Source organism: Mirounga angustirostris, unplaced genomic scaffold, assembly GCF_029215605.1.
Source record: "Mirounga angustirostris isolate CCGP_5_RB_7025 unplaced genomic scaffold, mMirAng1.0.hap1 SCAF_12, whole genome shotgun sequence".
NCBI lineage: Eukaryota > Metazoa > Chordata > Mammalia > Carnivora > Phocidae > Mirounga > Mirounga angustirostris.
This window is the reverse complement of record NW_026991720.1, coordinates 12,240,774-12,461,917: the sequence shown is the minus strand read 5'-3', so window position 1 is coordinate 12,461,917 and position 221,144 is coordinate 12,240,774. Positions and strand designations below refer to the sequence as shown.

Sequence of the window (221,144 nt, the reverse complement as noted above, 5' to 3'; positions counted from 1 at the left end):
TTTTTTCCATTGGATATTCTTTCCTGCTTTGTCGAAGGTTAGTTGACCATAGAGTTGAGGGTCCATTTCTGGGTTCTCTGTTCTGTTCCATTGGTCTATGTGTCTGTTTTTGTGCCAGTACCATGCTGTCTTGATGATCACAGCTTATTATAATATAGCTTAAAGTCAGGCATTGTGATGCCACCAACTTTGGTTTCTTTTTCAACATTTCCCTGGCTATCCGGGGTCTTTTCTGATTCCATACAAATTTTAGGATTGTTTATTCCAGCTCTGCAAAAAATGTCAGTGGTATTTTGATAGGGATTGCTTTGAATGTGTAGATTGCTCTGGGCAACATAGGCATTTTAACAATGTTTATTCTTCCAATCCATGAGCATAGAGAGTTTTTCCATCTTTCTAGGTATTCCTCAATTTCTTTCGTAAGTGTTTTGTAGTTTCTAGAATACAGGTCCTTTATCTCTTTGATTAGGTTTATTCCTAGGTATCTTACGGTTTTTGGTGCAATTGTGAATGGGATCAATTCCTTAATTTCTCTTTCTTCAGTCACATTGTTTGTGTATAGGAATGCCACTGATTTCTGTGCATTGATTTTGTATCCTGCCACATTGTGAATTGCTGTATGAGTTCTGGCGATTTTGGGGTGGAGTCTTTTGGGTTTTCCACATAAAATATCATGTTATTTGCGAAGAGTGAGAGTTTGATTTCTTTGCCAATGAGACTGGACCATTCTCTTACACCATACACAAAGATAAACTCAAAATGGATGAAAGACCCAAATGTAAGACAGGAATCCATCAAAATCCTAGAGAAGAACACAGGCAGTAACCTCTTTGACCTCGGCTGCAGCAACTTCTTGTAAGACATGTCTCTAAAGGCAAGGGAACCAGAAGCAAAAATGAACTATTGTGACTTCATCAAGATAAAAATCTTCTGCACCACAAGGGAAACAGTCAACAAAACTAAAGACAACCTACAGAATGGGAGAAGATATTTGCAAATGACATAACAGGTAAAGGGCTGGTATCCAAGATCTATAAAGAACTTATCAAACTCAACAGCCAAAAAACATATAATCCAGTCAAGAAATGGGCAGAAGACATGAACAGACACTTCTCCAAAGAAAACATACAAATGGCCAACAGACACATGAAAAAATGCTCCACATCGCTTGTCATCAGGGAAATACAAATCAAAACCACAATGAGATACCACCTTATACCAGTTAGAATGGCTAAAATTAACAAGGCAAGGAACAACAAATATTGGTGAGGATATGAAGAAAGGGGAACCCTCTTCCACTGTTGATGGGAATGCAAGCTGGTATAGCCACTCTGGAAAACAGTATGGAGGTTCCTCAGGAAGCTAAAAATAGAGCTACCCTATAACCCAGCAATTGCACTACTAGATATTTACCCCAAAGATACAGATGCAGTGAAAAGAAGGGGCACCTGTACCCCAATGTTCATAGCAGCTATGTCCACAATAGCCAAACTGTGGAAGGAGCCAAGATGTCCTTCAACAGATGAATGGATAAAGATGTGGTTCATGGAGTGCCTGGGTGGCTCAGTCGGTTAAGCGTCTGCCTTCGGCTTAGGTCATGATCCCAGCATCCTGGGGTTGAGCCCTGCATCAGGCTCCTTGCTCTGTAGGGAGCCCTCTTCTTCCTCTCCTCCCCACTTATACTCTCTCACTGTCTCTCCTTCTCTCTCTCTCTCAAATAAATAAATAAAATCTTTAAAAAAAAAAAGATGTGGTTCATATATACAATGGAATATTACTCAGCCATCAGAAAGGATGAATACCTACCATTTACATCTACATGGATGGAATTGGAGGGTATTATGCTAAGTGAAATAAGTCAATCAGAGAAACACAATTACATCATGATTTCACTCACATGTGGAATATAAGGAATAGCGCAGAGGATCATAGGGGAAGGGACGGAAGATTGAATGCGAAGAAATCAGAGAGGGAGACAAACCATGAGAAACTCTTGACTCTGGGAAACAAACTGAGGGTTGTGGAAAGGGAGGTGGGTGGGGTGATGGGGTAACTGGGTGGTGGGCATTAAGGAGGGCACGTGATGTGATGAGCACTGGGTATTATATGCAACTAACAAATTGTTGAACACTATATCAAAATATAATGATGTACTATATGTTGGCTAATTGAATTTAAATTTAAAAAAGAATTTTAAGTATATATGTAATATACATATACATATATGCTTAATATATAAAAGTCTATATAATATATACACTTAAATTTTTTATTCATGTGGAATGTATATATATCATATACATTTCATATATCATATTTAATTAAGACATCTGAAAATCAGTACACCAAATGAGCAGTTCTACAAATATTTTGGATCCAGAACGCCTTTATACTCTTAAAAATTTTTGAGGATTCCAAAGCTTTTGTACATGGGGTTATATCGATATTTATCATATTAAAAATTAAAATAGTTAACTGTACACCCAAAACGAATATTATACATATGTTAACAACTGGAATTTAAATAAAAACTTGGGAAAAAGAATAAGAACAATTACACATGGAGCCATGTACACTGTGGCTACCTTGAAGCAGACCTTGTAACATGGACCTACACTTGTAACTCCTGGCCAGCTATTACGGGAAAGGTTGGAGTCTTTTTGAGATATTCTCTCTCCCCAAGACCACATAATTTCACTTTATCTCTTTGTAGGTATGCCAAAAAAATTAAAAAAAAAATAACAATCTGAAACCCTTTAACTTAAGAGGAAGAAAATTTATTCCTTTTCTTATTAAAAGCATCCTTGATATAATATTAATTATCATAGATACCTACAAAGACAAGGTTGTGTTGGCCTTGGCAGATATGGTCCAAGTGTCAGTACCTTTCGCTTCTTGTCATTACTGCAATATCATTGAGATCTTTGCATCTTGCCTTGGAGGATGGTGCTTTGAAAGTTAAGGGTCATGCATATTTTTGGTTTCTGACTTGATGATTCAACCATCTGCTTGCTTTGATTACTTTATAAATTCTGCCAAGAACAAACTTCACCATGCCTTCTTACTAGTAAACAACTGGAAGATACTGGGTTGCATGCTTGTTTCTTTTCTTCAGAATGTCTCTTTTTCATTGGTCAACACAAGCATATGACGCAAAATCTTCCAGGTGCTAGTTAGCAAGAAGGGATTGCAAAGTTAGCTAATTTCTGCACTTTAGGAAACAGATTATAGCTGGGATTGTCAGTTAGCACTGAAATGTGAATGATGTCATAAGTGAGCATAGGATGTGGGGAGCTAAGGGTAAATTATCTCACAAAGAATAGAATGATCTTATGTAGTAATAAATCTCCTTTCTTTATCTTTTCCCAAGATATTGTCCCAATTTGAAATGAGATCCGCGTACATTTTCCCTCTAACAAAGGCTTTCTTTTACTGGAGCAAAAGATAAGGTGCTTATGTCATTCCTGAAGTTCCTGAAGTAGAAACCAAGTTTCTGTGTGTGTGTGTGTGTGTGTATGCTTGCCATTCACTGAGCATTTAAAGTAAACATGGACTATTATGGCTACTGTATTACTTATGGATCTTGGATGCCATTGAAAGATTGCATGCCCTCATATATTGTTATATATAGGATATATAACTGTATGCCCTCATATATTATTATATATAGGATATATAACTGTGTACCCTCATATATTGTTATATATAGGATATATAACTGTGTACCCTCATAGATTGTTATATATAGGATACATAACTGTATACCCTCATATACTGCTGGTGGGAACGTAATATGTTGCCTGCCACCATTTTGGAAAATGCAATTCTTCATAAAGTTAAAGATAGAGTTACCATATGATCCAGAAATTTCACTCTGAGGTGTATCCCCAAAGAATTGAAAATATATGTCCACACAAAAACTTGTACATGCATGTTCATAGCAGCATTGCTCCTAATAGCAAAAAAAGTAGAAACAACCCAAATGTACATCAATTGATGAGTATATAAACAAAATGTAATGTATTGATGTAATGAATATCATCCGGCCATAAAAAAGAATAAAACACTGATACCTGAGGGTGCTTAATACCTACAACAATATGGTTGAATTTTGAAAACATTATGCCAAGTGGAAGAAGTCAGACACAAAAGGCTGCATATTGTATGATTCTATTTATATGAAACGTTCAGAATAGGCAAATCCATACAGATAGGAAGTGGATTAGTGGTTGCAGGGATTGGGGAGAGGAGAATGGGGAGTGACCTTGAATGAGTGATGGCTTTCTTTTGGAATGATGAAAATGTTCTGGAATTAGTGGTGATGATTGCAAAACTCTGTGAATATACTAAAAACCATTGAACTGTATACTTTGCAAGGGTGAATGTCATGGCATGTGAGTTATATTTCATTACAAAAGTAACACACTTTAGCTAGCTTAAGAATAAAAATGAGTCTTGAAAGATATTGGTGACTCACTGAAACTCCAGGAGGGCTAGAGTGTCAGGTTTGTAGGCTATGTGGCTAGGTACACCAGCCTGATTACCTTGTGGGAGGTTCCACTGCCATGGCCCTTAGCACATGTCTGGCAGCTTGTACTCCCAGTACTGAGCATAGGATGCTGCTAGGTCCCCAGTCCCTGCTGCCTCCGAAACAGTGCCTCTTTACCATCCTGGATTCCACAGGCACATCTCATTGGCCGAGCACAGACCACCGGCCTCTACCTTGGCTGAAAGGGAGATTGTGAAAGAGAATTTCTAACCTCTTACTTAGGGGAGGGGGGAGGGGAGGCAGAATTCCCAGGGTGGAAAGTTCCTTAAATATTAGACGTTTTTTAAAGGTGCCGAAAAGTCAAAGAGCATGACAAATTTCCAGTAGAGGTGTCTTCCCACTTCAAGATTATATAATGTCTAGTTTGATGGTACTTATTTTATTGAGAATAATTGGTGGGGATGCTTATTTAAATTAATGGAAAGCTGAGTTACTCAAGAGAACTTTGGGAGACAAAATGGAAAAAGGAACAATGTGGGTGAACCAAGCAAGAGCTATTCCTTTTTTCATTTACTTATTCAACAAATAGCTGTATGTTTATGTTGGGCAGAGTGCTAAGCACAGGAGCTGTAGGTATGACTGGAGATGGCCAGCTCCCTGAACACTTTAGGCTGCGTGGACAGACAAGCAAGTATAATGTAGTGTGACAAGCAAAGTAATTGGATATGAACAGGAACACAGAAGAAGCATAACTATTAGAATAAAACCCCACCTTCCTCTTTTATTAACAAATGGAGCTTTCTCTAAGTCACAGGGAAAGCAAGGGCCCTTTATGGTTAGCTGGAAAATGCACTCCTATCCTCCAATTGCCATAAATTTACAGGGCAATAAATCGATCCTGGCAGAAGCTGGCTACATCAGCCTTGTCACCTTTGCTCAGTGTTCCTCAAGAACTACTGAGGGATAGACACAGCAAATAAAGGGATACGGCTATGAGGTGAGTACTTCTCTCCATGCACATGGTGGCTTTAAATAAGTAGTGCTCTTTTTTTCTTTTAAATGTCCCTGTCTGCTTTGCTAAATGATCTGGACAACTCACACTTTTCTTCTGGACCTGATATTTTCTTCCTTTTCCACAGACTATGAGGAGTGGGGATGAGATAGTGCATGGAGTCACAGGCTGACTGGACAGGAGAGGTGTGTGTGTATGCGTGTGTAACAGATGGGGAGGGTCGAATGCAAGACGTTCCTTTCTCACGGGGAGAAAACAAGGAAAGAATTAACAGATAGGGTACTTCCGGAAGCTAGCTGAAAGTGATGGATTGGGAAGACAGTAGAGGCATCTCTTTGTGGAGAGGGAAATGGTATATGATCATTAAGGTCTTTAATAATAACCTGGATTTTAATTATCCTAAAATTGTGTTTGATATAAAAAAGTGGCTGAGTCAGGAGGGTTTCTAAGTAGGAGAGACTTTCTACCTTTATGAATCCCCATCTACCTGCTCTCTACCAGAATGCCAATAGTTCCTGTGGCAGGAAAATACCTGGGGCTGCCCCCAGAGTCTTCCGAACTTCCTGAGCCACCGGTGTTGAGCCTGCTTCCCCCTCCTTGCTCCCCCCAGGAGGATTCAGGAGCTTTGGAAGAAGTAGCTGCTTTGGGTTTGTAGAGGCTGGGAAGGAAATTCTCATGGAGAGACACAATGCTTGGAGAAGGGAAGCTGTCACTCAGCTTTGCTGTGGTAGTGAGTCCTGGGCTGCATGTATAAGTAATGAAGTCAGGTATGGCAAGCATACCTGAGGGGTTGGTCCCTCAGACTTCTTTCACTGCCTGAAATTCTACCATTAGAGATCCAGCCTCTAGATATGTAAGCTCTGAGGTCTAGGAGACATTGTGGAGAGAGCGTGAATTCTCAAAGACTAGTTTAAGAAGCAGAGTCTCAGTGCTTGCCTCAGTCATACCACTAACCATGGTTAGGCAAAACCCCTTAACATTGACATAAAATGTGAATCATAATGCCTGCCTGGTCAACTTTGATGTAGGGGTGTCATAGGAATATAATATTATGTATTATATATATGTCTTACGGGGATTAGAGTAAACCTTTGAATAATTTAGAGGAGAGACACCTGATAGATTTAGGCTAATAGGAAAGAATAGTGAATATATTCCAACTTCAATTCCAAACCCCAATCCTAACTCTGCCCTACCTTGGCAAATTATCTGTAGATCCTTGCTCCTTACCCCTATTTCAAAATTAAGGTGCTTTTTTACTCGGCTTATTACACATTAATCAAAAGCCTGCCTCAATTAAAAAGTGAAACTATACGCATATGGCAATGCTTATAGAAATGGTCTTGGCATTGGGCCAGGGCTGAGAAGAGCAGGAGTGCAGGGAAATGCGAAGTTAAAGGAGAGGCAAAGTAAGAAAAAAAGAAAATTCTTTATTTACATGGATTTACCGATTATTACTGCACAGTTGTTTGTTTGGTACGGCTGGAACATAAGGGAGAGAAGAGGCAGGCCACACAGGCATAGGAGATGTCATGAAGACCTTTGATTACAAAGCTGAAGAGTTTGCATTTTATTTGGAGAACCACTGAGGACCTGAGTATAGGAAAACCAAATAACCTTGTTTGTGCAGTAGAAAGATTAATCCATCTGCCAATTGGAAGCAGGGAGCCAGTGGGGAAGTTGTGGTCACAGTTCAGGCCAAAAATAATGGCTTGACTAAAGCATTTCCAGTAGGGATGGAGAAGAAGATACAGATCTGAAAGATATTGGGGAAGGAGTCTGACTGAACTGGTGACTGGCTGTGAGAAATGCAAAAAAGAGAGAAGTAAAAAAAGTTATGTAGATTTTTTAATGAAATTGTGATTCTGTTCCTCAAGATATTAATTATTGAGGAGAGGCCAACTGGGCAGAATTGGTGGAAGTTAGGACTGGGGTGTGGGGAGCGGTGAACACATGTTCAAATGTGTTGAATTTGGTTAAGTGTGTGGGACATCCAGGTGAGATATCTAATAGGCAGTTGCGCATATAAATCTGAATCTCTGGGCTAGAAATACAGATTGCATTGCCCTCGGGTGTTATATGAAGTCATATGAGTGGTGGAGCTTGCTAAAAGAGAGAGGATGGTGGACCTATGTTGAAAATATAGGGAATATCAATATCTTAATGAAACAGGGGACTAAAAGAAAATTGGAGGAGCCAGAAAAGTAGGTGAAAACCAAGATTAAATGATAATCAAGGAATCCAAACATGGAGAAATTTAAAGAGGAAGGAATGGTTGATAGTGCTGGGTGATTAAGAGAGTGCCCATTGTATTCAGCAGCTAAATCACTGGTGACCTTGGCAGGGGGAGTTTCAGTGGAATGCAAGAAAACAGAAGCCATGCCAGTAATATACAAGGAAGGTAATGCAGACAGTGTGCCATTATCTTTTTGGAAAGTTAGCTATAAGAGGAAAACGAAAGTTATAATGGTACCTAGAGAAAGACACAGAATAATCACCAGAGTTTAGGGTGACTTTGAGGGGAAAGAGCACATTCAGAGGGAGAGGTTGATAATGCAAGGAAGAGGAAGGATAATTGGTGGAACAAGATTTTTGAGAAATTCAAAGTGTGTGAGATCTACAGAATACATACAAGGGTTATCCTTAGACAAGAGGAGGGAAATCTCTTCAGTTGAGAAGAGGGGGAAAAAATAAGAGTTTACCTAGATACAGATAAATTTCATAGAAATGCTTGGGTTGAGAAGCAGGTATATGGAATAGTTTCTGCAAAATTGTTGTTTCGTTTGTGACGTTGGAGATGATATTGGCTGAGAGTAACAGCATACGTGACAAAGGTTGGGGCTTGAAAACAAGGATCAATGTTTGAAATTTCTCCTGTGAAAAATGGGAGAAGGTGCCAAGATTGTCAGTCAGCTTTAAGGCCCAGTATATTTGTCAGATTATGAACCCAGTGGCATCTACGTTGGGCTGAGTGCATAAACTCGGAAGGCAGAAGTTTGGATCAATGGTTTCATTGTATAGATTCAGTTAGCAGACGAGGGAGCAAGGAAGATGAGAGAAATAATAGCTGCTGAAGACTACATCAGGGAATGATAACAGCCAGGAGGCCAGGAGGGACTAAGAGATTAAGAGGGAGTGGAACAGAACAGAAGCCTCAGTGGATCCAAGAATAAACAATGCAATAAGAGGGTAAAAGGGGATGGGCTTCTGCCCAGTAAGTAGGAAGTAGAGGCTTAGAGTTCAGAAATGGAACAATTCTGGAGGGTGGTAAGTTCCAGGGAGTAGCCAGTGTGCAGCCATGGTGGGAAGAGTGCTGAAGATGGTGGAAAGTTGGTCAAGGAATGACATGGTGAGGGCCATCATGAGGTTGTGAGGCATATGTATAATGTGAGATTTGCTATAATTGCAGCATAAGCTTGGGAGTACCTCCAGAATCTGACTTCTGGAGATGAAGAAATACACATCCAAATAGCTAAAATGCCCACCTATTGGTAGGCAAGCCAGGACAAGAATGAATGTTCTTTGGTTCCCAGTTCACTACACACTCCAATACACCAAATATTTTAAAACTTGGGTCTATGTATGCATGATTGGCAAGGTTACAGTGAGCCACCAAATCTACATGGGTTTGTGTGCTGTGACCACGCAAGCAAGCATTGTGCTGGAGATCAGGATTAGGTTCATTTTTGTTACCAGAGACTTAACAGGATTAGTCACTTCTAAATAATTAAACATCTTGCCATCATGGCGTGAGAATTGGAATAAGAAGATTGGATTCAGGTTTTGTTACTTTTTCTCTCCCTGAGTGTACCCTCCACTCTGCTGCCCAGGGTGGGTGTGAGGATCAAAGTGGCATCTAAAAAGGCTTTGTGAGGCACCTCATTGCCTCATCTCTCTCCTGTACTCTGTTCCACTCCTCCCTCTCTACTTTCAGTTCTTTATGTTTGAAATATTCTTTCCTTGGACAATACTCAACCCTCTGCAGACAAAAAAGGCAAAGGCTCTAGAGGTGTTGGATGCACAGACTAGAGTAATTGTAAACACCGTGAGGAGTGGAAACCAGTATTCTTTGGATTATGTAAGGAGGAAAGCTTGTAATCAAGTCATCTTGCAAATGAATTCACATTATAATCATGATGCCTTTTGGATTGATGGAGCTTTGTGGTTTGTTTAAATCCCATTATCTGTGTCCATCTAGATGGCAAGGAAACTCAATATATTGGAAGTCCTTCTGATCATCTTCTCCCTAACTGTACTGGCCGTAGACATCTTCTTGATGTTTTTGGTGTTAAGGAAAGGTAAGGAGGATGCTTGTGGTTTTGGGTTTGGAAGGATTACATTCCTTTGCTCTTCAGCATGGCACCACAATGCATCACTCAAAATCCACATCCACCAATTTCAGTCAAGCTTCAAAAGACATGTTTTCTTTTTCTACAACAAAACCTTGAATGCCAGTGACATTCAGGGTCTCCCAAGTCCCATTTGATGAAGTATTAACAAGAAGCAAAATTAGGCTTATCAGATGTCTGTCCGTCAATCCAGTCATGAAGTAGTAGAGCCTTCAAGGAGAAAGAACAGTTGAGGTAACAGTGCCCAATCCCACTACATTATGAAAAAGGAAATTAGGTTGCAACAAGTTGATTAACTTGGCTTAAATATATCAATTACAATTAGCCTCCAGCCCATATTCTGATTGAAATAGCTATGATTTCTTCATCAATACCTTCGAAACTGTTCTCTTTCACACAGAAGCATCCAATAGAATGCTTTGTCCTCCATGCTCACAATACTCAAATAATAAAATAATAGTGTGTAATATAAAAATCTATCCCCAATTAAAACAGAATCTGAGGTTTATTTTGGTTGCTAAAGCTCATGTTATACATGCAGATTAAGTGTGCATTGAAAAGAAATTGTGCTGATAGCAGAACCCTACCTACTCAATCTCTCTTCACCACTCTCCACAGTAAACATTAGGGTGCTTTCTAGGAGCAACTATGTCTTTGAAAGAGGATCTGAAAACCATTGATATAAGCTATTTTTAGCCTATTACTATTTTTTCCCTATTAAACTTTGGGTAACAAGTCCCATGAGATTATTGTCCAACGTACGTGAATAAGTAGTTTCTTTTAGTCAACATAAAACTAGATCTTCACGGGGCGCCTGGGTGGCTCAGTCGGTTAAGCATCTGCCTTGGGCTCAGGTCATGATCTCAGGGTCCTTGGATTGAGCCCCGCATCAGGCTCTCTGCTCAGCCGGGAGCCTACTTCTCCCTCTCCCTCTGCCCCGCCCCCTGCTTGTGATCTCTCCCTCTCTCTCTGTGTCAAATAAATAAATAAAATCTTTAAGAAAAAAACCCCTATATCTTCACACCTACATTTAGCTGAAACCACACTCTAATTCATGCAGAGTAGTCAATTCCACTTACACCTGTTCTATATATTAGGCTTCTTTCAAGATGCTTTTTGAAGATACGCTTCCATGAATTGAAAAGGAGGGTTTATTTATTTATTTATTTATTTATTTATTTATTTATTTATTTTTATTGTGGTAAGAACAGTTAACATGAGGTCTACCCTCTTAATAGATTCTTAAGAGTACATCAGGCACGATTATTCATAGGCACGATGTTGTACATCAGATCTGTAGAACTTACTCGTCTTGCATAACTGAAACTTTACATGTTGATTAGCAACACCCCATTTCCCCCTCCCCCCCTGGCCTTGGCAACTATAATTCTAGTCTTTTCATCTGTGAATTTGACTATATTAAATACTTCATATAAATGGAATCATGCAGCATCCGCCCTTCTGTAACCAACTTATTTCACTTAGCAGGTTCATCCATGTTGTTGTAAATGACCAGATTTCCTTCCTTATCTTACAGCTGAATAATATTCTGTTATATGTATATATACCACATTTTCTTTATCCATTCATTGGTTGATGGACGCCTGGGTCGTTTTCACATCTTGGTTATTTGTGGATAGCACTGAAATCAACATGAGAATGCTAGTATCTCTTTGAGGTTTTGATTTCAATTCTTTGAATTCTTTGAATACATATCCAGCAGTGGGATTGTTGGATCATATGGTGGTTCTATTTTTTTTTTTTAAGATTTTATTTATTTATTTGAGAGAGAGAGAGAGAGACAGCGAGAGAGGGAACACAAGCAGGGGGGAGAGTGAGAAGCAGGCCTCCCGCGGAGCAGGGACCCCGATCCGGGGCTCGATCCCAGGACCCTGAGATCATGACCTGAGCCGAAGGCAGAAGCCCAACGACTGAGCCACCCAGGCGCCCCTGGTGATTCTATTTTGAATTTTTTGAGGAAATTAATATTTCCTCTGTACTGTTTTACATAGTGGCTGCACCAATTTGCATCATTCCCACCATTAGTATACAAAGGTTCCAATTGTTCCACATTCTCACTCACACTTATCTTTTTTTTTTTTTTTTTAATAATAGCCATCCTAAGATGTGAGGTGATATCTCGTTTGGCTTTTGATTTAAATTTCCCTGATGATTAGTGATATTGAGCTTCTTTTCTGTCGGCCATTTGTGTGTCTCTAGAGAAAAGCTTATGGAAGTCTTTTGCCCATTTTTTAATCAGATTCTTTTTGTTTGTTTTTACTATTGTGTTGTAGGCATTCCTTATATATTTTAGAATTTTGCCCATTTTCAGATAGATGGTTTGCAAATATTTTCTCCCCCATCCTTTATGTTACCTTTTCATTCTGTTGATGGTTTCCTTTGCTGTGCAGAAGCTTTTTAGTCTGATGTAGTCCCATTTGTCCATTTTTGCTTTTGTTGTATGTGGTTTTGGTATCATATCCATGAAATTCTTGCCAAGACCAATTTCATGAAGTGTTTCTCACATGTCTTTTTCTAGGAGTTTCATGGTTTCTTTTTTTTTTTTTAAGATTTTATTTATTTATTTGACAGATAGAAAGAGCACAAGCAGGGGGAGCAGCAGGCAGAGGGGGAAGCAGGCTCCCCACAGAGCTAGGAGCCCAATGTGGGACTTGATCCCAGGAGCCCAGGATCATGACCTGAGCCGAAGGCAGATGCTTAACCGACTGAGCCACCCGGACGTCCCAAGGAGTTTCACAGTTTCAAGGGTCTTACATTTAAGTCTTTAGTCCAATTTTAAAATAAATTTTTAGGGGCGCCTGGGTGGCTCAGTCGGTTAAGTGGCTGCCTTCGGCTCAGGTCATGATCCCAGGGCCCTGGGATCGAGCCCCACATCGGGCTCCCTGCTCAGCAGGGAGCCTGCTTCTCCCTCTCCCTCTGCTGCTCCCCCTACTTGTGCTCTCTCTCTCTCTTTCAAATAAATAAATAAAATCTTAAAAAAATAAAAAATAAAAATAAAATAAATTTTTATTTAAGTATATATACATAAACAAGTATAGAGCCATAAATGTAGGAGAGTTGTTTTGAGGTCTTTTTTGAACAGAAACAAAAGTACTAAAGGGCACCTATTAGGCCCACAGTAACTGTTGACTCAAGCTTCAAATGGAATTCTGGGTGTTGACTGGCTCATGGAACCTGCTAAACTGGATCCTATTTCTGATGTTACATTGGAGGGTGGCAGGGGTGGGGTTGGGGTTCACAAAGGTGACAAAAGCTGAAGTAAAAATAGCCAATGTTGAGCGAAGGTCTTTATTCAAATGGGGACAATAATACTGTCCCAGTTTACCTCACAGATGGCTGAAAATGAGTGGGGAAAGAAGCAAAAAATAAACAAAAAACAAATGTGTGGGGTACAGGAAAACCACATGTAAAAAAATAATTCTGGATACCTACCTGACATTACATATGACAATTAGCTCAAAATGGATCAAAACTTGAAATGTAAGAGTCAAACCTGTAAAATTCTAAGAAGAAAACATAAATATTTTGACCTTGGGTTAGGCAACAGTGTCTTAGATATAACACTGAAAGCATAACAACCAAGGAAAAGATAGGCAAATTTTACTTAAAAAAATTATGCTTTAAAGGTCACCGTCAAGGAAGTGAAAAGACAGTCCACTGGATGGGAAAACATATTTGCGAGTGATATATCTGATTCTTGTATCCAGCATATATAAAGAAATCTTACAATTCAAAACAAAAAAGAAAAATAATCCAGTTTTTAAAGTGAGCAAAGGATTTGAACAGACATTTCTTCATAGAAGACCTACAAATGGCCAATATGTCATGAAAAGATGTTCAGTATCAGTTTTGGGGAAATGCAAATCAAAATCAAATGTCTTCACACCCACTAAAATGTCTATCTTGAAAAAGACAGACAAAAACAGTTGTTGAGGATGTGGAGAAATTGGAACCCTCACACACAGCTGGTGGGGTTGTAAAATTGTGCAGTCCCTTTGGGAAAGAGTTTGTCAGTTCCTCAAAAATTTAAAGATAGAGTTAATCGTATTACTTAGCAATTCTATTGCCAGATATATAACCAAGAGAATTCAAAACATACGTTCACACAAAAACCTGTATGTGAATGTTCATTGTAAAATTCTATGCAATAGTCAAAAAGTGGAAACAACCCAAATGTACGTCAACTTTGGAATGGATTTTTTAAAGGGTTATATATACATACTGTGGTTATGAATCACCCATAAAAAGGAATGAAGTACTTGTTACATGCTGCAACATGGATGAGCCTTGAGAACATTATGCCAAGTGAAAGAAGCCAGACACCAAAGACCACATAGTTTATGATTCCATTTGTATGAAATATTTGGAATAGGCAAATCCACAGAGACAGAAAGCAGATTAGCATTTGCCAGAGACTGGGAGAAGAGGGGGATGGGGAGTGACCATTAATGGGTACATGCTTTCTTTTTGGGGGGATGAAAATGTTCTGGAATTAGATAGTGGTGATTGGTTGCACAACTTTGTAAAATCCTGAAAGCCATTGAATTGTACACTTTAAAAAGGTGAATTTTATGGCATGGTATGTGAATTATATCTCAATAAAAACCAACCAAACAAAAGGCAAATGTATTTAGCACTTGTATGCACATGTAGATATTGGCTGCTAGTAATCATTGACTGGAGAATTGGCTGAAAGTCTATAACTTTCCCTGCATCCTTCCTGGAATTGTGATTGCACTACAGATGTCCAACTTTTCCCTTTAATTCCTATGCAGAGACTGCATTTGTTCCAGAGTGCCCAGAGATCCCCGAATCAGAGAGGATAGACTGTGCTCCAGGCCAGGTGGTGACAGAGGTCAGAGAAGTGGGCTCCCTGCTATCGGTCTGCTGGGTTTTATTTAAAAGAAAGGAGTATATGAAGTGGGAAGAGGGTGGTGGTGGAGGGGATTGTGGGCCTCTGATTCATTTGAAGTCATTTCTTTCTTGCCTTATTAAAATAACCAGCAACACTGTGGAAGTGGGGGAAGCAGGATAGGGTAAAGGGAAGAGGAGGAGGGACTCAGTGAGTGTTGGCTCATGGGGTCTCAAGTCCAAAGTCGAGGGGGAAATCCCAGCATTGCTAAATGTGTCATATGTGTGATTCCAAGGCTAGCCATGGGAAGGTGAAATGTTTGTGGGCTAGACCATTTATTCCTTAAGAATAGAGGCCATCAAGCACATATGGATGACTGAGTCAGTCACTTGTAGAACTCCAGTGACTTGTTATAACAAGAGCCTTCTAAAATCAGTGTCAAACAGATCACTAAATTCCATTCCTGAAATGGAATTACCTTACCCTACCTGTTAACTAACTAGAATTTAAATAAAAACTTGAAACAAACAAAAACCAAGAAACCAAAAATAAAATCATGTATTGGCAACAGATTCTCCGAAATGAATGTGTGCTAAAGAACGTAGATTTTCTCCCTGAGTAGCTATCACAAGGATATCAACTATTTGAACACTGCTTAATTGTAACTTATGACTTTATCAGAAAGGAGGTATATATTTAGATTTTATTCCTTTCTCCCATATTCTACATTCTATATCCCATAATATCTTATTGGGATATTAATTAGGACTGCATTGAATTTTAGATTAAATTTAAGAAATATTGATATCTCAGTAATTTTGAATCTTCCCATTCTAAAAACATAGGAAGTCTCTCCATTTCAACTCTTTTTCGTGTATGTATATTTCTCAACTGGGTTTTATGTTTCTCTTTCTCTTTACACATATATAATATGCATTTTATTACATACGCATTATGAGGGTTTTTTCTCTAGATCTTTCATATACTTAGTTTCTATTGTATATACAATCCATTATATTTTCTAACTGGTGCTTCTTTTATTACTGATTATTCTATATTTATTTATTTTATATTATATTTATATATTTATGTTATATTACATCATAACACATTAATTATATAATTGGCCAACTGAAATTTCCTATTGTTTCTAAATGGTTTCTGTACTTGAGTTATTAAGTACACAGTTCTATTCTAGGCAAATAACGATACGTAAGAATGGAATTTCCACTTCATAGGATATATACATGTTTATCTTTCAGTGATATTGCAAAATAGTTTTTCAAAGTGTTTATACCAATTTACACTCCCTGTAGCAATATATAAGAGCAATTACTCAGCATCCTAACCTACTCGTGGTGTTTTCTCCTTTTTCTTTTTTTCTTCATGTAATTTTAACTTAAAAATTTTTAATATTGAAGCATAGTTGACAGTATGTTATATTAGTTTCAGTTGTACAACTTAGTGATTCAACATATCTGTACATTACACAATGCTCACCATGATAAGTATAGCTACCATCTGTTACCATACATTATTACAATATTATTGACTGTATTCCCTATGCTGTGTACATCTCATATGACTAATGAAGTTAAACACCTTTTCATATTACTTCTTGGCAACATGGTTAATCATATTTGTGAAGTGCCTTTTCAATTTTTTAACTGTTTTTTTTCTGTTGGGCTGTTCATATTTTTCTTATTGCTTTGTAGTAATCATTTATATATTCTGGATACGAATCTTTTATCAGATATATAAATTTTAAGTATCTTCTCTTACTCTGTGATTTCACTTTTAACCCAATAGTGACTTTTGATGAAAAGTAGTTCTTAATTTTAATAAAATCCACTTTAAGAGTTTTAATATGTGTTTTTGTATTCTACTTAAAAATCCTTGCTTACTCCAAAGTTAGAAAAATATATTCCTATATATTCCTCTAAAAGCATTGTTTTATTTTTCAGATTTAGATTTTTAATCAAGTTAGTTTGATTTTTATGTATGGTATCAGGTAGAAGTCCAGAACATTTTTATTTTTCTTGAATCTTTAGTAGATCCATCACCACTTATTGAAATTACCATCTTTTCCCCTCTTCATTGTAGTGGCACCTTTACTGTAAATTATGTCTTTGTATGTGAGGACCTATTTTCAGAATATCTATTTTGTTCCACTGTTAGTCTGTTCGTTTGCCAAGACCACACTGCCTTAATTAGTATAGCTTTATAAAAGGTCATGATATGTGGTTGTGTACGTCCTCCATATCATTCTTCTTTTTCTTCAAGATTGCCTAGCTTATTCTTGACACTTTAGGTTTCTAAATACATATTAGAATCAGTCTCTCAGTTTCCCCCAAAAAAATCTACCAGAAATTTTACTCTGTTCACCTAAAATGTACAGATTAATTTTGGAAGAATTTCCATATTTACAAGAGTGAATATTCTAATCTATGATCATGATATATTGCTTTATTTATTGAGACTTAATTTTGAAGTTTTTGGGGTAGAGGTCTGAAATTTTTTTCCAAATTTTTTTCTATTTGGTATTTGATTTTATTTAAATATTTTTAAATTTTAATTTTCTGTTTAAGCTGTTGTTGGCATATTGATTTAAAATTGATTTTTTGAATATTGATCTTGGAACCAGAAATGTTCTTAAATTTATTTATTAATTATTCTAGTTTGTTTATAGACACTTTTGGATTTTCCTTAGACAATAATGATACCTGCAACTAATGACCATTTAAATTTTTTTTCCAATGTGCCTTTCTTCTTCTTTGTCTTGTAACACTAAGGATCATTTTTGCTTCTAATTTTTCAATATTGTTTGAGATATCTCATCTAAAAGGCAATATGCAACTATAGTAAGTTTCAGAGAATGGAACCTTCTGGAGACTGATTTTTAACTAAACGTAAGAAATAACCTTGCAGTAAAATATTAACTATGAAGGTGGAATTTCAGATTTTGGAAGAAACTGGCTATACATCATTCACAGAACTCTCAGAGGCACTACTGAAAAAATCTTTATATCAAATGGAAGTTTGGTTAGATAATTACCAAGCAATTCTCAAATTCTACAAGTTAGTAATATGAGTGGAAAATAGCATAAAATTCTATTTAAAAGATAACTGGAGAATACTCTTTGGGAAAGTTTGGGGTTAGGGGAAAAATAGAGATAGGGAGACTTGTCATGAGTCAACCACTGTAGTCCAGGCAACAGTTTATGAGGGTCTGTGTTCTTGTCTGTGGTGGCAGTGGAAATGGAAAAGAAGAAGGAGATGTATCTACATCAAAGATTTGACCTTCGGTGTCTGTAACACTGGGAATGGCTTAAAATTGAAGTAGGCATGTTATGGTAGACTGCCTTCAAAAATACTGTATTTACCTGAATGTATTAGATTTCTTGTCTTATTGCTTTTTATAGAGGTCTACAGACCTTGGAACAATTTATAGCAGTGAAACTAACCTTTTGGACTTTACCAACCTCAGTTTCAAAGGTAGCAGAGCCACTGAATATCGGCTTCGGACTTAGGAATATCAGTTATTGAGAGGTTATCCAGAACCTGCAAACTCTTTCTCCACTGATCCCCTCCAGCTTTTTTTGATGTTATCTGGAGAGGATGAGGCAGGAATATCAGCTGTATATATGGAGAATTAATAAGTACATTTAAGAATATTTTATGGTTATGATGTGATTGCTTTGTTTATAGTAGACATGAAACATTGATTTAAGTTATATTCATATTGTCATTTTTCAAAGCAATTACATCAGATGCTAGCATATGAAATACTTGTCAGTACTATGCCTTTTCCAAATGAGTAGTGTTGCGACATATTCTTTTGTTTTTTTAATCACAAAATTTATGCTGGATACATTCCTTTAATAAAAAAGATTGAGACATTATAGTTATGTACAGAATAAAATGGGGAAGTCTTTCCTTATTCATAATGCTTTCTCTCTATCTCTAGATCCCCTCCCCAGAATTAATTCAGTAGCTTGGTGTGTTTCCTTCTCTTGATTTTTCTATGCTTTTGCATATATGTATATATTATGCACACATGTTAATATATTTTTTGTTTTGTTTTAACACAAATTATACTATATATATTATTTTATAATTTGCTTTTTAAATTTAGGGCATTTAAATTTACCACATTATTATATTTTAAAAATAGTTTGCTTCTGGGGACACCTGGGTGGCTCAGTCAGTTAAGTGTTCAACTCTTGACTTTGGCTCAGGTATGATCTCAGGGTCATGAGAGGGAGCCCCATGTCAGGCTCCATGCTGAGTGCAGAGTCTACTTGAGATTCTTTCTCCCTTTGCCCCTCCCACCCTGCTCATGCATGCTCTCTCTCCTTCTCAAAATAAATAAATTTAAAAATTAAAAAAAAAAATGTCTGCAATAGCCAAACTGTGGAAAGAGCCGAGATGCCCTTCAACAGATGAATGGATAAAGAAGATGTGGTCCAGGGCGCCTGGGTGGCTCAGTTGGTTGAGCAACTGCCTTCGGCTCAGGTCGTGATCCTGGAATCCTGGGATCGAGTCCCGCATTGGGCTCCCTGCTCAGCGGGGAGTCTGCTTCTCCCTCTGACCCTCCCCCCTCTCATGTGCTCTCTCTCTCTCAAATAAATAAATAAAATCTTTAAAAAAAAAAGAAGAAGATGTGGTCCATATATATAATGGAATATTACTCAGCCATCAGAAAGGATGAATACCCAACTTTTACATCAACATGGATGGGAATGGAGGAGATTATGCTAAGTGAAATAAGTCAAGCAGAGAAAGTCAATTATCATATAGTTTCACTTATTTGTGGAACATAAGGAATAGCATGGAGGGCATTAGGAGAAGGAAGGGAAAAATGAAGGGGGGGAAATCGGAGGGAGAGATGAGCGATGAGAGACTATGACTCTGAGAAACAAACTGAGGGTTTTAGAGGGGAGGGGGATGGAGGGATGGGTTAGCCCGGTGATGGGTATTAAGGAGGGCACATACTGCACGGAGCACTGGGTGTCACACAAAAACAATGAATCGTGGATCATCACATCAAAAACTAATGATGTATTGTATGGTGATTAACATAACATAATAAAATAAAATTTAAAAGAAGTTTGCTTCTGTTGAGATGATCATATGATTTTCTTTTTTCAATGTTGTTCTTTTTTCAATGAATTATGTTAAAACATTTCTTAATTTTGAAACATTTTAGTTTTACGCTTGATAACCCTTAACTTGGCTATTATGCATTAATTCTTTTAATACTCTAATGAATTCAAATTGTTAACCTTTTATTTAACATTATAAAAACATCTATTTTTTTTAGTGAAATGGGCTTATATATTTTTGTTGGTTTATTTTGACTTTTCCTTGTCTAGTTTGTTGCCAGAATTATTATAGTTTAATAAAATGAATGAGGAAACTTTCTATCTTTTTCTATGTTCTGAAAAGTATATATTATATGAGAATATTCTATTCCCCAAATGATCTGGGCAAAGTATCATTTTTTTATTTTTTTTAGGGAAGGGTCTTTGACTACTTACAACTCATGGCAACTGGTCATTTCCACCTCTTCTTATTTTGATTATTTAATATTTTACTATTTAAAGATTCAAATTATAGTTTCACATTCGTTGGCAAATATTTGTACAAATAGTTTTCTCACAATCCTTAGTTATGTTAAAAATCCTATATATCTGGGGCACCTGGCTAGCTAGGTTGATTGAGCCTCAGAATCTTAATTTTGGCTCAGGTCATGATCTCGGAGTCATGAGATTGAGCTCCGCGTCTGGCTCCATGCTGTGTGTGGAGCCTGCTTGAAATCCCTCCCTCTCTCTCTGCCCTGCTCATGTGCTTGTGTTCTCTCTCTTCTCAAAAAAAAAAAAAAAAAAAAAATCCTATATCTCTATTGTCATTCACCATTTTTTTTTGTTTTTGTTTTTTTTATTCTTATGTTAATCCCCATACATTACATCATTAGTTCTAGATGAAGTGTTCCATGATTCACTGTCCGTGCACAACACCCAGTGCTCCATGCAGAATGTGCCCTCCTCAATACCCACCACCAAGCCAACCCACCCTCCCACCCCCCTCCCCTCTAGAACCCTGTTTGTTTTTCAGAGTCCATCATCTCTCATGGTTCGTCTACCCCTCCGATATCCCCCGCTTCATTCTTCCCCTCCCGCTACCTTCTTCTTCTTCTTCTTTTTTTTTTTCTTAACATATATTGCATTATTTGTTTCAGAGGTACAGATCTGAGATTCAACAGTCCTGCACAATTCACAGCGCTTACCAGAGCACATACCCTCCCCAGTGTCCATCACCCAGTCACCCCATCCCTCCCACCCCACCCCCCACTCCAACAACCCTCAGTTTGATTCCTGCGTTTAAGAATTCCTCATATCAGTGAGATCATATGATACATGTCTTTCTCTTTTTGACTTATTTCACTCAACATAATACCCTCCAGTTCCATTCATTCACCATTTTTGTTTCTAATCTTGTTTGTCCCTCTTTTTGTCAGAAGAGGATTTCATAAGGTATTCATATTTCTTTGATCTTTTCAAAGAGTCTTTGTTAGATTTATTGATCTGCAAATCTAATATCAAAACATATCCTTGCACTGTAGTAATTATCCATGTGGAATTATAGCAGGAATTGACACATATGCCAAACCTATAAAACAGGAAGTTCTAAAATGCATATTTTCATGTCATATATGCGCACTGAAATTTAGCATGTTGGGAACATGGCATTTCAAGTCAATAGTGGAAACAATGTCTAATTAATGGTGGTGTCTGTCTCACCTACTAAGCTGGGTGGCAGCACTCTATCATGGGAACTTAGATGAATACTTGAAACAGAGGAGATGCTTATTTCATGTTTTAAACTGAACTGTAGATACTTGATTCTTTTCTCTTTCATTAATTACTGCTAAATACTGCTTTTACTCATAAATCATTCATGTAGTTTTTCTGGGTTTATTTCGGTCTTTTCGAATTGCGTGGGTTGTATATTGAGTTGTTCATCATGTATAACATTACTTTCTTTATTTGATTCCCCCTTCCCTCACTTGTGTCCTCTTTTCACCCCTTTTGGAATGTTCTAGTTGAGTATTACTGTCTGGCTCCACTGGTCACTTTGCCTACCCTTTCTCTCATACTTTCCGTGTCTTTGTCCTTGTGTTCTGAGATAATCCTAAATTTGATTTTTAAAAAAATTCTTCTTGTCTTGACATTGTTCTCTTTCCTTTTTGTTACTCAGTCCAAATATTAAGGAGTTTTAAATCTTGTTGTTCAATATCTTAACTTTCAATATTCTTTGTTGCTTTTTTTCTAATGGAAGCAACAGTTATATGCCTCTCTAAAGATAATAATTATATTTATTTAAAACGTTTGTAATTTTTTTTTCTATTAATTGTTTCCTGCAATTTGTTTCTTCTGTTTATTGAGTCTGGTGCCTATCATAGTGTTGGTTTCTCTCATGTTTGGTGGTTCTTGACTATCATCTTTGTGTTTAATTATCTATGACTGCCTGTCCTATTTACCTTGGTTTGCACTGAGTATTTAGGAGGGAAGAAAACAACTGCTGAAGGGAACGTGGGTACTTGTCTGGGGGCGAGGGGCCTGGCTTATTAGCTGGTGCATTGCCATGTCTTCTGGTTCCCAGCATCTTTCTCCTAACTTCCTTAGCCTATGAACAAATACTTCAGGATGCCCACCAATTAGTCAGAGCTTAGCAATAGCTATAAGGAATGTCAGATTGGGCAGCTAAATGTTCATACTGGAGCTTCCCAATTAATCATCCAAAACTATGCCCCAGGTTCTCTTCCACTTCTCCACATTGACTTGGCTTGGAGCAGTTCTTTTTTTCCTCTTGTGTTTTATTTAGGTCATGAATATTTTTTTCCCTGGAGTTCATAAAGTCTATTTCCTGTGTTTCAGTCATTTCATACCATTTCTGCCATATTGCATTATAGCTGGCTGCTTTGTAATGGTTTTGTATTTTTTTCTTAATGATACTTTTGTCACTTCATGTAAATTTAGTTGGGTGGAGAGGTGGATGCCTATGTTTGTTTCAACAGTTTGATTCAATTTGCCATCTATTTTAGTTCTTTATTATAACAAAACAATTTTTATGTAAGTGGATATTAAAGTTGTAGGAAAATACATCTCACCAAAAAATAATCATTTTTTAAAGCTTTTATTTATCTATTTGTCAGAGAGAGAGAGCACAAGCAGGGGAAGTGGCAAAGGGAGAGGGAGAAGCCAGCTCCCCACTGAGCAGGGAGTCTGGATGGGGCTTGATCCCAGGACCTTGGGATCACAACCTGAGCTGAAGGCAGACACTTAACTGACTGAGCCACCCAGGCACCCCAAATATTAATCATTGTAAAAATCCATAATCAAACCACTCTGAGAAGCCACATGTGGTTTATTTTTACCTTATGGACATTGTGAATTTGTTTATGTCACCCTCTGTCCCATTTCTATCTTAATTTTTTCCTATTTCCTTTGTTTTACTTCTCTTACATTTTAGAAATGCATTTCTTTATGCCATATTGTTAGTCATTTCCATGACTGTTCCTCATGAGAAAGTCTAAATTGGTTGGCCCGACATCTAGCTTATTCGTATGAATATTGTTTCCCTCTGGCATGTTTCTCTCAGTGTTCTTGGCACAATGAACTTGTGGTTTTTATGAATCTATCATGTATTGCTGCTTTCTCTGCTCTCCTGTTCCCCTACCTAACCCCTCACGGTGCACTAGGAGTGGGCTTACCTTTCACCTACCTGGAAGTCCTCCCACCCTGCTTGCAGCCTTCTAGACTGTGTGCCATGGCTGGCGTGTGCGTTCCTTTAGCCCCTGGGCACTCTCTGTCCGAGCACTCCTCTCATACTGAAATTGCATGTCCTACTAGACTGTAATGGAAGTTTGCTAAAGGCAAGAACTGTGTCTTATTTATCTGTATCATTAGTTTTTTGTCGGGGAGGTAATAAATGCATTTTGGATGGCTGTTTAAATGTGAATAAAAGAAGAACAAGTGACTGCATGTAAATAGGACCTATCTTAAAATCTTCTTGGAATAAAATTGGTTATAAATACATAGAACTTTCTTTCCTTCATTTCATATTATGTCACTCTGTGCCATTGTTACAGCATGTCTGCAGCTGGCAACGTAAGTGCTGCTGGAAACCGGCACCCGATAGTAATGTCCCTAGGTGCTTCTTCCCCAGGAACTGGGGCTATGAAGCCAACAGTAAGCAGAATGGTACAAGGACAGGTGAGCATTACCCTGATGAGCTCCCAGGGAATCACTCTTTAGGACTCAGATAAGCTAACTGCAAAATAAAATCTAAAAGCTTCCTTCCCCACCCCCCATTTTCCTCCCCCCAGCCCTAGGGTTTACAACCCCGTTGAAAAAGTTGCCGTTCCCATCTCTGTTTGAATATGATGTCAAGGACGCCCTCTTCACAGCTGAATATCAGACATCCAATCGTTTTCATTTTAAGGTTGGTTTGGTAGTTACCACTGAATACATCTCTGGGGAAAGCAGCGCCCCCACACTGGATTCAGATCATTCGCCTTTAGGCACTGCATAGAGGTGTGGAGGCAGGAGGTGCCTCTCTGTTCCTCTCTGCAGGAATCTCCCAAGGGGATGTGTGGGCTGTTGCGTGTTTTGTGGCAGACACGTGATTGGGTGATTTTTTTCTCACAACTCAGGAAACCCAGGATTAAGAATTAGAAGCTATTTTCTTTGGGGGCTGAGAGTGAAGCTCCTTTGTAGCTCTACAAGGAAGTGGTTTCATCTGGAGTTGGTCTTTCTCTTTTTCTTCTGACAGATCAATGATATCAACCATAAACGCTATGAAGTCCCCCCTGAAATTATTAACCTGTCTGATAGAACTACTAGAACCTCCAATTTGAACTATGACATAGAGGTCATTAATAAGCCCTTCAGCATCAAGATAATGAGGACAAGCAACAGAAGAGTCTTGTGAGCTTTTCAACACCCTTTGTGTATCTTTGAATATACAGTCTCAATATCATTCAGTCTGACTTACTGGGGGTGGATGATGAGATAAGTATGACCTGGGAAAATGTTTGGACCTTAGAAAATGTCAAAGTTTTTACTGTAAATCATTAACACTTGCTAACCTGTCATGATTGCAGAGCACAGCATGCTAAAATATAATGTGCTGGTGTGCTAAGTTAGATAAATGCACTTGTAGTTAATGTCTTTCATGAGAGAGGAAATTTTATTATTTTGGATGATCATTCACTTTGGAACTCAGCTTCACTGTTTATCATTCCAAGCTTTAATTTCCTGAGAAATTTGCCATGAACAATCTAACAACGGCCTGAGCTTAAACCATAAATTGTATGGGAGAAAGTACAGGGATTAATGTCGGTAAAACCTATTTTCAAGTCCTGGCACCAGCAAGTCACCGGTCGGCTTTGGGAGGTTAGGCAAAGCATCTCACATCAGCCTCAGTTCCCATATCTATAGAAAGGGAATCAGAATATCCACTGTTGCTCTGTGAACGGAGCTATATTCATGAAGCATCCAGAGCAGGTCCTGGCATGAAGCAGATGCCCAGCAAGTGTAAGGTCCCATCTGCTCTCTCCCCGCAATCATCCAACTTGAGTTTCTGGTGTCATGTCTCCTCCAGAATGAAAGCATCAGAGACACCCTAGAAAGTCCTTCCAAGGTAGTACGAACGTGGATGAGAACACCTGAAACAACTGTTCTCAAAGTGAACAGGGAGAGTAGCAGACAGGGTCCTGGCAGAGAGAGCTGTTTGGTGACTCTCACTCTTACCCCACGGCCCAGACTGGACACGAGCATCGGGCCCCTGCAGTTCGCCCAGCAGTACCTGCAGCTGTCCTTCCGACTTCCCAGCACTGCTGTGTATGGCCTGGGGGAGCACGTGCATCAGCAGTACCGCCACAACATGAGCTGGAAGACCTGGCCCATCTTCACTCGTGATGCCGCCCCCACCGAGGTGAGCTTCCCTTCCCCCTACCTAGGGCTCACAGGAAGGAAACCCTTCTCTCCTTTCCAGAAAGTGACCTAGAGTCAAGCAACCTACAGAGTTATATCCATATCTTATTTTGCCCAAGTTAGATCGGTTTGTGCTGGAGGATACTTGTTCTTGAGGTTTATAAGCTCACAGTTAGTAATATATCAGTGTTTTTGGTTTTGTTTTCTTTATTATTTTTTTTATTGAGGTATTGCTGACATGCAACATTATATTAGTTTCAGGTGTACATCATCATGGTTCTATATTTGTCTATATTGTGAAACAATCACCACAATAAATCTAATTAACATTTGTCACCACACTAGATACAGGATTATTTTTCTTTCCTTGTGATGAGAACTTTTTTTTTTGAATTCAGTTAATTAACATATTATTAGTTTCAGAGGTAACGGTCAGTGATTCATCAGTAACATGTCAATTTTTTAAAACATCCCACTTTTAAAGGAAAATATAATTTAATGACTATATGATGGCCTAATATATATATTAGAAAATCCTTCTGCAAAATAACTATGTTTGTCTTTAATAATTAATTGGGTAGTATCTAGGGGAGAGCTTCAGCAGGGGCTCCCCCCAGTAGAACTTTGAAGACTAAAAAGAATTCCTCTTTTGGCAGTTTTAGTATTATTCTAGGTCTCTGCTACTTGAAGTATGTTCTGGAGACAGCAGTGTTGGCATCACTTGGGAGGTTGTTAGACATGCAGAATCTCAGGTAGAGCCCAGACCTATGGAACCATAATCTGCATTTTAATAAGATCTACAAGTGAACCATACACATATTCAAGTGGGCCAAGAGCTGGTCTAGAGCAGTGCCTCTCAACTTACCTGTAGTGAAGGATCAGTTCCTTTCTTTCTCTCTGTTATTATTATTATTTTTTAATCCTGGGGAAATGAAATAAAATTACTCAAAGACATAAAATATAAGCTCAAATTTTAAATTGAACAGCTTTTAAATTACTCTTTTAAATTGCTATAAAGTTTCTAAACTCTTTCTCTTGTTTTTTGTACTTTCCTTGCTGATTTACAGCAAAGGATGTGGGGAGGTACAAGTCCACGGACAATACTTTGAGTAGCACTGCTTTGTAGAGCAGGTCTTGAAGCTTCCATTGTGCTGATGACGTTTCCCAAATCTGTGATGTATGTTGCAAGGGAGGGATGGGACTGAAGTTTTGCAATTCGTATTCCACAGGAGATGAACAAATCAAGTAGCACATTAGCTGGCCCATCCACCATTGTCTGATGCAATGAAGGGGACACACTTATTGAACCAGAGTAAAGCAATAGCCAGCACATTCACTAAAGTGCTTGCTCAAGGCCCTTGACAAACATGCAACATAAGCTTCATACTAAGCTTGGCTCTCTAGCTGAAAAATCCTTGAGTTATGTAGTCACAGATTAGATAAATGTCTTATCTGTCTTCCTTCCCTCCTTCCTCCCACATCCCCCCCCCTTCTTTCTGTCTTCTGTCCCTCTCTTTCTCTCTCTCACTTTTTCACTTACAGTAATACACATTATCTCTTTTTATATCAGTGCTCATCACAGCCCTGTGACAGGTTCAGTATCTTTTTTTAAATTTTAAACTTAGGGCGCCTGGGTGGCTCAGTCAGTTGAGCGACTGCCTTCAGCTCAGGTCATGATTCCAGGGTCCTGGGATCGAGTCCCACATCGGGCTCCCTGCTCTGCGGGGAGCCTGCTTCTCCCTCTCCCACTCCCCCTGCTTGTGTTCCCTCTCTCACTGTGTCTCTCTCTGTCAAATAAATAAATAAAATCTTTAAAAAAAAATAAATTTTAAACTTATTTACTACCTAAGTATTATATATTAATTATAGAAAAATTAGAAAATACAGCTAGGCATAAAGAAGAAATACAAAATTTCTCATAAAACATTATCTTCTGCTAACATTTTGTCCTATGTCTTTGCAGATATTTTCCAAATTTTAAAAAATAACTTGACTGGAATATAATTTATATACTATACAATTCATTTGTTTTAAGCGTACAATTCAGTGATTGCTTAGCACATTACTTAGCACATACGTACATACATACGTAGACAAACAGGCACACCTAGTGTCAGAAATTTGCATGCTAAATTACCTGTGTCATCATGGAAACAGCAGTTTATGGAGTTGGATGGATATGGTTTTGAATTTTAGCTTTACTTCTTCCTAACTCTCTCAGTGTTGGGCTGGTTAATTAGCACCTCTGAGTCTTAGTTTCTCCCTTTATAAAACGAGAACGCAAGGCTTCCTTTGGTGGACTGGTAGTGAGGAATGCCTTACACTATGCACGGAAGGCAGGCAGCACATTGGAGGAGCTCCATCAAAGTTAGCTGTTATTTTATGAAAGAAAGCAGCACCTGGGGTGATATGGTTAACAAGAGCTGATGATTGTAATCCAGTTTTAGAAGATTTTCATCATCCCACTAGGATCCCTCATACTTTTATAGACATAATCCCCATTCCCACCCCAGTGCCCACTTTAGCCCTGGGCAATCACCATTCTACTTTCTGTCTGTATAGATTTGACTTTTCTGGATACTTCATATAAATAGAATCATGCAATATTTGGTTTCTTTTGTATCCATTTCTTTCACTTAGTATCACATTTATGAGGTTTGTTCCTGTTGTAGCATGGATCAGTTTTTCATTTCTTATTATTACTAATAGTATTCCATTGTATGTATTTTGTTTATCCATTTATCAGTTGATATTACCATTTCAATACCTTTTTGATATAATACTAACCCACGTCAGGTGTTGACCAAGTACATGTTGTATGTGGCGTTTGACTTTATTCTAGGGTAAATAACATTTTCAACATGTACTACTATTATTTGTTATCATTTTTCTTGACAGGACATGATTAATCTGTATGGAGCTCATACATTCTTCCTGTGCCTTGAAGACACCAGCGGCTCCTCTTTTGGTGTTTTTCTGTTGAACAGTAATGCCATGGGTAGGAAGCATCTTTTTATCTCAACAGGAATATGTTTGGGGATGTGGCTTTTATAAAACTAACTTTCATGGCGAGATCATTATTTAACAGAATGTGTATTTAACCTACAATGCTTCTATATGGGAACCCAAAAAGTAGGGTAACCTGTTATAAATCTAGTTCATGCTGAAAGCTATTTCCATTGAAAACTTCTTTCGGGTTCTCTTTTGATGCAGTGTTTTCCATAATATTCTGTAGATAACAAGATGCATTGACAGATAGGTCCCAAAGATACCTGTAGATTTCAACATGTAAACCAGACTGTCTGTCTGTAGGCAACAAGGCTGTGTTCCGTAAGCTGTTTCTCATAGCTCATTCCTTCCCTACTCCAGAATCTTCTCCCTCAAGCTTCTGGACTAACAGTGCCTTAATAAAGGCTTGTTTTTATTTTTATTTGTAAATTATAATTAAACTCATCTAATAAGGTTTTTAAAACTTTTCCATTACTTTAAATCATTCACAAATTCCAGACATTTGTATTGTTATATAGCCAGATTAAAATAGAATTGGTTCTTAATTGAATTAAAATAAAAAAATAAGATTATAATAAGAAAAAAATAGAATTGGTTCAGCTTTCTCTTAAAAAAATCAATTCTTCATTAGTGTTTTACTCACTTAATATTATAAACATCAGCAATCTAAAGAAAAGAATTTTTTGTGTGGCTTTCATCTCTTGCAAAATGAGACTGAGATTGTTTTGGATAGCTCAGGTATTCATATTCTAGAGAAAAGTATATCTGCAACCACAAAATTCTAATAACCCTCATTTTAATCCTTTCAGAGGTCACCCTGCAGCCTGCTCCTGCGATCACTTACCGCACGATTGGGGGCATCCTTGACTTTTATGTATTCCTGGGAAATACTCCAGAACAAGTGATTCAGGAATACCTGGAGGTATGGGCTTTGCTTGAACAGAGTTACAAATGGAAATGGAAAGTGTTTTCTGTACAGACATGGTGCTCAAAGCAGTAGTTTTTAAATGCTTAAACATGTCTATATTTATTTTTTCAGCTCATTGGACGACCAGTGCTGCCTCCCTACTGGAGTCTTGGGTTCCAGCTTAGTCGCAGGAACTATGGTGGCATCAATGGATTGAAGGAGGTTGTGAACCGAAATCTTGTAGCTGGGATCCCTTATGTAAGTCGGAACTTCTCTTAACCTGTGTAAGGCACCATTTCCTATCTTTCAGTTTTTGCATCTAATTCAATGTATTAGGAAGAAATACAGAGAGAGATAGGTGGATAGACACATACATACGTAGACAAACAGGCACACCTAGTGTCAGAAATTTGCATGCTAAATTACCTGTGTCATCATGGAAACAGCAGTTTATGGAGTTGGATGGATATGGTTTTGAATTTTAGCTTTACTTCTTCCTAACTCTCTCAGTGTTGGGCTGGTTAATTAGCACCTCTGAGTCTTAGTTTCTCCCTTTATAAAACGAGAATGCAAGGCTTCCTTTGGTGGACTGGTAGTGAGGAATGCCTTACACTATGCACGGAAGGCAGGCAGCACATTGGATGAGCTCCATCAAAGTTAGCTGTTATTTTATGAAAGAAAGCAGCACCTGGGGTGATATGGTTAACAAGAGCTGATGATTGTAAAAATGACTCACAGTAAGTGAGTTTCTCATAGCGACCTTGAACACTCCTTCCAGATCTAGCAGACTCTTAATTTTGAAAGTTCAGTGGTTGCCAAGTATTTATGATGTTCAATGTCCACTGGTAAATAGATAATTATTAAGTGTAGACTACTTGATAAGTTCCTCCAGGAGATGTAGAATGCCTTTAATGAAGTTATCAAAACAGTTTATTTGGGGCCAGATCTTTGGAACTGTGTCGCAAGCATATATTTGGTTAGCATGCGAAGGAAGAATGTGCAGGTGGAAATGACTTTGGCCTGATCTCAGGACTTAACAATGCCCTCTCAGGGCAGCAAGGAGAGCAGGCAGGGAGATGAATTTTTCCTGTGAGAAAACATGCCTGCTGTGGTGTTTTGGTGTCTAGAGGAAATTGATCATGTGTTTCATTAAAATGCTCCCAAATCTGATACCTGCAAGCACTCAATTCCAGGAGGAATCAGGCCAAATCTTGCCGCGTGGTTATTATTTTATAAGGTGCTTTCACAACCATGGTTAAACGTCATTTATTGGTATTTTGTAAATGAGATAATGGAAACACACTGCATAGTTAGTAACTTTTCTAAGGTCACTAAAGCTAGCTAAATGGCAGGACCAGGATTCAAAAATGGTTCTTTTACTCCATGTGGTATTGGTTTCAATTTATGCTCGTACCTCTGATGTGAAGGGCTTTTCTGAGGTGCTGCTGATTCAGGAACAAATGAGCTTTCCTTCCACGGATTGGATCTTTCCCACCATGTGTGGGTGGAGGCACTGGGTATTGACTGACTGCCCAGTGTTAGAACAGATGTGCTGTGTTGGCACCAGGCCACCAGCCACATTTTCCTGCAGGCCTGGAAGCTAGAACTTTCTAAGACACATGAGGAACACTTAACTACATGAGGAACACATTCTTGGAAGACCTTCAGATGTCCTTGAAGTTGTGGCAGTTTGGAAAAAAAGAGCAGCTGGATTCAAAGGGCCTATCACAAAAGCTGCAGTCGGCCCCACCCACCCCTGCGTATGACCTTGGGACATGTCACTCAAACCCTTCACATTTCAGTCTTCTCACTAAGAATAACACCTGCTCCTCACAGATTGGTATGCAAACACTAAAATAAACTATGTATGAGACTTTGGTGAATTAAAGCTCTGTCCCTTTGTCGTTTATCTTTGTGAGTTATTGTTCTAGAAGTTTTATAGAGCAAGAAGACTGTTTTCTCCTCTAATGATATAGTCTAGCTTAATGTTTAGGGTCCAAGTTAGCACATGGTTACAACATTACTAATATACTCACCCAAACAGACATTTGAAGAGCACCTGTTTTATGTCAAGCATCCAGGCTCTCAAGCTGCAGGGATGGGGGCACCTGGGTGGCTCAGTTGGTTAAGCATCTGCCTTCGGCTCAGGTCATGATCCCAGAGTTCTGGGACCGAGTCCCGCATCAGGCTCCTTGCTCAGTGGGGAGCCTGTTCTCCTGCTGCCTGCTGCTCTCCCTGCTTGTGCTCTCTCTCTCTCTGACAAATAAATAAATAAAATATTTTTTAAAAAAGTTTCAGGGATGAACAAGGCACAGTCCCTACCCTCAAGTTCCTCCCAAAGCCTCATGACATGCATTGGTCAGGACAAAGACATAAAACTACAACCTGAGAGAGCCTGCATCTTTCAGAAGGGCCTTATTTATTTCTAGGAGGTAGCCAAGCCCTGGAAGTTCAAGGGTCATTAAGAAATATGGCTTCAGGGGCACCTGGGTGGCTCAGTCAGTTAAGCATCTGCCTTTGGCTCAGGTCCTGATCTCAGGGTCCTGGGGTCAAGTCCCACATCCGGCTCCCTGCTTAGCGGGGAGCCTGCTTTTCCTTCTCCATCTGCCTCTCCCCCCTGCTCGCGCTCTCTCTCTCTCAAATGAATAGAATCTTAAGAAAGAAAGAAAGAAAGAAAGAAAGAAAGAAAGAAAGAAAGAAAGAAAGAAAGGAAGGAAGGAAGGAAGGAAGGAAGGAAGGAAGGAAGGAAGGAAGGAAGGAAGGAAGGAAGGAAGGAAGGAAGGAAGGAAGGAAGAAAAATATAGCTTCAGTTTTAGTGAGGAAGAACCAGGGCTATGATACTTTCTGTCAGCACAGTGATATTTCCTAGGTTCTAACTGGCTGGCACTATCTTTCAGGATGTCCAGTATTCTGACATAGACTACATGGATGGAAATAAGGATTTCACTATTGATCAACGAGCCTACCCTGATCTCTCAAATTTTACCAACGACTTACATAAGCAAGGACTGAAATATGTAATCATTATGGTATGTTCAAACAAGTCTGTTGCCTCGTTTTCCCTTTCAAGGTGCAAAAGAAATTGGCAAAAATAATATTTGTTATATTTATTTATTAGAATCCTGGCATCTTAAATAACTCTGACTATCAGCCCTATATGAATGGAAGGAAAAAGAGAGTATGGATCTTGGGGGACAATGGCTTTGTCGTTGGACAGGTAATTTTGCAAGGAAATCAATAAATTAGTCATTTGGGGAACTTTGTACTTTTATTAATGAAAGTGAGTAGAAGGCACGTTGTAGTATCATCACTGTTTTCATGCTTTAGAGGCTTCCTTTATTATTATTTTTAAAACAGTAGATGTAATAGTAAAATGATTAAAATTCTGAAGGATTTTTAAAATTGAAATATATTTGACATATGACATTGTGTAAATTTCAGGTTTACAGCATGTTGATTTGATACACTTGTATATTGCAAATTGTGGCGAGAGCACTTCGACCATATCACATAATTATCATTTCTTTTTTTGTGGTGGGAAAAATTAATACCTAGTCTCTAAAAAGCTAGCCCCTGACTTTCTGTACTACAGATATTTGAGAAGCAATGTATTATAAGAAGAAAATTCATTTATTCTTAAAGTCCTCCTGCCTCTCAATTTCTTTCTCTTTCCCAAGACAATACATTCGGCTACAATAATGTGGTAGGATGCTCACAGTCTAATGTGAAACCTGTCTCAGCTAATGTACTTTTATTTTACATGAGACTTAACAGAGCCCAGCCTTTATTCAGGCATTGGAGTAGGCTGATTAGAAGCCTATTTCCAGAGTACTTTACATCAAATCGTGGAGGCAACTTTCTATTCCAGTTACATATAGGGTCAGACCTAGCTGACTGGATTATGGGAGATTTACTAAAACTGATACTTAATCTGAGAGTTTATGTGTCTGCAAATTGTATTGCTCCTAGGCGGTTTACTTTTCAAAACTGTCTTTTCAGGGTTATCAATGTCCCCTTAATCCCCCCTTAACTGCTCACTTAATTCCTATCATTGACTTTGTTTACAATACTTAATTCTATTTACTTTCTTTTTCATTGAGTCTAACCTTCTATGAAATAGTAGTTTCCTTCCTTCCCCAAACCAATGCTTTGATTTTATTGTTTTGTTTGAAATGAATTTCTATAATATCAGACCGATATTCATATGTAAGTACAAAATCAGAGCCCGTGGTCACATAAACATGATTTTGATTATCTAAAAAGTAGATTATCCAGACCTGTGAGTCATTTCAGTAGTACTCATATTTGAGTGGTATACAATTGGTAATTTGCATATATTACAAGAATTTAATTTGTTGCCTCCACTGACCAAGAAATAACACAAACATTTGATCTGAGATGTTGGCAGAGGTAGTAGTCTTGGAGGTGGCTGGAGGTTTATTATAAAGGTATTTGGGTGGTGCCTGGAGGCTCAGGTGTTTAAGCGTTCGATTTAGGTCATGATCTCAGGGTTGTGAGATTGAGCCCTATGTCGGACTCTGCACGGGGCCTGAAGCCTGCTTAAGATTCTCTCTCCCTCTCCCTCTGCCTCTCCTCCCACCCCCACTCATACTCTCTCTCTCTCTAAAATAAACAAACAAATTAATTAATAAAAATAAAGATATTTGGTTGGAATGAAGTTTGCTGGGCCTACTCTAGATAGAGTGTTGCTATAGGTGACTTCTTTACCACATTGCCTATTTCCTGAGTCCAAAATTACCTCTAGTTATTATTTAGTGCCCTATCACCTAACACAAGAGACCAGGAGTTCAACCCATTTAAACTGAGAATTTTCAGCTCCCATCTTGAGTTTTAAGAAGTCTCTGCATATTCACATTATATGTATTTTATAATATATAAATAAATATTAACATAAAATATATGTAATACATATAACACATAATATATATTAACATATGTAAGATATATATTAATTATATTGCCTGAGCATAAGGTCCTAAATGACAACCTATGAGTTTGTTGGGAAAATAAACAAGAATGTAAGCACAAAAGCTTGTATCCTCTATCAATTCAGAGTTTTCAATAATTTGGCTGTAATTTCTATCTTTGCACTATTTCTGGAAAATGTTAAAAGCTACATCGGTAGGAATAGATTAGGAAGAGAAGAGAGGATAAGAAATACTGGACCTGAGTAAGAAGCACAAAATTCATCTCACCATTTAAAACAGATTGTTTCTCTACCAAACCAAATGTATCATTTATAAACATCATTCTTCAAAGCAGGTTTAAATGACCTTTGATTAACACATTGAGTGAATCTAGTCATTCTCTCCTAAAATCTTACCCACTTAGATGAATGAGTGTTTTTAGACTGTTCTCCCAGCTGGTCTGACATCATGAAATTTTGTTATTGTGTTTTCATTGAAAGAAGACATCTGATGGCTTCTCATGTATTTATGGCTGTTTTTCCTTTCCTTTTTTCTTCTTTTGGTTCCTTGTGTCTAGTTTACTATTTAGTTTGGGGTAAGTTTTGATTCTGAAATGTTAAGATGTCTGGGGCTCCTGGTGGCAGAAGCGATAGCAGCAATGAGCGCATCCGTGGTCCTCAGGCACACCCACTGCCCCCGCCTTCTTCTTTGTTCCCTAGGGATACCCCGGATGGACGGTCTTTCCTGATTATAGTAATCCGACTTGCACTCAGTGGTGGACAGAGCAGTTCAGTGAATTTCATAAAACTCTCGAGTTTGATGGAGTGTGGATTGTAAGTTGTTATGCCAGAATCAAACTTCTTTTGGAAATGGATAATCCAAGATTTGAGAATGAGCTTTGACCCTGATCTGTAATAAAATAGTTTTCTTGACATAGTGGTATTTAAAATCCTTTTACTTAATGCGGAGCTTATATGCAGGAAAATAGACCACCTCAAAACCCCAGATTTTAATTCTGGATCTGCCACCAACTGATTATTTCTTTTTTGAGAAAGTCCTTTAGTTTCCCATGGCCTCAGCTTCTACCTCCCTTAACTGTCTTTCAACTTAAAGATACTGTTTTATGAGAGGTTGTCGCACCGATCCATTAAAATTTAAAGTTAATCAGAGTGATTTAATAAACCCCTTTCATTTTTTAGGTGGGGATATCAGGTGGAGATATTTCTTTGAAATTTGGAAAATTATCTCTGTTAGCAAGATTAGGCATCACCTATTTTTAATCCATTTTAAAGAGACAGATTTGATCTCTGTTATATCTTCTTGTCCCTCACTGAGTGGAATAAAAGACAGGGGAAAGTATAAAACAGAAATATTCCTCTGTCTTAGGTTCTTTCGAACAGCACTGAAACATTAACAGCAACAATAAAACTCACATTATTCATAAGGTAAGAATTAGCCTTTGGAATGGTATCGTTTAATTAGCTAATTGAAATCAATGTATAAAAGGTAAAATGTGCCTGATACCATTTCTGGCTGGAGGGCACCTTAGACACAGCGCAATCCGAAAGATGAAACAGAGGTCAAGAAAATTTAGGAAGATTCCTCAAGATCCCAAAGTCAATTAGTAAGAGGGGCTTCCAGCTGAGTAAACCTTGCCAGATGACTAACTCTACATCGGTAACACTTCCCTTTGTCCATCTTGTGTCTTTGAAGGAAATGGATGAAGTATCCAGCTTTCTCCAAGGTTCTGATCGCGGGTGTGAAGGGAACACCTTCAACTTTCCTCCTTTCACTCCCCGTAAGTTGTCTGGAGATACGCGTAGAGCAAGCTCAGCAGCACTCCGCGTGGCTGAGAACAGTCCCAGTTCCCAGTGCAAGGGGCCTGCAGGCACCCTGGCCACTCCCCTACCCGAGGCCTTGCTGCGCCCATGGCCTCTGGCCACCTTCTGGCCACCGGAACCCGAGGGCGAGTGTATGGTGGACACACGCCTCCCTCAAGGGGCTCTGCATCCTCCCATCCTCTTCGTGGTCTCCAAACCCCTCAGACAAATGGTTCAGTTTTCAAATTTGTGAGAATACCAGAATACTTTAAGGTAGAAACTACCTTCCACTGAAGGAACTCTGTAATTTTGTGAACTTTTTTTTTTTTTTTTAGCTCATCAGCCACAATTTAAAGCGTCCGTGGTTCCTTTTAGATCCTTCTTATTTTTAAGTCTCATTCTTAGTCAGATTTTCCAGTCCTGATTTTGAAAGTATGCATGTGTGTGAAACCGTATCAAATAGATTATGCTGTGGATTAACACAATAAAAGTTTATTTTTTGCTCCTATACTGCAGCTTGAGATGTGTGGCTCTCATCCAAGCAGTGGCTCAGGGATCTAGTTACTTCCACTGCTTGGTTCTCCCATCTCAGAATCCTTTGTTTCCCGATTAAAAAATCTCAAGCTGATAAGGCTGCAGTTAGCTCTAATATATACTGTGGCTGGAAAAGTAAGTCGATGCAACTAATTTACCACTACTGGAAGGTGATGTGTTAGTTATGAATCTAGATCTCTTAAAGATTTATTGACATTGTAAGTTCACTTTTAAGAATGTATCTAAAATATTGAAATGTATATATTTTTGGAAATATATATATTCTGGAAATATAACACTTTGAGAAACACTCGAAGTGTTACAAAATATTTTTAAAATTGAACTTTATAAAACATAGATCTATTGATTACCGTACAAACATCCAATACAACTTTCTAAAGTTGGTTAATGGTATTAGAAAATCTCATGATACAATGTTGGATGAAAAATCTATCCACCCACCTGTCCAGTCAGCCAGCCAGCTAGCTAATGTAATTAATGACTATTACGTATGTAGTTCCAGATATACACAAAAATGCAACTAAGGTAATAACGGCAAAATATTATGCTATTATTTCCCGAGCTGTGAGGCTATGTATATTTTCCAAATTTTAGACAATGGGAATGTATTTCTTTGATAAATAGAAAAAGGAATCTTTATTTTAAAAAGTTTTAAGAAGCAAGTTGTGTGAAGGGCGTATTGACAATAGGTTCAGTTAAGATTCTTCTTCAGATGTATTTGATTGTCTTCTGTTAATATACGTTGCTGAGAATTTGATTTCAAATAAAAATATTAGTTGGAACACACACACACACACACAAAGAATCCTTTGTTTCCAGCTTCCTGGGTGAAGGAGAGGGATGGTAGAGAAGTTTTATTGGCAGGCCTAGAAGTGGGGAGTATACAATTTGCTCACATTTCTTTGCTCAGAATCCAATCACGTATTCTCAGTTCAACCTCCAGCGAAAGTGTGAAATATAATCTTAACTCTCCCAGGAAGAGAACACAGCCTTGGTGAGGATCTGGCTAGTCTCTGCCAGTTGATTCTGGTTTGTCCACTTCACTTGCACCCTGGACTATGGTTGACCTATTTCTTTAGCTCCTTTTGGTCACTGAAGGAGTGGAGAACTTTTTTAGGAGGGATCTTGGCTTCAAACCATTTAACCTCTTGCAAAATCTGCTGTTTGCTTGTCTGTTTATTCCTCATTCTTCTCTGCTCAGTCTATGACCCCCCCCATTTTTTTTCCACTGCAGATCAGTTTATTGTGTTTCTCTTTTAATCTCTTAATCTTCTTAGCGAGAACCAAGTTTTTGGTTTTTGTTTTTTCTATAGAAAACTGCAATCTCATCCCCTTCTGCCTGCTTCTGGCAAGCACCTCACTCCCCAGCTCCCAGCATTTTTGTCTGCCTACCTATGACTAGCCACTACCTTGTAGCTGCTCTGCTTCTCACCTTTTCAGGATTGGACAGTTCACATTAGCGTGATGAAGAATTACATTCATTACCTTTGACCCTGGGACAATTTTAGCGTTTTTTCTTATCATTAAAGTGGTTGTGAGTCTCATTCCACAAACTGAGCTGTGCCAAATATAAATTTCATGTTTTATCATTCAACTTAATTTCCGATTAAGTTGGGCTGGTGAGATTCTGTTGGGCTAGTGGGAAAAAGTCAATGTCAGGGTTTCCTGGTTCCATTACTTTCTGGAACTGTGCTTCATACTGAGGCCCTATGTCCATGGCAAGGCCTCATGAAGGAGAGCTGATATTGCGCCCCACCCCGTTATTGGTTCACAAGAAGAAAAGGGAAGAAGGAGATTCTAGGCTACAAAGCAGAAAATGTTGAGCATTTTCGGCATGAAAAGGGAAAATAACAGTCAGACAATGGTGATTCTAGAAGCAGGATCTGAGTTCTTATTCATGAAACCACCCAAATGTCATATCTCATTTCTTAAAAAAAAAAAAAAAAAGCCTAACGGGTTGAATGCTTATAATGGAAGAATGAAAGTACATCTTTCCCACTGCCCCTCATCTCTGTTCCTTACACACTCAATTCTTCTTAATCAAATATGTGTAGAGAAATGTGGTGCTTTATTTACATTTCATCTCAGGCCGACTTCCCGTTGCTCTCCGCTCATTTTCCAGTTGTCTCCACTCAGCACCATGTTTTATGAGCTCCGAGGGAATGCACCTTAATTTTAATGATCTATCTCAGAGAGGGGCTTGGTGTGGGTCCCAGGTAGGATATAGCATTTAGGATAGAGTTTAAAACTGGAAAGGATTTTGTCAGGTGGAGATTGGGTGGGAAGGTGCAGTAACTGGGAAGGGAACAACTGGGTGGTTATTTTGTTAGAGCTGATTGATTGGGAAGTGCATCACTAATGGCTGTTCCCCCACAGGGATTCTGGACCGCTTGCTTTTTGCAAGAACCCTCTGCATGGATGTAGAATTTCAGTGGGGCCTTCACTATGATGTCCACAGCTTGTATGGCTACTCCATGGCAAAAGCAACACACTCGTAAGCACTTGGCTTTCGCCCTAATTCCCTTCTGGGGGAGGTGGGAGGTGGAGGGTTTTCGTATCTTCCATAAGTATGTTTTTCAAATATATTTTGTGGTTCTAAGGATGTACAACTCAGATCTTAGAGGATACTTAAGAGCTCTTCTCATAGAGCCCTTTGGTGCCTGTATGAGATTAGTTTTGATTGGCTTGTGACTAAGGGACTTCATTAAATACTGGTAGGCAGTAATGTGCGAGGTATTTAGAGCCCTGAGTTGGAAGCCAGCCCTTGCTTAGGTCCTGTTACCGAACCACACTAGGGTTGCCTGATTTGGCAAATAAAAATATAGGACCCAGTTAAACTTGTAGTGGACACACTTATACTAAAAATGATCCATTGTTTAAATGAAATTCAAGTTTGCCCGAGTGTCCCTTGTCTACCTGGCAGACTACCCACACCACACCCTCCTGGCTTTTCTCCCCGCTGCCCTCCCCAGGCTCCCTCTCAGTTCTCCTGTCTGCAAACATACGCTTATCTTTAAAGCCTCTTTTCAGATGTTTCTAGAAACCTTCCTGTCAGTTCTAGGAAAAGATTATTTCCCTTTTTTGTGTTACCTTTGTTTGTATTACAATATGCTCAAAATGCAAAAATCTTGTATTACAACGTTTAGATAATCCCCCCCCTTTTTTTTCTTGCTGGACTGCAAGTTTTTTGAGGGAAAAGTCACCCCTGTAACTTTAGCCTGAGGAATAGTGTATGTACCTGTGTTGCACAGCTGCCTGGCCTGAGGAAGAGACATCAGGAAGGGTCTGCAGGGGGCCTGGTGAATCAGAGGCAGCAACTGCCCCTGTTTTGTTCTCCAGCACCGTTTTGCCCTCCTGACTTAGTATTATGTGGGATTGCCCAGGTGAGAGAGAGAGTCCTTGTCCAATAAATGCAAAAGTTTTGATCTCCATAAAAGAAGCTTCGAGAAGAAGGACACACATTTCTGATTTTGTTATCCTCTCTTTTATGACCTCTGTCTCTCTCACTCTTCCTTTCCTGGGAAATAAGCTAGAAGAATAAAGCTCAGTTATCTCACCTTTGAAATGAGAGGCTTGGATTAATGTTTCCCAAAGTTCCTTCTTGTTCTGATCTATTTCGACTCTAAGATGCTTCTATCTAAGAACAGAAGGTGGGAGGGAAAGTGGCTACATGCCGGGGGTGAGAAAGGATGGGCAGGAAGAGGGAAAGAGAGTTGCAAATTGCTTCATTGCTAGTGTCACTGTGTAATAAAAGTGCTGTAAGACCGTGAGGGGGTGGTTAATATATTCTAATAGCTATGATTAATAGTTAAAAGATAACTATAATGGAGAAGGTAAGTGCCCTTCTAAGTTCTCTGGATCAGGCAGAATGACCTAAGTCCCCCGAGAACAGTGGGGATAAGTGGAACTTGGCCTTTGGATAGGAGGCAGAGTGGTGAAAAAACAAATATGTTTTTTGTTCAGTGGGATCTGAGCATCAGCAGCATTTAAACCATAGATCTGATGAGTATTTGGCTCAGCCTTCCTGGAAGTATCGTTTGGGGGCAGTGGTTACTGGTCTACCCCAAGAAGGAACTGCTCCCTCTAAGCTGAAAGTAGAAAGACAAGATCCCTTCAGAGATCGGGACAGATGATAAGCCTGCCAGACCTGAGGGACAGAAAAGAGAGACCTGAGGACCTCTGGATAAGATTGTTCCTCTGCTCTGGAAAACACAGACTTATCTAATCTGTGGTACCATAAAGGTCTGCCTCTAGATAAACCTTTAACCTCAGATAACTTCATCCCTGTTTGGGTTTCACTCTGTACAACCTGAATGTGTTTCTTTCATGGTGGATGATTACAGAGTGCCATAAACCCTCTAGCCAGTGCTAACAAAGGCAAAGCACCTGCTTGTCAAGATCAAAGTAGACATGAGGGTAGGAGGTGAAGAGTGAGTGTTCTTCTCTATGCTACCTTTCTTTTTTGGTCATTAAATCGTCAAAATGGAGGACTTCACTCTTTTAAACCCATCTTCTATTTCAGAATTTTCTCCCTTTTGCCATTATAAATCATTTTGCATTTATAGACTCACCATAAGGTAGTACTCAGGAATATGAAGTTGGGGAGCATTGGTGGCTGGGACAGTGTCTGTGAGGAACTGCCCAGGGCCTGGTGATACACTTGTCTCAGACCATGTACCGAAAGGGAAGATAGAAGGACTCGCAGCGATTGTGGGTCAGGTATCACCATACCATAGTTGTGATTTTGTTTAATTTCAGATCACTAAAGGAAGGTATGAACTGCTTAGCATGGAAGGAGAAGAGAGGGAGAGGCATTTCAGGAAAGTGCCTATGCAAAAGAGTATTCAGAATAAAAGCTAGAAAAATAACTTGCATCTCACATCTCTTACATCTCATGTTGTTACCCCACTTCTTGTTCCCCTCCATCCTGAAGTAATTATCTTTCTGAATTCCATGTTTTCAATCCCTTTGCTTTCTCTTTTACAGAGTCTTATTTGATATATGATATTTTGTATGTAGTACAATGAAAATAATATTTTATATTTTAATTGCATTTAACTTCATAAAGAGTATCATATGTCATCTTTTGAGGCTTATTCATTAAAATTAATGTTATTTTGCATAGATTAAGATTTCCTAACATTGAGAATTGCTAATAATAAGTTCTGAAGCTTTAGAGGAACCCAGCTGCCTAGAACCCAGCTGGTGTACAAACTGTTCTTACAGGGCCAGCAGAGGCTAAGAGTTCCAACCTGAGCTGGTGTTGTGCTAAACAGGATTGATTATAAAGGGGCAGCAAGACATGGAAACAAGGGACATTGGAAAAGCTTTGTCTAGAGGGAGAAGATGGGGTCAAGAACTCAAGACATGGCTCCAATGTATTGTTGACCAAAAGGGCCGGAACACAACCAATCCAACAAGAGAAAGAGCATAATCAAGAGGACAGGGGCGTAGAGACATTTCTTGGGGGACTGGGCTGTAGATGTTTGGACTGTCTTATATGAAGTCTGAAACCTTATTCAGAAGTGGGAAAGAAGCTCTTAAAATGCTAAACTGGGTGATGGGCATTAAGAACATGATGTAATGAGCACTGGGTGTTTTATGCAACTGATGAATAACTAAACTCTACATCTGAACCTAATGATACACTATATGTTAATTAATTGAATTTAAATAAAATAATAAAAAAATGCTAAACTAGTTTGCTCACCTAGTTTATGAAGCCCTGATGTTTTTTTCTGTTTGGTTGGAATGCCCATTGCTCCCCTTGGGTACAGGTGAGTCCTAGACGTTCACAGCTCACTTCACATTCAATTGATTGTATTCCTTTTCAGGGCCATGGAGAATATCTTCCCCAATAAAAGTAGCTTCATCTTATCCCGCTCTACTTTTGCTGGATCTGGCAAATATGCTGCACATTGGTTGGGGGAAAATTCGGCCACATGGGATGACCTCCGATGGTCCATCCCTAGTATCCTTGAGTTCAACCTATTTGGTATCCCCATGGTGAGTTTTACTGTCAACCAAGGAACCTTAACCTTTTGTCCTTTGGCATTATTTCCTTTGCTAGTCTTTGAGGTGTTAAAAACCAAGGGGCATTTATGTCTCCCTATGGTATGTATTAGAAAATCCATTTTTATATGTGGCATGAACTGTCTTTTGAAGATAGAATGGTAAAATTTTATCATTGGGTAGTCATCCATGGAATCTTTGAAGTTAGCACAGAGACACCATAAGTAAAATATGTTAGCATCACAGGAAATTCCATTAACAAAGCATCAGTGAATAGCAAAGTATGAAATTGGGAATTGAACATTGAAATGAGTTCTTGTCAGCTGATTCATCGTGTACATTTGCTAATTTCTTACATTTGGCTGGGGGCTGGCTCTGAAAGCCTGGGACCTCTGTAAGCATGGAATGGTGGAAGTAAGATTTTTTCCCCCTTACTACATAGGTATACAGTCAATGCTTTCCCAACTATCACTGACCACTGTGTTTGTATATGTGCTAATTCTCCAGGTAGGTGCCAACATCTGTGGTTACACAAAAAATGTCACAGAGGAGCTCTGCACAAGATGGATGCAGCTTGGAGCATTTTATCCACTATCAAGGAATCACAATGGGCCTGGGTTCAGGGTAAGGTCCCCAAGAAAAGCAATGGAAACTTCTTGGATTCTCTAATTTACTTGTTCTCAAAAAGGATTGAAAAAAAAAAAATCCTACAAGTTGGCCATTAGTGCAGAAGGAGAATAGATAAATTTTGGGCCATAGACCCAAAGAGCAGAGTATTGGGATAAGGGTTCATGGCAAGTATGTACCTATTGAATGATTTTATTGTATTTTATATTGATTTATATTGATTTTCTTAATTCACCAATGAAGGGGAGAAGGGTTGTTAGACTTTCTGTGGTGCTGCTATCCCTTACTTCTGTTACCACCTGTATAAGATGGGACAGTTGGAGTCCACTGGTATTTTACGTCAGACAGTAAAGGGAAACCACTTCTAGATATGGAGGAGCAAGGAGGGATGGTTTAGGGAGTGGCAGGCCAGTGATCTGAAGATTTTTTTTCACCTACTGATAATCGGTAAGGCTCACAGGGAGAGGATCAAAAGCATTTAGCATTGGCCTGCTTCCTATCCTCCTCTCTTCCTGTTCCTCTCCCCACTCCTGCATTGAAAAGTGATTTAATCCAAACCCCCAGTTGCTAAGAATAGAATGCTTTTAAGGAGCTCACTCAGCCAGTTTGCCCTGCCCTCTGTCACCTACGGCCTATGCCGTCTGGCCCCAGCAGCTGGACCTCTCATGACCCCACCTCTGACTTCAGCAGCCAAGTATGAATGCAAAAAAAGAGCAAAGCCCGGAGAAGGGAGTCTCTGGTCTGACGCGGCTGCCGGGCTCCTTGCTGGGTTAGGATGGAGCTCCTGAGTTTTCCCAGCTGAAGGGATGATTTTTCGTTATCTTTTCCCAATCCTGCTCATCCTGTAGCATAAGTGAAGTGCACTATTAAACAGAATAGTTTTTTCAGAAGGAGAGATTGAGTGTGTTTTTGTGCAGGAGCCAAATTTATTTCAATTAAAATAGGAAACCGTGTTTGTTACAACATTCTATCTTTCTATGAATGATTTGCGAGACCCTGCCCTCCTCACTACTTTTCACTCTTTTGTCCTTTCCTATTCAAAATCATGTTTTTGATGGGTAAGTACATAGAAGTGGGCTCAGAGCCCCTCTTAAGGAGATGTCTGGGCCAATGGCAGGAGCAAGTAATAAGGAATGCCCTTTATTTTAATGAAGTAATCTGCACTAAAAGTGTTTCAAAATTGAGTAGGTTAGCTCTTAATAGGCTCAACAAGGTAACTTACTGATGATCATTTTAGCTGCCGTCTTGACTTTGTCTCTAACTTGGGAAAGGTTCATAGCCAAATCATCAAAATATTTTATCCCCAGACTGTCCTAGCCATTTGCGATCTGGAGAGAGTTATTTCTGAACTTCTAAGCAGGTGGCTGGGGGCAGGTTTGGCAGGTTGCCTTCCTCTTGAGATGGCCTGGAAGGAGTTAGGTAGATAAGAGCACTCAGATCACTTTGGCTGCACAGTTACAGTGCTTGTTTTCCTGTCCCTCCATGAATGCTATACAGTAGCATGATAATGAGAGCCACACATTAAATTTAAATGTAGATTTAAAAAGTAAAAAGAAACAGAAACAATCATTTTAAATATATTTTGTGTAACTCAGTATGTCCATAACATCATCATTTCAACCTGTTTAATACAAAATACGATCAATGAGATATTTTATATTCTTTTTTTTTTTAAGTCTTCAAAATTCAAGTGCATTTTACACTCTTACAGCAGATCTCAGTTTGGATGCTAAATTTTCAGCAGTTGGAGTGCAATAAACCGAAACAATAAAGTTATATTTAATGGAAAAATCTTCTATTTAAAAATACTTTATTTTTAGTTTTCATTTTATTTAAAAAATAATTCTTTAAAAATATTCAGCTTTTAGGATTATATTTTTTTATTTATTTTTATTTTTTTAAATTTATTTTATTTTTTTAAAGATTTTATTTATTTATATGACAGAGACAGCGAGAACAGGAACACAAGCAGGGGGAGTGGGAGAGGGAGAAGCAGGCTTCCTGCTGAGCAGGGAGAGCCCGATGTGGGACTCGATCCCAGGACCCCGGGATCATGACCTGAGCCGAAGGCAGACGCTCAACGACTGAGCCACCCAGGCGCCCTTAGGATTATATTTAATATTAACTAAAGTCAAGTAAAATTAGAAGTTCAGTTCCTCAGTCTTACTAACTACATCTCAAGCGTTCAAAAGCGTCCCGTGGTATGTGGCCACCAGAATGGACAGTGCAGCTCTACACATTCTTAGTTGGAGACCCGAGTGATGAAGGATGTGGAGTGTTATTTTCATTGGTGTTTGGCCTCAGGGTTTTCATGAGCCCTATACTGGGGGCATAGAGTGGTCTCCTGGAGTAGACCACTCTACTTTCTATTCCTTTTGAAGGGAGGAAATGAGCATCTTTAGGAACAAAAGAAAGGAATAAATTTAAGTAATTTTCTCTAAAATTCAGTCCCAGTAATAGAGTACGGGATGACAGATCTCAGTATGACATACATTATCTTTCACATCTTACAAATTACAAGGAAAATGAACAAAATGAGCCCCATCATTAATGGAAAAGTTCTGTTTCTGGGTCCTAAGAAAATTAGATTTCCCTTCTTTCTTTGCTCTTGGATAAAGTCAGGATTTTTTTGCACATTGTATATTGAAGAAAAAATAGAGGTCACTGTCTTTAGGGTAGAGAAAAGAGAACAAATATCAATGGTGAAAACATTACAGACAAAACAAGATGTATATTTTAAAATTGCAAATTCATAAAATTGCATGGAAAGGAGAAGATGGGATATAGATTATGGTGGTAGGCAATGCAGCCTAAGGCAGTGGGTTTCAAATTCAAATTCTTTTTACTGGTTGTACAACTTACTGCTATTATTATTATGAGCCAAATGAAGTATGATGAGAAGCCTCAATATATAACAAATTAGATCAGCTAAGAAGGGAGTAGGGGTCACTGTAGCCCCTTTATCTCCATGGCAACCTCCTGGGCTTTTTTTTTTTTTAATTGATTTATTTATTTCGAGAGAGGGTGGGTGGGGGGAAGCGTGTGTGAGAGGGGCAGAGGAAGAGGGAGAGAGAATCCCAAGCAGACGCTGCACTGAGTGCAGAGCCCAACTCGGGACTTGATCTCATGACCCTGAGAGCATGACCAGAGCCCAAACCAGAAGTCTGATGTTTAACTGACTGCACCGCCCAGGCGCCCCCCTCTGTGGACTTCTTTATCACCGTTGAGGCTACCATAGACTGGGATCAGAAGACACATGTCAAATTTAAACTCTGTCACCTGCTTGCAGTTTACATTGGGAGAGTCATGTAATTTTTGATACTGTTTTTTCATCTCTAAAATCAAGAAACCGTACCAAGATCCTCTTAGTTTTGGAAATGCTTTGATATCTTCCAAGTTGGAGAACAAGCTACTTTCATCTGGGAAAGCTTCTTATCATAAGGGAACACACTTTTAAAACACAATGGAAATATCTCATATTTGCTTCATTTTCTTCTAGGACCAGGATCCTGCTGCCTTTGGTGAACACTCTCTGTTGGTGAATTCTTCCAGATATTATCTGAACATCCGATACACCCTGCTGCCCTACCTCTACACCCTTTTCTACCGAGCTCACACGCGAGGGGACACCGTAGCGAGACCCCTGGTCCATGAGTGAGTTTCCTGACCCACAAAGAATCCCTTTCAGATCGTTCATTTCAGTTGCCTTGTTAGTGGTAACAAGGTTAGTTTGGATCTTGTTGCCAACTAATGTGTGGTTGCCCAGAGCATGGAGGCTTCACCTGCCTTCTTTGTTTTCCAGGTTCTACCAGGACCCAGCCACTTGGGATGTGCACGAGCAGTTCTTGTGGGGGCCTGGACTGCTCATCACACCTGTTTTATATGAGGTGTGTTTCTAATCTGGACAATGGCATAGAATATCTCACTTGTCCTCGTGGCTCTATAGCTGAATAAGCTGAGTCTGGAGTATCTATGGCTGCATTTAAATATGAATATGAATATGAATATGAATATGAATATGGGGTGCCTGGGTGGCTCAGTCGTTAAGTGTCTGCCTTCAGCTCAGGTCATGATCCCATGGGATCGAGCCCCACATCGGGCTCCCTACTCAGTGGGGAGCCTGCTTCTCCCTCTGCCCCTCACCCTGCTCATGCTTTCTATCTCTTTCTCATTCTCTCTCTCTCAAATAAATAAATAAAATCTTTTAAAAATATATAAATATGAATGAGAGAGAGAGAGATCATGAAAGTTTGGAAATTAGAAAAGTAGTAATTCTTGGTCCCACTGCCCCACCAAGCAAAACAATTTCTGTTTTGCAAAATTACCTTAAAACTTGTTTTCTTAAGCATATGATCATGGATCAAGAGGCTTTAAATGCCTTGTGAGTTTGGGCTGGCTATCTCCCTGTGGTTCCTTTTGACCAGAGGACATGTGCTCTTGGGGTTGGGCTGGGAAAAGAGAAGAGGTAAGAGAGGAGCAGGGAGGGAGGTCTGGGCAAGGGGGAGGGCGTTACTCTGGAGACCAGATATGAAGGACCACATGTACCCTCCCAAAGTGCGAGTGGGGAAGTGTGGGAGAGGGATCGGGATGCGGCTGATCACTTTATAAACATGGGAGATCGCCAGTGTACTCATGTCGAAGTCCCATCTCTTGGCAGGTGCTGCGAGCAGCGGTGGGACTGCTGGAAGGCTCTCCTTAGAGGCCTGGCTGTTTCAGTCTCCTCCCACATGTCAGATTACACAAGTAGCTTGGTGAACGAACTTTCTCTGCTTCTCTTAGAAAGTTCAGGAGCCTCGAAACTTAATTCCTAGGCACAGCTGTGCTTTGGGTAAACTGCCCAACTTGTCTGAGTATCTGTATTTATACCTGTAGAATGGGATGGTCCTAACCACTTCTCAGGATTGTTCAGACGAGCATGTGCAACCACACATGAGGTGTTGTGGAAACTGTAAGCAGCATGCTGATGTTGTTCAATATTTGTGTTTCCCTAGGGTGTGGACCGAGTGAAAGCATACATACCGGACGCCATCTGGTACGACTATGAGACAGTAAGTAAGGCAGCCCTGCTTGGGTCAGAGACCAGCCTCGAGCAGAGGGCAATTCTAAGGCAGGAGTCCTGGGAGCTTGGGGTAGGATAATAGCGCAACGTTTTACATTTGGTTGATAGAGGGTACTTTTCTGTAAGGAAGGCCTTTCTAGGTGTACTATGAAATAATTTGCATAACTGGGGTAGGTTTAGGGGAATTTTCATTGTATCGGCCTGGCTACTGTGCAGCTATGAGGGCTAGTTATTGGCCTTAGTCTGGGATACCCTAGTGAATGAAAGCCCAGTTGTGGAAGAATCACCACACGGTGTAATTCAAAGAAATAGGCAGGTTGGAGTCTCAGATCTGCTATTTCGATTATGCCTTGGGCAACCCTTTGCTTTTGGGGGTCCCTGCTTTTCTTTCTTTCTTTTTTTTTTTTTTCAAGTTTTTATTTAAATTCCAGTTAGTTACAATATAGTATATTAGTTTCAGGAGTAGAATTTAGTGATTCATCACTTAGGTACAACACCCGGTGCTCATCACAAGTGCCCTTCTTAATACCCATCGTCCATTTAACCCATCCCCCCACCACCTCCCCTCCAGCAACCCTCAGTGTGTTCTCTGTGGTTAAGAGTCTGTTTTATGGTTTGCCTCTCTCTTTTTTACCCCTATGTTCATCTGTTTTTTTTCTTAAATTCCACATATGGGTGAAATCATACAGCATTTGTCTTGCTCTGACTGACATATTTTAAATGAGGCAACGGAACCAGAATGATCTGCACAGTCGCTCCTAGTTCAGTGGTCCCTTATCTGCTCTGTCATCCTTTTGTTGGTTAGGGGGTATCCATCCAGTGGAGGAAGCAATCGGTGGAGATGCTGCTGCCACTCGATAGGATAGGACTTCACCTCCGAGGGGGCTTCATATTTCCCATCCAACAACCCAACACAACCACAGAGGCCAGGTAAACTCCTCATTCTTCTAAGGTGTGACTGCCCTGGCATTCCAAGGGAGGGTGTTATGGGACAGGCAAATGGACACTAAAAGTGGTTAAGTCAAGGGAAAACATCTCCAGTCAGGAATCTCTCTCCCCTACTTTCAAGGTCAGCCCCAAAGTGGAACCTTCATGTTCATTTAGCATAAGGTGGCCTCAGCTCCTTCACATTTCTAGAGTCTTTCACTTGGGAATTGAATCAGATTTTAAGAACAGTCAAAATAATCATTTGTGAGGATTTCCCTATGACCAGATTTCCCTATGTCTTCAAGTAGATTTTCTTGGGCATGAGAAAATTCAAGTTAAATAAGAGGTAAGAGTTATCACATGGAAGTGAACATAGCTTCCAAGGTCAAGAGCCAGAATGTTCAGGTAGAGACCCCAGCTCTATCACTACCATGTGTTGCCATGGGCAACGTCCTCTCTGTGTTGCTGCTTAGCATGAGCAAACTGGGGATGACAATAGTTGGACTTTTTAGTGTCATAAGGCAGGTTAAATGGAATAATAGACATGACTTACTGTATATAGGACACTTAGAAGAATGGCTGGCACATGGTAAGCGCCCAGTAAGTGCTGATTGTTACTAGTATCACAAACCCAGTCTTTGGCAGGAACTGCCTCCTTCTATCATTCTTCTTATGGTCATTCATTACCAACCTCTGCTGTCTCTCCACACCCAATATCCATGTTTCCATAGGATGTCAATATCTACTCTATTTCTGGGGTCAACTCTGAGTTCATCTGAGTTCATCCTGAGGCATGAAAGGGGCTAGTTGAACAAAGTTCTAAGCTTTCTTCATTCTCTGAAACTGAGAGTTGCTTTTTTACAGTCGAAAGAATTCCCTGGGACTCATTGTTGCCTTGGACTACAAGAGAGAGGCAAAGGGCGAGCTGTACTGGGATGATGGTGTATCTAAAGGTAGGCTTCCCTGTGACCCCCTCCCTAGGGTTCTCAGTGGAAACTAGTCATTGCAGGCTGTCCAGTATGGCACTAACCCTATTATCGTCGGTGCTGATTTCAGTAAGCTTAGAATCAATTTATTCTGGAAGTTTGGTTAGCCAAGCACAACGCATTAAAATAGACTTCAGATGAGCAACTCGTATGTTATTGACTACCAGAGCAACAGACACTATTGGGTTTAGTTTAATTACTCTCTTCTTTGGGTATCATTACCGATACCAAATAATACATTTTTGTTAATAGATTTGTAAAATACTGCTTTGGTTACTATTGAGGGGGAAGTATCTAATTTGTATAGTATGCTTTTCCACTGTAAGATTCCCGTAGAAGTAACTGACATAAGCTTATGGTCTGTGATTATAAAAGAAAAAACCCTGCCCTCCGTAGAATTAGCATTTATTGGATATTTATTATTGCACCGTAGGCAGAGGATATGAAGATGAATAAGACGTAGGCATTAGGCATTGCCCCTGAGGAACTCCTGGTCCAGCAGGATAGGTCCAATATACATGTGGATGACTATAAGTGCAAGTCACAATGTTTTAAATGCCAGCAAAATGGTACCACAAAGTGCCATGGGAGTTTGGAGGGCGAAGCAGTTAGTGTTGGTTGAAGTGGCCCAAGAAACTTGGTGGAGGTTTGGCAAAAAGGGGCAGAACCTGGGTAAGCAGAGAAAAAGAAGAGAAAAGCATGACCGCACAGCTCCTCTGCTTCCTATAATAATGGGTACTCCTCTATCTTTCTCTTCTAGATGCTGAAAAGAAGTATATTCTGTATGGTTTTTCTGTCACCTCTGTAAGTACTGTTTTTGAGGAACACATAATGTATGCTCTTTTCTGTGATGGTGTTTTGAGTTTTTGGTTTGATATAATGCTTGGTCATGTGGAACAGGGGCCATGCCTAATGGCCCCAGAAAGGACTAGAGTTAAAATGAGAGTTTTTAATCTATGTTAGATATATAAACCTCTCAAGTTAGTAAGGCTTCAGTGAAGAACTTGTTTTTTTTTTCTGAAAAAAAAAAAAAAAATCATTGTCTCTGAGCTTGATATGAGTCCTGGCTTCTGAGATGTGTCCTTGGCGGGGCAGGGATGGGGGGGGAATGGGGTACAAGTATGTGTGGGATGGGGGTAGGGGTGATGAGTGGTATGGGGCCTTTATGAGGTTCTTCCATAATGGCCTTCTTTTCCAGCCCACAAAACTTTGCCTTGGACACAGGTATTAAGTGGTGGTTTTGAGAGGTTGGAAGATACAGAAAGATACAGACCAACACTTGCCTCATCTCTCTCTCTAGAGCACCGAGGGGAAGAAAGGCAGTAATGCTAGCAGATGATGTGAGAATTCTAATTTGATTTTCTTAGAAGGCTGATTGTGCATGGGTGGAGATTTGTGGGGTATCTCTTTCCTTTATTTCTCCTTTCTTTCTTTCTTTTTTTTTTTTTTAAGATTTTATTTATTTATTTGAGAGAGAGAGAATGAGAGACAGAGAGCATGAGAAGGAGGAAGGTCAGAGGGAGAAGCAGACTCCCCGCCGAGCAGGGAGCCCGATGCGGGACTCGATCCCGGGCCTCCAGGATCATGACCTGAGCCGAAGGCAGTCGCTTAACCAACTGAGCCACCCAGGCGCCCCTCTCCTTTCTTTCAAGAAAGGAAGAATGAAGAATAAGAAAACATGTTGTTTTTTAATCTATTCTTTTTATTTTGACATAATTATAGAGCCCCCTTCAGTTGTAAGAAATAATACAGAGAGTTTCCCTTGTCCCCTTTACCCAGTTTCCCCTCATGGGAACGTCTTGTCCTTTCAAGAATGTGATGTAGATGGAATCATACAGCATGTAAGCTTGGAATTGGCTTTTTTCCCTCAGCAAAATTCTCTCAAAATTCATCAAGTTGTTGTATATTAAAAGTCTATTCATTTCTGTTGCTGAATAGCATTCCAAGATATAGATGTCTACCTTTTGTTTAACCATTCGCTTAATAAAGAGTATCTGGATTATTCCAGTCATAGCTATTACAAATAGAGCTGCTATGAACATTCATGGACAGGTTTCCATTTGTCTGGGATAGACGCCCAAGAGTGCAGTTGCTGGGTCTTACAGTATTTGCATGTTTAGTTTTGTGAGGAACTGCCAAGCTGGTTTTTAGAGTGGCCATACCATTCTGCATTCCCACCAACAATGTTTGAGTACCCCAGTTTCTCTGCATCATACCAACATTTATGTTGTCACAACTTTTTTTTTTTTAATTTAGCTCTTCTGATAAGGGTGTAATGACCTGTTATTATGGTTTCAGTTTGTATTTCTTTGATGTTTAATGATGTTGACTATCTTTTCATTTGCCATCTGTGTATATTTATATTCTCTTAGGTGAAATGTCTGTCCACTTCTGCCCATTTTCTCATTGACTGGCTGATTTTTCTGTTCAGTTTTGAGAGTTCTTTATACATTCTAGGGAGGACTTCTTTGTTGGATACATGGTGGGTAAATATTTTCTATCAGTCTGTAGGCATGTCTTTTCATTCTTGCAACAGAGTCTTTCACAGAGCAAAACTTTTAAATTTTGATGGGTCTAATTTATCATTTCTTTTCTTTTACGGATTATGCTTTTTGGTGTCCACTGTAGGGACTCTTTCTATTTCTAGGTCTTGAATATTTTTCTCCTATTTTTTCCCTAAAAATTTTAGTTTTTCCTTTTACATTTAAGTCTGTGATCTGCTTTGAGTTAATTTTTATACACGATGTGAGATTGAGGTGCAGGTTTTACTTTCGGCCTCCAGATGGCCAACTGTCCCAGCACTGCTTGTTGAAGACTCTTTGTTCTCCACTACATAAATTTTGCACCTTTGCAAAAAATCACTTGGGCACGCTTGTGGGTCCCCTAATCTTTTTATTTTTTTATTATTTTATTTTATTTTATTTTATTATGTTATGTTAGTCACCATACAATACATCATTAGTTTTTGATGTGGTGATCCACGATCCCTTGTTTTCGTATAACACCCAGTGCTCCATGCAGTACGTGCCCTCCTTAATACCCATCACTGGGCTAACCCATCCCCCCTCTCCCCTCCCCTCTAAAACCCTGTTTGTTTCTCAGAGTCCATAGTCTCTGATGGTTCATCTCCCTCCGATTCCCCCCCTTAATTTTTCCCTTCCTTCTCCTAGTGTCCTCCATGCTATTCCTTATGTTCCACAAATAAGTGAAACCATATGATAATTGACTTTCTCTGCTTGACTTATTTCACTTAGCATAATCTCCTCCATTCCCATCCATGTTGATGTAAAAGTTGGGTATTCATCCTTTCTGATGGCTGAGTAATATTCCATTGTATAAATGGACCACATCTTCTTTATCCATTCATCTGTTGAAGGGCATCTCGGCTCTTTCCACAGTTTGGCTATTGTGGACATTGCTGCTATGAACATTGGGGTGCTTATGGCCCTTCTTTTCACTACATCTGTGTCTTTGGGGTAAATACCCAGGAGTGCAATTGCTGGGCCATAGGGTAGCTCTATTTTTAATTTTTTGAGGCACCTCCACACTGTTTTCCAAAGTGGCTGTACCAACTTGCATTCCCACCAACAGTGTAAGAAGGTTCCCCTTTCTCCACAACCTCTCCAACATTTCTTGTTTCTTGCCTTGTCCATTTTTGCCATTCTGACTGGTGTAAGGTGGTATCTCAATGTGGTTTTGATTTGAATTTCCCTGATGGCTAATGATGATGAACACTTTCTCATGTGTCTGTTAGCCATTTGTATGTCTTCTTCAGAGAAGTGTCTGTTCATGTCTTCTGCCCATTTATGGACTTGATTATTTGTTTTTTGGGTGTTGAGTTTGAGAAGTTCTTTATAGATCTTGGATACCAGCCCTTTATCTGTAGTGTCATTTGCAAACATCTTCTCCCATTCTGTGGGCTGCCTCTTTGTTTTGTTGACCGTTTCCTTTGCTATGCAGAAGCTTTTTTATCTTGATGAAGTCCCAAAAGTTCATTTTTGCTTTCATTTCACTAGCCTTTGGAGATGTATCTTGAAAGAAGTTGCTGTGGCCGATGTCAAAGAGGTTACTGCCTATGTTCTCCTCTAGGATTTTGATGGATTCCTGTCTCACATTGAGGTCTTTCATCCACTTTGAGTTTATCTTTGTGAATGGTGTTAGAGAATGGTCGAGTTTCATTCTTCTGCATGTGGCTGTCCAATTTTCCCAGCACCGGAAAAAAAAAAAAAGAAGAGAGAGATACTGTCTTTTTAAACATCAAACTGTCCTCTGCTTTTTTTTTCTTCAGTCTTCAGTTCCACCTTGGTCAGAGCTACACTTTTGAACTCTGGTTCCATGGGAAGGTTGTCTGCTTCCCTCGGGCTTTAGTCTTCTTGTCTCAAGAATGGGCTCATTTTAGCTTCAGCCTCACAACTTCCTGTCGGAATGGAACAAGATGCTTAGCACCATGCCTGGCACAGAGTAAACACTCATAAATTTTAGCTCCTAACCTCATTATCATTAAAAGAAAAAAAAATATTTAGGCACTCTGTGTGTGTGTCTTCATCTTTGTATGCCAGTAGGTCTGTGTGTGCTGGTGTCTTTTTGTTTGTTTTAAGAGTACCCATTTTGTCCACTTGGAAATTCTGTGATGTCAGGAACATATTTCCTGAGCAATGGAATCAGTAAATAACCAGTGAACCAAAGCAAACATGAAATGTTACTGAAAGATAGAAGACCGTGTAGAGTCTGGGTTAGCAAATTCCCTGGGGACCATCATCAGGCACCAGTTAGAACTTCAGAGATAAAAGACATACCTCAGATGTCAGAAAGCAAGATGTTGAGGGGTATTTGGTGTTGTATCTGGTTTCTAAACAGATGTTTTTGTGGTTTTGTTTTTCCAGAACCGTCTACGGGCAAATATTACAAATAATAACTATACAGACCCTAACAACCTCATGTTTACAGATATCATTATCTTGGGAATGGACAAGCAACCTACCAATTTTACCGTCGTACTTAGTAATTCTGCCACCTCCATTTCAAATGTTGCCTACAATGTTTCATCAAAGGTGGGAGACTGTTCCATCCTTGCAGTGCCCTTGTCAAAAGCCCTGGGCTAAGATTCTGACAGCCAGCTCTCCCTTGCTCTTTTGACTTTGGGCAGTTACAGAGACAGCTGGCTTGCTGCATGCAAATCTACCATACCACAGGGCAGTTGCAGAAGGAGAAACATATGCATGCTAAATATGGACTCCTGAGCTTGGTTTGTATCAGAACACTGAAGAAGACAGTGGGAGCTGGGACTCTGAGGCAAGGCAGCTCTTCTCTGGGCAGATTTAAGACTAGACCTGCAGATTCCAGATGTGATACAATGAAAATATAATTCAATACATTGGCCTAGTTCTGGAGAGTATTTAAGTTACTCATTTAAGTTAAAGACTCTCTTTGTTTGAGACACAGTTGACACACTACTTTTATACCATTACAGAAAAGGAGAGTTGAATAGAACATTAGGGGTAATTCAGTTCTGCCCTTACTGAATGAGTACCTTCCATGCTAATCTTTAACAGAAGGTTCCAATTGTTAGCTGACTATTTCAAGTGCTGGGAAATTCACTATCTCTTAGGGCAGCCCCCTTCCATTCTGACAATGCAGATAGAAAAAAATAAGAGCCTGGTTTCTGTACTAAGCAGAATGGGATTCCAGTCCTAGCTCTGTTGTTTCCTAGCTGCGAGATCTTGGGCAAAACATCAAACCTCTCTAACCCTCAGTTTTCTATTTTGTGAAATGAAGATAGCCATATTATTTGCAGCATAGGATTACCTTCGAGGATTGATGGACATAATGCATATAAAGTAGTTATCACAGTGCTTGGCCCCTATAAATGCTCCATAAAGTTTAACTGTTGTTATTACTGCCATCATTATTACAATGTGGTGAGCACCATACCCAGAGGGCTGTGAGTCTGACAAAGACAGCCCTGCTTGTGATCTGTACTCCTTCATATGATGAAAGCCCTTCCCATTCAACATTCCACAATGACTCCATGAGGTGAGAAAGGTCAGGAATAAGCCAAGTTCATTTTCCCGACAGGGAGGTCAAAAGCTCCAGAGGATAAAAAATAATATTCCAAATAGCCCATGACAAAGTGGATGAAGGGCTAGCTCCCCTTCCAGATCATCAGGGAAGGACATTAGCCGGGTGGCTCAGCCTCACCTTATTTGTCGTGTGGCCTCTCCTTCCTCAGGTGGTGAAGATCAGTGATCTCAAGGGACTGGTACTCGGTCAAGAATTCTCCATTGAATGGAAACTTCCAGTCAGTGACCTGGAGAAATTCAACTGCTACCCTGAGGGTGCTGCTGTCTCTGAGGAGAGGTGTCGGCTGCGGGGGTGCCTTTGGGAGGTAATAATCAGTGAACAGATTACCACAGTGAGCAGAAGTTGGAAAAACTGTCCCATGAATAATTAGGCACCTAGAAAACACTTCCCAAATGTTGCTGGGTTGAAGAGTAATCATCCTTCAGGAAGAAAATGACACTATGTCAACTGATAAATTATTTTGCCAACTCCGTGTGAGAAGTGGTCAGTGTTTTCCTCAGATATCCCAAATCAGAAGACACTCTCTCTTTCCTCCAACCACAGCATTTAAAACCCCACTTTTATTTTTAACACAACAGTAATACGTTGGGTATGCATTGTGCATTGAGTATTTTAAGTGAGGTGGTTTTTTTTTTTTTTTTTTTCCATCTATTAGAGAGTCCTTGTGGAAGTTAAGGTAAGACTGTTTGTCTTCATTTGAAAAATAGAATGAAAGCCAGAGAGATTTCCTCAAGGTCACAATGGCAACAATGAGAACGCTGGAGCAGAAGCCTGACTGAGGATTCCAGGCTCCAGATCAGGCTTACTGCTGACCCTTCCTTGTCCACCCAGTAGAGGAGGCCAACGGGCATGTGTTTTTTAAATGGATTTAAATCATTTGCTGGTGCTGTCATAACAAAGTACCACAAACTAGGTGACTTAGAACAACAGAAATTTGTTATCTCAGAGTTCTGGGAGCTAGAAGTATGAGATCAAGGTGTCAGCAGAGTTGGTTCCTTCTAAGAAAAGGGAGGGAGAATCTGTCTCATGTATTTCTCCCAGATTCTGGAGGTTCTCTGGCACTCATTGGTCTTGCTTGGTTTATAAAAACATCACCCCGGTCTCTGCCTTCCTCCTCACATGGGGATCTCACTGGGTGCAGGTCTGTCTCTGTGTCTAAATTTCCCCTTTTAATGACACCAGTCATATTGGATTAGGCTGATCTTAATGATCTCATTGAACCTGATCATCTGTAAAGACCCTATTTCCAAATAAGGTCACTTTCACAGATACCAGAGTAGGACTTCACATCTTATGGGGGTGGGGGGATCATAATTCAAGCCATAATAACGGGCATGGTGTAAGAGACTTAGTTTGTGTGAACCAACTTCTCCAGGAATCAGACCCTCAAAGTATGGTGTTAGAGGCTGATGGAGAATTTCTCCTCTTGTTCTAGTACACAACTGTTCCTGACGTGCCCACCTGTTACTACGACACCATCCCTAGGTATGCCGCCAGTAACATTCAGTACCTGCCTACGGGCATCACCACAGACCTTGCCCACCTGGGGGCCCCGGAATCAGCCCGAGCAGCCCCTGCCTCTAGCTCTCTCTCGGCAGCAATCAGCTTCCTCCAGCTGAGCGTGATCTACCACACAGAAAACATGCTGCAGTTCAAGGTAATTTCCAAGGTGGTTCAGGTTCTGATCCTCAACACAGAGTTCTTACAGCTCCATGTGGACGAAAGTCATTGAAACACCGTTGGTCCAAATCCATCATTTTATGGACAAAGGCACCATGGCCCAGAGAGGTAAAGGTCAGAGACTTAGGAGCATGGTAGAACCAGGATGTGACCTTGGACCCACCAGGGTTGTGAATGTCCTGCACTGCCAAGTGCTCAGTCATAAGTGTCCTCAAAGAACCCCTTCTTAGCCCTGTGAAAAAATGTGTCTGCTCCATGGGAAACTCATACAAGTGGCATTGACCCACTTCCAATGTTAGAGTTATTTCTCTAGCAGTGGTTCTTAAACTTCAGAGAGTACCAGAATCACCCACAGGTCTCCTTAAAGTTCAGATTGCTGGGCCTCTGCCCTGGAGTTTCCAGTCTGAGGGTCTGCTTCCCTAACACGTTTCCAGGTGATGCCAATGCTGCTGTGGGTGAAGGGGCCACACTTTGAGATCCACAGCTCTGCTCTGAGGGGAGTACAACGTGAACCACATGTATTTCCTAATAGCCACACTCTTAAAAATGTATTTGAAAAAAGTCAAATGCAATGCATTTTAATCACAGTTTATTTAACTAACATGCTGAAATATTATCTCACCACGTAATCCAAAAACAGTTACTGAGATATTTTAGAATCTTTTATTCATACTAACTCTTCAAATTTTGGTGTGCAGTTTGCACTTATAACAAGTCTCAATTCAGATTAGCACCTGTAGAGCATTCAATGGCCACAAGTGCCTGGTGGATCCACTGCCGGGTGAGTTAGAGACAGAGACTACAGTAGGCGGAGCTGCCTCACAAGGTCATCTTTATGTGTACCAAAAAGGAGATTTCAGGGAATGATTTCCAAAGCCAGTGACTCCCCAACAGGGGTAAACAGGCTCCTTTTGTTAGGGCGGGCGATGAATATCAGAAGGGGGTTTTAACATTATAATGAAGCGGAGTTAATTGTGCCATCTACACAGACCTCTCCTCAAATGTTTCTTTTCCTGTTCCAGCAATTCCATAGTTAGTTTCTAAAAGAAAAAGTTAGAGTTAGGCAGAAGCTTCTAGGAGTTTCCTGAGTTCAGGGGGTCAGCCTTGAATTCAGGGGGGCACGGGGGTCTCACCAGTGACAGTACCACCTTGGACAACCAGCTCTAAACATTGTTTTTCACACTGTGTTGGAGGAATCACTCCAGGGATCTTGTGAAAATGAAAATTCAGATTCAGAAGTTGGAGGGGAGGGAGGCCTGAGATTTTGCATTCCTAACAAGCCTCCAGGTTACACTGCTGCTTTGGGTCTGAGAAACACAATTTTAAGAAGCAGGGCTACAGGCAAAACTTGTCTTAAGCATCTGAAAGCTCAACCAGTAAGATCTGAGTCCATATAAAAACTTGGTTCTCTAATTTCTGACATACACATACATGCCCAAACATAATCTTAACACAATTACGTGCATGTACATATTCACGTACTCATAAACACACGCGCGCGCGCACACACACATTCTATCCATGAAATTCTATACACTGAATTCATAAATTATTTAGAGGAAGTGTCCTCCCTGCTTCTGAATAGGTATTTCTGAGGCATTTTCGAGTTCAGGATCCATATTGGGCACTGTAGGTGGGGAGGCTTCACTTCTATTTGCTTTGGGATATTTGATGCCTCCCAATATGATTCAAACTGGCCAGAAAACATGGGAACTGAATTATATGAGCTGGCAGGAGGGATTTTAGGTCTAAGATTATTCCATCAGAAAGTTTCCTTCTCTCTTCTTGTTAGATCTTTGATTCCACGAACAAAAGGTACGAGGTCCCAGTGACTCTGAACACCCCTCCCTCTCCAGTTGGCTCCCCTGAGGACCGTCTGTATGACGTCAGGATTCAGAACAATCCTTTTGGGATCCAGATTCGACGAAAAAGCTCCAGCACTGTGATGTAAGCACTATTTATTTAGTTCTCATTAAAGTGGTTCTAAGTCTAATTATGGTGGTTCTGATTAATGCACATAAAATATTAATCTTAGAGACAATGTAAGTATGTGTGTGTGTATGTGTGTTAAACAGGGAGTAGATCTATTGCTCTATTTTCTACTAGTCACTAACTCAACAAGAAAAATTAATAAGAGGCTTAAAATAAGTGTTGCTTGATTTCAGAAAAAAGAAAAATGCATGTTCTACTCATTGTTCTTGTTAAGTAGAACAGAAAACTCTTTTTAATAAGCATGACAGATAACCTAGGATAGAAATCAGCTCTATATAGCCTCATTACAAAATAACAGAAGACTCAGGAGAGAGGGAATGTTTACTAAGGAAAGAGAAACAGTTTCTTACAATCAGCCCTGTAGACTTAGAGCCTTTTCCCAATATTAAATGTGAAAAAAGAGTTGTCATTTCTCATCCCTTGTCCTGCTGCTGAATGGAATAAAGTGAAGGTCTGGATTTTGCCTGGGGCTGAAGTTCCCCTTCCAAGTAAAAACCATCACGTGTAGGCACACATGTAGACAGCCTTTGGCTCTCTTTGACTGCATGTCTAACTTTGGTCAGTGGCATTCTTTGCTAAGAAGTCCTTTGGCCAATCAAGAGAAGTCATTCTAAGAGCTTCACCCTTTTCTGTTGGGAAATTTGCTTAGACCTTGCTTATTTATTCATACGTGTAGTCAAACTGATACTCCAGACAATGATAACTAGAGATAAAGAGATGAGTGAGACATAGTTCTTGCCTTCAAGGAGCCCATGACTCAGAAAAAGAGTTCTCAGCCTTGCAGACCACAGAATAAAAATGCAAACGCAGAACGTTGGCAGTGAGTCATGGCCATTGTTACGAGCTGTGTCTTCAGCCAGTATTTGAACCTGGATCCAGCTGTGCATTCCTTTAGGAGGCTTCATAATCAACTAGAATTCCCCAATGGGCCCCGTGCTTGCTCTGGCCTGTGATCAGTACAATGTGGAGGTATGCCTTTGTGTTGCAGTTGGGATTCTCAGCTGCCTGGCTTCACCTTCAACGACATGTTCCTCTCCATTTCTACTCGCCTCCCCTCTCAGTACATCTATGGCTTTGGGGAGACGGAGCACACAGCTTTCAGAAGAAATATAAACTGGACCACGTGGGGAATGTTTGCTCGTGATGAGCCCCCAGCGGTAAGCACAGAAGAATAAGACTATCAATCAGTTTCTCTCCGTGTAAACTTATCTTAATCCATATGTATGTGTATAGTGCCCTATTAATCAGCTTCACCTTATATTGATAAATTCTGTTCTCAGATGAAATAGGCCACAGGTTATGCTCCTTCTGTCCCTAACATGTTTTTTCCTGTGGACTATGGATTTTACTTCATAAACTTTTCTTTAGTATATTCTGTGTGTCAGGTGCATGTCTTATGTAATAAAACACTGTCTCTTCTCCAGGGGCTTATAGGCTAGTAAGAGAGAGAGATGCAGAATTAATGGTAATCCAGTATAATCAGTGCTATAATAGAATTACATAATAATAAACGAGGAAGACATGGAAGGGGAGGGCACCTGGTTTTTTATTTGGGGTGGAAAGGAAGATTAAGGAAGGTTTTATAAAGGACGTGACATTATGCTGAATCTTCAATATTGAATAGGAGCTTGCGGTTTGCATTATGATGTAGAAACAACTTTTCGAGTATTTCTTTTTTTGATTACTGCCTACTCTCCCCCATGGCTCCCCCAGTACAAGAAGAATTCCTATGGCGTCCACCCCTACTACATGGCACTGGAGGAGGATGGCAGTGCCCATGGGGTGCTCCTGCTAAACAGCAATGCCATGGGTAAGACAGAGGCATGTTCCCTGTGTACCACCATAACTAGCTGTGACCCCTTTCCTGGGATCTGGAATATCAATAGAAATAGAGAAATTCAAGGGCAAGGGAAATGGGATAGATAAACTGACTTTTCCTTCCTTCCTTCCTTCCTTCCTTCCTTCCTTCCTTCCTTCCTTCCTTCCTTCCTTCCTTCCCTTCCTTCCTTCCAGATTTATGAAGAACCTTAGGCCAGGTATTAGCGGTAAAATTTTGACCAAATTGCGTGACCTTCTTTTACTGTGACAGTTTAACTTCCTTTCTCAGAGTGATACAAGATGTTGAGATTAAGATTATGTTTGGGGTACCTGTAAACCCATCTATTCCACTACATGAAAGAAAACTTTCCAGAGAAGGAGAGCTTTAAAGAAAGAGAGTGAAGAGTACATTTGAGGGCAGATTTCCTATCTGGGTGATGTATAGTTCCAAGGACTCCTTGTCTTCTTCTTTTTTTTTTTTAACAGATGTGTCATTCCAGCCCACTCCTGCCCTAACATACCGCACCACAGGAGGGATTTTGGACTTTTATATGGTTTTGGGGCCAACCCCTGAGCTTGTAACTCAACAATACACTGAGGTTAGAATTCACTCTATGCATTGATAAACAATCAAATGTTTATTGGGTATTACCGTGTTCTTAGCACTGAGATAGGTCGATTTTTATTTCTATGTCTCCTGTGTATTCCTACTACGTTATTGCTGTCTTTCCTGAAGTTAGGTGCTAATGTTACAGGTATAAAGGCATAGAGATGCCACATGTGTCTCTTAATTATTTGCTGAGCATCCTAAGAATCTCTAATCAGTAATAGAGAGTGGAAGCTCCAGAACACAGGAGATTTTCTGTCATTCTGCATGCTGATGGTCATTCCATATTTATTTGACTTTCTGATTTTTCTTGAGCGAGGCCTCTGAGATTGGACAGTGCTCAGTAGAAGTGCTCAAGTTGCTTCAAGTATAAGACTTTTCTTCCCTTTCCCCAAAACTCTTCCTGGATCCATTTTTCTTTTTTATTCTAGTTGATTGGTCGGCCAGCAATGACTCCATACTGGGCCTTGGGATTCCAGCTAAGTCGCTACGGATACCAGAATGATACTGAGATCTCCCAATTGTATGAGGCAATGATGGCGGCCCAGATTCCCTATGTATGAATTCCCCCACTCAGTCCGTGGTTTGATTAGTTATGGGAATTTGTGCCTCATTATAGATTGAAACTGTCTTCAGGGAAACTATTGATGACTATTTCAATATAGGAAAATGTAGCTGTGGAGCTAGTCTTGTATGGAATACCATGCTTTTTAAATTTATTTCATGCCACCCTTTTAAATCAAGGGTTCAAAATTGAAATTTGCATTAATTCTTCAGTAATTGGCAGTGTGATTGAGGGATATTGTTACTCACTGCCTTTTGCCAGGAATATCCTGCAGTAGGCATGGCTGGTCTTAAGCCATGACTTTGGGAACTTCTAAGTGAGAATCATGTCACGAGGATGACAACCCCAGATTATATTGTGATTGTTCTTAGAGAGGATGGATATAAAGTGACAGTATGAAAGAAAGCAGTTAAAATCAAGTCTTCACCTTCTCTAAAGCACACATATCCACATATGCATATCACACAATGACAATGTAGACCCCTTCATAAGCCAGAAGAAGTGTAGGTTATTGCTGTCAGCAAGCAGAAGTCCATAGATAGCATGTCCTTCCTCCTCTGTAATCATCAGTTTCTCATCACTTATGCTCTTTCTCTGCTTTCAGTCCACTTCCTGAGAGTTTAGAGGACAATTAATGACTGGAAGATGAGAATAAAGTGTTATGATGTTCTCATCAAAGATAATTTGAAATATTCATCCAGGCTTTAAGTATTTTATTTTTATATACTACTCTACCATATACTTATTAAATGTAAATTAGAAAAAATTGGAAAATTAAAAGATGAAAATTCCAGAGATCTACCTCACCAAGGTGATCAGTGTTAATAGTATGTTGGTTTATTCTTTTCCAAGCTTTGGCTTTTGCACAAATCTCTGCTCCCCAAACAAGTTTTACCTAGAATCTTAAGACAATATGGGTGATTATCCTCTTCAGGCTAAAAAGAAGCACCTCTTTTTTTCAACTTCAATATTAACCATGTTAGCCATCACTCACCAATCCTGGATTGAGTGACTTTCACATGCAGAAGTCTGGGCTGGTACTGTTTAGAGAAAAAGGAAGACAAGGTTCTCATCTCATGGACCATCAAGTCAAATGGAATGGCATAAATATACACATTCTAGACAGCTATATAATAATATAGTTCTAAATGTGAATAAATCCAATCAGATTTACTGGAGGGGGGAAAATAAAACTACACTTTTCTGTTTCTCAGGGAAGTCCTGCTTTCTACTCTTGAACATTCAACTAGCACTTGGTTTGATGGGCTCACCAGTTTGAAATTTGAGGAGTGGAAAAGAAATGAATCGAGGGAGGGAAAGGAGAGAGAATTCCAATTGGGGGAACAGAAGGAAAAGGATGGGGACAGGTGATCCATATGTAGGAATCAGAAAGCAATTTCAATCAGCAGAATTGAAAAGTCAGTGTAGCAAGGTATGGGACAAATTAGGAGGGGCCTGGGCTGGGGTCAGCAGAGCCATTTGTGGGCCCTGAGGGATACTGCCATGGGATCCCCAGCATCTTGCTTGCTCCTTCCTGTAGGATGTCCAGCATGTAGACATCGATTACATGGACCGGAAGCTGGGCTTCACTCTCAGCCCCAGCTTCCAAAACCTCAGTCTCTTGATTGAGCAAATGAAGATTGGTGGCATGAGATTCATTCTCATTCTGGTAAGTATTTAGAAGATTAGCGCCCATTTTCTGTTTCTGTGTTCATGGCTGTAAAATAGTACCATTGGGAGAAACTAGATGGAGAGTACACGAGACTTCCCAAACATTTTTTGCAACTTCCTGTGAAGCTATAATTATTTTTTAAAGTTTTAAAAAGCAAATAAAGGAGGACAGAACAAATGAAAAATGGCTTTCCAATGGTGATACTTTGCAATATTTATTTTTCATAATTGTCACTGGGATGTAATTTATTATTACGATTCCCTTGGTTAGAGTTAGAACTGTGGACTGAAACACTGAATATAGCAAAAACATCCAAAAATCCTCACTGTTTCAAGCTGTGCCTCCGAGGGAATAGCTATATTCTAGTCTCATCTTTACCTTAGGGGGTTCAAAAGCCACTCCAGTTGTATCATTACCCGGCAATGGTGAGGCTCAGGGGACTTACTTCTTCTTAATTAAACTCACAAGCACCTGAGCTAAGATTTAGAACACCAATTCATTATTTTGCATTGGAGGCTATATTTTGATAAACACAGAAGTAGTTACCTACAAACGGTCCTCCCTTCTAGCTTCCAAGAAATAGAGCATTATTTGCTGACTTTCATTCATTCATTCATTCATTCATTCAGTTATTAATCAAATACTGGGTCTTTGAAAATCACTGTTCTAAAAAGTGTGTGTGTGTGTGCGTGTATGTAATCTAAATCAATGAATAAGACATTGTCCTTTTCCTTATAGGGATTTTATTCTACCAAACAGAGATAGCCAATAAGTAAACATTAAAGAAAGATAATTTCAGATAGTGATAATTTATATGACAATTGTGAAATAAGATACTATTATAGAATAACTGAGGCAGGTATGGGATGGGGTGAACAGGGAAGCCACTTTGGACCCAGAACAGAAGAAAGAAGCTTCATGTTCTCAAGGAGTACTGATATCTGTGGGAGCACAATAAATTGGCTTTATTCATGGGAGGGTAATGTCTTATTAACCTGGTTTATCTCTAGGAACGTTTTCAAACAGCATACTTTATTCCTCAAGAATTTTATAGATATAAGGCAAATTATCTATGGGTATTCTGTTTTTGTTTTTTGTCTTGGAGATGTTTTTCTCATGTTCACTGTTTTAAACCCTTTCATTGCAGGACCCAGCCATTTCTGGCAATGAGACCCAGTATCGCCCATTCACCAGAGGGCAGGACAACAATGTGTTCATCAAATGGCCCAACAGCAATGACATTGTCTGGGGAAAGGTGAGCCTTGGGAGAAGATGCCCATAATTAATCAGCACCAGAATGTCTTGATTAAAAGAGGCTGTCAAAAAAAAAAAAAAAAAAAGAGGCTGTCAATAAATCTTGGCAAAATATATGGGTAATTAATAAATTATGAATGAGTAGAAATCTGCCTGATGCTGATTAATAAGACCAAGGTTACAGGTCTAATTCTCTAAAATATCAGTGAGCTTTGTTCTATTATCTGGATCTATTCTGGTGCTCCACCCCTTATGCATTCCAGCGGGTCATGTATCAAACCTAAAGAAGTCCTTTAAGAATGGCTCTGAAGTCTCTGCCTGCCAGGCACCCATACTCAAAACTTGTGTTCATCTTTGACCTATGATGCTTAGCATCCTCCATATCGAAATAAATCATTAAGCCCTGTAAATTCTCCCTCTCCTCATGTCTCCTTTAGTTCCTTTTTGTGACCTCAGTCTTCATCTGTTTGATTTATAGCAACAGGATTGTAGGTGAACTTCCTAACCCCAGATGACAGAAGCTCCTAGGCACGATTCAGAGCAGAGTCTGAATCTGTGCTATTTCCTATTGTTCTAGGTGCATGCCATGCTCACCGTGCCTTTGAATGTTGCCTTCTCAGCTTATCCAAATAATACCTGCACTTCAAGACCAGCTCAAATGTACCCCCCTAGGAAGCATCCAATGACCAGTTTAACTCTCCCTATTTCTTCTTTTTCCTATATTAGTATCCTCAGAGAGGATAGCATGTCACTTAGCACGCACATTTTATCTGTAAACTCTTAGAAAACAAGGGCTAGAGGGACTCCTGGGTGACTCAGTGGGTTGAGAGTCCAACTCTTGGTTTCAGCTCAGGGTCCTGGGATTGAGTTCCACATTGGGCTCCCTGCTCAATGAGGAGTCTGTTTGAGGATTCTCTCTCCCTCTGCCCCTCCTCTCGCTCATGCTCTCTCTTCCCTATCTCTCTCTCTCAAATAAATACATCTTTAGGGAAAAAAAAAAGAAAACAATGGCTATTTCTTACTTAAATCTCAGTAGATACAGTGCCTATCATGTAGTGTCAGTAAGCGTTTGCTGAATGGATTAATTAATTAATGTATATAGTTAATGTCCTTCTAGATACAGATGAGATTGGTTGAAACTCTGGATTTTTTTAATGCTATGTGTATTTGGGGTCCCCAATAAGTGATAATGCTGCTTAAGAATATTGAGGCTAAGTTTATAGGTTGTGAATGAAATCAATCTTAGTTCTTTAGAGTCATGTTTTAAATTTGTTATTTTTGAAGAGAATTTTGTTATATGTCTATGACAGATCTCAGAGCAGACATTTGAAAGGTGATTGTTCAGAGGATGTATTTAAAACAGATTTAGCTCATTTTATTTTTGAACTTAATGATTTTGAAAGCTTATGAAATGAGTCAAGGGACCCTAGCCTATTTTCCCCTAACAGAATTCCATATATTCAGATTTTACAATTTAATTAATGGCAAAGATCTCCAAGAATTTTATGGAGATGCATGTCATTAGAGTCTGACACGTGAATCATCTCATGGTCCATGTGCAATGCCTTTTAGAGGTTTTAATTTTTCTTCTTTTTTCTCTAGGTTTGGCCAGAACTGCCCAATGTGAATGTGGATACATCCCTTGACCATGAAACTCAGGTTAAGGTATAGTTACGTGCAGATTTCTGTCCACGTTGCCCTAAACATCTGGATACTTACGAGTCTTATCCCAGCACTTGGTTAAGCAGCTCTCTGAGCATGCTTGTCAACTGGTAATTTCTTGGTAGAATGAGATCCTCAAACAGAAAACATAATAAGCAACTAAACTGGAAATGTGTAGAGGGAAATCAAGTGAAATGTCTTCACATGTATGCCTTTAATAGGTCGTATTTTGTTTAAATCCAATGGTGCTTGAAAAATAATGAATTGAAGTCCAGAATATTTTCCCTGGAGAGGTTATGGACAGACTGGGGTTTTGATGAATCGTGCCCATATAAGACAATATGCCAGCCAGTTCAAAAGGGGTAATGTTTTTGAACTCAGCACTTGATGCCATATCAGCCTGGGCATCTAGCAGCCCCTTTAAACTCGGCAGCTCCCTTTTCCCTGGGTGACTGGTCTCCTTTGTTTGACCAGTGTAGAAAAAAACATTTGTATGTCTAAAGTTTGATCATTTAGACACAGATAGTTAATTTTGCAGTTCATAGGATTAAAGGCCCAGTCATTAAACAAATCTCATGTTTAAAGGGGATTTAACACTCTCTAACCTCCTTCTAGGAGAATAATGAATGCAGTCAGCCTTCTCTGATCTTTGTGTTCATAGTAAACTCTGTAGAAGCAACAGCAGAGCCTGAGGCTAGTTTCAGACCCTGAGAGGGGCAGTGCCTTGCACAAGTACCTGCTCCTCACCCCTTCCTGGTCCCCAGACTCCCCTTCCCGGACAGCCGGACAGGCAAAGACCCAATGTGAGAGTATGTGTTTACTCCTACAGCTGTACAGAGCCTACGTGGCTTTTCCTGACTTCTTACGTAATAGCACGGCTGCATGGTGGAAGACGGAAATAAAAGAGCTGTATGCGAATTCTGAAGAGTCAGAGAAGAGCTTAAAGTTTGACGGATTGTGGATTGTAAGTGCACGCTTAGTTGGTTTTTCTTTGGAAATGTTAGGAGTCAAACCATGGAGAGGCAATTCAGAGACAAGCAAAGGAGGGAGCTAAGGCTGGAGGAGTGAGAGAGAGGAATACTCTTATACAGTTGAGGTGCTGGACCCCCAGAGACACAGAGATGATTGTGGGTCTGCCCAGGAACATGCCTGCAGAAGCCGAAGCCCATGGAGGATATGTGCCGCTACGGAAGATGCTGCCAGAGAAAGGGGGAGAGGGACATAGACCCCAGCTTCTCTTATCTCCCACCCTCCGGTCGCTGGCCAGTGCCTCCCACTGGCCAAACTACCCAGAAGCAGATGCTAGGGGAGCCTAAGGGCCCATCCTGTGATATAGGACGGAGCTGGGGCGGGCAAGGCATGAATGCAAGAGACAATAGGCGTTCACCATAGTGCTGGTACAGACTCATCTTCAAAGGCCGGTTCAGATGTTGCTTACACATGTCAGTTGGGCTTAAGAGCAGGGCTTCCTGAAATGTCTGCAGGACATGGTCCAAAGGCTCTTCTATTTGTGCTTTTCTAGGGATGGGCGGCATATCAGCATTCCAGTTTTCTTCCTCACTGTCCAGTGGCCTGAAATCCTGAGCGTATTCTAGGCCAGCTCTCAAGGGCTTCACAGGTCCGGGCTAGGCTGAAAGAAGCTCATAATTCACCCAGAGACAGACCTACAAGCCCCCTGGCCGCCCTGGGGCTTCTCTGGCCACTATTCTCAGGGTGGATCGGCCCAGAGCGGATGTATGAAAGATTAGCCCAAATATAGGCAAAGCAAAGAGGGAAGAGCTGTGGGTAGCTTTGAGGACTAGGGAGATGATTGCTCTGGGATTTTTGTTCTGCTGGCGGGCAGATACGGCTGAAAAACTCAAAATAGTAAATAGTTCCCCAAATACTTGCCTTTGCCCTAGTATGTCCTGTTTAAGGTAGTCCAATTTACAAAACCTTAACTTTTCTGCTAACAAAGTAGGCAGTGAATTTTCACCTCAGGAACCGCTACTTCTTGTACTTAAGTAATAAATCCCCCAAGTATGATTTGATTTCCAGATTTGGTTCTGAGTTACCCACAACTCTTCAGGACAGCATCTACTGCAGAAAGCGAGACACTCCTCCTTGTGTTTGGTCTCTGCTGATGTCAGAATTAGTCCAAGCTACTGGACTAAGAAAGAGTAGGGGAATATAATAGCAACCATTGGCCACAGATAAAAAGTGAGTAATTCACACATAGGAAAACAAAGATGGGTTTCTTGTGTGGGGAGATGTATCAAGGAATCTCCTTAGGTCATGGATTCAGCATAATCTCCATATTTTTGCTACTGTGAAGTAATCCTCACAAATTTAAAAATGCCAGGTAAACTAGGAGTTTCACACTCTACTTAGATGAACATGGGTTCTTAGAGTCCATTTGGGTCAATGCCTTAGAGTAAACAGAGTCAATGAAATTATTAGCTGAGGGCTTAAATAAGATGTGTTCACCTCTGTGAAGCGGTGTCCTTCAGAGCCAAGGCCACACTGCCTCTGACATCACAGAATCTTTCTTGTTAACTCATTGCAGGATATGAATGAGCCATCAAACTTTGTGGATGGATCTGTCAGGGGCTGCAGCGATGGAATTCTTAATGATCCACCCTATATGCCATGTATGTAAATGATTCCTTCATCAAAACTCTGAAAGTTTTCCTCTTATTGTCAAAGCAAAGCCTAATTTTGGAGAAAGAAAATACTTGTACACATGACATAAAATCCCAAATAGAATAACCTTGAACAAGTGTGAATTACTAATCAGACATAGAAATAATGACATGATGTATTATGAAAGAAACCAAGCAATGCACGATTACATTTGTAACTATGAACTGATTGCTCACACTTTAAACAACCCCCCACCCCGACACACAGAATATTTTGATTAAAGAATGAAAATCTAGGCTCTGTACTCTCTGCCCATGTCCACAGACTCTTCATGAAGGACATGCCCTAGTAGTCCTGTGGTACAAACGGAAATAGAGCATTATAGGACCTTACCATCAAAGGCATCTCAGAAAGTTGAATCCTCTCACCTTACAGAAACCCAGGGAAGGAAGCAACTCACCTTCTTAGAAGCACCAAACAAGTAGTTTGTGGGACAGAATCTGCTAAGTTTCCTGACGTTTAGTCACGGTTATGCTGTCCAAGTCTCACTAACACCTGTGTTCCTTTCCCTCCTCCTTCCCTCCCTCCCCTCCTTCCCTCTTTCCTTCCTTCCTTCCTACTCCTTCCCCCCTCAATATTTATGTATCAGACAAGTGCTAACAAATCAGAAAATTTAGAGACCTTCATACAGTTGATTGAAACAAGATCTATTCCCTTGAGAATGTTACCATCTAGTGGGAAAAAACAGTCATAACAACAAAGGAGTTTCTTGTGCTGATAAGTGGGCTCTGATGGCACTCTATAAATAGCAGAGGACAATGAAGCGTGCCTTTCCCAGCTCCACACCCTGTCCTTACCCTTCATTAGTTATAAAGTCACAGCATGTTGATTTTTTTTTAAAGATTTTATTTATTTATTTGAGAGAGAGAATGAGAGAGAGAGCACATGAGAGGGGGGAGGGTCAGAGGGAGAAGCAGACCCCCTGCTGAGCAAGGAGCCCGATATGGGACTCGATCCCGGGACTCCAGGATCATGACCTGAGCCGAAGGCAGTCGCTTAACCAACTGAGCCACCCAGGCGCCCCACAGCATGTTGATTTTGTAGACAAAATAATTCTTGAAATTGGAACTGTTATGGGTGACAAAGTCGTTGAGTGAAATGGAGAAATAGCAAGCTAATGAGCATTTCTTGTGAGTGCACAAAGCAAGTTGTTCGGGAAGTAACTCGCATTTCCGCTCAGATTTGGAGTCCAGGGACAGGGGCCTGAGCAGCAAGACCCTGTGCATGGAGAGTGAGCAGGTCCTGCCAGATGGCTCGCGGGTGCGGCACTACGACGTCCACAGCCTGTACGGATGGGCCCAGGCCAGACCCACCTACGAGTGAGTGTGTTCCTAGAGTGGCTGGCTCAATCCCCAGAGCATGCAACTCTTGATCTCGGGGTCATGAGTTTGAGTCCCATGTTGGGTGTAGAGATTAAACAAATAAATAAATAAACTTAAAAAAAAAAAAAAAGGAAGAAACCTGCCTAAAATTTAGTCAAACTGAAGGGAATGTTAAGGCCTTCCTGGTCCCCTGGATTCCTTGCCTCTGTGTCTTCCACCCTTTGCCAAGGGGACAAGTAGGAGAAGCCACACCCTCACCTTGAGGCAGTTTGTAAGACCTTTCGCTTCCTGCTGACTCAGGACCTCAGGTGCAGCCAGAAGTGAGTCACCAGAACTTTGTCCTTTCATGGCTCTTTGCTGGGCTTGCCCAGAGCCTTGTGCATGTGCTGTCTTTTCGGTCCCCAGGAATATGTAGGAGCTTTACAAAGTTCTCCCTGGTGCTACTTCTCCAGGATTTACTCTAAGACCAGCCGAGCTTTGTTTGTCCCAACTGAACCCCAGTCTGAATACCTATGATGGTGCCAGAAAATGGTTATTGTTTTGGTAATTCCCCGGCTTGAGAATTTGTTTTCCCCTGCTGAGTTGAGCTCTGAGTCCAATCAAATGGCCGCAACACCTTGGGAATAGAGATTTTCCAGGGGGCTGGACGCTAGAACAGAAGTGTTAATTATGCTCGGGGGCTGGTGCTTTCCACAGAGCCCCCAGAGAGGTCAGACCTCTGAGGCTGCTGCAGGGCTGCACTGAACTAGGGATGGGGTCGGCTGAGAACAGCCCCAAGTTCAAATCCCGCACACCACGCTGTCCTGCCAAGATTTAGCGGTTTTTCTTGGACAGACATTAGTCATTTCTTTCTAGAGCTGGTTAATTTTTAGAGTTCTGCAATGGTCAGTGACAAAGCCCTTTGCATCACTCACATCTACCCTTCCTCTCTATCCCTGCCTTATTTCAGGCCTTCATTATCTCTCAGACATGTGTGTGTGGAGGGCAGGGGTATGTGGGGGGGGGTGTCCATCCACGTGGGGGTTTATGTTGGTGTGAAATATTGGAAGTGACCTAATGGATTAATCTTTACCCCAGTAGCTTTTCCTGACATCATTTACTGAATAATTCATCTGTGTCTATTGATTTGTAATGCTTTCTTCAGCAAATATGTGGATTGCATTACCTACTCGGATCTGTTAATAGCCTTTCTCTTTTTGTTCCATTGATTTTCCTCTCACACAATTGTTTTTATTTTCTTACTGAGACTGCAGGCAGAAGACCTGCCTTCCGTAGCCAGATATTTGAACACCTTTTGTGTATATTTGTCCTTGTGTGCCAGATGTATCCCACTTTGTGAGGAGTAGCACAGAGAGAGAGTATTACCAAAGAGCTCTAGTCATATATACTTTTATTTGGATCCTGGCTCTGCCTCCTTGGTCTTTAAATGTCCTCTGACAAATTGTCTAAGTTCTCTGAGCCTCAGTTTTATAACTGTAAAAGGAGGCCAAGGAAACCTTCTCAGGAGGTTGTGAGGCAGTAGACATGGGAGCGACCAAGCTGATACCTGGTTCGAGTAATTGTTCCGTAAACACCTGTCTCACACCTCACCCCACTCCTTCCTGCCACCTCTATGTAGGCAACTAGTTAATTCAATTTTTTTTTTTTTAAGAAGGAAATCCACATTTAGGGGATGATGGATCTCCAGTTGTCCTGCTGTGACTCTTAGCGTCACCTTTGAATAGTAGATGCTTCCAGGGAAGACGCTTTCTGGCTCCAAGTGGAAAACCATTGCCAGCTCATACTCCAGACTGGCGCGGCTCTCTGTAATGAAGCCCCATGGCTGTCCATCTTCGAATTCACCCCCAAGTCACCTCCTTGTTCCCTTCCAACCAGAGCTGTGCAGGAGGTGACGGGACAGCGAGGGGTCATCATCACCCGCTCCACATTCCCGTCTTCTGGCCGCTGGGGAGGCCACTGGCTGGGCGACAACATGGCCGCGTGGGACCAGCTGAGGAAATCGATCACTGGTGTGTGGGCTTCCTCCCAGGGGCCTCTGCTGGCAGGGAGGGGACTGGGTTGGATGCCCGCGGCCACACTGGTTATTTCTACGTATCATCCACATGGGCAGAGAAAGCAGCAGGCGTTGACTTCTCTGTGGGTATGAGTTGTAGTCTCTACCCATCTTTGGATATTTTCATCATGGGTGGCCCAGGGCTTCGAAATCGGGTATGGAAGAGACAGGGCAAACCTACCCTCTGAAAGGGCTACTTTGTCCAACACAGCTGTGTCTTCTCATTGCAGGCATGATGGAGTTCAGTCTCTTTGGAATACCGTATGTAAGTTACATTGGGACCATTATTAATTACTCAGTCGGATTCCAGCGTGTCTGCAACCTACAAAAGTCCCACCTCATGTTCTGATTTTGCATCTTCTCAGACAGGAGCGGATATTTGTGGCTTCTTTGGAAATGCCGAATATGAGATGTGTGTTCGCTGGATGCAACTGGGGGCCTTTTACCCTTTTTCCAGAAACCACAACACCATCGGGACAAGGGTGAGGTGGCAGCTGGTGCTCAAATCACAACTTCTTTATTACCCTCAAAAGTAGCAGACTTCTTTGTTGAGGAAAAATCATAAAAATCAGAACCTCCAGTTCATAGAAAACCCACAGAGTTCAAAACCCCAGAGTTATAAGCAATCCTCAGGAATATCCTTTTGCTCATGTCTTGGGGAATACATGCCTATGAGGACAGTAGGGTTTGTAGCTCCCTATGGGGCTAAACTAGAAGAAGCTCCTTTTCCTTAGAGAATTTTTATTTTACTCAAATCCATCCAAGCTCCATCAGTGCTGCAGAGAGACCCATCTCTCCAGCCCTGTGCAGGGGACTTAGGAGTCTGTGATAAAGAATGGGAAGCAAGTAGCCCCAGTTTAGTTGGACAGCAGGGGCAAGAGAAAGGATGGGATAGAAATGAAGGGTGGGATCTGTGTAACTGGTACATGGGACATGTGTCTGCTGACCTTTTTCTGATAGCGTTAGGATGGCATAAAGAGATATCTGACACGTGTTCCTTTATCTCTTTAGAGACAAGACCCTGTGGCCTGGAATTCCACCTTCGAGATGTTCTCCAGAAAAGTCCTTCAGACCAGATACACCCTGCTGCCCTATCTCTACACTTTGATGCATAAAGCTCACGTTGAGGGCAGCACTGTCGTCCGACCCCTTCTCCATGAGTGAGTACAGCCTGTTCCCCCAAGCAGAGGTTCTGGCCATGTCTGGGGGAGAGCCCTCTGCAACAGTCCTAACACTTTGGTAGGGTTTTCATACTTTTTTTTTTCTTTTTTTTTTTAAGGTTTACGAATGACAGCAAAACATGGGATATAGACTGTCAGTTCATGTTGGGTCCTGCCCTCTTAATCAGCCCCGTGCTGGAAAGTGTGAGTTTTCCATCACAGATCAGAAGCCCTCAGTCACATAATCTCAAGTACAAGAAGGGCATTTTAAAGATCATCTTGTCCTGCTCGCTGTTTTCCAGCAAACACCTTTCTAGAACACACAAGGGAGATCTTTTCCTTTTTTCAAAATCCCCATTAGTGAAAACCTCACAACCCCAACTGATTTCTCATTTTAGTGTCTTGTTACCCTGCATCGTTGTAAAGTTTACCTTTTTAAAAAATTAAGTTTTCTTTATGTTTGAAGAATTTTATCAGATCTTTTTCAATCAAACTTCCCAAACTCAGGGTGCCTGAGTGACTCAGTGGGTTAAGCATCTGCCTTTGGCTTGGGTCATGATCTTAGGGTCCTGGGATTGAGCCCCATGTCTGGCTCCTGGCTCAGCGGGGAGCCTGCTTCTCCCTCTGCCTCCCCCTCTGTGCTCTCTCTCTTTCTCTCAAATAAATAAATAAAATCTTCTAAAAAATCTTAAAAAAAATTTTAGAACTTCCCAAACTCTTAAAATCATTAATAAAATTCCCATTGTTATCTTAATCCTACAGAAAGAATTTTAATAATTAAGTTATTGGAATATACATAATAATGTGTCAATTTTATGTTTCAGAACACTTTTGAGACCCGTGCTTATTTTCCCAGGGGCCGTTGGTATGACTACAGCACGGTAAGAACTCAAATATTTTGTGAAGAACCAAACTGGTCCTTGCTGGCTGGAGGGGTGGCCAGCACTTTCTCCTGACCTTGAGGCACATAATTTCTAAGGCAGTAATTTTCAGCCTTTCAGCCACGCAAGGTTTGCTTAAATAAAAGTATCCACAAAAGCATAATTAGGTAAAATGTAACACCCATAACACATTGACTTTTCTCCCACCCCCACCTGCACCTTTTCTGGAGAATACAGAGAAAAGACTAGATTTCCAGAGTTTTTAACAAAACTGAAATCAGAGATTTTTTTCTTCTTTTACTTGCTCTTCCTTGCTGACTTTCGACCATGCTTCCTTAGAAAGACTTGTATTAAAGCGTGCAGCTATTCATTTCATCTCTTTATCTTCATCCTTCCTTGCTTATATTCCGTCTCCTAGGAATCTGGCAGTGTGTCGACAGGTGAGTGGAAAATCCTGGGCGCTCCCCTTGACCACATCAACCTTCATATCAGAGGAGGCTCCGTCCTGCCTTGGCAGGAGCCTGCGATGAACACTCGCGCCAGGTAAGGAGGAGTGATGGTACTGATGGCCTCCCTTTGTCATAATGAGGCATCCTCACAGACGCGGTCTGCCCTAACCAGGGCTCTGTGCATACAGAAGCCCAATCACAGACCCTCTCATTGATTCAATTCCATAAGTGCCTTCTGACTGGGGTCTGGGGGAGAATGCATTCATGAAGTCAGTCTTGGGGAGATCTTTTATCTGTAGCTCTGCGTCCCAGGCCTGGGGCAAAAATTTTCTTTAATTTTTATTTTATTTTTTTAGAGATGGAGAGCATGTGTGGGGGTGGGGTGTGGGGGGAAGGGGCAGAGGGGGAGGACACTCCATGCTGAGCACCGAGTAGGAGGGCTTGATCTCACCACCCTGAGATCACGACCTGAGCCAAAATCAAGAGTCCAAGGCTTAATCGACTGAGCCACTCAATCACCCCTGGTGTAAAAATTTTCTTGAGGGCAGTAGCATTTACCTCTTTCCACATTATTAAAAAAAAGCTGGGAATATTAATGAGCTCCTTGATTGATGATGGCTATCCAAGGGTGATTTATTACTTATTTCCAGGTCTACATTGGTCAACTCAGGATAGATTTTATATAAATATAAATACTCATATATTTATTTTATATTTGCATGTTTATATTTGTATATATATACTAAATTAAAAGGAACATGTTATGTCAAGAGAGACACACATAAAAAGAACTATAACCATTCAAAAGGAGAGAAGTTAACTCAGCCTTATGGTGTAAAGCATGGTTTCACATGAAAGAGAGCTTTGAACCGAGTCTTGAATAATAAACAGGATTTGAATATATGAAGACAGGGAAAGAAATATTCTGGGAGCATTAAAGAGCTAGAGGTGAAAAATGAGTTTGGTTTGGGGAATAGTAAACCAATCAGTTTAATTGGAGAGTAGATAGGAAGAGGGATGAAATAAAATTCAAGCAGGCTAGGATCAGGTCATGGTGGGGGTAAATGGCAGACCAAGTACTTTGCATTTTATTCTATAACAATCTGGAAGCTACTAGAGGGTTGTTTGGTGGTTTTCTTCCTAAGGAATTCATATCTTATCATATTACTTATAATACGTATGTAAGTAAAGTATGTTTATTTGATTTTTTAAGTGTCTATATTTTTAATCCACAAGAAGATCATGCCTAACAAATTCGTATTAATTATTAAAAGTTAAATCTTTAAAAAATTAAATATTTTGAAGTATATTCAAATCAAAGGACATTGATTATACATATTTGGTATTTATTTACCATAATTATTTATAAGTCCCTACTATAAAGAAACCACCTCAAAATTCCAAACAATATAATATTTTCTTTCATTACATAAAATAATTTAAATATGACTATACTTAATGAAAATTGGTTTGCACATACATCCTTTGAGATGGAATCCATTTCTCTTTGCAAAATATATTTTCATAGACAAATATCTAAGTATATCTCAGTTTAATGGTATTTACATGTTTTAATGTATTATATAGTAGACATTTTCGTGTATAATTTTAAAAAATGAAATTCTGTTTTAAACCATCTAGGAAACGTTAATACTTGAGGGGTGTGCAATAAGCTCTTTTATAAAGAAGATACATTTTAATTTATCTATTTTTAGAAACTTTATGTGTATTTTTATGTACATTTTTAATGCATTAATTTTTTTTGTTATGGATGAGTAATATTTTCAACAGAAACTGTCCTTCATTCTTACAACCTATTATCTAGAGAAAAAAATAACTCCTTTTTTTCCCCTAGTCGACAAAAATTTATGGGATTGATTGTTGCATTGGACAACAATGGGAAAGCTGAAGGCCAGGTATTCTGGGATGATGGACAGAGCATTGGTGAGTATGAGCATTCCAGGGTTTCCATACAGCATGCAGAAAAACCATAGCTCAGGATATAGTTGGCATAACCTGAAAATCTATTTCTAAACCTGTTTCTGCTACTGTTATAAAGCGAGGGTGTTGGGAGAATTTTTGCTATTTTTGTTTGCTCTTTATATTGTAATTACTATAGAATAGTATATGGTCCCCAGCTTTGTAGGTTCAGCAACATGACATTATGGGTTCAGCCAGGGGTGATCTATCTCTGTATAACTAACTGCCTTGCTCTGATAAAAGTGTGGATGCAAGTATCAGGCTGACCATTCATTCATTCTCAGTGGTTCACAGACCTGGCTCTGTTATTTGGGCCGGCCATCTATTACCAGGCAGCCTGTTCCTCCTAAGAAGGCTCACTCAGGAGACAAATTAGAGCTCAGAAAATTTCTTAGTGTCTCAGAAGTAGGGAATTGAGCATTTTCAAAAAGATGCTTACATCAGTGAAATATTACTTTGTATACTTTCCCCAATCTAGGGATATGACAGTGCTACCTGAGATAACTGGGATTTGTCACTATAGTCAGAACATCCTCTTCCTTAGACATCTTTATAGAAATACTGACATGTTGTTACCAACCGACACTCATTTTCCAATACTAATTGCTGACTAGAACATTCTAATCTTATAACGTGTCACAGTTTCTGAAATTATGGCTTGTTTTTCACTAGTAATATCTTCCTTTTCATTTTCTTCATTATGAGGGTAATATATTGTCATTAAAGAAAATATTTTAAAGACAGAAAACTAGAAAAAAGTAATAACTTAATATTATTGTTGTATTCTTTTGCTTTCATGTTACTTAAGAAAATGCTTAATTTTTTATATCACTTAAAACATACCACATATTTAATTTCTGAGTGCTGTTTCTTTGCACTTAGCATAACGATAGAAATATGTCTAGATGTTATCGTATACTCCTTATAAACACCAGTATGATTACTATATCCCACTGAGAGGATATGCCACAATTTATCTGACTTTCTGTAATTACTCTCTAATCTAGGGTACAGGATGTTTTCAGTTTTCATTGTTATAAACACCATCAAGTTTTAAGCTTTGTTTGTGTTTCAGATTATTTCCATAGGGTAGATTCCTAGAAGTGAAATTATTGCTTTTTTAATCAACTTGATTGAGTTGTATTTATACAAATAAAATATATCCATCCTAAGTATACAGTTCAATAAATTTTGACAAATAGATACATTTATATTGCCACCACCACAATCAAGATCTAGAATATTTTTATGACTCCAAATTTCCCCTTCTATATCTTTTCAGTGAACTACCCCCCACTCCCAACCCCGACTTCAGGCTCTTACAACCACTGATCTGCTTTCTGTCACTCTAGATGAGATTTGTCTTTTCTAGGCTTGACGTAAATAGAATCATACAGTGCGTATCCTTTTGTGCTTAGCTTCTGTCACTTAGCAAAGTTATTTTTGTAGCAAAATGTGTTGCCATCTGGTGGCATATAAAAGTAGCTTATTACCTTTTTTAAAATTTTATTTTATTTTATTTTGTGATGTTAGTCACCATACAATACATCATTAGTTTTTGATGTGGTGATCCATGATTCCTTGTTATCTTTTGACTCCTGAATAACATTCCATTGTATGGGTATACCCTAATTTGTTTATCCATTTACTTATTGATGAACATTTGAGTTGTTTTATGTTTTTCACCATTATGCATAAACCTGCCATGATTATTTGAGTATAAGTCATTTTGTGATCATACGTTTTCATTTCCCTTGGGTAAAAACCTGGAAGTGAAATTGCTGGGCTGGGTCAGATGATAATTGTATGTTTAACTTTTGAAGAAACTGCCCAAGTATTTTCTAAAATGGCTATACGGTTTCTCCTTACTAACGTCAATAATTCAGAGTTCCAATTTCCCACATCTTCACTAACACTTGGTGTTAGTGTCAGTTTTTAAAATTTTAACTATTCTAGTAGTACATAGTGCATCTCATTATGGATTTAATTTGCATTTCCTTGATGCTGAACATCTTACGTTTATTGGCTATTTGTATGTCTTCTTATTGAGGTATTGATCCAAGTCCTTTGCCTATTTTTTATTATGTTGTCTTTTCCTTATTGACCTGTAGGAGTTATGTATACCAGTCTTTTATCAGATATAATTTGTATCTCCCTGTCTGTAACTTGCCTATATAATTCCTTTATAGTATCTTACAAAAAACAAACTTTAATTTTGATAAAAGTCCATTTTTTTCCAAGCTTTTCTTTTATATTTGTGCTTTTTGTGCCTTGGTCTAAAAAGCATTCTGGTACCAATTCTAACATGTGTGGGGGTTTCCCCATACCAACAAGTGAATCTGGGACACTAGGTGTCCTACAATTCAACTCAATTCTGACACTGTCTACAAGGAGATAGCATTGGATCCCACAGGTTAAGAGCTCAGTCCCACAGGATTGCCTCCTCCTCCCTTTCCCACTTCATACTAAGCTGGGTTGTCACCCATGCTTCTGAATAACCCACTGTAGATTGGAGGTTCCCGCCTTGCGATTCAGACACCAGTTCGAAGTCCAGGTTGTTACCTGTACCTCACACTAACTGGCTATAAATCAGAAGTTCCTACACCCACCTGCTCAGGTTTGATGAATTTGCTAGAGCAGCTCCCAGAACTCAGAGAAACATTTTACTTATTAGATTACCAGACTATTATAGAAGAATATAACCCAGGAACAGCCAGGTGGAAGAAATGCGTAGGGCAAGGTATGTGGGAAGGGGCTCAGAGCTTCCATGCCCTCTCCAGGGATACTACTTTCCCTGAACCTCCACGTGCTCACCAATCTGGAAGCTCTATGAGCCCCATCCTTTTGGGTTTTTATGGCAGCTTCATTACACTGGCATCATTGGCTACATTATTGGCCATTGGCCATTGAGTCAACCTCCAGCCCCAATCCCCTTCCAGAGGTCTCTGGGTGGGGCTGGAAGTTCCATCCTTTAGATCACAGGGTTGGTCCTGGCAACCAGCCAGGAACCTGAGGTGCTTTCCATAAGTCACGTCATTAATATAACAAAAGATACTTAGTTCTTATCGCTTAGGAAATTCCAAGGGTTTTAAGAGCTCTGTGGCAGAAATGGGATGAAGACCAAATACCTATTATAAGTCACAGCATCACATGGCCTAACCCAAGGTTACAGAGATTTTTCTCCTGTATTTTTGGAAATTTTAGAGTTTTAGCTTTTACATTTAGGACTGTCACCTATTTTGTATTAAATTCTGTATGTATGTAATGGTCAAGGTTCATTTGTTCCCCAGCATGTTTGTCCAGTTGATCCAGCACCTTTCCTGAAAGCAGAATCTTTTCCCCTGTGATATTACCTTGACACCTTTATTAGCTATGAATAGGTCCTGTATGGCTGAGACTCTATTTTTGGATTATTTGTTCTGTTTCATGGATCTCTATGTTTATACTTATACCAATACCACAATGTATTAACTGAGGTAGATTCAAAATTATTTTAACAAATAATAATTAACAAAATTTGCTAGAATTTTGACTGCTATTGCATTGAGTCTATAAATCAGTTTGGGGACATCTGTCTATCATTTTTAATTACTTAGGTCTTCTTTATCTCAGAGCATTTTATAATTTTCAGTGCATGTGTCTTACACATATTTTGTCAAATACATCCTAAGTATTTCTAAGTTTTTGATAATATTGCGGATGGTACTTTAATTTTCTCTTCTCAGTGTATAGATAATGCATTATAACCCTGTACTCATTGAATATGGTATTTAAAAGAGCTGTTTTTCAAATGATTTGGTCACTCATTTAGAGGTGGAACCAGGTTAAGAGTGGGATAGGAAAGAATTTGATTACTTTTTTCAAAGTTCAACTTAGTCTCCGATTATTTCTGTAAAGTTCAACCTAATAAGTAAATTTCATGGAGAGGTGTGTGGCAAGTGGCATCCCGTAGCTCTGGATTCAGATATCATTTCAGTCATTTCCTGGTTGTATGTCTTTTGGAAGGATGCTTAACATCTCTTTGTCAGCACTTTGTCATCTTTAACATCTACAAAACTCTACTTATCACGTAGATCTCTTTATGCAGACAAAATGATTTCATATATAGAGAGAATTCCTGGCACATGGATGCTGAGTAGCATATATCATTAATACGCAAGGTAAATAAAATTCCAGTATAACCCTTTAACATAAGATTTATTAGGTAAGATATACTACATTTACATCAGTGTGGTTAATATGACAACAGAAAGTCCAAAAGTCAGAGAAAGGAGGTTAACCAGCCACTCAAACTAGGTTTTAAGAGATTTGCAGCCTTACACCTTGTAAGAAAATAATAAGCTACCGTGCCAATTTTTAAATTTAAGAACTATATTTATTAATGAGCTAGAATGTTCCCATCTACTAGGAAGTACGTATTTTCCTTAAATTAAATCTAGGTGAAGGATGAGATTTTAATCAGGGATTTGTTTGGTGAGCAAGAAATTGTAGCCAAAGGGGTTAGTGGCTGTGCCCAGGTATTCAACACTGTATTGCATCAGTGAGCTCTTGCCAAGTTGACTGGAGACTACATTGTCAGATCATGCCAACTACATGCCTGGGTGATTGGTCAGGAAGCAATTCCATTATCATGGTATGGAACATGGACAATAGTAAAGTCAGGTTAGAGAACAATGAGAGATAAGGAGATGAATTTTGCACCCTTGGAATTTGAGATGCCTATGGAGTCTCCCGGTGGGGCTCACAATTTGCAAATATGGATATGATGACAGAAAGTCTGGTGAAGAGAGGAGTGAGAAGCCTGGAAGTGTTACGACAAGTAGAAATCACACTGGATTAATCTTTTAGATTAATCAGGTGGAAGTTTTTTTAATATATATTTTTGTTAAAAAATAAATGCCTTTTTGTTGTTGTTAGTTGTTGGGCCTGACTTTAACTTTTTTGATAATGAGTTTATTGAGATACAGTTCACACACCATGTAATGTACCCATTTTAAGTGTACAATTCACTGGTTTTAGTATGTTTGCCAAGTTGTGCAACCATTACACAGACAATTTTAGAACAATTTCTTTACCCCCAAAATAAGCCCTCCACCTTTTAGATATCACCCCTCAGTCCTCCCGTGCCCTGCCCCCATTCTCTCCAGCCCCAGGAGATGCAGCCCTAGGCGTTTACTACTCTGTCACTATGCAACTGTGTATGCTAAACATTTCATAGGAATGGAATCATATGGAGTCACATAATGGAATACATGTGGCCTTTTATTACTGCCTTCTTTCACTTAGCATAACATTTTTAAGGTTCTACTGAGTTTTAGCATGTATTTGTACTTCCTTTCTTTCATATGGCTGAATAGTATGATATTGTATGAATATACCACATTTTATATATCCAATTCTCAGCTAGGAGATGTTTGGGTTGTTTCTACTTTTTCACTATTAGGAAAAATGCTATGAACATTTGTGTACAAGTTTTTTGTATAAACATATTTTTTTAGTTCTCTAAGGTACATACCTGGGAGTGGAATTTCCCCTTTATATAGTAACTCTATGTTTACTTTTATGGGAACTCCCAGATTATTTTATAAGGAGGCTGCACCGCTTTACATTCCTTCAGCGGTGCATGTGGGGCCCAGTGTCTCCACATCCTTGTCAACACTTACTATCATCTCTTTGAGTGGTCATCCTAGTGGGTGTGAATTAATATACCATTGCAGCTTCGATTGATTTGCGTTTCCCTGATAACTAATTGCATTGAACATCTTTTCATGTACTTACTGGCAATTCATACATCTTCTTTGGAGAAATGTCTATTCACAAACTGTGTCAATTTTTACATTAGATTATCTTTTTATTATTGAATTGTAAGTGTTTTTATATCTTCTAGATACAAGTCCCTTATCAGACATATGATTGATAGTACTGACAATTTGGGCTAGGTAATTCTTTGTTGCTGGTGGTGGTTGGACTGTTATTTACAAGATGTTTAGCAACACCCCCCAAATGCCAGAAGCACTCTCCCCAACCCCAAGATGTAACAATCAAATGTTTTTCTAGATATTGCCAAAAGTCCCACCAGCAAAATCACTGCTGTTTGAGAACCAATGTTTTAAGGGAATCTAGAGTCCTTTTATACAGCTTGAGCTAATTAGAACTAGATGATTGGTGTCATGGTGGGTTAATAACACCACAGTTAGTGTGGTGTTAAAAATCAGCTCCCTATGAGCAATATATTTCAAAAATTTAAGGGGAAAACACTTTTCTATAAAATTTTAGTTTCCTTCAATAAATGTCTTAGTCTCAAGGTTAAAAAATCAATAGTCCCTGAAAGTTTTAAAATTTTGATACTTTTTAAACTTTTACACAGAGGGGCTCTTTGCTCCTTTTCACCAAACAGACTTAGAAATTCAAAATTTAAAGCACCAAGACACAGTGTAAGTATAACTTTAACTTAAATTTTCTGTTAGTAGGTTTTTAACTATTTGTTAAATTTTTCCTTATATAAGGAGATTTAATAGCTAGCTCAAGGATAATCTTAGATCACCTTATTAACAAAATTCCATTCTTTAGAAATTCTTCATTCAAACTGCTAGAAGAGTCTATAAGTATATGCTTAGGTTACATTTTCTAGCCAAGGCTAAATTTAAAAAATATACGTTTTATAATTATTTCTTCAAGGGTAGAGGTAATTTATAGAAAAGAAATAGGATTAATAGGCTCAAGGAGAGAATATGTTGGAATATTGGTAAGAGATGGAATGTTGATAAGGGCAAGAACAGAACATGAAATGGAACTGACTTTTAAGAAATAAGAATTATAGAAGCTACATGAGAAGAATGAGTAAAATAGACACCTACTAAGGATTATTTCAAGGAAGAGATGTGTGGGGAAAGAGGTCTAAAACACCTGCATATAATGAAGAGATATTTAGATTTAACATATTGTGTCACTGGTGACTTTGAAAAGATCAGATTCAGTGAAAAAAGGAAACATAGGAACTGAAATATAGGAGATGTAGGATTGAATTATGAGTTGGGTCCACAGACATAAGAAGCAGAGGCTACCTTTTTTTGAGACAATATGGCACTAAAAAGATGTAGTGATTGCTTGCTATAGAGAGAGCCAAGTAAAGGGTTTGTCAGAATGGAGTGTTCTGGAGCATAATTGGAGCCTAGAGGAGCCAAGAGGGTCTGGGGAAGAATTGATGGAGTACGTTATGTAGAGGCAGGAGAGCTTGGGAACTAGATCACTATGATAGGATGATCTAAGAGAAGAATCATGAAGGTGAAGATGATGATGACTTTGCTTATGATAGTGAAGTATACATTCTGAGTACTTACTCTGCTCATGCAGCATACCATGAGCTAGGTGCTACTATCTCCATTTTACAGATGATAAAATGTTATTTGCCGGAGTTTGCACAACTATTAATTGTAGGATCAGGGATTTGAATCCATATCAGTCTGACTTGAGCCTGAATTCCTAACCACTCTCCTCTGCTGTGAGCCTTTGTCTTCAAGTCATGTCAACGCTCATAGTTATGTGCTTGTTAGGTTGGCACAGAAGAAACCAGTCAGTAGCCTCCACATTTCCTCATCTGGGGTATCTATCTTTAGTTCAACCAAGATTTTCTGGTTTTACAACCACTTGATCCTCACTTGAAATACCCTCTTCCATATGTACATCCCCATACTACCCTGGAGTGAAAGAATCCCTTGGCTACTATCCTTAATGTTCCTCAGAGAGGTCATGATTATCCTGATCAGTAATTGTGACCCCTTTGACTATATACAAGATTATCTGCTATAGTTGAAGCAATGAGTAATTGCTTATTCTTTTTTCTTGCTTATAGATACCTATGAAAATGGAAACTATTTCTTGGCAAACTTTATAGCAACTCAGGTAAGAGTATTTTATTGAATTTTTATAAATCCATTCCCAGTTAGCTACAGATTAAACATTATCAGTTAACTGTATCAAAATAATATCCTACATCTTAATAGGAGGAACTTCCTCCCTTTACACTTATAAATTGGGTCTGTTGACATTAATATCAGGAAGAAACAGTCCTTATTTTGACAATTATCCAGTACACCATCAGTTTTATAAGAAGAAACTTGTAATTCATATAATGCTGGTGAAAAAATGAGTCTTTAAATGTATGACATGTTTTCTGGGGATGAGACATCATTTTCTGGCTGATAAATATTTTGCAGGATAATGCTAGATCAGTTATCTATTGCACAACAATGGTGTATAAGAAACAACCTCAAAATTTCAGCAGCTGTAACAATAAACAAATAATTTAAACACTAAATAAATTATTTAGCCTATGAGTTTGTAGTGTTCAGATGATCTGAGCTGGACATGGCTGATCTTGGCTGGCTTGCAATCAGCTATGGGACTGTTTGGCTGCTTGGATGATCCTGACTGTACTCACTCACACACCTGTCAGCTGGCTCTTCAACTATCTGAGAAAAAGAAATATGTTCAATTGGCATTATGGAAAATTAACAAGATTTTGAGACTGATTGCAAGCAGAATCAAGGGAAAATGAAGAAAAGAGGATATAACTTGTAGTAAATGGCTGTGCTGGAGCTAGCTCTTATTGATTTAGGAAAGCCTACTATTTTGGTTTTATTTTCATTTTTGTTTTTTTAAAGATTTATTTATTAGAGAGAGAGAGTGAGAAAGCACACACACATAGGAGAGGGAGAGGGAGAGGGAGAAACAGGCTCCCTGCTGAGCAAGGGGCCCAATGCAGGGCTCGATCCCAGGACCCTGGGATCCTGACCTGAGCTGAAAGCAGATGCTTAATGATTGAGCCACCCAGGTCCCCTGGGAAAGCCTACTCTTAAATTGCCTGGAATTTCGCAAGCCAGTCCTTATGTTAATATGATCTAAGATTGCTTTATGGACAGCTCTGGGCAGAACCTTTTTTATGACTGTTAGAGGGCAAAAACAGAAATGGAAATGCTTGAGCACTTTTTCAAATCTCCAGTTTGCAGCAAGTTGACTAACATCCTATTAGCAAGGAAAAGTCAGATGGCCAAGCCCAAAGACAAAGGTGGGATAGAATGCCCCATCCAGAGAGGGAGGGCATTGCCGAAATCACATGGAAAAGGGTATGAATAGGGAGGAGTGAATAACTGGAGAAAATAAGACAACCAATCTACCAGGCATGTTGAATGACTCCAGAGATAGCCTATATCATTCTCATTAGAGTAGGAGGATCATTCTATGTCAAACCTGGAATTTGCTTCTCTATAATTTTGCATTTAAGAAAGAGCATAACAGAAATCTATTGTCTTTTCTACATAACAGGGCTTCAGTAATTTGAAGATGTCTGTTATATATACTTTCTGTCTTCTTTTGGAATTACACATCAGCTGGCTAACTTCACACTTCCTCTGTTTTGTGTTTAAACAGATCTGATTATTCTGCTTGGACCACAATTAGTCTAGATTCCTCTTAAAACATGGTACCCAGGATTGAAAGAATATCTTAGAGCTGCATTATGCAGTATGATAGCTACTAGCCACATGTGACTTTTTTTTTTTTTTTTTTTTGAGAGAGAGAGAGAGGGAGTGTGCATGCACGTTCAAGTGCAAGTGGAGTTGGGGGGAGGGCAGAGGGAGAGAATCTTAAGCAGGTTCCATACCCAGTGCAGTGTGGAGGCCTATGTGGGGCTCTCTCTCATGACTCTGAGATCATGACCTAAGCTGAAATTATGAGTTGGATGCTTAACTGACTGAGCCACCCAGGGACCCCATGTGAATTTTGAGCACTGGAAATGTGACTAGCCTAATTTGAAATATTTGAAAGATTGTAAAATACCTCATTAATATTTATATATTGAATACATGTTAAAATAATACTATTTTGAATATGTTGGGTTAAATAGAATGTGTTTTCAAATCAATTTCTCCTGTTTCCTTTTACTTTTAAAAAATGTGGCTATAAGAAGATTTAAAATTACATATGTGGCTTGCCATATACTTCTGTAGGACGGCATGAACTTTATACTGCAGAACAGGCAACCTCAAAACATCAGTGACAGGGGCGCCTGGGTGGCTCAGTCATTAGGCGTCTGCCTTCGGCTCAGCTCATGATCCCAGGGTCCTGGGATAGAGCCCCACATCGGGCTCCCTGCTCAGCGGGAAGCCTGTTTCTCCCTCTCCCACTCCCCCTGCTTGTGTTCCCTCTCTCGCTGTGTCTCTCTCTGTCAAATAAATAAATAAAAATCTTAAAAAAACAAAATCAGTGACATAAAACAATAAACAGTTCATTACCCAACTATGACCTCTTTTTAGCTATTCTCTATTTTCTTACTGTTACTGCCTCACATTGTGTTAATTTTTTAAACACATGTATCACATATAAATCTCATGGTCAACTAAAACTTTCAAATTATCCTCATAGACATGATTGTCAGATCATGCTCTCTCCATCCTGCAGTTGCCTTTTTGAAACTAAATGCAAGACTTTGTATACTAATTAAATGTGTAAATTCTCTCCTTAATTTAAGAAAAGTTGAATTGAAGACTACATATTTTTCCTCTCAAAATGTTTTTTAAATGAAACTGTTGATTTAGAAGCCCTGGATTTTAGTTCTGTTTGTACTAACTAGTTATTTAAGCTAGGGAACACACTTCCCCTGTTTAATCTGTGTTTCTTTATTATAAAACATTACATTTCCCTTAAATACTTCCTAACTCTAAAATTGCATTCTTCTCTTATTCCAAAGAAGTGATAAGTGAATTCTTATTTCTATGTGATATTTGATGGCATTTCTTTCTAAGGATTAGAGGCTTGACATGAAAGAAAGCTTCTAACTTTCCACGGGGTAATTATCAATGGCATGCTGGCTGGTATGGGGTAATAGGAGTGTGGAGTTGATTTGTAGCATTTGCTAATTCCTGTGGTGTAAGTATTTCCACCATTTTAGCCAATTTCAAGCTATCGACTGGCTTGCAGAATTTCAGGCAATTTAACAGTAGGCTCTCCCAAATCAATAAGCGCTAACTTCAGCACACCTATTTACTTGTTATATCCCTTTTTCCTCACTTTCCCTTGATTCTGCTTGTGCAGTCAGTCTCAAACCTTATTATATTCTCCATAAAGCCAATTGAACGGATTTCTTTTTTCTTTCTACTGTTGCCATGAGAGTCAAGGAGTTTATAGTGTTACTCTACTGCAACTATCTCCTTGATTCATTGCATAAAATCTTCCTCATCCATCTTAACCAGTCTTATTTCATTTAATCAGTGTGAGCTACCATAGCTTTTGCACTCAAATAGCATGATTTTCTTCCATATGACCCTGCCTCCAGCCCCTTCCTCATTCATTTCACCTTTCTAAATCCATCCACCCTTCCAGGCTTCCTAAAGTTCCATGTCCTTCCTAAGTCCTTTTTTGACCCCCCTTATTCCATAGTGATTTCTCCTTTCTCTTACCATCCATAACAAATATTCACTATGATTTTCATTTAGGCCTTAATCACATACTACTTCATGACTTACCTCACATTAGTTTAACCCTTGTGATGATACTTAAACAGTTCATGATTTAATCCAGTCCTATATTTATTGCAAACTATCCTTAGTCTAGGGGCTGTTTGCCGGGATTCTGTGTTCATGCTGTGTTAACTCATACAGAGCTAGGCACATAGGCACATCACGATTCCGACCATATCTGTGTCATTTAGCTACTCCCTTTACTCCCAGAGCCTCAATTTCCTCATCTGTAAAACTAAGATAATGATACTTACTTTCCAAAATCCTTGTAAGAATTAGTAACAATATAGATAAAATAACTTTCATTATGTTGGCATTATCAAGTTCATCATAGCAGGTACTCAGGAAGTGTATCTTCATGAAGTGTTTAAGAATAAAACAGCAAACCGGCACAACAATAGTAATTTGAGGTTTCTTAATACTTTAATGTGAAATACAGTCTTTCAACAGATGTATTATGTATTTTTTCTCTTTAAACGTTCTTTATAGAATCTATTGCAAATCCAGACCATACACAATAAGTATTTGAATGACTCGAATCTACTGAAAGTTGGATATATTAAAATCTGGGGGATAAGCTTTATTTCTGTGACACAAGTCACTTTCACCTACAACAACCAGCAAATCGTGGAGCAGAATTTCACGTGTGACCCTTATAATCAGGTATGTCTCAAAGGAATGTTATATCATAAATTAATTTTATTATTCGGCAAAGTTATCACCACTTTTATTTTCATTCTTTTACTTGCTTACATTTGAAAGGTTATAAAGATACATGCAATAGTATGTTCCTGAAAAGTTGGGAGTGTTGAATCCTATTGTAAAATGTGTAGCTTCAGTGCTCTTCCCAATGTAGTCCAGGGATCAATGATCAATGGTCTGGTGGAATCTTTTCCCTGTGTTTCCCAGAAGTGGTTCAGTGTGTTAAGTGATGTTAGTCTCTCAGGCTAACATAACAAAACTTACTTGCTTCTGCGGCAGAGGCTAAAATGAAAGTGTGATCCCCTAAAATTGTTGTAGATTTTCTCCCTCCTTCCTGAAATTACTCATGTCCCTGGTCAAATTGATAGATCTTATAGGTTGGTGAAAATTGGCAGTCAACTGTAGTAATCATCAAAATGAATATGTCCCACCTGTGATGTGAGATAAAATTATTTGGTTAACAAAACAGAGTGGAGCCACCTATGTGGAAGACAAATTACCAGTAGAGTTACCAAGAGTAACCACAGAGGGAAAAATATCCCACTTTCGAACACTAGACCTGCCCTAAGTATGATCCAGTGACCTGTAGGGGGTCAATTAGGGAAGTGAAAATGGGTAAGTATAGTTCCTGTCTTCCAAGCAGTGAAAGAGTGCCCGCCCTGCTGATATTTGGATTTTGGAAGATGACCCCCTGAACAATCAGATAGCTTTTCTCTCTCTAGTCCTTTCTAGTTCTCTACTTGAACACATTTTTCCTGGACTATTGAGCTCAAGACCACCCTCTGCAAGTAATTACTTCCAGTTAAGACTGATGCAGAACTTCTTTGTAGGAAACTTTGTAGCGTATCAGATGCCTATTATATGCCAGGCACAATACTACATGTTGGGGATGGTAAAGACATGAAACCCGATTGCCCTGAGGAAGGTTAAAATCTAGTGGCAAAGCAAAGAGATTTTTATAAGTGTTGGTTATCAATGCTTAATCAAAGCTGCAAATACTTGCAAGCAATGTGGTATGGCCTAATGAAGTGGAAAGACACAGATTTCCAGCACAGGGGTCATGCACACAACATATCCCCCTATTTATCTGTCTGGAGTCAGTGACTGAAAAGGAATGTTTATATCCTTTTATTACTCGCTGGAAAAGAATGAATACATTGGTTTTTGTTAAATTGTAATTTGAAAATGACTTAAATGTGATGTTTAAGAAGTTCTCAAATACGAACTCTCTCTTCTTTTCTGGCAGACGCTGACTATTCAACTGACTAACAAGACTATTAGCCTAGAAAAGCTAACTGAGGTTACTTGGATATATGGTGGCCCTATAGTTTCTACTACACCTATGACAAGTACCTTCCCAACAGGTTCTCTACATCCTTCTACAATTACTACTAAGGCTACCACTTTTGAGACTAATATCACTAGTTCTGCTTATACTCGTACCACTCTTCCTACGCCAACCACTGCTTTCTCAACCAGTGCTACTGAAGTTACAACTAATACCACTGGCCATAATACCACTACACCTTTCCCAACAAGTACTATTGACGTTACACCTAATACTACTGTTCCTAATACCACCACACCTACCCCCACAAGTACAACTGCTAGTAGTAGTACTCCTCCTATCACAGGCACTCCTTTCCCAACAAGTACTATTGACGTTACACCTAATACTACTGCTCCTAATACCACCACACCTACCCCCACAAGTACAACTGCTAGTAGTAGTACTCCTCCTATCACAGGCACTCCTTTCCCAACAAGTACTATTGACGTTACACCTAATACTACTGCTCCTAATACCACCACACCTACCCCCACAAGTACAACTGCTAGTAGTAGTACTCCTCCTATCACAGGCACTCCTTTCCCAACAAGTACTATTGATGTTACACCTAATACTACTGCTCCTAATACCACCACACCTACCCCCACAAGTACAACTGCTAGTAGTAGTACTCCTCCTATCACAGGCACTCCTTTCCCAACAAGTACTATTGACGTTACACCTAATACTACTGCTCCTAATACCACCACACCTACCCCCACAAGTACAACTGTTAGTAGTAGTACTCCTCCTATCACAGGCACTCCTTTCCCAACAAGTGCTACTGGAGTTACAAGTCATACTACTGTTCCTAGTACCACTACACCTTCCCCGATAATTCCCACTACTGCTAGCACTGGTATTACCCTTCCTGTCACAAGCACTCCTTTCCCAACAAGTACTATTGACGTTACACCTAATACTACTGTTCCTAATACCACTACACCTACCCCCACAAGTACAATTGTTAGTAGTAGTACTCTTCCAATCACAAGCACTCCTTTCCCAGCAAGTACTCCTGGAGTTACAACTAGTACTACTGTTCCTGATACCACTACTCCTTCCCCCACAGGTACTACTACTAGCACTACCCTTCCTATCACAAGCACTCCTTTCCCAACAAGTACTATTGACGTTACACCTAATACTACTGTTCCTAATACCACTACACCTACCCTCACAAGTACAATTGTTAGTAGTAGTACTCTTCCAATCACAAGCACTCCTTTCCCAGCAAGTACTCCTGGAGTTACAACTAGTACTACTGTTCCTGATACCACTACTCCTTCCCCCACAGGTACTACTACTAGCACTACCCTTCCTGTCACAAGCACTCCTTTCCCAACAAGTACTATTGACGTTACACCTAATACTACTGTTCCTAATACCACTACACCTACCCCCACAAGTACAATTGTTAGTAGTAGTACTCTTCCAATCACAAGCACTCCTTTCCCAGCAAGTACTCCTGGAGTTACAACTAGTACTACTGTTCCTGATACCACTACTCCTTCCCCCACAGGTACTACTACTAGCACTACCCTTCCTGTCACAAGCACTCCTTTCCCAACAAGTACTATTGACGTTACACCTAATACTACTGTTCCTAATACCACTACACCTACCCCCACAAGTACAATTGTTAGTAGTAGTACTCTTCCAATCACAAGCACTCCTTTCCCAGCAAGTACTCCTGGAGTTACAACTAGTACTACTGTTCCTGATACCACTACTCCTTCCCCCACAGGTACTACTACTAGCACTACCCTTCCTATCACAAGCACTCCTTTCCCAACAAGTACTATTGACGTTACACCTAATACTACTGTTCCTAATACCACTACACCTACCCCCACAAGTACAATTGTTAGTAGTAGTACTCTTCCAATCACAAGCACTCCTTTCCCAGCAAGTACTCCTGGAGTTACAACTAGTACTACTGTTCCTGATACCACTACTCCTTCCCCCACAGGTACTACTGCTAGCACTAGTACTACCCTTCCTATCATAGGCACTCCTTTCCCAACAAGTGCTACTGGAGTTACAAGTCGTCCTACTGTTCCTAGTACCGCTACGCCTTCCCCAATAAGTCCCACTACTGCTAGCACTAGTACTACCCTTCCTATCACAGGCACTCCTGGAGTTACAACTAGTACTGCTCTTACTAATACCACTATGCTGTCCCCTCTAAGTACTGCTAGCACTGGTACTACCCTTCCTGTCAAAACCACTCCCTTCCCAGCAAGCACTACTGATGCGAGCACTAATACTACTGTTCCAATTGCCACTACTCTTTCTCCAGCAAGCACTGATAGTACTAGCACCAATGATGCTGTTCCAGTTACAACTACTCCTTCTACAAATAGTAGTGCTGATAGTACTAGCAATAGTTTTCCTATTATGACAACTTTCTCTGGAAGTACTCATGCTAGGAACACTACTGTTGCTGTGGTAACCACTTCTCCTATAAGTACTGATGTTGTTAGCACTGGCAACCATACTACTAATACCAGTTCTCCTTTCCCTACAATATCTGGTGGTAACAGTACTAGTAATACTATTCCTACAATGTCTACTCCCACCGATATTTACACTACCAGCACTAAGACCACCGCTATCCCCATCACCGATACCCTAAATAGTACAGGGAATGCAGTAAATATTACTGATGCAGATAACTCTAGCAGTGTTCCAGGTAACACCACACATGTTTCTATTCCAAATACCACAATAGCATTAGTTACCACTTTAATGACTGCTCTTCTAGACACAGCAACTCACCATCAGGTAACAACAAACTCTACAGTCAGTTATTTACCTATTATTGCAACTAATGCTACCACCAATATTATAAATACTACCACATATGCTCTAAATACTACCATTCTTGATAGAACAACAATGAATGCTTCTGCTACCATATCAACTTATATTGCAAATGTCAAAAATGCTACTCTCGTTCCATGATTACTACTCAAAGCAGGATAATTACTACAGACATCTCTTTAAAACAACTATTACAGATCTAAAAAATCAATTAAAGATACATGATCTTATGCTACATAAGTTTTCATAGATATTAACACTAGCTTTTATAGATATGGCTACTCTAAACACTGTAGACATGGCAGATACGTTTAAAGATGCATCCATGACTACTTTCATAAGTGTAATTAAAGAAGCTGTGTATACTTCTTCTGCAGCCAGAATATATACTACTATTTTAAAAATTATAACCCCTACAGCCCTATCAATTAAACTGTAGATATTTTATATATCCTCGCTAGAGACTTCACAGATGATTTTGGTATCTCAGATAATATCATATTAGGCTCTGTAAATACTATTGCTTTAGATGTAGTTATTGAAGTAACCTAACTGGTTCTTGGGTTATAGGACATGATACCATAACTGAGAACACTGGGGCTACGCAGCACTCACATGGCCACTATAGCAACAGTTGTTAATATTATAGTGATTATTTAATTAGTAATGTTAACAATCATGCCTTATTTTCCTATGGACTTTTCCACATACCATGGCTACCATTATAGCAATTCACTATTACACATCCTGAAAGTATTATCACTTCTAAAGCAATCCTAGCTGTAACCATAGATATGGAAAGTGCTACCGTTGTAGATCTTGTACATACTTGGACTCCAGGAACTAAAATAATTAAATTAAAAATATTAGATGTTACTTTTACTATCATAGGAAATAAAAAATGTGATTATAGATGTTAAAAACATAACTTCCTAAACTTTGCAACCACTACCACTGATACTCTTACTGTAAATTTGATAAGTACTTTTATTTACAGACATTAAATGCACTTCCAGGAAATTACAGTTAATTTTACTTAGGAGATCATCTTAGGCCCTTGCTGTTACCCTGAATGACTGAATTCACTTACAAAGCTCTAACTCTTCTGTAGACCAGAAATCACCCAGATGGAGGGGAATATTTAAAGATATGGCTTAGGGGAGATAGTCTCTGCCCCAGGATCAGAGTTCTTGTTTACTTTTAATTGATTGTAATCTTGTTTCCTTTTTCTCTTATCTACCAGCTTTTCCATTATTACTTCACTGTGAACTTCCCTTCTGTGTTAGAACTTTCAGCATGTTCTTGGTCTTTCATATCCACATCTACTATTTATCCTTGGTCTGTTACTTTCTTAGATCAGCCAGACCCCATAAATAGACTCATGGTCATAATGAAATATAGCCACTTGAATGCTATTGAACGCTTAATCCTAGAACAGGATTCTCAAAATGTAGTTTGGAAACCCATGGGAGGCCACAGAACTCTTTCTGGGGTTCACAAGGTCAAATCTGTTTTCATAATACTATGCTTTTCTTTTCCTTTTTTACTCTCATTCTCTATTAGTAGACAGTGGCATTTTCCAGAGACTTTATGCTGTGTAGTGTCACAACAGATGAATATAGAAACAGATACAAGGATCTAGCTGTTCCTATTAAGATAGGCATTAAACAGATTTGCAAAATATAAAATACCATTCTTTTCACTATTTTATGCTTTGAGAATATATTTGTTTTTCATAAAAATGTATTATTTATGTGAACATGCAGTTGATATATTGTTATTTTTAATGAATGAAAAAAATAAATATTTTACAAGGTATTTTACAAATGACTCAAGTTTAATTTTGAAAGCACATATTAGCAGATATAAGCTACCTAAACAAAGCACAGGATCTTCACTAAATTTGAATGTAAAGGGCTTTTTAAAAAAATATTTTATTTATTTATTTGAGAGAGAGAGAGAGAGAAAACATGAACAGGGGGAGGAAGAGTGGGAGAGGGACAAGCAGACTCCAAACCGAGCATGGAGCCCCACTCATGGCTCGATCCCATGATGCTGAGATCATGACCTGAGCCGAAATCAAGAGTCGGACACTCAACTGAGACACTGAGGCACCCCTGTAAAGAAAGTGTTTTTGAGACCACAAAGAGTTTGAGGATCACTTCCACAGTCAAATACATTATGAACTTGCCCAGCACTTTGGAACTCCAGCATCTGTGCCCTATGGTTCTAACTACACACACCCTCTACTATGAACACATCTGCACAGCCTTCTGACCTACCACCACACCTGCTCTATTGTGTGGCTGGCCTGGCGGGGCTTCCACGTGAGGGGCAAAGATTCTTTAGTGAGTGGCATTTTCCTTTTGGAATCTTCCCACAAGCTGCACTCTTCTGAATAAAGTTGATAGACCTTGTACCAGGGAATATATGCCTCTCAACTTGACCTTCCAACTCAAAACAAAACAAAACTCCTAATACCAAACTGTACCACTGGCCTTGGTCATAGACTCCCTCACTTGTGTCTTTACCGAGGGGGCTCCAGTGCCCTTCTCTTGTTGACACTATAAACCCTGATACGGGACAAAGTGTTCTGTGTCCTAAGGCCCATGGCGTTCTCCTGCCAGCCCACCATACCAAGGCAGATTAGTTGGCCAAAGGCTTTGCTTAAAGCACTTGGGATTTGGAAAACTGAGGATGAATTTGTTCAAACAAATTCAGTAGTTACTGAAATTCATTCCCTTTGTGTATATAAATCAACCATAATTGAAAATTTGGGATCTTGAAAAGGTAAGTACTCCTGGGAAAAAAAAAAAAAAAGAACAACAGCAACAACAACAACAAACACCAACCAAACAAAACAGAAAAAAGGAAACCTGGACTTCAGATGTTTGAAGAAACTTGAGGTTTGAAACTTGAGAGTCTAGACCCAAGAGATATGATCCTGGACCATTTAGAAAACCTGGAAAGGGAAGAGGTAAAAGCAAATATCAGCTTGCTCCTTCTGAGCCTTGAGCCCTGTGCTTCCGTTAGACCCTGACACGGTTGATAGACTCCATTGGACCAGCTCTACGAATACCACCTGCTGCGAGGTTGGTACAGGGACTATGGCTTTAGGTGGACATGCGACTCCTTGCCTCAGTTTCTCATCTGTATGAGGGAGTAAACATCAGAACTGCAATGTACATGGAAATGCATTTTCAGTCTGTAAAATGCTATACAAAATTTTGTTATTTTTATTATTATTACATAATCCATTGAGTGTCCTTAATGTCTATTTAAACTTTTCCCTTCTTCTTCCCTTTGGATTTCCTGATAGCAGAGCAGTTTATCCTTAGTGCTGTTACTTTGTAATAAGGCTCCCCTGTGTCTCTTTTTTCAAATGTTTTCAAATGTTTCACTGCTAAGTTAAATAATGCCCATCTTTCCTCACTTTATAAAGGGAATGGATATAACTATCCCAATTTTAGGTTTAGGTTATTTTTCTATAATTTTTCTTAAGCTTTTTATACTTGCTGCTATTCATATGTTGCCTTCTAGAGAATAAAATGTATAAACAAAACAGACAAGAAAAATTTTGAAGTAGCCAGTAGAGCTCAGTGGACAGTGTATTTGTGTGTGTGTCTGTGTGTGTTTTCATGCACATTATTTTACATAGCGAACATCATATTTTCTGCCGGTAACATTTTCCTTGGTTTGTATAATGAAATTAAAGGTGTGTTTCTTTATGTTCTTCAAAGAGCCCTGTGACTTGACGGTGGCTCACTGAATAGATGGGAGCACTATTGCTCAGAGAGGCCTTGTCTATCTCCTGTTCTGACAGTGAGATATTGAGTTGCACGAGGCTTTCCCAAAAGTGACTTATGTTCAGTCTCTGCACTGAGGGGTGGACAGGATAATAGTTGTCCCTCAACTTATCTGCATGTGGTTATACCTCTGTTCACTTAGGTTTGGTCTAAATAGGATATAAATGTAGGGCTATTTGTTGAAATATAGTATACACATTTTATAATCACACCACAGTGAAGGGGATGTGAGGTGAAATAGTGTTCATACTGTACTGGAAGAAGCAAGAAGCAGTCTTCCATGTTGGAGGTGTTTTGAAGGCACCAGATGATGGGAAATCCTCAGAGGAGGTGATCTCAAACGAGGCAGAGGCTGATTCACTTGGGCATAAGATGTTGTTGTTGTTTTTAAGATTTTATTTATTTATTTGAGAGAGAGCATGAGTGGGGGGCAGAGGGTGGGGGAGAGAGAGAGAGAAGCAGACTCCCTGCTGAGCAGGGAGCCCAACGTGGGGCTTGATCCCTGGACTCCGAGATCATGACCTTAACCACGAGGCAGACGCTTAACCAACTGAGCCACCCAAGCACCCCTAGGCACAAGACATTTAGAGATATTTGGGAAACTGCTTTCACCCAAGGCTAGAAGTTTTATTGCATGTTAATTTTAAGAATAATATGAGATACTCTAATTTCAAATTAGACAAGATTTTATTTTTCTTCCTGGAAAGCTATAATTTATGATTATAACATATCCTATGAACTTTGTGAAGATATATATTTATAATTCCAGCTTGAGAAAAATTTAGTCTTCTATTGAATTATTTAAAAAGATGATTAGTCAGACACAAAATTGGTAATATAGATGACAGGTTGTGTTATGGATATAACACAAGCTTATTTCCCAATATGTGCCCAAATAAAGGCACACCTGAGTGCAAACAGACTTTAGGGATTATGTAGTTTAAAATTGCTACCTCATAAAAGTTTCCTCTAAACCATATCTTTCCAGTCCTCATCAGCATCTGATTAAATACTTTCTTGAAAGGTTGCCCATTCAATTGTTGGGCAGTATTAAATTTTAAAACATTTTTTTGTGGTACAGAGATGAATTTTGGCTCCTCAGAGGTGATTTCCTGAGCTCTAATTTCACAGCTCAAGTCATCTCTGTAATAGCTTTCCACCTTTTCAATGGTGGCTACTATTTTCCTACTAATCACCTAGATCAAAGCTGCTTATTTCTCAAACGACACTCCCATGAGTGTTTTAAGAAAAGGCCTGTTTACTTCTATTTAAATGTTGCCATTTTCTGGCTATTTAAGTAATTGTCTATAAAATTATAGTGATTTGCAGCTCTAAGAAATACATGTTAGGGGCACCTGGGTGGCTCAGTCGGTTAAGGGACTGACTCTTGAGTTTGGCTCATGATTTCAGGGTTGTGAGATCAAGCCCCATGTGGGGCTCTGCACTGAGCATGGAGCCTGCTTAAGATTCTATCTTTCCCTCTCCCTTTGCATCCCCCCTGCCCACTTGCACTCTCTCTCTCTCTAAAAGAAAGAAAGTAAAGAGAGAAAGAAAAGAAAGAAAGAAAAAGAAAAGAAAGAAAGGAAGAAAGACAAAAGAAAAAAGAAAGAAGAAAGGAAAGAAAGAAAGAAAGACAGACAGACATGCTATTACTCACTTGTTTTTACTTGTATTATGCACAACAGCTGAAATTAACCCAAGAGAATACCACAGCTTTCAGGCTGGAAGTTCTCTGCTCAGAGTGGTCAAAAACTGTTGCTTGGAAAAACTTGACACTTTTCTAAATGGATCTTTCTTTTCCAGGTTACTCTTTATGTGCCTTGTTTTTTGTTTTTGTTTTTGTTTTTTTTGTTTTTAACGTTCCCTCCATTTTTCATGCTGTCTTTGTACAGTGTTTGGACTGGTTTCTTGTTTTAAATTGACTCCTTAATTTTGAAATGAGCTTGCATAAAAGTTGCTAGAATAGTATGAAGAACTCCAGTATATTCTTTACCCAGATTTCCCAAACATTATCCATAGATTATAAATTATTTACCATATCTGCTTTCTCTTTCTCTCTTCCTTCCCTCTTCCTCACACACAGGTATATAACTTGAGAGTTTGTAAACAAAATGTCTCATCATCACAAAATGCTTTAGTATGCATTTCTTAAAACACAGTAACATACTTTTACAAGACCACAATATAACCAGCCAAATCAGTAAATTGGAATTCATACAATACTGGCACCCAATTCACAGACACCAGTCAGATTTCACCAATCAAGCCAGTAATGTTCTTTATGGAAAACCCAAAACAATGACAACAGCAACAACAAAGAATTTGACCCAGGTTGCATGTTGCACTGAACTGTTTAATTGGATTATTTGCTACTTAGTTGCCTCTATGCTGAAACTATTCCTTAGTCCCTCTTTTTCATTCACGAATTTGCCAGCTATTTGTAGAATGTTCCTCATTTTTGGTTTGTCTAATATTTCTTCATGACTGCATTGATGTTGTGCATTTGGGGCAGAAATACCACGGAAGTGATGCTGTGTCCCTCTTGGTGCATCACAGCTGGACGTACATGGTGTCTATTTGTCCACTTTCGGTGATGTTACTTTAGTTGAGGTGGTGTGTGCCAAGTCTCTCCACAGGAAAGTTACTATTTTTTCTCATAGTAAGTAATAAATACACCATGAGGAGATACTTTTGAGGCTAGGCAGCTATCTGATGCCCCTCCTATTTGTTTTGTCATCCATTGATGAGTCTTGCCTCAATCAATTATTATTATGAAAATGGTGATTTTCCAACGTTCCTCCTGCATTCGTTACTCAGCATTATAAAGGTTCTTTGTTCTTTACTATTTATTTTTTGAGTAATTCTTGGTAAATAGTCACTTCCCTAAGCCCCCTACATGTGCCTCTTTTCTGAGGTCCCCACATAGCCTCACAATCCAGCAACTAAAATTCTAACTCCCAGCAATTAGGGAGCTTTCAGGCTCTTCTTTACTGGGGCCAGTCTGACTGATGAGTGCCTGTGTAAAGCCTTCAATGTGTGAAGCTGGAAAGTGATTCCTGTCTGTGTAGGAAATGGACTAGTCAAGAGCAATTGAACTTCTAGCTCAGGGGTCCTCAGTCTTGGGTACATATTGGAAGTTGGAGACTTCCATATTTCACTAATGCCTGGAATCTATGCCTATCACCCAGGTAATTCCAAAATGGAGTCAAGGTTGGGAGCCACCGTGTTGGTGGAATAGTGAGGCAGGGAGATTTTCTGCTCAGTCTCTGCTGACTCAGTGGTAGCAGGAATTTAGGCATCGATGGAAATTCTAGCCAACAGGGAAAAGAAACTAAGTTATCAGCTTCCTGAAAGAGTGAGAGAGACAGAGAGGGAGAAAGAGAAGGAGGAAGGAGGAAAGGGAAGGAGGAGAGAAGAGAAAGCTAGATAAAGGATATATGAGAGTTCTTGCAATTTTTTCATAAATTAGAAAGTGTATCAAAATATTCAACAACAGGGGTGCCTGGGTGGCTCAGTCATTTAAGCATCCAACTCTTGATTTCAGCTCAGGTCATGATCTCGGGCTAGTGAGATCGAACCCCATGTCAGGCTCCCCACTCAGCCGGGAGTCTGCTGGAGACGCTCTCCCTCTGCCCCTCTCCCTACCCGCGTGCTCTCCCTCTAAAATAAATAAAGAAAATAAAATCGTAAAAAAAATATTCAATAAGAAAGGCCAGGGTCATTGTAAACATGAGCCCATGGTTCCTCTTGTCCTCACAAAACCACAGAAAAAAATAATGAGGGAATAAATCCTTTATTTATCCTCTACCTTTAATATGGGGTTTTGAGTAGAGGAGGTGAGGTGGAGAAGGAACTGTAGTCTCAGTCACTCAGAGCCAACCTGACTTTAGAGACCGCGTCAGGGATGAGAGGGATGCCAGGCCCAAGGGACAGAATGTTGAGGAAGTTGGGGTTCATGCCTCCACCTCAGCGCTGAGCCCCTTCCTCCTGCAGTGTCATTAGGCCATCAGGAAACTGTAGTCACAAAGCTCATGAGCTGGAAAAAGACTCGAGGTATTAAGTCTCCCACCCTAAGCATGAATGGTTGAAAACATTTCCCCAGAAGTATTGGTCTGAGCTCTCAAGCCTCGAGGCATCAAGTCTCCCACCCTAAGCATGAATGTTTTAAAACATTTCCCCTGAAGTATGGGTCTGAGCTCTCTGTCTAGTATATGTACAATGTAAATGCATCCCTTTTAACTATAGAAACATCATTCTCTATAGGTTGATAGAGTTCCTCTCTCTCGGCAGTTGGGGAGCAAACACTCAGGCACTGGGAAAAGCTCAGAGGTGGGTAGTGTGAGCCCAAGGAGAAAATGGCCATTGAAGGGTTCGTAGAAACTTGACCACAGCCTCACAAGGGCAGAGCAGGTGTTTGTCCCAGTTTTTGTTCATTTCAGTGGCTCCTGTTCTAACCTAATGTCAAACACACAGATGGTGCTCAGTGAGTATGTGCATGATCACTAAATGCTGAAGTCAGGAGATGGAAAGAAAAATAAGACAAAAGAAGGAAGGCTAAATAAGAACAGGAAATTCAAGGGAGCACAAAGGAAAGCAGAGGTGCCTGGGACCCACACTGGGTCATGATCTGGGCAAAGGGAGCCACAGGGAGATTCTGGGGCAGAGCCTGGGAGTAGTAGCCCAGCTGGCTTGAACCTGTCAGGGTAGACCTGAGACTAAGGCTGCAGTGAAAACTGAGGATTGGCTTCTGAAACCCAGCCAGAAATGGTGTTTGGTTTTTGTTTTAACCTGGGACGTTGGGGTTGAAAGAATGTGCTTGGGGGCCTTGGAGTAATACAGAATATTGGAATAGAAATGTCAGACTTGACAAAGCAAGGAGAAAAGTGGTCTGTGCTTTGTGTCACGTTTCTATCTACATCTCATCTTGATCTGAGTGTTTTCTCATGCTGTAGAAAGTAATTTGTGCACTTCACTCAGGTGCCAAACGGCATCAACCATGTTTTAGGATCAAAAGGAAATCCTCCATTTCCCTTGAATGGTGGGACCACAGAGATACTCAACAGTGACAGGCACACAGTCCTCTGGCTTCAGGTGAGCCTAGTTTTTTCCACAATCATGAACTGAAAAACCTCTTTGATTAAGGACAGCAAGTCCCTCCGCTCACACATTACAAGGCCCAGAAGTGACCCCAAGCACTGAAAATATCCAGGACTGAGACTGCAGGAGCTGAATGTGAACACTGAAGATGTTGCATAATCTTAGAATGGAGCCTCCAGAATTCTCCAGAGGAAGTGACAGTAAAGATAAAGTGCTCATCATCTGGCATACACCTCTTCAGTCCCAGAGCTTCCTCTGCCAGGAAGCAGGGTTATGATGTTCAGTCAACGCTTGGCCCCTCATGCAGTGGTAAACAATTTACCGAGGCCAGCTCCCTGGTTTCTAAGAGACTAAGATTCCTCTAAACACCTCGGTATAGCCAGAGAAGGGGTCCCAACCCAGAGCATGTGAACAATGAGCAAGGCAATTCGTAAAGTAGCATGGTGACTTTAAATCTCAAAGGACACGGTGCTACACAGATTCTCAAGCTTAGAAAACAGAAATGCCCCCCAGAAACCCAGAACAGCCACTGCCAATGCACAGTTCCTTTCAACTGTGGTTGCAGATTGCAGCCTGACTGCACAAACGATTTGTGTCTATTCCCTGCTCTGTCCATGTGAACCTTCTTGACATGCCCTGGGCTCCAGAGCTAAGGACTGCCCCACTCCACCTTGGCCTTGACCCATTTTCAGAGCCCAGTTCACCCTGCCTGGCCAGTTAGGCTCTTGACCCCTAGTGACCTGAGTGTTGAGAATGTGACCCTTGGTGGGATAAATAAAGATCATCTCATAGAGGCACAGGTGAGAAGAGCAAGGACTGCAATTGATGTTGCCTTTTGGGCAACTGGATCCTCAAATACCCTCTGGATGCCTTATCCTGAGCCATTCAAGACACTTCCCAGCTTCCTCTCCTGGACCAAAGGCTCAAAGGAAGGAGATGGCAACAGGAAGTGAGTTAAGTTCTATTTATTCTGATGTCTTGAGCTTTGTCCCTTAAAACCACAGCCTTTCCCTTTACTACAAATCACACATGTGGCTTGCTGCCTCTGCCTCACAGGGAGGGTTGGGCCAAAAATGCCTTAAGAAAAGAACCAGGAGCCCCCTTTAGGGTCAGCATGGGCAAGGGAGGGTTTGGAGGGCTCTCCCTCTGCATGCAAGCCCCCCCTTCCCCAGCTGGCACCCCCTTAGGTAAGCTGGAACATCAGACTTCTCAGAGAGTGGTCCAGCCTTGAATCCAGGTTTTGTCAGAAAATATGTGGTCCCATCAGTGTTTCTAAAGCTTTAAGGACTGAATTGCATCCCTCAGCATGGAAGAGCCTCATGGAAGAGTTGCAATCCCCAGGCCTGCAACGTCATGGCCTGGGTCATGGGAAGGGGCACAAATGGGGGACTTTGGGGAGCCGAAGCAGAGGGGAGTTTCTATATTTGATAATAAGGGGAAGGCTGAGCAGAGAGGAACCTGAGTATTTGAAATGAGGAGACAGCATCAGACTCCAACCTGCAGGTTGGCAAGAAGCCAAGAAAGAGCCCCCTGCCCAAACAAGAGGGCAGCCAGAGGGAGGTGCCTCAGGCTAGCAGTGCTGGAGCCTGAGAGGGCCACTGGTTCAGCCTTGAAGCCTGCAGGGGTTTTGTCCTGGGGCTCCACTTTGCCTCCAGAGGACTCCAAGCAGGGTCCCCGAGCAGTTGGGATGATTTCCGGAATCCAGCCTGTCGTGTTTTCCACCAATTCCTGCAGCACAAGGAAAATGGGAGAAAATGGTTAAAGGCAGAAGCCGCCCCCACTCATGTCCTTTTTTCAGCCCTTACTTGCTGATCCCCAGTTCTTGCAGCCTCACAAACTAGCTGGGAGACCCCCACCACTCCATAGTCCAGAACAGCACCAGCCCATCTTTCTGCTCCCCAGCCCCTCTTTCCCTGACCCAATGTTCCCGCCTTTGTCATTCACCAGCTTCCTCCTTTCTTTTCCAAGCTTGGCCCAACACCATCCCATACCCTGCCATCCCCAACCCTGAGAAGGTGCTGTCTCCTGGGACACTCACATCAATGGTCTTTATTACCACCATCTGCTGGGCCTCCTTGCAGGCTTTCTCAGCCTTCTTAATGTTCTCTGGGGTCCACTCAACATTGTCCATGGCCATAATGCCCTCCATGGGGCTGCCGTAGGCAGGGGCAACAAACGATAGGTTAGGGTCAACTCAAAGCTTTGACAAAATGCCTTCACGTTTGTTAGCATCATTTCCATGTCAGCATAAGCCAAAAGGAGTGCCTCACAACTCAATAAGACAACCATGAATTTGGTAGAAGGAGAAATTGCAAAACTCACAGACGAGAATTTTTTAAAGTGAAAAAGAGAAATTCCTGGCTCTTTAAAGAAGTAGTTCTTAATCTGGGAGCCATGAAGTCCAAGAAGGTGGATGGAGTGACTTCAGGGAACCAGTAAAGGCCCTGAAATTGTATGTGGAATTGGTGTGTCTGCACAGATGTGCATTTTTCTTGGAAACCCTCACCCCTAAATAATTAAGGGTCATTACTTAAAAGTAAACAGTCTTTGATTGAATCAGGTAGCGCATGAGAAAGAGGCAGACAGAGAATTTGTACATAAGTGATCTAACTTTTATAGGTCAGTTCTTATCTGCTTTTCTGAATGGCCTCATTGATATGGGGGGAAAAAAAAACCCTATTTGGTCTTATGTCAGAGCTTTGAGAGTCAGACACTGACAGAAGCAGGTGTTAGGAGGGCAGGAGCCAACCAGGCAGCCCACTGAGGAATCCTGACTCACTAATGTAGGAGGTAGTAGGTGGTCTTCCTTTTTCTCCTTCTCCAGTCTTCCCCAAGACCCCTCCCACACATACTTGAAGGTCTTATCTTCCAGGATGACTCACTCTGATACCTCCTCCCCAAGCTCATGGGCCACATAGATGATGTCAGGGTACCCCATGCAGCTGGAGATGTTGTTTCGGGGATAGTAGAAGAGGAAGATGAGGCACATCTCATTAATGGTGCTGGGACCTCCCTGGAGAAGAAGAGAGAGACAGAGATGGAACACAAAGTCACAAAGGCAAGCAGAGTGAGGGGAACAAGACAGACAGAAAATAGTGTAAGCGGTCATTCTACCAATGATGCTGTTTTCCTTTTCACTTAACCTACAACCAGCTGACTGAATGTTCATCTACTTCTTACCCTCCCTTTCCTTTTACCTCCTCTCTTTCCAATTTGTGGACATTGATATTATTTCCAAAGAAATAATATCTGCCCTGTCCTCTACATTTCAATGGCCTCTGCTCTGGTTTGAGGAGACAAGATGGTTGAGAAGATGAGAGAAGATATTGAGTTTCCTGAAAAACTCACTCCCTTTTGAGCTTCTCCAGGATTCCTCATCTCTACATGTCTAAAGCTGGACCTACTCAAATATGTCACATGTTCAGTTCACCATAGTAGGGCCTTATGGTTTTTCCCTGTGAATCCCCTTATGCACTATTCCCATTTGTCTCTTATGGTATGTATCACTTTCTACATCACATAATAATAATATATATGGCTGTAGTTTCCTCCTCAATAGCATGCAATCCCTTTGGAATCCTATAAGCACTGAACCACTCTTGACACACAAAAGGGGTGGGGTTCCTTGTGACCATAACGACAACGGCTAACTCTAATTGAGCATCCACTATAAGCCAGGCAATGATCTAGATGTTTTACATAGGCTAATAAATTCTTACAACAATTTTATGAGGTACTATTATTAGTTCCTGTATGAATTAGGAAACTGAGGCGCAAAGAAATTGAATAACTTGTCTAAGGTTAGAAAGTTAATGATTGTGTTGACATTAGAAACCAGCCACGGAGAACAAGAGTCCATGCTCTGGGTTACTATAATGTGCTTTCTGCCCATGGTCTTAGTGGGTCAACGACAGAGAAAGTAGGGAATCCTTGTATCCATCTTAAAGTCACGGGGATGTGAGAGCATGAAAAGCCCCATGTGAGTGGATAATACCATTGGATGGAGAAAAGGGCTTCAGCTGGAATAATCAGAGTCACTCTATAGCCAAGGCCAAGGATGGGCTCTATTCTGAGGTCATTGTGCTTGACCACGGTGGGAAGGGAGGTACTTACAAAAGTCAAGGAGTCCCGGTCCAGCGTCTGGTAGTGACATTCCACCAGCAACTCATCTCCCTATTCAGAGTGAAACATGAAGGCTGAAAGTAAGACACAGAAGGACTGGTACAGCCTTAGAACTCTCTTGGCTAACAGTGATGACCTCTGATCCTGCCTCCCCGCCCCAACTCCAGTCATGCCTCCCCTCAGGCTCCCACCAGTTTGATCTCTGCTCGATAAGGTAAATCTCGAGTCTCTTGCAGACTGAAGTCATAGGAATCATCTTTGCAGATTGTTCGGAGTTGTGCTCCATTTCTAGAGGGAATGAAGTAGTGTATGGGCTCATGCTGGGGGGACAGGTTGCCCAAAAACAGAAAAGCTCCTCCTTCCATAGTCTTATTCCAACCACCTCTACTCTAGGGGTAGTTCCAGCTCCTCCCACTCCCAACCAAGCATAACCTTATGTTGCAGAATAAATAACTATCCTCAAATTTGCTCCCACATGCAGATGGGAAAGCTTCAAGTCCATGCCTTCCCTTACCTGTATTGCACGGCCTGCAGAGCACGGCCAGCCAGGTGGGTGTGGAGCAGGTAGCCATAGACCTGTATGTCAGGCACTGGGGCCCCATTCATCTGTGATGGGGAGGAGACACATCTGGTTTGGTAAGAACTCTCATCTTGCCCTGTTCCTTGATTTGCCTCCCTTAATATTTGATACCCTCTTCATATGACTGACAGGAGCCCCTTTCGTTCTACTGGGCCCTCATGGACCCTCTTCCTGCCCCACCCCCCCGTCCCCAAAGCCCCAACTCCTTCCTTCCCTTGCATGATCCAGGTTAGCGGTTTTCCTGAGCACCGGGTGTAGTTTTTCTCAAAGTCCCGGGCTCAGTGTGTGTGTGCTTACGGACCAGCCCAGATCTGGGATGGGAAACAAGGAACCTCAGGGAGGATGTGCCTCCCAGCTTCACCTCTTCAAACTTCTCTGTCTTACACAGCCCATAGGACAGGAAGGACTCTGCGCCTGGGGGTATGAAGTGGATGGGGAAAGTGAAGAAGCCCAGCTGGAGGACCCCCGTGTCGTATTTGCGCAGCTGTGCAGTGTAGTATAATCGGATGCCTGAGGAGTCATACACACCTGGTGCAGAATGGAACAATGACAGAAGACAAGAGAGCTGGTCACAATGTGAGATCAAGAGCCCAGGAAAGCTGGGACAGGGCTGTGACCAAAACAAGCCAGCGTGCCTCCCACAGCAGCTTCCCAACTCCTAAAAGAATCAGCAAGCTGCACCAGCTCTTCCTCCATAAATACTCTAGATGCTCACCAGGAAGGTTGTGAAAATTGCTGTAATGAATCTCCAGTCGTATCCACTGGGGGTCTAAGGGGGTCCCAATAGAGACACCCACATCATCTGGAAACTGGTAACTCTGTTGGATGGAGGAAGATTTGGCAGCAAGAAGGGCCTGGTGCCAAGTGCAGGGACTGGAACCTGCCTGTGTTTTCTGGCCCTCATCCCGGACCTCCCCTATCTCCTGCTCTGCCATCAGTCAGTCCAGCAATCCCAGTTGCCTGACAACATGCACTCTCCCCCCCCTTAGCCACCTAGTTCCCTCATCACAGGACTCACTGTGCCCCCGACAGCCCAGCCCACGATGACCTGTGAGCAGAGGGAGAAGGCAGGGTCAGCCCCATAGCAGTCACTGATGCCCGTGGGGAGAACACTGGCATTGCCACATGCATACACCAGGATGTGATGCACCATTGTCTCGTTGTGCTCCGGCAGCTTGGGCTCAAACTGGGTGAGAGATGGAGGCAGAGCATGTCAAGATCTTCTATGTCAAGTCCTATTCTCCCCATCCCTTTTCCCCAAATAAATCTATACTCATTCCCCACTTCTGTGTCTCTTTCTTTTCTACTTGTTCTGTTTTTCTTCCCCAACCCATCACTTAGCCCACTTTGTCTGACTTCTTTCTCACCCCCACCCTTTTAAACTCCTCCCCCGAGTGCACAACATATTAAATCTAGCCAAGAATATCCCCAAGACTCCTGACTTTCCCTTAATAACATCACCAGTCCACTATATCTGAGCACATGCCTCATTGGATTCTCCCCTAAAGAAAAAAAATGGCTCCCACACATTTGTTAGTTTTTGTAAGATCAAAATTTGAAATAACTCAACTGTGAAATCAGGTGACCACGTTGGAGTTCCCTTTAGCCAGACTTCACTGACCTGAGAGCCCTTGGCCCTGTCCCCGCAGCCTGAATTTCCTCCTAGGCCATGAGCACAACCAAGGTGGGGCTTATACTTTGCTCTTTGGAAACACTTACTAATTGATGACCTTCATCAAAATCTTTGCTGCATTGTGGGGCTCGGATAGAACAGTGCTGGGAGTTATAGTCCTGGGCTCAGGAAAGCATGAAACTACTACCCCCACCAAATCTGACCAGGCGCCCATGTTCTCCCAGCTACTTCTCTCTGGGTTCCTCTCAGCAGTTATCCAAACACCATCCCTTCAGAGTTGACTGTGCCCACTGCATTGCTCAACTGCCTTAGCAGTGTCTGGTTCACTGTACCTTGAAGATGTGATGCTTCTTGCTAACGATGGGGAGAGGGAGGAAGGTGCAGGCATATGTGGTATCATCCTCTGGAATGAGGAACTGGAGAAGGACACACAGAGGATGAGCTGGGTTGGAAATGAGGCTCTTAGAGAAGACAGGGAAGGGACAGACCAGCTTGGTGGTCCTTGGAGAATTACAAGAAGTCACAGTAACATCATTTCAAGGAACGTACTGAGTATTAGGTGCAAGAGGAGGGTCTAGATTGAGTGGGAAGATGGGAAGGAGGCTTGGAGGTTGCTGGGTGGGGTGGAGGACTCTTACATCAGTGATCTCCAAGTCATGGATGATGGTATCCTCAGGGACATCAAGGTCATCAGGATGGACTGTTTGTAGCAGGAAGATGGACTTGATAAAAGTACGGTCCCGATCCAGCTTCAGAGTGTCATCCAGGCCGTAGGTGGCCAGAACCTTTATGGTGTCACTCTGGGGGTGTCATGGGCATTGAGGTGCTACTGCCCGTGAGCAGCACTTTGCACACACCCACACCCAAGGACTGACACAAGCCACTTGCTCATGGCTACACAGTGGAATAGAAAGAGCTTCCGACTCAGGGGTCAGAACTAGTCGGGTTCTAGTTCTACTTCAGGGGCCAACTTGCTGAAAATATTGAGCAAGTCACATTCCCTCTCAATGCCTGTGTCCACCCTAAAGTTCAGTGAAATCAGGCAAAGTTCCTGGAGAGGGGAATGAGAGGAGGCTGGGGTGGGTGCTTAATCTGTAGGGAATCACTCTGTGGAGAGCTTGTGGATTTGGAGAGGGGCATGACTGGGGCAGTGCCTGGAAAGGTAGAGAGGGAGAGAACCCCTGGGAACTGTGACTGCTGCCTGAGACACATGCACGTTCTAGATTGGGGGTGACTCCACATCCCCAAAAGGAAAAGCTGCTTACGATTGAATGCTTTTCTCCCCTTACTATTTTACCGTAATGTCTTTGTCATGAGGGTCACAGGAGCGGAAGGGCCTGGAGAAGCGCATGGTGGTGTAGATAGCATCTTCGGTCAGCCCTTGCAGCTCAGCATCCTGGCTCCCGTCCTCCTCCAGGGTGTCTTCATCCACCAGGTGCTGATCCTGGGGTCCAGTGAAGTCCAAAGAGTAAGAACAGGAAACCCCAGTGGTCATGACTTTGGAGAAGCTGGTGTCCCTTTAGCAACCCCAAGGTACTAAATTGGCAGAATCCAGGTCCTTTATTTTGCAGTTTACTCTTGGGACAGAGCATGACATCAGGGTGGATCCCTGGGACAGAGGGATGGACAGTGTCTGTACCACTTGACCTTGATTTACTGCTCCCGTTCCAAATCCCAAGTCCATAAATCCTAGTGTTCCTGTATCTCCAGCCCTTGAAAGCTCACTTACTCTCTGAACTCTCTATGCTATTTGTCCTCTCTTGTGGCTCATAACATTGACACTTCCCCATATAAATGCAGTTCCTATGGATGAGATTCGGAGAGATGGGTGAGCTGCTTTTTCATCTGTAAAATGGGGTAGTAATCATCCACCTTATAGTGAGGCTGTGAGGTTTAACATGGAAGGATTTTGGAACAATGCCTGGTTGATCAAAAGTACATAACAATTTTAAGCTGTTATTATTGTAGCTGCTGCTGTGGTTATTAGACCACTTTATGTTGTGGTCAACCTGACTGAGCTTAACAGAAATTAGGGCTAAAGACTGGGTCTCAAATAGCATTGACTCTCTCCCATTGTCCTGCATTTAGTGACAGGACATTCAGGACTCTTTCAGTCCAGTGGTACCATTCTTTAGCACCTTAGGGCCACGCAGTCCAGAAGACCTATTTTGAAACTCTCTGGTGGACCATTTCTGTAGGGAGAGGTCAGTAGTCAACTGGTGTTCTGGGCATGTTCCTGGATAAGTTTGGAAAATGTGGATCCTTCCTGGACTCAGAGCCATCCTCAACCAGCAAGAGACCTTCATCCTTGGAAGGGAGACACCCTCAGACTTACCGAGAAATAGATGTTGCCATCAGGCAGGACTCCTCCAACAACCAGATCACTCCCCACTCTGGTGTAGCGATTTGTGACACCCAAGCCCACCCAGCCAGTTGTCCGGACCTGCAGCTCAAAAGTGATGATCTCAGCCTCAAGGTCAAAGTCCCAGCACAGGAAAATGACATTGGAAGGATCTAGGAACCTGGAATAACGCAGGCGAGATGTGGGGCCAAGGTGTTTGCCTTGGGAGGGGGCTGCCAGGGCCGTAAGTAGGAGAAGTCTGAAGAGAAGGGCACAGGTCATGGCTCCTGGGGTCTGGAGTATCTCTCCTACAGATGGACACTCAAGAAGTATGGATTTATATGTGTCCCTACCTGTGCCGGGCACCGTGCCATGGGGGAGGGACAGACTGGGGCTCTTCTGATCTGATTATCCTCTGGATTCAGAGTGGTGCCACTTACATAACTCTGGAGGTGTGAGGTGCCCAGAGAGGGTGCAGAGCAGGGACCTGACATGAAATTCTCAGGAGCAGGGCACTTAGATTCTTCTACTCCAACCCCATGCCAGGGTCCTCCCTGGGGTTTGGGTTTTTCCCTGCTTTTCCTTCCTTGTCTCTATTTCTCTTTCCCTTTCTGCCCCCACCCCCACCCCTGTATCTTTGATGTCCTTACTGAGCACTCTGCTCTCTGGCACCTGCCCCCTGCCCCAGCTTTTATGGGCATTTTCTATATCTGGAACTGGGGCATAGCAGGGGGAAGGGGCAAGACTGAAGACATGCAGCAGAGGAAGGAGAGAAGTTTCTGAGGGGGCATTCAGGGAAGGCTATGATTTCCATCTCCGGGGAGGAGTCTTTGCTACTAATCCCTGGAAGGACACATAGAGGTGAAGGAGCCATAATCAGCTTTCCAGATGGGTGAGTCTGGGTTGGCCTTGAGTTTCTGCACATTCCTGGGGAGCAGCAAGGAGGAGGAGGAGGGGAGGGGAAGAAGAGGGAGACAATGGAGGTAAATGTAAACTGGCCCTTGGGATGCTTGGTGCTCTACCCTTCCTTCTGTGAATTGCCTGCCAGAGAAGTCACATTTAGTGACTCTCACTCTACTGGGGGCTTGGCCCAGGGTCCCTACTGACAAGTGCTTCAGTATTCAAACCATAAAAGCACAGAAGGAATGTTAGAATATTAGAACGCCAGAGTGGAAAGGAATTTTAGATCCACTTAATTTTTAGATGAGTAAAGGGAAATACCAAGAGGTAACAGGAGGAGTGCCTGATCCCCCATGCAGTCAGAGGCAGAGTCAACACTGGCACACAGGGGCCCTGCCCCCAGGCCAGTGCTCTTTCCACTATTTGCCTAGGTTACAGACACCCACTGGGCGCCTAGCCACCCGCAGTGCCTTCCCACCATGGCTTGCCCTGGTGAAGGGAGTTGTCATCTGCGGACTGCTTCTTAGGGAGGAAACACACATCTCACTCTATGCCTGGCGATTTTTTTCTATCCAGGCTCTGACATAGCTGAGCGGAAGCTGGAAATCACCTCACTGACCCCCAGTGTCCTTTCACCATCAGACAATGGAGAGGCTCTGAAAAACTAAGGACGTGTGCCCAGTAGGCATCCCCTAGCACAGAAACTGGACCACACATCACATGGGAATTCAGCTCAAACCTCAGTGGACAGGAGCATCTGTTTATGCCTCCGTTCAGGGCATGCATACTCTTTTCATTATCTATTGAGTTCATCAAAGCTGGTAAGGACCCACCTGAGGTTGTTGGCAGCTGCTGTGAGCACCTGAGTAGGAATTGAGGTATGTGGGAGAAAGAAACCCATCTCCCAAGACAGCGACCATAATGCCTCTGGGCATGGGAGCAGGGAGGTTGCTCTGCAGCCATCTGGAAGGAAGAGGCTTACCTTGGCCCAGGATGGGAGTAGGGCCAAAACCAGAGGAGGAGCCTGGGGAGGCACTGACCTTGAGGAGCAGGAATCCAGGGAGGAGATAACAGGAGTGTCAGAGACACTCCGATCCCAATCGCATTTGGGGATTAAGGCTCAGGGAGGGGGAGGCAGGGAGACAGGTCAGCCAGCCCTGTAAACCAAGATGGGGCCAGGATCCCTTATCCTGAAATCTGTCTACCTGCCAGAGTGCCCACCTGAGGGAGGGAGGTGGGAGCCAGTGCCTGCAGCCTCAGGGTTTCTGCTCCCGGGCTCCCTCTGGCCACCCACTCGGCTTTTCTCTCCCTGTTCACCTTTTCCCCCAGTTCTGGTTTGCTCCCTGCTCCCAGCCCCCTTCCCTTTCATCATCTGATCCCCAGAGCCACTCTCTCCACAGTAACCTCAGAATGCAATGCACATGGCTTGCTAGGTGAGGATGCCTCTGTGTTGGCACGTACATAATTCTGGTGTTCAAGGTGTGTGATTTGGGCAATGGTTCCCAGAGCATCATCCCCGCCCTCTCTGGAGAGAAGAGGTTGGGAATAGGTAAGAGCAAGAGCCAAAAGAGAAGCGACACAGGCGATGGACATTTTGTGCACAATCATGTACATTTGAAACGGTCTGATATAGAAAATATTAACAAACCCACTTTATACACAAAATTGTACATAATGAAAATGAGCGTTTTTTAAAAATCCAGAACCACAAAGATTTCAAAGTTATCAAGCCAACTGAATTAGAAACTATATTATGTTGTCAGCACATGGCATCAATAACCATTACCCTTTGCCAGAATCACGTGAACCATATTGTTGTATTTATATGTCAGCTGATTAACAAAAATATCGAATCTGGGAGGTGCAAAGCCCCAGGATGCCAGGCCACAGCTGTTCCCTGATGTGTGGGCTCCCCGGGGTGATGGGTCTGTGGTCTCACCTTGCTATAGTTCCCTTCTTCCTTCATCAAGGGTCCATGAAGGCTCAGACACCTCACCGGGAGCACCGACTTGAATACAGTGCAATCCCAGGTCTTGAAATAGTAAAGTTTGGTTGCTAGACACCTATATGGCCCCATGTTTTTGTCTGTAAAATGCTGAGGGTGAAGAGACGGTCTTTAAAGATTTCTTATTTTCAAGAGAGAGAACACGAATGGGAGGGACAGAGGGAGAGGGAGCGAGAATCTCAAGCAGACTACATGCTGAGCGAGGAGCCTGATGCTGGGTTCCATCCTAGGACCCTGAGATCATGACCTGAGCCAAGACCAAGAGTCAGACACTTAACTGACTGCACCACCCAGGGGCCCCAAGGGGGTCTTTTAAATCTAATTTCCCGGATCACTGGTTTCCAAACTTTATGAGAAATGAGACCTCTTGCCAATGTTAAAAAGTTATGAGAACTTGTGATTTTCATCTCAGCTGATGACTAAGAGAGAGAAAAGGGAGGTAAATCCTACCATAAATTCTGTCATATGTAAATTGAATTGGCAATTTACCATTGACGTGACAGAAGTCAACTCACTAAGTGCTCCGTCTGTGCCAAACTCTATTCCAAGAATTTTTCGTGTGTGAGTCTATTTACTCTTATGAAATCACTCTCATTATTATCTTTATCTTTGAGATGGATAAACTGAGTCCGAAGGCCACAGTGCTAGGTGATGCCAGCACTGGGCGTTGTCAGGAAAATGTAACCAAAAATCAAAGCTCCTCCCAACTCGGGAAATCTCTCCCCAGAAGTAGAAGAGAAAGAAAGCAGTCTTATTATTGAAGAAGCATTAAATCAGAATGTGATATACATCCCAGGCATTTTGTTAGGAAGACAGGCAGAAATCCCGGCCTTTTTATACAGGCCATCAGACACAATCCATTACATACGCGTTCTCGAGGTAAGTGATAACCAGTCCTCAAACAAGAGGCTGGAGAGGCCGTCCCGGAGTCACTTGTTAACTGCGGGGCCCATCCGGGTTTACCCAGAGGACGAGTAATCTTACCATCTATCTTTATGACAGGGCATCATTTTGCAACTTGGTGTGAGGCATGCGCTCTAAATAAAGTCAGGCTCATTTTGATGTTTGTATTTCAAAGAGATTGATTGCAGGTCCTAGAGAAAAATGTTTCTGGGTGATTTACATGTATTTCAAAGAAAGAGAGAGAACTTAAAATTACAAGATTTCTAAAGCAAATGCTCTAAGGAAATGGACAGGAGGTAAGTCTCTTCCCTTATTTTCAACGGGGAAAATTAAGTCTCTTATGTTTAATTTGTTAGTTGACCTTACAGAGGAGAACACAGGAATTGGAAATGAGAGCCCAACTGTCTACTGCCCAGCTTGGCCTCGGGGCCGCCTCTGTGCATGTGTGAAGCATACGGGGGAGGGAGGTCTTCGCTCAATCTACTAGCCTACTTGCTTTCACTGAGATGTTTGAATCCCTTGGGAAGATTTGAGGTGCACATTCAGAACCACTACTGTCTGTGTTCAGAATCTCTGGGGCACAGGCCACGTACCTTCACTAAGGCACTCAGTGAAGGTGGGGGTTTTGTGCCTGCCTGCCTGAGGGCTGTTGGCATGCAGGAAACAGGAAACCCCATAGGGTTTGAACCTCAGTGAGACAATGAGACAAAATACTGAGCTTCCTGGAAAAGCCACTCCCTTTTAAGTTTCAGGCCTAGAGTGTCAGTTACTAATTGCCACCTTATAGACCTGGATCCTGTTCTCCTGACCTTGACCCACTGCCTCACAGGAGAAAGCCTGTGAGGCCAGGGAATGGGACCATTTTCCATCCTGTGGGGCTGGGCACTCATGGCTACTGTGAGTACAGGTAAGAGGCCAGGCAGAAAAAGCTCTCCATGGGTTGGGGGAGGGAAAGAGGGACCAGTAGGCACAGAAAGTTTTGCTCCCAGATCCCAGCCTTGTTAAGATCCTCACTGGTATAACACCCCCACGAGAAAGCATTCCTTCTGCTCCCAGGAGTCTCCTATTGGCATTGCTCATGGGTCCCCCTCTTCAGGATTTGGCTGCAGCTGATTATTTGGGGGAGTTACTGCTACCCTCGGGACCTTTAGCTTGACCTGTGTATTTCAGATGCCACTGTGAGCTTGGTGGAGCAAAGGCCCAGGTGGGTCCTGGTAGCTCGCGGACAGAACAAAACCCTGCACTGCATCCTGAGGAATTCCCAGTACCCCTGGATGAGCTGGTACCAACAGGACCTCCAGGGGCAACTACACCTGCTGGCCACTCTGCGGAGTCCTGGGGATAAGGAGGTCGTATCCCATCCTGGAGCACATTACCAGGCCAGGAGGGTCAGTAGCACGGAGCTGAGCCTGCAAGTGACCAATGTGACCCAGGGCAGAACTCTCTACTGCACCTGCAGTAAAGACACAGTGAGAAACCCCCCTTAGACAAGTGAATACAAACCATCCCAGGTTGCCAACCACAGACCCAACCTCCTCCTCTGCCCCGACTCCTCCCACGTTCCCCTATATCCTCCCTTGTTGCCTCTTCTCTACAAGCAGACTCTTCCTGCTGCTTTCCCATCAACCTTTTGGTGAATGCTAAGCCTGCCCAGCACAGCGATTTAACCACCAATTTAGCCTCTGAAGGGCTCTGTTGCAGAACTTCCTCTGCCACTTGGGAGCTTTGGGAAAGACTTCATCTCCCTGAATCCTGGTTTCTGTGCCTGTAAAGTAGACAGTAACTTTACCCAGCTCAGAGGCTTGCCGTGAGGATCAAATGGCATGATTCTCCACAGTACGCCTATGCGTTTTAATACCAGTATCAATGCCCAGAGGGGTGCTGGAAAGAAACCTGGAGGAATTCTGAGAGCTCAGAAAGGAGGAAGAATGAGTATCTGAGTGTGTAGCCCCTACTCACACCCCTAGAATAAACACTCACTTTTTCAATTAGATCCCCACACTCGGTGCTCGCCACCACCTAGATGTCTCACCCCGCCCCCCCAACCTCAAGTTGATCTTTTTTAAAAGTAAGATCCTCAGAGAGAGAGCCTGACCTAGAAAGGACCAGGGTCTGGATCCACAGTGAGGGCTCACCAAACATTGACTAAGCAGCCATGGCTCAGAACTGGGTTGGCCACCTGAGCAAGGCCATACATGGAGTGAGGGTGGAACAGGGAGGCTCAGATCCCAGGTGAATGTCCCAGAAGCTGCAGGCAGGTGCACTGAGGGAGAGAGGCCCAGATCCTGGGAGCCCTGCAGAGATGGGAGGCCTGAAACTGGCTGTAGTGGGGCCACTCTGCTTCTAGTTAGGAGCAGCTCTATCCCAGAGGGTGTGGACCAGATAAGCAGGTAACTGGGGTGCAAGGTGGTGGTGAGCGAGAAGACATTTCAAAGCTCAGTCTCTGATGGAGGTCTGGGTGGGCTGTGGTCCAAAGCTGCAGGCAAGCACGCTTTCCTCAGGCTTGTGGAGAGGGAGGAATTTTGTCCATCAGGGGGCACTATCTGCCCATAGTTCTCCATGGTCTGCTCAGACAGGGTCGGGCATGGATCACAGGTGTGAGTCATCTCTCACTGCCCCTCTAACCTCACTCAGGTGTTATGGCAAACACCTGCCCAGCTCTAGCGGACTACAGCAGTGATGGGGAGCAGGTGTAGGGCCTGGCCAGAGTCCTGGAGACATATGGATTCGTGTGTTCTCTCCTCCCTCCAGGAAAGGTACCTCTGAGAACACCCTCACAGGGAAATCCTTGGTCAGAGGCCACCAAGAGGCTGTTAAATACAGAAATGGCAGGGCGGAGAGGCCTGGACCACCTGTTCTTAAGGAATGCTGAGGTCCTGGAGGAGGAGCAAGATGGCGGAGGAGCAGAAGACCAGGATCTCGTCTGGTCTCAGGAATTCAGCTGGATAGGGATCCAACCATTCTGAACACCTACGAACTCAACAGGAGATCGAAGAAAGGAATAGCAGCAACTCTCTGAACAGAAAAGCGACCACTTTCTGGAAGGTAGGACATGGGGAGAAGTGAATCAGAGGCAATATTCGGGAGGATAGACGGCGGGGGGGGGGGGGGGTGTCTGTCGGCCGCTTCTGGCAAGTGATAGAACCACGGAGCACAAAATCGGAACTTTTAGAAGTCGGCTCCGCTGAGGGACGTCACTCCGGTGGCTAAGCGGGGGTGGAACCCTCCGGGACAGTGTGGTCTCAGGACCCTCGGGGTCACAGAAAGACCGGGGGTGCCTGAGTGTGGCAGAGCTCCCAGGGATCTGAGCGGGGAAGCCGGCTGCAGAGGCGGAGCCCAGGCGTGGGCTCTCAGCTCGGGGTGGCCATAAACCGTGATCCGCGGCCCAGTCGGGCCCCTGCTCCTCCAGCGGGGACCCAACAAGCGGCAGATCCGGGGAGACTCCCCATGTTCCCCCGGGAGGAGCTGCGCGGGAGGGCACCGCAGGGATCTGCTGGGTTTGGAGACTCCACCCGGGCTCGGGTGCCAGAGATAGAAATGCGCGGTCACAGGCCGGGCGAGCACGGAGTGCGGCCGGAGACCAGGGAGACGGGAATGACTGACGGCTTTTCTCTGGGGGCTCACTGAGGAGCGGGGCCCCGAGTTCTCGGCTCCTCCGGGGCGGAGATTGGGAGGCCGCCATGTTCACTCTCCGCCTCCAAAGCTGGACGGAAAGCTCGCAGGGAACAAAAGCTCCCGAGAGCAAACCCGAGCAGATGACTCAGCCGGGAGGGGGCAAGGGCGGGGCAATTCCGCCTCCGGCAGAGACAGTTGGAAACCACGGCAACAGGCCCCTCCCCAGAAGATCAGGGAGAACAGCCGGCCAAGACCAAGTTTACCGATCAATGAGAACGGCAGAACTCCAGCGCTAGGGGACTACTGCACATAGAATTCATGGCTTTTTTACCATGATTCTTTAGTCTTTCAAAGTTAATTTTTTTTAACTGTCTTTTTTTTTTCTTTTTTTGAATTTTTCTTTTTCCCTTTTTCAACCAACATCTTATCAATCCCTTTTTTAAAAAAAAGTTTTTATTTTTCATTTTTAGAGTCATATTCTCTCCCTTCATAGTAGTTACCCGTATTTTTGGCATATATATGTAAGTTGTTCTCTTTTTAAAATTTTGAGATACAGTTTCTTCTAACAGATCAAAATATACCCTAAATCTCTAGTGTATGCCTTTGTTCTAGTCTCCTGCCTGATCACATTCTCTCCCTTGTTTTTCTTTCTTTCAAACAACTTCTTATCAATTCCTTTTATAAAATTTTTTCTAATTTTCATTTTTACAGTCATATTCCATCCCTTCATTTTTTTACCCTTACTTTTGTACATATATAGGTTTTTCTTTCTTTAAAATTTTGGGAGGCACTTTCTTCTAACAGACCAAAATACACCCAAAATCTAGTGTGTGGCACTGATCTATGCACCAGCCTGATCATATTTGATCATATTCTGTTTTTTTTGTTTTCTTCTGTTTTTGTTTGTTTTTACCGGTTTCTTTCTTTTTTTTTTTTTCTCTCTTTCCCTTTCTTTTCCCCCGGTTTCAGGTCTTTTCTGATTGTTTAGAGTATATTTTCTGGGGATGTTGCTACCCTGTTAGCATTTTGTTCTCTCATTCATATATTCTCCTCTGGACAAAATGACAAGACAGAAAAAATCACCTCAACAAAAAGAACAAGAGGCAGTACCAACTGCCAGGGCCCTACTCAATACAGACATTAGTACAATGTTGGAACTAGAGTTCAGAATGATGATTTTAAAGATACTAGCTGGGCTTGAAAAAAGCATGGAAGTTATTAGAGAAACCCTTTTTTGAGAAATAAATGAACTAAAATCTAACCAAGTCAAAATCAAAAAGGCTATTAATGAGGTGCAATAAAAAATGGAGGTGCTAACTGCTAGGATAAATGAGGCAGAAGAGAGAATTAGTCATATAGAAGACCAAATGATGGAAAATAAAGAAGCTGAGAAAAAGAGAGATAAACAACTACTGGATCACGAGGGCAGAATTCGAGAGATCAGCGACACCATAAGACAAAACAACATTAGAATAATTGGGATCCCAGCAGAAGAAGAAAAAGAGAGAGAGGGGCAGAAGGTATATTGGAGCAAATTATAGCAGAGAACTTCCCTAATTTGGGGAAGGAAACAGGCATCAAAATCCAGGAAGCACAGAGAACCCCTCTCAAAATCAATAAAAATAGGTCAACACCCCGACATCTAATAGTAAAACTTAGGAGTCTCAGAGACAAAGAGAAAATCCTGAAAACAGCTCGGGAGAAGAGATATGTAACCTACAATGGTAGAAACATTAGATTGGCAACAGACCTATCCACAGAGACCTGGCAGGCCAGAAAGGACTGGCAGGATATATTCAGAGCACTAAATGAGAAAAATATGCAGCCAAGAATACTCTATCCAGCTAGGCTGTCATTGAAAATAGAAGGAGAGTTAAAAAGCTTCCAGGACAACAAAAACTAAAGGAATTTGCAAACACAAAACCAGCCCTACAAGGAATATTAAAAGGGGTCCTCTAAGCAAAGAGAGAGCCTAAAAGTAACATAGCCCAGAAAGGAACACAGACAATGTACAGTAACAGTCACCTTACAGGCAATACAATGGCACTAAATTCATATCTTTCAATAGTTACCCTGAGTAAATGGGCTAAATGCCCCAATCAAAAGACACAAGCTATCAGATTGGATTAAAAAACAAGACCCATCGATATGCTGTCTGCAAGAGACTCATTTTAGACCCAAAGGCACCTCCACATTGAAAGTGAGGGGGTGGAAAACCATTTACCATGCTAATGGACACCAAAAGAAAGCTGGGCTGGCAATCCTTATATCAGACAAATTAGATTTTAAACCAAAGACTAATAAGAGATGAAGAAGGACACTATATCCTACTTAAAGGGTCTATCCAACAAGAAGATCTAATAATGGTAAATATCTATGCCCCTAACATGGGAGCAGCCAATTATATAAGTCAATTAATAACAAAAGCAAAGAAACACATCGACAACAATACAATAATAGTAGGGGACTTTAACACCCCCCTCACTGAAATGGACAGATCATCTAAGCAAAAAATCAACAAGGAAATAAAGACTTTAAATGACACACTGGACCAAATGGACTTCACAGATATATTCAGAATATTCCATTCCAAAGCAACAGAATACACGTTCTTTTCTAGTGCCCATGGAACATTCTCCAGAATAGATCACATCCTAGGTCACAAATTAGGTCTCAATCAGTACCAAAAGATTGAGATCATTCCCTGCCTATTTTCAGACCACAGTGCTTTGAAACTAGAACTCAATCACAAGAGGAAAGTCGGAAAGAACTCAAGTACATGGAGGCTAAAGAGCATCCTACTAAGGAATGAATGGGTCAACCAGGAAATTAAAGAAGAATTAAAAAATTTCATGGAAAGAGATGAAAATGAAAACACAACTGTTCAGAATCTTTGGGATGCAGCAAAGGCAGTCCTAAGAGGAAAGTATATAGTAATACAAGCCTTTCTCAAGAAACGAGAAAGGTCTCAAATACACAACCTAACCCTACACCTAAAGGAGCTGGAGAAAGAACAGCAGATAAAGCCTAAGCCCAGCAGGAAAAGAGAAATAATAAAGATCAGAGCAGAAATCAATGAAATAGAAACCAAAAGAACAGTAGAACAGATCAACGAAACTAGGAGCTGGTTCTTTGAAAGAATTAGCAAGATTGATAAACCCCTGGCCAGACTTATCAAAAAGAAAAGAGAGGGCGCCTGGGTGGCTCAGTTGGTTAAGCGACTGCCTTCGGCTCAGGTCATGATCCTGGAGTCCCTGGATCGAGTCCCGCATCGGGCTCCCTGCTCGGCGAGGAGCCTGCTTCTCCCTCTAACCCTCCCCCCTCTCATGTACTCTCTCTCTCTCTCTCATTCTCGCTCTCTCAAATAAATAAATAAATCTTTAAAAAAAAAAGAGAGAAATGACCCAAATCAACAAAATCATGAATGAAAGAGAGTTCACAACCAACACCAAAGAAATGCAAACAATTATAAGACCATATTATGAGCAAGCATATGCCAGCAAATTAGATAACCTGGAAGAAATGGATGCATTCCTAGAGATGTATCAACTACCAAAACTGAACCAGGAAGAAATAGAAAACCTGAACAGAGCTATAATCACTAAAGAAACTGAAGCAGTCATCAAAAATCTCCCAACAAACAAGAGCCCAGGGCCGGATGGCCTCCCAGGGGAATTCTACCAAACATTTCAAGAAGAATTAATACCTATTCTTCTGAAACTGTTCCAAAAAATAGAAATGGAAGGAAAACTTCCAAACTCGTTTTATGAGGCCACCATTACCTTGATCCCCAAACCAGACAAAGACCCCATCAAAAAGGAGATACAGATCAATATCTTTGATGAACATGGATGCAAAAATTCTCACCAGAATACTAGCCAATAGGATGCAACAGTACATTAAAAGGATTATTCACCACGACCAAGTGGGATTTATCCCTGTGCTGCAAGGTTGGTTCAACATCCGCAAATCAATCAACGTGATACAATACATTAACAAAAGAAAGAACAAGAACCATATGATCCTCTCAATAGATGCAGAAAAAGCATTTGACAAAGTACAGCATCCTTTCTTGATCAAAACTCTTCAGAGTATAGGGATAGAGGGTACATACCTCAATATCATAAAAACCATCTATGAAAAACCCACAGCGAATATCATTCTCAATGGGGAAAAACTGAGAGCTGTCTCCCTAAGGTCAGGAACACAGCAAGGATGTCCACTATCACCACTGCTATTCAACCTAGTATTTTTTTTTAAAGACTTTATTTATTTATTTGAGACAGAGAGAATGAGAGAGAGAGAGCACATGAGAGGGGGGAGGGTCAGAGGGAGAAGCAGGCTCCCTGCCGAGCAGAGAGCCCGATGTGGGACTCGATCCAGGGACTCCAGGATCATGACCTGAGCCGAAAGCGGTCGCTTAACCAACTGAGCCACCCAGGCACCCAGCTATTCAACCTAGTATTAAAAGTCCTAGCCACAGCAATCAGACAACAAAAAGAAACCAAAGGCATCCAAATTGGCAAAGAAGAAGTCAAACTCTCACTCTTTGCAGATGATATGATACTTTATGTGGAAAACCCAAAAGACTCCACCCCAAAACTGCGAGAACTCATACAGGAATTCAGTAAAGTGGCAGGATATAAAATCAATGCACAGAAATTAGTGGCATTCCTATACACCAACAACAAGACAGAAGAAAGAGAAATTAAGGAGTTGATCCCATTTACAATTGCACCCAAAACCATAAGATACCTAGGAATAAATCTAACTAAAGAGGCAAAGGATCTGTACTCAGAAAACTATAAAATACTCATGAAAGAAATTGAGGAAGACACAAAGAAATGGAAAAACATTCCATGCTCATGGACTGGAAGAACAAATATTGTGAAGATGTCAACGCTACCTAGAGTGATCTACACATTCAATGCAATCCCCATCAAAATACCATCCACTTTTTTCAAAGAAATGGAACGAATAATCCTAAAATTTGTATGGAACCAGAAAAGATCCCAAATAGCCAGAGGAATGTTGAAAAAGAAAAGCAAAGCTGGCGGCATCACAATTCCGGACTTCCAGCTCTATTACAAAGCTGTCATCATCAAGACAGTATGGTACTGGCACAAAAACAGACACATAGATCAATGGAACAGAATAGAGAGCCCAGAAATGGACCCTCAACTCTATGGTCAACTAATCTTTGACAAAGCAGGAAATTATGTCCAATGGAAAAAAGACAATCTCTTCAACAAATGGTGTTGGGAAAATTGGACAGCCACATGCAGAAGAATGAAACTGGACCATTTCCTTACACCACACACAAAAGTAGACTCAAAATGTTGAAAGACCTAAATGTGAGACAGGAATCCATCAAAATCCTAAAGGAGAACCCAGGCAGCAACCTCTTCGACCTCAGCCGCAGCAACTTCTTCCTAGAAACATCGCCAAAGGCAAGGGAAGCAAGGGCAAAAATGAACTATTGGGACTTCATCAAGATAAAAAGCTTTTGCACAGCAGAAGAAATAGTCAACAAAACCAAAAGACAACTGACAGAATGGGAGAAGATATTTGCAAATGACATATCAGATAAAGGGCTAGTATCCAAAATCTATAAAGAACTTCTTAAACTCAACACCCAAAGAATAAAGAATCCAATCAAGAAATGGGCAGAAGACATGAACAGACATTTTTCCAAAGAAGACATCCAAATGGCCAACAGACACATGAAAAAGTGCTCAACATCGCTCGGCATCAGGGAAATCCAAATCAAAACCTCAATGAAATACGACTTCACACCAGTCAGAATGGCTAAAATTAACAAGTCAGGAAACGACAGATGTTGGCGGGGATGCGGAGAAAGGGGAACCCTCCTACACTGTTGGTGGGAATGCAAGCTGGTGCAGCCACTCTGAAAAACAGTATGGATGTTCCTCAGAAAGTTGAAAATAGAGCTACCATACGATTCAGCAATTGCACTACTGGGTATTTACCCCAAAGATACAAATGTAGGGATCCGAAGGGGTACGTGCTCCCCAATGTTTATAGCAGCAATGTCCACAATAGCCAATATGTGGAAAGAGCCAAGATGTTCATCGACAGATGAATGGATAAAGAAGAAGTGGTATATATATACAATGGAATATTATGCAGCCATCAAAAGGAATGAGATCTTGCCATTTGCAACGACGTGGATGGAACTGGAGGGTGTTATGCTGAGCGAAATAAGTCAATCAGAAAAAAACATGTATCATATGACCTCACTGATATGAGGAATTCTTAATCTCAGGAAACAAACTGAGGGTTGCTGGAGTGGTGGGGGATGGGAGGGATGGGGTGGCTGGGTGATAGACATTGGGGAGGGTGTGTGCTGTGGTGAGCGCTGTGAATTGTGCAGGACTGTTGAATTGTGGATCTGTACCTCTGAAACAAATAATACAATATATATTAAAAAAGAAGAAGAAGAAGAAGATAGCAGGAGGGGAAGAATGAAGGGGGGAAAATCAGAGGGGGAGATGAACCATGGGAGAAGATGGACTCTGAAAAACAAACTGAGGGTTCTAGAGGGGAGGGGGGTGGGAGGATGGGTTAGCCTGGTGATGGGTATTAAAGAGGGCACATTCTGCATGGAGCACTGGGTGTTATACACAAACAATTAATCGTGGAGCACTACATCAAAAACTAAAGATGTAATGTACGGTGATTAACATAATAAAATTAAAAAAAAAAAAAAGGAATGATCAGGTCCTCTCCTAGCTGCTCTTGAAACAACTACAGCCAAGCACCATCACTGGAGCAATGGAAAGCAACATTGCTCTGATGGGACCTCTTGAACCTCCATCCCTGGGAGCTCTGTGGAGACTTCCCAGATGCAATTCTGCTCACTTGGACCATGAACTATGCCTTAATACCACTGCCTAGACCCTTTATTCCTTGGGGATTAAACTAGCCCTCCTAGATTGGCCGATGTTAGGGGCCCAAACAATGCTTTTTGGTTGGATTATGTTATTTACCTGTCATTATTCAGATAGGAAATACTGGTCTCTGTGATGTAGTCTCCTGTCTGCAGGCTGGTGTGAGGGATTTGTCCATGTCCTTGGGAAGTATGTTTATCTTCATTTTCTCATCCAATACTTTCAAATGCCCAATTAGGCAAGAACCACCATTTTTTGCGTTTTTTTTTCTGTTTTTGTTTTAATAGGGAAATGGATGCTCGACACCTGGGACGACTTGCCTGATGTCACATAACCAGCACTCAAGTACAGGAATTCCGAGTTGATGACTCTCAATACCTCATGATGCTGTCTTGTTGCATGATGAATGCATCGCCACTGCAATGAGGGAGGTGTGACGTGGTGGGCATCTCTGCCCCTTCCAGAAAGCCAGCACCCATCATGTTGCAGATGTGGTCAGAGAGCACTGGGACGTCCACACGTGATGTGACAGCAGGTCAGGTGAGTGTCCTGCAAAGACGCTCAGTACCCCACAGACTTGTCCTAGGTTTTGAGGGGTCCAGATGGGAATAGACAAAATTATACTAACAACATCCAATCATTTGGAGGGGAAAGTACTATATGTTATGATTGTGTAAATTGGATTCTGCCCTGTTGTATCTCCATAGTTTGGATTCGTTTTAAGATGGTGGACTTCCAGGGCTTGCCGGTGAGTATCCTCACCTAAGGCAGCCATCTCTCTGTTCTCCTTTGTCTTAGTCATCCTCTCAACTAATCGATACATGCATAGAATACTCCATTTTCAGTATTTTACCAGATATGGTGTGAACTTTCAAGAAATACGAGGCATGTATCCTCTTTACCTCCTCCAAATTTTACCCCTCTTCTTACCTTCCTTATTCCTTCATTTAGAAGGTCCTTGGAAAGCAGAAAGCATGAGCTCAAAGTTTCACTTGCAGGATGAGTGTCTTTGTTATAATTTAGATTCCTGAGCCCAGAACAGCAACATAGCCCATATTTATGGCCCCTACACCATCATTTCCAGGCCCCTGAGCAGAAGAGCAAGCATGGGTCTAATGTGAAGGTAGGGGCTTAGATACAGGTGGGCTTGGGAAGAGAGAGTTGATAATGGGTTAATAATTATTAGAGCTTCAGAATCCATGCAAGTCCTTTGGGTTTGGGTCTTGTTAATGATAAACAGGGATAAACTGCATTAACTGGTTCGGTAGGCAATGAATCCCGACGTGGATTAACAGTTAGCTAAACTGAGGAGAAGGTATAGAATACCAGAAAACTTTACAAAATAATATAATAGTTAGGACTGTGAATTTAAACTTATTTTTCTACTTTTGTGGGTTCTCCTCATTACATAGAATGAGTGTTTAGGATTTCTGAAATCAGGGAAACACTTCAAAAACAAAGCAACCCTATCTAGCAATTGCCTAAGTGATACTACAAGGTACTTATGTTGCAGTTACAGATTTAGACCGCTACCCAAATAAATACAATAACGTTGTAAAACTTCCTTTCTGTATTTCATACCTAAGGGCCTCTCCCATACAGGCAGGGAAAGGCACAAGTGCCTGACGCCTGAGGAAAGGGAACTTATATTGGTAAATTCTATCAGGATGTTCTTTGGCTCTCTGACATAACTTGATTGATTGTGTGTGTGTGTACATGAAAATAGCTTCCGTCCTAATTGAAGAAAGATAAACTCAGGTGTAAAGAAATGGTGACCGATTACCAGTAATACCTTGGCAAAGATTTAAGTGGGATTATCATTTATTGAGTGCCTACTGTGTGCGAAATATTGTTTCGTGCCTTACATAAATTATCCTATTTATTCCCAATAATCCAGAAGAGTATTATTGGTCCTATTTTAGAGATAAACTAAACAAGACAGGTTGAATTCCTTAATGACTGAGGACACACAGCTAGTAGCTGTGGAAGTTGGGATTAAATACCAAATTGAATGTGCTCTTTCAGCTTGTGCTCTTTCAGCTGCGCTAAGCCCGAGATCATCCTTTTGGGGATCTAGAAATGAGATGAACTCACACTGGAGGGGCAGACGGTAGAAATCAGAGTGGGGAGATAACAATCACTGGGGAGAGTCAGCTAAGCTGACAGGATCCAGATAGCAAAGCATATTGAAGTGAAGGTGGAAGGGAAGTCAGGCAGGTGGCCAGTAGAGGGGCAGCAGGCCAGGAAAACCAGCAGGCCTCCTATGGGTTTCCAGCAACATCTGGGAAGAGTCAGGCAGAGCCCTAGGCTTACAGGAGCTGGGGAAACAGACAAGGTTGTCAAGACAAAGACAGCATTAATGGAGCTGGGATTTAAAAAAGGGGGGTGAGGAGGGGAGGAGCCTTCACTGCAGGAATAGAACAGAAGCCCAGTTACTAAAATTGGGCTATTTGGGTAGAAGAGTATAACAGCAAGTTTGGCCTGGTGATGAGCTAAACTTCTTTTAACCAAGGATAGCATTGGTAGGGGTTTGGGGCTACAGAGAGCCAGGCAAAAGCAAGTTTGGATGCACGTTTTATAGTCGAAGCAAATCCTACATATGATTTACTAACACTTAATAATCTCTTAAAAACAAACCAACAACAACAACAAACAGCAAATCATAGACTGGGAAAGAGAGATGACAAGGAACACTGGTTTGATTTTAGTCAGAGTACCTGCAAGAAACCCCAAAGTGAGATAATGAAGGTGCCTAGTACTGCTGAGTTTTCAAAGGGCCTGGGAGCAATGACCTTGGGGTTCCTTGCCTGTGTCAGCCCCGAGGCCAGTTTCTCTAATCTCTATCTTTAGCTTCTAGTGGGCAACTTGATTCTACTCCAGTTGTTAGAGCCAATGACCTCATATCAAGGCTTTTTTTCCACCCTGATTCCCTATTGAACAGAGCTCATCTTATGGTTTCTGAAATCTTCCTGTCCTTGAAATGAATGCACAGGAGAAGAATTACAAATTGTAAGAAGTCTTGAAAGTCTCATCAGTACAGTAGCTGACATGAATTTCCTGCACAAACATAGGCTTGAGCCTAATCTTCACCTTGTTTTTGTAAGACCCTGGCCTATCCATCCTCATTTAGCTTTTGGGATCATAGCTTTTCAGTCTTGGGAACAGTGGTTATAGGGGGTATCCCCTTACTCAATGGAACAACACATGCTGTCCAAATCCTAACATGGTATTATGATTTGAAAAAACTGATGAATGACACGCTCCCCCCCCCCCCCATTTTCTCTACATAAGTTCTGAACAAGTTGAGAGAGACAAAGGAATAAGATGGGAAGGGAAATTTCTGGCAAAGTTACTTCTAGAGCTGATAGAGAATATGGCTTAGATACATGGCAACATGAGAGTCCCAAGTCTGAAACTTAAAATTAGAAAGATGTATCCCATCATTCAGGATCCTGAGTGGTGGATTCTACCATATTTCCTGCTAAAAACATAAAGTGCAAATAAACAAAGAGGCTGATCACACATTGCCCTCTTACAGTGGCCTTTGTCCCCTGCTAAAAGGCCTCTCAGATTTTAGTTTAATTTGTTTAAGGAAAAAGGACAAATGTCAAGTTATTAAGTTCATCTGCCTCTCTTACTCTTAAAATGGAAACAAACAAACAATCTTATCTGGTGATGTTTGGGGGCCCTAAAGAGGATTCTTTCAAGCATTCTCCACAAAACTAGGATCCCCAGGAATGAAACTGGAACAGGAAGTTCAAGCTCTTATTTGATTTATATAACCAAAAAACAAAAATAGTGGATAATTGATAATTTGATAATAGTGGACTGGTGTGAGTCAACATGCTAAAGTGATATGGGCTCCTCCCTACATCACAAACCTCAATTAGTTACATTTTTTTTTTTTAAAGATTTTACTTATTTATTTGACAGAGAGAGACACAGGGAGAGAGGGAACACAAGCAGGGGGAGTGGGAGAGGGAGAAGCAGGCTTCCCGCCGAGCGGGGAGCCCGATGCGGGACTCGATCCTAGGACCCTGGGATCATGACCTGAGCTGAAGGCAGACACATAATGGCTGAGCCACCCAGGCGCCCCCTCAGTTACATTAACTCATTCAATGCCCCTTGAATGAAGGGGAACCCAGTACTCTAAAGAATGAAACTTGTTCTAACATTGTCCCTTCCAGCCCATACAAAGATGGCCTGAGACTATTTACTTGGTGACTCGTGCTCTAGGGACAAGAACATAGCTGAATTTTTTGAGATTCTGATTCTGAATTGGTACTAATTTGTGGTGTTTGTGGTGGTGGGGAAGACTTATAATCAGTGCTATCCTCTGATCAGAGTGGGGCTTATGAAAATTGAGGGATAACTGGATTTTTTACCTAAGTCTTCCCTAGAGTAATTCACTGTGGCTCTGAAACCATCTAGAATTTATTTCTACAGTACCTGTGTGCACTGGCAGGGGTGGAAGGGGTACATACATTTTTTTCTACAACTGGTAGAATCTCTACAATATCCTTCAGGCCTGCAAAGTGAGCTTTTGTTGTAGAAAGGGCTAAGAGAAAGTTGATCGAACATCCCCTTAGTAAATCTAAGGCATCAGCACACTGTAGAGGCCAGTACTACCAACATAGACTTGAAATATGCCGGGTGATATTTTGTATTATAATTTCATTTGGTTCTTCAGCTGTTCATGTCATAAGGGTGGTGGGGAATGATAGTGTTTGAGTATCGCGTGGTAACTCCAATTATAGTTGCTGTTCCGTATGTGGTTCCTTACTAGAGCAAAAAAAAATGCAGTCTTTCACACTCAGTATGCAACTATCCATCTGGAAAATGTATTTTTGTACATGGCTTTGAGAAGCTCAGAATTAATTAGCTTTCATTTGTCAGGGACAACAGTATATTTTTACCTCCACACTCAGGCAGTCATCATTGCTCTGCCCCTGAACCTGAATATAGTCTTTAAAGAACTTGACAGTCTCAAAGATATTAATGATATCATATTGGTAGGATGAGATAACAGGAAGTAGCAAGTTTCCTGGCTTGCAAAGACAGATATATGGTAGTGGGTAGGTGATATAACTGGTGAACCTTGTGGGTGTATGTTGGATTCCTCTATTGAAATGAATGTATTGTTATACTTGTGCTCCCTACTATGAAAAATGATATCTGAAGACCTCTAAATTTTATAAGCAACATATATCTCATTAGGATATCGTGTGCTGAACCATTTAATGAGTGATCTAGAAAGATGCTAGTTTAGGAAGAGACTAAGGCAGAAAAGACTTTTCAACCAGCACAGGTTGAAATACAATTGGCTCTATTTCTTAGGCTTAAATTCTGTAGATTCAATGATTCTAGAAGTATCTTTCGTGTACTAAATGAAGTTTATGGCAAAACCTAGTAAGAAAATCAAAATAGAGGTTCCCAAAACATGATAGCAAAGTCATGCTCCTTTTTCCTTTTTGGGGAATAGCTTCTGGTTTGCCACTGGGGTCTAGTGGAGACTAAATGCCTGACTCCAGATCACCTGTTGGCTGTGAAACTTGCTCTATCTAGGTGTGGCTACCTGACTTTCTTTGTCATTGACTTGAATATGCTTAGCAATATTCCATCCCCAACTTGGAGTGTAAATAGACCAGAGGTAAATTAGGCCCTGAAAGTCCAAATAAGTTGCACAAGCAATTCCTCTGGGAAATCTTTCCTTAAGCCACACTGTGACCTCAAAGAGATTTCTTCATAAACAGTTCGGTGAGGGTGGAAAGATTTCACTGGTTGATATATTAGGACTGATTGCATGTCTACTGCTGTGATTATAAAACCCCTCAGAGGGATGCCCCGAAGGAAAGAGAAGAATGAGGTTCTTCTCAGGAGACAGAACTTCAATGAACACACATCTAGTTGTTTTCTTCCCTGAGGTTGAGATTTATGTGAATTTCTTGGGCGTGGCTTATGGCCTACCTTGACAGGCACTCAGAAGGAGGAAGATGGAGGGAATGGGGATTAGCTGTTTGGGGAAAAATTATTTAGTAGGATTTTTCAGGGTGAGCTTGCAGCAGGAGAATTTGTATCCCATGAGAATTCTCACCAGAAAGTTTTCAATTCAGTAGACTTTAATAATGGGATAGATAAGCAGATCTGTTCTAAAGTCCTTCATTTTCTTGAGGGCTTTTTCGTGACTCCATAAACAAATAATGGGACTAAATGGAGCATATGCAGGGACTTCCTAAAAGTCTCACTGCTGCAGATCCAGTGTGCAGTGTCGGTGGCCCATCTCAGCCCTGATATAGTCCTGATGTAGTACTGTACCCCAGGGACCCCAACAGCCCCTTTCAACATAGAGGAGATAGCTCTTGTCCTCACTGAAAATGATATAGTCTAGATTTGGATTTTCTATCCCTTGCCACCTTCCCAGCACTACCATCCTTGAATTAACTGAATGCCTTATGCACCTCACAACAGAGGAATGTATTTTCCAACCAAGGAAGTCACTATACAGTGATGGTGGTGAGACAGTACGCTGATCCCCATGGAATTCAGTGAACTTGACATACGCTTCATCACCTGAAATCAAGTAGTTTTATAAGGTACCAGGATGAACTACTGAAATCATAGTGCCATTTTAAGGTGGGAAACATCTCCAGAGGGTGAGGTGCTCTCTTGCAAAAACCATCTGTTTCCCCATAGCTAAAATGTCAGTTAATAACACACATGAAAGTGAAGCTCTCACAATTGCCTGAATAATCCATACACAAAGGGTTGCTTTTGAACACTGTAAGCTAGGCTTTACCGAGAGGTTTTCGAATCCTGGAGAAGACAAGATTTATTGCTGGAACTCTGCTTCCTGAGAGGAGTTCCCTTGTCCCCTAGCTGGACTGTAAATTTTCAACAGTCCCACCTGTAGTGGCCACAGGCAAAACCCTCTAAAACTCAGTTTGGTTTCTGTGCTTTTGATTCTCAGTAACTATCAGTTAAAACTCTCAGGTGGTAACTGGAGCTAGCTGCAGGGGTGAGGTGAAAAGAGAGGAAGAAAAATGCAAGAGTAACAGTTGGAGAGAATGGAGTCCCTGTGGCAGCTGGCATAACAGAAAGGGCAAGCATGTGTTGACAAAATCTGGCCCAGACTCCCTGTTTCACCTGCTATGTCTCATCCCCCAGTTCGCTTTTGTATTAACCTCTCATGGCTCAAGTCTCTATCCAGAACTTTGCAAAATGAATGACCAGGATCTGTGGCCAGTGTTGAGAGTCCTATGGGCAAGGAGAAACTAAGCGCAACACCTCTTACAGGTTCCTTCCCAGAAACCTTTTCCCTCACTTATACTTCTAGTTAGCTCACTCTTTGTCAGGCTTCCTTTTTCCTTCTGGCATGTGTGACTTGCCAAAAGCACATGTTAACTCAATGCAAGTAATAGGGGTTTTGTCACCCTAAATGTCTGAGTGGCCTTTTTTCAATAGGTCAATGATCCCTTTGTTAGAACACAGTCCCCACCTCATAAACTTCAACTGCCTAAGGGATATGGTGTTTGTCATCTTTGTCAAAAGAGGAAGAAGAAGGGTTGTCATGTATGGTCACAGTACGGGGATGTACACATCACCCACTCTGTTGGGCAGAAGAGAGACAGGCATGCCTGGTGCAACCGAGGGCATCTATTTAGGCTCCGTTGTGAGGCTGGACATAGGGACAGGCTGTGTCACATGATCTAGACTTCCTGTTATGGCAGCTCAGTAGTTGTCCATTGTATTTCTAATCCAGGGCATGTACTTAAAGATTCTGGTATAGATGCCAACATCAGCTCTCAAAACACATCCATCTAAAAAAGTCAATATCCCATGAAGTACCCCATTGCAGACTGCTGGGGCAGCTGTGACTTCCTGCTGGAACAAAAGGGATGTAGGGTTATCTTATCTTTCTGGCAAAAGACACAAGAAATAAAATGGGAAAACTAAGGCATCGAGTACATTACCTTGCAGGGCAGCCTCCTTCCTGGAACAATGCCCAGGCACAGCATACTTTCTTGGATCCTGTAAGTTTTATAGGCCTCGAGGCACTCACTCCTGTAGATTATGGAGATGTTCACATTCTGCAGTGAGTCGGGCCCCTTGGCTAGAGGAAAGAAAGGTGTACAACTTCCTTAAGAGTTAGTAGATAACAAACCTCCTTTTTTACTTGCCCTCTTTTTCAGCACATTTCTTCTTCTGGAAGAAAGGAAAAGAGATCAAACACTGAGAGAAATCACAGCTGTAGCTTCTCAGACAGCAGGAAATGATCAGATTAACCATTTCTCATGATACAAGTGTTTATCTCTTTATAAAAGAGGTTAAATTCCTGGAAGTTATATGTAAATATGAGACATCTCTGCAATGAAATAAAGATTTTCTAGAACTCTAAATGCTTAACTGACTGTGCTTGGATGGTGTAGTTAGTTAAGCGTCCAACTCTTGGTTTTGGCTCAGGTAGTGATCTCAGGGTTGTGAGATAGAGCCCCATGTCGGGCTCTGTGCTCTGTGTGGAGTCTGTTTTAGATTCTCTCTCCCTCTGCCCCTCCCCAAACCCTCGCAAGTGCATACTCTTTCTCTCTCTCTCTCTATCTCAAATAAGTAAATAAATCTACTTAAAAAAAAAAAAAACATTTAAAGAATAGCCTTTAATATGGAATTCTTTATTATTTTATTTTATTTTTTGAGTTTTCATGTTTATTATTTGTCCCATAGTTTAAATTCATCACTGTCTCCTTTTAAATTTTTTTATTGAAATATATTTGACATGTAACAATATATAAATTTAAGGTGTTCAATGTGTTTATTTGATATATTTATGAATCGTAATGTGATTGCTATTGTAACTATTGTTAGCTCCTCTAACATGTCACATAATTATCATTTCTTTTCTGTGGTGGTAATAATTAAGATCTAGTCTCTTAGCAAGTTTGATTATAGTATGATATTGTTGTCTGTATTAAGTATGTTATACATTAGGTCTCCAGGACTTATCTACTAGTTTTAAGTTTGTACCCTTAAATGATATCTCTTCTACTTTTAGAATTTGAAGGAATCTAGAGAGTCTAGTTTTCATTTGTCAGATCAGAAAAATCCAGTATCTGTTAAAAAAAAAAAATGATTTCATAAGCCAGATCAAAATAAACTGAATTTTGGAGGTGGGGCGGGGGTAAGTTGTATCTCTTTTAGATACAAGTGTCATAATCCAGATGAATCAAGTATACTGCTCATCAGGGAGACATTTATTTTCAAAACTCAAATTGACTCTCACAGGACAAAAAGTTTCTACTTGTGTAGAGGACATAATGCTAAGTGAAATAAGCCAGACAAAGAAAGACAAATACCATATAATCTCACACCTATGTGGAATCTAAAAAAGCCAAACTCACAGAAATGGAGAATACAATGGTGGTTGTCAGAGGCTGGTGGGTGGAAGATATGGGGGGAGGGTTGTTGATCAAAGGGTACAAACTTTTAGTTATTAGATGTCTAAGTACTGGAGATTGAATGTACAGCATGGTGGCTATAGTTAATAATATTGTACCGTGTACTTAAAACTTTCTAAGAGAGTAGGTCTTAAATACTCTCACCACACACACATATATATAAGGTAAATATGTGAAGTGATGGATAATTAGCTCAATAGGGGGCATCAAAACATGACACTATATAGCTTAAGTCTATATAATCTTTATTTTTTAATTATACCTCAATAAAGCTGGGAAAAAAAGAATTTCTACTTTTTTGATATATTCAAGGAAATGTACCTCTCAAGGTCTGAAAAGAGCAGTTTAAAAAGTTTGGAGGAATGGCAGCACTGTTAAGTGAATAGCCATCTCCCGACTTCTATAAATGGAGAGTCAGGGTAGATGGGTGGGTGTAATCTGACAGGCTTGGTCAAATGAATCTCCTTTTCATACTATGGTATACAGCATACGATGTATATTAAATACAAAAACAAACTTACTCATGAGTTAAATTGTACTAATAATTCTTCCTAAAGGTCTATCATAGAACTATATAGTATATACAGACCATAGTTCCATTTTCCTTATAGTTAATCAACCCTCCTTCTCCCATACTCATTACTCTCTTGATTAATAGCTACAGATAGTGGTTTTGAATTTGGAAAATATTGGAATGGGATGGTGGGCAGACAGGCTCAAAACTTAGAAGAGAGAAAGTTGTCTTAATTTGCTCATTTTTTTCATGGAATCTGAAGCATGTGATGTAGAAGAAAGCTGAGGTCGACCATGCAATTCAGGAGATTCAGATTATATGGAGAGATTCCACTGTTTTAAATGGTAGTCATTTTTTAAATTTTGTAAAGAAAAGAGTGAATGTTCAGAATGTTACCAGTCAAAAATGTTTCAGAAATTTTTTTCTCTTTTTTTATTATGTTAAGTTAGCCACCATACAGTACATCATTAGTTGTTTTTTTTTTTTTTTAAGATTTTATTTATTTATTTAAGAGAGAGAGAGAGCAAGCACAAGTTGGTGGAGGGACAGAGGGAGAAGCAGACTCCCTGCCGAGCAGAGAGCCCAACTCAGGACTCGATTCCAGGACCCTGGGATCATGACCTGAGCCGAAGGCAGACGCTCAACCGACTGAGCCACACAGGTGCCCCTCAGAAATATTTTTCTTAAACTTTTCATTTTTTTTTTTTTGTATCACAGTCTTGCATACAGAAGTTCTGCCTGATTTAGCACAGTATTATGTATTTATCTTATGTTTAATACATTATTATTTTACAATATTTCAAGGCTTTATGTTTCTTTATTGCCTAGAACAGTTTGAAAACATCTGATATAGTTTGTGCCACATTTTGGAGTTCAGAAAATGGATGCTCCAAAGGCAAAGTGGCCAACTGTCACACAGCAAATTAGGACTAGAATACAAATATCTTCTTCCCACTAATACCTTTTCTATCATGTCTGGAAGCAAAGATGATAGGAGGATACAGTGAGGGGGGGAAAGCTTGAAGGACTCCTTCAGTGAGGTACAGGGAAAGGGAAGAGAGATGACAAGGATGAATTAAGAAGTTAGAAAGAAGCCTCATTGGGGGGGTGCCTGGGTGGCTCAGTCATTAAGCATCTGCCTTCAGCTCAGGTCATGGTCCCAGGGTCCTGAGATCGAGCCCTGCATTGGGCTCCCTGCTCGGTGGGAAGCCTGCTTCTCCTTCTCCCACTCCCCCTGCTTGTGTTCCCTCTCTCGCTGTGTCTCTCTCTGTCAAATAAATAAATAAAATCTTAAAAAAAAAAAAAAGCCTCATTGGGAAGAATTGCAGAAGCCAAGAGAAGAGAAGGGACAGAGTATGTCCTATTCTGAGAGAAGAGGATTATCTTGAGGTCACTCACAGTCATCACATAGGTTGTAGGCCCACGTGGAGACCATGCACATGGTTTCTTCATGGACAGGTTCTTCAGGCAGGTTGACCAGTTGCACATAGTCATTGAGTTCAACACTTTCTCTCAGCTTGATTAACATGAGGTCATGCTCAATAGAAGTGATTGAGAAGTACGGATGATGGATCATCTTCACATGGCCAACTACTTGTATATTCTTTTCATTGTCATTTGATGGATTTGTAATCCCCAACATCACCTGAAGCTTTCTGGAACAATGTAGTTGTTTGAGAGAAGACTTGGCAGAGATTATTTAGCCATCATTATGGGCCTTTATTAGCCCCTTCCCAAAGACCTTTTTCTCTACCACTGAACACATCCCCAGAAGGCCTCCCTAACCCCACTTCATTGGGCAATGGCACCAGGCAGGGATCTGAGTCAATGCCCAACCTGAGAACCGAAAGCACAAAGTGGCATTGGGGACTTATTACTCACGGTAAGTTGCAGTGTGCAGCTGTGATCACCCAAAGGGGGTGTATCAGAACTCCAACACAGGGCAAGTAATCAGATTTCAAGAAGACCAGGTATGGGGGAGTGATGCCATTTAGGTAATCTGGATCAAAAGCCAGAGCAACTGGAAAGAGAAACATAGACAGGAAATTCTGAGATTTTTGCAGGGATCACTAGGAAAAACAAAGGAAAATTACTTAATAGGCTTAAGTTCCCCCTGCCCTTCTCTCTAATACATTTTTCTATAAACTAAATTTGCAAACTGGCTTACTTTCTTCTAAAAACATGAAGGAAATGATAGGAACATATCAATTTCAAAAGATAAAGGTGTTTTCCCTTTTGTTGTCAATAAATATTTTTCAGATTAAAATACAAGTTTTCTTAAATACCTTCTACAATTCAGTGAACATATGTTAAATCTACTCATGGAGAACTTACTGTTTTTACCTTTTTAAGAATGCTTTTACCAGTCTCACCCCTTTCTCCCTACAACAATGCATGGCAAAACAATATAAGTGCCATTTAAAGAACAGACCGACTGCAAACACAATCTGAGGAGGGGGAGATAATGTATTCACTCAACAAGTAAGTATGAGCAACTCATATGTGCCAGGCTCTGTTATAGGGGCTTGGGCTATATAGGGAATGAAGCAGAGAAGTACCCCTGCTCTCATACATTCTGATGAGAGAAGACATCCCATAATAGTAGACACAAAACATAAGTAAATGGTTTAGTGTATTAGATGGTGATTGGTGCTGTGGGACAAATAGTAGAATAGGGAAAGAGGAAGAGGCAGTACCAGGGATGTGCGTGTGTGTGTGTGTGTATGTGTGTGTTGGGGCATTCTGCAATATTACACAGAAGTCAGGATAGGTAGGCCTGCGGACAGCATGAGAGATGACCAATGAAATGAAGATGAGTGAGTTAGATCATCAGATATCTGGGGAACAGGGATCCAGGTGGAGGAAACCATCGGGACAAGAGTCCTAAGACTTGTTTAAGGAGTATCATAAAGGCCAGTGTGGCTGGCATGGCAGGTGAGGGGGAGAAGAGCAAGAAAGGATCGAGGTAAAAGCAGTGATGCAGGGTTTTGTAGAGCGTCGTAAAGATGTGGGACTTTCTTCTGAAGGAATGTGGAGCCGCATCAGGGTTTTAGGTATAAGGCAGTGATGGTCATTTCCTTATGAAGTATTGAGTGTAGGATTAGAAAGCAGAGAGGCCTCTTAGGGGATTCATGTGATAATCCAGGCAGAAGATGATGTCTTGGCCATTGTGATCAGTGGAGGTGGTGAGATGTGATTGGATTTGGGATATATTTAGAAGATAGAACCAACAAAATTTTCCAAACAGATCGAATGTGGGGTGTGAGAGAAAGAGATTTTATGAATGCCTCCAAGGTTTTTGCTTGAGTAACTGGAACCTGTCAGGACAAGACCTAAAACCCTTGAATGCTCTGCTGTGTCCATTAGTTGAACCTCTGCTCTCAACCCCTGCCTCCACTTCTCATTCCCTCCTGACGGCAACAGTCCTGCTCTAGACTGGCCCTGAGCTGGGTCACAGTCTTCCTTGGGAACAGATTTAGTGTTAGGGTTTCAATGTCCATGCCTCCCCAAAGAGCATACAAACAGTCAAGCTGAGGTGAGGCAGGCAGGCAGTGTCACAGGTGGAAAGCTGGTGGGGACAGTGGCAGTGGTGAGGGAGAGTCAGTTCTACACTTGTAGTCTGGAATGTGCCTCCTGTCTGTATCTGTCTATCTTTCATGATTCTCCCAGGATTTCTCTTTGGCAAGTAAAGAGAAAAATGTGAAGATACTCACCAGGCAGGTTCAAGAGAGCCCAGAAGAGGATAAGCTTCATATTGGTGTCAAAAGCCTTTTCAAAGGATGACGTTCAGCTCAGGGTCTCTGGAAAGGATGGAGAGGAGGGATGGAAAAAGACTAAGTAAGATACAGGAAGAAAGGGTTCTAGGGTTGAAAACAAAAATATGTGAATTCTTTCAGTGGCAGGATTCAGTTCCCAAAGAGGTGTCCATTGGTCAGAATAAGGGATGGTGTCAGGTATCAGAAGGACAAGAATGGAGACCAGGTGGTTTGGTCCCTGACATAGAAGAGAATGGATCTGGAATTCAGCATTTTACTTTCCCTTTCCAGGGTAAAACATACCTAATCTGAGCAATGTTGGAGCTCAGAGTGTTTCCCAGCCCCCTCCTCTCTGGTCCACCCTTTGTCAAACTCTGAAATCAGGCCCTTCTCTAAACTACTACCTTCAGGACAGTGACCCCTCCCATCTGTGTGATGCTAACCCCTGGTTGTGACACAGACATTTGTCTCCAGCAGCCATAACCCAGCCCTCCGGTGCTGGCCTGACCCCTCTGCCTGACACTGAACCCCTCCTTAAGATATATCAGCTTTTCCTTTCATGTCACTATATATCCACTCATTTATTCAACCGGCCAGCCAGTAATTTATATTATGTGACTGACTCGTGCTAGGCTCTGTGCTCACTTAGAGATTTTATGAATGCCTCCAAGGTTTTTGCTTGAGTAACTGGAACCTGTCAGGACAAGACCTAAAACCCTTGAATGCCTAAATGTGAAGACACTGCTCCACCTTCAGAGAGATTATAGACTAGTGGGAATGATAGGTTCATAAAAAGGCAATTGCAAAACAAAGTATTCAGAGCTAAAACCCTACCTATATCATTGTCTAGGTGGAAATATTAGCAAAACACATTGTCCATTAAATGATTTGGATCCAAAATATATAAGGAGATCTTTAAACTCAACAACAAGAACAAGAACAACTCAATTAAAAGTGCGCCAAATATCTGAACAGATACCTTCCCAGATGCATTAGTCTGTTCAGGCTGCCATAACAAAATAGCATAGACTGGGGGGCTTAAACAACTGACATTTATTTTCCTACAGTTCTGGAGGCTAGAAGTCCATGATCAAGGTGCCAGCAAATTCAGTTTCTGGTGAGAGCTCTCTTCCTGGCTTTGTAGGCCACTGTGTCCTCATTTGGCACGTCCTCTGTATTTATGTGTACAGCTCTCAGGTGTCTCTTTTTATAAGGACACTAATCCTGTCATAACAGTGCCCCACCCTTATGACCTCATTTCCCCCAAATTATTTCCTTATAGGACCTATCTTCAAATACAGTCACTTTGGGGTTCAGGGCTTCAAAGTAGGAATTTTGGAAGGACACAGTTCATTCCATAACAACAAAGAGGAAGTATAGATGGCAAATAGCATATGAAAAGATTCTCAGCATCCATTAGGGAATTACAGATTAAGGCAACAATGAGATACACTACACACCTAGTAGAATGGCTAAAGTTTAAGGCCCAGAACCCCAAATGTTGGTGAGGATGTAAAACAAGAATGTTCATTTGCTGGTAGGAATACAAAATGTACAGCCGCTTTGGGAGACAGCTTGGTGGTTTCTTAAAAGCTAAACATAATCTTACTGTATGAGCCAGCAATTGCTCCCCTGGATATTAACTGAATGAGTCCAAAACTTATGTCCACAAAATCTTACACATGAATAATTACAACAGCTTTAGTCATAATTGCCAAACCTTGGAAGCAACCAAGATGGGTAAATGGGTAAACAAAGTGTGGTGGTGCATCCACATTGGAATATGTATTATTCAGTGATTTTAAAAAATGAGCTATTAAGAAAGAAAAAAAAGATGAAAGACATAGAGAATCCTTAAATGCGTATTACTAAGTGATAGAAGGCAGTCTAAAAATATTATATATTGAATGGTTCCAATTTATGACATTTTGAAAAAAGCAGCCTATAGAGACAGTAAAAAGATGAGTGGTTGTCAGAATTTGGGGAGAAGGGGAGAGTGGTGAACAGGTAGAGTACAGGACATTTTTAGGGAAGTGAAATGATTCTGTATGGTACTCTAATTGTGGATACATGACATTATGTCTTTGTCTAAACCCATAATACTATATAATATAAAGAGCAAACCCTAACATAAGCAATGGACTTTAGTTACTAATAATGTGTCAATATTGGTTCATCAGCTACAACAAATATATCACATCAATGCAAGATATTAATTTAAAAAACAGGCTACTCAGTGGTAGAATCCAGATAATGGGGATATAGGTATACAGTGTAAAATTCTTTCAGCCTCATTGCATGTTTAAAATTTTTCATGGTAATATGTGGGAGAAATTTTTAAGTTTTTAGTTAGTTAACATACAGTGTAATATTAGTTTCAGGTGTAAAATACAGTGACTCAACACTTCCACACATCACCTGATGCTCATCACACCAAGTACCCTCCTTGGTTTGACTCTCCCTCTCTCTCTCCTGTTTTCCCTATGCTCATCTGCTTTGTTTCCTAATGTGGGAAAAAATCTTTTTAAAAATTGAGTTATGTGCCTTGAGCACAAGGTTAAAGATACTTCTTCAGTCTATATCGTGTGTAAGGAAGGAGTATCTAAAAAGTTATATTTTACCTGGGTCTTAGAGAAAGGGAAGGGCTTGTCTGGCATAAAAAGAAGAGAAAAAAAATAATTCGAAAAGAGGGCAAGGCTTCTGTAAATGCATGAATATATGAAACAACATGGTGTGTTTGTGGAATAGCAATGATGTGTTACAGCGGAAGCGTTAAGAACCAGGTGGAGAGAGAAACAGTAATTATATAATGAAAAGCTTTATTACATAAGCCTTGCATATATAAGACTTGCATAAGTCTTTATTGTGTGGGAGATAAGGATCCAATACATTTATTATTTTGTGAAATTCTATTGAATATTTTGGACAGACCCTAAGCCCGATGTTCATGCCCTGCATAATCCCCAATTTCCTTTCCTTGGGTGTGGGACCTGTGACTTCCTTGAGCTAATAGAATATGGTAAAATTATGGGATTTCATTCTGATAATTACATTGATACATAATATTAACATTGTGTATACACACACATCCACACATCCACCTTGCTAGCATGCACAAGAGTGACTCTTCCCACTGGCGTGAGGATATAAGCAGCCACACTGAGGAGGCCTAAGTGGCAAAGAACCATGTATGGATGACCTCTCTGCACTAAGGAGAGCCTCAAGGACCCGAGGGCAGCTTTCAGGGGACAGGCCGCAAAAAGCGAGCATCTGTTGTCATACAACCAGAAGGAAAAGAATTCTGCCAGCAACCTGAACAAGCTTAGAAGCAAATTCTTACCTCAAAGCCTTGCTAGACCCTGAACAGAGGACCTAGCTAAGCCATGCTTGGACTCCTGGTTTGCAGAAACTGTGAGGTAATTAATACATGTTATTTTAAGCTGTTCAATTTTTGGCAATGTTTTTATGCAGCAATAGAAAACCAATACAAATGTATACTGTGTGCTGGCACTTTATTAGATATTGATGATTTAGTGGTAAGGGAGATGAGATGATAAAGACTAACAGGGGAGATGGGTGTAAGACTTGCCATCATGAATGTCACAGTGGGGGAGGGAAAGGGAGGTAGAAACACATATAGCAGGGACCCTAACATAAGGGTCAGAAGAAGACCTCCATGAGGAAGTGATGTTTGAGGCTTAAAGGATGAGTAGAAGTTAACCAAAATAAGAGATGGGGGAAAAGTCTCTGGAAAGATGAATGAGGACTCAAAAGAGAAGAGCATGTATGAAAGAGAGTGAAGACAGACCAAGAAGAATCCTACAGAGTGGACTGTTTAGGAATTGTCAAATAGGCACTGCCTACAAAGAAGACCCAGGAGGCAACCAGAGAGCAGATCAAGGGAGCACACTTGATGGAACAGGATTTATCTTGTTTAAATGGTGATAGGAAGAAGTCAATAGATAGGGGAAGTGGAAAAATATAAAGAAGTAGAGATGCTGAATAGAACAGTCCATGAGGAAGTCAGAAGAGAAGTGATCCACATCACAGGTGGAGGTAGAAGCTGCAGACTATAGGGTCTCACTTCCAGGAAGGATCGAAAAGAATGAGGAAGAAAAGCACTAAGTATGTTTGCAGAGTGGGAGGTGGGAGGTTGAAATGATCGCTGATGGTTTCAACCTCCCAGTTGGACATCATTCACTGCAGATGAAGCACTGAAGGCCGGAGGAGAGAGGAGAATGCTTCAGGTGTCCATTATGGAAAATTGTACAGAGAGTGACTTGGGAAATGCAGGATTACCAATGTGTGTTGAAGAAATAATTTAGAAATGATCAGATGAGCATTTTATTAAAAACTCTGGGATAATATGTGATTCAGAATAGGTGGCAAGGGGCATTGGACAGTGAATTAGAGACGGGAAGCAGGGAGAAACTAGGAGCAAGGCTGCTGGAGAAGACAGGCAAACAGAGGGGCTTGTGCTTTGGATGGCCAAGAATTACAAGAAAAGGAAGCATCTTGAATTAAATGGCCTTAGTATCCAAAGTTGAAAATTTGATTATTATTGTGTAAGGATAAACTATGGGCTTAGTCATAACCCAGCTTTTTTTTTTTTTTTTTTTTTTTGCTTTGGTGGAGGAGGAAAAGCAGAGTATATCAGTGCCCTAGAACCAACCCTCCTTTCCTCCCCTACAATCTCTACAGATGCATGGATTCACCACCTCTCTCGTGGGATGGAAGGCCAAATCTCTTCATTCTTTGTAGAGTCTTTTCCTTCTGTGTCATTATTCTCTCTCATCTCACTGACCCTCTCTGATCCCCTTTCCCTTTTTAATAGATGACCTCATATCAAGCTGCCTCTCCCTTTTTTGTGACTCCATGACCTCTCACTCTGGACCCATAGTTTTGGGTGACTTGGAATCCTCTCAATTCCATATTTTAGGGGTCTTGGTCAATGGGTCTAGGATGCTCTACATATCTCCACTCTGTGCCAGTGCTAGAGGACTGAGCATCACTCAGAGCTCTTCCCACCAGCACAGAGCTCTGCTGAAGTCTGCGGCTACCACGCATACATATACAACTCCCCTGTTGTCATTGCCCAGACATTATCTAAGATCCAGATCTTTGTCTCCAGCTGTCTGCTAGACATGACCACCTCCATGTCCTTCAAGGATCTCAAATATAACATGCCCGTCTCTCCTACTCATGACTGTGCTCTGACCCTTTACACATGAAAACATTGGTTCTCTGCATATTATGTTTGTGAACCACCATCTACACAGATGCCCAAGTCAGAAACTTGGGCAATATTCCAGACACTTCTCTTTCTACTGTGAGTAGTAGAAAGTACATGTCAGTACATGTAAACTCTACAGGTTCTACTTCTTTAGTATCTCCCAATTCAGAAATTTGATGAGGTTCTACCATGGAGGTTTTAATGACACCCCCTCTGATTCCAACAGGATAAAAATCTAAATTCCTGCACCGAACAGGTCAGGCCCTTCACAATCTAACACTTGCTCACTGATAAATAATAATCTTTTATCACATCTGGTCTCCTCCTCTACAGACAATTTACTTTCTACCCACCAGTATTATTTATTTAGATATATTTTCCAGAACATGCCACATTTTTATCTTTTCTGACTTTTACTTAACTGTTCCCTCAGATTTACAATATTCTCCTCTAATTTGTCTGCCTATTTGGTGAAATGTCCCCTGGCTCTGACACCTGGAATGTTTTTTTCTCTGCTCTCCTGAAACTTATTTCTCATCTCCATCTTAACAATAGTTCTAAGGTGTTATAATTGGCTGCTTGATAGCCAAGCATAGGTCATATTCTCTCATGTATCCCTAGCATATACAGTGTCTGCTAAGCAGCTGATAGTTCAATACTTTTTGAAAGGAATGAACACATGGCGGGTATGTTGCTATGTTTCTCATCATGCTTGCAGTTAATGTATAGAGAGATCAGGGGTCACAGCATGAGTTCTTCATGTCATTTTTTTACTGAATATTTTCTATTTGGATTCTGTCCAAGAAAAGAAAGATCAAGAGAGTTGTGAATTCAGTATAGAAATCACGAAGATGTTGCCCTGGGGGACAGAGGAATGGAGCGTCTCAGTGGGTATTAATAGTTTTCATGATCCATCTTGCATAGTGATGAACTTCTGTGAAGAACCCTTCACTTCCCAGGGTGACACTTCCTTTGTCCCAGGACAAGATTCCATGCAGCCTCCCATTGCAGATGGCTGGAGCAGCTGAGACTTCCTGCCAGAGAGAGGGAACAGGAGGTCAACGTTGCTTTGTCCTCATGGAAAAAGAATAAATCCCAAGACGTGGCATACTATAGTCTCAGAGGCATCTAAAGGACTAGACTCATTTTTCTTGAAAGGTAACAACCCTGTCTTCACATCCACCTAGATCTCACCTCTCTTGGTTCAAGCTTGAGCCCAACCTGAATGCAAACAGGAAGAGAAAGGACAAATAGTTCTACCCAGAACTGTAAAATGAAGGAACGGGAATTAATGACCAACCCAAAGACCTGGAGGGAGAAGAGAGGGACTCCAGGCCTTTTGGATGAGCACCATTTGATTTTTCCACAATCACCTCTCCTCTTCATGGACCCCTTCTATCTATCTGAAGAAAGGAAAGATACCTTGGTTTTAGATATGATGTTTAGAGGTTGTCCCACACACATGATGTGCACTGCCATTCTCTGTCCTGCCATATTCCTGCAGTCATCGAAGGGATGAGAAGGTTGGTTTATCCAAGTCAGGATGTCAGGGTCACTAACTGTGGGGGAAAAAAGACAAACGAAGTCCACAGTTAATCTGCTTGTCACACATACTCCTGTGATGGCTCCCTACTTTGTAAACACATTCCATCCTATTTGGGATTCTCATTCAGTATCTACATTGGAGCAGCAGATTCAGAACATGACGTTCTTACATCAGACATCAGATCTGTCATTCTCCCTCTCCTCTGACTAATTTGGAAACCTTTGAAAACCTGCCAGAAGATTATAAATGGCCATGAAAACAGACAGACACAAAGCCATTGTCCCTAAGAAGCCTTTATATTTGGCACCTACTTCAACTTCTTTACATTTAAACATTTTTTTTAAAGATTTTATTTATTTATTTGAAAGAGAGAGAAAGAGAGCACAAATGGGGTGAGGGTCAGATGGAGAAGCAGGCTCCTTGCTGAGCAGGGAGCCCAATGTGGGAGTTGAACCTGGGACTCCAGGATCATGACCTGAGCCAAAGGCAGATGCTTAAGGACTGAGCCACCCAGGCGCCCAACTTCTTTACACTTAATCATAAAGGGAGAAAACTATTTTTAGTGTGTCCAAAGCTGCTTTTTTAACGAAATAGACTGTTTATAAATGGATTATTTATAAGTGTGTGTATGTGTATGCATAACTATACATATATATCTCCCCCAAAGAAGTCAGAGTGCTCGTCTCCCTTGTTGCAATTGTTACTCTACTGTTGTTTTTTTTTTTTTTTTTAAGATTTTATTTATTTGACAGAGAGAGACACAGCGAGAGAGGGAACACAAGCAGGGGAAGTGGGAGAGGAAGAAGCAGGCTCTCCGCCGAGCAGGGAGCCCGATGCGGGGCTCGATCCCAGGACCCTGGATCATGACCTGAGCCGAAGGCAGACGCTTAACGACTGAGCCACCCAGGCGCCCCTGTTACTCTACTGTTAACCTCAGAATGCAAGGATTCTAACCAAGGTATGTATGATATAATTCTAATCTCTGGTGGGGAGTGACAAGGAGGAAGGAAACAAAAAACTGATTAGAGATTGTTCAAACTAACCCTAAGTGTTACTTACAGAGCAGGATTTTTCTGATAGTGTATCCAACCTAATGTCCTAAAACAGAAAGTGTCAAGTCAGAAAAGATAGAGGGGAATTATGTTCAGTTTTAAGTTTTTATGGGAGTTGAAATGTGTAGAATAAGGAGGTGAAAGTAACTAAGCACTTGAAATAATGAATTCCTAATATCCAAACCCTTGCACCAAAGAGTTTACAGAATTAGTTTGTCACTATGATTCTGACATGCAGAACCCATGTGACAAAACCTTTGTATGATTTTATTTTGTTTTCAAACAGTATGTAATAAATTACTTTTGCAATTACTTTGAATAAGACTTGAAAGTCAAGGGTAAAAATCATAAACTTTGATTTGTTCAGAAAATATATTCACTTAGATTCCCAGAAATGTTGCTTCTGAATTAAAAATGAAGTTGCCAAGTCCTGAGAATATAAAAGTTTCCACTTTGTATTGTTTTTATGGGACAGATGGATTGTTCTGTGGCCATCAGTACAGGGTTTAAACCTGATTGATGTCATGACAATTGCCTCAGTGAACACAGCTTCATCAAGACAATCAATGTCACTTTTTAAAGTCAGCCAATCAGACCCCCTGCAATAAACATGCCTCAACGTGCCAAGCAATAAACAACAACCATGTCCCTATAGATATCAACTCCCTTAAGCCTCTGAAAGTCTTCCAATCTCTGTACCAAAAGCTTCCCCCAACCCCCATCTAGGCCCAGTACTCTGCTCTGCTCAGTAAGACTGGTATCTGCTCAGGTTTTTTCTTCCTTATTATAATCATTAATAAATTTAGCTTTATCATTTCATTTCAGATATTGAGTGGTTGCCCCATCATCCTTTGACAATCCCTAAAGAGAGTATGATGGTTTATTAGCAGCCACATGAAGTAAAGACCCACCAACAACCAACAAATGAGTAAGAAAGCAACTTTCTTCATGAAGTGCCCTTGGTAAAACATGCTCAGAGTAAGTAGACCAGACATTCTCTGCCCATGCAAATAGAGCTCAGAGGCTGGAGGCATGCGTGCCTGCAACAGGGTCTGTGGCAATTTTTCTCAGAGGTCATTCAGGCCAGAGAGACACCAACAGTATGTCATAATCAACCCCCCTGTGCATGCCCTGGTGTCCACCTCTGAGGGGAAACTCAGGTGAAGCAGTAGGTGTAAGAGTTGCACTCTCGGGTGGAAAGAGCTCCCTCAGCTACACTCATCTCTCAGGGTCCACTTGAGTGAATCACCATCAACATAGGTTGGGTTGTCTGTGGCAGGGGATGGGAAGTATCCTCTGTCACCTCACCATATGTTCTGTTTTTGTTTTTCCCGTTGCTGTTGGGTGAATTACTTGGTGGACTTTTAGCAGCTGTCAATGAGATAGTAGCCAGCCTCCCACAGGATGCCTTGATACTGTTTTTAGAGTGAGGACTCTTAGTTCCTCCACCATTATCTGAATTCAGTTCCCTGGACTCTGGTCTTGAATATTCTAGAGATAGGAGAGGTGCTGCCTGGTCCATTCATTGGTGTCAGATTGGCTGCTCTGTATCAGTCTCTGAATGGTATCCCTTGGCTTCCAATCTTGGTAGGATAAGGTCCTGGCAATAATCACTGTAGGTTCAAGAACATTACCTCATGGCAGCCATTCCCTTCAAGTATATCCCTCCATATTTTTTCCCCAGCTCCAAAACCTCCTCAGGATGAAGAACACAGAGTCAAACACTTACGGTTTTTGTATTCATTCCAAGTCCAGGTTGGGATAAAGCAGGAATCATTAAGTGCTAAGGGCTCCATAGATATGGCTATGGTCCCCACATGGGAGTTGAGTACAGCAGCCTTGGAGAGTTTTATCAGCATCAGGTCATTCTCCAGTGACTGTGCCTTGAACTCAGGGGCGGGGATAATCTGTGAGTAATTCCGTATCTGCTCTTTCTTATTTCTGACGCTGGGTTGATAGACTCCCAGTCGGATTTTGACACTTTGGAAGAAAGAGAGCAGGGAGGTGGGAAAGAGCAGGTCACAGGATGTCAGAATGGCAACAAAGGTCAGAAGTGACCTCCCCAATCATCTTCATTTTCTCTCTCATACCTGAGAACTGAAGTGACCTGCTTTGGTTGGACAGATTGTACCAGTAGTTTATGGGCTTGTTGTATTAGGGTCTAGGGTTGGTATATATATAAAATCTGACATGTATCTGCCACCTAGAGTACACTGGTACAGTCTAGTTTTATTATTGTTACTAAGAATTGGAAAATCTAAACAGGCAGATAATAGAGATGTGCCTACACCACGTTGTCTCAAGCAGCGCTTGAGCAAGTGTATCATACCCTTCATTTCTGGATATTCTTAGGTCTCTCCTAGCTCCTTTTGAGCCCATGTCACTATATTTACAGTGTGGTGCCTTCTTTGTCATTGATCCCCAAGGCTCTTAGCCTATCAGGACTCCCATTATGATTTTCTATTATATTTCCTGGACACATTCAAACACACCCACTCCATCACCAGGAGTCCAGTCATGCCACAGATACAAGCACCATTTCCTACCAAAAACAGTTCATGCACTAGATCTGGCTGAGAAAAGAACATCAAGTTTTCCAACTCCCATTCTTGGAGGGGACGAACTATCTTTCCTTTGTATGTCTTATCATGTGCAGAGCAGGGGGTCCATCTGTGCTTGAATAAATTGTCTTTAATGACCAAGTGGCTGAGAGCTCTGAGTTTGAAATGAGCCTTGTAGACTCCTAAAACTGTGACTAGGTCCCAGTCACACAGCACATTCTCATGCAATCACAGCAGGGATGCAGATTTCTGAGGGAGAACAGGATTTTGTGCAGTGTTCCCTTGTCCTTCTCCTGATCCCTGCATCCTATGGCTTCTGCCTGACTCTTCCCCTCACCCTGTGGGCATTCCCCTATTCGCTACAGTCCACACTGGTCTTCGACTTGGCCTAATACCTTCACTACTTCAGGGACTCTATGTACCCTGTCCCCTCTGCCTGGAATGTTCCCCAGGCTTTATGCTTTCAGCTGCCTCCTCCTCTTCCTGTTGGTCTCATCTCTTGAGAGCGGCCTGACATGACCACCCTAACTAAAGCAGATCTCTGGTTTCATTCCCGTATATTACAGTTTGCCACTCTTTTGGTGTTTTATTTTTGGGTGTTTATTTGTTTTGGCTTATGTCCTCTACCAGAATGTAAGGTTCAGGAGAGAAAATTTATTTCCATCTTGTTCCCTTGCTCTTTTCTCAGTGCATTAAACAGTTCCTAGCACATAGTAAATGCTCAATAATATGTTGAATGAATGAATATTATTTCTTCTCCATGAAAGTCTCCTGACACCTTCCTATCGATTTCCTCTTAAACCGCCCAAATTGGTATTATTTTCCCTATTGGGAAGGAGATCCTCTCTCTTCCCTGGTCTTCTAGTTCCCTTAGGATGTAATTAAGACTTGCTGGGATGCCCCACCAGACCTGCTTTTGTTTAAACAGATCCCTCCCAGCTCCCAGGAACAAAGGGATACTTACGGTAAGGGGCAGTGGGCAGCCGTCAGTACCCATTGAGGGTGAATGAGAGATCCCACACAGGGTTCTGAACTGGACTGCAGATAGACCATGTAAGGAATAGTAAAATCTTCTGGTAAGTTCAGGTCATCATCTTTAGAATCTCTGGCCAGAACAACTCCTAAAGAATTGATGGGGTCACAGGTGGAAAGAGAGTCAAACAGGATGAGAGGCAATAGTTGGCTAGGGTAGTTTTTTCTGACCTAAGTTTTTTAAAGATAATACCAGGGACTTCAAATTATTTTAAACGTCTTTTTAAAAATCCGAGGGAACATGTCACCGATGGTATATATGTTAGGGACATTGACACATGTCTTTGCCTGAGATGGAAATATATTAAAATTCTGTGTAACTAAGTCATGAGCTGATCAGAAACCCTGATTGGCAGTGTGGTATATTACAAAAATGGGGCAGGGGGTGGATAGGGAATTATTCCTTTCAAACCATTATTTTTTTTCCAAAACATTATTTTTAATTAATTTTGCCAACTAAGCATGGAAGTCATAATTACATACCACCTGACTTTGGCAGTGAGAGGGATGGAAAGTCTTGGGGCAGGGCCGGAGGCTTCTAGTGCAAACAGCCTACCTGCCTTCCCTACCTACTCCTCTGGGTCCACCTGCCCAGACAGAGGGCAACATTGCTGGGCAGGAAAAGTGGCAGTCTAAAGAATCACACACTCAAGTCTCTGTAGAGCACTACAGTGACTTATCCCACCATGCCCTCAGGCCTCAGAGGGACTGTGAGTGTACCCTGATGGGATAAGTCAGCAGAGGGAGTGGTTCCCTTTGTTTCCTTCAACAGTGAATTGAAGGAAATGCCCACCCCTTCCTGTCTCTTCAGTTGTGGCTGCCTGCTTCCCCTTCTGACCACCCCACCCTCCCCTGCACCACCCTATCCCTCTCCAGGAGGCCAAGGCCAGCTGCTCACCAGCTATGCTTAGGAGAGTTAAGATGAGACAGGGCTTCATGGCAGCCAGCAATCTTGCCAGGAGCACACTAGTTGGATCAAGCTGTAAACAGTCCCAGTCTTTAGTCCAAGTGCCCTTGGCCAGGACAGCTGGACAGAAGCTTTAACTGGGGCTTACAGGGAGAAGCAAGGATCTTATAGCAGTCTTGAGACTAGGGCTGCTCAAAACCCAATTATAGAAGGCCCAGCTGAGTGCTGTCTCTGACGTGGGGTGGAAAAGGAAGGAGCAGACCAGTTCAAGCACCTGATGTCTCTTCTCTGATCCCAAATGTCTCAGGAGTCCTGATGTATCTGCTGACATTTTTCCTCCCTCTCTGTGACATGGCCTTTCTTTGTTGTCCCCTCCTCCCTTTGTGACTGTGTTTCCCCCCACACCCTCATTTGCCATCTCCCTTCTTCTAAAGGGTCCCTCTGCATTCTCAGAGACTCACCAAACATTGAGATATGAAATACATTTAATAAATCATCCCCTGCCCCCCCATTTTCATGATGAGGAAGCTGTGGTCCTCATGGAAGTTATTGGAAAAGGCAGGACTCAGACTGAATCTCTGGATTTCCTCTGCCTTGTTGAACTTTATCTGAGCCTTGTGCTTCCAGAAAACAGTGACTGTTAAAAATCCTTGGAATTTTGTGTTCAAGGAAATGGCTTACCACAAAGAACTACACTTTCATACAGGAGTTGCTAGAGACTTTGTCCACTCTTTCTCGTGGCTCCCATATAACTGGGGATGACTTTCTTGTTTACCTGTGACAAGAACAAACACAGACCTTTCCCCTTTTACTTGCACCTTGCTGAGGTAGCCAGAACACAGCCTCCCAACTCCCCATTCTTTGTCTCATGAATGATTAGCTAAGCTTAGAATTCTTTTTTTCCCCTGAAACTGGCTAGACACAGAGAAAACCCTTTTTGTTCAGCTGATTGAGAAGTCCCCTGACTTCAAAACAATTGGTTTTCTCAACGACACATCTCCCCACCTGTAACCTGTTTCTTTCTCCCTATAGAAGTCTTAAGGCAAAACCATCCTGCTGAGACACTCTGATCTTTGGATCTGGGGTGCTCTTCCTGCAATAGTCTGAATAAAATCAGTCTTCTTACTTGTTCAGTTTTTTCTTTGACTTTTATTACTCTTCAGTGTGCTACACTCCTGTTTATAAGTTAGCCTTACATGACAACTTCTTGACTGCCCACCCACTGCAGAGATATGAAACAAATAGTGGGTTCCATCAGGGATATTGGTCTAAATTTTCATGTAGTGTCCTTCCTTCTCTGGCTTTGGTATCAGGCTCACGTTGGCTTCATACAAGGAGTTCGGAAGTATTCCCTCCTCTTCAGTTTTTTGGAAGAGTCTGAGAGGGATGGGTGTTAATTCTTCTTTAGATGTTTGGTAGAAATTTCCAGTGAGGTTGTCTGGCCCTGGGGTCTTCTGTGTTGGGGGGTTTTGATTACTGAGTCAATCTGTACTCCTCACTGATCTGTTCAGATTTTCTAATTATAAAGTTCTTATGACAGTGAGTTCTAATGCCAAATAGGAAATGCTATGTAAAATGCTTATTAAATGAAATACCTGTGACTTTAGTATCTTCATAATTTCCAGGGTCCTGGGGATGCCTTTCTTCCCCTATGTCTGAAAATTGTTGCAAAGTCCTACATAGTGGTGAAGAGCTTGGACTCTGGAGTCCAGCTTCTAGGATTTGATTTCTGACTGCAAGACTTAACTAGCTATCTATCCTGAAAAAAACAGTTGACGTCTTAAGCTTCATGTAGGGAGGAATATTAGTACCTATTTCATAGGATAGTTGTGAGGATTGAATATTACTTAAAAGCATATAAGAATGGTGTGACACATTGAAAAAGCTTAATAAGTACTGGTTGTGATGATGATGGTAATGATGATGATGATGATGATATTTTTCACCTCTGCAGCAATGAGGAATGAATCCTGAATACTAAGAAGGAATAAACCTTCAATATGTCTCTGGTTCACAGAATTGTGTATTGTGGCTCAGCACTGTCCTGAGGCACACCGCTCCTAAAGTCAGGGATTGGAGATGACTGAACACCATGGGCATCTGGAGCATCAGGTGTCCCCAGTCTAATACAGCTCTCTCCACTAAAATGAATTAGTATCCCCTTTCTTTGTAAATACGTTTCGCTTGTGATACCCAGTGACAAATGTGAGACTCTGAACAGATGTGGGAGGATGAGGGTGGAGCTGGTCAGTAATCCCAGCCTGCCCTATCTGCACTCATTCTCAGCTGGCTTCCTTCTCGGGCATGAATGTGGGTGAAGAGTCTTTTTAAGGTGGTAAGGCTGCTCCTAAGTTTTGTGAAGTAAACAGCCTGGGGATTTCACTAAAAACAAACAATATTTCTGCTCTGTAAAATCTATTACATGTTTATTGAGAACAATATGGGGAAAGAAACAATAGAAATATGAAACAACAATAAAAACTCACTAATTATAACTCCATTTAGCATTGTCCACTATTAGCACATCCAGCATTGCAATGCTTTTTGCTCTGTCCATTCTCTATAATTTTCCCTCAAGTTAATAATTTTTTGACTTTTTCTTAAGTGCAAGCAGTTTTAGGTTCACAACAAAATTGAGAGGAAAGTACAGAGATTTCCCATATACCCTGTGCCCTCACCAGTGCATAGCCTCCCCCATCAGCAACTTCCCCACCAGAATGGTCCATTTGTTACAATGGATGAGCCTACACTGACACACTATTACCCCTCAAAGTCCATAGTTTACCACAGCGTTCACTCTTCTTGCCGTTGTATAGTCCATAGGTTTGGACAAATGTATAATGAATGACATGTATCATTAGAGTATCATATAGAGTATTTTCACTGCCCTAAAAGTCCTCTGGGCTCTGCCTATTCACCCCTTCCCCAACTTCCGGCCCTTGGAAACTACTGGTCTTTTTATTGATGCCATGGTTTTGCCTTTTCTAAAATGTCCTATCTTTCGAATCATATAATATGTAACCTTTTCTGTTTGCTTCTGTCCCTTAGTGATATGCACTTAAGTTTCCTCCATGTTTTTTTGTTGCCTGATAGATCATTTCTTCTTAGCACTGCATCACATTCCATTGGCTGGATGTCCCACAGTTTATTTATCAATACACCTGTGGACAAACATCTCGGTTGCTTCCAAGTTTTGACATTTACAAATAAAGTTGGTATAAACATCCGTATGCAGCTTTGTGTGTAGAGATAAATTTTCATCTCAGTTGTTGGATCATATGGTAAGGCTATAGTTAGGCAAAGCCCATGGCCGAGATGGGGTACAAATAGACGATGATAAGACTGAGCTACTCAGAATACATGAGTATCTCTAAGACTGAATAAAGACTTTTGTATTTGTATCCATTCAATGAGACAGAACTTCTTAATTGACTTTTAAAAATACAACTAAAATAATACTAAGATTGTAAGTAAATATTTTTTTAAAGGTCTTTGAAAATTTGGGGCTCTTGGTCCTCAGTTGGTTAAGCGTCTGCCTTCAGCTCAGGTCATGATCCCAGGGACCTGATATCGAGCCCCACATCAGGCTCTCTGCTCAGTTGGGAGTTGCTTCTCCCTCTCCCTCTCCCGGCCACTCTGCCTGCTTGTGCTCTCTCTCTCTCTCTGTCAAATAAATAAATAAATACATGCATCCATACATAAATGAAATCTTTAAAAAGTAAATAAATAAAGGACTTCAAAAATTTTCCTTCAATACCAAAATCAGTTGCTATAAAAGATGAATGATGAGAATAGTTCCCATTTAAATAATGAATCAAATAAAATTTTTAGGGTTTGAGAGGCTTCTATCTGTCTTATTAAAGCAAATTTCCTCAGATGAACTCATCTCAAGCGTATGCTGAAATTCTTTGCTTGTTAATGGAAAAACTAACAAGTGGATTATGGTGTGTACCAGTATTAAGTTAACTTCCACCAAGCCTACCTATCCTATTTGAGAAAAAATATTTATACAAAGAGCTATCTATCCTATATGAAAATATTTTTTACACAAAGAGCTAAACTTCTATGTGCAGATATCGCTTTACTTTACATAGCTATGAAAGGTCATAACCATGAGGTTGACATTTGAGAGTCATCTTAGAGTTTTCAAGAGCAAGTGATAAGTAAACTCAACTGTTACTATGATTAGACATAGCAAGAAAAAACCATGTTTGTCTCTAGGCAGTTGTTCCTAATTTCAGATTGTTACCTCTCTATATATTTCCTTATTTTTGTCCCAAAGATACCATGTCTTCCTGGATCTTACTGAATTATGAATTAGGTATTTATGTATAGTAAATATATGTTGTTGAGAGATATCTCTTCTGACTCTACAAAGTGGCTTTTTATTTTAAATTGTAGTATGTTTTCATAGGTCTTTTTAAAAAAAAGATCTATTTATTTTAGAGTGAGAGAGAGCACGAGATGGGGGAGGGGCAGAGGGAGAAGGGGAGAGAGAATCCTCAAGTAGACTCCCCACTAAGCCCAACACAGGGCTCGATCCCAGGACCCTGAGATCATGACCTGAGCCAAAATCAAGTTGGCCACTTAACCAACTGAGCCACCTGGGAGCCCCTGTTTTCATAGGTCTTTTTATGTGTTTCTCTGATTATACAGTTGACCTTTGAACAACATGAGTTTGAACTGCATGGGTTCACTTATATGTGGATTTCTTACAGTACAGAACTGCAAATGTATTTTCTCTTCCTTTTGATTTTCTTCTTTTTTTTAAGATTTTATTTATTCATTTGACAGAGAGAGAGTACACGCAGGGGGAGCAGCAGTGGGAGAGGGAGAAGCAGGCTCCCTGCTGAGCAGGGAGCCCAATGTGGAACTCTATCGCAGTACCCTCGGATTATGACCTGAGCTGAAGGCAGACGCTCAACCAACTGAGCCACGCAGGCACCCCTCCTTATGATTTTCTTAATAACATTTTATCTCTACTTTACTTTATGGTAAGAATATAGTATGTAGTACATATAACATACCAAATACGTGTTAATAAACTGTTTACGTTATCAGTAAGGCTCCTGGCCAACAGTAGGCTATTAGTAGTTAAGTTTTGGGGGAGTCATAAGTTATACAAGAATTTTTGACTATGCAGGCTGTTAGTGCCCCAACCATCACATTGTTCAAAGGTCCACTGTACTTTAGAAGCAGGTCTATGCTTTCCACTCACCTACCCCCTTTTTTTAAATTATGTTATGTTAGTCACTGTACAGTACATCATTATTTTTGATGTAGTGTCCCATGGGTTAGCCTGGTGATGCGTATTAAGGAGGGCACATATTGCATGGAGCACTGGGTGTTATACGCAATGAAACAGTCACCCACACCTTTATCCAGTTTGCATGGATCAGCACTACATTCCACAGTCTCTATTTATTTGTTTTCTATTTACCAAGTGAAAATATATATACCGTGAGGGTAGGGTTTTGACTGTTTTGTTCTGCTGTATCTTTAGTGCATAAAACAGGGTTGGCACATTGTAGGTCTTCAGTAAGTATTCATTGAGTAAGTGGTTGAATATATGAATAGAAGAGTTCCATTGTTTCCACTGAGGGACACGCCAGGTTTGTTTAATCAATCATCTATTAAATAGATATTTGAGTTGTTTCTGGATTTTCAGGATTTCATAGATAATATACCGATAAGCTCCCTAGATGACTCTAGTAGAGACTGTGGCTGCCTCCTTAACATCCACTCCTCCTTCTCTTGGTGACCACCCTTATAACTACTCAGTTAACCAAACATATACCAAGTAGGCCAGATTTCTTGCAGAATGAAAAGTCCACCCCTTGCTGTGACACTACACCATGTCGCTTCATTGTAAATTAATCAGCATAATCCCATTTGATTGTTGTCTCAGGGTTGTGCAAGTGACCAAATTCAGCTAAAGACACACAGTGTGATGTCTGCCAGGGGCATCTGGGAAAGAAGCTTTCTAGATCTACTGGGAGCAACTTTGTTTATCTCCCTGGATACAGAAGAGGGAGAATCGGGCCCCGAGGGCCATTTTGATCACAAGGCTTTATCCCTAGGATAAACTGACAGTAACGACAGGAAATGACAGAAATGCACAGGGCAGAGCCCAGAATAAGTTGGGTCCTTGACATTTTTGCATTGCTGAATCAAAACATCCTCGAAGCCTTCCCCATTTCTAAGCTTCCACTGGTGCATTTTTAAAGACCAAATGAGTTGGATATTCTATTCCTTGCAACCGAATGACTTCTAAATGGTACATTCCCATTTATACTTGGTTTTTGTTTTTATATCCATGTTTTAATAGGATAGAGTTCTAGAAGTGAAGTTGCTGGGTCAAAGAGTATACAGATTTTACATTTTAATATAAATTTACAAATTACAAAGAGTCAGATTTTAAAAAGACAAGAGAGAAAGTGACAAAAGAGGTTGAAAAGAGTCTATTGAATGGTATCAAGAAATAGGATTTGTTTGTTTTTTTCATACTTCTCTTTGGGCCTGCCCTGATCTCTCATCTTTTATCTGTCTCACTTAGCCTGTCCAATCTCTGAATCTGCACTCTACTTGGACTGAGGTGGGTAGGTGTATACTGGTGGTGGTGATGGAGTGGAACAGAAGGCATTTCAGAGGAAACAGGAGCATCTTTAAGCTCATTTGCTTCTGGAGAGAAGCCTGAGATGTTTAGTTAGGGTAGATCTAAAGCTACGGATTTTAACAAAGAGGAGTTATATATGAAATTAATTTAGGCTCTATGCAAACATAAAAGCAACTCAATGAGAACTATGGAAATAAGACAGGACAGCTTAGTTATGACCAAATAGTTAAGAGCCTTGAATGCAAGGCTAAGGAATTTGGGCTCCATCCTGGAGGCATTGACAAGGCGATATTAAGGGCTCAGGACTGCTCCCTATGCATGTGCCATCCAGAGTTACAGAGGAATAGAAATTTGGTAATGGGGTGTGTACCTTGCCATACTTTCCTCTTCCAAGATACCCGGTAGGGACTGCATGTTCGTGTCCCCCCCCCCCCCACCAAATGTATGTGCTCAAACCCTAATCCACAGTGGGATGGTATTAGGAGGTAGGGCCTTCACAAGGTTTAGATAAGGTCATAAAGGTGGAGCCCCGTGATGGGATTAGTGTCCTTATAAGAAGAGACTAGAGCCCTCTCTCTGCCATGTGAGGACACAGTGAGAAGGCCACTGTCTACAAGCCGGGAAGTGGGCTCCCACTATTTCCATGGCACATTGGACTTCCCAGCCTCCTGAACCATGAGAAATTAGTTTGTGGTTTAAGCCACCTGGGCTATGGCATTTTTGTTATAGCCATCTAAACTAAGACAATATCCCTTCTTCACCTTATTCCTGAGGTTGTGAACCTTTCCCCCTTTCAGACCTCCTCCACCTGCTCCAGTGTTTCCATGCTCAGATCCCATGATATCTTCTTCCTGGATCTACACCGGATATGCATAAGAATCATGTGTTGGGACCTGTACTCCAAACGAACTCTGTAGACAAAGCTTCTATGAACTGGATGTAATAGATCTATTTTTACAAATGTCCAAAAGTGCATTTGCGCTTTCTTTTTCTTAGAGTTCAAAATACTACATTATTTGGACTGGGATTTGGGGGACTGCTGGTGGAAGAGGGGCACAGATTGCTTGCAGACATCATGGCTGCTATAGCAATAAAACCCCAGTGGGAAAACAAGAAAGATCTCAGAGAAGGGGAACATATAAGTCGGTAAAACCTTGGAGAATGCAGGACATCGGTGATTTGTAAAAATTTCTCCACCTGGTGGTTTCCCTCATCTAGCCTCACAGAGTTTCAGATAGATTAGAGCACAGAAGGAGCCCGTGGTGTCCCAGCAGCGGCAATGCATTGGGAATCAAGACGGCTGGAGCTTGGTCTCCACCTGACTATGAGCTTGTCGAGAGACTTTGGGCAGTTGATTTTCACATTCTGCACCTTGGTGTCATCATCTGTTCAAAAATGTGATGGTAACATTGACCTCTAAGCTTATCCATACTTATATCCTCAGTGGACCACACAGAGCCTAGCAGATAGTAGTTGATCAGTAAATTCATTTTGAGCAGGCTGAATGAATCATGACATCACCTCTCCATTTCTATCTTTGTGTAATTGTTCAATTCCGAGTCTACCCTCTTACTCAGAAGCCGGTTTGAAGAGAAAGTTCATAAATATTAAGTAAGGACAGTTTTTGGACACATGCAATGTGGAACAAAGTGTTTTTATTTGATATTGTTTTCAGGCATGGTTGGAAGGTGAAGGTGACTAACGGGATGGTGCATAGAGCGGTACACATGCTTACATGCTTAGTTGGCAGTGATGGTCCGCCGAATCCAGCTCACGTAGTTGCAGACCTTGGTGTAGACACCAGGTTTGCCTTTTTGAGCACAGCCGATACCCCAGGAGACAATGCCCTGGAGCTCTCTGTTGCAGACCACAGGGCCACCAGAATCACCCTGCACAAGAGGGAAGAGGCAGTAAGAACTCCCAACTATGCCAAGATGGGAGAAAGGCAAAAATCCTGTTTCTCCATTACCCTGGGTCCATTTTCTCAGGTAGCTGATTCTCTAGGAAGCACCCTTCCTTCCCCTGGAAATCCAGTTCTCAATCTCTGACAGCATGCCTCTCCTTTCTCCTCCCTCCTCCTAGCTCCTGCTCTTTTCTTAGTTGTAGGCATGCAGGGCCAAGAAGAGGTGAGGACTGGTGAGTGCAGTGCTGCCCAGCTAGCCCTGCTTTTATCAGAAAGCTTCCTTCTACAACATACCTCCTCAGCAGGGTGCCTGGATGTCCTGTTTGTACATCATCTTCTGTGTATCTTTTTACTCTTGGCCTTAGACATTAATGTCTCAAAAAGAAAATTTATCACTGATCCCAAATCTCTCCGTGGTCCCTTATAATCCATCCCAGAGACAGCTTTTCAATCTGTGTTTTGGGAAAGGGAACTAAAGTGGAAGGGCATGAAGTTCTGCTGAAATGAGTACAAAGAAACTGACCTGGCAGGCATCCTTTCCACCCTGCAGGTAGCCCAGACAGATCATGTTGCTGCTGATCTTGCCAGGGTAGGCATTGCGGCAAGTGCTGTCAGAGAGGATGGGTGCTCGAAGACACTGCAGGGCATCAGGAAACTTTTCTGATGGGTGCAACAGTAAAAATGGAAGAATATTTTCCACAGGATTCCTAGAAAATTTTCCCAATCTCCCCCCCGCCCCCCAACACCTTCCCTACTCTCTCAGATTGCCAGTAACTTCTATTTTGGAAGAACAACTGTTATCTGGAAAGTCTTTCCAACAGTTTTAGTCAATAAGTGTTCTCTCTGACATTAGCATCATTGACAATAGATCTCAAATCTAGACTATGTCTCAAGCAATTCTCTACTTTAGGCAGTACCCAAGCCTTCTGTTCTGTTTACCTCCTCAGTTTCTACTTCTTTGCAAATCACTAATCACACTTCAGTTGAATATCTGCCATCTTTATCATAGCTCATTTTTGTTGTGTTTTCCAGCAAAGGGATCTTCCTAAGACTCCATATGTCTACAAACTATCCTCTAGGAATCTTGCCTTGAGTGACAATTTGGACTAACTGACCCTCGACATGTCTTTCCCTAGAAGGGAAATCCCTTCTAGGATTTCCAGAGTTGGCGCTTTTGTTCCCTGTGACATTTACCCCCAGTGCTCTGGAGATTCCCCCAGCCAGAGATGAGGCACTGGGTACCAGCAGCCGCACAGGATTTTGGCAGAGAGACAGCAGACACTCGAGAGTTGAGGGTGGCAGGCGAACTCAGTTTAATCAGCATGATGTCATTATCAAAAGTTTTTTCATTGTATTTGGGGTGGCGGATGACCTTGGCTGAATTGATGAATTGCTCAGCACCCTCAGAGACTGCGATGTTGTGTTCTCCCAGATGCACCTGGATTCGGCTGGATTAAAGGATGCAAAGTTCCTTGAGGGCCAACTTGAGCTTTTCCCCTTTCCCTGTTCACCCCATTCATGAGCATCAGCATGAACACCATCCCCGGTAAGCATTTCCACACATAGGTAATTGTGCACTAAAGGGAGCCCTACCAGTCATGGTGCAGGTGAGAGTAACTCTTAGGTGGGTGTCCCTACCAGTATAGACTTATAGCCCACCATCGTGTTAGAAAGTTATTTCCCATGACTAAGTGATGCCAATAAAAAGATGGGAGGTGAAACAGGAATTGGTGGTGACTATTCAGCACCTGTTACGCCTCCTCTGGTTGAGATTACCGATTACTGTAGGGAGATGTGGCAGGAATCAGAGACATGAAAGAATTTTAAGGGGGCAGAATGAATTGTGCTTATTTTTAGTGTTTACTGGAAGCTTCATGTGGGTTATTACCTCCATACGCCATTTTTTTCCTGATTGAGCTATCATGATTAGGACTATTTATTGATAATGCTCTTAAGCTAGTTCTAAGTATATTTCATCACTCACTAGCTCCCCTCTATGTCTTTGGTACCATCATTTGGAAGGACATCAAGGAACTCTAAGTTTACTTTTCCATGTAAACGTGCCTCAGTGCATCATTCAGTGCCTGGGAGCAATGATGAGGCTCTTAGAATCTGAATGCTCTGCCCTCAAGTATAACTGTGCAGTTTACCCTGATTGTGTTTGGTAGAGTTGGAGCATGAGTTGATTTGAGAAAACAGGGATGTGAGGACTGGTTACTTACGACTTGTAGCAGTGAGCTGCGGACACCACCCACTGGGAATTGATGAGGGAGCCGCCACAGAAGACGTAGCCCAAGTTCAGGAATACCTGGTAGGGGACAGAATTCTTCTGACAGGTGTAGCCCCCAATGATCTTGTCATCATCATCAATGGGGAAAGCAACTGACAAAGAAAAATTGGAAACAATCAGGTAAACAGATCCACCTTGGAGTTTCTACTTACCTCAAAGTTTTTGCAGATTAACTAGTAAAGAGAAGATAATGTTTTCCCTTGACACATAATCAGGAAATGGTGAATACATAATTTTTACATATTTTTCCCCAAATCTCATTATTCTATTCCTTTAACACATACCCTACTTATACTATTATGTGTCTAATTTTTTAATTTATGCTTTAAATTTGATATACTGTTTTTTAACATAAGCAACACACACACACACACACACACACAAACACACACACACCTCGATCAGAGACTCTATGTAATAAATGCCCTGAGCATTACTATCTAAGGGTATAAAGAATACTTTTTATACAAAACTTTGCTCAACAGTCACGTAAATAAGCTTAATAAGGTTTTACAGTAACCATGCTTATGTTTATTTTTGGTAGTTGGTATAGGATAGATATCCCCATGAAGTAACAGAAAGGACGATTTTAGAAGCCCCCTAAGAATACTCAGGCCTGGAAGGAATTGGGAGTTTTGTATTCTTGTTCCCCCAATTTCTCTTTTTGGTTCTTGCCTAAAATTTTCATGAAATAATTTCATAGAACATTATATAGTTTTCCTTTCCAATCTTTCCCCTTATCTCAATTTTCTTCCCAACATTTTAAAATTTACTCAGCATTCTGAAGTCTGCCCACTGATTTATTAAGATTTGGATGGCTCCCAAAGTCTATGATTATATTGTATGTACCCTATTTCCCAAGTATTTTAAAGTAATTTTGGGAAAGCCATTTCCATATGTATAGACTAATGTATTGAATTTATACCTGTCTAATTGGGGAAAGTTTAATAGTAAGATTTGTATAAATTTGGTAGTATAAAAAACAGAAATAGACATTTTTCTTTCTTTTGGTGATTAAATGATACATTATTTTACACCAGAGAGATTTCATTAGCAAAAATGTTGTAAAACCCAGCCCATAGCTTTTATTCATGAGAAATGAAGTACCTTCACCTGTTAAGGTCCTTGTGAAGATGCCCATCAGTGTAGAAGAGATGCAGGCTCTGACCCTCATAGAGTCTTCAGTGAGCCCAAGACTAGTCACTAGTCCCAATTTTCACTTCCAGTTATTAATTCCAAATGCTTAGAAAGGTCAAAACAACATTTCCTTAATGTTAACTCTCCTTTCCTTTTTCTTTTCTCCATAGATTTTTCCTTGAAGTTCAGGGCAATTTCTGCCTCCTTATACTTTCTAGGCTAATTACTCTTACTCACTATCATCTTTCCCCCACAAGGGAGATTTAATTATGTATAGACATTTGTACGACTGTAATCCCCCTCTTACTGTTACTGTGGTTTTTGTTATGCTTGGTTAACCAGAGTCACGAAGCAGATGATCCATTTTCTGATGTGTCCTCCAAAGATCATTATAGCCTCACACTACGTTACAATACCTATATCATTTACCCCACTTCATCTCATCACGTAGGCATTTTATCACCTCACATCATCACAAGAAAGGTGAGTACAGTACAATAAGTTATTTTGAGAGAGAGACAGAAGAGCACAGTCACATAACTTTTATTACAGTACATTGTTATAATTGTCCTGTTATTATTAGTTTTATTGGTAATCCCTTACTGTGCCTAATTTGTAAATTAAACTTTATCATGGGTATGTATATGCGGGGGGAAAAACACAGTATATATAGGGTTCAGTACTATCTGTGGCTTCAGACATCTACTGGGGGTGGATGTAGCTGCTGCAGAAAAGAGAGGACTACTATATATGCTGTCATTTCAATATTTTAAGCTTCTTGAATACAGAGATTCTATTCAACATTCATTGTTGTCTTTCAGAGTACAAAGTGCAAACAAATACATCATGGACACCCACTGATTCATTTATTATTATTATAGGCTCACCAGTGGCTCCCAGCAGGGCAAGGAAGATGAAGGTCTTCATCGTTGCTCCCTGGATCTGGACTGGGGAGAGTGATGAACATTTCTCATCCACAACTATTTATACCTCCAGGTTTGATATCGACACCCATGGCCATGGGTGCCAGAAAAGCGGTTTTACTGGAAACTCACAAATCCAAATTTAGAATTCAATTCTGTGCCAAATTGAAGATAATTCAGCATCAGATTTAAACATTAGCTTTTGTCTACTTTTCCAGAAGTTTATGGGAATTGAAGTAATAATCCCACCTGGTGCGATGTGTTCCCCATAATAGAAAAGTATATTGGAGTAAGGTCACGGAATGGGGCTATAGGTGTCCTATTTCCCAAACAAAAATCTTAGGTACTTGGTTGTCTCAGCTGTGAATTTTCATCTTGACGACCATCTTGAACACTACCCCCTTGATGTTTAATTAACATTGGCTCTTTCATTATTATATTCTTCTCTGGTATCTCTGGCCTTGGATATCCATGTTAACTTTCCATTATTAACAGGGACAACTTGTTTCCTTGAGAAAAGAAAAATTGTTCTGAATTGAAGCTATGATCGATCTAGACAGAAGAGTGAAAAAATCACTTATATTTACTAGAACTTACTATATACTTTACATATATAAGAACTTTGCATATATTAATTTAGTAATTCTCATTACAAGCCTTGAAGTTACCTATTACCCTCCCCACTTTATATATAGGAAAACTGAGGCACACAAAATTGCAGGAGACTTGACCAAAATCACATAGCAAGTACATGGTGGTGTAAGGCTTCCAACCCAGGAAATCTGGCTTCAGAGTCTGTGTGCTTAACTGCTGTACAACACTTCCCGCATAAGTTCGCCACATTCTGGACACGATGATAATGCAGAAATCTTGGCCAATGATAATAGAATTGAAATTTATGGAGTGCTTCCTATGTGTCAGGCACTGTGGATGGGATTTATATACATCAATTCATTCAATCCTTACCAACTGCTTCATAAGTGGTGTTCTAATTTTTACCATTTTATAGATGGGGAAGGTGAAGCTTAGAGAAATTACATGTTTTGCTCAAAGTTTTATACTCTTCAGTGCTCAACACAGGGTTCAAACTCAAGCAGCCTCATTTCAGGGGTCGTGTCCTCCACTGTGATGCCATAAACAGAATTAAGGAGAACAATCTGAACTCTACCAAATTAAGGGATGACTCTAGGGAGCAGATAGAATTCTTAGAATAATCTAAGAAATGTGTTCCTGGAGCAGTTGTCATAATTAATGAGGTATGGCAGAAGTATCCAGAATAAGTGAATCTCAGGAAGAACTAACCTCTAACTACATATAACCAGAGTCTACTCCCACACATCTGAATGGCCTACCAGGATGTTTCTTCTGCTTTAGCAAATCATCCCTCCTGAAGTAGTTTGTTTCTTTTACATTTGAAATTTTTCTGATAAAAAGATGATTAACTAGAAGACAGAATTGACATTTGGGGCCAGGTAATTCTGTGTTGTGGGGACTGCCCTGCACTCTGTAGGATATTTATTAGTGTCCCTGGTCTTAGTTACAAGTACCACTAGCCCCTCCTCAGAGTTGTGATAACCATAATATCTCCAGACATTGCTAAATGTTCCCTTGGGGTCAAAATCATTCCCAGTTGGGAACAACCGATCTAAGGAAAAAAGATGGGCAAAGTAGCTTCTGAGGCCATAGCCATGGGAAAGTGCCTTGAACGTTAGGACAATGTAGGCACTCATTAACTACTGAATGAATGGCACATAAGGCAGGGGAGTTGCTCTTTTCTGATCCCAAATATCTCAGGAGTCCTGATGTATCTGCTGACATTTTTCCTCCCCTCTCTGTGACGTAGCCTTTCTTTGTTGTTTCCTCCTCCCTTTGTGACTCTGTCCCCCCTCTCTCTGCCCCACTTGGCATCTCCCTTCTTCTAAAGGGTCCCTCTGCCATTCTCAGAGACTCACCAAACACTGAGATATGAAATACATTTAATAAATCATCCCCTACCCCCATTTTTATGATGAGGAAGCTGTGGTCCTCATGGAAGTTATTGGAAAAGTCAGAACTCAGAACTGAATCTCTGGATTTCCTCTGACATGTTGAACTTTATCTGAGCCCTGTGCTCCCAGAAAACAGTGACTGTTGGGGCACCTGGGTGGCTCAGTCATTGAGTATCTGCCTTCAGCTCAGGTCATGATCCCAGAGTCCTGGGATCGAGCCCCACTTTGGGCTCCTTGCTCAGCGGGAAGCCTGCTTCTCCCTCTCCCACTCCCCCTGCTTGTGTTCTCTCTCTCACTATGTCTTTCTGTTAAAAAACCTCAGAATTTTGAAAATGAAATCTTGCCATTTGCAATGACGTGGTTGGAACTAGAGGGTATTATGCTAAGCAAAATAAGTCAATCAGAGAAAGACAAGTATCATATGATCTCACTGATATGAGGAATTTGAGAAACAAGACAGAGGATCGTAGGGGAAGGGAGGGAAAAATGAAACAAGATGAAACCAGAGAGGGAGACAAATCTTAAGAGTCTCTTAAATCAGGAAACAAACTGAGGGTTGCTGGAGAGCAGGGGGGTGGGGGGGATGTGGTGGCTGGGTGATGGATGTTGGGTAGGGTATGTGCTATGGTGAGAACTGTGAATTGTGTAAGACTGATGAATCACAGACCTGTACCCCTGAACAAATACATTATGTGTTAATAAAAAAAAATCCTCAGAATTTTGTGTTCAGGGAAATGGCTTACCACAAAGAACTACCCTTCCACACAGGAGTTACTAGAGACTTTGTCCACTCTCTCTCGTGGCTCCCATAAAACTCAGGATGACTCCCTTATTTACCTGTGACAAGACCAAACACAGACCTTTCCCCTTTTATTTCCACCTGCTGAGGTGGCCAAATAGACTCTCCAACTTCCTATTCTTTGTCTCATGAATGATTAGCTAAGCTTAGAATTCTTTTTTCCCTGAAACTGGCTAGACACAGAGAAAACTTTTTGTTCAGCTGACTGAGAAATCCCCTGACTTCAAAACAATTGGTTTTCTCAATGACAAATTTCCCCACCTGTAACTTGTTTCTTTCTCCCTATAGAAGTCTTAAGGCAAAACCATCCTGCTGAGACACTCTGATCTTTGGATCTGGGGTGCTCTTACTGCAATAGTCAGAATAAAATCAATCTTCTCATTTGTTCAGTTTTTGCCTTTGACTTTTATTGCTCTTCAATGCACTACACTCCTGTTTATAAGAGCCTTACATGACAACCTCTTGACTGCCTACCCACTGAAGATTTATGAGACAAATAGTGGGTTCCATCGGGGATATTGGTCTACAATTTTCTTTTAGTGTCCTTCCTTCTCTGGCTTTGGTGTCAGGCTCACATTGGCTTCATACAATGAATTCATAAGTGTTCCCTCCTTTTCAGCTTTTTGGAAGTGTCTGAGAGGGATGGGTGTTAATTCCTCTTTAGATGTTTGGTAGAAATGGCCAGTGAGGTCATCTGGCCCTGGGGTGTTCTGTGTTGGGAAGTTTTTGATTACTGAGTCAATCGGTACTCCTCACTGATCTGTTCAGATTTTCTAATTATAAAGTTCTTATGACCGTGAGTTCTAATGTCAAATAAGAAATGCTATGTAAAATGCTTATTAAATAAAATAACTGTGATTTTAGTATCTCTGTATTTTCCAGGGTTCTGGGGATGCCTTTCTTCCCCTTTGTCTGAAAATTGTTGCAAAGTCCTACATAGTGGTGAAAAGCTTGGACTCTGGAGTCCAGCTTCTAGGATATGATTCCTGACTGCAAGACTTACCAGCTGTCTTATCCCGAAAAATACAGTTGACATCTTAAGCTTCATGTAGGGAGGAATATTAATACCTATTTCATAGGATAGTTGTGAGGATTGAGTATTACTTAAAAGCATGTAAGAATGGTATGACACATTTTAGGATTGTTTGTTCCAGTACTTTGAAAAATGTCATTGGAATTTTGATCAGGATGGCATTGAAGGTATAGATTGCTCTGGGCAGCATAGACATTATAACAATGTTTATTCTTCCGATCCATGAGCATGGAATGTTTTTTCATCTTTTTGTGTCTTCTTTAATTTCTTTCATGGGTGTTCTGTAGTTCCTAGAGTATAGATCTTTTACCTCTTTTGCTAGGTTTATTCCGAGGTATCTTATGGTTTTTGGTGCTATTGTAAATGGAATCATTTCTCTAATTTCTCTTTCTACAGTTGCATTGTTAGTGTATAAGAAAGCAACTGATTTCTGTGCATTGATTTTGTATCCTGCCACATTACTGAATTGCTGTATGAATTCTAGTAATTTGGGGGTGGAGTCTTTTAGGTTTTCCACATAAAGTATCATGTCGTCTGCAAAAAGAGAGAGTTTGACTTCTTTGCCAATTTGAATACCTTTTATTTCTTTTTGTTGTCTGATTGCTGTTGCTAGGACTTCTAGTGCTATGTTGAACAATAGTGGCAAGAGTGGGCCTCCTTGACGTGTTCCTGATCTTAAGGGAAAAGCTCTCAGCTTTTCCCCATTGAGGATGATATTCGCTGTGGGTTTTTCATAGATGGATTTGCATGGAATCAGAAAAGACCCTGAATCACCAAGGAAATGTTGAAAAAGAAAAACAAAGCTGGGGGCATCACGTTGCCCAATTTCAAGCTATATTACTAAGCAGTGATCACCAAGACAGCATGGTACTGGCACAAAAACAGACATATAGACCAATGAAACAGAATAGAGAGCCCAGATATGGACCCTCAACTCTATGGTCAAATAATCTTCAACAAAGCAGGAAAAAATATGCAATGGAAAAAAGACAGTCTCTTCAATAAATGGTGCTGGGAAAATTGGACAGCCACGTGCAGAAGAATGAAACTCAACCATTCTCTAACACCATACACAAAGATAAACTCAAAATGGATAAAAGACCTCAATGTGAGATAGGAATCCATCAAAATCCTAGAGGAGAACATAGGCAGTAACCTCTTTGACATCGGCCACAGCAACTTCTTTCAAGATACATCTCCAAAGGCTAGTGAAATGAAAGCAAAAATGAACTTTTGGGACTTCATCAAGATAAAAAGCTTCTGCACAGCAAAGGAAACAGTCAACAAAACAAACAGGCAGCCCACAGAATGGGAGAAGATATTTGCAAATGACACTACAGATAAAGGACTGGTATCCAAGATCTATAAAGAACTTCTCAATCTCAACACCCAAAAAACAAATAATCAAGTCCATAAATGGGCAGAAGACATGAACAGACACTTCTCCGAAGAAGACATACAAATGGCTAACAGACACATGAGAAAATGTTCATCATCATTAGCCATCAGGGAAATTCAAATCAAAACCACATTGAGATACCACCTTACACCAGTTAGAATGGCAAAAATGGACAAGGCAAGAAACAAGAAATGTTGGAGAGGTTGTGGAGAAAGCGGAACCCTCTTACACTGTTGGTGGGAATGCAAGCTGGTACAGCCACTTTGGAAAACAGTGTGGATGTGCCTCAAAAAATTAAAAATAGAGCTACCCTATGACCCAGTAATTGCACTCCTGGGTATTTACCCCAAAGACACAGATGTAGTGAAAAGAAGGGCCATATGCACCCCAATGTTCATAGCAGCAATGTCTGCAAGCCAAACTGTAGAGAGAGCCTAGATGCCCTTCAACAGATGAATGGATAAAGAAGATGTGGTCCATATATACAATGAAATATTACGCAGCCATCAGAAAGGATGAATACCCAACTTTTACATCAACATGGATGGGACTGGAGGAGATTATGCTAAGTGAAATAAGTCAAGCAGAGAAAGTCAATCATCATATGGTTTCACTTATTTGTGGAACATAAGGAATAGCATGGAGGACATTAAGAGAAGGAAAGGAAAAATGAGGGGCAGGAAATCGGAGGGAGAGATGAACCATGAGAGACTATGGACTCTGAGAAACAAACTGAGGGTTTTAGAGGGGAGAGGGGGTGGTGGGATGGGTTAGCCTGGTGATGGGTATTAAGGAGGGCACGTACTGCATGGAGCACTGGGTGTTATATAAAAACAATGAATCGTGGATCACTACATCAAAAGCTAATGATGTATGGTGGCTAACATAACATAATAAAATAAAATTTAAAAAAAGAATGGTGTGACACATTGAAAAAGCTTAATAAGTACTGGTTGTGATGATGATGGTGATGATGATGATGATGATATTTTTCACCTCCGCAGCAATGAGGAATGAATCCTGAATACTAAGAAGGAATAAACCTTCAATATGTCTCTGGTTCACAGAATTGTGTATTGTGGCTCAGCACTGTCCTGGGGCACACTGCTCCTAAAGTCAGGGATTGGCGATTATTGAACACCATGGGCATCTGGAGCACCGGGTGTCCCCAGTCTAATACAGCTCTCTCCACTAAAATGAATTAGTATCCCCTTTCTTTGTAAATACGTTTCGCTTGTGATACCCAGTGACAAATGTGAGACTCTGAACAGATGTGGGAAGATGAGGGTGGAGCTGGTCAGTAATCCCAGCCTGCCCTATCTGCACTCATTCTCAGCCGGCTTCCTTCTTGGGCATGAATGTGGGTGAAGAGTCTTTTTAGGGTGGTAAGGGCTGCTCCTAAGTTCTGTGAAGTAAACAGCCTGGGGATTTCACCAAAAACAAACAATATTTCTGCTCTGTAAAATCTATTACATGTTTATTGAGAACAATATGGGGAAAGAAACAATAGAAATATGAAACAATAAAAACTCACTAATTATAACTCCATTTAGCGTTGTCCACTATTAGCACATCCAGCATTGCAATACTTTTTGCTCTGCCCATTCTCTATAATTTTCCCTCAACAAAGAAAGTCAATAATTTTTTGACTTTTTTTTAAGTGCAAGCAGTTTTAGGTTCACAACAAAATTGAGAGGAAAGTACAGAGATTTCCCATATACCCTGTGCCCTCACCAGTGCATAGCCTCCCCCATCAGCAACTTCTCCACCAGAATGGTCCATTTGTTACAATGGATGAGCCTACACTGACACACTATTACCCCTCAAAGTCCATAGTTTACCACAGCGTTCACTCTTCTTGCCGTTGTATAGTCCATAGGTTTGGACAAATGTATAATGAATGACATGTATCATTAGAGTATCATATAGAGTATTTTCACTGCCCTAAAAGTCCTCCGGGTTCTGCCTATTCATCCCTTCCCTGACTTCCGACCCTTGGAAACCACTGTTATTTTTACTGATGCCATGGTTTTGCCTTTTCTAAAATGTCCTATCTTTAGAATCATATGATATGTAGCCTTTTCAGTTTGCTTCTGTCCCTTTGTGTTATGCATTTAAGTTTCCTCCATGTCTTTTGTTACTTGATAACCAGTGTTTTTTGGCACTGAATCATATTCCATTGTCTGGATGTCCCACAGTTTATTTATCAATACACTTATGAAAGAACATCTTTGTTGCTTCCAAGTTTTTTTTAATTTTAATTTTTTTATATTTTATTTAAATTCAGTTAGCCAACATATAGTACATCATTAGTTTTTTATGTAGTGTTCAATGATTCATTAGTTGCGTATAACACCCAGTGCTCATCATATCATGTGCCCTCCTTAATGCCCATCCCCCAGTTACCCCATCCGCCCACCCCACCTCCCTTTCTTTAACCCTCAGTTTGTTTCCCAGAGTCAAGAGTCTCTCATCATTTGTCTCCCTGTCTGATTTCTTCCCATACAGTTTTCTCTTCCTTCCCCTATGATCCGCTGTGTTATTCTTTATATTCTACATATGAGTGAAATCATATGATAATTATCTTTCTCTGATTGATTTATTTCACTTAGCATTATACCCTCCAGTTCCATCCATGTTGATGTAAATGGTAGGTATTCATCCTTTCTGATGGCTGAGTAATATTCCACTGTATATATGAACCATATCTTCTTTATCCATTCATCTGTTGAAGTACATCTCAGCTCCTTCCACAGTTTGGCTATTGTGGACATTGCTGCTATGAACAATGGGTGCAGTTTTCCCTTCTCTTCATTACATCTGTATCTATAGGATAAATACACAGTAGTGTAATTATTGGGTAGTAAGGTAGCTCTATTTTTAACTTCTTGAGGAAACTCCATACTGTTTTCCAGAGTGGCTGTACCAGCTTCCAAGTTTCGTTTTGTTTGTATTTTTTTTGAAAAATGTTTAATAACAGGTATCAATCATTATGGTATCATATAGAGTACTTTCACTGACTGAAAAATCCTTTGTGTTCTGCCTCCCTCCTCCTTAACCCCTGTCAATCACTAATTTATTACTCTGTCCATAGTTTGGCCTTTTCCAGAATGTCACATAGTTGGAATTATATAGTATGTAGCCATTTCAAATTGGGCTCCTTCACTTAGTAATATGCATTTAGGTTTCTTCCTTGTCTTTTCATGACTTGATAGCTCATTTCTTTTTATTGCCGGATAATATTATGTTGTCTGGATGTATCACCTATTGAAGGACACCTAAACAGCTTCCAAGTTTGGGCAATTAAGAATAAAGCTGCTATAAGCATCCATGTACAGGCTTTTAGTTTTGACAATTACAAATAAAGTTGCTATAAACATCCATATGCAACTTTGTGTGTGGAGATAAGTATCCATCTCGATTGTTGGATCCTATGGTAAGATGATGCTTAGGCAGATACCATAGCTGAGATGGGGTACAAATAGATGATGATTAGACTGAGTTATTCAGAATAAATGAGTACTCTAAGGCTAAATAAAAACTTTTGTATTTGCATCCACTCAATGAGACAGAACTTCTTAATTGACTTTTAAAAGTAAAACTAAAATAATACTAAGACAGTAAGTAAATACCTTAATTTTTTAAACAACTTTGAAAATTGTATTTCAATTCCAAAATCACTTGCCATAAAAGATGAATGATGAGTATATTTTGAATTAAATAAGATTTCTAGGGTAAAAGAGGCTTCTATTTATCTTATTAAAGCAAATTTTCTCAGATAAATTCATCTTGAGCATATGCTGAAATTCTTTGCTTGTTAATGGAAAAACTAACAAGTGGATCATGGTGTATAACAATATGAAATAAACTTCTAACAAGGCTATCTATCCTATATGAGAAAAAATATTTACACAAGGAGCTAAGCTTCTGTTGGCAGGTATTGCTTTACTTTACATAGCTATGAAAGGTCATAACCATGAGGTTGACAGTTGAGAGTCATCTTAAAATTTTCAGGAGCAAGTGGTAAGTAAAGTAAATTCATCTGTTACTGTGATTAGACATAGTAAGAAAAAATGACTTTTGGCTCAAAGCAGTTTTTCCTAATCTCAGATTGCTACCTCTTTACATATTTCCTTATTTTTGTGCCAAGATACCATGTCTTCCTGGAACTTACTGAATTATGAATTAGGTATTTATTTGTACTAAATATATTTTGGTGAGAGATAGCTCTTTGGACTCTACGAGGTGGCTTTTTATTTTAACGTGTAGTATGTTTTCATAGGTCTTTTTTAAAAGAAAAAAGATTATTTATTTTAGAGTGAGAGAGAGAGCATGAGAGTGGGGAGGGGCATAGGGAGTGGGGGAGAGAGAATCCTCAATTAGACTCCCCGCTAAGCCCAAGGCAGGGCTCTGTCACAGGACCCTGAGATCGTGACCTGAGCCAAAATCAAGTTGGCCACTTAACCACTGAGCCACCTGGGATCCCCTGTTTTCATAGGTCTTTTATGTGTTTCTATGATTACACAGTTGACCCTTGAACAACATGAGTTTGAACTGCATGGGTTCACTTATTTGTGGACTTCTTACAGTACAGAACTGAAAATGCATTTTCTCTTCCTTATGATTTTCTTAATAACACTTTTTCTCTACTTTACTTTATTGTAAGAATATAGTATGTAGTACATAGAACATATGAAATATATGTTAATCAACTGTATGTTATCAGTATGGCTTCTGGCCAACAGTAGGCTACTAGTAGTTAAGTTTTGGGGGAGTCATAAGTTATACAAGAATTTTTTACTATGAGGGGTGTTGGTGCCCCAACCCTCACATTATTCAAAGGTCCACTGTACTTAGAAGTAGGTCTATGCTTCCTCACTGATATGAGGAATTCTTAATCTCAGGAAACAAACTGAGGGTTGCTGGAGTGGGGGGTGGGGTGGGAGGGATGGGGTGACTGGGTGATAGACACTGGGGAGGGTATGTGCTCTGGTAAGCGCTGTGAATTGGGCAAGACTGTTGAAGCTCAGATCTGTACCTCTGAAACAAATAATGCAATATATGTTAAGAAAAAAAAAAAGAAGAAGAAGATAGCAGGAGGGGAAGAATGAAGGGGGGAAATCAGAGGGGGAGACGAACCATGAGAGACGATGGACTCTGAAAAACAAACTGAGGGTTCTAGAGGGGAGGGGGGTGGGAGAATGGGTTAGCCTGGTGATGGGTATTAAAGAGGGCACATTCTGCATGGAGCACTGGGTGTTATGGACAAACAATGAATCATGGAACACTACATCTAAAACTAATGATGTAATGTATGGTGATTAACATAACAGTTAAAAAATTAAAAAAAAAAAAAGTAGGTCTATGCTTTCCAGTCACTCACACCTTTATCCAGTTTGCTTTTTTGCAGCATTTGCATGGATCAGCATTACCTTCCACAGTCTCTATTTATTTGTTTTCTATTTACCAAGTGAAAATATATATACCGTGAGGGTAGGGTTTTGACTGTTTTGTTCTGCTGCATCTTTAGTGCATAAAACAGGGTTGGCACATTGTAGGTCTTCAGTAAGTATTCATTGAGTAAGTGGTTGAATATATGAATAGAAGAGTTCCATGGTTTCCACTGAGGGACACGCCAGGTTTATTTAATCAATCATCTATTAAATAGATATTTGAGTTGTTTCTGGATTTTCAGGATTTCATAGATAATATACCGATAAGCACCCTAGATGACTCTAGTAGAGACTGTGGCTGCCTCCTTAACATCCACTCCTCCTTCTCTTGGTGACCACCCTTATAACTACTCAGTTAACCAAACATATACCAAGTAGGCCAGATTTCTTGCAGAATGAAAAGTCCACCCCTTGCTCTGACGCTACACCGTGTCGCTTCATTGTAAATTAATCAGCATAATCCCATTTGATTGTTGTCTCAGGGTTGTGCAAGTGACCAAATTCAGCTAAAGACACACAGTGTGATGTCTGCCAGGGGCATCTGGGAAAGAAGCTTTCTAGATCTACTGGGAGCAACTTTGTTTATTTCTCTCCCTGGATACAGAAGAGGGAGAATCGGGCCCCGAGGGCCATTTTGATCACAAGGCTTTATCCCTAGGATAAACTGACAGTAACGACAGGAAATGACAGAAATGCACAGGGCAGAGCCCAGAATAAGTTGGGTCCTTGACATTTTTGCATTGCTCAATCAAAACATCCTCGAAGCCTTCCCCATTACTAAGCTTCCACTGGTGCATTTTTAAAGACCAAATGAGTTGGATATTCTATTCCTTGCAACCGAATGACTTCTAAATGGTACATTCCCATTTATACTTGGTTTTTGTTTTTATATCCATGTTTTAATAGGATAGAGTTCTAGAAGTGAAGTTGCTGGGTCAAAGAGTATACAGATTTTATATTTTAATATAAATTTACAAATTACAAAGAGTCAGATTTTAAAAAGACAAGAGAGAAAGTGACAAAAGAGGTTGAAAAGAGTCTATTGAATGGTATCAAGAAATAGGATTTGGGGCGCCTGGGTGGCTCAGTTGGTTGGGCGACTGCCTTCGGCTCAGGTCATGATCCTGGAGTCCCGGGATCGAGTCCCGCATCGGGCTCCCTGCTCGGCAGGGAGTCTGCTTCTCCCTCTGACCCTCCCCTCTCTCATGTGCTTGCTCTCTCTCATACTCCCTCTCAAATAAATAAATAAAATCTTTAAAAAAAAAAAAAAAGAAAGAAATAGGATTTGTTTGTTTTTTTCATACTTCTCTTTGGGCCTGCCCTGATCTCTCATCTTTTATCTGTCTCACTTAGCCTGTCCAATCTCTGAATCTGCACTCTACTTGGACTGAGGTGGGTAGGTGTATACTGGTGGTGGTGATGGAGTGGAACAGAAGGCATTTCAGAGGAAACAGGAGCATCTTTAAGCTCATTTGCTTCTGGAGAGAAGCCTGAGATGTTTAGTTAGGGTAGATCTAAAGCTACGGATTTTAACAAAGAGGAGTTATATATGAAATTAATTTAGGCTCTATGCAAACATAAAAGCAACTCAATGAGAACTATGGAAATAAGACAGGACAGCTTAGTTATGACCAAATAGTTAAGAGCCTTGAATGCAAGGCTAAGGAATTTGGGCTCCATCCTGGAGGCATTGACAAGGCGATATTAAGGGCTCAGGACTGCTCCCTATGCATGTGCCATCCAGAGTTACAGAGGAATAGAAATTTGGTAATGGGGTGTGTACCTTGCCATACTTTCCTCTTCCAAGATACCCGGTAGGGACTGCATGTTCGTGTCCCCCCCCCACCAAATGTATGTGCTCAAACCCTAATCCACAGTGGGATGGTATTAGGAGGTAGGGCCTTCACAAGGTTTAGATAAGGTCATAAAGGTGGAGCCCCCGTGATGGGATTAGTGTCCTTATAAGAAAAGACTAGAGCCCTCTCTCTGCCATGTGAGGACACAGTGAGAAGGCCACTGTCTACAAGCCGGGAAGTGGGCTCCCACTATTTCCATGGCACATTGGACTTCCCAGCCTCCTGAACCATGAGAAATTAGTTTGTGGTTTAAGCCACCTGGGCTATGGCATTTTTGTTATAGCCATCTAAACTAAGACAATATCCCTTCTTCACCTTATTCCTGAGGTTGTGAACCTTTCCCCCTTTCAGACCTCCTCCACCTGCTCCAGTGTTTCCATGCTCAGATCCCATGATATCTTCTTCCTGGATCTACACCGGATATGCATAGGAATCATGTGTTGGGACCTGTACTCCAAACGAACTCTGTAGACAAAGCTTCTATGAACTGGATGTAATAGATCTATTTTTACAAATGTCCAAAAGTGCATTTGCGCTTTCTTTTTCTTAGAGTTCAAAATACTACATTATTTGGACTGGGATTTGGGGGACTGCTGGTGGAAGAGGGGCACAGATTGCTTGCAGACATCATGGCTGCTATAGCAATAAAACCCCAGTGGGAAAACAAGAAAGATCTCAGAGAAGGGGAACATATAAGTCGGTAAAACCTTGGAGAATGCAGGACATCGGTGATTTGTAAAAATTTCTCCACCTGGTGGTTTCCCTCATCTAGCCTCACAGAGTTTCAGATAGATTAGAGCACAGAAGGAGCCCGTGGTGTCCCAGCAGCGGCAATGCATTGGGAATCAAGACAGCTGGAGCTTGGTCTCCACCTGGCTATGAGCTTGTCGAGAGACTTTGGGCAGTTGATTTTCACATTCTGCACCTTGGTGTCATCATCTGTTCAAAAATGTGATGGTTCTCTTCAACAAATGGTTTTGGGAAAATTGGACAGCCACATGCAGAAGAATGAAACTGGACCATTTCCTTACACCACACACAAAAATAGACTCAAAATGGTTGAAAGACCTAATTGTGAGACAGGAATCCATCAAAATCCTAAAGGAGAACCCAGGCAGCAACCTCTTCGACCTCAGCTGCAGCAACTTCTTCCTAGAAACATCGCCAAAGGCAAGGGAAGCAAGGGCAAAAATGAACTATTGGGACTTCATCAAGATAAAAAGCTTTTGCACAGCAGAAGAAATAGTCAACAAAACCAAAAGACAACCGACAGAATGGGAGAAGATATTTGCAAATGACATATCAGATAAAGGGCTAGTATCCAAAATCTATAAAGAACTTCTTAAACTCAACACCCAAAGAATAAAGAATCCAATCAAGAAATGGGCAGAAGACATGAACAGACATTTTTCCAAAGAAGACATCCAAATGGCCAACAGACACATGAAAAAGTGCTCAATATCGCTCGGCATCAGGGAAATCCAAATCAAAACCTCAATGAGATACGACTTCACACCAGTCAGAATGGCTAAAATTAACAAGTCAGGAAACGACAGATGTTGGCGGGGATGCGGAGAAAGGGGAACCCTCCTACACTGTTGGTGGGAATGCAAGCTGGTGCAGCCACTCTGGAAAACAGTATGGATGTTCCTCAAAAAGTTGAAAATAGAGCTACCATACGATTCAGCAATTGCACTACTGGGTATTTACCCCAAAGATACAAATGTAGGGATCCGAAGGGGTACGTGCACCCCGATGTTTATAGCAGCAATATCTACAATAGCCAATATGTGGAAAGAGCCAAGATGTCCATTGACAGATGAATGGATAAATAAGTGGTATATATATACAACGGAATATTATGCAGCCATGAAAAGGAATGAGATCTTGCCATTTGCAATGATGTGGATGGAACTGGAGAGTATTATGCTGAGCGAAATAAGTCAACCAGAGAAAGACATGTATCATATGACCTCACTGATATGAGGAATTCTTAATTGCAGGAAACAAACTGAGGGTTGCTGGAGTGGGGGGTTGGGGTGGGAGGGATGGGGTGACTGGGTGATAGACACTGGGGAGGGTATGTGCTCTGGTAAGCACTGTGAATTGTGCAAGACTGTTGAAGCTCAGATATGTACCTCTGAAACAAATAATGCAATATATGTTAAGAAAAAAAAAAAAGATAGCAGGAGGGGAAGAATGAAGGTGGGGAAATCGGAGGGGGAGACGAACCATGAGAGACGATGGACTCTGAAAAACAAACTGAGGGTTCTAGAGGGTTCACAGGTTAGCCTGGTGATGGGTATTAAAGAGGGCATGTTCTGCATGGAGCACTGGGTGTTATGCACAAACAATGAATCATGGAACACTACATCTAAAACTAATGATGTAATGTATGGTGATTAACATAATAAAAAAATTTTTTAAAATGTGATGGTATCAGTGACCTCTAAGCTTATCCATGCTTATATCCTCAGTAGACCACACAGAGCCTAGCAGATAGTTGATCAGCAAATTCATTTCGAGCAGGCTGAATGAATCATGACATAACCTCTCCATTTCTATCTTTGTGTAATTGTTCAATTCTATGTACATCCTCTTACTGAGAAGCCGGGTTGAAGAGAAAGTTCATAATACTAAGTAAGGACAGTTCTTGGATACATGCAATGTGAAACAAAATGTTTTTATTTTAGCTACTGTTTTTAGGTATGGTTGGAAGGTGAAGTTGACCAACAGATTGGTGCTTAGATCGGTACAAATGCTTACATGCTTAGTTGTTAGCGATGGTCTGCCGAATCCAGCTCACATAGTTGCAGACTTTGGTGTAGACACCAGGTTTGTCCTTTTGAGCGCAGCCAAGACCCCAGGAGACAATGCCCTGGAGCTCTCTGTTGCAGACCACAGGGCCACCAGAGTCACCCTGCACAAGAGGGAAGAGACAGTAAGAACTCTCAACTATGCCAAGATGGAAGAAAGGCAAAACGCTATTTCTCCATTACTCTGGGTCCGTTTTCCCAGGTAGCTGATTCTCTAGGAAGCACTTTCCCTTCCCCTGAAAATCTAATTCTCAATCTCTGACAGCATGCCTCTCCTTTCTCCTCCCTCCTTCTAGCTCCTGCTCTTTTCTTAGTTGTAGGCATGCAGGGCCAAGAAGAGGTGAGGACTGGTGAGTGCAGTGCTGCCCAGCTAGCCCTGCTTTTTTTCAGAAAGCTCCCTTCTACAATATACCTCTTCAGCAGGGTGCCTTATGCACACCATCTTCTATGTATCTCTTTACCCTTAGCCCTAGCCATTAATATCTCAAAAAGAAAATTTATCACTGATCCCAAATCTCTCCGTGGTCCCTTATAATCCATCCCAGAGACAGCTTTTCAATCTGTGTTTTGGGAAAGGGAACTATAGTGGAAGGGCATGAAGTTCCGCTGAAACGAGTACAAAGAAACTGACCTGGCAGGAGTCCTTTCCACCCTGCAGGTAGCCCAGACAGATCATGTTGCTGCTGATCTTGCCAGGGTAGGCATTGCGGCAAGTGCTGTCAGAGAGGATGGGTGCTCGAAGACACTGCAGAAGATCAGGATAGTTTTCTGTTGGATGCAGGAGTAAAAATAGAAGAATATTACCTACAGGATTCCTGGAGATTTCTTTCCCAATCTTCCCCCCTCTTTCCTTACTCTCTCAGGTTGCAGGTAACTTTTATTTTGGAAGAACAACTTTTATCTGGAAAGTCTTGCCAACAGTTTTAATCAACAAGTTGTTCTCTCTGACTTTATCAGTGACTACAGATCTCAAATCTAGAATATTTCTCAAGCAGGTCTCTACTTTAGGCAGTATCAAATCCCTCTGTTCTGTTTACCTCCTCAGTTTCTACTTCTTTGCAAATCACTAATCACACTTCAGTTGAATATCTGCCATCTTTATCATAGCTCATTTTTGTTGTATTTTCCAGCAAAGGGATCTTCCTAAGACTCCATATGTCTACAAACTATCCTCTAGGAATCTTGCCTTGAGTGACAATTTGGACTAACTGACCCTCGACATGTCTTTCCCTTCTAGGATTTCCAGAGTTGGCGCTTTTGTTCCCTGTGACACTTACCCCCAGTGCTCTGGAGATTCCCCCAGCCAGAGATGAGGCACTGGGTACCAGCAGCCGCACAGGATTTTGGCAGAGAGACAGCAGACACTCGAGAGTTGAGGGTGGCAGGCGAACTCAGTTTAATCAGCATGATGTCATTATCAAAAGTTTTTTCATTGTATCTGGGGTGGCGGATGACCTTGGCTGAATTGATGAATTGCTCAGCACCCTCAGAGACTGCGATGTTGTGTTCTCCCAGACGCACCTGGATTCGGCTGGATTAAAGGATATGAAGTTCCTTAAGGACCAACTTCAGCTTTTCCCCTTTCCCAGTTTACCCCAGTCATGACCACCAGCATGAACACCATCCCCTGCTAGCATTTCCACACATAGGAAATTGTGCACTTAAGTGAGCCCTACTAAATATGGTGCAGGTAAGAGTAACTCCTAGGTGGGTGTCCCTACCAGTATAGACTTATAGCCCACCATCGTGTTAGAAAGTTATTTCCCATGACTAAGTGATGCCAGTAAAAAGATGGGAGGTGAAACAGGAATTGGTGGTGACTATTCAGCACCTGTTACTCCTCCTCTGGTTGGGATTATCGATTACTGTAGGGAGATGTGGCAGGAATCAGAGACATGAAAGAATTTTAAGGGGGCAGAATGAATTGTGCTTATTTTTAATGTTTTACTGAAAGCTTCATGTGGGTTATTACCACCATATGCCATTTTTTCCTGGTTGAGCTATCATGATTAGGACTATTTATTGATAATGCTCTTAAGCTGGTTCTAAGTATACTTCATCACTCACTAGCTCCCTTCCCATGTCTTTGGTACCATCATTTGGAAGGACATCAAGGAACTCTAAGTTTACTTTTCCATGTAAACTTCCCTCAATGCATCATTCAGTGCCTGGGGGGAATGATGAGGCTCCTAGAATCTGAATGCTTGCCCCTCAAGCATAACTATGTAGTTTGCCCTGATTTTTCTTTTGCAGGGCTGGGGCATGAGTTGATCTGAGAGAACAGGGATGTGAGGTTTGGTTACTCACGACTTGTAGCAGTGAGCTGCGGACACCACCCACTGGGAATTGATGAGGGAGCCGCCACAAAAATGGTAGCCTGAGTTCAGGGACACCTGATAGGGCAAGGAATTCTTCTGACAGGTGTAGCCCCCAACGATCTTGTCATCATCATCAATGGGGAAAGCAACTGACAAGGAAAAGTTGGAAACAATCAGTTAAACAGATCCATCTTGGAATTTCTACTTACCACAAGGTTTTTCCAGATTAACCAGAAAAAAGTAGATAATGTTTTCCTCTCACACATAATCAGGAAATGGTGATAACATAATTTTTACATGATTTTTTCCAAAATCTTATTATTCAATACTTTTAACACATACTCTTATACTATTATAAGTATCTAATTTTTTAATTTATGCTTTAAATTTGATAAATATACCATTTGAAACATATGCAACACACACACACACACCCCTCAGTCAGAGACTCTTTATGTAATAAATGCCATGAACATTACTCTCTAAGGGTATAAAGAATACTTTTGTACAAAACCTTGCTCAGCAGACATGCAAATAGGTGTTCAGTAAAGCTCTGCAGTAACCATGCTTATGTTTTTTATGGTAGTTGGTATAGGTTAGATATCCCAATGAAGGAACGGAAAGGAAACTTTTACTAGCCACCTAAGAATGGTCCAACCTAGAAGGAATCGGGAGTGTTGTACTCTTGTTCTCCCAATTTCTCTTTTAGTTCCTGCCTAAAATTTTCATGACATAACTTAATAGAATAGTATGTGGTTTCCTTTCTAACATTACCCCTTATCTCAGTTATCTTTCCAACATTTTAAAATTTATTCAGCATTCTGAAGTTTGCCCACTGATTTATTAAGATTTCTATGGCTCTCAAAGTCAGTGATTGTTTATATGTACCCTATTGTTCAAATATTTTAAAGTAATTTTGGGAAAGACATTTCCAGATGTATAGACTAAGTTATTGAATTTATACCCGTCTAATTGGGGAAAGTTTAATCATAAGATTTGTATAAAATTTGGTAGTATAAAAGACAGAAATAGACATTTTTCTTTCCTTTGATGATTAAATGATATGTTATTTCACACCAGAGAGATTTCACTAGCAAAGACGTTGTAAAACCCAGCCCATGGCTTTTTTTCATGAGAAATGAAGTACCTTCAGCTGTTAAGATCCTGTGAAGATGCCTGTCGGTGCAGAGGAGACGCGGGCTGTGACCCTCATAGCCTCTTTAATGAGCCCAGACTAGTCACTAGTCCCAATTTTAACTCTCAATTATTAATTCCAAGTGCTTAGAAAGATCGAAACAGCATTTCCCTAATGTTAACTATCCTTTCCTTTTCTCTCTTTTTCCATAGATTTTACCTTGAAGTTCAGGGCAATTTCTGTCTCTTTATACTTTCTGCGCTAATTACTCTTGCTCACTATCATCTTTCCCCCACAAGGGAGATTTAATTATGTATAGACATTTGTATGACTGTAATCCGCCTCTTATTGTGGTTTTGGTTACCCTTGGTTAACCAGAGTCAGGAAGCAGAAGATCCATTTTCTGATGTATCCTCCAAAGGTCATTATAGCGTCACACTATGTCAAAATGCCTATGTCATTCACTCCACTTCTCATCACGTAGGCATTTTATCACCTCACATCATCACAAGAAAGGTGAGTACAGTACAATAAGATATTTTGAGAGAGAGAGAGACAGAAGAGCACAGTCACATAACTTTTATTACAGTACATTGTTATAAATGTTCTATGCTATTACTACGTTTGTTATTAATCCCTTACTGTGCCTAATTTGTAAATGAAACTTTATCATGGGTATGCATATGCGGGGGGAAAAACACAGTATATATAGGGTTCAGTACTATCTGTGGCTTCAGACATCTACGGGGGGTGGATGTAGCTGCTGCAGAAAAGAGAGGACTACTATATATGCTGTCATTTCAATATTTTAAGCTTCTTGAATACAGAGATTCTATTCAACATTCATTGTTGTCTTTCAGAGTACAAAGTGCAAACAAATACATCATGGACACCCACTGATTCGTTTACTATTTTAGACTCACCAGTGGCTCCCAGCAGGGCAAGGAAGATGATGGTCTTCATGATTGCTCTCTGGATCTGGACTGGGGAGAGTGATGAACATTTCTCATCCACAACTATTTATACCTCCAGGTTTGATATCGACACCCATGGCCATGGGTGCCAGGAAAGTGATTTTACTGGAAACTCACAAGTCCAAAATTAGAATTCAATTCTGTGCCAAATTGAAGATAATTCAGCATCAGATTTAAACATTAGCTTTTGTCTACTTTTCCAGAAGTTTATGGGAATTGAGGTAATAATCCCACCTGGTGCAATGTGTTCCCCATAATAGAAAAGTAAGTTGGAGTAAGGGTCATCGATGGGGGCTATGGGTGTCCTGTTTCCAGACAAAAGTCTTAGGTACTTGGTTGTCTCAACTGTGAACTTTTATCTTGAGGACCATCTTGAACACTCCCCCCTTGGTGTTTAATTAACATTGGCTCTTTCACTATTATATAATTTTTTGTGGTATCTCTGGCCTTGGATATCCATGTTAACTTTCCATTATTAATAGGGACAACTTGTTTCCTTGAGAAAAGAAAAATTGTTCTGAATTGAAGCTATGATCGATCTAGACAGAAGAGTGAAAAAATCACTTACATTTACTAGAACTTACTATATACTTTACATATATAAGAACTTTGCATATATTAATTTAGTAATTCTCATTACAACCCTAGAAGGTACCTCTTACTATCCCCACTTTATGTATGGGAAAACTGAGGCACACAAAATTGCAGGAGACTTGACCAAAATCACATAGCAAGTACATGGTGGGGAAAGGCTTCCAACCCAGGAAATCTGGCTTCAGAGTCTGTGTGCTTAACTGCTGTACAACACTTCCCGCATAAGTTCGCCACATTCTGGACACGATGATAATGCAGAAATCTTGGCCAATGATAATAGAATTGAAATTTATGGAGTGCTTCCTATGTGTCAGGCACTGTGGATGGGATTTATATACATCAATTCATTCAATCCTTACCAACTGCTTCATAAGTGGTGTTCTAATTTTTACCATTTTATAGATGGGGAAGGTGAAGCTTAGAGAAATTACATGTTTTGCTCAAAGTTTTATACTCTTCAGTGCTCAACACAGGGTTCAAACTCAAGCAGCCTCATTTCAGGGGTCGTGTCCTCCACTGTGATGCCATAAACAGAATTAAGGAGAACAATCTGAACTCTACCAAATTAAGGGATGACTCTAGGGAGCAGATAGAATTCTTAGAATAATCTAAGAAATGTGTTCCTGGAGCAGTTGTCATAATTAATGAGGTATGGCAGAAGTATCCAGAATAAGTGAATCTCAGAAGAACTAACCTCTAACTACATATAACCAGAGTCTACTCCCACACATCTGAATGGCCTACCAGGATGTTTCTTCTGCTTTAGCAAATCATCCCTCCTGAAGTAGTTTGTTTCTTTTACATTTGAAATTTTTCTGATAAAAAGATGATTAACTAGAAGACAGAATTGACATTTGGGACCAGGTAATTCTGTGTTGTGGGGACTGCCCTGCACTCTGTAGGATATTTATTAGTGTCCCTGGTCTTAGTTACAAGTACCACTAGCCCCTCCTCAGAGTTGTGATAACCAAAATATCTCCAGACATTGCTAAATGTTCCCTTGGGGTCAAAATCATTCCCAGTTGGGAACAACCGATCTAAGGAAAAAAGATGGGCAAAGTAGCTTCTAAGGCCATAGCCATGGGAAAGTGCCTTGAATGTTAGGACAGTGTAGGCACTCATTAACTACTGAATGAATGACACATAAGGCAGGGGGTTGCCCTTCACTCTTCCCTAAAAATCAGGGAAACTATGGAAAGGGCCAGGCCCAGAATGAAGAAGGGAGAGCCTTCTCATCTTGCCCAATTATCTTCCATTCTGACACCTCATGTTGAAGTGTTAGATGTATAATTCTGTATCAACCCTAGAACTTCCTCTGAACCTCATCAGAGATCTTAGTCCATATGAAAAACACAACATTTTAGAGCAGAGTTTCCACAATAATTGGCTCACGTGCTGCTATATTTCAGTGAGTTCTCTCTTGTGCATTCTGGGCTTCATCATTTGGACCCCTTCTTCCTGGAAGGGGAAGCATGAGGGTCGCTAAATAAGGGGAATTATCTAGGATCAACTACAAATTCCCAAATAAACACTTGACACAAAGGAACATGTACCCCTCTGGGAGCAGTGTGGTGATTTTCAGTCAACTAAAGCAGTAGCAGGGATGTGGGGAAAACACCAGGTAGTTTCTGGACTTCAGTTATTCCCAAATAACGCCCCTACATGTTGCATGGAAATCACTGAACACAATGCCTGTAATGTAACTGACATTTTGATTTTTTTTTAAAGATTTTATTTATTTATTCATGAGAGAGAGAGAGAGAGAGGCAGAGGGAGAAGCAGGCTCCCCGCGGAGTAGGAAGCCCGATGCAGGACTCAATCCCAGGACCCTGGGATCATGACCTGAGCCGAAGGCAGACGCTTAACCGACTGAGCCACCCAGGCGTCCCGACATTTTGATTTTTAAATAAACTTTTTTCCTGAGCCTCTTAAGCAAAGATGTTGATATTTCACGGGTTGGGGAATTTTTATCTAATGTAAATTAAAATGAACCTATGCTATTTAATAATATAGCTCTTTAAATAACAATGGCCGTTTGGGTGCTGGTTGAAGACTGGTCATTTTAGTATATGTGCTGCCAAAGCAAGCACATGATGAAGACAGCTAGAGATGCACATTGCCTAGTATTAGGCCGAGGGCTGGACAAAATGAGAGTGGGAAACCCCAAGGGTCGCTGATGGTGGTGACTGCGCTGGCTGCTGGGTATGGAAGTGCTATGGAGCTGGGTAGATCTGGAGACTAAGGAAAAAAGAAAAGTACAGCAAGTGGAAAAGACTAGGAGAACGCTCCATGCCAAAGGCCAGGAGATTACCGATCAGTGTGAGGTGTTTCTGTACATAAACATCATGTCCGTCATTTACGTGGGTGAACAAACCTGAGGAAAATAATCCTTGCACCATTGTGTGTGAGCTCAGACCTACAAGATACCTTTTGCTTCTGAGATACTGTGAATCATTCTGCGAAGTTGGGCCCTGGAGAATTGGGTTGAAATTTCCCAAATTCAAGAGACACACTTTATGCATGCAAAACTTCTATCCTCAATAACATCGAGGAATTCTTATTTACAATTAACACTGGACATGCCACAGTGTGTGTGTGTGTGGGGGGGTGTCTGCTTCCTCAGTCACATCCATATGCTATGTGTGGGAATGCCCACATTCCTTTTGCCCTGCAGAAGGGGTTGGTACCTATACTTCTTTTCCTAACTTCAAACACGTGGTGGCCCAGAGGCACGTGTCTGTATTTAATGAATCTGTATTTGTTACCTCTTTTTCCCATGCACATGGCGTAGTGGCCTTGGTGGACTATTTAAACTTGTGCCTGAACTGGGGGCTGGCTGGGCTCCAGCAAATATGTTGACATTTATATTGGCAGAAGCAAGTGTCACTGGCCTCTGAAGGCAATTTTATGATCTTTTCTTTAAGGGAGTCTGTGTTTCCTTTTCCTTAGCTCCTTCAGCCACTTTCCTGGTTAATACAACGTGAATGACTGGGGCCCTTACTGGCTCTTTACCACTCCAACAGGAAGGGAAATTTTTAAAGAAGAATTCCTCTCCCTAGAAAGAGATTACTAAAAAACTGAAATAAGCCATCAGGGCAGCAAGACTATAAAAAGGAACAAGTTGCAAAGCATGTGCTTGTGTAATAACCTTGAGGCTAACCTGGCAGGCTATACTAAGCTGGATTTCTAATCATTGCCATTAGGCAGAAAATCAGTGTTGGCAAATAGAATGTGATTTCTTGGTAAAGTGAACCCTGGAACCAGACAGGTTTCCTTGAGAACACTGCTCAAGGATGGCATTGGCTTGAGGACATTTCTATTCTAGCTCCATGAAATTCTCTCCAGAAAATTGTATGCAGGGCTCAGCAAGTTTTTTCTGTAAAGAGCCCAAGAGTAAATGTTTTAGGCTCTGCAGGCAATGCAGTCTCTGTCACAACTGCCCTGCTTTTGCAGCATGAAAACAGGGCATGCTAGGTGGGGGCAGCTAAGTTCCAGGAAACCTTCATTTGCTAAAACAAGCTGCAGGTCCGATTTGTCCCCAGGTCGCAGTTTGTTGACCCTGCTCTAGAACATAAGGAAGGAACCATTTAAATGCCACATATCCAGACTTAAAATTGAATGGTGGTTCAGTTTCAATGATCAGGTGGGGCTTGAAATAAAACTAGTAATCTTAAGAGAACTAGCTCACTGTGACCTTTCCTTCAAGTAAAGATTTAGGGAGAAAGTAAGAAGTGGGAGATTGGGGATTTAGGGCTGGGATATCAGTGACAGAGAACAAGGCAGAACAAAGAAGAGAATCATAGAGACAGAAACTTGTACCAAAGTATGAGACACAATAAAATTCTGGGAAAGAATGTTTCGTCTGGCAACCAGAGTTCTGGCTTTCATTCTGTCACTAGCTTCTATTTGGGGGGTCTTTGCACATTAATATCCTCATGTATGAAATGAACACCCACAGAAAACCATGGGGAAATAGGAGAAGTTAACACGATCTTTAATTCACATAGAAGAGTTTTGTTAAAGTGTTAACACAACTAAATTATGTCGCTGTCAGAATTTGCTTCACAATGCTCCATCTTCCCCTTTGCAGCCAGATCCTATTTCTACCCCACCAGAGTAGGTGGAGAAGCAAACCTTATAAAAGAAAAATTAAGTTGTCACAGAAGCAGACAGGTGTGTATACCGGCCAAGTTATGGGTCTTCCTTCAGTCCCTTCATTGCGTGGTATGGTCCCCTGTGGCCCTTCCCGTTCATTCCCACCTCCTCGCCAACCACACAGTACATTCCAGCCCCAAGCCCTTCAGAAGGCTCACATCCCCATTTGTGTCCTAATATCTCCCCCTTACCAGTTGGTTTACAATGATTTGGGACTGTCTTTCTCTTTTGTTAGTACACTGTCCATGCCAAAGTGTCAGTCCAGCCCTTACTAACGCCCACCACATTCTGAGCCGTCACCCCATCACTGTGTCGCGTAGTTTGCCTCCATCCTCCTTCCCCCACTGGTGCCCCCACTTCCCTGACTTTGTGCTAGGCTGGTCTGGGCTTGCAGCAGCTCCGCTGTCTTCTCAATCTATTTCAATCTATTTCACATTATTTACTCTTTTCATTTTCTATTAAGTCACTGGAATAAAGAAAACACACACACACAAAAGGATCACAAAACTGTCATTGGACAAGAGATAGACCAAGAAAATTTTCTCTTAACTCCCATATATTCCTATTATATTAAGAAGGATTCATGGAGTGGAATAATTTTAAGAACTGTTTGCATGAAAGAAGGAAGGGAGGGAGGGAAGTTTCTAGATCTGAGGTCTGGCAGTGGTCTTATAAAAAATAAGATTTTTGATATAAAGCAAATATTCCTAGGTGATTTGTGCTAGGTGAACAGAGAGGAGCACTTTGGTTCCCTCAAGAAGCTAAAAGCACAGGGAAGGGTGTGACTTGGGTAGAATACTTGGCTAGCCCTCATTGGAGTCTGCCTATTTCCAGCCCATGGACAAACCTTTCTAAGCCCCAGGAAGGCCTCAAATGCATGTAGTCTCTTCAATGCTAACTTTCCTACTACAACCAAGAGAGTTCAAAGCTGACATGTCTTGGGGCTCCTACCCAGGTCTGAAGTCAAGAGTCCAGAGGAGAGGAGGCTGAGTGGGGCGGGGCCAGCAACAATAACCAGAGCATTTCTGTTAAACACTGGCTGCCCTCAGATCTCGATTCGCTAGGGACGGTTCTGGTTTATGTACACTGCCCTGATATAGTTACTAACTGCCACTTTTCACTCTTAAAAATGTCCCAATTAAAAAAAAAGTCCCAATTTGGTCAATAAATTAGATAGTTACCCTGGTTACACAGCAGGGTCTCATGTGATCACCAGAGCGAGGATTTGAGTCTGCGCCTGACTATGCGTGTCCCTTCCACTGCTCTCAGCTGTTCTTTTCCATTCCCCACGTTGTTCCGGGTGAGGTAGAGAGCCCCACATACTTGCTGCAGGATTTCTGACCTACACAGGAGACACAGAGCCTGGAAATTTAGTCTCTAGAACTGACTTGCTTCAATATTGAAGAGAAAAAAAAACACACACAACTTACCAGCCACCTCTAGGAACATGGAAAAGATGATGGTTTTCATGGTGTTTCTCCAGATGCACTTGTGATGGGAAGAATGAGGGGATCATCCTGTCTACACCGCCCTAACCAACCAATCTTATTTCTAGTCCAAGGTCTCTGGGCAATGGGTGGAGTGTGATAGGAGACACCCAGATACTCATCTGGAAGGGCCTCCATTTTTCAAGCATAGTAAATACTGTTCCTGAGTACAAAAAGGAGTATGGAATTTCCAGAAGTAGATTCCATATGGCTAAGAGCCACTCATGGGCTTCTTGATTTAAAAAGGTTTTACCCCAATAATGACACAAAGAGCACTGTACAATGGAACTCTGCACCAGTTGAAGAATAAAATACAAGCGATTTATATGGTTTATTCTCTCTGTATACATTCCACTTCTTTGATATTTTATAAACTAATTTCTTATGATTCACAATCTATCTTTCTAATACCAACTTCTCTCCTGAGTGTCTCTGAGTTCCAACCACTAATCCTGCTGCAGTGCAGGCCAACTTATCTAGAGCTGAGTCCATCATAGCTACTTCTTTTTTTTTATTTTTTTCTTGGAAATCATTGCTTTATTATTTATTCTATTTTATTTTATTTTTTTTGGTTTTATCTATTCAATTTATTTATTTAGTTAGTTGATACATACTGTAACTCTTACAAATTAAAAGTTAGGTACTAAGTGATGTGAGAGATAGAATATGTTTAAATGAGAATTATACTATCAGCTGCTTTATTTTATTTTTTATTTAAAATCAATTAATTAACATATAGTGTATTATTAGTTTCAGAGGTAGAGTTTAGTGATTCATCAGTTGCATATAACACCCAGTGCTCATTCATCACGTGCCCTCCTTAATGCCCATCAACCAGTTACCCCATCCCCCACCCACTTCCCCTCCAGCAACCTTCAGTTTGTTTCTAGAGTTAAGAGTCTGTTATGGTTTGTCTCCCTCTCTGATTTTGTCTTATTTTATTTTTCCTTCCCTTCCCCTACGTTCATCTGTTCTGTTTCTTAAATTCCACATATGTGTGAAATCATATGGTATTTGTCTTTGTCTGACTGACTTATTTCACTTAGCATAATACCCTCTAGTTCCATCCTCGTCATTGCAAATGGTAAGATTTCATTCTTTTTGATGGAAGTAATATTCCATTTTGTGTGTGTGTGTGTATACCACATCTTCTTTATGCATTCATCTGTTGATGGACATCTGGGCTCTTTCCATATTTTGGCTATTGTGGACATTGGCTATAAACATTGGGGTGCACATCATAGTTTCTTCTTCCTATTTTTCCCAAATCAGTGCAATGGAACTTCATCTACATGGTTAATCAAACTTGAAACATGGAAGTCACCCTTAACTTCTCCATCCACCTTACTCACCACCTATATTCAAATATCCAGTCTTAAAATTTGTACCCATCTGAAAGATCCTTGACTTGTCTTTGAAGATTCTTGACTTATCTTTCAAGTGAATCACTTGTGCCTTCGTCGGGACCACAGTCTACTGAAATAGCACTGTATGTACTTTCTTGTTTTTAGATTTACTCTCCTTCAGCCAATCCTCCATACCGCTTACCAGAGTGGTCTTGCTAAAATGTGAATGGACCCTGTCATTTTCCTGCTCAAAACCCTTTCGATAGTTCCATATTGATGTCAGGATACACTAGATTCCTGGGCACGGCATTGAAGCCTGTGTGCCTGGACATTCCATGCTGAAAATGCCTCTGTGCCTTCCCCACACCCTCACCTGCTGAAGTCCCACTCATTCTCCCAGTCTCTGATCAGGGAGAATCCTGAACCTCGCCTGCACTCTCCAGCTCCAATCAGGCCTTCTTGAGTTTTCTTGTTGGCCTTTATGTTTCTTTTATTACACTTACTTCCAATTATATATTAATTGTGTGAGTATTGTGATAAAGTGGGGGTGGGGGTTGGCACTGGAATGTTCTAGCCCAGCAATCCAGTAAACCTCTGGGTGGAAGCTTATCCGGAAAGGCTCATGCTGTTTTAGAGTTAAACAGAGGGCTAGAGATTAGTATTTCAGACTCCCACTTGATCCAGGTTTGGGGGATGAGGAAGTGAGAAGGTGAGTAGATGAAATGATTTAACCAAATAAAAACCAATTATATTTTAACCTTCCTAAAACATACACTAAAACTCTCCAAACTGGATGTTATCTGAAAACATATCCTATCATCCTATGAGTCTAGAAGCATTTCGAGAATGAGAACATCGCCTTACTCACAAATGCTCGCTGAACAAACTAGCATAGCCCTTGCTCTCCCTGCTCCACTCCACTCCCTCCAGAGGACGGGAGGCAGATGACCCAGAGGAGGTTAATGTGCTCCTCTGACCTCTAGGAGGAGCTGTGACTTCACTGAAATTCCCTAGGCTGGTCTGGGAGGAGAAGGGAGGGGAATGGGGAGCGGGGGGCCTAAGAAGGACGAGAATGCTCAGGCATCAGGGTTTGTTCCAGGGTCAGCTTGGAAGATGGTATATGGACAACCTAGACACTAAAATCCAGTCCACAGCCTCTATAGCACTGTGTCTACTACAGTCTCCGTGGTTCACGTCCATTAGGACTTTTTGTTACTCTCCTGTGCTTCTTCTGTATGTGTGGGCTCCATGTTCAGGCTCAGCACCCCAGATAGGGGAGATGCTCTCTGGGGGTACCGGTTGCAGTAGATTTCTCTCATAACCTCATCAGCGCCCAATGAGGGTGCTTTCTACCCAGTTAGCATTAAATTCCTATGTCTTAAAATGATGCACAACTGGGGAAAGGCTCTGTAAGCCAAGCAAGGTGGCCTCTCTGCGTTACATCAGGATGAAGCTTGAGTGGGATTGTCCTGGCTCCATGAGAGGCAGCGTGGGGAGACATCTGCCCAAAGGGAAGGAATGTGTGTTTGATCAGAGGCGGTGCTCTCAAGTGGAAAGAGGAAGGAAAGACTCAGTTATTCATTCAGGTGGGGGAAGAAGCTACTAGCAAAAAAACAAGTCTCTGAGGAACCTCCTTGAGGCAGCTGGGGGATAGACCTATTACTCTGCACCTGCCCCTGTACATTCGGTCCTGCCACACCAGTCCAAACCCAGCTCGGGGCGTGGGGGAGGAAAGAGGGAATGTGAGCTGCGGAACTGACAGGGGCAGTGACCTCACCAGCAAACCCTCTGTCAGGGCGGGGGGCCAGGAATCTAAGCAGAGAGACACCGAGTCCCTTCCGGTCAGACGCTACCATGGGCTGCAGGCTCCTCTGCTGGGTGGTCCTCTGTCTTCTGGGGGCAGGTAAGTCCTGGGAACAGGTGGGACATGTCTGTCTTCAGGCTTCTAGCTTTTTTCAGGGAACTGCATCCTAAAACTCTCTAAGTTTGGTTTCTTGCTCCCGCAGTCTCCATGGACACTGGAGTTACCCAGATACCAAAACATCTGGTAACAGGGACGGGGAGGACAGTGACCCTGGAGTGCAAACAAAATCTGGGACATAATGCTATGTACTTGTATAAGCAGAGCGCTCAGAAGCCGCCGAAGCTCATGTTTGCTTATAACGTTAACGACCTTCAAAATGAGACTGCCTCCAGTCGGTTCTCACTTCAACACCCAAATACCTCCAAGCTGGACCTTCACGTGAGCCCCGTGGAGCCCGAGGACTCCGCCGTGTATCTCTGTGCTAGCAGCAAAGACACAGCCCTGCACCCTCAACTTCTCCCTGTGCACAAACCTCCTGGGTCGAGCCAGGAAGCTGTGGGGGGCAACCAAGGCTCAGCTCAGCATTTCCTGGAGGACCCCGGACAGAGATCCCAGACCCTCCTGCTGCCTGTCAGGTCGCTGGATGCGGCAATGCTGAGTGCCCGGCACAGACACCCATGGCCTGGGGCCTGGCTCTGCCTCGGTACAGCCTGTGCCTGAGCTGAATGCGGGCCAGAGACGGTCCAGCTTCATTCTTCAGAGCAGCGTCCAGTCTGCAGGTGGCCCTTTCATGAGCCACTTTATACTCTGACCATAGCAGGGCTGACACGTCCCCCGCCAACAGATACATTCCTCTGACTTTTCCGTCCACCCATGGGAGACCCTGGACCTCAGCCCCAGGCCCAGCTCCGAACAGGCCCAGCTCTTTTCCAGAACACCTCCCTCCCTCTCCACCTGGCTCTGTCAGTTCCTACCACTGAAGACGATATTCCCTTATCAGGCCTGGATCACTGTTCTCCAGGTGACGGTTGGCTGCATGTACTGGGACTCAGCTCCACACAGCCTTCTCTTCCTCTTAGCCTTTGACACATTCAGGCCTGATTCTTTTTCCTTCTGTTGCTATAATCCTCATTCTTCAGGTCTTCACATCCTGTATTGTCAGCCACAGGATCCTCTGCCCTTGGATTGTTGCTGACCACAGACAGAGGGGAAGGCCCCCAGCCATTTCAGAGCAGGACTGTATCCTCGGGGCTGTCTGTACTGAACCCCGTATTTCCTGGCATTGCCCCTTGCAAAGGCCCTCCATCCTGCGCAGGCCATCAGACCCCAAGGGCTGAGCAGGGCCCTGTGTCCTGGGGAGTCACATGCCTGCACTGACAGGAATGCTCCCTCCTCTCTCCTCTAGGGGGCGCTTCAGGTACTGTGGGCACGCCTGAGCAAAGTTTCAGACCATAATACCACCAGCCAATGCAATTCATGTGGCAACTCTCCAATCTAGGGCCATCTTTTGAGTGTGGGGTTTCTCTTACCTGAGTGTGTCTCTTCCCTGTCAACTGGTTGAAAGATAAACACATCTGGATTCAGTACTGTTAATGCCTCTTCTATCATGAAATAAAACTAGCCTGCTGTAAAGTGGGTCTTTTGGCTTAAGGTTTCACAGGGATCCTCTAAACAAACACAAGTGTCCCCACAAGTCACACCCTACAGAGGACCAGAGGATAAGCGGGGGGGCCCTCCGAGGAGGTGTGTCACTCCAGACTCCGCAGATCCATGGTTTCTGAGCCTCTCTCCTCGGGAACCAAGGAGCCCCTGCTGTAGGGCTGTTCTGAGATTTGGGGAATCAGAGAAGGGACTTCTAGGCAAGGCCCAGGTCAGCTCTGAGATTTGGGGAATCAGAGAAGGGACTTCTAGGCAAGGCCCAGGTCAGCTCTGAGATTTGGGGAATCAGAGAAGGGACTTCTAGGCAAGGCCCAAGGGCCCAAGCCAGCTAAAGGACAGTAGGAGATCCAGCCTTTGGGAAATGGGTTTGAGACAGAAGTGTGTGTGCGTCTTCACCTGTTCTTCTCTTCCATAATCCAGCTGTCTTTCTCCAATTTCTCTTTTTCCGATTCAAGGCTAGCCCTCGAGCCCTAGCCCTGATCCAAGCCCCAAATCAGCAGACACCTTCTCTAAGCCACACAGGCAGCAAACAGGCCTTCGCTTCTACCCGTTCGGAGCCAGGGGACACTGGGTTGGGTACTTACATTCTCGTCCACTCTCCTTCCCTTCACTGGAATGTCCTGTCAGATTTCAGGTCTCCAGTCCTCACGTGGTCTCCTCTCCACACTGACGTTTGTAGGCTTATTTCTTCCTTTGGTCTCTTTATTCCCAGCGTTAAATCATCAGGCTCAGAACTGTGAGTCACAGAGTCAATGTCTCTGGACTGTAGGTCTCATGTGGCTGTTGAGGGGAGCACGGGTCCTGCCGGTCTGCTCAGGTCTTCATCCCTGGCCTTGGGGCCCAAAGCCCTTCTTCTCCAAGGGTCCTTCCATAGCCTCGATGTTTCGCTCGGGGCCTGTGGGCCTGCCGGCTGTAGTGCATGCAAGGGGCTGAACCTGGGGGCATCACGCGTCTACCGCAGTACCCAGGCTTCCGGCTCCCTCCCGTGGACGTGCTCCTGAACCTGTGGGTGCCGCCCAAGACAGTGACATCAAAGGTCTCCTCCCTGGACTACTAATGCCCAGCTGCCCCACTGGGAGAGGCCTCCCCTCCCCCTGCCCCTGCCACAGACAGTGGGCTCTTCTGCTGGGTGACCTTTGGTCTCCTGGGAGCAGATGAGCCCTGAGAGTGTGGGCACAGTCTTAGCCCACCCCCTTTATCTAAGGCCAGTTCTGAACTTCTGCCTTATTCTCTTTCTGGCCTCTGTCTCCTCCCACAGGACACATGGAACCTGGAGTCAGCCAAAGCCTTAGCCACCCTATCACAGTGGTGGGACAGAGCGTGGCTGAGGTGTGACCGCGTCTCTGGTCACGTGTACTTCTTCCAGTATCGATAGTCCCCAGAAAGGGGAATGGAGTTACTGATTTCCATCCATGACAAGGTTCCTTCAGAGAAGGCAGAGTTTTTGGGGAATCCATTCTCAGCTGAGATGCCTGCCTCACAGACCATACTCTCTCTGAAGCCCCAGGTTGCGCAGCTGGGGGACTCAGCCACAGCCTTGGAGGGATGCTTCCTGCCCTTGCACAAATTCGAGGCTTCTCTGCTCCAATCAGTAGTCCTTCCTGCCCAAGGGGTTGGGGCTGCAGCAGCTTCCCATGAGCAGAGGTCAGAAGTTAACTGTTTTGTTTTTTTTGTTTGTTTGTTTGTTTTTTAGGTAGGCTCCTCTCCCAGTGTGGAGCCCAATACGGGGCTTGAACTCACAACCCTGAGACCAAGACCTGAGCTGAGGGAGCCTAGATGGCCCAGTTCAACTCTTGATTCAGCTCAGGTCATGATCTCGGGGCTGTGAGATCAAATCCCACGTCAGGCTCCCTGCCTGCTGGGGAGTCTGCCTGCTTGAGATTCTCTCTCTCCCCCTCTCAAATAAATAAATAAAATATTAAAAAAAAAAAAAAAAAAACACAAAGACCTGAGCTGAGATCAAGAGCCCAATGCTCAACTGACTGAACCACCCAGGCACCCCAGAAGTTAACTTTAATTTGCAGAATAGGAAGTGTTGCATAGGGGTATCTGGACTGTGGTATTGAGGAAACATTGTCGAACACCACGGAATGTGGCTATGGCCCCCAAGGATGGGACAAGTACGGCCAAGTGAGTGACCAGACAAGCCTACAGAGGAACCTGTGAAGGACTGACTTTTCAGGAGATAAGACCCAAGGGTCCTTGAACAATCAGCTGAAGGGATGATGTGGGAGGGACTGAGGGACTTTATGAGGGAGATACTATATTTCTTATTAATAAGGCAGGTAGACTTCAAGTGTTCAATTAGAAAGACAAATTAGAATCATTGTTCGAGGCTAGTTGAGTATATCATATTGGTTATACACCTACTTATTCATCCATTTACTAATTCATTCATTTTCTCTTTGAACAGATGATATCCTACCCCAAGATATGGAAAGTATGGTTAGTGCACCGCATGGACCCCGTTGGTATCAGAGGAAGAATCAGTCCCAGGGTCAGCCTGCCCTAGTCAGGAGTCAGCCTGCCATGATCAGAGAACTCTCCTTCATGCCAGAAAGTGGCTGAGCCCTCTCAAAAGTCTGTGCTGGGGCTGCTAAGACAGAAACACCACGGAGAGAACATGCAAAATGCAGAGAAGATGTACATTCTCCTATTTTTAGGGTGCCCATGATTTATCACCCAAAGGGGAGCCCTTGGGGAGAGAAGGGGTGCTGTTATTACACTTGAGCAACAGACGTAAAGTGGGACATATGTTTACCCAGCCTGTGTCTCGTCCCTGGGACTCATCTCAGGGGCCTGAGCAGGAAAAGGATTTAATCTTGGGGAAAGAGCTGTAGGAGGGGAACAAGAGGAATGGTGCTGGGAGCAGTGGCTGTGTGGCCCAGGGGGGTCTTGCTGGGGGGGGTCTCCCTGCAAGGACGGCCCTGAGAACACCGTCCCTTAGTCCCCTGAGAACACCATCCCTTAGTCCCGAGGAACCTCTAAGGGCTGAGCACACTGGCGCCAGTGAGCATGCCCTGCACTGGTGGACACCAGGATGGTATATTGTGGCAAGCGGCCCTTCACTCCTCCAGTCCTGACCCCTGGTAACAGCAGACCAAACCCATTTTCCTGGTGGCTGGGAGGAAATACAGGTCCCTGGTGCAAGCCAGCAGATGGGAATCTCCGGGAGTACACCCTGATTGGGTTCAGCCTAAGGTGGAGGATGATTCTGGAACAATAGACGACCCTGGGGCTCCCTAGGGACATGCAGGGACTCGAGCCATGGTGCAAGGCTGCAATTTACTGTTCATATGTTAGGGCCCAGAATTAGTACCTTTCGGATATCCACAAATATTTGATCTTCTTTTGTAAGGTCAATTTAGGGAGCTCTGTGAATATCTGATAACATGTATATTTCATAAGTAATTTTAGAAAGAATTCTGTCTGGGTGGATACAAAAATATTAATGGTTGTTGACTCTGGATAGCGGGATACATTTTTTTATTACATGAAGTGAAATGGATAATAATAAATGTAAATTACATACATTCTGTCAAATGGAAAAACTAGCAACACCACCCCAGTCAAGATACAGATACGTCATCACCTCCTGGTGTTAAGTCCCCTTCTGATCAATACCCACGCCCCTGGGTAATCAATGCTCTGATGTCTATCATCAGAGATTAGATTTGCTTGTTCTTGAATTCCATGTAAATGGAATCATACACTTTTTTGTGACCAGCATCTTTCACCTAACAAACATATGCTTTTGTTAATCATCCTTATTATTATGTGTATAAGTAATTTGTTTTTTTTTTATTTGTTGTATTTTTTTATTGGGTGACTCTACTACACTTTGCATATCTATTTACATGTTGATGGACACTTAGGTTGTTTCTAGATTTGGGTTATTATGAATAGAGCTTCAAGAAGCAGCATTCTGGTACAAGACTTTGGTGTGGACATATACTTTTTTTTTAAATTTTATTTTATTATGTTATGTTAGTCACCATACAAATTAGTTTTTGATATAGTGTTCCATGCTTCATTGTTTTCGTATAACACCCAGTGCTCCATGCAGTATGTGCCCTCCTTAATACCCATCACCAGGCTAATCCCTCCCCACCCAACACCCTCCAGTTTGTTTCTCAGAGTCCATAGTCTCTCATGGTTCATCTCTCTCTCTGATTTCTCCCCCTTCATTTTTCCCTTCTGTCTCCTAATGTCCTCCAAGCTATTCCTTATGTTCCACAAATAAGTGAAACCACATAATAACTGACTTTCTCTGCTTGACTTATTTCACATAGCATAATCTCCTCCAGTCCCATCCATGTTGATATAAAAGTTGGGTATTCATCCTTTCTGCTGGCTGAGTAATATTCCATTGTATATATGGACCACATCTTCTTTATCCATTCATCTGTTGAAGGGCATCTCGGCTCTATCCACAGTTTGGCTATTGCAGACATTGCTGCAATGAACATTGGGGTGCATATGGCCCTTCTTCTCACTACATCAGTATACTTTTATTTCTCTTAGGTAAATAGTCATGGGATTGCTGGGTTGGATGGTAAACACTCATTTCACTTTATAAAGAGTGCCACACTCTTCCCACATGGTGACACCCTTTAGCCTTCTCATAGGAAATGTGAGTTCCAGTTGTTTCACTCGTTTGTGCTGGGAAAAAAAGTAGAATGTGGGGCAGGGAAATCAATATGGTGGTTCAAAGGAGTTGGGGCCAGTATTGCCCTCAGCTGGGAAGTACCACACAGGAACCGTGGAGGGCTCCAGGGACAATGAGGAAAAGATATTCAGGGAATTCCTGGAAACTTTCTTGTAATAGCTGACAATGTAAACACTTCCAGTTTATTAAGAGGAGACATTGTGCTTCCAGTGAGACACAGAAGCTGCAGGAAGGGGCAGAAAGGGCTGGGGGTTACATGGAGAGGGGGTTAGAAAGGCTTTATAATTGCATCAGGCAGATGGATTACTGATCTTTAGGCCACTACAAGAATACTGGTGTTAAAAAAACAAAATCAGCCAAGTGAATTTGAAGATCTAATTGGCTTTATTAAGCAATTTATGAATGGTGTAGTATCCCACCTAGCAAGTAGAGAGATGTTCCAAGGAGTTGTACAAAATGTAAGGTTGTTATAGAAGGAAGCATGGGGTGAGGAAGTTATCAGCAAGAGAAAGGAAAGCAGTATCTGTCCAGGATACCTTTTTTTTTTTTAATTTTAATTCCAGGGTAGTTAGTATAGTGTTATATTCGTTTCAGGTGCACAATATAGTGATTCAAAAGTTCTATCCATTTCTCAGTGCTCATCAAAATAAGTGGACTCCTAATCCCCTTCACCCATTTCACCCATCCCCTCACCCAGCTCCCCTCTGGCAACCATCTATTTGTTCTCTATAGTTAAGAGTCTGTTTCTTGCTTTGTTTTTCTCTCTCTCTCTCTTTTTCCCCCTTTGCTCATTTGTTTTGTTTCTTAAATTCCACATATGAGTGAGATCATATGGCATTTGCCTTTCTCTGACTGGCTTATTTTGCTTAGCATCATACTCTCTAGATCCATACATGTTGTTGCAAATGGCAAGATTTCATTCTGTTTTATGGCTGAGTGATATTCCATTGTATACATATCATATCTTCTTTACCCACTCATCTATCGATGGATAGACACTTGGGCTGCTTCCATAGTTTTGCTATTGTAAATAATGCTGCAATAATCATAGGGGTGCATGTATCCCTTTGAATTAGTGTTAGTGTTCTGCACAGCAAAGGAAACAACCAACAAAACTAAAAGGCAACTTACTGAGTGAAAGAAGATATTTGCAAATGACATACCTGATAAAAGACTAGTATCCAAAATATATAAAGAACTTATACAACTCAACACCAAAACAAAACACAACAAAACAAATAATCCAATTAAAACATGGGCAGAAGACAGGACACCTTCTTTGGGGGGCAAGGGAAAGCAGGGTTTTTATCATGCAGATGACCTCCCTCATGGGGATCAGGACATTTCAGAGACTGTTAAAGGGCACATTCCTGGGAGATGTTGAAACTTTAGTTAAGTCTTGGTTTGCTGTTCAGGGATAAATGACTCCATTTTGGGCTTGTTCCTCTTTTTAAGATTAATATGGCTTTCTGTAGGAGGTGGGAAGTCCCTCAAAACTGGAAAGAAAAGTAGACAGTGAGTGAGTTTGAAGGAGCCTACTGGATTCCCAGGGGAAGCATATACAGAGGAGTTACCCTCAAAGAAACATTAGAGAAACTAGGGTGTGAGTCTTTTCCCTGGACCCAGTTCCACTGAGCAATGCCCTACTGTAGAAAAAAGAAAGAAAGGAAGAATGACTGATTTTGAGCCAAATAAGAGGAGATTCTGGGCTTTAAAAACCTGTAAGAAGATTGGCATCCCAGGAAGACCTGGCTATTGGCTGGTGAAGAGGCTCAGATTATCAGCTCTTCCCTAAGAACACCAGAGTATTCAGCTGGGGGATATGCCCTCACTCCCTGACCTGCCATGGCTACCAGGTTTCTCAGTTTTGTGGCCTTTTGTCTCTTGGGAGCAGGTAAGTCCAGGAAACAGAAGAAACTCTCGACAGGGCTTTTCAATTCCAGATCCTGGACATTCCTTCATTAAGACAACTGTTGTTTCCCTGTATCTACCTTAGCTTACATATCCTTCTCTGATGGAACCCACGGATGCTCAGATACCAAGATCCCTATCATAGAAATGGAAAAGAAGCTGATCTTTGAACGTTCTTAGAAAACTAACCATTTTGCAAAGTACTGCTATCAACAAGACCATGGACTAAACTCCAAGTCTGATTCATTAGTCAGATAGTGATGAACTTATGGCCAAAAGAGGTGTGCTTGAAGTGTATACCTCTCAAAAACATACAGAGAATTTCCCCTTGACTCTGAGGTCGACTAGCACCAACCAGACCTCTCTGTACTTCTGTGCCAGTCTGTGATTCCACAAGACTGCATGGCCATAGCCACTCAGCTCAGAAAGAACAGGTGGCCTCTCGCTCATGAGGCCCCTGCCCTAACCAGGAGGAAGCCCAGGAGCCCTTTCTGGGCCCCTCTCACCCACCAGCTGCAAATTTGAAATAAGCCTCTTGTTGAATTTCAGTTGGTGCTCTTTACTCCTTGTGAAACCATTCTCCAGGTGAGCCGTGAGATTATCAAGGGTTAGCGCATGCCCTCTGCTCACTTCATAAAGACTTGTCTCCAAGGCATAATCCGACTCACCTGATCCATACTCACAGCCTCTAGTGATGCCAAGGCTAGAATATTGTTCTTCTAATGTCCAGTCTGTGTGAGGAAAGAAGGTCTCGTCTTCAAGTACAGTGGTTCCTCAATGAGTAGATTTTATAGATGAAGACTACTTGCCCAAATTTTGGAGACCAGTGTTGACTTGAGACTTGAGATTAGAAAAGTAGTACTTTTTAAAATAACAACCACAGTAGGGGCGCCTGGGTGGCTCAGTCGTTGAGCGTCTGCCTTCGGCTCAGGTCATGATCCCAGGGTCCTGGGATCGAGCCCCGCATCGGGCTCCCTGCTCGGTGGGAAGCCTGCTTCTCCCTCTCCCGCTCCCCCTGCTTGTGTTCCCTCTCTCGCTGTGTCTCTCTCTGTCAAATAAAATCTTAAAAAAAAAAAAAAAAAAAACAACCACAGTAAAAATAAAAGAGGACCTCACTATGCATTCCCATTCATTTCAAAAATTCAAGAACATCATACCCAGTAGCATGGTTAACACTGAAGGGAGAACAGAACAGAGAAGAAGAGCAAGTGTTGATGAGGTGGTAAAGATATGGGACTCCTTTTGCACTGCTGAGGGGAATATAAAATAACACAGCAACCGCAGAAAATAGTATGGCAGGTAGAGGGGTGGTTCCCGGGCTGGGGTGGGGGAGGGGATGGGAGTTAGTGTTTAATGGATACAGAGTTTCAGATGGGGAAGATGAAGAGTTCTAGAGAGGGATGGCAGTGATGGTGGCTCCAGAATGTGAATGTAGTTAATGCCACTGCCCTGTAGACTTGAAAATGGTAAGTTTTATATTATACACATTTAATCACAACATTAAGGTTAAAGACCGTGTAAGTGAAAACTTAGAAAAGACTATCTATGAATAAAGATGAGTTCCACTCAAGAAAGGATTGGCTAACCATAATTTTGAATGTAGGAAAACTAAGATTTTAGTATCTTAATAGCATCCACCCCATTTCTTAGGGAGGAGAATATTGTTGTGGGAATATTTTAATGTAACTGCTGGAAATGGAAGGAAAATGGCAATGGCATTTTCTATATAATGCAGGCAGAAGAACTTGAGACCCTGGAAAGTCTTGGAAGGGGCCATCGTGATTAAGGATGGGAGAGAAAGGGAGAGAAAGGGCAAAGATCTGCCTTTTGCACCGTACGACTCCTTTGTAGGATGTCCCAAATCTTCAGGAGATTCTACGACATTCTCCAGTTATTGATGTGCATGATTTTGTTGATGGAATAAAAAAAGGCTTCATGGCCAGGTGAAGTGGCAGGGTTAGAGAAGACCAGAAGAAAACAATTGTCCATGGGAGTGGTCAGAAATCTCGGGAAGGGCTTTGGATTTCCACAGTTTTGAAAGCTCTAGGAAATTCCACCTAGTTTTTGCAGAAGAGAGAATTTCCCAGGTCTTGTCTGGATTATAAATTTATTAGTTGAAGTCTTGTTTTTATGAAAATAAGGCGGGGGTAAGCCCCTGAGAATAAGTCATTATTTTAAGAAAATAATAATTATATTAGCTCCTAGTGGACAAAAAGTCTTAGTGTTTATAGGAGGCATTGGCTTCTCTTATCTTATTTATCTTATCTTCAGATGACATGAACATTCTTCCCGGTAATAAAACACCTGGAAATGTCAATGTAAAATATGCCAGGTATGTTACTGTTAAGATCTTCAATAATTTGGTCCTATGCATTCTTATGTGCTAGACATCTTTTACCTTTTTGTTTATATTGCAGATCTTCATTATTTGTCATGCTTGTTTTAAATTCTCGGTTCATATGGTTCAATAACTTACATTCTGGAGATATATATTGTCCAGTTGGTTATCTTTCTTTTGGAATCCAGCCCAAAATGGCTTCAGTCCTTCCAGAATATTCTCTTGGTTTTTGGTTAGTCTCTAGTATTCATATTTGCTTCTTGCCTCATAAGGTTCCCCTGGGAAAAAAGACAGGAAATGATGCTAGTTTGCAATCTTAATAGTATCCAGAAACCAATCTTTATACTATCAGCTGGGCTCCTCTTGTCTGAAATAGAATGACTATTTATCATAGGGTCTCAGGCACCTCTAAAGCAATCTTACATATTTGTAAGATTTATATTTATATTTACAATTAAGAATTGATTGGCAATCCAGAAATTTTATCTAATTGAATTAAAAAAAAAAAACAAAAACCCAGGCATTCCTTAAAGCAGAGAAATGTATTTTCTTAGTGTGACGTATGCTGATAGTTTATATTTCTATGTATTTGTGTAGAAGTTTCTCCTTATCTACCATCAGAAACTCCGTAAAACACATCAGCTGCTGTTATAAAAGATTTTAATGAGTTATATATGCACAAAATTCATAAAGAAAGTATTCAGTTAAAGAACACTGCCATCTGGGCTTGAGATAATTTTATCTGGTTCATACCCATGGAGATTCATTCCAGGTGGAATTTTCCTCCTCTGGGCGGCATCTTAAAGGGGGTCACTGATCATAGCTCATTGGCAGTGGTATTTGATGAGGTTGTTTGCCTTTGGATTTTGAAAGTCAAGAAATAGATTATATTAGAATACCTATATTCACTCTATAAATTGCACTATTTGAAATTTAATAGCACTTAAATCAAATGTAAATATTTAAAGAAATTTTCATTGGCAGTAAACAAAGTCAGAAGTAGCAATTGGGTGGGAAGTTAACTGGTTTAGGAATTAAAATCCTTCTCAGATTCTGTTTTCCCAAATTCCTCTGTTTTTTATTTTATTTTATTTTATTTTATTTTATTTTATTTTATTTTATTTTTTACCTTACATTAATCCAGACTGACTTCTCCTTCTTAGCATTCTGTACAGAGGGTTAGAATATTTTATGTCCTACATGAACACTGAAGAAAGCTTAAAGAAATTTAATCACATACACATACGCTCTCCTATATGGGGAATGGGCATTCTATTACCAGTGAACAGAGGCAAAAAGAAGGTTTTTAAAAGAGAGAGAAACAAATTCTCTAGGGGCACCTGGCTGGCTCAGTCGGTGGAGTGAGAGACTCCTTGATCTTGGGGTTGTGGGTTCCAGCCCTACGTTGGGTGTAGAGATTACTTAAAAATAAAATCTTAAAAAAAAAAGAAAAATTCTCTAGCAGTAGGGTAACAGTGAGTATTATTTTCCTTATTTGGGGTGAGCTGATTAGCAGGCGCCTTGCAAATAGACCTGTCTGAATGGTCTGCCCTGAGCAAGCTGTCTGGGGTTATCAGAACAAAAACAACTTCAGTTAATTATGAGTCACCCAAAACTCCTTGGGAGTCCATCTGCAATAAGAAAGAAAGGCTGTCTCTCTCTGTAATCTCTGCCAGGGTTCTCCTTAAGCAACCTAGGCTAGGTTGACTCAGAATTTTTTCCAAAGCAAAACATTTCCTCCAGTCACCTTTATTTTTATTACCATGAAGCTAGGGCTATCTTTTGTCGTGTGTGTGTGTGTGTGTGTGTGTGCCTTCTGGGTGGTGGGGAGAAGAAAACAAAAATAGTGCAATAGGCAAACGGTGAAAGGGGGAAAGAGTTCCCCATTTAAACACACTCCAGGACTCTCCCATCACTGCAAAGGCAAAATCTTGATTCCTGCCCAATGGGCCACAAGGGGGCACTGTGGAACTGCGGAGCTCCCAAAGCTGCTGGGGCAGAGCAAGGAGCCAGAGCCAGCCAGCTCTCTGGGACCGGCAGGGTTAAGGAACAGCTTTGTTTGGTGCTTTTATCCACTTTGAGGCTTAAGGCTATAAACACTAATTTACAGTGGTGCTGTCCCATCAGAGTTCCAGAACTTGAGCTCTGCAGTGATTAGGGAGTCTCTGAGCTTTGCAAGGGGAAACGAGGGGTGATGCTGGAAGGGGGCAGACAACTTGCCTTGGGCAAGGACCGACCTGCCTCAAAGGAAAAGCAAAGGAGGGGGCGCCTGGGTGGCTCAGTTGGTTAAGGGACTGCCTTTGGCTCAGGTCATGATCCTGGAGTCCTGGGATCGAGTCCCACATCAGGCTCCCTGCTCAGCAGGCAGTCTGCTTCTCCCTCTGACCCTCCCCCCTCTCATGTGCTCTCTCTCTCTCTCTCAAATAAATAAAATCTTAAAAAAAAAAAAAAAAAAAGAGCAAAGGAGCTGTGGGACCGGGCATGTGGCCTAAACCCAGCTAGTCTAGACCATCCCAGCCCCGCCCTACGTGTTACCTAAGAAGCTTTGCAGGACAAAGCAGGACTCCTGGATCAGGCTAGCCAGGGAGCCGGCAAGGGAGGCCAGGCTCATGGGACAGGAAAGACAGTGACATCAGAGCAGTGACATTATTGTTTAAACTCCAGAGAAGGGATGCCCAGATCCTCAGCTCTCAGAAGACCAGAACTCGGAGCAGGAAGAAACCTGTCCAGTTCTGCCCCACCTGCCATGGGCTGCAAGTTCCTCTGCTGTGGGGACCTTGGTCTCCTGGGACCAAGTATATCCTTGAAACAGGTGGGACATCTCTGTTCTAAGCCTGACAGGCACTTGAATCTGTGACACCACTGGGCTCCCTCTCGTGTTCTTTCCCCAGCCCCTGTGTTCTTCCCTTCCAAGCCCAGTGGATTCTGGAGTCACCCAAACACCAAGACACCTGATCAAAGCAGGAGGACAGCAAGCGACACTGAGACATTCCCCTATCTCTGGGCAGCCCAGTGTATGTTGAGTCCAACAGGCCCTAGGGCAGAGCCCCAGCTCTTCTTTGCATATGAGGATGAGTTACAGAGAGCAACAGGATACTTCCTTTGGATTAATTCTCAATGCAGCAGTTGAGTGACTCAGCTGCACCAGAACTTCCCGGAGCCTTGGGCTTGGCCATGTATCTCTGCGCCAACAGCCTGGCACAGCCCTGCGGGGTCACCAGCGTCCCGTGCATAAACCTCCCAGCCCCAGCATGGAGCAACCTCAGGGCTGATGGATCTGCGAGAATGAGGGACTCAGCGGAAAGAGAAATGGTTCAGGGCCCTGCCGGTTGTGGCCTCTGGCTCTTCTGCCACTCAGGGCAGGGACAACAGGACAACAAGCTCTGTTCAGAGGATGGTGCCACATCCAGAGGTTCACTCCAAAATTATCTTCCCTGCCTGGCACTCGATGCTGCAAGCATAAAGGAAAAATTTACAGTTTCATAGCTGGCACCCTCTTTTCCGGGAGGGAGAGTTCCTTTGGGGATCAAAATTGTTTAATAAATATGTAGCTAGAAGGGAAAATCACAGAAATTTGTTTTATATGATACAGAGAGAAAAAATTGAGATTTTAGGGAAGTCTAGAAGAGAAAATATGATTAAAGATGGTTGAGAATAGAGATAGAGCTACAAAATTATTAAAAACTATTGGATTTATCGTGTAATCTCTTTTCTCACTCTGCTCAAAATCTTCAATACCCAGAAAACACAAAGCAATGCAACCGCATCACCCCGTGCGGGTCCCAGGCATGGACAGGTTCATGGCTGAGAACCCTGGAGCTGATTCTGACCTCTCCCTTCTGGACTTCTCATCCCAGGCTGGCCTCCCCACACAGATACAGGCATGCCTCCCCTGATCACAAATAGGCAAAGGCTCTCCCGTTTCCCCCAAGAGCAGTTCCGCTTCCCCAGAATAGCTTCTCACATGTCATCGCCCAGATGCTATTAGCTTCAAAGCATGGCTTCCTGGTAGTCTTCTGGATGCCTCGTACTCTGTGACCAGACCACTCTTTGAAACACGGCCCAAAACATCGAAGCCTTTCAAATCCTCTGCATCTGCTCTTGCTATTCTCATGGTCTAGAAGGCCCTTCCCTGTTGCCCGAACATGGCCAGATACTAGTCATCTTGCAGGGACTGGCTCAGCCATTGCTTCTCGCCCAGACATTCCACGGCACTGTTCTATTGGTCTGCTCAGACTGCTATAACAAAATGCCACAGACTGGGGGGCTCAAACAATAGACATTTATTTTCTCACGGTTCTGGAGGTTGGGAAGTCCAAGATCACGGGGCCGTCCAGTTAGTTTCTGGGGAGTTCTCTATTCCTGGCTTGTGGACAATAGCCTTCTCACTCTGTGCTTACCTGAGGACAAAGAGATCTCTGGTGTCTCTTCCTCTTCTTATAAGGACATCAGTCCTCTTGGCTTAGGGTCCCACACTTGTTACCTCATTTAACCCAACTGCATCCCTAGAGACCCCATCTCCAGATACACTCACACTGGGGGTTACAATCACATTCAACGTGTGAATTTGGAGGGCACAATTCAGTTCATAACAAAAATGAGAGTAATAATATCTATTGGCATCACTCAGAGTACTCCAGAGAAAGAGAACAGATTACACACACACACACACACACACACTCACGTAATTATATATGTATATAATTCATGTATTATAGAGAATCAGCTCACACAGTTGTGGAGGCCGGTAAGTCCAACATCTGTAAGCTGGGCCGGTGGTGCTGGAGACCCAGGGAGAGCCGATGTTCAAGTTCAAAGGTTAAGCAGGGAGAGCCTATGTTCAAGTTCAAAGGCCGTTAAGCAGGAAGAGCTGGTGTTCCAGTTTGATCCGCTGGACAATTCTCTCTTACCTGGGGCAGAATCCATCTTTTTGTTCTATTCAGGTCTTCAAATGATTGGATAAGGCCCACCTACATTATGGAAGGCAATCTGTTTTACTCTATTGATCAAAAGGTTATTCTCATCTATGTTAAAATCCACTTATTTAAATGTTAATCACATCCAAAAACACCCTCTCAGGAATACCCAGAATGGTGTTTAACCATATATCTGGGGACCCTGTGACCCCGTCAAGTTAACACATAAAATTAGCCATCATACCAACTTCCAGGGTTGTGTAAAAATTTAGTAAGCTTAAAGTACCTACCAAGCACATAGCAAGAATCTGGATATCTTGATTCCTTTTGCTAATTTCTGACAGCTCTTTCCACCATTTCCTATGTATAAAGGTAGATATAGACACATTTTACCTAAAACTCCTATAGTTGTCACAGAGATGGAAATATTTATGCCTGATTATTCATTATGAAATTAACTAGAGCACATAACATCCCTTCTCAGGCATTTTAACATCAACTTTATTGACATATGAATTATATGCAATAAGCATTACACACTTTAAATGATCAGATCAATGGTTTTTTGGCGATTTATATTGTACACCCATGTAACACCCCCCCCACTAAGCTATAGAATATTTCTATCACCCAGAAAGTTCCCTCATGCCCCTTTGCAACACCTGTCTCCATCCCTGACAAACTAATGATATGATTTCTATTGCTATAGATTAGTTTTGCTCAGGCATCTTTTTAATGGACATTTAAAGTCTCTACCCAGGGGTGCCTGGGTGGTTCCATCAGTTAGGTGTCTGCCTTCAGCTCAGGTCATGATCCTGGTGTCTTGAGATCGAGCCCCAGGTGGGCTCCCTGCTCAGTGGGGAGTCTGCTTCTCCCTCTCCCTAACCTCCCCCCACCCAGGGCCACCGCTGGTGCTCTCTCTCTCTCTCTCAAATAAATAAATAAAATCTGAAAAAAATATAAAGTCTCTACCCATTAAAATAATTCCTCTTTAGTACACAGCTAAATGTATTTAAGAGAGGGAGGTGCTTCTGGAAAGTTTTGTGGTTAAGGAGTGCTTGAAATCATTCGAGATACCTGATCCATGTTAGGGACAATTCTATCTGCAGATAGATGGTTTGATAAAATGATCATTGAAAGCTCTTTCTAGCTGCTTGAAGCTGTTTCTCTAAAATTTACTTACTCATTTTAATTTGTTTCTTTTCTCCTGAACCCATTCATTCAAATTATTTTATAATGAACTTTGACAAAAAGTCATCCTCTCCAATTTGTAATATAATTTGTAACATAATTTGAAATTATGTTGTGTTCGTATCAGATGCATATGTAGCTGGGCTTCATGTTCACACATGGCGTGCTGGGGCTGAGCAGACCACAGGCAATGGTGACGTCATTAATAGATCATTCCATGTTGGGAGAAGGATTCCCTTTGCCTGGATCCTGTGTCAAACCCTCAGAAATGAGCCTTGACCTGGAAAATCCCCCTTTCTCTTCTGGCCTCCCCTGTCACCATTCTCCTGCATTGTGTGTTCTTCTGTCTCCTGGACCAGTGAAGTCCCAGGCACAGGTGTGAAACCCACTCCTGGGCCTGCCAAGCCCCAAGTCAAGGCTTGACCTTGTGGTTATAACATCAGGCTCCCCTTTGGTTCCAGCTTTAGTTTCTATGTCCTCTCCTGGGCCCCAGAGATACGGATTCACCGAACCCCCAGATGTGTGGTCATGTTAAAGGGAGACCAGCACAGCAGGAGGTGACAACAGATATGAGACACAAAGTCATGTACCCATGATTTGCAAATATTTGCAAATATTATTAAGAATTTGAAGATCACAACAGCAGAACACTGAAGCTGGCATGGGGTCCTTCTAAGCGGGGTCTGGGGGCAATAAGATACAGTTTCTGAGCTTCGTTGTCTTTATTACTTAATTAATGACAGTCATTCTTCACAAGAAGATATTCCCCCATGGAATGGATGTCACAAAACAAAACCAAACAAAACACAAGCCAGAACATTTTGCACTTACCCTGGAGCCTCCACCTCTCCACAGTCCCTCACAAATCTGAATGCCTTTGTGCCGATGGCCTGCGCGGAGCCGACATCATCTTCCACAGAGAAAGGTCAATCCCAGGCATGAGGTGTTTCTGCTTGTCGCTGTCTCACCCCAAACGTGGGAAACAAGAGCTCTGGTGAGCACAAAGGTGCTCTGGCTACATTTGGCAGGTGTCCCGTTAGTGAATTGATAAGAAACAGAAGAAAACAGCTCCTCAAGAGTTGATGAGCCTGCCCTTGAGGTTTAGAAACCAGGTACCAGGAGAATCGTAGCTGGAAGGATGTTAACAGGATGATGGTCAATGAAGCAAAGTGGAAATGGATACTTGAAGGAGTATTTGGGACACACGAGTCATAAAAGGCATCAGGAAGCTCTAAGGACTTTTCCCCAATTCAAAACTACAGAGATATGCAGAGACACAAAACCAGTGCATTGATGAAGAATTAGGTCACAGGAATAAAATGTACATAAGGTTGCATATTGTTTTACAAAAAGGTGAAGATTGACTCGTAAGACTTGTGTCAATTCAGACAAGTCCTTTCTTCCCATCCTAAGCTGTTCGCTTGTACATTGATGTTTCTATTTGACCCGCTGGGGAAGGGGTGTGGCTCTGGGGCCCAGGCAGGAAGAGTGACATCTCAGAATGACTCCCTGGAGAGCCCCCTTCCAGGCTCATCAGCCCACAGACCCAGAAGACCCCTCTGTCAGCCCTTCCCCTGCCATGAGCGTCAGCCGCCTGTATTGCGTGGCCTTTTGTCTTCTGCAGGCAGGCAAGTCCTGGGCGGGGTCCCTTTCCTGGGTGAAAATCTCAAGGTCCCAGCGCTAAGCCTTTCCGTTGTGTCCTTCTCCACAGGGCCGCTGAATGCTGGCATCACTCAGACCCCCAAATTCCAGGTCCTGGGGACAGGACAGAGCGTGACACTGGAATGTGACCAGGATACGAACCACAACTTTATGTACTGGTATCGACAAGACCGTGGACATGGGCTGAGGCTGATGCATTACTCAGTCAGTGCTCGTACCTCTGAGAAAGGAGCAGTCCCGGATGGATACAGTGCCTCTAGGTCAAATACAAAGAACTTCCTTCTCAAGCTGCTGTCCACAACCCCCTCCCAGACACCCACGTACTTCTGTGCCAGCAGTGTTTCCACAGTGTTACACAGCTGCCTCCTCTCTGCACAGAAAAGGTAGGGGGAGGCCCGGCGCCCCGGGAATCAGCGGAGCCCTCTGCGCATACCCAGCCCCAGGGGCCGGGAAGCCCCGGAGCCCGGAGTGGCCGGTGCACGCAGTGTGAACCTCAGTGGGTGCTGAGACCCGACTCCAGGGCACTCTCAGCCTGGCCTGGACCTGCCCGGGTGTCAGGTGACTATGTCTCCACCTTTGCTCTGTCTGTGCTCTGCAGCTGCCTCTGTAGCTGGGACGGTGCTTGGCTAAACAATACCATGTAATATTCACAGTGTATTGTTAAATCAGATACAGCTACACCCTCTCGTCTCTCCCTGGCACCTCGGCAGCCGCAACTCTCTCTAATGCCCTGGTACGGACTCTGCTCCTGTCAACCTTTCCCATCGGGGCAGTCCCCCCACAAAGCCCTGCCGGGTCTGTCCTCTCCCCACCTCTGGGCCTATATTGCACAGCTTGCTGGCCCTCTCTGTTCTGGCCACGCTGCCAGGCTCTCATCTCTGCCATGTCCCTTTCCATCTCAGGGAAGTCCAAGACTATTTCCTTGCACTGGACATGGACTCTTCCTTTTCGTGATGGCTGACTCCCACTCATGCTCAAGTTCAAGGTCCCCCTGGATGGCCAGCCACTTCTGGGTACACCTGTTTCCCAAGTGAATGGTGGACACATTTGACATGTCTCTGTTCTAGATTTTCCAGATCCTGACTGCAGACTTTTCTCGCAATCAGTTTTTAAGTGCTGGTATCATAAAGACCACCTTCTCTGACAATACATTGAAGACAAAAATAAAAAACAAAAAGTAACCTTTATTAAAAAAAAAAACCCACACAACTCATATTTAGAAATGTAAAAACATAATTCTAAATAAATCCTGAGATTTCACCAGAAATCTAAATAGGAATTTTAAAATGTTTAGAAACAAGAGATACTGAGAATACGAAGGTTGTATTTAGGAGGAAATTTATAAATGCAAAAGACTTAAGAGTTCAAAAAGTAATAATCTAAGTATCAAGCTGAGGACATAGGACGAGTATAGAATAATTTCCCCCCAAAAGTAAAAGAAGTAAAATCATAAAGATAATGAACAAAATTAGGCAAAACGAAAAGCAAAATACATTAATGAGACTCAACAATGACAGACACTATTTTGGAAACTAATAAAATGAACACTGTAAGCAGGACTGATGAGGAAAGAAGGGCGGTAAAAATAACATTAAAGATCAAAAAGAAAGGGTAGATGAAAATAGAACAGAGCTCAAACTGTAAAAGAACACTATGAAAATTGTCATTAAATTAGAAAGAAATGAGGATGTATGAAATAGTAATGTAACCTAATCAATAGCTAATGTCTACCCACCTCCCAAAACACCAGGCACGGATAGTTTTACAATTGAATTTTACCAAATGGTCAAATAATTAATAATTTCAATTTCATACAAAATATTCTAGAGAATAGAAAAAGGAAGCTCTCCAACACATTGAATGAGCTATGATAAACTCGAGCAGAGCCCTGTGTCCTAGGACCAGAGCCCTAGTCAGGGAAGTAGAGATGCCTGGTGCTGGCCTGTCCCTACCGTAGGTTCCATTTTATACACACTTATTCTTTGTATCTTGGAAGCAATTCCAGGCACATGGAAAGATATTTTATCCCTGAGTCCACTTTGCTTAGACTGCAGTCATTTCCCAAGTAGATCTGTAGGACTGTCCCCTTCACCCACAGGCTCCAGGGACAGAATTACCCAGACCCCCTGACACCCAGTCACAAGAATGAGATGAGCAGTAACAGTTGGGGTGAGAACAGTGAAACCGTGAAGCAGAGCCTTCTGACAACGTTCCAACAAGCCAGCAAAACATTTTACTGCGTACATTTGAGTGGCCTCCCTAGTTAGGGGGTACTCAGCTGTGTTTGCTGGGCAAGCAGCGGAGACCCAGAGCCACAAACATCCTCCCTGGCCCCAGCACCTTGCTCCCACCCACCCAGTCCTCTCTGCTCCCGTTCTCTCTCGGAAGCAAAGGATGCTTGTAACTCCAGTCAACCCACTGATAAAAGTGGCCAGACATTAATGGCTAGAGAAGAATGAGAAGCTCTGCTCACAGTCAAAGGGAGAATTAAACTAACTATAACACAGCATCTTAGGTTTCCAGGAGAGTTAAGTTTATTATTCCGCGTTACACACCAGTATTTTGAAAGTCAACGAGGTTGAGTCTTCTTCCATAAATAAGCTAGAAGGAACCTAGTGTGTAATGCCTGGTGATGTATTCTCGTGTGAGGCTCTGCTATGGGCTGTGGAGACATAATATTGCACAGAGACCAGTGAACACAGAGAGAACACAGGTCTTTGACCCGCAGAAGGAAGAGGAGCTCCCAGCTCAGATAGTTTCCCAGGGCATCATTTCATCCCTGTATCTCCCAATACATCAGTGCATTCAAGAGACTTCTAGGGTAAAATTGAGCCACACACCCCACCCCCCTGCCACCCCAGTGCCTGCCCTTGCCTAAGAAATGGATAATGTTGAGCGTGTGTCACTGGGACAAGGGAGGGGATGGTGACAGAATAGCTGAGATCCTGACTTGCAGATGAGACAACGAATTCTCCCTTTGGTCCCTTGTATTAAAGGTGCTATTGACACATTTCAGTGATGATGCCCAGCAGACAGGGGAGATGCGTGAAGAAGAAGGTAACACACAGTGTGGGGCCACTGCCTCCCGATGGCACTGGACCTGAAAGGGACAACCCATGAATCAAGTTTGTTAAGAAAGGAACTTATAAATATTTAAAGTAGTCATCCAAGTATGTTGTAACATAAATCATGTCCCCTGGGGTCGGGGGGATTGATAGAGGTGGTGACGTCACTATGAGAACTGCCTTGTAGGGATGAGGGACCGCCCTCCTCCTCTGCTCATGCTCACGAGAACCTCCATCTGGTGAACAGCCCAGCCCAGCCCAGCCCTGACTCCACCATGGACCCCAGGCTCCTCTGCTGTGTGACCCTCTGTCTCCCGGGGGAAGGTGAGTCTTCGGAACACCGAGCAGTTTCAGTGAATGCGTGTGTGTGAGTGTGAGCAACGATTATGTGCCATGAGTACGATCCATTGCCTCCATACTGTGCCCGACTTCTGTCTCCACAGGTCACCAGGAGCCAGAGTCTCCCAGTTCCCCAGGCACCGGATCACAAAGAGGGGCCAGGATGTAGCTCTCAACTGTGATCCAATTTCTGGTCATGTTGTCCTTTATTGGTACCGACAGATGGTGGGGCAAGGCCTGGAGTTCTTGGTTTACTTCCAAAACAATGAGGCCCTGGACGAATCAGGGATGACCAATGGTCGGTTCTCTGCCAAGAGGCCTTCGGGGACCCGCTCCACTCTGCAGATCCAGCATGCAGAGCAGGAGGACTCGGCTGTGTACCTCTGGGACAGCAGTCCCACCCCGGTGGGGCACGGTCACCTCCTTGCTCTTCACAAACCTCAGAGCCCTGTCTCCTTGCTGCAGCTGGAGCCCCTAAACTGGCTGCTCTTTGCTCTTCATTCCCCGATGGAAAGAAGTAGATTTGCACATCAGCTGTCCTTTAGGTGGAAAGAGACACTAGATGAACTCCCGAAATGAATATACATGTTGGTGGATGAAACCTTTCTGGCTCATTGGGTTCTAGGAGTCCCAGGACCAGCCCACGGCTCTAAGGCCAGGATTAATGGTGCAGGATAAAAGGGGTCTGTTACAGGACCTGAGGCTTTCTGTGTAGAGGGCAGCACAGATTTGTGGCCCGCATCTGGAAAGTTCCTGATCACCTGCTTGGGCATATTCTTTCCTCTAAAGCCTCTTCTGTCCCTGAAACATTGGAAACTTTCAGCAACAGAATAGCAGCCTGTCTTCCTGTTTGAAGTACAGGTCTTCACTACTTTTGTGGTGGTGAAAGGACCAGCCCCATAACAAGGATAAAATCTCACTTCCTCTGCCCAGTTTGGGCGGCTCACTGTCTCTGTTTGTCATCATTTTCCCACACTGTGGGTCCTGGTAGTGAGCCTGCAGCACTTGAACGGGCTTCCCTAGTCTTGCCCTGATGCCCTGAGTGAATCTGAGATTTCTAGAGACGGTGTGTTTTCTTCGATGCCCTAGCCTTCTGAGTTGAAATCATTTCCTTGAATTCTTTGATTAGAGAAGATAGGATATTTTCTTTATAATAATGCCCCTATTCCTTTTTACTTGTTTTATTTGCTACATTATATATTGTTACACGTTATTTGTTATAAATATAAATAATTATGCAGTAATAACATCTTCCACTTGCCTGTGGGTGAAGCTGTGGATTGGGTCTATGAAATCTAAAGCCATGCTCAGCGTTCATAAGATCATGGATCATGGATTTCTGGGTGTCCTGAGAGATAGCCTAGGACTCCGAGACTGGGACAGAATGTCACAGACTCAGCGATGATGGAGGTGTCCTGAGCCTTGCATAATTGGTAAGGGGGTTACAATCACCCCAAATCTACCCAGAAATTGTGATAGCTCAGGACACCAAATTTCTTTCCCTAGAGAATGAGTGTCCTTGGAAGGGAGTTTTCCTGGTCTTATTTTTTTTCCTATTTATTTATTTATTCATTTATTTTTGAGAGGGAGAGGGAGAGAGAAAATCTTAAGCAAGCTCCACTCCTAGCATGGAGCCCAACACAGGGCTCCATCCCACAACCCTGAGGTCATGACCTGAGCCAAAATCAAGAGTCAGATGCTTAACCGACTGAGCCACCCAGGAGCCCCTGGTCTTATTTTAATTGTGACATCAGCAAAGCTCTGCTTACTCTGCTGCCCTGTGTCCATGGGAATGAGAAAGGCTAAGGTACAGTTAGGAGTTCTTTATCCTTGGAATGCCATTCTGGGAACTTCCTCCCTAGACCCTGTCTCCAATTTTGCCACCTTTCTCCACATGACCCTGGCAGATTCAGCTTCCTTATAATACTATCTTCTCTCCCTGCTGCCCAAATGAGCAGATGTACATTGTACAAGCTATCCATTTAGTGTAGACAGTCCTTTGCTCATTTTAATTCCATCCATCCTTATTTTTCCCATTAGATATTGCATCCTCCATGATTGCTTATTATCTTATAAGGTGTCCTGTATTTTTCTTATATTCCAATTTTACTTTTTATTGACACACACTGGACCCCATCCTGGAGGTAATCTCATTGTATTCCTAGTCTTCTGCGGATCTGTATTTTGGAGGTATCACTGATTGCCCTTTGGTGGTGGAAGGGGACATTTTTGTTTACCTCAGTAACAGAGATAAAAGAACTTCCTTACACTTCAATCTTCTGTATTTTTCTTCCTGTTTTAGACTAAATACTATTTTCTTCCTTTCCTCCCATTCTGTCCCTCTCCGTTTCAGGAGATAGCTTTAAGGGAGAAGATTTCAGTTAGACTTAACTGTCAGGTATGTGATAGTTTAGTAGAAGGAGGGTGGGAGATTAAGCATGGTAACGCAAAGGAATAGAGTCAGGGTTTGGTGTTGGTGTTGGGATTAGGGTTTCAGGAAGTTGAGCATAAAATTTGCAGGATGCTACTTCTGGAATGTTCTCCCTGCTGACTCTGCAGACACTTCCCCAGCATCCCTTGGGCTACTGCAGAAGAAACAACGGTGACACTGCAGTCACTAGCCCCAAGGTGGCACTGTGAGGCCACTGACGTCAAAGGGGCTCTGGGGGGAGTCTGGGAGAGCAGCCAAGGAAGGGAAAGGGTTAAGAAAAACTTAGGGGTGGATCCAACATCAGGCAGATGTGGAAGAAGTTTTCAGTTATTGCTAGGCTACCTACAGCTATGGAAGAGGTGGGAGGTCCCTCTAAACTGTAATGTGCTTCACAGTTGAAGGATTTGGGCAAGGCAGCCTTGATGCCAGGGGCAGGTGCAGACAGAAGAGAAACTGCCTCAGAGGAATATGGGGAACCAAGGGGGTGGGGTGCACCGTAAACACAGTGCACCACAGCCACACCCCATCTCCCCTGCAGGCCTTGCTAAGCAATGTCTAGGAGAGGAGTAGCTGACCCCGCCTGAGCTGAGTCAGTAGGGACCCTGCGCCAGGCAGTCTGCAGGGGTGGGAGGCAGTGACATCCCAGGGAGACTCCTTTGTCTGTTGGAGAAGGGCTTCCAAGCTCCCTCTCTTGGTCTTGTGGATGAGAGCATTTAGCTGGGGCAGCCCCCTTCTCGCCCTGCCTCTGTCATGAGCCTCAACCTCTTTTGTGTGACTCTTTGTCTCCTGGGAGCAGGTGAGTTCTGGACTCGGCTGAAAATCTGTGCCAAGGTTTTGCAAAGTCCCAGCTCCAAGCCTTTCCTTTTTTTTTTTTTTTTTTGCAGATTCCTGTTACTCCTTAAGCTTTGCCTTTACCCTCTGTCTGACTCTCCAACAGGCTCCATGGATGCTGTGATCACCCAGACGCCAAGATACCATATTATACAAACAGGAACCAAGATGACCCTGGAATGTTCTCAGGATATGAACCATTTTGCAATGTTCTGGTATCGACAAGACCCGGGACACGGGCTGAGGCTGATCCATTATTCAAGTGGTACCACAAGCACTACCAAAGGGATGTCGCGGAAGGGTACAGTGTCTCCCGAAACAAGCAGGAGCATTTCCCCCGACCCTGGAGTCTGCCAGCACCAACCAGACCTCTCTGGACCTCTGTGCCAGCAGTGAATCCACACCGCTGCTCAGCCATCTGCTCTCTGCACAAAAAGCTCAGCCACAAGCTGGAAGATACTCCTTCCTGAGACCCTGCCTCATGATGGGGAAAAAACTGCCCTTACTGAGGCTCACCTGACTTCCTAGCAATGGGATCTCAGGCTGGTGGGGGGGGGGGGGCGGTGGGGAGTCTTGAGCAGGATGACCCTCAGTGTGAACTGTGCTCCATCATTGTGCGAGGGGGTGTGAAAGTAGATGCAAAGAGCACCTAATGTGATTCCATGCCATCTGGAACATTCTGGTAATTGAGTAAAGCAGAGGATCAAGTAGCATCTAACATGAAATTTATATTTCACTTTCTTTTCAATGGAGAGGAACAAAGCAGCTTTAAACTCCCTGAATGGTCTGGGATTCTCCAGATCTAAAACAATTACAGAAAGTTGCCTTGGGATCAAAACCATTGCACACCCTGCAAAAACTCTCTGGAGGAAAAAAAAAAAACAAAAAACTCTTCATAACAAGTTATAAAACACACAAGTAAACAAGCCACTTAGGGGAAATGTTAGTATATGCATTAAACAGCCGCATTATAGTCAAAGAGACTACCAACAAAGTCTCTACCTGTGGTTGCAGGGCAGTGGTTTGAGTCTTCTGATGCTTGGGAGGGTGGATGAAGGAAGGGACCGATTTCTTACCATCCCTTTGGCTTGGTGTGAAATCCATGAACTCCTCAGTTTTTTCTTTGTAAAACATTACAAAATGATATTGGGTAGTAATTTTATTCTCCCCACAGCCCATTTCCCTCCTTGGCTCCTTATAGGTAGAAGTCCAAACCCAAAAGCAACATTGCCTAGCTTGGGATCCGTTAACTCCAAGCCTGGGCATCCATAGTTGGGTTTTACAGGAAGTGCAAACCCCATGAGCCACACACCCCATGCAGTCACGTGCTGCCCTTGTATACCCCTGAGCCTGGGAGGG

The 221,144-nt window shown here is 41.7% G+C and overlaps 5 protein-coding genes and 1 long non-coding RNA gene across 6 annotated transcripts; 1 reads left to right on the top strand and 5 right to left on the bottom strand.

The window, feature by feature from the left end:
- The first annotated feature begins 9,699 nt into the window (after window positions 1-9,699).
- On the top strand, window positions 9,700-94,926 carry MGAM2 (maltase-glucoamylase 2 (putative)). The gene is made up of 48 exons (XM_064575629.1): window positions 9,700-9,817; window positions 14,647-14,726; window positions 23,878-24,001; window positions 24,121-24,230; window positions 24,561-24,715; window positions 25,553-25,724; window positions 28,622-28,721; window positions 29,542-29,654; window positions 29,772-29,897; window positions 32,537-32,668; window positions 32,758-32,856; window positions 35,287-35,400; window positions 36,281-36,365; window positions 39,319-39,436; window positions 42,777-42,948; window positions 43,462-43,578; window positions 47,081-47,235; window positions 47,384-47,468; window positions 48,573-48,629; window positions 49,446-49,570; window positions 50,432-50,520; window positions 51,314-51,357; window positions 55,437-55,604; window positions 56,783-56,938; window positions 58,070-58,291; window positions 60,107-60,261; window positions 61,295-61,463; window positions 62,020-62,116; window positions 62,611-62,723; window positions 63,163-63,288; window positions 64,837-64,965; window positions 66,116-66,223; window positions 67,825-67,887; window positions 68,714-68,848; window positions 70,430-70,514; window positions 71,747-71,885; window positions 73,764-73,897; window positions 74,172-74,206; window positions 74,307-74,423; window positions 74,953-75,101; window positions 75,221-75,305; window positions 75,926-75,982; window positions 76,401-76,525; window positions 78,287-78,375; window positions 86,264-86,313; window positions 90,417-90,590; window positions 91,876-92,084; window positions 92,697-94,926. The coding sequence occupies exons 1-48, from the start codon at window positions 9,700-9,702 to the stop codon at window positions 94,924-94,926; spliced, it is 7,809 nt and encodes a 2,602-aa protein (XP_064431699.1).
- A 10,247-nt stretch (window positions 94,927-105,173) lies between these two features.
- Window positions 105,174-112,646, bottom strand: LOC123836087 (putative DBH-like monooxygenase protein 2). Its single transcript, XM_045865189.2, has 13 exons — window positions 112,359-112,646; window positions 111,321-111,467; window positions 110,662-110,823; window positions 110,356-110,439; window positions 109,409-109,576; window positions 109,106-109,208; window positions 108,752-108,918; window positions 108,325-108,416; window positions 108,002-108,098; window positions 107,802-107,861; window positions 106,571-106,701; window positions 105,727-105,841; window positions 105,174-105,416 (listed from the first exon to the last, which is right to left on the bottom strand). The coding sequence occupies exons 1-13, from the start codon at window positions 112,644-112,646 to the stop codon at window positions 105,174-105,176; spliced, it is 1,857 nt and encodes a 618-aa protein (XP_045721145.1).
- A 21,780-nt stretch (window positions 112,647-134,426) lies between these two features.
- PRSS58 (serine protease 58) lies at window positions 134,427-140,414 on the bottom strand. Its single transcript, XM_045865187.1, has 5 exons — window positions 140,375-140,414; window positions 138,543-138,681; window positions 138,060-138,316; window positions 134,669-134,808; window positions 134,427-134,576 (listed from the first exon to the last, which is right to left on the bottom strand). The coding sequence occupies exons 1-5, from the start codon at window positions 140,412-140,414 to the stop codon at window positions 134,427-134,429; spliced, it is 726 nt and encodes a 241-aa protein (XP_045721143.1).
- A 9,565-nt stretch (window positions 140,415-149,979) lies between these two features.
- On the bottom strand, window positions 149,980-153,039 carry LOC135362233 (uncharacterized). The gene is made up of 3 exons (XR_010406714.1): window positions 152,739-153,039; window positions 151,773-151,929; window positions 149,980-150,227 (listed from the first exon to the last, which is right to left on the bottom strand). It is a non-coding gene; the product is annotated as an uncharacterized LOC135362233 (long non-coding RNA).
- Window positions 153,040-161,006: 7,967 nt separating this feature from the next.
- Window positions 161,007-172,440, bottom strand: LOC123841970 (serine protease 1-like). The gene is made up of 6 exons (XM_064575628.1): window positions 172,370-172,440; window positions 171,786-171,862; window positions 163,489-163,648; window positions 162,461-162,714; window positions 161,790-161,926; window positions 161,007-161,252 (listed from the first exon to the last, which is right to left on the bottom strand). The coding sequence occupies exons 1-6, from the start codon at window positions 172,438-172,440 to the stop codon at window positions 161,103-161,105; spliced, it is 849 nt and encodes a 282-aa protein (XP_064431698.1). The 3' UTR covers window positions 161,007-161,102.
- An 8,474-nt stretch (window positions 172,441-180,914) lies between these two features.
- LOC123842100 (serine protease 1) lies at window positions 180,915-185,408 on the bottom strand. Its single transcript, XM_045871520.3, has 5 exons — window positions 185,337-185,408; window positions 183,268-183,427; window positions 182,238-182,491; window positions 181,592-181,728; window positions 180,915-181,064 (listed from the first exon to the last, which is right to left on the bottom strand). The coding sequence occupies exons 1-5, from the start codon at window positions 185,374-185,376 to the stop codon at window positions 180,915-180,917; spliced, it is 741 nt and encodes a 246-aa protein (XP_045727476.1). The 5' UTR covers window positions 185,377-185,408.
- Between the last annotated feature and the right edge of the window lie 35,736 nt (window positions 185,409-221,144).

Coding starts and splice junctions, on each gene's coding strand:
- PRSS58 (XM_045865187.1), bottom strand. CDS start 140,414: ATGAAGCTTATCCTCTTCTGGGCTCTCTTGAACCTGCCTG. Junction 138,682..140,374: donor GGCTCTCTTGAACCTGCCTG/GTGAGTATCTTC, acceptor TTCTCTTTCCAG/TTGCTCTGGCTTTTGATCCA. Junction 134,577..134,668: donor GAAGGAGGCTGCCCTGCAAG/GTAATGTACTCG, acceptor TTGTTCCAGCAG/GAAGTCACAGCTGCCCCAGC.
- MGAM2 (XM_064575629.1), top strand. CDS start 9,700: ATGGCAAGGAAACTCAATATATTGGAAGTCCTTCTGATCATCTTCTCC. Junction 29,655..29,771: donor TGATTCAGGAATACCTGGAG/GTATGGGCTTTG, acceptor TTATTTTTTCAG/CTCATTGGACGACCAGTGCT. Junction 67,888..68,713: donor ACCATGAAACTCAGGTTAAG/GTATAGTTACGT, acceptor TTACTCCTACAG/CTGTACAGAGCCTACGTGGC.
- LOC123841970 (XM_064575628.1), bottom strand. CDS start 172,440: ATGGGCAGAGCAAAAAGTATTGCAATGCTGGATGTGCTAATAGTGGAC. Junction 171,863..172,369: donor GCTAAATGGAGTTATAATTA/GTGAGTTTTTAT, acceptor ATTCCTTCTTAG/TATTCAGGATTCATTCCTCA. Junction 163,649..171,785: donor CACCATCATCATCACAACCA/GTACTTATTAAG, acceptor TTTCTTTGTCAG/TTGCTTTCCCCATTGATGAT.
- LOC123842100 (XM_045871520.3), bottom strand. CDS start 185,376: ATGAAGACCATCATCTTCCTTGCCCTGCTGGGAGCCACTG. Junction 182,492..183,267: donor GCAGCTCACTGCTACAAGTC/GTGAGTAACCAA, acceptor CCTTTAATCCAG/CCGAATCCAGGTGCGTCTGG. Junction 181,065..181,591: donor GTGGAAAGGACTCCTGCCAG/GTCAGTTTCTTT, acceptor CCTCTTGTGCAG/GGTGACTCTGGTGGCCCTGT.
- LOC123836087 (XM_045865189.2), bottom strand. CDS start 112,646: ATGACCTGTGCCCTTCTCTTCAGACTTCTCCTACTTACGGCCCTGGCA. Junction 110,440..110,661: donor ATGACTTGGAGATCACTGAT/GTAAGAGTCCTC, acceptor GTCCTTCTCCAG/TTCCTCATTCCAGAGGATGA. Junction 108,919..109,105: donor CAATTTTCACAACCTTCCTG/GTGAGCATCTAG, acceptor ATTCTGCACCAG/GTGTGTATGACTCCTCAGGC.